Genomic DNA, 286,328 nt, shown 5'->3' on the forward strand with positions numbered 1-286,328 from the left:
TGACAGTCACTGGACGTCTCTTCCCATTTTATCACCTCTCTACTACGTAACTGCTGATACATTTTCATATACATTTCCTCTGAACTAGGTCTCATCCATAATGTGGGTAACTTGGAAAGCACATATATTTCACTGTTTTTGTAAATGCGGTTGAAATATTGCCAACAGTGTTTTCATTTTGATCCTCTCCCCAGTAGAGGCTTGGAGTAGCTTACATCAGGGAGCACTGCATGCGGACCACAGGCAGATAGCACCATGCATGACAATGAGCCACATGTCTGCCAGATGCCATTATAAGTAAGGGAAGGAATCACAAGGATTCTTGGATTCACAGACTTGCAAATAAGGGATTTTTTATTATTATTATGGAGCAGATTTTGTTTTTTTTTATTATTTTACTGGATTCACATTTAGAGTGATGGATAAGTCTCAAAATACACAATCAGGAATTATTAACTGCTTTAACTCCAGCTGTCATAGCAAGAAGTACACAAGTTATGTCGCTCCACTTATCTTGTGATTTCCATCACTCAGGCATTTCTAAATGAATGTCTTATTGCTTTAGCTTGACCATGTCAAGTACAGGAGTATACTGTGTATGAAGGGAGATGAAGAGTGTAGATCTACCATAAAGCCCAACAAGCCTAACAGATGATGTCAGGTGTGAGAGGCCAGTGATATGTCGTATTTTAAGAAGTGGTATGAGGCAGCTCCAAAATGTCTACACTGTGGCTTCATGTAGCGCAGCAGCAGCTTCTTTAAGCTCTACACAGTCACTGCTCTGTGTGTGTTGGTATCTGCTACACATAGAAAGTATCACTTTGTGCTCCTGACCACAGGCCACCTGGTAGTACTGAAGGGAGCTACACACATCCCCAGCCTATACAAGCTACTAAAAATGAAATGATTAGTTTGTATAGAGAGGTTTATGAAGTGAAATGAAGGAGGGAACATGATTGTGCTTTCAATCAGATAATTCCAATGTTGAACAAATTGAATTAGAATAGTGCAATTTTAGAGCACAGCAAGGGTAAAATAATGTAACAGCTGATTGGTACTAACTCTGTTACTGTAGAGAGGGAGAGACAAATATGAGAGGAAGCTATTTGTTGATTATTAGGAAGGCCATTATCTTTGACGAGCTGGATCTCCTGCGGTCCACAGAAAACATTACAAGACCTTGTTTATAGCAGCCACACAGTACGCCCACAAACCTCCCAGTATGATAATGACAATCCCATTCTCTTCGTCCTCGGAGATACAATGAAACACACAAATGGACAAATTAAAACAACTGGCATGAAACGACATTTAAGTTTATGAAACATGTTACCTTTCTTCTTTATCATCTTTCACTAAATCAGACTAAGAGTCTACAGCCATGCTAGCAGCTCTGTAAGGCTGCACGCAGACACGGCAGTGCTTTAAGCTAAATGTTAACGTTGGCATGTTAGGCAGGCTGTGTAATGTTTATCATGTTCACCATTTTTGTTTAGTGTTTGGCATGCTAACACTTTAATAACTAATATGCAATTAACATAAAGTACAGCTGATAATGGTGGGAATGTTATTAGTTTTGCAGGTATTGAATCATGAATTTTGACTTGATTTTGGTGCCAGATGAAAAGTCAGGGGATAACCAAAGATATTATAGTCCATCCTTAGGGGAACATGAACGCCTGAACTAAATTCCATGGCAATTCATCCAGTAGATGTTCGCATATTTTAAAGGAGAATACTTTGACCTGCTGGTGGCGCTACAGAAGGAGACATCCTCTGGGCACCATGGATATGTGTACCAAATTTTATGGCAAATCTAAGCCTCGTCAAAATTTTTAATTAAACCAAAAATGTCAACCTTTTGGTGGCAATAGAGGTAAAGTCAGGGGATAATCAAAGCCAGTAGGATCTATCCTCTGGGCACCATTAATGTTTATTTTATTAGTATTATTGTGAATCACTGTGGCGTAGATGACATTGTCCAACTTTAACATGCATGGCTATTCATTATGACGAGACTCATAGCGAGTGAAAAACAGTTTATTCCACGAATATGATCAAAACACACACATTAAAGCACATTCTACAACATGACCAATTACCTGAATTCTAATGTATATTACATATTTTCAATGGCACAACGCAATTTACTTTTGCAATAGGAATAAAATACAAAAAAACCTGTAAACAATACAACATGCCTTACAAAATCATCTTTTCAATACACAAAGTGCTCACAAAGTCGTGGAGAAAGGGCACTCAGAGATTTGTTACTATCATACCTGCAGTTTAGTCTTAAACAATCACAGAGTCGCATATACCACATATGTGATGTGTTTTATCATCTTAATTTTCTTAACAAAGCTCTTCTGTAACAGAGATAAAAGAGCTTTGGCAAAAGTAGAGCATCCTAACTGCCATGGATGCAATAATGATACAGTATCATAGATAATAATTTGCATACTTCCTTATCTTTATATATGTAAATGCTCTCAGGGAGCAGCGGAAAGACAGCGATGAGGATATATCGCTTAGCTGCTAATCAGCACCATAGGGCTGAGAAATACCTCTTTGGTTTTCAAATTAATAAGCCCCTGGAGGGCCTTCTCCTGCTGCCTCTTTGGAAAATCAGGTAGAACAAGTCTGAAATCGAGGCAATGCCACCCTTCTGCTTGGAACCTGAAGCGAGGAACCTTCTTATACGAAGCCTAGCCCTGCACATCAAAACACTTGAAAAGTCTTGTAAGAGAGGAAAATGCTAAACTGGAAGGAGGAGAGACAAGAAACTAAAGTGAAATCAGAGGTCCTCAGGAGGCTTCCTTCACCAGTATTTCCTAACTGTCTTCAAAATATCTATGCTCATTTTTAAATTGACACTGTGATCACATATCTCCCCCACTACCACTCACACAACATAATGCAGGTGTTGTTGCTTGGGGCATGAATATAGAAAATCTTTGCAAACTGTCAAGCCAACATGCCTATTTTTGACATTTCAGTGCTGCTGTGCAGAGATTAGATGTTCTTTTTAGACCTAGAAGTAGTTTACAGTATTTAGAAGGCAGTTGAAGCTTCCCAGACTCTATGTTTGTCCCTGATATATTTAGTGTGGTGTTGGGTCACTGGCTGCTGTGTGGTTTCCAACATGATGACTGAATCACTGAATACGAACACACACACAGTCAAAAATGAAAAACTGAATTTAAAACATGACAAAAACGGAAAGCAGTGGAATGCATGATTAACATGCACTGTAAGTATAACACAAACAGTATTTAAAACAAGTCATGTCAACCAAATCAGAAGCAGAATAGTTATATCAGTAAAATGTTGCAGTGACGGTAAGCCTTTGCTTAATGCTTCTGGAAATAAATTCAATTCAATTTCAATTCAATTCAATTTTATTTATAGTATCAAATCATAACAAGAGTTATCTCGAGACACTTTACAGATAGAGTAGGTCTAGACCAAACTCTGTACTTTACGAAGCCCCAACTATTACAGTGGTTGCCTCAAGAGCAAAATAGCAAAATAAAGCACTGCCTAAGGCAATGGAGGCCATAAGGGTTAAAGCCATTCTACATATTTCACAAGAAAAAAAACAAGATAATACATTTGTATAGAAAGAAATAATTTTTTCTTCTTCTAATTGGACAAAGCATTTTGTGATCCCTTCAGAATGACCTCACAGCCCTAGGATGAGAAGCAATAATGTAGGCTATTAAATGAATAATTCAACATTATGGCAAATATGCTTATCCGCTTTATCTCTGAGCGTTAGATGAGATTATTGATGCACTCTCATTGCTGTGTGGTAAGTATGTAGTTCGAGCAAGGGGGGCGATTAGCTTAGCTTAGCATAAAGACAGGAAGCTGGGGGAAACCAGCTTGTGTGGCTCTGTCTAAAGGTAAGAAAAGCTAAAAGCTCACTAGCACATATCTGTAACAGTAATGTAAAAACAACACTTTTTAGTTTTAGAGGGAGTCTAATGGTATAGATCAGGGGTGGCCAACCAGTTAGGTATAAAGAGCCACAAAAAGAAACGCACCATAGCAAAAAGCCACACAACACATGCACGTCCACACTACAACAGCAACAGTGTCTTCCAGATCTGATGACAGTCATAATACATAGCAGTTTTCATAGTTTTTTTTCTCACTTAGACTGACTCAGTGGGAAACCTGACAGTCTTTGTTATCCACAATCCTTTTCAGGTCTTGCTAGAACTCGGTTGTGGCCACTCAAAGCAACTCTCTCACTCATTTGTCACTAGAGGGTCTTTCAAACAATCGGATTCAGCAGTGAAAGGGTTAACGAGGAAGGTGATCTGTGGCCACTGTTTTTCCTCAGGTTGCAGAATCTGTCCTCAGAACTCTGCTGCATTATTTTCCATTTTAAAATAATTGGCAAATGTATTGGCAGATGCATTCAAATGTTTTTTTTTTTACTTATCTGAAATACTGTATGTTTCAGAAAAGTTAAAAACAACAATCAACCAATGACACAGCCCCCTGCCACACAGTAAGAGCCTCACAGGAGCAGGCAAAGAGCCGCATACGGCTCAAGAGCCACAGGTTCGCCACCCCTGGTATAGATAGTTATTGCAGTTAATAATTGCACCATTAAGCAGTTTATTCATCCGCCTTGCATGTCTATGGAATGTCTCTGCTGGTTGCCTGGCAACCTCTGTGACAACAAGACTCCAAGAAGTCATTGCAACCGGCTGTTTTTAACAGTTACAGCCCAAACTAGAAGGGCACTCCGCCAAGTCATGCCCTATCTAGTGTGAATTTTTCCAGTCAGGAACTAATTTTTCTGACAATTACAACACCACAAGAATGCAGCGCAAACGCCCTATCTCGCAATGTCCACGGAAGTGAAAAATGTGTGTATCCACCCCTGATTCAGAGTCACTCCAAATGTTATGGGTTCTTCCTTGGCCCATGCTACACCCTTCCACCAAGTTTCATGAAAATGATTTTCCATAACCCTACTGACAAATAAACCAACCAATAAACAGACAAACCTCCTGAACTTTGGAGTGGCTAGCTGATTCCCCTGCTTCAAGTCATTATGCTAACTAACTTGAGCTAATCACCTTGGTTCAAGCTCTGTGCAGCACTTCATTTTTCTCATGTAAATGTCAAACTATTCCCTTAAACTTTTCAATTGCAGTCTACCTATCAAGCAAAACATTTCAATAGCTGTTATCACACTGCATACTTGCACACAAAAAGCACAATGTCCAAGAGTTTACATATTTGTCCCTACAGACGTGCAATTGTCATTGTTAAATGTACATTACAGAGTCAGACTAAGCTGTGAGTGTTTTAGTCTCATAAGAGTCTGGAGACAGAGAGATTTCTGTGAAAGCTCCAATCTCTCACTCCCAGCTGTCCAAAGCTGGCCTTTAGGAAAAGTCTCATTGGAGAACACTGATAGACAGGAACCATCCTGTCTATCATTCCTGGAACCATCACCTTATCGTGGTGGAGAGGTTTGTGTGTCCCTATGAACCTGAGGGCTGTGTTGTCTGGAGCTTTGTGCTCCTGGTAGGGTCTCCCAAGGCAAAGTGGTCTCAGGGGAGGGGCCAGACAAAGAATGGTTCAAAAACCCTATGAAAAAACGAGGTAGAGATAGAGTGACCCTGCCCGGAGGAAGCCCGGGGCCCCCATCTGGAGCCAGGCCCAGATGGAGGGCCCGTCAGCGAGCGCCTGGTGGCCGGGTTTGCCACGGAGCCCGGCCGGGCACAGCCCGAAAAAGCTACGTGGCACCTCTCTCTCCAACCCATGGGCCCACCACCTGTGGGAGGAACCGCTGGGGTCGGGTGCGCTGCCATATGGGTGGCAGTGAAGGTCAGGGGCCTCGACGGACCAGACCCGGGCAGCAGACGCTGGCTCTGGGGACGTGGAACGTCACCTCTCTGTGGGGGAAGGAGCCGGAACTTGTGCGGGAGGTGGAGCGCTACCAGTTGGATCTGGTGGGGCTTACCTCTACGTCTCGGTTCTGGAACCATACTCCTGGATAGGGGTTGGACTCTTTTCTTCTCCGGAGTTGCCCAGGGTGTGAGGCGCAAGCCCCCGGCTGAGCGCCGCTACGTTGGAGTTTACCCCGGTGGACGAGAGGGTCGCCTCCCTACGCCTGCGGGTTGTGGGGGGGAAAACTCTGAGTGTTGTTTGTGCGTATGCACCAAACAAGAGCTCAGAGTATTCGGCCTTCTTGGAGACCTTGAATGGAGTCCTGTATGGGGCTCCAGTGGGGGACTCCATAGTTCTGCTGGGGGACTTCAACACGCACGTGGGAAATGATGGAGACACATGGAGAGGCGTGATTGGGAGGAACGGCCTCCCTGATCTAAACCAGAGTGGTTGTTTGTTGTTGGACTTCTGTGCTAGTCATGGATTGTCTATAACGAACACCATGTTCAAACATAGGGATGCTCATAAGTGTACTTGGTACCAGAGCACCCTAGGCCAAAGGTCAATGATCGATTTTATAATCGTTTCATCTAATCTGAGGCCGTATGTTTTGGACACTCGGGTGAAGAGAGGGGCAGAGCTGTCAACTGATCACCATCTGGTGGTGAGTTGGGTCAGAGGGTGTGGGAAGACTCTGGACAGACCTGGTAAGCCCAAACGGGTAGTGCGGGTAAATTGGGAACGTCTGGAGGAGGCCCCTGTCCGACAGACTTTCAACTCACACCTCCGGCGGAGCTTTTCGTGCATCCCTGTGGAGGCTGGGGGCATTGAACCCGAGTGGACAATGTTCAAAGTTTCCATTGCTGAAGCTGCGGCGGGGAGCTGTGGTCTTAGGGTCTTAGGTGCCTCAAGGGGCGGTAACCCACGAACACCGTGGTGGACACCGGTGGTCAGGGAAGCCGTCCGACTGAAGAAGGAGTCTTTCCGGGATATGTTATCCCAGAGGACTCCGGAGGCAGTTGCAAGGTACCGAAGGGCCCGAAGGGCTGCAGCCTCTGCCGTGAAAGAGGCAAAGCAGCGGGTGTGGGAAAAGTTCGGAGAAGACATGGAGAAGGACTTTCGGTCGGCACCAAGGTGCTTCTGGAAAACTGTTCGCCACCTCAGGAGGGGGAAGCGGGGAACCATCCAAGCTGTGTACAGTAAGGATGGGACGCTGTTGACCTCAACTGAGGAGGTAATAGGGCGGTGGAAGGAGCACTTTGAGGAACTCCTAAATCCGACTAATACGCCCTCTATGGTAGAGGCAGAGCTGGAGGATGATGGGGGATTGTCGTCAATTTCCCTGGTGGAAGTTGCTGAGGTAGTTAAACAACTCCACAGTGGCAAAGCCCCAGAGATTGATGAGATCCGTCCAGAAATGCTTAAAGCTCTGGGTGTGGAGGGGTTGTCTTGGTTGACACGCCTCTTCAACATTAAGTGGAAGTCGGGGACGGTGCCTAAGGAGTGGCAGACCGGGGTGGTGGTTCCCCTTTTCAAAAAGGGGGACCAGAGGGTGTGTGCCAATTACAGGGGTATCACACTTCTCAGCCTCCCCGGTAAAGTCTACTCCAAGGTGCTGGAAAGGAGGGTTCGGTCGATAGTCGAACCTCAGGTTGAAGAGGAACAATGCGGATTCCGTCCTGGTCGTGGAACAACGGACCAGATCTTTACTCTCGCAAGGATCCTGGAGGGAGCCTGGGAGTATGCCCAACCGGTCTACATGTGCTTTGTGGATCTGGAGAAGGCGTATGACCGGGTCCCCCGGGAGATACTGTGGGAGGTGCTGCGGGAGTATGGGGTGAGGGGGTCCCTTCTCAGGGCCATCCAATCTCTGTACGACCAAAGCGAGAGCTGTGTCCGGGTTCTCGGCAGTAAGTCGGACTCGTTTCAGGTGAGAGTTGGCCTCCGCCAGGGCTGCGCTTTGTCACCAATCCTGTTTGTAGTATTTATGGACAGGATATCGAGGCGTAGTCGGGGTGGAGAGGGGTTGCAGTTTGGTGAGCTGGGGATCTCATCGCTGCTTTTTGTGGATGATGTGGTCCTGATGGCATCGTCGGCCTGTGACCTTCAGCACTCACTGGATCGGTTCGCAGCCGAGTGTGAAGCGGCTGGGATGAGGATCAGCACCTCTAAATCTGAGGCCATGGTTCTCAGCAGGAAACCGATGGAGTGCCTTCTCCAGGTAGGGAATGAGTATTTACCCCAAGTGAAGGAGTTCAAGTACCTTGGGGTATTGTTCGCGAGTGAGGGGACAATGGAGCGGGAGATTGGTCGGAGAATCGGCGCAGCGGGTGCGGTATTACACTCAATTTATCGCACCGTTGTGACGAAAAGAGAGCTGAGCCAGAAGGCAAAGCTCTCAATCTACCGGTCAGTTTTCGTTCCTACCCTCACCTATGGTCATGAAGGCTGGGTCATGACCGAAAGAACGAGATCCAGGCACGTCCAGCTGGGAGGAGGCCTCGGGGAAGACCCAGGACTAGGTGGAGGGATTATATCTCCAAACCTGGCCTGGGAACGCCTCGGGATCCCCCAGTCGGAGCTGGTTAATGTGGCTCGGGAAAGGGAAGTTTGGGGTCCCCTGCTGGAGCTGCTACCCCCGCGACCCGTTACCGGATAAGCGGAAGAAGATGGATGGATGGATGGATGGATGATAGACAGAATGGAAGCAGCTCAAATGTATGAATCTCTTGAAAATGAGTCATTTCATGCGTAATTGGCTCTTTGTGTGTTCTTTTTTTTAGTGTCTATCTCACTGCCGAAAATATATGAAATGTTTTTAAAAAAAACAATAAATAATAATAAAATAAAATAATATTACTCTGGCTGATAATTATTTTCAAAATCAATTAAAATATTTAATCGCCATTAAGCACATGATTGTACATAGTTAACTCGTGATTAGCCAGCAAGTGGTATTTGAGATTCCACGTACTCCGGTGAACTCAATTCACATCAACAGTAAGTTACATACAAATAACTTTAGTCTTCTCGAGAGAACTGGAAGGGCTTTGAAACTGAAGGTTTATTTCTGCTAGCCATCCACAACGTTGCTGCTGCATCGCTTTCTGATTTCCTAAACTACGGAGTGGCCCAAGGCCCAAATCACACAGCCCTAGTACAAACACATCAAATAAGTTACTGTCAAGTTACGGAGGAAAAAAATAGATGCATATGTTATGGCCGGTTGGTAGGTAGGATTGAATTTATAGCCTACAACTCAACACTGACTCTATTTATGACCATAATGCAAATTGCTAATTAAGGAGGAATGTAAATGCATTGCTGTACTCTAACTTAGGTGGCTGCTAAGGAAAAAAACACATTCAACTGCATCAGGCAGATTTCAAACACTCCAAATGCAGCTGTTTCCCACATGATGACACCAGAGACATTCATGAATTCATTAAAACACTGTGAAAACAATTCAATGTCTGTAAAATAGACAGACACTTTATATTAGACTGAGGTCTTTGATGTAAAGAGGCAAGTGTCCTATGAACAAATAATCAGTTCTTTCTAGCACTGCCTACCCACACATACACACAAACAAGGTGCTGTGTGCTTTTAAGCCTCCAGTCAGCTTTCAGAACTCCCACCACTGAGAACAAAAAGCAGGCAGCACTTTGTTTCAGATGCTCAGGGGGGTGTGGTCTGCATCTGCCCATCACACATTGTTTGTGTGTGTGTGTGTGTGTGTGTGTGTGTGTGTGTTTCTGCATCCATACTGTAGGTGTTTGTGTGTGATGGTAAATGGATGTATGCTAATAAAGCTGTGTGGTTGATCTTTCCTCATGACGAGTGAGGAACAGGCAGCACAGGGAAATTTTTGAGTTGGTTGACTACACTGCAGCAAACACACACACACACACACACACACACACACACACACACACACACACACACACACACACACACACACACACACACACATACACACACTGCACTCACTGTGGTTTTGCAACTGCTCAAGATTTACTATGGGGACTTCCAGCAGGTTCAGTACTGGGCCTTGTGGGTGACTGCCAATCAATATGACACTAACTTTGGAGAATAAAATATCCATTAACTGAGAAGCAAACCACTGAATACAGTCAAAAAGAATCACTCAGTTGAATGGGCAGGGCAAAGTCCTACACTAACATCAAGAGGTCTTCAGTGCTGCACAAAGATTTTTTCAGGTCTGAGATTAAAAGGCCATTTCCCCCCTATGAACAGTCTGCACGAAATGAAATGAAAATTATGGCCTACACATTTCACCATAGAGTGTATGAAATATTTCACAAACGTCTTACCTTTTTATTCTCAGAGAACTATTGTGATTATTTCATGTTCATGTTGCGCTTAAGAACATGGCTTAAATTCACAGTTTAGATAAAGGATAAAGGAACAATTTAACTCAATTAGACATTCATTAAATTGACATTAAAAATGAATAATGAACGCGTATTATGAACATTATACATTCAGTCATGATGTTTTACTTTGTTAAAGACTTGCTTTGTTGTCAAGTTCCTTCACATTGATTCATTTCTCACAGATCAGCTTTTCATACCAGTGTTTTGTCATGGCAACCAAATATTACTGAAAAGGACACTTCTTTGAATTAATAATCAATTAACATATAAGATAAAAAAACTAAGAGAAAACAAGCACACCCCCACACACCCACCCACACACATATATACACACACACACACACACACACACACACACACACACACACACACACACACACACACACACACACACACATCAGCCTTGAAGTGAAAGGCTGGTGTGTTTGGAAGGACGGCCTGCCCCTTGCTACTGAAAGTTATGTAACATGTGACTGGAATGCATCAAGGTATTTTACAGTAAATATTTTAACATGTTTGCTGAATCGGGGCAATGGGATTGCAATGCAATGATCTCTATACATAAACCAAAGACAACCTTCTATACTTCAACAACCTGTTAGTGTTTACCACCTCCCCTTTTAGGGAAATACAGTTTTGCAACAATGTTTAAACCAGTAATACAGAGTGTTACTTTAACTTTACAGACAAATCTCAAGCTTTCATCCAGAGATACCACAAACTTTTAACACTACGTCACAGCAAACACAATGTGGAGAACAAAGTGAAGTACAAACCACTTTAATTCCATCTGTGGTATTTAAAGGAGATTATAAAACATTGAGTGACCTGATTTCTTTGAAGGATTACTCTTTAAAATGATTCAAATGACACAATATTACAGTGCTTCTGAAGAGGGATTTGTCTCATGTCCACACATCCCACCACAATTTGATCAACTTAACCTCTATGAAGAAAAAACATCATAAACTCTTAAAACTTCCAGGTCATTCTTGCAGAGGAGGAGCATAATGGAATTACTTCCTTTGTCTTCTTTGTCTTAGGTTTGTCTTCCTTATGATCATCATGTAGGACTGTGGCAGATACTGTACATGGCTCCTAACTGCCTCCCCCCACCACTTTCTGTCAATTAGCGGTGTCAGATTTCTGTCAAATAATCACCCAACACTTTGTTTCTCAACCTGGAAGGCTCTGTATAACCAACAAGCTGAAGAAAAGAAGGGAAAGATAACAGCACCCTATAAATCCTGCCTGAGGGAAACAATCAAGGCGCATAAATGTTGACACGGAGCAGTACCTAATTCACCTGTACATTTTCAGATGCCTTTCACGAACAATATGTGAAATAAGCAGCTGAGACAATGACACAATCAATTTGCAAAAACCAGCAACATCAGCAACATTCATAGCAACAGGGCGTATATTTAGCCCCTGCTTGTCCTGTGACATAGTCATGCATGCCTGACACCCAATCTCGGCACCAAAAGCCACGACGGAAACTCAAAAAGAGCCTAAAAATAACTGTCTCAAGTGACACAAAACTAAGAGCCATGACTCAATGAAGGGTAGCATACATTACTGTCAATACAATTTTCAGTATTGCTAAATGCCTTCTAATGACAAATTTGACCATATCTCTGAGTCTAAATAAGAATGCAGTAGATCTATTGGTAAGTAATGTAAAAGACATTGGAAATTGGGAGACTTTAACTTTTTACTTTCAGAATCAAAGCCATGTTTTTTATGTTTTAAATTAATTACCGCATGACATAAACACTTATCATTAAATATAAAATATTTAAAAATAATTTGTTGTCTCCTCACGTTATCGAGAATAGAGATGACAAAATAGACTTTGTCAGATTAGAGTTTTATTCGTCTTCGCTTTCACACTTGTCAACACGTCAAAAATCTATTTTCACACCATAGTTCCATTACATTCTGGTCATATCTCTGCTACATGCTGTTGGAAAGCCAAGCAGCTCGACCCCTTATTTACTTAGTGCATATATATTCAGCTTCACTTCAGCCTACTTTGTTAGTCATGCTCTGACTTAGTATGCTGACCCATACCTACAGTATATTGAAGAACCAACAGCCTTGGACACAGTATGTCTCCAAAAGTTGTTGGCCAAAGCAAAGAGTAGCTTTATGTTGGGCAGTAAAATGGCTACAGATGGCAGTGATGCTGTTATCTGGATATCCATCTTTGTGATGACATTTCCACAAGCACTCCTAAAGGCTTTCCTGTGCCTCTTTAACAGTAGTTGTGTGATTAAAATGTGTTAGCCATACTGCTAGGGTTCATACGGCTGCTTTCTGACTTTAAATTAATAATGTATTACACAAAGAGACATAAAGGGGAGTGTTTCTTTTTCGCTTCAATTTAATGTCTACCAGTTTGCTACAGCCTAATTACCCATTATATGTAAGAACCTGCATCAGCTGAGTTTTACAAAATCAGTATCAAAGATCATTAAGTTACAATCATTCAATTCTTATCTGTATCATGCTCAATTAATCTTAGCTGCAGTGAGTGTCTAGCAGTGTAAGCATATTAAATCATAGGTCACATGAGCTTGAACAAAAGTAGAAACACATCACCATTACAATGGTTTTGACTCATGAGAGGTTAATAATAAAGCCTGAAGATTTGCAATGGAGACGTAATGAATGTTTTATTAAAATTGTTTTTGAAGCGCAACATGTTTGTTGGATTGATACATTTCATTCATTCATTTTTTTCATTCATCTAGTTGTGGTATGCTGTATGGCCAAGCAGCTTAAGCAGAGCCCCTGCAGCAGGTATGTGATCACTAAAGGATACTTCAAAAGTGATCTTACCATTGCCATCCAGTCTAGGGACCAGAGGTATCTCCATAGCATTAGACATGCACTATAGTAATTATATAAGTAGAATTTCAAGTAGTAGTAGTAGTAGTAGTAGTAGTAGTAGTAGTATACATTCTGTTTAACCTAGAGAAACAATCCACCCTTGTCGGAGGAACTTCAGAAAGACAGTAAACAAAATATCCTTGTCATTCCTTGTCTCTTTATTATTTCTGTGTGTGCCATCTTGTGGTAAAATAGAGTTACTACAACATAGGTTTGGTGTCCATGATGGTAGGCACTAGGCAATGCAAAACAAGGGATTCATTCATTTCGTCTGCAAGCTTAATTATTTTCAATGTGATGGAGAGTTGAATTGAATTGAAGGCAGAGAGAAGAGACAACTTCTTTAAGTATATAACAGAGAGACAGGAAGTCTCTTTCTTCTTGCTGTGAAGTTATAATCATCACTGATAATAATCACTTATTTTATGCCTGAATATCCTTTGGTTAATGTTGATCACACAACATGACATGGACCACACATTAAATTTAAGGTTTTAGGCGAACAAGAAACATGTTTTGTGATTGGGAGGAACGGCCTCCCTGATCTAAACCAGAGTGGTTGTTTGTTGTTGGACTTCTGTGCCTGTCATGGATTGTCTATAACGAACACCATGTTCGAACATAGGGATGCTCATAAGTGTACTTGGTACCAGAGCACCTTAGGCCAAAGGTCAATGATCGATTTTATAATCGTTTCATCTGATCTGAGGCCGTATGTTTTGGACACTCGGGTGAAGAGAGGGGCAGAGCTGTCAACTGATCACCATCTGGTGGTGAGTTGGGTCAGAGGGTGTGGGAAGACTCTGGACAGACCTGGTAAGCCCAAACGGGTAGTGCGGGTAAATTGGGAACGTCTGGAGGAGGCCCCTGTCCGACAGACTTTCAACTCACACCTCCGGCGGAGCTTTTCGTGCATCCCTGTGGAGGCTGGGGGCATTGAACCCGAGTGGACAATGTTCAAAGTTTCCATTGCTGAAGCTGCGGCGGGGAGCTGTGGTCTTAGGATCTTAGGTGCCTCAAGGGGCGGTAACCCACGAACACCGTGGTGGACACCGGTGGTCAGGGAAGCCGTCCGACTGAAGAAGGAGTCTTTCCGGGATATGTTATCCCAGAGGACTCCAGAGGCAGTTGCAAGGTACCGAAGGGCCCGAAGGGCTGCAGCCTCTGCCGTGAAAGAGGCAAAGCAGCGGGTGTGGGAGAAGTTCGGAGAAGACATGGAGAAGGACTTTCGGTCGGCACCAAGGTGCTTCTGGAAAACTGTTCGCCACCTCAGGAGGGGGAAGCGGGGAACCATCCAAGCTGTGTACAGTAAGGATGGGATGCTGTTGACCTCAACTGAGGAGGTAATAGGGCGGTGGAAGGAGCACTTTGAGGAACTCCTAAATCCGACTAATACGCCCTCTATGGTAGAGGCAGAGCTGGAGGATGATGAGGGATTGTCGTCAATTTCCCTGGTGGAAGTTGTTGAGGTAGTTAAACAACTCCACAGTGGCAAAGCCCCAGAGATTGATGAGATCCGTCCAGAAATGCTTAAAGCTCTGGGTGTGGAGGGGTTGTCTTGGTTGACACGCCTCTTCAGCATTGCGTGGAAGTCGGGGACGGTGCCTAAGGAGTGGCAGACCGGGGTGGTGGTTCCCCTTTTCAAAAAGGGGGACCAGAGGGTGTGTGCCAATTACAGGGGTATCACACTTCTCAGCCTCCCCGGTAAAGTCTACTCCAAGGTGCTGGAAAGGAGGGTTCGGTCGATAGTCGAACCTCAGGTTGAAGAGGAACAATGCGGATTCCGTCCTGGTCGTGGAACAACGGACCAGATCTTTACTCTCGCAAGGATCCTGGAGGGAGCCTGGGAGTATGCCCAACCGGTCTACATATGCTTTGTGGATCTGGAGAAGGCAAGGTATGACCGGGTCCCCCGGGAGATACTGTGGGAGGTGCTGCGGGAGTATGGGGTGAGGGGGTCCCTTCTCAGGGCCATCCAATCTCTGTACGACCAAAGCGAGAGCTGTGTCCGGGTTCTCGGCAGTAAGTCGGACTCGTTTCAGGTGAGAGTTGGCCTCCGCCAGGGCTGCGCTTTGTCACCAATCCTGTTTGTAGTATTTATGGACAGGATATCGAGGCGTAGTCGGGGTGGAGAGGGGTTGCAGTTTGGTGAGCTGGGGATCTCATCGCTGCTTTTTGCAGATGATGTGGTCCTGATGGCATTGTCGGCCTGTGACCTTCAGCACTCACTGGATCGGTTCGCAGCCGAGTGTGAAGCGGCTGGGATGAGGATCAGCACCTGTAAATCTGAGGCCATGGTTCTCAGCAGGAAACCGATGGAGTGCCTTCTCCAGGTAGGGAATGAGTCTTTACCCCAAGTGAAGGAGTTCAAGTACCTTGGGGTATTGTTCGCGAGTGAGGGGACAATGGAGCGGGAGATTGGTCGGAGAATCAGCGCAGCGGGTGCGGTATTACACTCAATTTATCGCACCGTTGTGATGAAAAGAGAGCTGAGCCAGAAGGCAAAGCTCTCAATCTACCGGTCAGTTTTCGTTCCTACCCTCACCTATGGTCATGAAGGCTGGGTCATGACCGAAAGAACGAGATCCAGGGTACAAGCGGCCGAAATGGGTTTCCTCAGGAGGGTGGCTGGCGTCTCCCTTAGAGATAGGGTGAGAAGCTCAGTCATCCGTGAGGAGCTCGGAGTAGAGCCGCTGCTCCTTCGCGTCAAAAGGAGCCAGTTGAGGTGGTTCGGGCATCTGGTAAGGATGCCCCCTGGGCGCCTCCCTAGGGAGGTGTTCCAGGCACGTCCAGCTGGGAGGAGGCCTCGGGGAAGACCCAGGACTAGGTGGAGGGATTATATCTCCAACCTGGCCTGGGAACGCCTCGGGATCCCCCAGTCGGAGCTGGTTAATGTGGCTCGGGAAAGGGAAGTTTGGGGTCCCCTGCTGGAGCTGCTACCCCCGCAACCCGTTACCGGATAAGCGGAAGAAGATGGATGGAGAAACATGTTTTATATTGCAGGGCGGGAATGGCTGCACATATATCAATTTAACATACAGTATATCTCATGTCTGTTGCTCCTACAATAATGCAAATGAGCCACATGCATAAAGCCAGCCAGCCTGCTGAAACAGTAATTCATTGCACAGAGTGTAAAATTCAGCCAATACATGTTTCATTATTTATGTAAAGGAAATACTGGCAGCGTACTCTGAGATGGCCTGAGAGATCTGAAAAATGACAATCCAGGAAGTTAATATGCTACATGGCCCATTTGACATACATGCTGGTGTTTTTCAAAATAAATGAGGATTTACTATCGTGCGCACACTCGTTTGTTACAGTTGTCATGGATACCCTGTCATTCAAATTCACCAGCAGTTCACAGTGCTGGAATATGACATGATTGGCTCACACACACTGCTAATCATGCTTTCTGCCAGATTGTCTTACTCTATTAAAATCATTCATGTTGGACTGATTACGCTCATTGTTCTCCTCATAGTGTAACATTACTGAGAACAATAGCATCCAATGATAAGTTACAAATTGTCTTACTTTACAAAATCATGCTAGCAGTAGCACACTTATCAAAGTCATGCTTTGGTAGGAAGTGGATTCTTAATCAGTGCTGACTTAACAGACTCAAACTACACAAACACTAATCATCAAATGCTGGCAAATAAAGAAGCATAGGAAAAAAATGCAAGTTTCAACTGGCTACTTTGCCAAATATGATTTTGGTCACGCACTGTTTGACTGACATTTTTCTAACATTTTTTTCATGGTGGATTTAGACAAAGTTAGAACAGTTAAAACAGTATTAAATAAAAATGGTATAAATACAACACTGATTTGGTATGGTGAGCATGTTAGCAGACACATTCAGCAGACATGAAAGAAATATCAGCCTTCATTTGCAGTCTTGTTCCAGGCCACCTGACAAGTGATGTCCAATATTCACTCTCCTTTTAGCTCTATTCTAGTTTCCATCAACACCTGAAAACATTTGGCTCATAAACTGCTTAATGCTGCACTATGTTTACCAGCTGGACCCTAACTCTGCCTGTCTGCAGTCCGATGCTTGGCAGGTAATGTCCAGACGGTTTATCAAAGCTGCAGCTGGAAACGTGGTTCATGAAAGTGGTGAGAATGAAGCAAAACAATAAAACTGTGAGCCTTAAAATCAAAAGCTGAAAGATGCTAGAGCTTAGGGGGGCTGCAAAGTTGGGTGAAACATATCTGTGGGTTCATCACTATGGGCAACCCCTTTCACATTAAACATTTAAACAATTGTTAAGATACAAATATTGATTAGTGCAGCTTTTTAAGGTGAATGCACCATTTATTTTTTAGCATGTGCTGTACATGCTTGTGCATGCTGGTTTGGAGGACGTTCACAGGCAAACTGCATGTAATATGGTTCAACAGATGATTGTGCAAGCCATCTATCAGTATCCATGGTGATGGATGTTTCCTCAGAGAGTGGCGAGTGATTCCCACAGTTTACCTGTTTATTTATACTCTGCCATTAATGTGGAGTGGCCTCCACAGCTATGACAGCAACTTTTTACATAGTGACTCTCTGCAGTGAAGTGCTAGTCAAGGATCAATTTGGAAAACAGCAAAAACACGGGAGGCAATTGTTTATGAGGAAATGGTATGGCATCATGGTAGGGCCTTACCGTCCATTTACACGTACACATACATACATGTACACATGTACTATGGTTTTATGTTTTTTATAATTTCCTTTTCTCATTTTTATGACTATGTATTTTTATCTTTTATCTCACAGGGCATGTGGAATATTTCATAAATCTGGTGCAATATTTCATATATCTGGTGCAATATTTTACATATCCTTTGTTGTATGTAACTTATTTACTGTGTCTTTTGTGTACCACTGTTCTGTCTGTGGCTTTAAAGTTAATTGCAGAGAGCTGTCTTTGAGCTGAATACGCATATTGTTGCCTTTTTGCTTCCCATGTCTGCCTGTCATCTGTCACTAAAATAACATTTGGACGGCATATTTTTGTACGGCCACAGGTGGATTTCTCTGACATTGTTACAGCGTAGGACTGCATACGGTAAGAAAGCATGTTCTGTCATGGTTAACTGTTACTGTGGCCAACATACCTTCTCATGGATGGTGTCAGTGATTCTTTAGCAACACACCCACTAATAAACAACACGTCACTGTTCACTTGACACAATCATCACTGATGAAGTGCTTTGTATTGGATGTGTTACTATATAAAGCTGACTGCAGGTGACAACAACTAGTATACACTTCCCATAAAATGACCTGACATTTAATTACATTAATCGTACTTACTGTTTGTGAAAGTGAAGTTGATGATCTTCTCCCCCAAACCTCCTTCCAATACTGAAGTGTCTTTAATCCAGATGTGTTTAAAGCTCCTCTTTAGATTAATCGATTAGCAGGCCAGCGAGAGTGGGCAGGGAGAGTGGTTGCTGCTCACTCCGGTCCATGTCTTGATTGAATTTCCATCGTGGTGCAATTGTATCACCAGGTACTCTGACTAGAGAAGAGAGAGGACACGGGTCACCACACTCGACAGGGTTCCACTTTCCTTGCAGTCTGGGGGGCCTCTATCAGCGGCAGAGAATTGGCAGGCTTAGCACAAAAGCTCTATGGAGTTCCCTTAAGAGAGACACGCTAAATGATTCTGGTACTATGTACAACAGAGGCCTTTCACACACAGGTAAACACCCCAACAGACACACACATGCTCACACAACATAACATAGACAATATGTAAAAATGTGACCTGATCTGACACATAGAAGCTTTTTAGGAAAAAGATACACAAGAAAAAATATTCATGATAGATCTGTCTACTGTGATGTGTTGAATGAAGGACACTGGATAGCCGCTGTTAACTTGAGAGAAATGCATAATTCAGAAAGGCCAGACAAGAGTATCACGTGTAGCCTGGTTCTTACAGCCATTAGGTTACACTGAGAGGGGACGACTTACAACAGTGAATGACACAATCTTTCTAAAATTGACTTCATTGTGAAATGTATAAACACATTTTTCTTTATTAGTAATCATTTTTTTTTCATGTGCTTGGTGCTAACGTAACAGGCTACATAGGAACACCAAATTCTCATTATCACTAATAAGGATGCCAAAAACAGAGTTATGCTGAAATTAAATAGCACTTGGGAGTAAGAAAGCATTAAAATACATCTGGATTGTGAAATGAAGACACTTAATGTGACAACAGTTGGTGTATTGACAAATCTCAGAATTCAATTTACTGACAGTGTTTACTTATGTTTTGCCCTGTAATGCAATAAAGGCTTCAGAAAAAATACTTCAGAAATAATTGTGCAGTTTGGGTGTAGCTCTGTAATAGCTTTTTAAGTATCTGGTCCCTCTGAGCGTGGTTTATTTTTTAGGCTTTCTTCAATTATTCATGGTAATTAGATCAATTATTTCATTTGACACGAGACGTTAACAGACACTACACAAGAAGAAAGAAAGAAAAAAAAAAGGAAAAGAAGATTCATGGATCATATGTACTGATTCCACCTTCAGTACGCAGAATGCTCCCAAAATAATTGAATAGTGTGTATTCACCAGACTTTTAGCTAAAATCATTACCCAATGGTTTGTGCTGATGCAATATGTGTAAATATCTCTTTTTATTTTTTATTTTACTACAACACATGCTGCCCTTTTCTCTTTAAGAGTGTTTTTCAGGCTCCTTATAATAAGGCAACATTGTGCTTGAATGCCACCTTCCTAATTGTAAACACTTAATGTACTCCTTGAAATTATTAATGTAAACAGCACGTCTCTGTTTAAACATAATGTGATCACCATGCTTCAGAGTATAGCTGTATTTGCAAGGCTGACACAGTGTGCTGTGTTTGTTTACCTTGCCTTTGTTTATTCCCACGTAAGGAAAAAAAAGATTGGACTAAAATTGTTTGAGGTGTAACTGCATAAATGTTTTTTTTTTTTTTTCCAGAATAGCTCTTTAGTGTCATCTACTGCTCTTTGTGAGAAACACAGGCTGCATTCCCGATGCCTGTTCAACCACATCAGTATCAAGTTCATCAGACATTTGTGGAAATGTTATACTTAGACATTTTTAACATGTCACAGTAGGAAAAGCATAGGTGTAAATTATCAAATTATTGATGGATAAATCCCATGTATAGCTACTTCAGTTCCTGCTCCTGGTATTGTGCATACTGGCTCACTGTCAGGCTTACAGGGGCACTGAAATAAAACAAAGCCATTGTTAATGTTATCAATAACACCTGAGTTTTCTGGGAAACAACATCTGTCCTATGTAAAGGAAATTTCGGTAACAAGGATTTGTTCAATAAAAGATCTTGAGTCAATCAATTGTCTTTGTTGGTATTTTATTCTCGTACACGTAAAGAGACAGTTTACAGAGTGTCAGAGTCAGCAAAAAATCTATCTGTAGGGCAGTCCCACAGATAACTTTATACAAAAGACAAACACATATTGAAGATAAGCTAACAGTTTCATTACATCACTACCTTGACCATATAATGAGTTTCTTAATAAGCTAGCAGTTACATTATTATCAGTTTCTTAGGCTTTCTCAGACCTCCTAAGGCCTTGAGAAATCCAGGTGTCGGTTGAAACCTCTAATCTTGTCAAAGACATTTGGCTAATTTAAACTGATAACTATATAGTTCAATAGTTCTAGTCACACAAGTGTATTTCATAAACAAGTGATAAAAGAATGTGATAATGAATTTTCCCCTTACAATCGTTACACTTTCTCTGGCTAAATAAAGACACTATAATTCTGAAATTTTCCAAATGCAACATTGACTTGCCTCCTTTCATATCCAGTAAATAACAAGCACACTAAAATAAATCAGATTGAACATGAGGGAAGAGCATAATTCCTTCTGGTCTTAATCTCGACAGACTCAGAACCAGCCATATACCCGCCCACACTTTTGGCCCTGTTTGGATATGATCATGACAAAAGATTTTGGCCCCACAGAACATCTGTTGTTTAACACTGTGGCCACAAGATGGCGATGTGCTTCACAGATTTATAAGAACCCTCCACACCGAGAAGTCATGTGTTGAGGACTTGATGTTGAATATTTTATTTGCACTAAAAAACAAACAAAGCTTTCCTGTTGCATGGTGCTCTAACCTAACAGAGACACCCTTTACATTCTGCTGATCTACCTTACATAATCCAGCGGGGACTAATTCAATTTGATATATTGGGGCTATGGGTGTTTGCCAACGCATCTGTTTATTTTTATAAGCCTCTTCATCAGTTTCATTACCATGTGTGGCTCATTTGAAAATCATAACTATTACAGAGGCCGCTGTAATAGGCCTACTCAGGCAAGTGCACACATAGACATCGAAGGGAGCTTGAGCACCTGCCCTTTTTCTTTCTAGAGAGAAAGTGCCTTTTTCCCCATAAATAAATATATTTCTGTTTGCGCACAGCTTTCCTGTCAAACAAATGTATTTATTGAATAAAAAATCTAAATAATTGGTCGGGAGATTAGACTTTGTTGGGTTCCGATTAAAATAAATTGGTACGGAAGTCAGAGTTGTGTTAACATATTTAACTTTTTTTTAAATAATGATGAGAAGTGCCCTTTTTTCACATGAGCCCCTGCCCCCCAAAATGTCTGTGCACGTCCCAGCGCCTACTATACATTCAGGAGGGATGCTGTCCAAATGTTGCAGCAGTGGTGCAAAGTTCAGCTTCTAAAATAACGTAAAGCCTAGTGGAGACAAACATATTACAACATAAGAAAACACAGGCTCATGTAGAAGTCAAAGTCAACTGATTTAGTCGAGAATGAAACAGGAAATCCAGTCAATGACTTAGCCTACTTTTAGATGCCTTTTCACTCAAATGACTAAGCATCTTCATACACGATGCGATACGATTTTAAATGAATTACTGCCTATACACACTATACATCCCTGTTAAAGTGTTTTTTAAATCATGATTAAGCCCACCTTCTTTGGCAACAGTCAGCGCACATGATGACACAGTGGGATGTGTGCGTTGAAGCCTACAGTGGGCCGGCACATAGGGCCGGCAGGCAGGCAGCAGCGCTCTGCGGATGATTCCTGGTTTGTTAAACCATGATTGGACAGACTGTGTCACGTTGGCCGTGAAGCTGTCAGTCCGATGCTGCACCATTGTTCCCTGAGCAGCCGGAAGGAGTGCATGTTAAAGCACTGTTGTTATATGCGACAATTGTGCCGGTATTTCCAATAGCTTACTAATCGGTATATCCGGTAGCAGTTTTTAATGATCTCACAGCGGTGGGGGATTTCCGCAGAGGAAAACTGGTTTAGGGAAAATTTGTGAAGTCCATTGAGAGAGGGGCGTCATTGACTGGCTGGATACTGATGAGAGTAACGAAATGAATGGTGAGTATGAGCAATCATAGGCCTGTATTTGAATACATGCATTGATTAAATTGGTAAAAATGTAACCCTTTTTATCTTTGTTTCTCACCCTTTTCCGTGTTGCATAAAGTAATAACACATTTTATATGTTTACCTGCTGTACTGTTACCTTAATATGTTGGGACTGGTTGGGACCCATCCCTGAATAGTCCATTTGCCAAACTCTTCTGAGCATCAAACCTCAGTCTGCTTGGTACGTGTGCTAAATAGTCATTGACATTTGACAGTTACTCTAATGTCTGTTTCATTTAAACCATTGATGATTTAATTGTTTAAACACTTTGTGCACAAAAGGATTACCACTCCACATGTTTATAATAGACACAGAGCCCAAAGGGATCCTGACTGTTAAAGCTCCTGTGCCTTTGTGTATAATGTTTGAGGTCGCACATGTGTGTCATACAGGCTACTGTACTAGGAGCCAGCTGACTGGTATGTGGCCAACTGAGCCTCTCATGCAGACCGCAGGGAGAAGAGAGTCTGGTTCCCTGCAGAGCCTCCTGCAAAACAGGCAGAGGAGGCAGAGAGCATGTTTCCCTTAACCCCCCGGGGATGCTCCCTCCAGCTCTAAAAGTGACTCACAAAGAGATTTTAGATCTCTAGAAGCTAGAAGCTCTGTCAATCGTCTATACATCAATGCTAAAATTGCAAGTTTCCGTGACGAAACCTGTGTACTACAACATGTGCATTACAAAACAATGGCTTTGTGGTCGTCTTGTGTGACAACAAAGCATAAAACATGATTAAAAGTCACCTCTTGCACAATCTTGTAACTCTAGAAATTACAGTAGAGTTACTCATAAATTGGCAGCAGCCTTACTATTTCTGTTTCTCTTCTCTATTCTTCACAGAACAAAGGCGGGTCACTGCAGTGTAATATATTTTGCTAAAGGTAAGATCATATCTCCTTGCTGTCTGAAATAATACTTTCAGCCTTCACAAAACATTAACATATTGAATTCATGCCTGTGAGATAGATGGTGTTCAAGCTTGCACAACTGTTGCTACGCTGCCACAAAAGACCCTCTGATAACAAGATATGATGTGATGTTGATGCAGACAACAGTGTTTAGTCAATACAGACAGCTGCGCTATTCTCACCGGATTATACTAGAGAGATGCCTCTGATTTCAACATGATGAAAAGAGGATATATTCTTTCTATTTTTCACCAAATCAACCATCAGTGCTATAAAAATGTGAAAAGCACAGGCTTTGTCATTTCCAAAGCAGTAAAGACAGATAGATTAGTTGTTTTCACTGTTGCCTTGTAGTTCTAATAGCATACGTTTACATTAATGTAATCAAAAGATGCAGTTATGTTAACTGTCTGTTTTTTGTTACATATTAGGCTTGAATATGGCAGCATCATTATTCAGCAATGCCTTCTTTATTGATCCTTTGTCAGCCTCTTTATTCAGAAGAAAAAGGCAGCATCAAAAAAGGCAGTCCATCCCTGTCCAAAAACATGCACTCAAACATGTGACCATACACATGCAATCACACAACTATTCCCATCTTTGTGATTGAGATCTGAAAGGTGAGGTTTCCTCTTCAATCCATCTGTCTCCTCAATCTATCAGCACCCAGTCCTCAGAGGAGCAGAATTTAATTAGTACATGTGGCACTGAGTTAAAGGACATTGCAACATTAAGTAGATGTATTTACTTGCGAAAAGCTGCATCATTAAGCTGACTTATTTGAATAAATGATTCAGTCATGCTGCTATTACATATTGTAGCACAGATGGCTAAAGCTTGATAACAGGGACTGTGGTCCATTAAAGATTCACAGGAAAGGTGTTATGGCTTGACTGCACTAAGGAGAGTCTCTCTGCAGGAGGCTGGTGTGGCTGAATTGTCTGTGTCTGTCAGAGGTTCACATGCACAGCCAAATTAATGTTGTTTCCTCAAGAATGTGTGGCTTTAAGCTCTACCTGGAGGTTCAGGAAGATTTACTGAGTGAGGTTAAATGTCAGATTGTAATGTGGGGAAGACTAGCTGGATTGTGTTTTGGAATAAGCAAGAAATGAAAACAATCAGCCGAAGTTGTAAGTCTAATGGGTTGTTTTACACTTTGCTTGACATTGTTTTACACTTTGCTGACCACCTGGATAAGTTAAGTGAGATTAATCTAACAAACATTATGGACTATGTAATTCTATTTTCTTTGTAATTTCTGAGTTATATGCAAAAATGTATTCCAACAAAAACGGAAAAAATCTAAATATAGTGCACGGAATAGTTCAGCCATCCCTCCTTCTGTCCCCAACATAACAAAACATTTGGAATGTGAAATAATAAACCACAGAAATTACAATACAAAAAAAGAAGAAAATTACTCATATAGAATTGATATGTTGATACAGCTCATTCATAAAACTTATATTCCTGCATACAAAGAGCCCTATTATTCACCCCTATTATTCACCCCTATTTTAACCCCAGTAACCATTGAAAAATAGGATATAGAAGGTGTCCATATTTTCCTAAAATTAGCAGGTTGTCTCCTTATGGTAAATTATATTCTCTGTAGTTTTAAATTAACAATCTTTTAAGGGATTTTTCCAATGAATTGGAACAAGGCGACAAGCTAACAGGCAGGTAAAGGCAGCAACATTAACCAGGCTGCAATCTCTGATATTTATATGGATATTCGTCTTTTTGATCAGTTAAGATGATCTGTGTGATACACAATTTATGTTCTTACAAAAGACCAATTTGTAATTCCATATTCAGTCTGATTTTATATGATATGATATGATATATATATATATATATATATATATATATATATATATATATATATATATATACTGTATAATATATATGTGTGTATATATATATATATATAGTTAAAGTATAGGATTAATATTAATAACAAATAACTAATATTACAGAGCAGCTTTGTGCGTCTCAGCAGGGGTCATGGTTCCAATTTAGTTGTTTTAGATGTAAGCTCTGGGCTTTCACAGTTTAGGACTGCGCTCTCTTGAGATGTTGCCATGACACCTATTTGGAATCTTTTGTCTGCTGCCAGCTAATTAGGTGTTAAGAAAAAAAAAACATATGGCTGTGCCTCAATGACTTTTATTTGTCAGTGCACGGTATTCCACCACATAAAGGCTTTATATAGCCAGTATGAATAGGCATCAACATCCGAAGTGGTTCTGTAATTATTTGTTTGATTTTCAAATATTCTACAATCGGAAATTTTATTTCCCATTGTTCTTAGTTAGAAATGCCACTGCATTGATACACACATAGTTGTAGTAAGTTCAAACTAAGGAAACCTCTAGGAATTTTAGACCAAATCATTTAAGATAAGATAAGGTTATGTCCATTTATTTCTATTGCACAACAAATCAGTGTTATGCACCCTGGGCTTAATCATTTACAAAATAAACTTTGTTTGAAAACACTGCCTTCATATGAGGCATTTAAACACCACAACACCACATTCATAAAATGTTTCATGAGAAATGTAATTTAAAAAAAAATAGTTAAACTACTTCTTCAATTCTTCTCATGTTTTGTTTTGTTGTGCTACAGGTCTCTTTTGTAAAATAAATACTTTATCTCAAGAGAGTTCCTGGTTAAATAACTAAAATAGATGTTTACATTTAGTGTATATATAAGGTCTGATTTCAACTTTTAAAATCTGGATTAGAGTCTTTTTCTTTAAAGGCATGGAAAACATCTTTTCAGCAATTTTCTGCTAAAGTTATAATGGACTTTGGTAATCACACGTGTCAGTTGGAAAAACATGATGCCACGTACTTTTATGCAATAGTACGATCAGGATTTGAATTAGTTGGTTAGTTTGATCACTGTCAGTCAAATCTGATCAAACAATGCCCAACGTCCTTATGATGCTCCGCTTTCGACTGTTGAATTCTTAATAAATAATATCTAATATGGATTTTTTTTCTAGCTTTAATTTGATGTTTAGCCTATTTAGTCATGACTATTTAATGTTGATTAATAATAATAACTTTATTTTTTCTAGTCTTTGACAGCCACAAAAAAGTTATAGAAACTGTTTTGCATGTTGTGGCACAGTGACAAAGGTCTTTGTGACCAAAAGTTTAGAAAATATATTTTGCACATTTGAGATGTGCGCAGATGTTTTGAACTTTTTTTTTTTAAATTTCAGCAACCAAATGTCTGATCATTTTTTCTCTCATAGGCTATCTTATCAACAAAAAGACATATAAAAGAAAGCCCTGATAGTTCTCCAAAAAGCACCATACTGTAATTAAAGGATCCTGACATCATTTTCAACATCATGACAGCATTCTAAGTAAAAATTCAAAAATAAATACACGTTTTTTTTAAATATTAAATGGCACTCTTAGTGTTTCATAGTGTACATTGAATTATTGTTACAAAGGGAAATATAAGAAGGAGTAACATTTTACAGCATAAGACAGAAACATCAATAATATCCATGATCTATAGGGGGAGATTAACATAATATAACCTATTTCACACACTTACAATCTCAGATAAAATCCTAACCAACAACACATTGAACATTTAAAATAGGTGTGTATCCTGGTTAACATTCATATTGATTTTTCGAAGTATTTTGTGTCACTTTGTTTTTTGATATCACTCTAATTTATCATACTGTAATCACATGCAGAGCTGGCCTACTTCACGAATTTTCTCAGGTAACAGTGTGAATGTTTTGCATATAAAAAAATGATTCAAGATCTCAACATGATACTGGCTATATATAAATGATAAGGTTTGTCTGCAGAATATGAACTCCACATCCCACAGCTTTCCCAGCCTGTGTGAGAGATGAAAGCAGCCCTGTCTCTATGAAATGCTTGGCAGCTCTGTTTCTGCCAGCAAAACCGGCTTTTGCGAACTTTCAGGTGGCATGGGAAAATATAGTCATAAATAAAATATAGAGCCATGAATAATTTAGGTGAGCTTTTGTGATTGACATGAGGGTGAGAGTATCTGATTATGCCTCTGCACTGTGTGACTTGAATTACAGCAAATCAAAACATTAGTCTAAATGTTGAGCTTGTTCGTTCGTGCTTGTCTGCTTCGGCGTATTTTGATCACTGCTTGTAACAACAAAGATGTTGGATCAAATCTCTTTTTAAAGATGACTCTTCCATTTAAGCATGTAGCTCTATTTCATTAAAATACTGCTGCTTTTTGATGTGAAAGAAGAAACCACACATCAAGCCAGGAGTCAAATGAGTTCACAAGTTCTTGCCATAATATTATCATTCATGTCATTTACAGAAGTACACTGGCCACTCATAATACTGACAGTTATTTGCAACTATGCTTTAATACAATGTTAAACTGCTGCAGCTAGATATGTATTAGACATGGAGTCACCCTTTGCTTTGAGCCCATGTGGTTAATAAGAAGCCGTGCTTCCTCTATTGTTCTATGAGGAGGAAGAACAGATCAATGATTCCCAGCTCTCGGCTGTACTGTAGCTGCAGGAGGGAGGCTGCACAGGCATCAGGCTGCATCTCCTCCGTGTGCTGAGTGCTGAGCAGTGGGCTACACTCTCTCCTCCCTTCCCTTCTCTCTCTCTCCTGCTCCCCCCCCTTTCATGTGTGTGGAGTGGATCTGTCTGCAGCCTCAGGCAAGTGCAAGTTAACAAATGTACAGAGCGCATGTGAAGTCTCATTTGCATAAATCTGTAGATGTCACTACATTTCCTTAAATGGATTCCTTTGTGTTTATTATGTTGAATGTTTTTTTTTCTTCTTGTGCTTGTGTAATTCTTTATAGGCTGACTGAGAATGAAGATGACTTTATTTGACAATTAGTGTTATTTATTTGCAAAATTTGTCCATCTGACAGCTCGAGCAAATGTCTATTGTCATTGAACAATTAGGCAGGTGTTTTTCAGTGCTCTGTTCCTAACATGAGTAATGACAGGCCACTTGCAAAGACGGCACGGGATTGTGCATATACAACATTTGTAGATACTGTAGCTTAATTGCACCATTTGCACATGGATTTTGTTTTTTAAGTATCTGAATGATGTATGAGAGTTTCTGCCCTATATGTTCTCCAGGAACAGGATGCAAATGATTATTGTGTTATTCCTGAATATGATGCTAGCACATTTACAGATTAAGGGAGATGCCCCCTGACCTATTACAAAACACTTTCTTCTGTGCCCTTTTCATGTATAATTTAGGAATCTATCTCACCCCTTCTACAAAGCAGTGTCAATGAATATATGAGCAGTGTGTTTGTGTTCTCTCTGAGGCAGGGATCCTCCACTGACATCATCTGTAGCTGTATAATCATCCAGGCCACAGCCTCTCCTCAGGGGAGTCCAACTGAGACCTGGCCTCTCTCTCTTTATATCTATCTAGTTATCTCTCGCTTTCTGCCTTGCTTCCTCTCCCTCTCTTTCAAGGTTGCCGTGTATGGCTGAGTGTGACACCAGTGATGGATGAGTGCGAACACAACCTCAGACTGGCTGCATGGCCCAGGATCTTTTGTGGTTTCAGGGTTTGACTCTACTGGAATGCACCCTTAGTCACTCAGACATGGTCTACTGCAATTATTATTTTTTTCTTGCATTGAAAAAAGAAGAAGAGAGAAGTAATAAAAAGATCTGCCAAGCCATCTGGATGAATGATGTGTTTCATCACTACGGAAACACTTGTAGTCTGCGATGCAACCAGCCATACTGAATGGCATAGGAATTTGCCAGACGTCGATACAGAGCAAGGAAGCAAGTTTCAATCAATCTATACCCACACAACCCCGCTCCTATGCCCCCACACATAGACATTTGGCGTACAAACACACCTGGAGGAAATATGTCTCCTAAAAATGTATTATATGTAGCAAATAATTATTGTATACATATGTAACTGACTAATTAGTGACCTGCGTATATTCATCTGCAATGTTCTCCAATTCTGATGGGTTAATGTAGCGCAGGGAAGGTGAGAGTGGATGGCGGTTGACTTTGACACAGACTTTGGATGTCAGTGTTGCTATTAGAAACATTTAAAGCTACAACAAGCAATTTTTGACCACCAGGGTGCAGAAATACTCAGCAAACTCAAAGCAAACTCAGCTGAAGCACAGCTGTTAATACTACTGGCTAATTGATTTAGTTAGCTGATGTGTTAGCAAACACTTAGTTAATTACATAACCTACAGACACAACAACATTGGTATGTAAAGTCATGTTTCTGGTTGCCTGACCAATGTAAGTCTTATGTTCACTGGCCTTTTTGGTCTCCAATTCTTAAAAATATAAAAATATCTAGGTGTTTAGCTTGCTCAATGCTTGACCTTCTCCACTAGCAACTTGTCGAAAGTCGGCTGGCACAACCAGAGGAACTCTCGTAAGCTCTTAACAGCTCGGCTGGAGAAGTGCTCTTGTGCACATGCTCTGAGGGCCCCAAAACACGGAAGTCCACTGAAGCCTGAAAACCCTTTTGTTGTATGCTCCTAGTTAGCAAATTTCATGGGAATGAATGGAGCGTCATTTTGGAATGTGTTTTTTCTTAATACATCCATGATCTGAGCATGTTAGCTAGAGATATCTGCCTACTGTCTTATGTTGTGTTCACACCGGCCACGTAAATTTGCCTCATGTTGCATTACTCGTGCTAATTTGATCGCTCAAGTTGCAAAATTTCAGAGTCAGAGTCAAATGTCAATACAGTATTCAAAATATCACTTGCAGGTCAAACCATGACCATGATCTTTTCCTTACCTTAATCAAGCTGTGATAGAAATACATTTAAGTTAATACCAAATGTACTTTGCTCATTCAAAAATAGTAGTTACACATGTGGCCTTACCACAACTGTCCCCTCTATTCCTGGAACCACAGATTTTATTGTAATAAGGGTACAGTGACGGTAATCGATCTGCCTTCTTTGTCTGCATGGGCAACGTCCATCCATTTATTGGACGTTTTGTAGCTGGTCCTGACATTGTCCCAGTACAACTCTCTTCAAAATCTAGGTGCCTGATTGCCAGTATGTAGATGAGAGTGTCTGCTTTAACACAAGTCAGACATTAAGTAACTACATCACACACAATGTGTCAGAGCTGGTATTTGATGATTGTGATGGAAATCCAGTAAATATTTGTTTCCTCTTACATACTAACATTTGTGGTTCTCTTTCCCAATGGATGTCCATGATTTTTTAGGAGGCAGCTCTGGTATGAATTTTGCAGTGCTCTGAGATGTCTCTACTTTAAGTGTTCTAGGCCACTGCACCACACAGCGGCAACTCGGTTTGGCAAAAGCCTGCTTGTGTTGCTGATGTGATCGTGCATTTCTGTGTCAGTATTTGCTCTGAGGAGAGACAAACTGCCAAGGAAGGCAAAGTGATATATGGTACATGTGGGGATGTGGCACAGTCCAGAACAACTTCTATCCACTTACTATTTATGGCCACTTCAAGTATGTTTTATGTCTTTGGAAATGCACCATGGACGCACTGCAGATCGTGTTGACTAAATGATGGCAGATGGCATTACATCTGTATACTGCAGCCTTATAGTAGAGCTGCGAGATGCAGCTGATGGCGACCTGATGGAGACCCTTGACCTTAAGGGCTTGAATCTATACCTATCTATATAGGTTGAAGAACCTTCAGTCTGTTCTGTAAGACATTTTAACATACTGGGATATAGCTATGTTAAGTCTTGAGATGGATAATGGCTGTGATGAAGGTGATAAGCAGGGTGGATGCAATTATTCATCCTTGGTTCACTCCAGTTTCTTCCATTACTGTAAAGGTTCTGATTCATGGCCACTGCTGCCAAACAGTTGCTGATTTGTTGTCATGAAGCCAGACAGTTCAGAGTCAAATGTTTTGCAGAGGTCACTGAAGGGTTTATTCAATGATTGCTTTTACAATTTGCATTTTAACCAACACATGCACACACTGTGAAGGTCCTTTATCACTAATGTTGTGCAAAGGACCCTGGAAATAGCTATTGCAGGAACGTTTTTGATAAGGCAGGTCATGTGTCAGAGAGTATAGACAAAAGACAATCGCTCTCTTCTTTTCCCGCTTCCACTTTGAACATGCTCTGTAACAGAAAACATAACGATTTGAAAAAATCTATAGTATTTTTTGTGAGAAATAACAAGCACTCCTCTACTTGCTTATTTGTGTCGAACAATAAGACTCTTTTCGAATATATCATTAAAAACATATTTTAGAATTTGCCTTTCATCTGGTACTGTGTTGGGATTTGGGCAGGACTTTTGCATATGGCCCCAATTACAGTATGTACAAATGATTCATTCAAAACCCTTTCTTTGTTTATTTTGCCTGCTGTCTTCAATTCCCTTCATTGAAATATGAAAGCCTCTTGAAAGTCAGAGCAAATATAGGTCACCATCACTGGCGCAATGGTGTAACAAATGCCATCTCTCCAGCTTATGTTTTGCATTTTCATGTAATAGGGCAGCATATATGTGTGATGCTCGTGGATGAATCATTAAAGGAATGCAGATAAGGTCATCTATTAACACATTTCATCGAAGTGATTAGAAGAACAACCAGGCTGAAAGAAATGGATGTATATATTATGTGATATCTCTTTACAGTTGTTTTCACATTGACATTTTAACCTATACTGTAATGATCAAAATCAGTTTTGTTAAAAACAGATAACAGAACTTTGACATTTGAAGAGAAAATGACAGTAGGACCGAGTTTGGTCAGGTTGTTTTGCTCCTATTTTAATTTAACAGCCAAACAAGTAGAACATGTAACAGAACATAGACAGGTTTTCATGTAATTGTAAGCAGAAACCCTTAAAACAAAATTAGTTCATGGTTCTTGTAAAGTGTATTTAACAGCCTATTCATGGGTTAATGTTGTTTTGTCACAATTATTATCTGCTAGGTTGGACGTGTGTGTTGTTCAGTATGGCAGTCAGAGTTAAAGCCCAGACAATTAATTTAGATGCTAAAAACCTTAAGAAAATTACGATGTATTAAAAGATGTTTCATTTATTTAAATTCATATTAAATATGAAAATGGCAGACGCAAGCAGTTTAAAGGACAGAAAATCAGGCATAGATTCATGGCTTCACATTTCCATTATATAAATTTAAATACTGATGTCATTCGAGTTAAGACTGAGATAGTAGCTTTGCTTTACTAGAACTAGACCCCACAGATTAAGCAGGCACAAACCTCTGTAGCTCATGTTCCCACCTATTAGTATGACGAGTCATTGGCAATCATTTTAATTGCATGGTCTTTTAGTGGAGATAGAGACACACACACACACACACACACACACACACACATCAACTGTGACATGGGACATGAGACTTCTTATTAGTCTGATCAGTTAGATCGGAGTAGCATTTATCTAAATTGGGTAGACACAGTAACAATGGTAATGTTACAGTAATCCTGACCATTTCAGTAGACCTGCAATACATATGGTGTTTGTGATTTTTGTAATGTTCACTTTTTGTTTGTGTCAGAGATACATACAGCATTAGAAGTATTGCATTTTTGTGTTGTGATGCTTGCTTGCTCTTTGGTCCTTCTGATTCAGCAGAGTCTGTCAGAGTACTGTCAGTACACTGGTGTGCTGAGTGCATGTTTAAAATGAGCCATTTCAATGGTCAACATCACTGGGATGTAAACCCTTAAATCATATAATATTCCCACTACTACTACTACTACTATTACTACTAAATTCGGTGTAGCATGTTATGTAGAAATACAGCTCTGATTTGCTTGACAGTGGTTTAACAACTTCAGGAGTACAGGTTAACTTTATACTAATGTTTGCTTTAAAAAAGCTGCGATCTGCGATGATCTTTGAAGGTACAAGACCAAATTAACTTACTGCAGCTTGCTAATGTGTCTGTGGCTAGATGATGTTATATAGTACACAAGAGAGAGGCAGTTTGTGCAGTGTGAGGAAGAGACAACAAGGATGGAGAAGGAGAGCAGTGCTGTCGAGGCGAGGTTCAGTGAGGACACTGGTGAGAATGCAGAACATTGCAGTCGAATGACAATTGTTTTCTCAAAGTTTCATCAAGGTAACAACATCAACCCTTTACATAAGATTGTCAATAAATGTTGACTTTAACAGACATTGTATAAACTACCTAGCTAAACCGCAATGGATTAAAATCATGCAAATAAGAGGTTTTGATCAGCCATGTGTATATAATTTGTATGTTTGTGCTCAGAAACGATCATTTGTTTGTAAAGACTGAAATGTTGCACTGGCTGTAAAAAAGCTTAGCCTAGACTTAAATGATCCTGTAAGAGGAAGTGCAGGACCTTTTATGTTGAAATACGGTCCAATTGAGTGCAAGAATGATATAATGGCTCTCTGACTGCACAAGCTGTGTCCAATACGTAGTAAGTAAGTGTTGGGATCACATTTACAGTGCTGACAAATCTTATTGAGGTAGTATATGGTGATATTTTCTTTTCAACTTCTTCCAGGTATATGTTCAGATTTCATATGCTAGTTATTGCAGCTGAATAAAACAGTATGCCAACATTTTTTTTATATAAATATTGTGTACTGTTCTGTCATTCAATTTGATTCATCCTGGATTTTTAGTCATTTAAGCTTTTATTTTGTAGTTTTATGTTCTCTCGATGGATTGTGTGTTTCTTGGCATCAGATGTTTCCCTTTTTCCTTTTCTCTTTTTCTCCCCCATTCTCTATCCTTTCCACCTCCCTACTCTCACTGAACCTCTTCCTCACTCTCCCTCCCCCCTGAATCGTCTCCTCTCTGCATCTCTGTTATGCCCCCCCCACACCACCCCACCTCCCCCACCGGCTCTCCCATACGCCCCCCACCCCCCAATACATTTCTCCAACATTCTGTCTTTTTCCCTCTTTCTGACCCCCCTTACCTCTGCCTCCTCCCCCATACTCACCCCCCTTCCTTTCCCCGGCTCATGTTGGTAAAAATATCTGCAGACAGCAGGAGCAGAGGCATGCTCTCTCTCTCTCTCTCTCTCTCTCTCTCTCTCTCTCTCTCTCTCTCTCTCTCTCTTTTTTCTCTCTCTCTCTCTCTCTCAGACATCCCACCCATGTGATCTAACAGGCTGCCTCTGCTTTGCTCCACTCTGCTCCAGTCAGACTTCTGCCTCTCAGCCGGCTGCAGCTAATGAGCCTTTGTGTGGCCAGAGAGAGAGAGAGAGAGAGAGAGAGAGAGAGAGAGAGAGAGAGAGAGAGGGGAAAACACAGTGACAGACAGGGAGTTAAAGTGAGAAAGACTGTCGTCTTGCAACAATAAAGCATATGGTACCGACAGTGCAGTCAGAGCTGGAACATTACAAGTCTCTCTCACACTCCTGCACCCTTTTTTCTCATACCCGTGGAGCTCAGGGGTCGCTGCAAGTCAGTGGACTGAAACAAAATGGGAACCTCTTCACTTATCATGTTTCACCTTTTTTGAATAGCGACATTTATGATTGTGTGGCTGTGCTGCTGTGAGAAGAGGTGAAAGGAATCACAGTCTGCCACTGGATACAGGTCAGTTGTTCCTGTGAGGGCCAGAGCACACACAGAGAAGTGTAATCTGGTCAGCATAGGACTGATGTGTCATGACTTGCACCAGATGCCATAGGCTTGTTGGCATCACTTGGCACGAATGTTTTGAGGCTTGTGTTGTCACATCGGTTTTATTTTGACTGTGAGAACTTTGTGAATGACGAGGAGGAAAATTATTGTATTCAGAATGCAAGTGTGCTACAGTGCCGTGAGCGCTGTTGATTAAGGACAGGAGTTGGTTTCCACAATTGATGTGTGTGCACAGAGAGGCAAACACAGGGAGGGGCTTTCCAAGCTGGCTTTTGCTGCATTATTTTCTCTGGGATTTTCTCCCTTGTAACATAGTGTATGCTGCCCAGCCATGATTAGTGGTAAGGCAACAGTGAAGACAAAGGAAGAGCTGTTAGAAAGGAGCAACAATCTCTGGTTTTTATTTAGCCATGATAAAAGAGGTTCACCCTAGATTACCCACAGCTCTGTGGCTTATGATGTCATGCCCATCCAGTGTCAAGATGTTACCTTTTTAATGCTGCCGCAACAGAATGCAATTTAACTAGTAATACATTAATCTGAGAAAGTATGTATATATATATATATATATATATATATATATATATATATATATATATATATATATATATATATATATATATATATAATGTGCTTATATAAACTATATATAAACTAACATTGGGGCTTTAATCTTAAAAAAAACCTGATACACAGTAGCACTGGAAACACTGTCATATGGTAAAGCACTAGTTGTGAGAGTACATTAGAATCTCCATGGAAACCACTTTTGGTATCAAAGCCTATAGTGCAGCATCAGCTGAGGGCTAAGCATACGAATAGGTTTCCAACAATGGTATCTAATTAGGACCCTCGCTAGGAAATGGACTAAAATTACACAGGTCATTTCTGGTGAAAATTTCCACTCCTGTTTGCCAACACATGAAGTGGATTGTGAAAATGTGTGTCGTCACTGTTTTGATGTGAGATTAGCAGCTTCAACATTTGACATCTCATAAGATTAATTTAATATATTTTAGGATTCATTCATTAGTTAATGTCATTTGGTCATAACCACTCAGAGGAGAAACTAGATTGATGTTTTTTTTGTCAGCCAGCTCAGTTATTGGCTTTACAGAATCAAAAAGATGGTTCACTCTTGCTCAGGATGCCGCCTCTTGCTTCCAAATTAATATCAGTTCTTTCTGAAAGGAAATCTTTTTAGGAAGGTTACCCTGACAGACTCCTCTCTCCTCCACTTTCTCACAGATGGAGGATGCCTTACATTCCTTAGTTGTAGGTTGAGTTGTTGACTCTGGAGGTTCTCCAAATGCTGGCGGTGCCATGTCACCGCGCTGAACAAGCACAGCCTTCTGGGAACAATGACCATCTTGCTGGCAGCACTAGTCATCTCTGGGTTGCACCTCTTTCTCTCAGGCAGCATTTGCATCTGTAATGACTCGATAGCAGAGCCCAGATGAAACACTGTGGCTGTCTGTGTATGGAACTCCTCCACAAGCTGCTCTGGCAGATAGACAGAGTTGGACTGCGTGAAGATGCATGCTGTCTTTACTGATTCCAGTTTCCAAGAGAGAAAGCAGTGAGGGAAAACCTGCCAGTCATAGCAATCCTTGCTGTGCTACAGCAGCACCGTTGTGTTATTGGGTATATTTTTAAATGTGACATGACGTTCCAGCTGCTGCTGTTTAAACAAGGAACAAAGGGCTCTTCAGATAAATACAGTACCTTAAAGGACTACATTTTTAGCAATGCCTCATAATATGAAAAGGGAATAAATAAGTCCTGCAATGTTACAGCCATTACACTCAAAAAAAAAAAAAATAATAATCAAAATAATACATTGTTGGACAGTTACAATGCAGTAGTTCCAGCGTAATGGTGATTAGTTTAAGTGTAGTTGACTGATGAGCTTGTTCTTGTTTATTTGTCTAATTGCATCATCAGTCAGAGGGAGTTAATGGCTCCTCTCAATTGACATTGAAGTGGTCTGTAACACTTCTGTTACAACAGCCTCTGTATGAAATGCTGTAAGCACAAACATTAAGCTGCACCTACACAGCCATACAAAGATAGTTTTATTTGGTAGTTATCACTGAAAAGTCTGTAGCAGGAATAATATCTAGTGGTCCATTGTTGCTATTATTATTTTGCAATGATTTACTTTGTTGCAGATTATAAGGCAAACTAGAGCCACAGTACACTAGTACCAGTGTTTTTCTTTTTACTACGCTGTGCCATGTCTGTAGCTGCATTCGCCTGAGGACTTTCCTTTCTTTCTGTAGGAAGCATCTGACAAAACAGAAGCTCATTACAGATGTACAGGATGTCATTCATTATCCTGTCAACAACAGCCTCACCTATTCCTTCTCTAGCGCTGCATGATGTGTGATATATGTACAAATCACTTGCATGATGTGTGATATATGTACAAATCACTTTGTGTTGTGCAGATTGTTGCCACACTTCAACAGCTACACGGAAGTGCACATCAGCATGTGTTTGCACCTGTATAAATGCACACAAACATCCCACGAATACTACGGATGCATGCTTTAATTTGTTGCATTATGTTTTTTTAGAAAAAGCTCCAGATGAGTTTTCTGCCTAGATGCAGTGTAATACATTTTAATCTAGTGGATATTTCTGTTATTTTATAGTATTATTAATTAAATGCACATAATCACATAATATTCAACTACTGTACATAATACGTATATGTTGTATATGATTTCACTGTAACTGATAGCAGTGCAAGATAAGTTGGTCCAGTCGATTTTTTCAATCCAAGACAGTGGAATTAACTTCCTGTAAGGCAGACATAGTTTGTAATTAGCAGCTTTCGCCTTCCATCTCAGCTCTTTTGTACCAAGGTGATCAATCGCCCAGGGAAGCCTGGGAGTCTGGATAGCGGCAGGAGAGATTTTGTGTGTCTGTGTGTGTGTGTGTGTGTGTGTGTGTGTGTGTGTGTGTGTGTGTGTGTGTGGGCGGGGAGTCTGGGTCTCATTTCTAATTGAGTGTGTTGAGGATTATGAAGGCCCTAAACTGGATATTAAATAATATGTGGCCCCTCTGCTGTCTTTCCGTTTCAGGTGCAGATGCGGCGGACCATGAGTGGAATACTGAAGAGGAAATTTGAGGAGGTGGAAGCCTCCTCCTCCCCGTGCTCTTCCTTGCGGGAGTCTGATGATGAGGTCTCCTGCAGTGAGAGTGGGGATAGTGGTGACAGTGTCAATCCCGCTGCCTCAGGCCCTTTCACCCGTGAGTGCCCGTGTCTTTTAAATTCATGCATTGAGCTCTGTGTGGCTAACGTGCACAATTGACAGGAACAATAATGTCATCATTTCATCTCAAGGAACAAAAAGCTAAAGCACTGACAATGATTTTTAATCAAGAAGGGAATAACACTCAGAGACAGCCTGATTTTGTATTTAACAATCAATGCAGGATGCAGGTTAGAGAGAACAAATCTGCATGTCTGTAGATAAGGGAGTGTAATATGAATTTACAGGCATAGCTGGACAGAGGTAGAGGAGAGGCAAGGAGAGGAGAGGAGAGGAAGATGAGCGATGCTAAGAGTCCAGTGCTGCTGTAATAAAAGGGAAGGATGCACAGATAGCCTCCATCATTAGTACCAGCATCAGTGTACAGGCCCAGCCAGATGAATGAGCTGATGCAGTCTCAAAATGTGTGTGTGCAACATGCAACACGGATGGTACCGTACAAGTAAATGTACCTCTCTAAGACCACTATTATTTTCATTATGGATAGATCTGCCACTTATTTTCATTTGGTCTTTAAAATGTAGTGGTGAAAAATGCCTGTCGTGATTTCCTCAAGCCTAAGTTGACCAACCAACACTCCAAAATGCCAAAATATTCAGTCTACAATCATTTAAAAAAGAGAAAAACCGCAAACATTACTTCACATTAAAGCTTTAGTGCGCAACTTTTTAATAATAATGAATGTCTGTCACATTCAAGCCATTGCCAAATGAGTTGATACAAAGCTAATTAAGACTATCGGCTCCACAAAACTCTCTATGTATTGGTGTTGTCTAGCGACTTTCGCGAGCAGAAACTCAAGTAAACATAATTACCTCTTCTGAAGAGTTCATTGTGTGTTTTTAATCCTCCGTATCCTCTTTGGTTACTAAGAAGGCTTGTATCATGTGGATGCACCGACAGAATTTAGAATTCCTCATGGGGGAGACATAAACTATGCACTATAGCTTTAAAGAAGTTGAAACCATCAAATGCCCTTTGCTTGAAAAATGACTCAAAGTTTTAATCATTTTTTTAAATAGTTGGAGACAAATTTTCTGTCGATCTACTACAGGATTAAAGGTCCCATAATGTAAAAAGAAGCAGGTCAAGGTGCTATAAAAATAAAAGTAAAAGTATCAAAACGCTCAATCCACAAAGAAATCCAAACAGCCCATATTAAAAAATGGTGCCTTTAAACGAGCCGTGAGGACTTGTGCACGGTTGTGATGTCACAGCTATACAATATAAAAGTAGAAAGTGCTACTATAGTGCCGTTATAGTCATTACCTGGCTGCATTGATGGTGCAGAGCTTCCGAGATGCAGAACATCCGGAAACACTGACCAATCAGAGCAGACTGGGCTTTTTCGGGAGGGGGGCTTAAAGAGGCAGGCATTAAAACAGAGCATTTCAGACAGGTATATGCAGACAGACAGTATGAGACGAATGTGGTTTTTGAACATTAAAGCATGTAAACATGTTCTCGTAGAAACCCATGAACCTTAAAATGAGCATAATATGGGACCTTTAATTGTTTCAGCTGCAGCCAAGATTACAACAAATTAACAAGGGCTAAACAGCTGCAGATATGCAAACTTGTTTTGGTTTACTACGATAAGATCACACTGAAGATTCTGTGAAGCTCACCAGTTCAGAAAGAGGTCTACTACCGAGAGATTCCACAGTTTTTCCTGGCTTGAACTGACTTTGTATTAAGAATGCAATCTTAATCGAAAATAACCCAACCATAAAAGACATGTCTCCTCTGCAGGTTCAAAAAGACACAAATAAGTAACACAGTGCACATGCAAATCAGAATGTGAGTGAAATAGATAATACAGTTGATTCATCCTTTTGGGGGATTAATAATGCAATTCTTAAAGAACAAAAGAAATGAGCCACATTTGGACAGGTTGTGTGTGTGTGTGTGTGTGTATGTGCACAATTTGGCTACTTAGGATTTCATTTTCCAAAATAAAAATATTTTTGCCAATTAAACGAAAACAAGTTGTTTTTTTTACTTTAATTAATAGCAAAGTCAATACAAAATTTGTGTTTTGATGATGCATCATCTGTGTGAATGACATGCAGATGGGTGACAGGGTCCCCCCCCTCTAGCGAGACATACATAAGTAGGGTGCTGCGTCCCTAGAGGCTAAGCTTGGCCTCTGTGTCAGCTGCAGCTGCTGGTAGCTGGGGAGAAGGTCAGCTGATGGCAACAAGGGAGCTGTGCACTATGAAGACTTCACTCCTGTGAAGTAACATGTGCATGTACAGTGATTGACTGTCTTGACAGAGAGATGAAACAATTAAATGGTGGTTTTACATCTCCATGCTGTTGTGTTAGAGAAAATCATCTGTAATATGTTTTTGTTTCCGAGAGGGTAAAAGGGTAAAGGAAAACTTGATTATAGATAGTATTTTAAAAATACCTTTAAAATGTTTTTCATATAGGTTTTAATATAGACATCCTCAAAACAAAAAAGCTGATTATAAAGACCTTAAAGGTGCACTATGCGTTCCTGCATGGTTTCAGCGCAATTTAATTTTTATCTCAAATCGTAGGCATCTCTCCTTGATTTGCTAGCTGCCTGCCTCCTGAACACACTGTGAAAAAACCCGGTCTTGGGAGACAACACAGGGGGCGTAAACATCAAACAAACACTAGAGGCACAGGATAGGCACCAAAATACAACAAACACGTTCCAGCCAATCACCGACAAGATGGTTGGGGGAAGGGGTGGGGGTTAGTGACAGTTGGTCAGTTAGTCATGACAGTTACAGAAACATGAGGGGAGGGGTGAGCTTGCTCTGTTTTGTTTTGAATTTACTTGGAACGTCAACAGAAGTAACGTCATGCAGGAACGCATAGTGCGCCTTTTACACCTGCTAACTGTTTTTACACCTAAAACAAGCTGACAACTGTTTGCATTTCTCTTTATAGATAATGAAACTCAGCTCAGCTCAGTCTGACAGCTCTACATCTGTAATGAAATGCATTGTCCCTCTTGCGTGGGGTGGAGAGCAGTTAGAACCAGATGGTTTCTATTTGTCCTGTCTGTCTGATATGGGGTGAACGCTGGGAACCCAGCTTCTGTGAACCAGCACTCTTTAGCTCTGGGCCAGGCAGGGGATTATTTATGCTCCGCCGTTGCCCTCCTCTCTGCCTCTCCCTCTTGTAGAGCTCTCCTTAAAAAGACACACTGGGGACTCGCATGCCAAGCGGAAGCACAGAGCTGTGATGAAATCCTTCCGCTGCGCTAAGATACGTAGAAGCTCGCTGTAAAGCTGGCAAGAAAGAATTCCTCATATTTCAGGCATTTAAGGACAATACCCTCAGCATGTCTGTGTCCCACATTTTGCCATAAAAATGTCACTTATCTTAACAGCCTTTACATGGCTATACAACTGGTCTGCTTCAATGTGAAGGATGTATAAATGATAAAAAATAAATAAACTGAAAGTGTTCTTGACACATTGATTTGCATTGTAGAGCTTTCATTATTTCCACATTGGATTAATGAATTTTCAAAAACAGTTTACAACCAAGATGACAAGTACAGGCAATGTACCACTTTTTTAACATTCTAGTCTTCCTTTGCAGCTGACTCGATATTGAAGAGAGAGAAGCGCCTGCGGACGAGGAGGGTGCATTTTGACAATGTGACAGTGTACTACTTCAGCCGACGGCAGGGCTTCACTAGCGTGCCCAGCCAGGGAGGCAGCACGCTGGGCATGTCCAACAGGCACAGCTGGATCAGGCAGTACTCCCTGGGTGAATTTGCAGTGGAGCAGGAGAGGATCCACAGAGACATGCTCAGAGATCACCTGAAGGAGGAGAAACTCAATTCAATCAAGCTCAAGGTAAATTTTTTTGTAATCTGTATCTGAACAAAATTGAGCTTTTTGTACATAGGATTGTATACACATTATATCAGTATGTCAAAATTATGAAATGTGAAGGATTTTAAAGGAATTTGGTCTTTGTTTAAAACAGCACTTTGTTTGTGTTCTCTCACCTTTATAAAATGGCTTTGATGTGATGCCATCTTATTTTCAGCTGACTAAGAATGGCACGGTGGAGTCTGAAGAGGCCAACACGCTTACGGCAGAGGACATTTCTGATGACGACATCGATCTGGACAACACAGAGGTAGATGAGTACTTCTTCCTGCAGCCTCTTACTACTAAAAAGCGCCGGGCACTGCTGCGCTCCTCTGGGGTAAAGAAGATTGATGTGGAAGAGAAACATGATCTGCGGGCGATCCGGATGTCCAGAGAGGACTGCGGCTGTGATTGCAGAGTCTTCTGTGACCCAGAGACCTGTGCCTGCAGCCTCGCAGGGATCAAGTGCCAGGTACATCCCATGACATGCATGTCCTCAGCTTTATCCCCGCCCTTGTAAACAGAGAAACATACTGTACATTTAAAGAGAAGGTGCATGGATCAATGACTGATATAGTATATTAGAGAACGCACATTCATTATTTGGAACAATCGTGTCATTATCACATTACACAGATCATCCGTTTAAAAAAGAATGGATAGCATAGTAAATGTTATGTTTTCCTTAGGTGGACCGTATGTCATTTCCATGTGGCTGCACAAAAGAGGGCTGCACCAATTCAACTGGGAGAGTGGAGTTTAATCCTATCCGTGTTCGGACCCATTTCTTGCATACCATAATGAAGCTGGAACTGGAGAAGAGCCGTGAGCAGCAGCAGGCGTCCCCCACCAACGGTTACCGTAGCGAAACTAATGACCTGGGGGCCGGAAACCCTCTGGTTCAGTCCCAGCACAGGTTGGAGTACTCTCTGTCAGACGCCGTTCCGCAGACGGCCAGCATGCACATGCAGGCTGCCGACGAGATGGAGGAGACGCTAGATGATGAAGACGAGGAAGAAGATGAAGATGAGGACGAGGAAGAGGAGGAGGAAGAGGAGAACGAAGAAGATGATGAGGACGAGGAGGATAGCAGCAGTGTTTGCAGTGGACTGTCTGACTCCAGCACCCAGAGCTTAGCCAACAGTGACTCTGAGGATGAGGAGGAGGAGGAAGAGGATGCAGATGAAGAGAAGTCTAAAACCTTTCAGGGCGACATGACTACCCTGTCAGTGTCTCGGTCTGAGGTTGTCCCCTTGCCCTCTGTGCTGTGTTACAGCGATGGCTCTGTGGCTCATGACAACCACATGAATGGAAACACATATTTAATGAACTCCTCTTCAGCTGAGTACTATCAGCTGGGGAGCGCCAGTGCCGTCTCTGATGGCCAAACCAGCCAACCCAGTGAACCCTACGGGGAAGCCTTAGCATTCCAAGATCCAGTCAGCACGACCAACTGCAGTGCCGCCCAAGGACAATTCAACATGTCTGCCGAGCAGTACACAGACTACTCTAATCAGGCTGAGGAACAATACTCAGCTAATCACCACTTCACTCTGACCAACGGTGCTCCTGCCGCCCCCTTGACCTGCTATACACCTGATCAGGACAAGAAGGCATTGTCCAAAGCAGCTTTTGTGGAGCAGCCTGACACCCAGAACCAGACGCAATTTCAGAACTACCTGAACAATAACACCCAGGGTTCATACAGCAGCTCATGTATAACAGCTGAACAGCCACAGCAAGAGTCCGGTGTTAATGGCCATTCTGACCTGACCCTACTAGGAAACAACACTAAGAACCTCCCTTTACCAGACCATTGCCCCGAGGTCGCAGCCATTTAGTGGGCCTCGCCTTTTAAAGTGTTCTTTCATTATTACGTCTTTACTTGAGCCTGACCAAGTGGTATTTTAAGGGAACATAATCATGGCCTTGTTTTGCATTATCCGACCTTACATTTTAAAGCAATTTACAGCACTGCAGTACATTTTTATCTGTAACTATAAAGCCATAAGGTCATGATGGAAATGTTTTAATTATTCGCTTCTGAAGGTTTCTCCACTACAGCGTGCGCTTTACTGCAAGATGGAACAAATGAAAAAAACAAACATTTTATAACATCAGTTATGTCATGCCGTGCAATGTATCTTGTAATTTCAGATGTAAAGTTCTAGTTTTAAGCAGATATTGTACTGTAGATGGAACTTTTCTATGTCTACTGTATGTGTCAAATGTGCAAAAAAAGGTTTATTGTCAGTTTATTTATTGTTTCTGAATTATGTGTACACTTATATATTGTAAATGTTTTGATAACATTACGCATGCTGTTTTGGGAATCTCAGTGACATTTAGGGGAAAAAATGCCATTGTTTTATATAAAAATGTGTTGTGTACATAATGTACATTTCTCTTCTTCTTTTTGTCACTATCATATGCTTTTCTATGGTTTTGAAAAGCATGAAAAAGCCTGAATTCTTATTTGTATATTTGGAATACAATATCAATAGCATAAAATGTCAAGAAATCAATGAACAGCCTTTTGCACTTATGTGTGGGGGTGCAGTGGCATGCATTTGGTTTTAAATTATGAATACTTGAACAGTGTAAAAATATGGCCCCTCACTTGTTTTTTTTCCTCTCCACAGTTTACTCTTAGAATATCATGATTTGCAGTCGCCACTACAAATGAAGATTTATTCTTTGAATCATTTGATTAATACAGGGATATTAATAAAGTAGCACCGGGTGACATATCTCCACAAGTATGAGAAGCTCTATGATTCATTATAGACGACAGAACACTATCTTTATTAATTATAATGCATAATAGGCTTCATTTGAAAAGCATCAGTAACCAGTCTATATCAAAGTTCTGTCAACAAAATATTGACCCGAAATAATGTGTCAGTATTTCATGAATTGACTGCTTATTGGATTTCTGATTTTGAATGTGGTATAAGCCACATTTGACTGTCTAATAACTAAGCTGTTTATTTTTGTGGATCCAATAATGATGTTGATTTGCTTTTTTGAAGTGTAATGTGCAATAGTTTGAGCGTTTTTAATAGGCACTCCCTTTAAAAGAAGATCCTCAATTAAGTTGACTGAGATTTATTTTAATTGGCTGTCATGGCACTTGCTATTGTACTTAAAGCACCATTAGTTTAATACAAAATATGTCAATAATTGTGTATGGGGGAAGCAAATGCTCAAGGTTGACAATCAAAGCTTATTATGAAATATGATTTAGATCAGTATAATTAACAGCTACACAATATGACTCCTGAGTACCTAGAGCCATTGAAAATTACTAAGCAGCCAGATATGAAAATAATGTTTACCAAAATCTATGAATAACCTTTATTAAATCAGTGACAAAAGGGAAATTGGAGTGACCGCTCAACACTGGGGGGACTGCAATAATTTGATGAATAGTACTATTGTAATATGTTCTTTACCTTGAGCTCTCTGCTCCTGCATGAATACTGATATTTGTCCCTCTTCCAAGCTTGCAAATATCTGCCCATATTTTATAATCAGAAGGGTCAGTACCGGAGTTATAGTGGTTCTGTGTGACTGTTGAGTAGCTGGGACCTCTCCTGCCACCTCGGTGGGACAAAATAAGTCTACAGACTGCTTTCATACAATCAGTGGCATCAACATGGTCAGATAATCAGCCAGATCCAGATTAATCATGCCAAAGCATACAGTATGAGAAGGATAGATACAATGAAACTGCATCCAGTTAAGATTCCTGTGTTAATTTTTATTTTCCAGTATTATGAATGATATATTGAAATGTGTATTTATTGTGGTTTACTAAAAGTCTGTATTAAGTAAATTGCTTCACTATCTTAACATTGTCTTTTGTTTTATGCTGGTTGTGAGTTGTAAAGTTCATGTGCCTGATTTATTTCATTATATTTCTTATTCTGTGAAATGCAAACCTTTTTCACAAAATCGTACAAATGTTTTCAATGTGTTTGCTTTTACAACTGTAGATAACGACAATTCATTTCATTTCCAGTTGTTTCATTTTTAACATGGTTTTGAAATACATTTAATTAAAATTGCTAAAATTGCTAGCCAACATTGTACAGTTCAGTAATTTCTTAGTGCAAAGCGCCCTCTGCAGATCACATCGAGAAATGAGACAAAATGGCTCTCAGTACTACCCAACTGAATTTATTAACCTAAGAATAAGACCTCTTAATACCAAGGCAAAAATAGACAGTTTACAGACACACACATATTGCAACTCTTTCTTACCCAGTCTGAAACTTAAAGTTATTTACAATATTCCACAGCCATCTAAATACTAGTGCCTGCACCAGAGATTCATTAGTGGACTCCAGTTTAGATGTAGAGAGTTTCAGACATTTGATCAACAATTACAATTCCTTCGGTGCATTCATTTCACGTTAAAAAAATCCCTTTTGATAAACACCAAAGTATAAAAAATGGAAATATTACAGATAAACATTGCCGCAATTAAAGAGGAGAATGGTTATAAAAACGTTTGACATAATATTAGAAACACCTAAGCATGGTGCAACATAATTTAACAGCACCACATTATAATGTTAGTTAAGGGAGGATTTATTGCAGGGTTGTTGTATTAGACTGCATTAGTTTTAGCTGTACCTAATAAACTGGCAACTGTATAGAAATTATAAAATCTTTGTCTTGCAAATGTTTTCTGGTCTCATAGTTTGAAAACTAAAAATACGTCAGGAAATAATTGAATTAAAGTGTATCAACTCCCATCCTGATCTGAAGACCATTTTGATCACAACACTGTAGAAGCCATCATTCTGCATCCATCGAGACCTGCAACAACCCCACCACACCACTACCCATCCCTCCACCACTCAACCCACCCAGTATAAAATTACATCTAAGGCACTGGATGGTAGCAAATAAAAGGTTTTGTATTATTAAAAAAAAGTTATTTAAAAAAGGGGGACAATGCACATCATACAGTACTTGTGTGTGTTTCAGGTTTTCACTTTCAATCTCTTTGGTGCATAAAATATGGGATTTTTGTGTGTCCAACTTTAACCCCTTGTTTATAATATACATCATCTACTCTGTCTTTTTGTATGATTTTGTTTTAGATTCATGGGTCTCCCTGGAAAATGTCCAGTGTTGGCTTCATATACCTCATTCTGCACGCATTGGTTGCAATGACTTGGACTACTGAATACATCTCAAACACAAAAGAGGCACTTGTCAGCACAGTGCATCTTAATTGTTTCAAGAATCTCAGTTCACAGTCTTATTGGGATCAATGTTTCAATGCTTCCTTTCCAGCAGTGGCACACTGGGGTTTCTCCCCAAAGTTCAAACTTCCCAGGAGCAGCAGTTCAGTTTTTCTACGTATAAAAATAAATTAAAACTCAATGTCATAAATCTAAAAAAGACTGCATGTTAACTGCATACAGTATAGTACACTCGTGTCCTAGTATGTTTATGCATACAGAGTGGCTATTCTGCAAAGTGGTAGTTTGCAGACTCAGATGAAGGACCAGAGCTGGTACATGTCCGAGGGGTTGCAGAGGGCCAGAGAGGGATGCTCATGACGGGCACTCAGACACATGTTCCATCCTGGAATGTAGAATAACTGGTTCTATACAAAGACAAGACAAAACTATTACTTTTCTAAAAAGATAACCCAAGTATCTGAAATCACAAATCAGTACACAGAAAACGCAAAAAACAACAAAAAAGCTCACATCCTTCAGTTCCCATTTTTGCTCTGCTCCTACAAATGTGTTCCTGCCTTTATACTGGCAGTCCTCCAGCTTCACAGTCCCCTCTGCCCCGTGCAAACACAGCTCCTTCTGAATGTTGTGTCTAATCTCGTGATGTGTGGAGAACTCAAAATACTACAGGAAAGGAAACAAAACAATGCCGTCAACAATGAATCATATTTTTACCAATCAGTGACAGAAGGTAGATTCTCCGACTGACCTGGTTTCCTCCTAGTCCGTGACATGGGTACATGATCAGCTGTTTCCCACCCTCATTGTTCTCTCCAACATCCAGACATGAGTCTTTGCCGACATTTTTCACCTACAGAGAAAGAGAAAGGAAGGGGAGAGCAGTGAGAGGAAACAAAATGAAAAACTAACATCCATTGCAAGCTGTTCAAACAACTTTATTCTCTGGAGTGCTTTCAGTGGTGTCAAATTGGAACTGCTCAGTACCCTCTGGAGATCCCAAGTGGAAACCCACAGTGGCTAGACAGAGTTCTGAGGTTTGGAAAGAGGAGAGCTGGTGGTGGGGTGTGTGATCTTACTGAGCCAAAGTGGAGTGGGTTGAGATCAGGCATGAAGATTTCTGGATAAACGTTCTTCAAATACCACGAGAAGCTCTTGCACTGCAGCCGCGCGCGGAGGTCCATGCGTTCGGAGATCTCTCCAAAGGCCCTCTGTTGAAAGAATGCAAAAGCAGTTCCTTACATTGATTCTCAACACACTGCAGACATGCCGGATACTAACAGGGCTCATTTAACATGGTTTACCAACAAAGCAATGATGCTCCGTCTTGCCTTCAGATATGCTCTTAAAAATATTCTTTATCACTTTTGTGAGATCTCGAATGAAAAATGTCAGGTATGGAAAAATATCACTTAGCAAAGGCTGTGAAGATAAATCTGCAAGTGCTGTTTTACATGTTTAAAAGGTCAATGTTTTTTTGTTTTTTTTAAATCTTTCTCTAAAGGTTGCCATCTGCACTGAAATCAAGAATTAGGGTGAGCTCAAAGTGTATAAGACCACACACGCACGTGCGCGAGTTGCAGGTATTTGACCATAAACCAAATTACGTATTAGTAATAGTAAGAAAATTTGACTTGATGCTAGTGCGAGAGGAAACATAGATAGAGCACCAGAGTTATTATAATTCATCCTGAGGGTGATGTGAATGTATGTACTAAATTGCATTGCAATCCATCCAATAAGTGTTGAGATATTTCACTAAAAACAAAAATGTCATTATGAGGTCATAGTTGCACTAGCGGAGAAGTCAGGGCATCACCAAAGTCATTAGGACTCATCCTCTGGGCACCATGGCGATCTATTATCTTGTTGAGATATTTCGGTCTGTGGTGAAGCTGAGCACCAATTACAGAAATAAAACAAACAACTCCATTGCAAAAAACAATTAGACGTAACCTTAAAAAGGAAAAAATAATATTCCATTGGAATTTTTTTTTTTACTCTGAATATCGTCATCGCTTTACTTCTCTAAAGTCAATAAATGTGTTCCTGTGCTCCAATGAGTCCTTGGTTGAACAAATTAACTACAGACAAGTAGTAGGAGCACTTTCTATAATGACAAGGATGCTGCTCACATTAGTGCACACACTGATAGCTACTACAGTGGATTCCATGAAGCTGTTGACGACGGCATGCCTGTTTGAAGCCAGCGGGAGAGGGCTGGCCCACTCTGTGAGGTACAGCCCTGAGGGAAGTGTTTATGGCACCTCCAGGACCACATGTTGGGAAAGGCTGAAAGCCTGTGTGTCATTTACCAGAGCAGACTTCCTCCAGGCCCATTTTTCACTATCGGTTATAAATGCTCTTTAAAAACCACTAACATATGACCACGGGAAGTAGAAGTAAAAGATAATGCTGCAGAGCAATTTGCAGCATTTAAAAAGGATAGATACACAGGATGTCAAAGTCACATTAGTGTCAGAAGTAGAGCTGCAAAGACTAATAGATTAGTTGTCAACAATTAAATGAATCACCAACTATTTTGATCGATAGATAGATGAATCAGTTTGAGTTGTTTTTTGAAAATGAAATTCTCTGATTCCAGCTTCTGAAATGCAATTTTTTTCTAGTTTCTGCACTTCTCTATGACAGTAAACTGAATCATTAAGATGAGACAAAACAAGACATTTGAGGACATCATATTGGGCTTTGGGAACACCTAATCAACTTTTTTTTCTTAATTTTCTTACAGTTTATAGACCAAACAACTCGATTAATTGACAATGAAAACAATCAGTAGTTGCAGCTCTAGTCAGAAGCACTACATACATCTTTTGCCATCTGTGCAGCTTGCTGGTTACGGCGGTAAAAGATCTCCTTGTAGTCGTCCATCCAGACCTCCGCCAGTCGAACCTGGTTACGAGCAATCACTTGTGTGCCCTTGGGAAAGGTGTGGGGGCTCTTGGTGCGGAAAACATGACCAACAATGGAGCAAGGGATGATCTCCAGCTGTCCGCCACACTGCCACACCTGCAGATTAATGGGAGACAGCACAAACAGATGTATAATGACATGCTGGTAGACACGCCCATACAGCTGTTGGGATAATGGAATGATTTAACAGATAAAAATAAGAAAACTTCTGCACATCCAGAATGACAGCTTCACAATGTCTTACCCTAAATGACATTTCAATATTCTCACCGCCCCAGATTTCCATTTTTTCATCATAGCTTCCAATATGGTAGAAATATTCTTTTGAGATAGAGAAGAGCCCACCAGCAAATGTGGGAGTCCTGTAGAAACATTTTGTTTAATGTTTTTAATGATTTCCAACAAGAAGCAGGAGTTTATATAAAGTTGTTATTCTATATTCATGTACATTGGTTGCTTACTTGATCGGGTACGTTTCATCCTTCCTCCTTTGTTTCTCATGATCTGGTATACTCTCCCAGCCGAAGGAAAGGCTCCAGTCAAAGTTTCCTCGGTTGTGGTTCTGGCCATACGGGGACGGTTTCACAAACTCAAAAGTATTGAGATCAATAGTGGTTATATCAGGACTCACTACTACAGTGTAGTTCTCTGCTATCCTGGCCAACAGGGGCTCCAGCCATCCATTGAAGCATTCACCTGTTAATGCAAGCAAATCAGACATTACATCACAACATATTTCTTAACAATAAACACTGAATGGCTAATTTTGGAATGGAAAAGGGTGGCGGCCATGCAGAGGACTTTAAGAAGAGCAAACAGTAGGTTGTTGAGCTGTGGGTGTGTAAGTCAGGGTGTGTCTGGCAGGCAACTGGTTTTAATGTGTGAGTAATGTCAGTGGTGTTCACTAACAGTGGGCATCCAGAAAGGTGAGTGTGTCACCAGTGGCCACGGAGGCACCCAGCAGCCGAGCGGTGATGAGTCCTTTCCTTTCACGCTGGCGGACAACTCGAACAATGCTCAACCGCTTCAAATACTCATCCAGCTTGTCCTTCAACGCTTCTGAAATAATGGGATATCCATTAGACATACAGTGAAGTGAGAGGTTGAGAAGAACATTTAGAAAATCTGATGAAATAATATGAGTGATATAACAGTCTCATAAAGTCTCAAGTATCGCTTAAGTGATCAATAGATAATATTCGCAGTCCTCAGCCTGGAAGGTAAAACAGATGAAAAAGGACAAAGCGTCTTCCTTTCATCTTCAACATGGATGGCTGTCAGGAGAGCTGCTAAACAGCAGGCCTCCATCTGTGTCCTGCTCACTACAAGTAACTAAGCTGAGAGTCAGATCGCCTGCATTCCCTGAAACCTCTCTCCTCTCCAGCATTTTGTTTTCTTCCTACAGTACATCAGACCTGTTTACAAGAGTTAACACTGACTCATTTCTAAGCACAACCACTGCTAATTCCTCTAAGGAGAATAATCACTAGCTTCCTGTTGTAACCCAGTTCATTGGCCACAGAGGGAGCAGGGAGCTCCTCTCTGCACGTTTCAAGGCACACCAATAAGCTGCCCACCCAACATGCTGCCTGAAATCGAACCCAAAAGAGAACAGGGCGGTCCTGAAGGGCCCTTTTGAATTCTACCATCAACGCTGGCGTCGTCCACCAGGATGATCTCCTTGAGGAGAATGGTAGGGGAGGTGTGGAGGACACTGTATACTGTCCTTAGCAGGGTGCTCCAAGCCTCATTGTGAAACACAATTATCACACTGGTGGTCGGCAAGGCGGGGCATCGCTTGAAGGTTTGCTCAATACATCTGCAAAAAGAAGGAGAAAGAGCACAAAGATCTGACTGTCCTGTACAGTTCCTGAGTGACACAATAGTCTAGTTATTACATCTGCAGACTCTCCCTTGTGGGGTGTCCATTTCAGCCGTGACACCGCATGTGTGGCAGCCTTTGAAATACCTGCCATATCAGGGCGGGAGAGACTTTATTCTCCCTAATAAGATAGCCAGTACATGCACAGGCTTTATGTCTGTGTCATGTACTGACTATCTACTGACATGTACTTGGACTTACATACACTTGGATGTACAGTCATTGCCAAACATAACTGTGCTTCTTTCTGAACTGGCCACAGTAACTGGGCAGGCATGCTGAAACAAAGTCCCAGTCGGAACAATCATCTCTGTGGTTTCTGCCTGAAATTTTCCCCAGTTGCATAAAGCAAATATGATGACTGTATTTGGGTTAGGCCCCATCTATATTAGGCTACACCGATCTGTTTGGGTGTTTTTCAGTGTGTGACTTAAAATGATATTCAGGGCCAGAACATCAATTCATGGAGTAATAGGTAGAGATAGACCGATTATCGGCCCTGGCCGATAATCGGTTTTATATGGCCGATAACCGATAAAGTTAATTAATTAAAATGTGCGCTACTTTGGCTCCGCTACAGCTCTTTCTCTGTCTCTCTGCTTTGGTCGATCCCTAGTAATAGGGAAGGAAGAGTAGGCTACTATACAGCACCAAAGCTGCATTTACTCCCACTAGGTGGTGCAATTATATGTTTAGAAATCAAAATTATTTGGAAAATATATTGACCATTTTTTTGCAAACATGAGGGATTTTGCACAGCTTTATGAAAAGCATAAATATTGTACAAACTGACATACTCTGGTGGTCTGGTGTCTGCGCCCAGGTCTCTGCTCAAGGAGATGCGGTCACTGGCATACAGGTTAAAGCAGTGTTTCTCTTCACCCCTATCCTTCTCCTTCTGCTCCTCAGTGCTCAGTGATTCTGCGTGGAAAGCTTTCCCAGCTGCTCCAGGAGCAATAGGGTTCTGAGGTGGCCGCTCCAGAGCTGGCCTGAGCTCAGCGGCAGTGTAGTGACCCGGCAGACAGGACCCGCTGTCTGCCCTGTCTGGCAGACGTACAGGGGCTCTGATCTGCATCTTTGGAATCACATCCCTGAAGTTATTAACAGCTCCCATCACCATGCCCAGCATGGCATCGCGCTTCACTGCCATCTCCTTCAGCCACGGGTCCTCCTGTTGGTTTTGGCTCCCAACTTCCCATTGTATGAAGAACACAAATGTGACAAAGACAAGGGCCACTATCAACAGTTTAACTGGGTGCAATCGCCTTCGGAGCACTCTGCGGAGAACTATCATTCTTCTTGAATAGAGAGCAGACTGGCTTTGGACTGGCATTCCGCTGTAATCAATACAGATTATGATAATGATGAGTAAACAGCATTAATGTAGCCTATGCTAATTGTCAAATTTAAGACACTGGGTTTCAGAAAACTACAGCATAGTGATAGGCTACATTACTTGCAAGGTCACTACATTAACATAGCCTACAGTAGGCTACTTTTCGAACAAATATTTTTTTCTTGCTCTGAAATAAAACAAATTAAATATGTAGCAGTTCCTGGTGAAGCTAAGAAGTCTGCTGCCATCTACACTAACATATTTAGAAACGGCTTATGAAATAGCCTAGGCTAAGCAACCACTGCTCTGGATTCCTTCAGGGGAAAAGACCACTTACCATTAGACGCTGAACAGAGTTAGGTTACAAAAACCCTAAATTGTTCTTTAAAATGTCCACGAATGACATCCTGCTTCGATTGGAGATCCTTTATCAGTTGCTTGAACTCCAAAAAAACTTTTCGCGGAGACAAAAACAATTTGCTCTGTGCTCTGCCTCCACAAAAACTTCCGTCTCGGTGGATCCAGGTGCGCCCCTCTCAGGTAGAGGGAGGAGACGTGCTGGCGCGCCTGCGCAGAGAGAACATCTGCGTGTCACAATCCATACCTGGAAAACATATGAGAAACCATGAGGCGATCATCATTAAACAAGTTTGGCGATGGCCTTGTTTGCCCTGTAGTTTGACTTATTATGTCCTGTGATAACCTTTTTAAATTATATATTATTTGACAAAATCACTGCTGAATCGAACATTTCCTGTGACAAACCTCTTGATAAATAAGCTAAAGTGGCTGCAGTCACTCTGACTTCAGGAATATTGCAGACTGTGTTCTCCACGGAGTTCCTCAGATTCAATAATGGTGCCAATAGGATTTGTTCAACTGGTCATTCACTGGGACAGTTGCTGGGTTACAAAAAACGGAGGAACGCGCTATGTCCCACACTCATCGCACCGCATCCAATCAGGTTCTCTGAGAAAACACCACATCTCGCAAACAGAGCTTAAACTTAAGAACTTCCACAAACTAAAAACGAATACGGTCCAGACTGCATTTAGAAGAGGTACGCGTCCTTTCGCATGGAAGCGAGTCTGCCTAGATTATAAATCAATGTGAGGTTGTACTACTGATTAAAGTTGTAAAACCGGACACTCACCAGAGGACTCTGTAGTTCATATAATCCTTAAATATCGCAGGTTCCCCACAGCGGATGGTTTTCATAAAGAGTTGGATGCTTGAAGGAGTAAAGACGCGGATTCCAGCCGCAGGGAGCCTGTTCTGGTGCCCAGTTTGAGTTCTTTCTGCCTTTGACTTGCACAGTGACTCCATCTGTAGTGACTGTGTTCCCCAGCACTTCCTATCCACGGCAGGCATCCAGTTTATTATGTCCACTAAAATGTTCAGTGTGTCCTACTTTTTTCCCCTTCCAGTCACGCTTGTAAAGGTTTGTCTATGTGGCAACTGTTTGATGATATAAGTTGTCTAATCAGATCATCTTAATCGGGAGGGTACATGTGCTTATTAACGTCAGTTAAATCGTTAGTAGAAAAGAAATCAGGCATAAAATCTGCAATCATATCTAAATCATTTTATTTGAAATTTATCAAATATAGGCTTAACAGTAACACATCCACATGTATCTGCATCTTAATATTTATCACAAGATAAAACATTTCAATTTTGGTTTTCATATATATTAACTGTAGCAAATCATTTCAAAGACAACATAAATGTCATGTATCAAAATAAAAATAGGTTGTCTAACAGATGGACCACACTTTTTTTTATAAACAAAGCTTAAATGTTAATGTTAAAGACTCTTGTTTTTATGTTCCAAAATCAGTTGAAATGTTTAGGAGTTTGGCTTTGTGAGGAAAGAAAGAAAAATGCTTTCAGCTGAGTGTCTGAACCCCTCTGCACTGTGTTCTCCCAGTTCAGTTTTGCCAGCACCCAACTATTCATATACCCAAATTTACATAGCAACGTGTTTATGTCTTTTCCACCAAACAAATAATACAACTAAGTCTTTTAACTTGACAGCAAAAGGCAAACAATAAAAGTAGAATCAATCAAAGTAACTTATTTTATTACAGAAACATTGGCTTCATTATCTCTCTCACTCTCTAACACAAACACACACACACACACACACACACACACACACACACACACAATATTAAGCTCTTAGGGCAGCACGAGCTTTGTCCAGGATGTCCTTTCTCATTCTCGGGTAATTTGGATGAGCAGCCAGAACCTGAGGACGGAAACTAAGATTAATCACGGTATAAAAACAGATCTAATCTCTCAAACTGTAAACATCCACAGGTGTCTCACCTTATGACACACATCTATGGCATCAACATGCCTCTTTGCTTTTAAGTAGTTGAAAGCAAGCTTGTATCCTGACATAAAAAAACAGACAGTATATGTTAGAAATATAATTCTTTTAATCCCTTTTGTCCTTATAAATAGAACTGGACGTGATGTTGGTTGACATACCAATAGTTGGGTTTGTCCGATTTCCATATTTCCAAGCCAGTTCATAGTTAAGTGCTGCATCACGGAATGCCTGCTCTTTTTCCATTATGTAGCCCAGATATTCATAAGCTTTACAGCATGACTGTGGAAAAAAAGTGCAATTATTATCACAAAGAAATTTACTTAAAGACAGCCTCAACATTGAAAAGTAATGCAAATCTGCAAAAATACGGGGAATAGGTTTTGTGTAAATTGGACAGCCTTGTTAAGGCAGAGACAATATTTTCAGGCTGACCTTGTTATGATTGTGGCATCTCTTCAAGAGGTCCCCGGCCATGTCATACTTCCCTGAATGGATGTAGATGTCTGCCAAAAGCAGCCAGCTTTTCTCAAACTCATCGGCGTCAACAAGGCTCCAGTTCATCTTAGCTATGCGTTTGAGCTGGTTCCTGGCTCTTGGAGTCTGTTTCAGCACCATATAAGCTGTTGCCATGGCCAACAGAGCTGGCACGTGGTCTTTCTGAATTCAACCAAAGAATCCTGTTTAAGACACTTCCCCCACTATCCTTCTTCCATTTGTTTACACCGAAACCATACAAACTTAATTTCAAGACATAAAGTTATGTTTTTTAATAAATAAAAATCACATAACTGAATTACAACCGTACAAGCAACGACATATACTGTACATGCTCCATTAAAATTCAGCCTGATAGTGTAATGTGTAGTTTACAACCAAATGGAGTGACTGACATTAAAAGTGACTTAATGCACAGTGTGGGTATATTTACTCAACCGAGAGTGATGTAACTCATGCACGCCACCTGGGGATTACTTACCTCATTGTTTGCAATCTCAGTGAAAACACTGAGGGCTTTCTCTACGTTGGCCTTCTGTTTAGTGGCCAGTAAGCAGCAGTTCTCCAGGATGCGAAGCTGTGTGTGTCCTCCTGGTGTCTGAGGCTTTAACTCCTTCAGCAGTTTCTCGGCGGTTCTCACAGCAAGCTGTTCTGACTCCTGCTTTTCTGTGGAGTTCCTGGTGAGAGACAAAGGTAAGCATTAGATGTAAGTCTGTGGGTTTCAAACACAAGAATATAAACTGTATTAAGTCAAGAGTCTTAGTATGATTATACTGCCACTTACCCAATTTCACCATCTAAATTCTCAAATACTTCTCCTCCTATGGTTTCATTGTCAGGATTTAGGTAGATTTCAATCATGTTATACACAGCATTCTGACCCCAGTCATTGTCTTTCCGTGCTTTGTTGAAGTGCCACAGAGCATCATTAGGTTCTCCTGTGAACCTGAGCAGCAAGCACAAGTTTAGTCTCAAAACAGATGTCACCATATTCCGAGGAAAGGCTCCTCCAAACTTACCAAAGATAAAGTCCTTTGCAGTAGTTGAACCCGGGGTCAAACTTAGTCCTGGAAGAATGTTTTACTGCCATATCAAGAAATCTGAGAACTTCTTCCAACTTCCCTGCCCTCCTCAACAAGTCAATGAGACGTGACAGTGTTGGGTAGTTGTCTGAAAGCAACAGGTGTAAGTTATTATGCTTTCCATTTAGAGAAGGTCAGATCACCAATTCACATTTACATTCACCGCAACTTTTTTTTTTTTTTTTTTTTAAACGTGGCTTTATTGCACCTGGTTTGCGCTCCAGGAGTTGTTGAAAGTGGAAAACTGCCTTTTCATAGTCCTGCTTCCTAAACAGAATGTCAGCCATCATCTGAGGACAAACATATGTAAGAAATAAGTTCTATGAATTAGTTTTTTTAAAAAAAGGTTACAGTCAAAACTGAGGCGAAAGACATAACAAACCAGGGTTGCGTCTTCGTTAAACTGGTCATTCTTCAATATGACACTGCACTGCTCCTGGCACGCATCAACCTCGTCTAGAGTAAGGTACAACCGTGCCAACTCCAGCATCACCTAGGAACAAGGACAGCATTCATTTGAATTCATGTGACAACATTCTTGGTAAATAATGTAGAGTAGATAATTCAGATTCCCCTTAAATCAAACTATCAACAACTAAGATCACTAAATTTCACAAACACAAGCAACAGACTCTAAAAGATGCCAATGCTTGGTAACCACAGCTGCAGTGAGTACACAGGATGTTTTTGATTCAGCTGCACTGACCTTGCGATCAGTCTCACAATACACAAGAGCTTCTTTGTAGAATTTGACTGCTCTCTCATAGCCCCTCTGACTTGTGTAGTGTTTAGCGATCTCAGCGCAGATCTCGGCTGCATGCTGCTTCTGCATGGGGACAGCGTCAGGCTGCTCCAACTGCACCCGCTTCAGCACCTTGGCCTGCACATCCCGGGCCTATACACAGCAAAATCACAACCTCATTTTGAAAACAATAATAAACATCATCCTAATGAAGTTACTTTGTCTGTCTTTTTAGGCAGACTGGCAAGTTTTGCTTGGAAATAATCACGCAAAAAATATTTGTTACAAAATGTGAAAAGATGACAACGTCTCAGAGAGCCGCATCACTTCTGCAACCACTTACTCTTTGTAGGGAAAGTAAAGCTTCCTCATTTTTATCAACCTTATTTTGGATCTTTGCCAACAGGACCAGATAACGGCAATCATCTGAGAGCGCTGGCAGTTCATTCACTGGGTAGGTCCAAAGAAAAAAGGCAAGTTAAAAAGGCAACAAAACAATAAGCAACTAAAAACAATCAGTCACACAAAGAGAGAAGTTTTAAACTGCTTTACAAATTCAAAGCTGCTTGGCATTGCCATAAACCATATTAGCTAATATTTTCTTTGTATCGAGTTGTTAACATTATTTGCAATTGCACAAACATCATAATGACTAGATTCTCTTGTGGTGTTTTTGACGTCAGGAGTTCACTGTGTGTACAAATTGTGATGTCTGAAGTACCTGGCTCATGGACCAGAGCTTCTTGCAGGACTCTCTCACAGCGCTCATATTGCTTCATCTTCATCAGTAGCTCAGCCAGGTCGTAGCGGAGGAAGTTCTGTTGCTCCGTCTTTAGGGCTGCTTCATAGTAGTTTATTGCCTGTGTAACAACAGCCTTGTGTCAACACTGTTTTTTTCTGTGGGTGAATTGTGTTTATTTTTAAATGAGTGTACAGCACAAACCTTGACGTAGTTATGAGTCTTGACCAGGGCTTTCCCAATCTTGCTGGCTAAAGCACCATCTTTGGGGTTTTTCTTCAGAGCTTGCTCAAAAACCTCAATGGCTTTCTCAGGCTGAGGAAAAACAAATTGGACGGGGCTGTTGGTTTGATGTTTTTGTAAATATTATTTCCGAAAGTCAAAGAAAGTATTCCAGAAAGAAAATGCATTTCATTATTTACAAATTGTTGCAAACATGTGGTAAACACCTTAAGGCTAGGATTAAGATCTGTTGAAGACGTTGGATAAGATCTAGTGTCGCCTTGATTGAGTATGTGTCAACATGCCTGACCTTAAGAGGTGACCATACCTCCTTCTCTTTGACTTCCTGTTTCATCTTCCTCAAATCACTTAGATGCAGGCAGAATGTGTCCCTTTCCAAAGTAAATCATTACTGAACAACCTTCTGAGACTTTCGTTCTATGAGTGTTTCGTTGTTTGATACGAGTGTAGGGACAAGACCACTAAATAATCATTTCCTATAATAACTAGAAAATCAGCTAAGTTTATTCATCCCTATTACCTAACATTCTGGGTTGTGCATGAATTAGAATAATAGAATAATTTCCTAAACTATTTCTCCAGTATTGCCTATAGTGCTTATTTCCCTTGAACATGTGAGTAAAACAGTGTGTGGTAACCATTAATCCTGTTTTCTCCTTTATATAGCCTATATCAAATAATGTGTCTACTGTAGTTTCCCTAACCTAGTAATGAGTTGATTTTTGTTAAGCTTCTGTTCCCAGGTGGTGTGCTGTTAATGATCCTCTGTGTACTATCCATGCAGTGGGTGATTTTAAAATACTTGATTCCTATCTGTCCTAAGCATAGCTGTTAACTTAACTTAGCTGCTTGCTGTTGCAGGATTTCTAACAGCTTGCTCTCCCTCTACAGGAGGGAGGGAAAGCATCATATCACATGTTAATAAAGTGCTTCCTGTTATTCTGAAAACTTGATTGAAGTATGTGGTTGTCTGTCAAGACAGAGCACAGTATTTTAATATTTATTTTAGGGTTAACCAAGAGTGGCAGCACGATGGCTCAGTGGTTAGAACTTCTGCCTAACAGCTAGAAGGTTCTGGATTCGAATCCAGGTCGTTCCGGGCCTTTCTGTGTGGAGTTTGCATGTTCTCCCCGTGTTTGCGTGGGTTTCCTCTGGGTGCTCCGGTTTCTTCCCACCATAAAGACATGCATGCTAGGTAATTAGGACTACAGTTGAAAATTAGCTGACTGGCTAACACTGGCGCATTTACAGAAATGTTGATTATTCAAATTAATCAAATAAACTTACAAACAAGCGACAAGATGGGTAAATTTAAGAATTGCACCACAGCACCTTCAATTGTGGTTTGTATTGACTTTGTCCATGACAATGTTATTCATATATCTGTTCGTATTTGTATCTTGTCTGTGAACTGTCCTTTGTGTGCTGCTCTTCGTGCCTCTTAATTGCATTTGAATTGAATTGAACTGAATTCATTCTCAACATACTACTTTCCAGGACATTTAACTTCTCCTCTCATATTTGAGATCAACTTGAAAACTAGTGTATATTTTCTCAGGACACATGGAAAACTGAGAAAAGGCCAAATTATTGAAATAAATGCATTTATGCGCTGCCAAGAGGGGGAGTAGATTTGTTTATTTAATGTCCAGTTAGGGCCGACGACTTACGTTGCACTCATTCAGTCTCTAAGATGCTTACACTGATTATCAAAGATGGAGACACCCTGTGTCTAAACAATGTTTTGCGGATTCTAGATAATGTTTCATGACTGTAACCTTTCAGTTTGATAGCTCACTCCACCATAAATGTGTTCAATTCCTAGCTCCTCTTTCAGAGATATGTACAGTAGCATTCTGAAGCGTTCCTTGTACGTTTTCTATATTTTACAGAAAAGCATCCCCAAAACTATTCTGTTTTATCATTATTATTATTATATATATATATAATTATCATTATTCAACTGCAGGGCAAGGATTGGAAGAGGGACACCCTGTGTTCCTTTTAGACAGTAATCATCCAAGGTAAGACCTTGGTGATGAACTTCATTACAGCTCAAACACAACACAGCAGAGAAAGATCAAAAAACAGCAAGGCTCCTTTACATGAATGGCAAGACAAGGAATGTAGAAGTGTAAAGACACTCAGAACAGAAGTGATTACACCATACGGAGGCTTCACATTTGTATAACTCCTCTAATTATAATCTCTCTTCATTACACCTTTGACTTTTTGAAAAAAGGTATAAAAGACTTGACCAAAATAAAACTGATTAGACTTACAAGAATATGCTTATTTGAAGCATGCAGCACATTTAAACCCAATAGCCACACAAATCAGTCCCAAAAAATATCTCATAAGACACAGATGAATCACATCGAACACTTACTTCTTGAATGTTCATGTAGGCATCACCTAATAAGAGGTATGTGTGAGGGCTGGGCAGCTTCTCCACCATTTCTCTGGAGAAAAGATAAATATATCACATCACATATGGTGTACTTCAACATGTAGACATACAGTATGTCTCTACGTCTCAGCCGTTAAAACAAGTAGCATCAGAGACCAGCAGACGACTGGAGGCAACTGTGCACATTTCATCTTTACTGGATGAATGGCTTCAGTTAAATTTGAAAATTTAATTTAATTTGATTTACTTTATGCTTGTGGTCTTCCTACTACAGACACAGCTGGATGAAATGTTGGTGCACTATGGCTGAATATCCCCGAGTCATGTATTTAATTAAGTTTCAGCCATTACTGTTTGAGACAAACATTTACAATGCATTAGGGTTCAGAAGGAGTATAGTCACTCATATGTTCTGCTACTATCTTACATCAAGATTATTTCCCCCCCCCCGCTCATTTGGATCCAAATGTACCGCTCACCTGTAACAGCTTGCATACAGACGTTTCTCTTTTCTGTGGTTCAGATATATGTCTGCCATTTTCTCCTTGGCTTGGATGTAGTAGGGCTGCTCAGGGGTAATGTTTCGGAGCATACTCAGCGCCAGCTCGGTGTCCCCACGCAGCAGGGCCAGGTCTGCATTGGCAATAGTGACACGTAGCTCCTCTGAGGTTCCTGAGAACTCATTGATGGCATCCTGCATCACCTTTGCTGCTTCATGCTGAAATATTAAATACATTCATAAGTGTATACTGTATTTTTTCCTTCAAAAATATGTGGAAAAACACAAAAACACTACTTGGATGAAAACCATAAAATACTCACAGCAGAGTACACTGCTTCACATGATGATGATGATGAATCATTTTATTTTGGTTAACATTCATGAAAGAAACAATTATTTCCCACAATTTGCCACCGTTGCTAACCGAAAAGGAATAGGCTGAAGCCAAGGCTTATTTTTGCCTAACCTATAATCCCCATAGAATCACCCAGAAATCCAACTAAACTAAATGAAACTAAATACTTGAGTACAACCCTAGTCATTTCACATTTTAATCAAATGACTTCATAACCCTTAATTATTTTCGAAGCTTTTTTGAAACTCAATAGAGACGTACACATTTTCAACTCATCATTAAGTTCATTCCCCAAAACTGAAACACATCTATATTTTACATTAGTCCTCACTTCAACAGTTTCAAAAATAGAGAACCGTCTTAAATTATAATTCATCATGTATAAGCCTTCATACATCAAAACTCAAAATGTTACCTGTTCTCCGTTGAGCCACAGAGCCTCAGCTAACTCCAAGAACACAGAGAGACAGTCAGCAGGACTCAGCTCAATCTTCTTGTTCTTGGACTTGGACGAGGATCCAGCTCTGCGGACACCTGGAAGACTCATGGCCATCTGCAGTGTCTGAATAGCCTCGGTCAGCTCGCCCATTTTCTTCTTAGCCTGAGCCTTGATCAGGTGGTACAACGGATGTTCTCGAATCTGGAATAGACAAGAAGTCACGACCCATTTAGACAAGAATAACATTCACCACAGAAGTAATTTTGATCATCCCAACCCAGCTAACTGTTGGCATTTAACAATATACACTGATATCTTGTCACTGCTGTCACAATATCGTCAATGTTCCCCTCTGTGGAGACAAAGTATATTTACCAAATGCAATTTTCTGCTTCCCTTCAGCGACACCCTTTTCTGTATTACTATGCCTAACTAAGGACAAGCTGAAATGCTCCTAAATGTTATTAGTCATGTGTCAAATAAGTGCCAGAACGCACACTGTCCCGTAAACATTTAGCAGCCAATAATACTGTCCATCTTGATGATGATCTTACCTCAAAGTTATGGCTGAGGCAGAGTTCAAGAGACTGGGAACACATTGAGAAGTTACCCTGCAGCAGATGGAGCTGTGCCATTAGCAGATGAGCATCTGCATGAGAAGGGCACTGGTCCAGACAATGTTGAAGACTGCTCTGCGCAGCATCAATGTCACCTGAATAAACACAGAGACAATGCAGTTTAAAATAGCATTTGCAGAAAAGAAACCAAAACATATTTTAAATGCAGTGCTCACCAGACTGATATCTGACTTTGGCTAGAAGGAAGACCCCTTGAGGGAGACCTGGCACAATCTTGACCACAGTATCCAACAATGTGGCACAGTGCTGGAGCTGAGGAGCAGGAGACTGGCCCTGGGCTGAAGGCTAAAACAAGAACAGTAAAAGTCGTATTTAATGCAGAGACTTTTCATAAGTCTCACTAAGACAGGATGCATATACATATTATACTTAACCCAAATGTGTGAAATAAAAAATCATAAGTATCAAAATGAATGCATAACTGACCAACCCAAATTTAAGGCCCAGGATTTACATACACATTTTAAGGACCAACAGGCACCCTGTCATTGATGAGTCTCCCAGTCGTACCTTAGCTGGACACAGTGCAAGATACTCTTTGACTATCTCCAACAGGAAGTCAGGGTTCAGCTTCTCAAAGTACTCCACTCCCAGAGGCAAACCCTGAAGTGTGGAGAAGTGTGTGTCCACTGCATCATTCAACAGATTGGTCACTTCTTCCTGGGGCCGCCGCTTTTTCACTGCCAGAACGGCACGTAGGTAGAGTAGCTCCTGAGGGTAACAAAAAATGATTTACTTATAGAAGGAGAAATGCAAATATGGTAGAGGTAGGTAGCAGAGAGGAAAACTTGACTAGGCATTCTGTACAAGATGGATCAAAAAAAGCAAAAAAACAAAAAGTCTCCCGGGAAGAATAACTAAAGAGAAAACACTGAAGACCTACTGGAACAGGTGCTGCCTATCCTGCCAGGTGCTCTTGCTTAGTGCTTTTTCAAACAGTTTTTAAAGCATAATAAATTAAACCATGATAAGGCTCTTCCTCTAGAATACTCTTACTAGAGTGGAAAACATTTTTTGTTGTCAGCGTTTATAAAAAGATGTTACCCCTGATTTTCCAATAGATTGTTGAATCTCTGTGAGAAATTCCAACTGTTGTTCTGCATCTTCAAGGTGGCCCTCTATCAGCTGGCAACGAATTATACCTGAGTGACAAAAAAAAACAAAAACAAAAACGTTATATCTTCAGAAATAAAAAAATGTATGTATGAACCCTCTGAGTGTCATTGAGACAACAGGTAAATAATTGTAACATGTTACCAATCAAAGCAGAAACACTTGTCTCATCCAAAGTCATGGCTGTCTTGTACCACTTCATAGCCTCCTTGATTCTGCCCTGAAGCACCATCTGGTAGCCTAACTCTGTGGCTAAATCTGAGTCCCCCGCTGCCACAGAGAAGGCTCTTTCCACCATCCTAAAGGTCTGCTCAATCAATTTCTCATTTCGTCCGCACTATGAAAACAAGAAACACTGTAAAGCTGAAATTCCATACAAGTCAAACAACTCTTTAGACGTAATGAGGACCAAAACGGTTTACTATTAGGAATTTAGAAAGAATACTGAAAATTGTCTTACAACACGTGTAAAAGCTAGAGACATCCTGTAGAAAAGCTCTGGGTTGTGTGGTTCCAGAATCTCCAAGCTGCTGATGAGGTTTGAAAGCTGCTTTACCGACTGCCAAGAAGGATATAAAAACCGCTTCTGTAAATTGATCAGCACTTCACCACAGCTCCATGATGATAAATGCCAGCGTGTACAATGTTTTTTTTAATTCCTGCCCATGTATAATCCCTACCAGATCAAAAATATTAACAAGTAAAAATGTGAACTTTACCTCAGTAATATCTCCATCTCTACATAAAGAATGTAGAGCTAGCATCCGTAGTGCCTCCAGGTTATTTTTATCCTTCTGTAAAAGCCTGAAATATGACACAAGGCACTGTGAATGAAGTCCATCTCCCACACTTGATAAGCTTGAATTTCATTGATTAATAGTAATAGAATATATGATTACTGCTGCAGTACTGAGTTGAGCCAGACAAATAACATTACAACTAAAAGGAACTGTGAAGGCCATCAAAGGATGTGAAGTATACTGTATGCTGGCTGCATCCATCCTACTTCACATCATGAGGGCACCACAGCAGCGCTAAACTTGGAGCAGCAACTCTTCTTTCTGTTCAGCAAACCTGCAGCAGCAAATCCTTGGAATTGTCTTAGACTTCTTCACTTTGGCTGAAAGGCCTTTTTATACTGTTTGACACTGGCCAAGGTCCAGAGGGGTGAGCACAAACAATGGCTTAATCGCACTGGTTTGAGGCATCATGCTAGTGTTTTATTTGCACTTGAATGCTGAGCCATTTGTAAGGCAGATTGTGTTTTTTTTGTGCATCTTTGGTCATGATTGCAAATGTTGTTGCACTTTATGATCTCACCAGAGACATTGTAACCCTCAGATAGGCTTACACTAAGAAAGACATGACCTGTGTATGATTTAGGAGAAACCACCTAACCACCTCATCAATTACCTGTGTGCTGCATCCATGGTTTGCTCCCAGTCTTGAAGGCTGAGCAACAGTTTCATCTTCTTGATGAGGGCAGGCAAGAACCCAGGGAAACTAACAATGACCTGGTTAACCATCTCCAATGCTCCGGAGTAGTTCTGACGATATTCATAGTATTGTGCCTAGGACAGACGAAACGTCACTTAGGGTTTATCATACACCCAAGCTTGTACCCAATATTATTATTACTTTCGTATTCAATATGAGCAAAATGTCTAAATGTCTAACAATAATAAACCTATCAAGAACATCAATTAAAGCAAGTTACAGAAGAATAATCCAAACAATGCACTCTCCAAAAAAAGAAGGAAAGATTTTTCATATGATAAATGGAATAGCTGAACTTAACAGTAATTATACACCAATCACAGTGTTGACAAGGGACATACTAAATAAAACGCAGAGTCAATTAGAAACACAATAAGTACTATAAGAGGCATAGGAAATATGAGAAATTATAGCATCGTGACATATTCATCTGTGATTGAGAAGGATTATTCAATATGGATTTGTAATTCCCATCTCACCTTTCCCATCAGGGCAAAAACATCTGCTCTCTCTTTCAGTCCTTCATCAAAGTACTTTCCAGCCTTTCTGGCATAGGTGTCTTTACCAGATGTCACATCTATCCACGCTTTTAGGATTATACCCTGAACAACACATATCAGTCAACATTTTAAAAGAGTGCAAATGGATGAGAAGCCAGAATGCCCCTCTTACCATTACATACATTTCAAGACTTTGCATGAAAATGTAAAAGTGATACTGATGCATTTCTAAATGACAAAAATGCTAATCTCACCTCTCTCGAGCCATTGGAAAGTTTGATCATTCTCTCTATGTACTCCCTTGCCTTATCATTGCGCCCTAATAACCAGAGAAACATCCCAGCATAGTACAGACTCTTGGGAGGTGCACTTTTACGATCCTCTTTGACCTTAGCATCAAGTTCTTGAATGACTTCTCTGTCTGTGAATACAAAGACAATTATTAGAATATTACCAACAGGCGTGTCCAGTCCTTTGCGCAAACATCTGTGATATAAATAAAAAGGACTATGTTGGCTCACCTGGGTTTGTCTTTTTTTTCTCAGCATAGACAAGGGCCATTAATGTGCAGAGAGACACATCTTGACTATCTCTTATTGTGTCCAACTCTATGGAGGCTTCTTGAATTTGATCTGTATTCAAATAATGACATACGTGCATGTATGTCAGATGACAAAGATACACTAGTCTAACCAGAAATTGTCCATTCTATTGTTATAACTATAACAACTATTGTTGTAATTTTATTCTTTTAAGCTTACCTTGCATAAGGGTACCATATGCATGAAAAAAACTGTATATAGGATCATTGCTGAATTTCCTCTGAGCAGCTGCTGCAGCGTTTACAGCGTGATTAAAATACTTTTCGTAGCAATAGCACCTGATCAAAGCCTGTGGAAAAAAACAAAAAGATCACTGCGTGACACAAAGTGACATGGAAACCCAAAGTTAAAAAAGGAACCCTGCCTTTAGCTTCAGTAACGTTATGTCAGCTAACAGTTAACGTTGATTAATGTCATTGACATTAACGTTAGCCGATATCATTCTTCCACAGCTATTATTACTTTTTCAAAGGTCTGACGAAAAGTCCTCTCTCATAAATACCTAACGTTAACTTCTCACTCTGTATCATTTTGCCATTTGACTGGTTTAGCGTTAACGTTATATCTGGAGCATTGGGTTGCTGTAACGTTAGTTAGCTAGCATATCAATAGAACATGCTCGCTTACCAACGTTGTCTCTTCATCCTCCATCTTGGCTGAGACGCTTTGTGCTTAAACAATAACTGACGTAAAAATAACTGCCAATTTAACTTGTGCGTATTGTACATTAACATAGATATTTGGGCTTTTTTTGTTGGGTTTTCGCCATCTTGCACCAACTCCTTTAGCGTTGCCCGGTAACTTAGTAACAACTAGCTACATATTAAGGAAGTATTTTTTCCCTGATTTTTTCCTTTCAGGCACAACTTATTCGCTGGCTGCTTGTATCCTGCCTCCTTGAGTATGATTGGCAGACCAAAACCCCAACCATAGATTCTATTGTTTCTGCATTCCAAACATTTACTTAGTAAAGATTGTTTGGGTGATGACTGGTAAACAGTTTTGGCCTCTCAGTCTTGCATTGAGCCTGACAGACCATACTCAGGAAAATAGGGCCACCTCTATGGACGCCATCTTTACATTTGAGTCGACTCGAGCCTGACTCGAGCTAGTGTCGCCTTTGTATCTCTAGGTGGCGCAGTCATCCTTTTATAAAAATGTGATACTATTAAGACTACTACTACTACTACTACTACTACTACTACTACTACTACTACTACTATTCATGATAATAATAATAATAATAATAATACCTTGTTGTTATTATTATATAGTTATATTACATATTATTGTTGTTTGTTTATTTAATATTAATGTTTAAATATGTATGCACCAAACCAAAGCAAATTCCTAGTAAGTGCTACTTACCTGACAATAGAACTTTTCTGATTCTGATTCTGGTGATCTTAGGCAAGGAAGGTGTATGTGGAGTGGTTATAGCCTATAGGCCTGCATTAAATGAATTGGGGAATTTTACTATGCGCAATGATTTGATAAGATAGTCAAAACAACTTCTAGGGCATTTGAAGCAAGCAGGGGAAAAATGTATGTTGAGGTAGGTTAAATCTACTTTGAATACATGGAAATGATTTCAGGGAGCTCAGTGGCTGTACACTCACAGAGTCTGGATTAATGTGATCAGTAGGCATGTTGGGCTGGCCTTCTGTTTGCCAGACCTACACAATTTACCATCCTCAGTTAAGGAAAGACATTTAAAGATAATGCCAACATATTATCTAATTTCGGTTATTCTGTAATATAAACTATAAAATAAAATATTGTTCAGCTCATCCAAACGAGACTGTCTGTACAAATTCTCACCTATTAACACCTCTTTACGTAGTTTACCATCTGCAGTGGAAACATAATTCCATCCAGCCAATGGTAATTGGTGGCCAAATGTTATGCAACACGATGCATTGACTGTTAAGTATGAACACTTGATGTCTACAGTGTTTAGTCCATGACAGGGGCAGCCAGTGTCCGGCGTTGGTGCAACTGTTTCAAGATAGACCTTTCCATGCCTTGTCAGATACTGTTTAGCACTAACTCTGGCACATAATCATTACTCTCTGCAGCACACATCAATGGAAGAGTAAATCAGGTTGGTATCGAGCTCTGAGCATGTGCAGCAATGGGAAAAGTCTGTGTACTGTACCACACAATTTAGCTCAGAGTTTTTAACCCATGTTGTCAGAGGTTATTTTACCACAACAAATATGCATGATAAATTCTATTAATATGAACTATTTTGTGTTTATTAATTAATTAATCCAAATTAAATCAATTGATATCATTAATGATATTTTCCATGATATTCATAGAGTAGTTAGATGATAGATAGTCAAGGTGTTGTATTTAGCAAATAGCAATAAATACTGCATGTGTTGTTGCACTTACAAAGAATGCATCTGAAACCCTATTAGAGGAAAGACTTTGGAATATGTACCCCCTGGGATAAAGTGCTATAGCATTCTAATGGATATATCCATTGTGGTTTGTACAGACCATTATTGATCAAAGAGCCATGTCCAAGCAGCTCACTTGCAGTTTAACTCTTTTATTTCTTGTTCCATATGTGTTGCTTGAAATGTGATTGACTTGCACTTCAGTGCATGTACTAATTTACTCTTGTAAACATACAACATGTATTATGTTGATGGTCAAGGATTTCTATTGTCTTACATATTTGCAGTAACTATATTCTCTGTTGTATTTCTAATGGTCAATGTGTTTTTTTTTAGCGTGTGTTGTGTGTTACTGTGGGTGTGGTTCACTTGAAACACGACTGTGTGTGTATGAGTGTGTGCGATTTAGCAGTTGAGATAAAAAGTGAGTGTGCGAGTGTCTGTATGTGAGTCTGTGTGTCTGTCTATTAGCACATAGGGAAGGATAGGGGGTACTCACCACTACCCAATCTAATGGGATTTTCCTCCTATCTATCCATAGGAAATTACATTAGGCTACAGAGCTGTTATGGGCAGCATTCTCAAATTTCTCTTTGAATTGTTTTTCCCCATGCCCCTCCATGCATGCCAGTGGTTAGATCCCAAGCCAAATAGACATCCTTCCACATATAACATGTCCACATATTATTGCCCAGCTTGCGAAACTCCTGGGGTGGAGACGGCAGACCAACTTCCGACCTTCCAGCCTAATGCGGTCTAACAAAGAAGCTTGATGTCATGTTGCTGGGCAACCGGCAAGGAGAATCTGCAGAATCACTCTTGATTTACTGGTCATTAAAATAGGCAATCTGTAACCCGACCAGTTACCATCAGTTGAGCTGTGTGCTGGTTTTCAGTCATAGGCTTACATCAGATAAAATTATAGGCAATTATTTGTCACGAAAACAACATGTGAGCCATAAAGTAGGCTACTGTGAGTGGGTGTGGCGCAAACTGATAATCACATAATTGTGAGACAGTATGGCAGGAATAATCAGCACTTTGCCATCAGCCTCTTGTTTACTGCCCTAGGTAAAAGCTTGCTTGGACTCTAATGAATATTTCGACTGTTATTAATAATTAATAAAATGTTCCACCCACTTAAGATGCTAATAGTTTCCGGCAGAAGCCACACAGCGCACTTAGGAACCAGAGTCTAGCTTCTTGCAAATATGATGCTAAAACATACTGCACACTAAAATAAAAATACGCTGCACATTTCACTTCTGAAGCTCCTGGGCAGGACAGACTAAACTATTTAGATTTGTTATTAAATACTGGTATAATATATTGTCATGTCACTCAAGTTTTTAAAAGTTAGACGTTCACAAATGCTTTCAGTATCCCAAGAGATCAATATAAGTTGAACCATTTACAGTTTGAGTGCTCGTTATATTTTGCACATGAAACGGACACTTTACATTTTACAGGTTCTGAAATTACACTAATGGTGACTGCGGTTATAGCAATCAGCATTTTAACAGTCATAAACTGATATAACTGATTGTGGTTAGCACTTTAGATCCATTTTTCAAAATGAAATCCCCTCCCTGTAATAACTGAAAGTTATAATGACTGTATTACTCATCGAGTTCATGCAACTACCATTTTGAATCCTTGCCTGCCTGATATCAATCACATTAGTTTACTAAACAAATATGAAGTGCAGCTGAAGTAGGGCATTGGCTCTAAAAATGCTGCTTAATAATACATTTATATAAAAAATCACAATGAAAATCTCAGCATAAGAAAATAAGCATTTTGTAAAGAAATAAACCCTTAAGTGTGCTCTGACTTTAAGACTCTGCAACAGTTAAACATTACGAACCAAAAAATGTAGTCTTCAAAAAACAAAAAAACTCTTAGTTGGAGAAACATGAATTAATAAGGGAATAGTGTCACCAGTCATGCAGTATATGCATACGCCAATCACATATCTACAACAATTTAAAGCATAAAATATGCATGTATATCAATTTTTTGCTGAACGTTGCATGATACAACTGAACAGTTATTTCTGTAACAGAGATTTTGAAGACAGAGGGACATGCATAAAGTAGTACACAGTTTCACCAGAACATAGATAATAACAGGGTCATGCTTCCTGGAGAAAAGAAAAAAAGGCAAGCAAAGCCCAACCTTTGGGCAGTTAGTCTCACTCTGGGAGAACACCTCTCACAGTCAGCTCAAAAAGAAAGAAAAAGTAATTTAAGAAGGGACCTTACATACATAAAACAATATACAAATGTCTTTTATATAAAGAAATGTAATGAATGTTTTAAGCATAGTTGAGGTACATGTAATCTTTATTCTGTTGGCGTTTCAGTGAAATGGGTTATAGCAGTGTCTTGCATGCAGTTAATTTATACACTACAAGCATTATGCATATGAATGACGGGGAATGTTACATTCTATTTAATCAAAACATTCTTTCATTATGCATTTAGAATATTGTAAGTAATTAATGTTTTATTTACATGCAACATATACTTACATGAATGGAATTTTACTTTTATAATATGGAACAACAGATGTAGTTGTGACATTTTAGGATGGTTGTCATAGCTATGGGAAGAAATGACGAAAGTAACACACCGGCAACTATAAAATGTAAACAGAAGATGGAAACATGAGATGTGTGATGCCATGTCTTGGAGACAATCATTCAGAATATTCTGAGCTGTCTTTCATCCAAATTAGATATTTTACATGATAAAGACTGAGAGGAAAAACTATGAAAAAACAGTAAACACGTAAAAAAATCATCTACCATTTTGTTCTTGACATCATTTCAAAATAAAAAAAATGCAGTTAAAGGTTGAAAAGTAAAGCTTGGACAGCACAGTCATATAACATCACCAGTAATCAAACTCAGGGCTTTGTCTTATGAAGTAAAATTACCGTCCATATAGCAGTTTTCATAGACATTTAAATTTTTTACCTCACGGCTCCTGGTGGATGTTTAGTATTCCTGTCTGCCTGAATACAGCAGATAATGGAGACTATATTTGGTTTCATATCACAGGTAATAAATAGTAATTGTTCCATAAATTCCATACTTCCATAATCATTACATTGACGTCCATCATCAAAAACAACTAGGAAAGAAAACAGACACAAACAAAATACAGTAGGCTTTTTCCTAAATTCCCAACTTTGAAAAGCAAATCTTCAGTTGAAGACTGCTTTTAGTTCAGTTTCATGATGAAATCTGTACAACATTAGCAATATTGTAAATGATACATAGGTAGCACACATCAGGCTGAGATGAAGTATGTGAATGAATTTGATGATTCAACAAAACTAGGCAGTGGTGGCCTAAAGGTTAGAGAAGCGAGCTTGTGACCGGGAGGTCATTGGTTGAATCCCCAGATTGACAGGATAAAATCTGGGTGGGGAAAGTGAAAGAGCAGCGCTTGTCCCTCCTTCATTACCACCACTGAGGTGCCCTTGAGCAAGGCCCTTAACCCCAACCGCTCCAGTGGAGCAGATCAGTGGCCAGCAGATCAGACTGTGGTTGTACTGGGCAGCTTCCAGGTATGAATGTGTAACTGTGTAAATGTGATCTGCAAAAGAGAGGTTGCCTCTCAGTGAACCTTCCCTGAATAAATAAAGGTTAAAAAAACAAAAACAAAAAAAAAACTGAATGTGCAAAGTATTTCTGTCAAGTGTTACTGCTCTGACATTGATAATCAAACATAATCAACACACTCGGCTGAATTTGTTTGGACTGTAGGCTAAACTCATCCCAGATTAAGAAACAGCCATGTTGTGACTGTACAGTATACTTGAAGCTAGAAGCATGATGGTCAGGGAGAAAGCATGATGAAAATAGTACACTCTAGCATGCATAATCATGGAGTAAGATTCATGCAGGTCTACATTTCTAGTTAACTGCAGCAACTCCAACGTGGTGTCTTGGATCTGTCAAGTATTTTAAGCGCTATGAGCAAGCAAGACTAGTCTGAAAGAAATGCTTCTCGTTGTAAAGACTACCCCTGAAGGACCACAACTTTTGAAAAGTGTATAAAAACGAAATTAACCAAACTGTGAATGAAGTAATAACATAAAAAATGTTTGTTTTTTTTCTGCTTGAAAAAAAGGTAGGTAAATTAATACAACACAGTGATATAACAATAATTCAAGACACTGGATAGCAGAACTAGCTGCAATAGAATTTAAAGCATTAACTACTGTGTCTTTCAGAACACTTAGCCATCCCCACAAACATCCTTGCTCCTGAACACAGCCAACATTGCCCCACTACAGCCTGAATGAGCCGCTTTACACTAACCTTTAGACTCAAGTAAGCATGGTCAGTTTGGCATAGATATCCATACTAAGGAATGGAGTCCAATGGATGTCTTAGTCACTTTCTAAGGTTGTAAACATTTTGTCATTAATTACAATGTCTTTGTTGCATCTCCAGCATTCTTTTATTACTCTTTGACATCTTTGCCCTCAACCTCCTTTTCACTTTTGTCTTTTTCATATTTGTTTTTTCCATTTGTTGTCACACTGTTACATGAAGGTTGAGGGGCCGTTGAAGGAATCAGTTCACTTTTATCGGCACTAGAAATGTCTTGGAGTTTGTCTGTGACAAGATCCTCTTTGTCAATGTGTGTTTCATCTTTTTTAATATTGTTACTGGATGAGTATAAGGCCTTTACGGCAGCATGCTTTCTTACATACTTTTTGAATGCTCTCTGGATGACAATGGCTGACGTGTCCTCCTGTTTGCGGCGGAGGGTGGTAGTGATGGGTTCATGGGACACTTTGGAAGGATTGGAGGCCATGAAGCGCTCCTCCATCTGCCCCCTTAGGATGTCCATCTCCCCACCCTCGCCCAGAACACGTTTTGTGAATGCAAACAGGATGTCCAGGCAGTGAATCCGCTCGCCGTTCACCATGGGTAAATCCATAGAGATCAGTTCCAGCTTGTTAGGCATGGCTATGCGTAATGGTGGGTCCAGAGCATCTGCAAATTCTGACAGCTTATTGTACTCCATGAACTGTGTTGCATGAGGATCAAACCTTTCCCAGACCTCATAAAATGTTTCAAAATCATCCTCACTTAGTGGGTCTGTGCTCTCCTCAGTGGCCACACCAAAGTTTTCTAGGATAACTGCAATGTACATATTCACCACAATCAGGAAACAGATGATGATGTAGCTCACAAAGAAGGCAATCCCCACAGCAGGAGATCCACAGTCTCCCTGACCAGGACTGCCAGGATGCTCCGTGGAATTGTTACAATCATCTTCATGTTTGTTGAGAATGGGAGCAAGTAGGCCATCCCACCCTGCTGAGGTGGTGATCTGGAACAAACAGATCATGCTGTTGCCAAATGTCTCAAAATTGAAAAGATCATCAATGCCTTCTTCCCTCTTGACGTAAGCAAAGTTTGCCATGCCAAAGATGGCATAGATAAACATCACCAGGAAGAGCAAAAGACCAATGTTGAACAAGGCAGGAAGTGACATCATCAAGGCAAACAGGAGTGTGCGGATTCCTTTGGCGCTTTTAATAAGGCGGAGGACGCGACCAATCCGAGCCAATCGGATGACTCTGAACAAGGTTGGCGAAACAAAATACTCCTCTATCAGTTTTGAGAGAAACACACCTAAGGAAAGAAAGCAAAACATATAAAATAAACTGTAAACAATGCACACATATATTGACGAAATTAATGATTTTAATTTATTTGAGCATTGCAAACAGAGACGAGAACAGAGGCGAGTCATACCAATGATTGACAGGATGACAACAATGAAGTCAAACACATTCCAACCATTTGTGAAAAAGTAATGGCGGAGCGCAATCATCTTCAACAAACACTCTCCAGTGAAGATGATAATGAATACTACATTAATCCAGTAGAGAATATTGTCCTTTTGTTTGGACTGGTCTTCAGTTTCCACCATCATGGCTACCATATTAAGCCATATTAGAACCATTATTACAATATCGAATGCCTGTTTTGTGGTGAAGTCAAAGATGTATCCTTGAATTTTGTTCTGAAATAGACACAAGGCACAGAAACACAAATACATTTAGGTTCTATGAAACAAGGATAAGATAATCATTCAGATGAGATGCAGTCATGATTAAAGTTACATACTGATGGCCTAGGAATAGGTTTTTGAGGTTTCTTTGACCCCAGCTTTTTCATGGCATTGTAGTATTTCTTCTGTTCTTCTGTCATGAAGATGTCTTGACCTCCAAAGTAAAGAGGGGATGTGAGGCATGTTAAATCACAGCAAAGGGGATGAGGAGATACTGAGATAAGACAAACTAAAAGCAATGCTTTTAAATATTGCATTTCCATTAAAATTTCAATTCCAAATATGAAATGGCATTTGTTTAGAAAGCAGATTTGATACTCATCTTTTTCTTTTGCTGATTGAAATTGTCTATGATGACACCAATGAAGAGATTGAGTGTAAAGAAGGCTCCAAATATGATGAAAACAACAAAATATATGTACATGAACATGTTGTTTTCATATTCTGGTTGATGTTCTTGCTGTAAAGGAGATAAAAAGTGAGACATTAGTACGTTAAAGTTATAATCCTTAAGATTTAGGTCCTGGTTGATTTGGTAACTAACAGCGCTAACAGCACTAAATGTAACTTCATACTACTGCGAACACTCACTTAGGCCTTTTTGTTTACGGTGAAGCCAAACAAACTAATTGTTGTAATAAAGAAGTTAGTCAATGATAATTGCAACTGTGATGTGATTTCATGCTTCACACAGCGCAAGTAGTTTTCCACACAACAGCTGGGCATAGTAAAATGAGTTTTTCTTTGACACAACGTTAAAAACAAATAAAACAAAATAGAATAAATAAAACAAAATCCAGTACAAATTGTAATATATTGATTGTTTTTCAATTTGGCATGGACAATGAGTCTTCATCTCAAAAAAGAAAAAGCTCCATTGCTACTGCCTCATGAAAACTAATGACAGCCTTTTGCATTTAGTATCGGCAGGTTGAAGTTACCCTCTACTGGACAAGACTGAAATGCAATACACATCTTTGTTTTTCTGTGTTGTTGTTTGATTTTAATGTGGCATGGTAAATTATTGTCACAATGAAAAACAATTCCTTTACTTATAAAAGACAAGAAGCTAAATATGTTTTGTCATATAGCAACATTTCATTTCATTTCATTTATTTATTATTGAATTGCTTTTCTTTTTAAATCTTTGTTTTTATTTAGCCATTTTAAATCTTCCATACATAGAGAGTTAATTTTGTGGTTTGATTTCATAAACATCTTAAGGATTATAACTTAAAGTATTGTGATATTGAGAGGCACAATGTATAAGAGAGATGACAAAATGTAAGACGAGCTAAACATTGTAATTTGATTACCTTGCTTTGAGAGTCCACAGCAGCATACATGATGGGCATCCAGCCCTTGAATGTAGCCTTTATTGAAATGAACAATATTCACAAAATAATATTATAGTAGGCCTTTGATCTTCCATCACTGTCAGTTTTCCACCAATACAGCAAATAACATATTTACAAGCTTAAATCAGCAGTTGTCTAATGTTCAGTTACTTACCACTTGCAGCAGTGCAAGGTAACCCAAGCCAACATTGTCAAAGTTGATTTTGTGGTATTTCCAGCGAGCAGCCTCGTCAAACTTCTCACATTCTGTCTTGTTTTTCACTTCTGATGGAAGGAAATCTTCATCCGAGGTTCTGTTGACACAATGGCCGTACTTCCCCGCAAGTAAGTTGACTCCCATGATGCTGAAGATGAGCCAGAAGATGAGGCACACCAGCAGCACATTGAAGATGGAAGGAATGGCTCCAAGCAGGGCATTCACAACCACCTGCACACCAACACATAAACTTAACCCATATGCATACAGCAGAGATCACAGCATGTAGAATTAATGCAAACACTGTATACTCTGGTAATGGTAAGAATAGGAAAACACAAGAGTGAATGTTTCAGTGCCAACATACACATCAGCATTAGGGGTGGGGAAAAAAACCGATACAGCATAGTATCGCGATATTTTCCGTGGCAATACTGTATCGATACACAGACGCCAAGTATCGATCTTTTATTATATACAGTATGTGTTGGTCAGTTTGTCTGCTTGACAATCCCATTTTGCAGCAATAAACTTAAAGTGAGTTGAACAAACTGAGAAATGTATCTTTTTTGATAAAACAAAGTTTCCTTTTGGGGACATAATTTGAAATTGGGAAAAATTTGAAGTTTGAAAACAGGTAATAAATTGCAATATAATCGCAGAATATTGCAATATGTTGAAAATTGCAACAATATCATATCGTGACATAAGTATCGTGATGATATCGTATCGTGAGGCCTTTGGTGATTCCCACCCCTAAACAGCATGCGCTCATCATAGCTATGACTAACACCAAAAGCTCAAATACAATAACTGCATGGTAAAAGGTAGGAAAAAAATTAGGAGAAGAAGCAGGAGAACGACGCTGTGTGCTGAATCTAAAAGTTGTCTTTGTTGGTAAAAACTACATTTTAAAGAAACATTAAAACAGAACACCTTGTAGAGGCATGACGACGCCACAAAATGTGCTTACTGTAAACAGAAACATAAATAACATGTGAAGAAATCATGTTAAAGAACCCAGCAAACAATATCCAAAACAATGAAATTATAACAGAAACCAATGTAACTACTACTGATGCACATACAAAACTGTTGCAACATGCAAATGAGGGAATTCACTACCTACCACATGAGGAAAGACTAACATCTTAACAGTGCTATAAATAGCTAGTACAATATGAAAGCAACTAATCAATACATGCTCCATTGATTTTAGCAGCCAACAACCCTCCCCTTTGGTTGCATAAGTTGTCCAATCCTGTTTAGACCAGGCTTGCATTTCACAGCAAAATACTGTAATGGATGTTACAACCATGGGCGTAAATCTGATCTAACAGTAGGGGGGGAAAATAAACATAAAATTTCTGAAGAGCAATTTTTGAAGGGACACAAATAATACAGCCACAATTATACTCGTAGAGGACACGTGTACACAAGCCACAACAATACCTTAAAACATAATGACTTATTTTGAAAAAGTGTCCCCATATAAAAGAAATACAATAGTTTTGTACACTTGTTAAATTAGCTGATCATAATGTAAATTAGTGAGCCACTAGTAAAGCTCATCAAATATGAATTAGGTTCATAGGTTCACCACGCGGTCATATTATAATTATAAAATGATCTTGCGTCCTCCACATAAATATTAGGTTTCGTCTGGGACAGAGGATATATATTTAACTGATCAGCCACTTCAAACACAGCTGTAGATCTTCAATATTAACCCTAATATCAGTTCACAGGCATAACCTTAGGCTTATCGCCGTGGTAACGTTAGTTGTAGTGGGTGCATTTCTATCCAACAACTATTAAACAAGCTAGCTAACGTTACATTATATTACACTAACATAGCAAACTTTTTGTCATGACTAATTCATTAATTACTCAGCATAATTTCTATTTGAGAAAAGAACAACTTCATCCGATGTTTAATGTGAATAAAACAGCCTTGAACCACCTACTTACTAGCTACATTCCTGTCACTACCGATGTGACTGTGAGTAAGACAAGTGCCGATCCGATTCCTAATGTACAGCAGGCAGTGGACCAAACCACTGTGAGGCAAGGGAGGGGGAACTCAAAATGTTTCTAAATTTAAAAAGCATTTTTTGGGGTTTGTATTGTTTTACTACTTACACAGATATTTTAAGTATACATCATTATGTTATTTACAATACACAGCATTGTTTTTAATGACATTTCTAGGGGGGGGACATGACCCCCCCCCCCCCCCCCCCTCCCCCCCGACACCCCTGGGATTTACGCCCTCAGTTACAACGGACATTGCACCACTTAAAGGAAAAGTTTGAAATTTAACAGATTATATCTGTTAAATAGCTGGAGCCAGGAGATGGTTAGCTTGTCTTAGAATAATGCCAGGAAAAAAGGCGATACAGCTTGCCTGGCTGTATCCAAAGGTAAAAAAAAAATCCAGTTACCAGCACACTGAAAGGTCACTAATTAACACATTGTATCTCGTTTGTTTAATTTATACAAAAAACGAAGTGTAAAGTGTTTATAGGGAGTTATGTGCCGGTGCAACTTCCTGGAGTCTTCGTTCACATGAGGTTTCCAGGCAACCTAGACTACAAAAAGTCACTGCTCCCTGCAACCTCCCCCCGCAACTTGTTGTTTTTACACTTTTTGTACGGATTAAACAACTGAGACATATAACGTGTTAATTAGTGAGTTTTAGACACGGTGGTAGGCAGATTTGTGTTATCTGTCAACAAAATCCCACATCACTGGTGTATAATTAGATGACAATTTAACAAAAAAAGTGACGTAATCAACTTTGTCATTAAAATATTTAAATCACACTGAGGACAAATAACAGCTGGAGAAAGAGGGTTAGGAAAGGACGGGAATGCTTCGCCAGACTGCACAGTGCCTGTACTGAGCTGGTGACAGACAGTGCACTGTGACTCAGAGTAGGTAGGGAAATCCAGTGACTCTTACCCTCATGCCTTCAAACCGAGACAGGGCCCTCAGTGGCCTCAGAGCTCGCAGGGTTCTCAGAGACTTGATGGGACCGAGGTCAGAACATCCCATGGCGTTGGCTACCATCGTGACCAGTGAGACCTAGAACACATGCACACACACGTCATTTATAAAAAGCAAGCTAAGAATTGTTTGAACAAGAAAGTGTATGTGTCTTTCAGGTGTTTTAACCTACATCAACAATGAGGAAGTCCAGCCAGCACCAGGCATTTGTAAAATACTTGGCATATCCATACGCCACCCACTTCAGTAACATCTCCAGAATGAAGATGTAGGTGAAGATTTTATCTGCAAACTCCAACATCGTTTTAATGGTCTTCCTCTTCTCAATGTAGACATCCTCAAATGCCTGGATGTGAAGACAATAGTATGAGTAATTCATTGTAAATAGGAATACAAATTAAATAAATACATCTTATTCAAAACCTTGACCTTACTTTGCAGTGAATTACACATGTTCTATTTTTGTAAGGTAAGGTACCTAAGACTGCACTAACTCAATACAATGAAAGGAAATGCGCTTTAAACACAGCAGTTTGAGAATCTAATGCCTGCAGAGAGATGCCAGATATGTATGTAATATGTAAATACATGAGAGCAGCCAAATCAGGTGTTCAAAAAAACGTTTTACTTCCTGCACAGGCTCTTACCAGTGCTCCACTGCTAAGCAGGATCATGAAGATGATAAAGCTCTCAAACCAGTTGTGCTCCACGATGTGGTAACAGGTCTTTCTAAGCGTCCACCACACCTTCCACCAGCCCACTTCGACATTTACCTGACAACATGGGAACTTTTGCACACAGCCTGAGCAGAGACAAAGGGGGGATAGTGATTTACCAGTGCATTATGGATTATTAGATTAACAAGAAGGCTGTAGTAGTGGTGGTTTTAGTAGTATTTACCATCAGGAAAGCATGCGTCCGGTTCCATAGATTCTTCCAATTCAAAGTCTACAGAGTCTCTTCCCTCCCCGCCTGGCACACCGTCTATTGTGCTGCCCTCAGAGGAGCTGGACTGGTCATCGTCATCTACAATCTGCAGATAAATCCAAGTAAAACGAGTGTTGGATGAGCAAACATAACAAAGCCATGGCAAATGTAAGGAGCTGACATGCTGAGCACATGTCTGTCCACACACTTCATGCACTTCTTCAAAATGTTATTTTCATACAAAAATAGTCTGAAATACCAAGAGACTTGCACAAGACTTGTGTAATTGTTATGTTGATGTGCTGTGTACCTTGTTTACGGTTGTTGGTAATAAGGACTTCACAAGAATCACTGACAAATTTAGTTCAAGTTTGAATCAAATGTGTTATGGCTAAAATAAAGAGCATGCATGAATCAGTATTTGCTGTAACAAGACTAATCAAATCTTATGTTTAAATGTCGACATGAAAATACATCTGCATGTCCTCTTTCTGCAGTCTAAATAAATAGCAAAAATGTAATAAAAAAACCATGAGGGCACCCTCATTAGATTGAGAGCAGAAGAACAGTTGTGTGCTCGTCAACAGAGAAGGCAATAAGGACTCCACATTGCAGTTGCTATGGATGTCTAGCCTCCTCATAACTCCAAACAATGTAGGAGAGTATACCAGACTCTCAAAGATATGACTTAATGCCAAATGTGATTGTGACACTAATTAGTCACTATCATTTTACTTTTTTTTAAATTATATAGTTGTTGTTATTTATTTAGCTAAACAAGAGTGAAACTATATGAGCATTCTGCAACTGCCCAGCATGACTTGTTTTACCTGTGAAATGTTTGCTTAGCCAAATAGAGAAAGTCAAAAAATGCAGAGTAGGCTACTTGTTCTATACAGCCAGTCCTGTGAAGTATAAAAACAAAGTAAATTTAATATGGCAGAAATATCTAAGAATTATTGGAGATTTGCAGCCTGGCAGTGTTGTACAGTAGCCACATGGTCTCTGCCTGCTGTTGTATGGCTTTCTACAGGGTGTGTCTCCTAATAGCTGGTAGAGCTATGAAGCTTGAATGCCTTCCTTCCTGGAGAATGCTGGAACACTTGGCTGTCCTGGGACCAGCTAATGCCGTGAGAATGATGTAAGCATGTTACTGCAATATACCGTGAGCACTAATAGCAATGTGATGATGGTTTGTGCTTTAATCCATCCATTCTGTTTCTGTCAGAAGCACTTTAGCAAAAATCATGAGTAAACTGTGGAACATAAAAAAAATTAAATTTAGTTTTTTTTAAATGTAAGTGTCATTTTGAATTATCTAAAGCATGGTTTGCAGAAACACTTTGTATGTATGTGCTGAAATCAGAAAAACACCATGTTATTTCAAAATGACACATATCCTGGTTTGGCAATGCAACATTGCAGTTCAATGAATTTGATATAACGATGCAAAATTCATTTACTATTTTGTCAAAAATAAAACAAAACAAAAATACATTTCAGTTGAATTAAATTTACTTTAACTTTGATGTTTGAATAAATAAAAAATATTTCAGCATCAACTAAAATACAAATTCAGTACTGAAGAGTGAATGAAGTAAAGAAAAAAAAAGAATGGGTGATCTGTTAAAAAGGTTACTGAATGGTTATTGTAAATGACGCAGGCAATCTTCATGATGAATGTATAGTATAGTGTTCTTATGTGTCTTCTAAAACTTTGAGAGCATCTGTAAAGCAGCAGCAACAAATCTTCACATACAAATATGCCTGTAGGCAAAATGATTGAACGCTAAGACAAAATAAAAAATATTTTGTTTTTCACAAAGTAGGCTACATAAACAAGAAGCAACAATCAAATAATATAGACTGAATATATACTGAAATTCACACTGTGAACTTTCCTCCAACACAAAGCACAAACAGCCCACTTAAGAGTAAGATTCAGCTCTCAAGCACTCAGGCTTAAATTGCACATAATGTAATCTACACACTGGTATTTTCCTGTCTATATGGCCTTTCCCTGTTAAAGAGTCATGGCATATAGAATCTTCACTGAAAACGTTACGTCACATGCTCATACCTCATCGCCATGGACTGTGGGCAAACTGCTTGAACGTGACTACTGCGACTGATCATTCCACTTAGCTACAACAACAGATATGTTTGCCAAGAACCACAACCAACATTGAAATCCTTTGTCATTCATCACACATCATAAACAATATGAATATAGCTGATAAGACTTGGTGTTTAAGGAAAAACTCATTTCTAATGAAGTTAAAGTAAAGGCCCCTTGGCAGACTTACCACATGGCATCCTGCTGCATCAGACGAGGCACTGCTGAAGTCGTCCGTGTTGAGGTTTTCAAAGTCAGACTCTCCCACAGCAATAGGAACAGTGAGAGTCAGACTAGGATTGTTGATGAAAGACATTATAGAATCATCACTCTTGCTGCTGACTATGTACTTGTCTCCAGTTTTGTCCACTCCGGTCACATCCCCATTTCCATTCTTAGGAAAATCTTTGATGATGTGGTTGGGGACACCATTCGGCCCGAAAGGTTTGTGTAGCTCATCCAGGGATTTGTCCTCACCTTTCCCTTTCTTCTTTGTCCTGAGACAGACACTGTTGCAGCTGTTTCGAAGCAGAGACTTGACAAAGGCAATGCCTTTGTGAATCCGTCCAATGGCAACCTGCAAATTGTTCATGTCGCTGTCATCTTCTGTCGCTGCCAGGTTGTCAGCACTAAATGAACTGAGCAGCAGGGCCAGGAACAGGTTCAGCACCTATCAGATAATGACATGACTTCATGTAAGATTGCGTTACCTTAGCTATTGCATGTAATGAAAACAACAAAATGTGTAGCTATAAAACTGCATCAATTGTGGTTATTCGTTACATCCATCAGCTAAATCTAAAAGAGTTGGACAAGCTGGACTCATGAATTGACAATAAGAGATGATAATGTACCACAAGGTTTCCAATAACCATGACCATCATGTAGACAATGATGCACATGGGCATCCCAGCCACCTCCATACAGTCCCACATGGTCTCTATCCACTCTCCACAAAGCACTCGGAACACAATGAGGAATGAATGGAAGAAGTCATTCATGTGCCAACGGGGCAGACGTTTCGGAGTGCAATTTTTGCAGATTCTACACACATTTTCCTTGTAGTATTTTCCAAATAGCTGCATGCCCACTACAGCAAAGATGAAGACGATAATGGCCAGCACCAGCGTCAGGTTGCCCAAAGCCCCCACTGAATTACCAATTATTTTGATCAGTGTGTTAAGAGTGGGCCACGATTTAGCCAACTTGAATACTCTCAGCTGTAAAAACAAAAGAAAAAAAAAAGTCATTTCACATCTTTCAGCGCACAAAATGCATTTTAACATATTGGCTATGACACATACTTACCAATCTGAATGATCTCAGAACAGCCATGCCACCCACTTTTTCCAAACACAGCTCCATCAAGCTTAAACTGACAATGATTGCATCAAAAATATTCCATCTCTCCTGGAAGTAATAGTATGGGTCCAAAGCAATGATCTTGAGAACCATTTCAGCCGTGAAGATTGCAGTAAATACCTTTATAAAAACAGCAACAGGAATACTGACCATTAATAAAGCTGTTTTGCAAAAAAAAAAAATTCTGTACTCTACACGTACAGTTCACTCACCACATTGCCCACATACAGCATATAGGTGAAACCTGTGCTCATTGGATAATGCTCCATGGCCATAAACAATGTGTTGAGTACAATGCAGATGGTGATGGTAAGGTCCCCAAATGGATCCATCACAATTAATTTAACCAGCTTCTTGATCTTCAGCCATGCTGGACAACATTCCCAGATGAGGAAGGTGTGGGCAAAATCGTACCAGAAAGGAGGACACTTCTGCCTCGACTCTTCAAGCTCTGATGCACACAAGTGATGGAAAAACAGAAGCAATATTTTTATCTAAACGTACTATTTATCTTTTAAATATCCAATATATAACCAAAATAGGATACTCATGCAACGGTGTACAATACCTACCCTCCATTGTGCTGGTTATGACACTTGCTATACTATGAGCTCTCTGTCTAGCCTCTGGGCCCTCAAGGTAGTCCATAAACTCCTGGTGTGTTCCTCCGCCGGCCTGTCTGTATTCTGTGTCAGTGGTGTCAGCCTGGAGATAGAAACAATTGTTACAGATGCAACTGTGCTACAGGCGATAATTAGGCTACATGTTACTGTGGATACATAGCAAATGTGAATACAAGTGTCAGTATTTTGCATCATGGTGCAACACTGCAAAAATAAGGGAAGTAACAAGCAAAAGCAATTGTGCATAAGAAAATTGTTATAAATTTCTAAACCAGGTTGACTCCAATAGGGAAATCTTAAGCTCTATGTGATAATAACTTGGCACAATAGTGCCCCATTAGTCAGATTGTCAGAAGCCGCAGTAATGGTTGCTAATCATAGTGGATCGAGTAACAAAAGTGTAGGAACCTTTTTTTGTCATTCCTGACTAATAAAAACAGCGTAACCAGTTAAAAACCCAGTGGGTCACTGAAATTTCGAATCACCGTATCACAGATTGGAATTTCTAAAATGTATAAGTTGAGTAAAAATACCAGCCGCTTTATCTTTAAAGTTTGTAAAAGGTTTTTGAATTCCTTTTTGCTTATGATTTAAGCCATGCTTAATGCGGCATAACGACATTTTTGGCTTTTAGTGAAATATCTCGAAAACATATTGCATGGTCATGAACTTTGGTACTTTGGAACTTTGTGCTACAGTAACAACATCCTACACATGAAATTACTCACACACAGCGTGAGTCAGATAAAAGAAGAACAACGAAAAAATGAAAACCGAAGTAGCTAGAGCTACAGTATGTACTAATAGGTTACAGGCAAATGAAATAGGGCTGTCTGGGCTAGACAACCCTTTCTTACATTGTCTCCGATGGAAGCCATATCTATCGTCACTTTAGGCAGAAGAAGCCCCACAGGTGACGATGGGAGTGAATTCCCACCCACCAGAGACACAACCCCATTGCAGTCTACGGAGCTGTGCTTGATCCTACTGGGTGGAATTAGTTGATGCGACAAGAAGCTGCACTGGCTCATACTGCTGCTGCGTCGATCACAACTCCGGGGAAGAAACAAAGAGCCCCTCCGACTCAGGTTGTCCTCAAAAATGCTGTTCTCATCATCAGCAAACTCATTTTCTGAGCCCACCTCCTGCGCTTGGCCTCGGAAACTGAAAAGGCTGGTCCTGCTGTTCCGTCTGGATGAGAACAGGGGCCCACGAAAACTCAGAAAAGACTAGGGGAGAAAGATATTCTTCAGTGGATACATGATACATGCTGATCGTAAAGAGGAAAAGTGATTTCTGCGTGGTCGGATGAAGAAAAAAATTGCCTGATGGTGATGATAAGGATGATGGTCATAATGATGTTGGTGAGGACTGGAAAGAAACTGCTAAATTAAAAATACATGTTAGTGATGATTATGATGGTAAGGATTATGATCATGATGAAGAAGAAAAAGATAAAGATGATCATGATGATGATGCTGATGATGCTGATGATGATGATGAGGATGATGATGGTGATGCTGATGTTCATAATAATGATAGGCATTGTAAGGAGGAAAATTGTAAAATAAAATATTATCTTGATGATCACTGACAATAACAAGAATATAAGAAGTTGATGAAGACAAAGACGAAGAAGAAAAGGATGATGATGACAATGACAATACCGATGATGACGAAAGTAAAAAAGTGTCAAAGTCAAAGTTGCAGTGGGCTGAATTGACATGAATGACATGACACGAAAGTAATCACAAAATGTGGAAAGCCAGCAAACATTTATGTTGAATAACACATAGCCTACTGAATATTCTAAAATCCAACACTTGGTGTGAAATTGGAACTGCTCACAACGATCAACTGCTGTAATGTAATCTTGGTAATCACATTATCAATCCATTTGCTTCTCCTCTCCTGCCTGTCACAACATAAGCCAGCGAATCTTCTTCATGACAAAAGTTAGACATATCTGCCATTCAATTAAGAGAACACTTATCACAGACTGGAGTTTTGATCGCTCCTGATAAAGTCTTATTTTATTTTTTAATGTTTTTTAATATAGGCTACTGTGGCCGCTGGAGAATGCATGAATTTCAAGCACTGCTACACAATATTTCCACATTGTTTTTCAATAAAAGCGAAAGTTTTTGACATTAAATATTGTAATAACACTGTAATTTGGTGGGACTGTAAACTGAAAAAGAGATTATTAAATTGAATTGTCTAAAAATTATTGAAACTGTATTGTTTTGGACTGATTCAAAACTAATGTAAAAATAACTGCACAAAAGTTGCTTTAGAGTTGAGAAGGGAGCATAGGTATAGCAAAATATCATATTTCATTGACAAATCATACTGACAGATCATACTGAACCTGATGTGCGGATGAGCTTTTCATGTCATAGTTGAGCTGGTTTGCATCCACAGAGAAGCGGAAGCGAGCTTTCTTCATACTGTCCTGTGACTCGGATTTAGGAACCTTCCCTTCACCCCCTTTGCCCTCCTCCTTCATTTTTCTTCGCCTGTTGCGTCTCTCTTTAGCACTTTTGGAGCTGAGCTTGGAATTGTCAGAGGAGCTCTCTGGGCCAACGGCTTTATCGCTGGCCTCCCCACCCTCGGCAGCAGCTGCTGCCTAGAAGAGGAAAGTAACAACAATGTGGGTAAACAGGTGAAATAAACATTTGTGATTCTTATATTGTTTACTTTTTGCTGACAACGTTGTCAGCAAGGTGTTTTACTGCTATCTGCAGATAGATATTTCTTCCTGAATTCAGGAAGAAATAGAACATTTCATATGGACATACAAAAACACAATGGGTGGGTACAGCATATTGTTTGGAAGAAAGCATCAAAATGTTAGTCCCTGTAGGGGATCATTCACAGGATGCAGATTCAGAACCATGTACTGTGATGGAAGACAACATTTGGAGACACACTATTGTAGTGAATTTAAATACTTCCTTCACCATTGGCAAAATCCTATTCATCATGTATACATGTAGCCTACTGTATAAATCGTTTGCTGTTTGTTCCATGTAAACATCATGGAAGACTCATAACCACGATACCAGTGTTGATACATTTTGTTAGGAAACAACCTTTACCCCAGCTCTCTTTCGTAAAAACAATCTAATTTCTACTACTAAAAACAAGATGCATTCCAAATTGATGTTATTTAATATATAATGGACTCAGTACTTTGATATGAATTATATGGGGATCTTCAAATGTCCTGTACCTGAGCGTCCTCTTGCTGCCGTCTCAGCTGCTCAAGCATGGCCTGAAACTGTTCCTCCTTCTCCTTCGCCTCTTTTATGGTGGCCTGGCTCTGCTCCTCGTAGGCCATAGCTACTACAGCCAAGATCAGGTTGATCAGGTAGAAGGAACCAAGGAATATCACCAGCACAAAAAAAATCATGTAGGGCTTTCCAGATGCCCGCAACGTCTGGAAGGAAAATAAACAAAGCAGTGGTATACTATTTAATATACTTATACTTAATATACTAATTATTTTGTTATTTTATCCTATACCCTTTCATGTTGTATTTCTTAAATCCACATTACTTTTCTACTTTGTGCTATATGCTTTAAGCTATCATTATCGTTTTGATGGTGTGGCTGTGGCTTCACCAAGCAGCAGAATTTATATAGATGTCTCTGTCCCTCCATTGTTTTATATATTTTAAGAAATAATGTCCAGATTATCATCATTAACTCATAATAATAATAATAATAATAATAATAATAATAATAATAATAATAATAATAATAATAATAATAATAATAATAATAATATGTTTTATTTGTAACGCACTTTATATTTAAACAAATCTCAAAGTGCTCATTCACGTTTAAGAAACCTATGAAATTTGAATATAATTCAATGAATTTGTTCAAATACCCTGTGAAATTTGCTGTAGTGACACCATCAGGCCAAAATATAAAAAAGAAAAAATAACAACTATTGCTATTCCATACCATGACCAAGGGACACTGACAGAAAATAGCTTATGAGAAGATATTACCAAACAGATAATGCTAACCAATCACACACAGAGCAGTGTAGTATTACAGTTTGCTTTACTTGCTGATATTACAATGTTAAGCCTCTTCAGTGGGCACTTTAGGGCCATTCAAGTTGTGTGTGCCTGAGTCACAGTGGAACTCATCTTTGTTTCTTCTGACTGGGATGCACCTGCACTTCATTTAGAGGTTTGTTTGAACACTTGTAATACCAATATTGTAATGTGAGAATGCATTGTCTTTGACAGAGCCCCTCCTTAACCCAGCAAGTAATGCCTTTTTATGTTATTAGAGAAGAAGATACGCACAAATACAGCACCCGCCACCACACATGAGGTCACACATTTCATCAACCTGCCACCAAACCAGCCACCATTCTTCTCACAGCAGTTTATTTGAGCAATGTAAGGACCAAGGAAGGTGAAGGGTTTTTATAAAGCAATTTAACACAGCTTTTAAAAATACCAAGGCAAAATATTTTGGGGATTAAATAAATGGAATTAACGCTTGCTTTTCAGCATTTCAGTGTTAACCTTACAGAGGTTACTGATCGTCACACCGCTCACTCATTCAATTACAGATGTGAGGGATCTTTAAACACTATGAAAGTATTTACTCTTGCTGTAATAGTCCGGTATGGGCATCATTAAACATTGGGTTGTATTTAAATTGGTTGCATTAGACACAACATTTACATTTTTACCCAGATGACACCCAGCTGTTTTTTTTTTCCCTCAATCATTTTAATATCATAACATACATACATAACATTTTGACAACTGAGCGCCTGCATATGAGAGATCATCTTTATTGATGTGTTCACTTTTGCAGAGTATCACCTCAGGTTGCTGTCTTTAAAAAGGAAATTGTCTTGCAAAACAATTAGTATAAAAAAAAAAGAAAAGAAAAAAAAAGGATCTGACAAAGAATTTTACTGCAGTGACAAAAACAATGCAGTTTTTTAACTAGACAAGTCTTGGTCAGTCTTATCATTGAAGAACGGTTATACATGTTATACAAGTTTGAATGAATTATCATTGTATTATTGTGTTTATCTTTTACTGTATTTTAATTTTGTGAAAAGTCTTTAGTAATTGATGTTTTTTAAGCTTGTTTAAAAAGAAATCACATAAACATGCATTTATATACTGTATATAATTATATGACTGAAAAAGTTTTCCAGCCTTTCTAATTCCACTGCCTACCTGCTGGTAAAGATTCTCCCAGTAATCCTGTGTCATCAGTCTAAACAGAGAGAGGAAGGCCCAACCAAATGAGTCAAAACTGGTGTAACCATAGTCTGGGTTCTTTCCCACTTTGAAGCACAAAAAACCCTCTGGACACCGCCTGCAACAAACAGAGAGTCTGTAAAGCTCAGAAAGAATCACACAGTACGGTATTGTTAATGCAGAAACAGATGTGTCATACAAGGATTATATACAGTCTACGTTGTATCCAATCTCCTAGTGGTTGGGGAATAAGCTTACCCAGCTTCACTGCTATTGCCACAAAGCAATGGATCTTTTTTTCCTGGAAGGTAATAATGATTTGCTGATGGGAAAAAAGAAAATATATATATTTTATTAATTGTATCATATTTATAATGGGTACACCTCTACAATCTAAAGGGATCCAATACAAGATTGCTGCAAGAAATAATATATCTGTGACTCGTGTTGTGTCAAGTTTTTGCTGATCACTGGGTCAGGGAGGTATCAATTCAACTCAATGGCCATTTTCGAGCCTGTGGTTAGTGGATTGTTGAAGAAGGCGGCATTATACGCTATGGTGTTATGTGAATGTTTTATCTCTCAAAATAATACAGTCCAATATTGTACAACAGCATCATTAACTATAGCCTACAATTTAATGTATTGTATTTCTGAAACAATGTCAAGAAAAACTAAATATCAAAAGCCTCACAGATAGAATATATTGCAGTGTTGTTGTGTTTTAATCATTCGATTGTAGAGGTGTAATTAATAAAGTGGTGAATATTTAAAGAAAACAAATAATAATGACAAGTGGTCCTAAACACATAACTTCTCAATAATCCTTAGTCATATCTTCAATGATTTGTGTGTTGTTATTTTGTGCAGAATCAAGTTGTCATCAACTCAAACAGAGAAAAGTTAAAAACTCACTCTCATTAGCGATGTAAGCATTCCAGGCGTCAGTGCTATTTGTGTAGTTCCCATGTGATGTACCATTCAAGGTGGAATTAGCATGTATTGGGTCCCGGACACACTTGTGCTTTAAATGGCCCATAAACAGTTGTAACCCTATTAGGGCGAAGACACTCAGGCAGAAGACGGTGAGAATCATCACATTGGCAAGCTTCTTCACTGACTGGAACAATGCACCAACGATGGTCTTCAGGCCTGCCATATACAGTAATGCTTGTTAGACGGCATGTGCAAACATAAAAAGTGATGCCAGTGAGTTATGTCTTTAAAAGAGTACTCAACCAATTTAGCACTGCAATTCTGTAACATTGTTGCACTCACAATGGAATATTTAGCCTAAATAAAAAAGGTTGATGCAGCAGAACCAGAGCTATCATTTGTTTTTATTCCCGGCATCTCTCTTGTCAAAACCTGTTGCCTAAATGGCACACAATGAAACTTTACATTTTTGTTGGAGATTCAGGAGTGTTACTCTCATAGCGGCTAATGTAGTTGGAGGCTGTTTATCATTCAAACTTATGTGGAAATCAGACAGAAACTGATTAATTTTCAGAATATTACACAGAATATAAGGCTCATGCATTGTCAGTAATGATGATGTACATGCAACAATAATGGGACACTCCGTCACCACAGATTACAAGACACTATGCTTTCATTAACCACAAGCAGAGAAGAGCAATGGTTGTAAAGGAATAGTGCAAGAAACAGCAGAAGCTTGTTCAAAACACAATAGCAAATGGCACAGATCTCACAGAGTAATATTCAAACAAAATCTACAAATCTGTGTAGATTCTTAGGTGGGAAAACACACGAGAAAATTAAATGATTTTTGCTGCTTAAAGTTTCTTTATGTGACTTTTAAATGTTTCTGAAACTGTGTAATTTTTCACCTGATGATCATAAATGACCTGTAAGAGCAAACGAGACTAACAGTGAAAAGAACGCTATTTTTATATAGTTTTTATTAATGCCTCTGCCCGGGTCCGATTTTTCTCACAAAGTCACAAAATAATTTATGGCAGGTACACAGCGCTACAGAGCACACAATCTGACTGGTGAAAAGCCTGTGTTATTGTATCCAGCCAGGTAAAAGGTAGCAGGAGATTTCTTTATATAGGCCTAATTGCATTTTAATTTTATTTTAGAAGTTATCTGTTGTAGTTATGGCTGATACTGGGGCAGGGCCATCACAGAAAAGAAGGAAATTAAATGAAAAACAACTAAAAGCTAAAAGGGAAAGTGAAAGATGACGGGCTTTCAACAGATGGAGACAATTACGGGATTGTAAGTGATTCAAAAAATGTCCCAGAATTGGCCGTCATGTATGTAACATGTTTATTTAATTTATAAAATAACTTTACATATCTGGTTGTACACCAGTAGCCGACATTAAATTGCATCCCCCTTCCATTTAGCGCAGACGTTTTATTCCTTTTGGTCTGTGTTTGTGTTGGCCTACTATTTCCCTTTTGCCCCAATACTTGTGTAAAGCATCCTTGGGTTTCATGAAATACGCTATATAAGTTATTATTATGTTGGTTGCTACAACAATCTCTTAATGCTTTGGCTCGTGACACGGCGACAGTGATACCCGGTTTAACTCACAATACATCCAAAGTACCAAAGTTGCAACACTTGAAATGCAACGATGCATCTGTAACGTATTCTCTTATTGTAAATGAATAATTTTCTGTCTGAGCAAATTATTCATCTCGACTATATGGCCTCCCGGTAAGGCTAACTCAGTAATTTACAGTGAGCAGTAAAGCACCGTAAAGATCTTTACAACAGCAGGCATGGTAAAAAGCGGCCGTTAGAATCAACACAAACTGAAAGTTACGCGAGAGTAACAGCGACTTTAAGACTCCTGATTTCAGTGCTACAATGTGCACGGGAGTCAAACAGCTGGACTGAGAAACCAATCCATTAAAAACCTGAAGACACACCCATTTGAACTAGCTCTCACTTCTGGGATGCCCAAGATTGCATTTAGGATTGTGGATGCTCAGATTGCTAAAACAACCCTGTGACACATCTGTGATAAGGTGGTGGACAGGTGGGGTCAGGGAGAATCTGGCTACATGTCATGACAGTCGCAGGAGGGGAGGTAATTGGAGGAGGGGAGGTTGAGGGAGAAATCGTGCAAAAGACTAACTTACTAGCATGCAATTGCTCCTACTGCTTACCTGGGATAACTGAAATAGCTTTAAAAGCTCTCAGCACTCTGAATGTGCGAAGAGCTGAAAAATTGCCTAGGTTTGCAAACTCTGTTACATACCTGCAGGGAAACGTAGAATTACTATTAAATGTTGACTGATACAACAATACAAGTAACACAGATTGAAGCCAACAATGCTAAATAGATAAACTATATGATTACGGTTTTGTACACACAGTATCAAGTGAAGCATTTACACAGTTTAAACTGAGGCATGCACATTGGTAAAGGTAATAGGATAATATTGTTATTATCAACAAATCCCATAAGAAGACTAAAATCAACAATTTCCTTAGTGCCACAGACCTCCATTTATTTATTTCCAAAAACAAATAAATGAGCCACATTGTTGCACTGGGTGACATGGTCCGTCATTACAACGACCATGGAATGCTGCTGTTAAAACTCACTAAGGCACCAAATGTATTAATCCCCAGCTGAAAATAGTGCCTAAGAAATCCACTATTCATTCCTGTTTAAGAAATGTTTACTAAAAAACAGTGTCCAGATGTTAAATATTTTGCCTTTAAAAAAAAAATAGGGACGAAGGGGAAATTGGAAAGTATCGAGAGATGTTTAAATGCATTATTGCTTTGGTATTTGTTGTAAGAAAACTATAGAACAACACTAGCTTAGTCCTCTAAGATCTAAAAATGGGTTTCGATCTGCACGTAAATGATAACTACATGTACATGTTAGTTAAGATCATATTTCAGATCATTTGCTCCAAAAAAACACATTTTGACAAAACTGTTGCTTTTGTTACCAACAGTGAAACCAGTAAAACATAAAACTTGATTGTTGTCTATACTAAGGAACCTTTGGGGGAAAATATGTAACAACTGTTGAAGCATTATTGTTATTGAGTGGCAAGTACTTACGCCATGACAATGACACTGAAATCCAGCCAGTTCCAGGGATCTCTAAGAAACGTGAACTTCCCTATGCAGAACCCTCGAGCTAAAATTTTAATGAGGGATTCAAGCGTATAGATTGCAGTAAATATGTACCTGTTGGAAACAAAATGTAGTTGTTAAACTAAAGCGCATTTTCATATTTATATAACCTGAGCGTGTGATCCATCCAATGTGTCATTCGTGGAAAACTTACTCTACAGTCTTTGCCCAGGTAGGCGGACCACTCAGTGTCATAACTGCACAGTTGGCGAGGATAGTGCACATAATCAGCATACTGAACAATTTGCAGGCAGTCAAGGAATTAACACCTTTTTTGTGCAATTCAGCATAGTATCGTGCAAGGTGACAATGTAAACAGTTAATGGATATATAGTAACCATAGATTTAGTGTGGGCTCAACATAAACACAAATCATTCATATCAAATTAATATCTTGATGAAAGGATATGAGTGTACCAAAATGCAAATTGATATTCTTCTAAGAAGGTTGAAGGGGCTCAGGAGGTACAAGGCAGGAGCGGCGTTGAAGCGGAAGATGCATTTTCCTTTGTTTAATACTATGAAAGTCTGACAGAAAAAGGAAGATATGCATAAAATACTGTTTTTTTTTCTTATTGCTGACTTGTAATATCTCATTGTAGTTTACAAAAATAATAAAGTAATGTATCAAAACTACTAATCAGAGTAGCTACATATGATTTAAAGCACACATTTAAGTGGACAAATCACTAATCACATTTTGTATATTTCTGATAAACCTCATTTTTTACTGGTCTGGTCTTCCTGTCATCTAAGATTCAAAGAATCTGGCTAGGTGACAATGATAACAGCTGCAATAATAATAATAATAATAATAATAATAATAATAATAATAATAGCTGCTAGATGAGAGAATTCTCATTTTAGTGTAACTCTCCTTTAACCTCTTTAACAAAAATAAACCACAACTAATACATGTCTTTACACAGTTAAGAATAAATCAAAATGTGTGTCTTTAGAATTCATGGTCTAGTTTGAAATCAAGCTGACCTACTTTCTGATTAAAGTAGTAGGGATCCAGGTCCTCCAGCGGTGTCGACACCATGCCTTTAGGAGTGTCCCCATACAGAATAGGGAGTGATTTGCCCGCCTCCAGGTCACAGCTGGGCTTGATCTTATTCTCATCATTGCGTTTTTTCTTCTCTCCCTTGGGCTTCTTTGCGTTCTCCTCAGCAATCCGGCTCTCGATGGCTTTGAGAGACTCACGACTAAAGGGACGGAAGCTGTCTGGACCTGGTGGTACAAGCAGCTGTTCCATCTTTTCATCCTGCGCCTTCAGAGTGAACAGCTAGCCTCCAACATGAGAAAGGCCTAAAGGGGTCAGAATAGATAAGGAGGTATGATTAGAGACTGACAACTAAGTTATATGTAACATGAAATCTTATTTTATTGGAAACAAATAATTGAAAGTATTTCTGACAGCAAATTTCTATTGGCAGATTAGAACTGCTTTAAATGGAGAGGAGAGTATGGGGGTGTGGTTCTGTTCTTTCATCTCAGGAAATGGCAGGCTATTATGAGCTTATGGCTGTCATACACATAAATTCCTGCCAGCTATGGTAAAATTAGATCTAATTAACTCCTCTTCTGTAGATAAAATGAAGATTTGACATGACAATGATCAATTCCAGGTGGGATTCTTGCTCCTCTCCTCCATCCCTCAAAATGAAAAGAGTCCATTTTTCCCTCAGAGCACTGAGACAGAGGAGGAATAGATTCATCCTACTAATAGGCCTGACTGGTATGATGTGTAAGGCAGACCTATGCAGTATTAAATATGAATGCCCTACAGACTGCACTGCATCTCTCTGGCTGCCCTGCCACTGAGAGCTTGAGCCTGATCTGAACAGTGTAATAGAATACTTCCAAACGTTGTGTCTGTGATGCAAGAAATCAATCACAAACACACTGATCAATCAACTGCCCACAGCAGTGGGTTGTACATGTGTGAAGTAATTGCAACAACAAAGGTAGGTCCAACTTCTAATAAAAAAGCTTTACTTTTTAATGTATGTCTAAGCACATGGTTTGCATGTCTACTTTAATGTCAGGTTTACACTGAGAGAAACAATACAGACACCATTGAATAGAAACACAAGAGATGCATTACGGCAGCTTACTACTGATATAAATTGGATTTTGATCAAATGATTTTGGTACTGTACAATATTATCTTGTACAACAAATCAACAGCATTAACATTGCCTCTGGTTGTCAAAGGATTCCCTGTTTGCCTTGCACAGAGAGATAATCATTTGCACACGTGCATCAGTGGTGCTGTCCTCCAGACAGAAAGATGACCAATGACGGAACTGCTGAACTAGTCAAATGCAGTGACCAGCCTTTGAAAGTACAAATTGTTGGTTACACTTATACTGTATACACCTGCTGTATTATTCATCTTATCCAAATATGTCATTGTCACAGTGCAATAGAATAGGAAATATGTGTTGTATTCATTGTCATCATGTACAAGTGCCTATAGACCTGGTATCAACCTGCAAATTAGAGGATACATTTAACTGTCTTTGTGTTGGGTTTGGTAAGTGGTGTGCACTTTAATAGATGATATTGTTCATAGCGCAACTACTCTGCCGAGTGAAACACATTCGTAAATGTGGTACATATACCATTAAAGTTTAGAGTAAGAAGTGTAGCCCTTTGTTATAGTGCACCACATATTGTTGACAGACTGTAATGTATGGCACAGTTAGTGCTGAGCTCATAGCTTTCTTCTGCATCAATTACACTATTAACATACCTCTGATGTGTGATGATCTTAAAAGACAACAGTCCCTCCATATAACTATAACTAAAGCAATTAACTATTTAGAGAAATGCAGTATAGTCTTGGTTAAAATAAACATTTGAGGAACAACATCGGAAGAACAAAAAGACAAAATTCCTATCACATCTCATAAAATGGAATTAACCTTGGTTTGATGTTCACCCAACAAGGTCAACCTGTAGCCACTAACCTCTAAAGAGGTATGCATCATTCTGTCAATCTGTTCTCAACTCATTACACACAACTTGAGATATGAGGTGCCACTTTGAAGCTTCAAATAGCCCCACTTTAATATATCTGCAACCTGTCGGCACTGTGACGTTGTGCCGACCAACCTAAAATGGATGCATTCGTTTATCTCAACTCTCACTGGAACAGAATGTCAACACATTAGTTTGCTATTTGCTCATCATCATACATTTAACTGTGTCCTACTGATGAGCTTTAAGTGAAGGCCACGTGATACACCTACAAGAATATTAAACACTCACGCAGTGTCAAACAGAAGCTCAGCTAGAATATGTAATGTACATTACTCATTTCAAAACTTAATTTCATTGACCTCAAAATGTTTCTTAGTACTTGGGATTAGGCAAGATATTGTGATGGATTGAAGCCTATTGCTTCTTGGCTTCCGTATAAAACAACTATTGAAGGGTAAAGCTACTGTAGGCATCTGACAGACTTATAAAAGCCCCAATTACACTGACATTCAATTGTGTGTTAATTTTGGTTGCATAGTTGCAGAAAACAAGAAAACAACAAGAAAACATTTCACAAAACCTAAATACCATTCTGATGAATAAACTAAAGCAAGGCATGATGCAGTGTGTTTGCTGTGCACATCAAGTGCCCTACGTTCTCACCAGGGTCTTGCCTCTGCTTTCAGAATTTTGCCCACATCTTAAGATTGATTATTGAAAGCGGAAACAAGCCTGTGAGCTATTTGAAAATAAAGACAAGTAGACCTTTTACAAAGGTCAAAAAATATTCTAGGGGAATAAGTATCTCTGCATCTTCAAATCGCTCAGTCATAGCTACTGTCCACAAATCTTTAGTTTTTTTCACCACAAATATAGGTGCGGCTGGATTTTTGGAATGACAGTTAAAGGATAGTTTCACATTTTCTGTCTCAAGACAAAACGCACATGCCATATGTCTATTGAAAGAGTTGCAGGTAATGTAATCATGTATTCTCTATATATTGGCTGTAAAAAAGATCCTTTCCTTGCTACGCTGCAGTGGAGGAATAGTGACACAATATGGTGGTGGCCTAAATGTTAGAGAAGCAAGCTTGTGACCGGGAGGTCGTCGGTACAATCCCCAGACCGACAGGATAAAAGAATCTGGGTGGGGAAAGTGAAAGAGCAGCGCTTGTCCCTCCCTCACTACCACCACTGAGGTGCCCTTGAGCAAGGCACTTAACCCCAACTGCTCCAGTGGAGCTGCTCAGTGGCCAGCAGATCAGACTGTGGTTGTACTGGGCAGCTTCCAGGTGTGAATGTGATCAGGGTGTTCCTGCAAAAGAGAGGCTTCCTCTCAGTGAACCTTCCCTGAATAATTAAAGTTTTAATAATAATAAAACAATATCATCTATTTAATATATATCACTCTACACCAGAGATCTTTAACAGGGGGTCCTCAGAGTCACTGCAGAGGGGCCTCCAAATTATTGTCAAAACATAATTCTGACATATTATTAGCAAATATAAATCACCACTGATGATAGGCTCACTGGCCTATAAGTAAGGTAGTCACTAAGATAGCCATCTACCGATAGTTAATCCTAAGATTCTTGTGCCACATGTTTAATATTAAAAGATGATTTATAAAATCATGCGAACAATTATTGTTTTAATAGATTGGTATTCTATGCAAAAAAAAAAAAATATATATAAAGGCTTTAGGTCGCCTACAAGTTATTGTAGGCCCAGTTTAATATGCAACTTAATTTTATACAATATATGTAGTAGGGGGTCCCTGCTCCATCTATCTTTTAGTTAAGGGGTCCTTGGCTTCATAAACGTTGAAGACCCCTACTCTACACTATACTGTATAGGACCATACATTTGGAGGGAATGTATTTTTACACAAAACGAGGACAGTGGAATTTGTCCGCCATCACTTACATAGGCCAGGGGTCTCTACATGGACAGTATGGACAGGAGGAACAATTGCAGCGATATATAACTCTTTCAATGTCGATATGGACATGTGAGTGTCTTTAATGTATACTGATGTACTGTTGTACATGTAACGTTTTGTTCAATCCTTGCCGATCATGCTGATCACATCAACAGGCCTACAACTGACCTGCAGAACTGCAACAAAGAGGACTTGAATATCTAAAGAAGACTTAATGTTTGGTATAGTAATAAGTATACCTAAACTGTAACATACCTGTTTATGGAGTGATCACAGTTCAGTATCTGTGGGCTCCTAAGGGACCAACACACTCACAGCTCTTAAGTGCTCACAACTGCTTGCTGATGCCTCTCACAGACTACAGGATCAGGGATTAGATCTATCAGGGCGTTGGCAAATAGCTGATGATGAGGAGCCATTAACATAGTTCTCTGTAATAGATTCACATTTATATGTACAAACTGACAGAGGCTATGCTGTGTGTGTGTGTGTGTGTGTGTGTGTGTGTGTGTGTGTGTGTGTGTGTACAGTCTGGATAGAAAGAAAACAGGACAGCCTAATCTCTAATTGACAGCAATCTAATAATGATATTGGCAGTTATGCAAGCAGGAAGTCATCAAAGATGGAGTGTTGGCAAATAGTTGTTGTCTTGTCTATTAACTTGTATAAAATATATTGTAGCCCATAATGCACTCTAGTCTTTGTCCATATGAAGTACAAGAAATCAATCTCTTTTTGTTTCCCAATGCAGGCCTTCAACACATCATAAAATTATTTAATAAAATGCGATTGTTGAGTGTGAAACCCCTCAGGCAGAGTTCTTTAAGTATAGGGACATTAACTATTTTGACAAAAGGAAAACAGTCCATTCTGAACAAACACATTTGAATCCATGTACTATGCATACGTATGTAGATAGATTTCTTCTCAGCTACAGACTTCCATAAATCATTCACAGAAATAAACTAACTTTTTAATCAATTTCAGCCCAATTTCTTTTGAGAAAAAGATTTCATACAACTTTAACATATTCTGTTTACTCACCATCAGTTTGCCATCCTCGACAGGTGGACAACAAAAACAGTGTTGAAGAGCTTCAGTGTAAAATGTTGTAAAATGTCGTTTAAAATAAACCTGTCTGTCCGTTTGAGGTGTTTTGACGCTTCTCCCAGCACAGCACCGGTAATTCAACTATTTCAACAGGAAACCCCTGAGAGAGGGAGAGAAAGTATTTCATCCGCCCCTCCGTGAGGCAGAGAACTGTACTGTGTGCTTCCGGATGTTCCTGGGAACCAAGTGAGGGCAGAGATGACAGAATGGCTGTGGAGATGAAATTGTGGTGGACAATTATCGTGCGTAATTGTCCGGAATACAGCAGATGTTTGCAATCCGGCGTGTACCGGAAACTAAAAGCAATAGCCACAACTATGAATCAGATTGTGTTGTAAAATTGTGTGTGTGTGTGTGTGTGTGTGTGTGTGTGTGTGTGTGTGTGTGTGTGTGTGTGTGTGTGTGTGTGTGTGTGTGTGTGAGAGAGAGAGAGAGAGAGAGAGAGAGAGAGAATAAACGCATCACATTGCAGCATGACAAAATCGCAGATATTTGTATGTAGGCTACCTACCTTTTATGTTTTGCATATGAGTAATAGTTTACTTTATTTTGTGAAGTTGGGTGGATGATTTATAACTGTGTGCCAGCACATTCACTGTGAGTCTGTTTCCACCTGCTGGATAAAGACAGCATTGTCAGAGCATTGTAGCGCAAATGCTCCAGAATAAATGTTTGGTCCTGGAAATTCTGTATAGCCCTACATGATGCTAGGAAAATAATACCATTCAATTCAATAAGAAAAAAAATGTTTGCATTGAAGTCTGTGACAAGTATGGAAACCAAATTAAATAGCATGACACTATTTAGCATTTATAAGCAGTATATAAACATTTATAACACAGTATGTGGTTGTCAACAACTACAACTCGATGCCGGTGTATAACCAGCTAATGAATGACAGTAGTATAACAAATAGCATAGGCCTACTGTACATTAATAAACACCTAAAAGGGCAAATATGCTTACAACTAGGCTACATTATGTGCAACAATGCATTCGCCTACAGTAGTGCAAAGAATGATGATTAACCGATGTCTGCTTGTTTATCTGGCTTATTGTCATATGTTTATGTCTGGAAAAGTATTGTGTTAAAATATCTATTTGCTGTCATATTTTGTATTATAACACCGTTTTCTCTGCAACATGCACATGGTTTATTATTTTAAGAAAAACAGAAGGAACCTCTGACCTAAACTGATAAAATTGCAACAAAACATGTCCACAATTCTCAACATGGGAACAGTTCTTTTTTCTTACTGTACAATATACTTCCAATTCCTTCCCTTTTCTTTAATTGTTTCCTTCCCTAAACAAAGGGCTCTTTTTAACAGTCAGCTTTGAAGTAAAATCCTTAAGTCCTTTAATTCCTAATTTCCATGTAGCCTATTTGTTGATAAATATTTGGCATTAATTGTCAAAGTGCAATCAGTTCCTCAAAAATAAGTTATATCAACACTTCAGCATATCTGCTGCAGTGTTAAAATTATAGGCTGCAGTTTCTCAAAGTTATGAGTCACGAAACACGCTAAAATTCATGTCCATGCATACAAATATATGGCATGGGCCTACATGACACATAATTTTCATTGTGGCAACCATAGTATCAGTAACTTAGGCTTAGGCAACAAAATTGTGTTTTCATTTTTAGGTCTTCTATGTGTTGCTGTTTTTTATTTACACAGCCTCGATAATTACCGGTATATACAGTGGTGCAGTCTTGCACTTGTGATTCTCCAGAGGAAACGATATTTGAACTTTTGCTGAAATAAAAATGTACTGACAGCTTTGATGGTGCTGGACTCATCCTAAGCACGGCCGTTCAATAACTTGTATAAACTGGTACTCTTAGTATGCAACAGCTATCTGAACCCCCATAGACTGGGGTTAATAAGGCTTCGTAAATAAAGTGCGACCACGTAGCCTATAGATCCCGCTGCTAGCGCTAGCAACAGATATTTATTAAAGTCAAAGAAAAGGAGCGCACTCATGTTTGCTCAGTAAGTGTCTAAAGGTCCCTGGCTGCCATTTGCATGTCAGGGGGTGGAGATCAGCTCCAGAGAGAATAGTCCTACGACCGACCAGGGGCGCTGTTGAGACTTTTTAAGGCTTTAGTTGAGTACAATTGACAGGCTTTCTTTATAAACTTCGTCTAATTTAGCCAAACCGCAAATATGTGAGAGTAAAACACGGAGGAGACGTGGACGTGGACAAAGAGGAACCACATCATCGACCAGCTATAGGGGCTCAAAATGGCTCAGCAGGTAAGTGAAGCTATTGTTGTAGAACATGAACAACAGACGGAGAGTTTGTGTTGTTTTAAGCCTAATTACTAATTACTGCTCTTTGTTCTTATTTATTTATTTATTTATTTTACAGCTAAACAATGAAGAAGGGACCACATTAATTCCTCCACAAAAAGCTGCTGGAGAGACAAGAAGTTCAATGATATATGCGTCTTTTAATTTTATCAATTCCATTATAGGATCTGGAATAATAGGTAATACTCACTCAATAATTCAATTAGCCTATATTGCCTAACAAAACCTAATAGTTGAAAGATATGCAATATATTATATGAATGATAAACTGTAGCTTTTTAACTCTTAAAATTGAGATGATACAGTTAAATCATATTTTGTAGTGCAACAAGGAGAAGCTTTCATACAATTTAAGCCCTGCAGTGGTAAAACCTCCATATCATATGACTGGCGCCTGTTGCCACCCCCCTTCTCCCCTTTAACTCTTTAATCCTCAAAAAATGCCTGAGTCATTATGCAGTAACAACAAAAAACAGCATAGAATCAGCACAGCATTCTTAAGATTTAGTATTGAATCTAAATGTATATAACGCTTTTGGCTTTACAATAGAAAAACAATTTGATTTAAATGTTGCAGTGATGTTATGCACTATGTTTATATTTTTTGACCAGGTTTACCATATGCATTGAACCAGGCAGGGCTTCCCCTTGGCCTTCTGCTGTTGGTAGTTGTTGCATTCATCACAGGTGGGTATATTGAAGGTGTCATTGAAAATGAATGGAGACATGAATTTATCAAATGAGCAAACTACTAACATTTTGTTTGCATTTAATCACAGACTACTCAATCATCTTACTAATTAAAGGAGGCAACCTGTCAGGGACAAACAGTTATCAGTCACTGGTGCAAAGCACGTTTGGTTTCCCTGGATTTCTGATTTTATCTGGACTGCAGTTCCTTTATCCTTTCATTGGTGAGTTGTTTAAAGTATCATCCAATGTTGAATAATATTATCATGGTGTATGGCATTTTATGTTTAATTTCCAGTGTGGTCTGACAAATAATTGTATTCTATTTTTACTATTTGTGTTCTATTCCTGTTGACTTTGGGTTAAGTCTAAATAATACTGCAACTCTGTTTTCTTCCTCAGCTATGATCAGCTACAATATCACAACTGGTGACACATTGACCAAAGTATTTCAGAGAATACCAGGAGGTATGCTGCACACACTTAATTCCACCTCCTCAGATAAATGACAACACCACATATGATTCATATATATGTTGTCATGTATTGTGCTTGCAGTTGGTCCAGATCACATACTTGCAGAGCGTCATTTTGTGGTCCTGCTATCGACCCTTGCATTCACACTGCCTCTCTCACTTTATCGAAACATAGAGAAACTTGGGAAGGTAAGTTTGATTGTTACACAGTTTGTCAGTGTCATTAATGATTTTAAAGCTGCCTGTAAAACATCCATGTGTGTTACCAGGTGTCCTTCCTGTCAATGGTGCTGACATTTACCATCCTCATCACTGTAATCATCAGAGCAGCTACCTTTGGACCCCAAATGTATGAATGAATACTCCGCAATTTGTAATCCATAGTGATTTTAATTGTGAAGTTCCTTTGTGTCAACTGTGGGGTTCTTTTCTTTTTTCTTTTTTTAAGGAATACACACTATATGCAATTAACTAAAAACATAGTCATGTGTTTCTGTATTCCTTGATGTGTGAATATAATTTCACTCTCTAGCCCCCCTACAGAGAATGCATGGGCATTTGCAAAGTGGAATGCAATTCAGGCAGTTGGCGTGATGTCTTTTGGTGAGTTTGTCTCCCTGATTCTGATGATGGAGCTGCCGGCAATATTTTTAGTTATATTTTATGCTGTTGCTAGACAAAAAAGGTATACAAAAATACAAGCCGATATGGCTGCCAAACACATTGTAATGATAGAAAACAAATTGTGTAAATGAAGACAGATTATCTACAAAAACACAGAAAACAGAATAAAATAGGTATCCCCTCATATGGGAATAGAGATTAAATGCAAATGCAGAAGTCAAACAACTAGCAAGGTAAATTGCTAGATGCTTGATTGCTAGATATTATTCACAGAAGTTGGTGGAGACCAAAACAAAACCAATATAGGACAATATAGGACTTACATTTGTGAGGAGGCCAAAAACCTGATTCCAATAGGATGTTAATGTTGCTCTATGTCTATCTAATGTCTATTGCTAACATGTTAGCCATAACAACTTAAATGAGAAAATATCAGAGCTGTGGGTCTGCTAGCTTATTTTGGATTTTTTCTGTCTACTAATGTCCATAAATCAGCTTTAATTTAATGTCATTAAATGTATCCTGTCAAAGAGCTAAAGCCCACAGCTTAAATGCACAGTTTTGCCCATTCAGCATAAAACATGAAATACAGTTGAAATATAAGAAGATTGGGGCTATTAATTTAGTATGAGCCTGTCTAAATATTGCTCTGACTTGGATAAATTACTGCACAACATCTCAAAGCATATCTGTTGTCATCTCCTTCTGAGTGACCCTCTGTCTATGAGTGCACCCTGCGAGTCCACTCCACCAAGGCCTTTACACACATTGTGGTGAAAATTATAGCCTTGAATCAAGTGCCTTGATGATAATAGCTACTACTACTACTACAAAGGAGGCAATTTAGATGGGGATGTGGATATTCATAGGAAAATACAGTGCTGTGTAGCCTGAACTGAGACGGGCGTAGTCGGCAGTCTCTCAGTCTTAAAGGGGAAGGATATGTTGAAGTTTATAGCTTAAGTTCAAGCAAAGTAGTAAAATGCTTCCAACTGTGGTTATGAGCAATCATTTTCAGTGTTTTTATTATGTATGTAAATGGAACTCTGATGTTCTGCCCCTGTTTGTCTCTTTAGCCTTTATATGCCACCACAACAGCTTTCTTATCTATGGTTCTCTGAAGCAGCCCACGCTAGCTAACTGGACTCGGGTCACCCACGTGTCTGTTGGCTCTGCGCTAATAATCAGTGCTGCATTTGCTGTTGCTGGCTATACCACCTTTACTGGCTACACACAAGGTATCATTGTTAGAGATATTGAACTACACACCTCTACAGTAATTTTGTTTTAATGTCACAGATGTATTTTTATGATCTAATATTTCCACTTCTTTTTAGGAGACATATTTGAGAACTACTGCAGAAATGATAACCTGGCAACATTTGGTCGCTTCTGTTTTGGCCTCAGCATAATAACCACATTTCCACTGGAGTGTTTTGTTACACGAGAGGTAAGCGATACTTTCTCATACGCCAACCTAAGAATTTAACGGTTAAACGTTTACATATGTGAGGGGAAGTGGTATTCTGAGGGCCTGAGCCAGAGACAGGGTTTTGTGACTAAATGAACAAAGGGAAAGCTTGGTACTTCATGCCCAATTGCTCCTGCATATTACCCTCTCCCAACTTGCAAATGCTGTACAATGCTAATTGAAAAGCAGAAAATACATACATTCAAATATGTGGGCATGAGAATCTTCTCTCTTTTGTTTATCTTCTCAGGTGCTATCCAATGTCATTTGCAGTAGGGATCTTACAAAAGCTGAACATGTGGCCATAACGTTTGTCATCGTTTCAGTTTGCACATCAGTATCTTTGGCCTATGACTGTCTGGGAGTTGTTTTAGAGTTGAATGTAAGTCATATCAACTCAGCCAGTCTATACATTTAATTTTTGTTAGTATGCATGAGTGTTTAATTTAAGCTTAATGGTGTTCTCTTCTACCATCCAGGGTGTTCTGAACGCCACACCTCTGATCTTCATCATTCCATCTGCGTGCTTCCTCAAACTCTCCCCTGGCCGCTGGTTCCAGGGTGAAAACTTCATACCCACCATCCTGATATTAATCGGCTTGTTTGTCATGATCACCGGTTTGACCATGATCGGCCTCTACCCACAAGACTGTTCACACGGTGTGGAGATGTACTACTGTGCAGGCGCCAATACATCTGGCACTGCACTACCTGTGTGAAATTAACCAAATATTTAATTGTTTTAAACTTTTTCTAACAACACTTACAGGGCAGAATATACTGTATGTACGGTATGCGGACAGCCCTGTCATCATCCCTTTATGTACTTGATATGGGGCTGTTTTCCATGGTTTGGGATAAAGTCTCCTTAGTTCCAGTTAAGGGAAATCTTAATGTTACACCACACAATGATATTTTAGAAAATAGTGTGCTTCCAACTTTGTGGCAACAGTTTCCTTTCCATGATCCTTTCCTGTGTCCACATGTCCACAAAGCGAGGTCCATTGTGTTATTGAGTTTGGTGTGGAAGAACTTGACTGGCCTGCACAGAGCCCTGACCTTATATTAACACCTTTGAGATGAACTGCAACGTTGACTGTGAACCAGACCTTATTGCACAACATTAATGCCCAACATCACTAATGTTCGTATAGCTAAATAGAAGTAAATTATATGATTTGCTTATATTATATTAGACTAGAGCAGCATAGTAATACCCATGGTTTTGGAATGAGATGTTTAACAGTCACATATGGCTGTAATATTGAGATGCACACATACTTTTGGCCCTTTGCTACACGTGGATGTGTTTAATTTGTTGTTTTTCTGTAGGAATAAATACTCTGTCTTGATATGTGTGATTCTGGATTATTTGTATCATACTGAAGGGGAGTTGGTCGTTTCCATATCCAGCCACATGATGGCATTGTAGACAAATAAAACATGTATTAAAAGGAACTACAAAACAACAACGCTGATGTGTTTTCATACGGCTTATTTCAAACTAAATGGCTTTACTTGTGTTGTTTTACACGGCACGGTTGTGTCGGATTGTTGCTTTGCATGTTCTTGCATCTAGATGTAAACTTGGACACGATACCGTTATGCTAAACACTTCATCAGGATCCTGGAGGGAAGGTAAACTGGATCTGAGAGACGCCCCACTTTTACAGCTCAATGTTGCGATGCAGTGCTTGGATGTGCAGAGAAAAGTTGGCAGAGTTGTCAACGGTGTCGGGGGCAAAATGATTTAGAGGTGCCAGACTTTGTAGTTCAAAAGGAGGGGGGGAAATTTTTTTACCACACTGGAATGGTTTGCGTAAAAGGCGCAAAACACGGAACTTCAAAACGGAATTATGGATAATGTATCCAAACAAAATCAGTTTGTAGCAGTCTACAACTAACTTTACCTTTTTAAAGACTGATGGAAGTTGACAGCTGCGTCGAAAACCAACTACATTCATGGTAAGACAGGATTAATACTTTTAATCGTTTGCCCCATTTCCAAAAAGAAGAAAAAAAGGTTCATATGACTTAACTGATGACATCATGTGGGATTCGCCCATATTTCAGTATTTGCCAGTTTTCATCACTAGAAAGCAGAAGGTTAGACTAGCTTTATAACATTTAGTATGTAAACTGTTACTAAAAATGAGTTGTGCTTTTTGTTTGTGTTTGACTAGTCCGAGGGATTTTGTTAAACCAATGAGTTTAGTCATGGATGATCATGGATCCCAGCCCCATCCACGGAGCTCTGGTCTGAGGTATGTAGAACTGTCATCTGGATTACCAGCTGTCAAATCTGTGTATTTTTATCCATAATTTAACAACAACATTTAAGAGAGTGTGTCCAGTAGCCTTTTTACTTGAGATTTTTTAGAAATAGTAGTCTTAATTTAACCTCAACTGAGCCAAACCTCCACGCACTTAACATTATTGTTCGGAAAATAGAATTATAAAACAGATTAAGAAAGAAAAATAGAAATAAAGGCCTTGCTTCTTTCATCATGTACAAATATACCAAAATCAAGTTCCCTACCAGTGTCTAACTCTGTGGTGCTGACTGAGGCAACCAGCTGTTTTCTGTTTTTTTGTTTAAGGTGTGAGTATAAATGCCCCCTTTGTAAAATAATGCAACTTTCAATTAACATTCCTTTCACTCAGTACATCTCAGCAAAGTCACAGTTGTTGCAGACGTTTCAACCTTTGAACTCTCCTCATTTCCTGCTCTCAGGGTTTTACTGAGAAATTGCCTTGACCATATGTAGAGGTCATGGGAAGTATTTTGCAGGCAAAACATTGTGCCTCCTCTGTCTCCATGATGAGCCTGATGATCGTTGCTCTTGTGGAAATCATGCGTTCACTGGGCTTGAAACTGATATTCTATAAAATACACAATCGTCATAGTCAATAGTCGGAGAAATTCACAGTAAAAAGTGCCGTGAGTATATGACATGATGGAATCAGTTTTGGTTCAGGGACTCAGAGATGATGTCAGCTGCTTGTATTTCAGTAGATGGAATCATTAAAAAAGGAGGGGAGTGAGTTTCCAGAGCTTTTTCACAGAATCACCACTCACTCCTGCTGAGTTTTTTTTCTCCAGATTTAAGCTAGAGGTGAGATGGAGAATTTGAACATATGACAGTTTCCAATCCAGTATTCCATGATAGTAAAGTTTCCAGTCCTGCCCTGCATACTGTAGTTTCCCATTTGTAAAAATAGCATTCCGGCACATCATATGCAGTTTACTAAAAAAAAAAGAAAACACTCACTTTTAACCATATTTCATAAGCATTGTGTAATCTGGGAGCCACACTCCCTGGCAATGGAGAACAGCAGACAACCTAAATCTCTCTGTGGTTTGACTTTTATTTGGAAAAGTAAACCGCACGCTTCCATAAGCTGCTGGGGTGTGGGGGGAACGCACATGTTCTTTGTCTTATTTGTGGCTTCTTATATTTGGTGCCAATAAACGTGCTGCTTCATATGTGCAGTCATATGTGAAGATTTCATGTGACCCCCAAAGCTACGCTACATTTGTTATCTAAATACTGAATCTGCCAGAATGACTGGGCTGGCTGTTCTCCAAGCAGAGACACCACTAGCACACACAAGACATATGGTACACTATTTAACATAAGGTAGTCTTAACTTCTGTACTGTTTGACTGTGGTCATTGGAAAAGAGTTTTTTTAAATGCAATAATCGGAATAATTAACAACCATTAAATCATAACGGGTGCATTTTTTCCTTCTTAATTGTAAATAGAGCTGCAAAGATTAATCGATAATTTGTCCACTAATAAATGAATTGCCAACAATTTTGGTAATCAATTAGATAGAAATTCTCTGATGCTTCTTAAATGTGAATATTTTCTAGTTTATTCAACCCTCTATGACAGTAAACTAAATATCTTTGAGTTGTAGACAAAACAAGACATTTGAGGACATCATCTTGGGCTTTGGGAAACACTGATCAAGATCTTTCTCCATTTTCTTACATTTTATAGACCACACAACTAATCGATTCATCACAAAAATAATTGACAGATTAATCGACAATGAAAATGTTAGTTGCAGCCCTAATTGTAAATCTTCAAGAGGCATATCAGTTCAGTCAATCAACTTGTTATATTGCACTGCTTGGAGCTGGCCCTGCTAATTGGACACACCTTAAACCATGATCTCACATGTCTGGCTTTCTTCAGGGCAGAATGTGGAATTAGTTAAGGTATTGTGAATCCCCACAGCTGTTTCCCGATATGCAGGCAGTCCAAGGGCACAGCTGCTCACATGAGTCTACAGAAATTATGGCTGGCAAAACCTAGACACTTGAAGCAAGTGGGCATTGCGAGTTGAGACATTGTGACACACACTTGTTTTTGCTGTGACTTAACATTTCACAACAACTATATGTGTGATCAACTTTTAGGCTTCCAGTTTGTCGAAACAAAAGACAAGATAAACAAATCACAAGGCTTCCGAGAACACTCAAGCAAAACACAGTGTCTTCTCCTCAAAATGATCCTCCAGAGACAACAAGGCTTTCTTCGTTCAGGAAAATATATAATTTGGTCTACAGCATGCTGACCTCAGAGTGCCCACTCAGATCATCTGTGCTTGAAAAGCAAGATAAAGGATGTCATTCAAAGATATCCACCCACTAGATGTAATAAAGCAAGAGGAAAATCATCATTAATGGCCAGCAAGCTTGTCCTGGCAATAAGCTGGTGTGTCTTTGTATACTGGGACGTTTCATCTCATGGCTGCTTTCTGCCTCACAGGGCTAAAACAGACAATATGGCTAACATCCAGGGGACAGGGAATAATGGGTGGCCTTTGTTACCACACTGAAGCCAACGCATTGACCGTAAATACCATTGAATACTGAGTACTGGAACACAATGAAACACTTTTTGTTAGTTATTATAACTCATTTTTCTTTTTATCTCTGAAGTTGACATGATTAAGTATTTATATAATATTGATATTGTGCAACAGTTTGAATAGATTTGCTGCAAAGTTTCTGCCTGAACTTGAGTCTTGGGCCCTTTTTGTTTCTGTTATGCACTCTTCCAGGGCATAACAGTTGGATGCCTCCCACTCTCAGCCTGTGTAACACTCAGAATGACCTAACATGAATACGTTCTTTGTGTACTCTCAATAGAAACTTTTACTTATCTTGATAAAATTCAGCATTGTATGTGACAAATGAACACATTGCTTTGATTTGCTTGACCTTCATTATCAGTGTTTGTCTTGGTTGGATGAGATATTTATAATACAAAAAGCCTAGCCAATCACGACTGGTATTAGTTGAGTTTACTACCGGTCTGTTTAACAAGAACTTGACAAGCTGTCTAGCAATTATCCAATCAATGACAAATCATAAATCCAAGCTTAAACCAATATTAGGACAACAAGGTGTATTGGTATAACATGGGAAATACAAAATTGCACACCTTAAGATGGTTCTCTAGATGGCACTATCACTGTGCATATGTTCATACTGTTGTATCCACCCAGATGTTTGTGTGTATGGGTACGATGTGCTAGTTTCTGGTGAATTTTGCATAATATCAGATTGGTAATGAACTGATATACTGAACCGTATCATCTCCTAACATACACTGTAGCAAGCTAATGAAGCACGGCATGACACAAACAAACAACAGCCAGCAGTTTCAGTGAGGATATTCACATCAGGGGTACAGTAAGTAAAGCAAGCAGAGCTACTTTGTATTAAAGATCCGGTCACTTTGTTTTTATTCAAGCTGTATTTAATTATCTACTATGCCTGTGAGGTGCTGCTTTTTGTCCAAATTGATCTACAGCATTTAGTTCATGCTGTAAAGAGGAACAGAAGTACATACAATTCTTCAGAGGTGAATATTGGCCACTCAGTTTTTTTTTTTCAAGAAGATAATTGAAGGAAAGACCATGACATTAAAAGATGAGCACGGTTATGTTCTTGCCTTGAGATAGTATGTGAGACAGGGTGTAACCCTAGTGACATTAAGATTAAATGAACTTGAGCTTTGTGCAATACTGAATATTTTGTTTACACCATTAGCAATAAAATAAGATCCAGAATGGGCCCGTTTTATTGCGGAATTACTGTTTGAATACTCACTTTAGAACCCTTAGTTCATGTGATGAGAAAAGAGGGAAAGCATGCTGCTGTGCCTTTTTGAAAGATGCCCCACTGCAGACAATGCTGCATTGTTTCACATGAAAAGATGCAGTGTGATAGTTATAATCATAACTCCAGGGGGAGCTTTCTCTCTCACCAAGTTTTTTCCAAACTGTTGTTTTCCCTAAAAAAACACATATTTGGTCAAGCCACCAGAAGTTAGAGTGATAATTACCTTGTCTTTTCTGTGCATCTTATGCATGCATGCTTGTTTGTTTTTCTTTGCAGAACCATAGGTTTGTTTAGGTGCAGTGTTTAGGGTAAACATATTTGAGCTGCTGTGAGATAAGGTGAGGGTAATGTACCATAGCACACTCCAGTTCACAGAATAGAATGACATCCACTGTTTGGGGGCATTGTAAAGGGAACTGAGAGATCATCTCGTATAATCTCAAATCTCATTACCTAACTGGCTGTTAGACCTGCTACTCCACCGCGGCTCTGCTGTAGTATTAGGCACTGTACAACATGGAGTGCAAGAGTGAGCACTGCAGGGAGTAATACTACTAAAATGAGGCGGCAAACGGATATTACACGCTGCATTGAAAAGCTAATAAAGTCACAAGATTGGTCCTTAAGTATTTATCAGAATTTTACACAATGATGTTTAGGCGCCCTGAGAGTTTGAGTGTTACCAGGCCTGTGCTGTGGGAAAAAGGTTTTTGTTTTGCCTGCAATAATAAACGATACACATAGGAAGTGGCAAGTTCTCATAGGGTCCCTGTGCTCTTTTTCTCCCTAATCTCCTTCCATCCCACACTGTTTATGAAGTAATGGCCTTTCCAGACCTCCTTTAAAAAGCTTGTGTTTACTGACCTCTCACCAAATTACCAGCTGTGGCTCTGGCCCCGTGTTTTTCCTCAGGGACCCCCCCCCCCCCCCCCATCCCTTTTCTCCTTAACGCCACCCCTTTGGCCTGCTCCTACACACTCACATCTCCATTCACCACTCTACCTCCTTATCATCTGATGGTATTTGGTGGTGGTGTTTGTAGAATGGGCTGCACATTCTTAAGTGAAAGTGTAGGGCTACTGATAACGGACTGGCAATGAGCACTTATTTCACCATGGAGAATCAAACTTATTGCTTCCGTACCAGATGGTGTACAGTTTGCTTTGCTATTTTAGATGAAAAGCTTTTTAATTTTAATATATTGTATAGTAGTATAGTGTTGATTAACTGAACAATGACAACATCAGAAAGACTTTCAAAAGCTGTGCTTTCTCTGGCTGGATCTGTTAAGTGCAAGGTGCTGACGGCCTCTTTTGACAGCTTTTACTCACAATTGTACCTGACTGCTTTCATGCTGACTGCTTTCATGAATGTTTATTGACTTTAGAATATTGTGTTAGTCACAGCTTTTCACATTCATGTTTAAGTTAAAACTGAAACAATTATGCAGTTATTGAAGAAAATTATCCCTTGGGAATTTAATGTTTAAGGAAAGATAATTGAATGAATCATCACAATCCAAATGTGAGGCTCCTCCTCAGTGTTTTACATGGAGGGAAAATATATGTTGTTTCATGCCTTTGTTTGTCAGTATCGCTGTAGTTCAACCGACACTCAGCCGACACTCAACCGACAAGTATACTAGCATAATTTTCTGATGAGTCAGTTCTGCAGAAGGTGGGGATTTGAAAAGTTGCCAGTGTTCTTTCGTAATAAAAAGCAAACACAGAAGTATCTGATGAAATTAGGGAGTGGGGAGTCCTTTAGTCCCTCTGACTCCTTTTGTTGTTTTACTCTGATAATCACATCATCACCAGCACGATTAGAGTTATCATTCATGATAATTCAGCACATTTATTCTAGTCTTTGTCAAGTTGCAGAGCTACCAAAGGGAGCGCATGCTGCAGTGTGTTTCAGTGTACTGTTGCTCCACTGGCCCCACCCACAGGTTCATGTCTGCACAGGGAGGCAAAGCTGCTTACCTTTCTGCTCATGACCGCGGGGGGAGTGCCACTTACACACTGTGCGCTTGAGCTTTTAGAGACGCAGCAAGGGGGCAGACAGGATTTAGGTAAAGGGGACAGATTTCTGATGTCACAGTTTGGGCGTGGCATTAAGGTGGGTCTTTTGAAGCGGTGCTGATAGTGTTAAAGTCTGTCTGACTACTCATGGGACATACACAGCAGAATGGAAATGATTTGAGCGGAGACAACTTTAGGCAAAGAGGTAAGAGTGTGGTATGAAATGTTGGCAAAGTGAGAGGAAAAGCAGGTCTGTCACACCTGCTCCAAATGTTTGGTTCTTTCTCCTTGTAATGTCTTTAATATTATCTTTACAGCACAGCACCGCTGTCACTGACTTCCTGTAAAAGTGTTGGAGAGGACCTTGAAATATTTTTGTGTACTAAATGTGTTTTGACTTGAAGTAGGGGTGTTGGGCATGTTTGAGCCTGTACATTTGACTGCACAGCTAGCTAGTAAACTGCTACTGGTAGAGTGCTGGGAGTGTTCTGGTCATTGGAGCATTGAATTGTTGCTCTTGTTTCTTAAAAATATTTGGGGTGTTGTTTGAAAAGTGTGACAGAGCAGAAGGGCCTCTTCAAAACCTGTTTGTTTCGTTGTACATGAACCCACCATTCCCCAAGGGGCCATCCTGCTACCCAGCAGCTGCTAGCATACCACAGTAGGCATTTCTCCTAATCCTCCACCTTCTCAGAACCTCAAAGGGAAGATACATTTCTACCAATGTTTGGTCTGGTTTCTTCTCTGGGCCGCTCCCACTTTCTCATTGCTACATACATTTGATCTAGGTTTTGCCTGAAGGGATTTTAATTGATTGGGTGGAAAGAATACACAGAAGTAACTGAAATGTTTCTGTTAAAAGCAACGCCAGCTGGACCAAAGTGTAAGGGAATGTAGAGAATTTCGATATTCCTTTGTTCAGCTGGTTGACTGCTGCTGGTATTACGATTATTTTTTTCATTTTTGATTACTTATAACAAAGGACAGATATGTATTGCCACCATTCTTCAAACATTCTCTCTCTCCTGTGTCTCTCTCTCTGTCATTCCATCTTTTTCACACATAAGCACAAAAGTATTTGAAGTATTTTTACACAAGGAGAACCATCTGGATATTATACTGGCCTTTCGTTTTCCTTTATCATTTTGAGGTTGGTCAGTAGAAGTTTAGCTAAAACCTAATCAAACAGATTTTAGATTTAGAAATTTTGTGAGGCATAACACCAGACGTCAGATTTAAGTGTTTCACATATTCACCTCACAAACCAATTGAGGGCTAAACCAAGACGCTACGTACGTTCAATACAACATCATAGCATGCAGTATTTATTTATCACAGTGCATATTTTCTTCAGAGTCTATTTGTTTGCACCACTGAAGCTCACAAGATCATATGATGAAACATAACAAATGGCACAATGACAACAGGCCTGTTATTTCCTGGTAGGCTGTGATCACGTCTGTCAAGCATGTCTTCTGGTATTGAATGGGCTTGTTTGTGAGTGTCAGACCTCCCAGGGAAACCCTGTGAATGAGGCATCAGCAAAGTCAAGCTTCAACACGTCTCCTCTCATTCAGCAACACATCCTGGGCTTCTGAAAAAACACAGGCCTGGGTAGCACAAACAAACCGGCCTGTGTGTCCGTGTCTGTCACCTGTTCGAGGTGTCTTGAAAAAGTCATTGATGACACAGCTGTATACTGGGCTGACCCTGAGTCTGAGGCATGGCTATTGTATATTCTTTCCATAATAATTAATTCAAATATTACATGGCATGTTTTTCTATTGAAAATCACGACAGCTGTATCAATTAAATAAATCAACTTACAAGGCGGCTCAGTTTTAGAGCATTTGTAAAATGTGTGGAAAAGGAAAAAGTTTAAACACGATGCTAAAGGATTATAATCCCATTGCCAGATAAACAGTCAGAGACATGAAATCAGGACTTTGTACCTAGTAGAGACCACAGTGTGAATGTCTGTTTTAGCTAGTCTGTTGAAATATTTGCAGGGAATTAATGGCCTTCATGGTTGTATGGTGGTTCCACACCTAAAATGTGTAATCTGTTTATTATTATTATTATTATTATTATTAGGGATGTCCCGATCAGGTTTTTTTGCCCTCGAGTCCGAGTCATTTGATTTTGAGTATCTACCGATACCGAGTCCCGATCCGATACTTCTATAATAATTCAACTTTATAATACCTCCAGACCGCAGACATACTTGCGCTTTCCGCTTCAAGCTGCTTCCGTGTTCTACTTTGCCGGCATTTAACCAATAACGTCTCTGCAACAAAGTGATGTCATGCCGCACACGCTGCTGTTTCTGTGTGGAGTCAAAAGAGTCTAACTCTGTGCCACCGCATAACTATAGATGTGTTAAAAAATAATGAGAATATATATACATATATATCCAAGTCCTGATCGGGAGGTAACGTCCGATTCCGATCGAGTCTGAAACCACGTGATCGGGCCCGATTTCCGATCACGTGATCGGATCTGGACATCCCTAATTATTATCATTCATCCTACACTCTTCTAAACTGACCAGATGGGGATGAGAAGGGTTACTTTTTAACACTTCAATATATAAAAGCACTGCTGCTGATCCCTAAATAAAATTACAGTTAACTGTAATTTTCCCTTGGGGATTAATACAAGTATATCTTCTTCTTCTTTTTATAGTTAGGTTCCATACTACTGTGATTGTGTTGGATAAAATGAACAACATAGTGACAATTTAGCTGTTTGTAGACCTAAAATGTAAGCATTTGGCTTCAGGCTGCTGCTCTCGGGAGCATCTGTGTACAGTTATGGAAATCAGTCTCTTACATTATGCAATTCTATGTAAAGTGGAAATTTTGTGTGCTAATATCAAATCTTCTGGGGACGAAGTGATACACTAGTGGACAAAGTTGATGATCTTGTGTAAAGCTTGTCTAAGGGGTGACACACACACACACACACACACACACACACACACACACACACACAAATCAACCTGAATACAACTCATAGGTGGGACTAAATCAGTGTTCATGTGTGACCAAAATGGACACAGATCCACAGGGGAGCATGTTTAGTACATTTTATGATGATTTTCTTTTTTTTAGATTTTAAATAAAATTGTGTCAATGTGTCAACATGAAGCTCAGCCATCAGTGAACTTTAACTGCAAGACTTTGGACTGCATTGATTTGTCTCGCTAAAATCCAAACAATTGGCGATCAAAATGGTTTAGAGGCATTCACATTTTTAATCTAATCGTTATAACTGAACTTGAAAATACAAGGTGCATGCATCGGGGTTATGAGTGGGCAGTTCTCTACTTCTTCCCTCTGATTTCGACTTTCTTCTCAATGGAACAGGCTTTGTTCGGTTTATTTGATGGAAATGATGACAGGCAGATAGAGGCCTTTACTTTTCATTTCAATCATCCAGATCAGTCAATTTGAAAAACAACATTTTTCAGTGATTTAAAGTGCCCATATTATGAAAAAAACACTTTTTCTGGGATTTGGGGTGTTATGTTGTGTCTCTGGTGCTTCCACACACATACAAACTTTGAAAAAAATCCATCCATGCTGTTTAGAGTGAGATACGGTTTCTGAATGTGTCCTGCCTTCAAAATCGGCACGGCTTGTGACGTCACATGCCGAAACGAGCAGGCTAACCGCAACCATTAGCTCGTAGCGTTAGCATGCTAACGCTAGCATGCTACCTCGTTCTCAATAGCAAAGCACTGCTACAACACCACACAAGTTCACCATAATCTACAAAAGAACTACTTACATGTGCGCCCTCATTTTGAAGTCTCCCAGCTAATCCTGCCTTGTAACTGACCGAAGTTGTAGAAACAGCCTTTCTTTTACTGTCTATGGAGCTAGCTAGCTGACATGATCTACATCTGAGCTACTGGGCATGTGCAAGTGCAATCAAAGATAGTACAGAAGAAGAAGAAGAAGAAAAGAGGTCTCACTCTGTAGCTAAAACAGAGACCAGCTGAAAAGAGGATCTGCAGCAGTGAGAGAGAGAGCAGTGCAGTACAACAAAAATATGGTGTTTTTTGAAAATTAAACCATGTAAACCTATTCTGGTACAACATTAAAATATAATAATGAACCTAAAAATGAGCATAATATGGCTGCTTTAATTTACTTTTTCATATAAAACAGACAAACTCCAAAACAAGCTGACAGACATAGACAGCCCTGAAAATTGATGTATCAAGAGAACCTGACCTGATGTTGTTATGGCAACATGTCAGCATACAGTTGCCTTCTTGTAGTTTTTTGCCATATGTCAAATGTTAAGTCCATAATTCACTTCTAGTTGGTCTCCAGCAACTCCTCAATTTTTAATTTAGAAAAATGTCTTACATTTGCCTACTAGATCTTCGTCTGTCTTCACCAACTGCTTGATAACTTTGTCTGCTGTCTGACTGTCTGGCAGTGAATTTAAAGCGTGTTGCTGGAAACTGGGTTGATGAGAGTGGTAAGACCGAACCATACTGTAAATGTTGATTAATGGAGCTTTAATTATGATGCAAATTTTATACAATGCAATATAATAGGGACGTGCTAAATATTAAACTACAAGTAACCATAGCAACAATACTACTCAATTACAAACTAATGATTGGTTAGGTCAGGTTAGGTTAGCATACTTGGATATCTTATTAACTCTGAAGGACCATGGTTGCACATATAAATAAAACATACATACCTACATTGACAAAAGATTGTCTGTTTAGTTTACAGTTTTTTTCGATTGCTAAACGACACTGGTCACAACTGAAACCACATATGCAAAACTCTAACTACAGTCTGCATTACCAACAGTCACCTGAGCTTAAACAGTTCACATCACCTGCAAAACTCATTCCAAGCAACACAACTCTTCACACACATCTCAAAACAGGCTCAGTGCAGCCAAATACTATGAACAGTCCTCACTGAGATAACACACACTGTCACTCAGAACACGCTGAGAGTAAAAACACTAGCATCAAACACCAATACAGAATGTACTAACTTTTCATCTTTACAGTTTGAATAATTTAAGTGACTTTACCCAAACAATATTTTCTTCAAGAAAAGAGTGAAATTCTTTTCTTTTTATTTTATACCAGTAAACAAGGTACGCAAGAATGAATGAAAATCCTCAGTTTGTTTACCTACACTATGTTACTGTAATAGATATACGTTTTTATTTTGTATGTAGTAATTTATGTAATTACTGGAAATGTTACAAACTAAAGGTACGTAATAGTTCAGAAGTTTTGCAAGTTTTTTTTATCAACACATTAGATGTCCTCTCTTGCCATGAACCTGCATTATCTATACGGTAAATACAAATGACTGGTGTTCCCATTGCTTACACCTCCATTACTTTGTGAAAAACAGTAAGTGCACAGTTTTACTATAGTAAAGGAAGTGTTTTTCACATTTTTCAACTGTGTATGTAACCTCAGACATCTTACCTGGACATATTGGTATCTTTGCTCTTTTACCTGTTCACTGTTTCTCTCAAACGGTACAATGTGTAGCGGTTTCATTCTTATTTGGCGTTTCTTTTTCCAGAAAAATCTTTCCGAGCTTTCCCTATATATATATATTTATAATAATATATTTTATATATATATATACACAGTATGTGTTCACTAACAAGTCTAAAACAAGACACCTGCTTAGGCGTTCAGCTAAAATTGCAATCGGCAGTGTTTGAAATGCACCAGGCTGAAATTTATTCTGTTTTAAATGTGTGGTTAACAGTTTTGACAGCAGTGTGTTAGCATTTGAACAAAGTGCTGTAAATCCACAGTGTTGTGCAGGTAGTGGTTAAAGTCATGGTATAAGTGTGTAGAGTGTGTAGAGTTTTGAAAACTGTGCTCAAGCAATGAAAAACGAACTAGAGTTAGGTTCACATGAGCTGCTGCTGTGCAGACTGTAGTTAGAGTTTTGCACTTGTGTCTCCAGTTGTGCCCACTGTCGTTAAGCAATCGAAAAAAACTGTAATATATTGTTTGGCCTCCTTTAACTGTTTAGTTTTACTGGCACAATCCGATTTAGTAATTACTAGTCTGACTCACCGGATGTAGACTGTTGGTATAAAGCCTGCCATTGGCTATCTATATCTGCTATCTCCACTATCTCTTCAGTTTATTTTTTCAAGAAAGTTGTTTCTGTCACATATACCAGAACAGAATCAATAAAAAATAAACAGTTCACAGTATATTATTTGTTATTTGGGTTTGCTCTTAATTGTCTGTGCTAGATCGTGTGGCATTATCATCATGGCAACTTGTGCTCTTGGCTCAAAGAGGAACAGATAAACAAGTGTGTTTCTGTTGTGTCCCACTGCTTACTGCTTGTTTTTATGTTGTTGCCTCAGCTCTTCTTGCAGTTTCTCAAATTATTACACTGCCTTTTGTCTGGCTGACTTATGATTAGATAAAACAGCACACATTGCTCAGCACATGCATAGAATATAGCAGACACACACACACACACACACACACACACACACACACACACACACACACACACACACACACACACACACACACGTGTTTACATTTACATATATGTTATAGTCTCAGGACAGCCGCTGCCATAGCAAGACTAATAATCCCTTGCTAGACGTGCCTCGGTGAAGCCTGTGACCTTGCATTGCTCGGATTCCTTTGTTTAAATAAGCAGTGCCCCCACCAGAGACTTTACAGGCTATAATGCAAGGTATTGGCTCTGCAAATGCCTGTTTTATCTATGTGCCGACTGAATGATGTGACAAATGTCTCTAAGACTATTGATTCTTTGGCCCAATGAACAACTTATAATGTTGCGGTACAATAGTGTGTCATTAGCTGACCTTGATGAGATCTTGCGTTTACTTTGGTTTGTTATCATAATCTGCAGCTTTTTAATTTAAAGCGAATGGTAACACGTTCGAAAATGTGTTCCAACTAGTCTTAAAACCTTATAATGACAACCCTGCTCAAATCAAATCCATGCTTTTGTTTACCGACAGCAGGTTTTTATTGTTCACCACCTCTTGGGAGCATTTACGAGAATGGTGTAATTATCTTAAATGCGTCACAGATTTACTATGGTGTGAATGTCCAACAGAAAATCTTGGTATGAATGAAATCAGTGGCATACGAATTATATTCGCCTGTGGCATACCTGGTCAGTCTGTAACCTTCACAACTGCTCTCTCCCACACTTTATTATTGATACCGTTTCCAGGAATGTTAAGCCAAAACAAACACTCAAAACATCATTCAAAACTGAAATGTGTTCATCATAGTTGGTTACACTGAAAACAAAATCCTAGCACACTAAGTACTGTATGTGTGTTCACAAATGCATAGGGTGTTGGCTCTACACTAAAAGGAACATACACTACACTGTAAATCAATTTTTACCACAACATAAACTATGCAGTGTAGTGTCTACAGTTAGAGAAACTTTATCCTGCGTCTTATTATCTCTCACATGTCTGTCTATTCACAGCCATTTCTTCAGGCTCAATGGGTAAATCTGTCCACTTGGTTGTCTTGTGACTTGTTTGCAAAGTGGATTTGAGCTTTTTCATGTAATAGCCTCACTGCTTTCTAAAACCTGAGGAAGAAAGGATTCCTTTCATGCTGTCTGCTGCACTTTGATTTTCAATCAGATTATTGCCTGAGATAGCAGAAACAAATTCAATGTTGTTTCTATAAAATGCACACAAATGCACGTACGTGGGAAAACCATTCATCTCTAAAGTGTTTGTCTGGCTTGTGTCAAAGTAAAACAGACGTTTTACAAATGCTGAACCAACTCTGAGAATAAATTACACTTTTTCTTGTCCAACTACAGGGTGTCGACCAAAAGCAAAGCACCATCCCCGCCAGGACTAAAAAGGCTGGATTCCCCAGGTTTCTCCCAGTGGTACCCAGGAAACCCTCATTTAACCATGGACCAGAAGGAGAACCTTATTGAGAAAGACCTCTCTCTGGTTGTGGTTCTGCCAGGCGGAGTAGAAGAAATGACCACAGTCCATGGAAGGTATAGTTTGCGCACTGTAATGCAATTTGAGCGAGGACACCATTGTTCATACTGAACATTTCAATACCGCATTAAATACTACATCATGATGTCAGATTACGTCATCACATAAAGTGCAGTTCCAGTCAGACTGAGTCAGATAGGTGGAGTAGCTGAATGTGTGGTTTTAGTTAATATTTGTACTAGAAGCACAATTGATTGCATTTCTTTATTTTTGTTCTATCTCCAAATGATGTGAGTAAAGAACTCCGAAGATTCTCTTGATTGCATGCTGTGGTGCAATAAGAACACACAGATCTTACAGGTTTTTAGAATAAGGTCTGTGTGTCCTTCTATGAGTCTGCTCACTCACACAGCTCAGACTTTCCATCAACAGAGTTGACTTAAGATATCATTATCTTTCTCACAATGCACACAGTTTACAAACATTCTTTCCTGGGTGTCTTTTGCACCTTGGCCTCTTGAGAAATGACAAAGACTTATTCAATATGAAAGGACTAAGCACTGAATTATTTAACTTCTTTTCTTCCTTTAAACCTGTTCTAAGTGCCCACACAACAGAGTTAATGCTTTATTTTGAGGATTAAGTTTAAGGGATTATGTTTAAATTGTATGATCAGTGTCGGGAGAGCTCCATGCGACTACTGTTACTAAGTACTGCAACTTACTGTAAATTTGCTTTGTATTGTTTCCACACATTCTGCACAGCTTCTTTAAATTTAAACTTTTATATTGTGTATAATATGTTTTTTATTTATCTCAACAGTTAGACCTGACATGATGAGTCAATTAATATGATGCCAAAGCACACACATTTTTTCTTGATTTCAAAATTGCTTCGATCAGAATGTGTTTTGCATTGTGTAACTGGCACTTAACCAGATTTCATCACATGTCTCCCCTCTTATGCCAAACTAATTTTGTTTGTTTTTTCCTGTCCTCCATCTTTTTTAGCAAACCTCTAATGGATCTATTAGTGACGCTTTGTGCAAAGTATCACTTGAACCCATCGAGCCACACCTTAGAACTGGTCACCCCCAACAAGAACAACAGCAAACTCAAGCCCAATGCTCTCATAGGAACTTTAAATGCAGAGAAGATCATACTTAAACCTAAAGGGGAGGATAAAAACAAGAAGACAGGTCCTCAGATGCCTGAGGTACATTAAACACATGACACCATGCTTGTATATGCAGTAAACACCTTTATTTGTTTGTGGTAAAAGTAAAAAGATTTTATCAAATCAAGTGGCACATTTTGTCTTCTCCAGGCAACTGTACGGATGGTGATAAACTACAGAGGGACCCAGAAAACGATACTACGAGTCAGTCCTCGAGTTCCCCTGGCTGAACACTTACCAGCCATCTGTGAGAAATGTGAATTTGACATCGAGACCACAGTTCTATTGAGAGATGTCCAATCACTGGCCCCTTTGGACTTGTCCAGCTCTCTTAATGATTATGCAATAAGGGAGGTTTATGCAAAAGACACTAAAGGTAAGTGCTAATGTATTTAAAAAAAAAATCAAACCATACTGCATATGGCAGGAGATTTTTGCATATTAAACATTCAGTGTTTGTCATGCTGTACCACATGAGCTCACGTATGTGTTATTGTTGTATATCCCACTTGTTCTGCACTAAATCTCATGCTTGTTGACCTTGCAGGACAACCTGCTTCTCCTGTGTGTCCAGCCTCACCAACACATGCAGGTATTTTAGTTTGTAAACTGTATGATTGATATCAACAGAGCTGTCATATTTCTGACCAATGTTATCTTACAACTGTGTTTATTTTTTTCAGGAAGAGTAATGCCAGGCAAAGATAAAAATCAGAAAGAGAAAGAAAACAAAGGCCTTTTCAGCAAGTTTAGAAAAAGCAAGAAAAAATCTGACCAGGTAATGCAGTGTGTTTTAATGTACTGATTATGCAAAGATACATCTATTACAGAAGGTAACTTTAAATGTTCAGAGGGAGGTTTGTTGACTTTGGTTTGCCATTGGTTGACATGCACTATGTTGTTTGGGAACAGGCCTCTTATCATGTTCCGATTGGATGTTTGTTCTTTAAAGGCAACGACAGCCAGTGCCCCAGCTTCTCCTGTGCTTATGAGCAAGCCTCGACCTCTCAGCATGGCCTTACCTAGCTCAAACTCATCTCCGCTCAGCTCCCGAACATTACCCACCGATGTGCCAAAGAAGAGACGTGCACCCCAGCCCCCAATCCTCGTGTCTCAGAGCTGCCCCTCAGACCTCAGCACTCGCCGGAGACTCAACTCTGAACCTACTGCCCAACTGGACAGTGACCACGTGAGTGAATATTAAGACACAAGCTCTGACATTTTAGCATCGCTCTGAAGACTTATGGTAGAATGACAGCCATGTGATTTCTGTGTTTAGGCGCATTGATAACTTAATTAGATCTTGTTATGTACCATAGATGGCTGGTTTAAGTCGTGGGTCCTCAGCAGAGTCTTCACTGAAGAGAACCAAACGCAAAGCTCCTCCACCACCCACATCCCCTAGTGCTGTTGTTGCAGAAACAGTTCCTTTTGATGAAAATGTGCAAGGTTTGTCTTCGTTTACATTTGTGAATTTTCATGATCACTCAGTGGGGCTGCAAGGTTCTTTTTATACATCGAGATTATTCCACTGCTGCTTTGAAAATAAAATATTGCCTGTTCTGTGATGTTTTGTCTTGTGTACTTTAGCCTTCAAAGATAAAGACAGGTATTTTCAAACTGTGCAGCATAAGCCTACAATTTATATTTTATTTGACTATTGTGCCTCCTAGTGGTCATTATTGAACATTTTAAACACTTCCTATAGCCCTGTGAAGATTCATGAACATGGAAACTATATGGTGGTCAGAGGATGGAAAATTATTCATCTAATTATGAACTCTGCAGATTCTGCTTCACTTAAGGATTTGTGCGGCACTAGTTCTGCTTTATTTAGTGTTTTAGCTCTTGAGCTTCGTCTGCCTGTTTTTCTGGTCTCTATGCTCTACCTCTTTTATCTACCTGTGTTAACATTCCTCGAGGCAGGCCTTTTAGCATTTTGTCTCCTCTTTTTCAATGCATACACTCACTTTTATCTAGTCAAGAAATGTCTGTGTAGAAATGAAAACTACAAACAAATGTACTGTATGCTGAGTAATTTTTGCTACATTCCAGAAAATTGTAGGTTCTGAATTCCCTGGTACTTTTCCTTGGTTGAGTATAATTATCTTGCTTTGACATACTTTCCTGTGATTGTGTAGACACATCTGACCCTCACTGTATTGTCCTGTGAGGGAAGCTCCACCCGTCCTGTATACAATTATGAGCTAAAACAAAGAATATTTTTCCAACAAAAATTAACTAAGGTCTGATCAACAAACATATGTGATTTATTGTGGCTTACATTACTGAAGTGATAAAGATAGGAGAAGACTAACGGCCTTAGATAAAATTGGGTTGTCGGTCATGCATTTAGTTGCGATTTTATTTGCCGAGGTTTTGACATCTTTGCCGCCACACTGATACATCGGAGGTAAATAGAAGTGTGTTTGAAGTGCTCATAGTATTGAAATTACATTCCAAAAACAATATCCTTGTTACTGTGGACATTCCACAGTATAAAGTACTAAAAACTATCCAAGGTCTGGGTTTTCCTAAGTAATCAGGATAGTATGTCTGTTGAGGTTCTCAACTGGTTTTAGCACCACAAACAAAATTCACTTTACTCCAAGTGTATTCTGATTAGACATTGCACAAACTAGTGTCCTGTATATTCCACACCCCATAGCGATAGCAATTTACTTTCTGTCTCTGCGTCTTTCTTTTCTTGTTTTCTTTATATATTTTTAATTTTACTGTTGTTCAGAAAACCTCACAACTCTTTTGTTTCCCCATAGTCCCTTGACCAGCGGCATACCTCTCAGACCTCATCAATAGAAAGTGTAATCACAGACTTTTTACGACTGCTGTCTACATGTATACACCATTTCCGTCCTCCCATTGCTCCTACTTTTTCAAACACTTAAGTTCACAGAGAAAGATGACTTCCTCTGCTGTTTCCCCAACAGCCCAGAGGTGCTCAGTAGAGCGAGAGATCAGAGGCTGAGAACAGTGAGAAGCTTCAGTTTTGTTTAAGTGGCCTTGCAATACCTTTTGCTCTCTGCTCCTCTGTGATGCACTTCCTTTGGGTGCTAAATTAAGAACTAGACAAGGGAGACTGAGATGTAAAAGATTAAGTGGAATTCATTCATCAGAATAAGCTATTTTATTGAAAAAGGCTGAATGTCTGTACCTATGAGTACTAGAGTACTCTGGTAGTAGATAAATACAGTTGAATGCTTGGTTTCTGGAGGTGTAAAAACACAATTGCAATAAAAATAATGACTTAAAAGCAGTTAAAGGACTTTTTTTTTTTTCATACCATTTCTAAAAGTCACATCACTGATCACCAAGCAACATTTTTCTTAAGATGCCAGGTACGGTAAATGTGAATGATTTTACATGACTTCTTTATGATGTTGTTTTACAGGGGGTGCAGCTGCTAACACACTGGAAGAGATTATGGAGCAAGAGGAGACCACTGCGTCTGTAATGTCTGCAACTGCTAGTGATACCCAGGGAGAGGACAGCAGCCTCAACATGTCTGCTGATATTTCATTCCATTCCCCGTCCCCAGAGACTGACAAACTGAGCACAATGTCCATGGAGGGAAATGGGGAAGATCAGTCTTGTGATCTGTCCTCAGATGGCAAGTACGAACTCTAGTATGACTTCTCCACCCTCAGAAATGTTTAAACATTGGTATTAGCAATACTTTGAATTATTTCTTTGCTTGACTTTTATAGACAACTGCAGAGCACAGTGAATGATTCTGCAACTATGAGTGATGTAAGGACAACTGATGGCACAGACTCATCTGAACTTGCAGATACTAGTGGGTTTGCACTTTGATTATAGTGATATTGTTCATATCTGTGCTGTGGATATCTTGCACCTACTAATGTATTTCTTGAATTTGCCGTACTATGCCAAAGTTCAAGTGTTTTTGCTTGTCAAAGAAAGTCAACACACCTGTCTCACAATACAAATTGTCTTTTCTGTACAGATAGTGCTCCATGTCCAGTTGAAAATGTAAGCCAACACCCAATCTGTGAAGAGTCTACACCTCAAAGTGTCCAAGGTGATTACAGTACTGTACCCAGCAGCCTCTCTCCGCCTGTGATGCAAGATGCAGAAGCACAGGCCTCTGTTCAGGCAAACACTGAAACCCTCTGGGAGCAGACTGACAGGTTGAAGAGCCTGGTGGCCACCAGCACATCACGCCCCACTGGAGAGGATGCTCAAGTGCAAACAGATTTCACACCACTACCTGTGCCTCCACAACAACACATCGACAAAGTCCCTTCCTCAGCTAATGCGCCTGGCTTTGAATCATCAGGAAATAAAGATACAGCCACTGCAACGGAGGAAGTGGACCTGCCTGATCTCAAACATGCCTTATCCCACACCTCAGAGACCTTATCACGCCTAGACTCAACACCAAGTGCTCTTGCCACAACAAAGGCACCATCTATTTATGCCACAAACTCTGAGCCAAAGCCCAAGCCTTCCAACGAGCTGACAAGGGACTACATCCCCAAGGTGGGGATGACAACGTATACTATCGTGCCTCAGAAATCTCTGGAGAAACTGAGATATTTTGAAGTTGCACTGACACTGGAGCTGCCTCCTGAAGCTCCAGAAGAGGGCCTTAATATTGGTTCTCTTCAGTTGGAGGAAAGCACAGCACCGAGGGGACAGACGGAGGTCTCAAAGGAAAAAAGTGAGCTGCACTCTACCACACCCAGGGAAGACTTACTGACTAGCACTGCTACTACTCATAACACTGTTAATGGAAGTATACCTGAATCCATTGATTCCTTGTCACCAACATGTTTACCTAAAGCAGATGACAAGATCTCATCCTCGGCTAATGGGACATCTGAAGCAGGTTCACCAGCAGAGGTCAAGGAGATGAAAATTCCACCCGCAACTAAACCTAAGCCTGGTTCTTTCCGCTTGGCTCAGCACAAAAAAACACCTGGGTATTATGTAACCTCAGCAGCAGAAAAGAATCTCAGCGCTAGTCCTGGTTCTGGCCAGAGGGAGGCTCAGGGAAGTGCAGAGAGAGCAAAGTTACCACCCCCTCCTCTACCACCTCCTGTGCAATGTCAAGAGGAGACAACAGGGGCCGCTAATATTGAGCTGAGCCCTCCTAAAAGGGATGACAAGAATGTAGCCATCATGCGAATGACTAGGCAAAGTAGTTTGCCATTTAAAGAGCCAAGCACAGGGTTAAGCTTGGAAAAATTAAGGAGCTTTGCAGCCCCTAGGCCCTATTCTCCTGCAACCCCATCGCGCTTCGCCCAGGCAGTGTCCTCTGCTGTGAAAAGGAGCCAGTCTCTATCCCATTGGCCCAAGTCGCCTCAGTCGCCTGTTTCACCACCCTTCTCCCCAATCAAAAGTCGCTCTTCAGTCATAGAGTTAGAAGGATTATCTGAACTCAAGGTGAGTTCTAATTCTCACAGCATACTTACATTTAAATATCTAAATAAAGATGAAAGCAGCAAAGGGCTAGTTTCTACTCATGAGACCACTGTCGCTGGGCTTTTTTCATATACTTCAACTCATACACTGAAATATTAATGCTTAAGTAGAAGAGCACTTTGCACTGCTGAGCAAAGCGCTTAAAAAGAGCAACATAGAAGTGGATAAGAGTGTGACTTATCCCATTACTTCTTTGGTTTGTTTGAAACCACTCTTTGCAATAGTGGGGCTTCTTTTTTATGCTGTATCAGCAATTTACACTGTGACCAGTGGTAAGTTATTGAATCTCATGAACATTAAAAAATCTTATAAGTAACAGAATAATTTGTAATAGTTTATGTGACCTATTGAGTTGAAACAGCCCAGGGTTTAATATAAACTTTAAAAGAAACTTAGCATTGGGCCTGTTTTTACCTATTTGAAATACTATCATGACGTTGAAAGACAACAATTCAATTAATTTAATTATTTCTGTAGAGATTCCACACAGAATAGACTGAATGATGAAGGCTGTATACCCCATAGCCCATTGCTATCTGAGCTTTAGATCCCTAAAGTCAATAGAACTTGCAGTTGTGACTCTACACTACATTATAATCCAGTGAAATATAGAATTTGATTTTCTGGTACGATTTATTATTTTATGGAAAACCTGTATTACTGTTATGCATTGTACAGTAAAGATTGTGGGCTTTTTACATTCATTATAAAAATAGACATCAGTAGTTAATAATAGACCAGCATCAGTCCTGCACTTAATAGGCTCTTCTCCTTACACTGGCATCATGGACATTGGGGCTATAGCTCCAATTTTGACCTGTAGAAATACTGTATTTACTTTTGTTGGACTCAGTATAGTTGTTTCATAGGCTTTAAAAATACCTGTTAAAAGGTACTGCAGTCTTGCTTTCTTTTTGTCTTTTTATGTTGTCTGACAGTAAGTCTTCAGTGATCACATAAATTGTATCTCTTTTTTAACATTGTAGGATGGTGAAATTAGAAAGGATGGTGACAAAGACTCCACTCTGCAGGGAGGAGAGGTTGAACCACCATCTTTTAGTGGGATTGTTCAAATGGAAGGAGAGAGCAGTCCATAGCAGTGCCTTAATTCTTCTGATGCAACAACATCTACTGTAAGCAAAATCAAACACACATTTCAATATGATATCATAAAAATGTTTCCACAACACATGCATAAACCATTGTATTTTTTTCTTCTTCCAGGAGGATCTTATCCTGTCTACTTTGAGCTCTCCAGAGTTTTTTAATCACATGACACAGACAGTCTTTTATTTTACCTCTTTTAGTAGTCTCCAACAGTGTACATACAATTATGTATTTTGATAATTAATAATTGCTGTATTTTGTTTTATTTTCTCATGTCATTAAGTACCCCAATATCCCTGGCGCTGATCTGCATATTTTATTGCTTCTCTTTTATTTTGTGTGATGACTATCTTGCATTTAATGCATTAGCCTACTGTTGTAAGTGAACAAGAACGGTAAATGGGAACAATTCTATAAATTATTAGAAAATGTATTATCTAAATAATACTGGATGTGTAGGACAGACCTGACCTATGGTACTTGTGTAGATGCTCCTTAGATTATACATCAAATCTATATTTAAATATTGCAGAGTTTTGATTAAGCTATGCAGAAATACACTGATGTGCACATCACACATGTTGTTCTTGTCAAGCAGTGTTGTTATGAATAAAGCTTTTATCATTTCAGTTTCCTTTATTTAATTATTTGCCTTCATTGAGTGCATAGATGATGCAGACTGTATGTGTTGTTGTTGTTGCTGCTACTGCATACACTGCTGAACTCAGATCCCGTTGAAAACAGCCTGTTATTCACAACAGGTAAAACGTGATCACAGTGTGCGACGTAGGGCACGCTACAGTAGAACACCTGTGCTACACGTGTGAACAGTTCATTCCGTACAGGAGCAGCGGTATGAAGACTCCGCTTGAGGCACAAGGTAAGAACAGCTGTATAAAAGAAGAAGAAAAAAAAGGTCAAAATTTAAAACCGGTATTATTTAGTCGGTTCAACCTGGCATAGAGGGAGCAGGAAGGATTGCTGGAGCACCGTACATTTTCAGTCTTCTGTTGTTGAACTTTTACCTTCGTATTTATTTTATTGAATTGCAGGATTCTGATTTGTAATGAAACTTATTCACCTACTATGAAAAATTCTCGCAAAATGTAACGTTAAGTTACAGCCCGAACGTCGTTAATGTTTTGAAGGGACAGTTGCGTTAACTAAGCTTTCCCTTTTTTGCATTTCTCAACTGTTCGTACAAAACTTAGCAAACAGTTCACATCAAGGTCGAGCTTTCTGCCACACGTTTCTAAATAGGCCTAAAAGATACGAATATGCAGACGTCCCCGACATTTACAGGCATCTATCTTTCAAAAGTAAAGTTAATTTAATGTTAACATCGTCCAACTGTTCTCAATTATTCAAATACCATGACATGTCTATGCTAGTTGCAACATATCTCACTATAACAGCGTCCACCAAAGTGTTGAATTCGACACCGTCAGTGTTTACAGTATAACGTCAACGTAAACGTTTGCTACAGGTGCATATGCAAGGACTTTTGTGTTGAACCGTTTAACTTAATTTAAACGAATAACAAACATGTTACTTTTAACATTCCATGTAAAATACAGATGATTAAGTAGGCTACATATCACACCCTAGAATTAACATACATTTATTTAATTGTACAAAATGTACCTCATGTAGTTCTAAAACAGTTCCTAATTACAGTCAGTTGCAAAACCATGAATTAAATTGTAAATGTCCAGATAAATGGCATTGCCTGAACCTCCCTATTAAATTCATACATTTCAACAGAGTATTCTGTTATTTCAGCACTTCATTGACAAGAGGACATGATTGTGCTAAGACAATATGTCATTGAAAAGAGAACTATTTCATTTTAAAATTAGATGCCATGTCACCAAGGGGCCTGCCCCAAAACTACTGCTATTCTAAAAAAAAAAAAAAAAAAAAAACTAAAGAAAACACATATTGGTACTGTATCACAATAGCTTCTTTGGACATTTTCAGCATTTTAAAATAGGGCAACTCACTGGAAATCAGTCAGTTGTCCTTGCTTCTCAACAACTTTGTCATGCCAGAAATGATGCAATGAATTCAAGTGAGGAATGACAGCTAGTAGCAGGAACTCAGAATACACACAATAATTATTCTTGCAAGTGGTGATAAGTGACATGATCACTGCTGTCTCATGTTATGAATGGGCTAGTGAGGATTTTGGCTGTAAAGAAGCTGCTGCAGCACAAGTGTTAATCCAACCACCCTCTCCCTGTAGTTTCCAACAGCTGCTATGCTTCACTCCATTGCATTCCACATAGGCCAACCGAAAGAGTGCACAAATGTAGTAACCTTTACATTTCATTAGATGGACATTTTGCATCAAACTGAACTGGACGGCTGTAGCTTGACTTAAACTCACGATGATCTTTAGCAGGAAAGATTTTCTCTGAGTTACACTACTCTGATCATTTGGTAGACCCACAGAGCACACAACTTTTCATTCTCTTGAAGCCACAGAAACAACGTAAACAATGCCTATCACTAGTCATGCACCTGACAGTACTTCCTAGTACTGAAGAACTGCCCAGAGTGAGACATTTCTGCTTGCAATTATGATGTTTGCCGCCAGAATGACCAGAACCATACAAAAATGCTGCAGCATGAGTCCCTGTCAGCAGTTCCACCTTCCTCCACTGTTACCCCTTTTCGACCACTGCGAACCTAGTTCTAGTGCTGGTTCGCAGTTGGGTTAACTTGCAAACCTTCTCAGAACCTGTTTGCTTTTCCACAACCTAGAGAGCCACATCATCTGAGGCTCATCAAGCCAATGAGAGGGGAGCCACACATGCTTGGTCAACCCATCCTGCTATGGCTCAGTACTCCTTCTTTGTAGGTTGAGAACACTCCCAGGAGGAGACGAGGTGGTAATGGGATCCTATAGACTTTGGCGGACGCCAGGGAGAGCATCAGTCACAGGGTGCTCTGGGGGAGCTGGCTGAACTATGGTGGGGAATGATTGGAAGCCAGATAGGGAAAGCATAGAATGCAGCAAATGTCCTGTGCTGATTTTTCTTCAAAAGTAGGTAGAAGGATGGGAAAAGTTAGAGGAGCCCAACAGTAAGTGCTGTTTTAGAGGTCTTTTTTAAAATGCCAAAAAAGCTGGTTTCTGAGAGAGATGGATGCTCTAAACAGTCCTTTATTGGAGCACCCAGGAGATCTTCATTGTCCTTGTGGTGGAGGGCAGTTAAGCAACACGTGCCATAACATAGCCTATGGGCAGGTGAGGTTGTTCCTCTTTACCAGATCTAACCTCCTAGCTGATACAGCGGTCTTGCCTGTTGTTACAGCCGTGATAGGGACACACCCAGCAGCTGCAGGTTGTTGGCAACCATTGCCAACTGGATCGCAAGGTGGAACAGTTTTCACCATCTCCTTGTCCTTGTCCATGATCTGCTGATGGCTGCCTTGCAGGATGGCCTTAGCAAAAGTAGGACGGTGACTCCTAGAGTAGAGTGTTTAGGCATTAATGAGTTGCTACCCCACTTTTCTTTTATTAAGGAACAGTGGACATTTTATCTTTACTACAGACACCTTAAAAACCTGGCAATCAGCACTCTGGCATGCCAACAAACTAAGTTGGTGATGTGACACTGAAATTAGCGCTGATAAGGGTCATTGCAGCAACCATGGCCTCATTAAAACAATTAGTCTGTGTCAATGATGTCATTGACACAGACAATGGGGCCAAAACAACTCCTGTTTTTTAAAATACAGAACAGATCAGATAATATCAAATAAAATATCAAATAATTGATTTTAAAACATAATTTGTGCATCATTTAAAGGCAAAATAATAGAACTTAATGATTAATCATTATCTAAAAAAAAAGAATTTGTAAACTTAAGGCCAAAATCCATTACAGTAGAAATTTGTCAAAATAAAAACATATCCAGGTGGTCTATATACAGTATATTAGCCATGACCTGACAACTTTCAGGGTTCTTTTTGCACTGCATTATACTATAGCTTGTGTGCACAAGAGCAAACAAGGAGGCAGAAACAATGCCCCATGTTGTAAGTAAATGATGGTGTTAAGGACAATCAGTCATCAGACGTCAGTATGAGGGAATGAATGTTGTAGTTTGTAGTAAAAAAGCTATTGTAGTAAAAGAACTATAACAGAATGGCAGTATCTGCCTGTTTGTCAGTTAGTCAGACAGAATTTCCGAAGCATAAATTGATGGTGCAACCATTTTACAGTACCATTTTTTGTAAAAAACTGTCTGAGTTATGTGAAACACTCTTAGATAGACCCTAAAATACGGTAGATTTGACATTAGCATGTCAAGCATTTGCATTAACTGATACCAAAATAATGTGTTCCGAGCTATAGTATGTGTTATTTCTGGCCCTCTCATGCTGCCTGGGGTTTCTTGTCCTTCTATCAGTCCACTGTTGGACCTCAGCGGAACCATTTGTCTGATCAACTGTTATCTCGTGTTCATGGTATGCTTTTATGTGCACATAATAGTTGTGTTATTGTGGCAGATGCTATGGTAAGTAAATGTCGGAGAGAGTGGATTAATGGAGACAGAAAGACACAGGTCATACAGATTGCTCTGATATCCATCTCCTAGCAAGAGATTTCCCAGCTACAAACTGTTTACTTTCAGAATAAAGCTAAACCACACAAAAGATGCACATTCAGGTAGGTTTGGGTGATTTGACAATATATATCGTCAAAACAATAAAATGTCTATCGCATGTATTTTTTTTTTTGGTATAATTTCTATGTTGCAATACTTACCTTATTTGGATGACGCTTTACATTCTGATCCCTGCAGGTTATGTTCATTTTGCACTAAAGCTCTTAATAAAATGAGAAATGACTCATTACTTTTCATCTGTCAAATATTTAATTCATACAGGAGTGTACAAAATAGGCTTTACCATGTGGTTATTTCATTACTATTTACTCATGACTAATTATTTATTGAATTACCAGAAAACATGCTTGATATATATCGTTGTCGAGATAAATAAAATATAAATTACCTATATCGGTATAGAAGATATTTAGGCCATATTGCCATCCTACTGTCTTCCTATCTGGTCTCTTACCACTAAGGAAATTACTGAACCAATAGCACGACTATACAATCGAGCTCTTAAGACCCACAGTAATCTTCCAAAGTGGTCTCACCATTGCATTGCACTTGCACGCTCAAACGCTCTGACTTACCAGAACTACATCAGCCACGCTATTGCATTTTATTTTCAGATTCAAAATGGCACCTTACCAGCACTTGCTGCACTTCTCCCAACACACAATATGAGACCAGTACGCCTCACTAGGTCAGTCTCACAGGCATTCATTCCAGTTCACTCATACTAAAACAACTATGGCCAGAAATCCTTTTTTTATAGATACACCAACATTTTGAATGGCATTCCCCATCACATTAGAGCACTACCATCCATCACATATTTCAAAAAGGCACACAAACTATTTCTTCTCAACAGTTTCACTTGCACACATTGATTGTTCATGTATTGTCCAAGTCTTGTTTGCACTGTCTATATTGTTGTTTTTCGTTGTCTGTATCTAGCTAGCCCATACTAATGTCCTGTACCTATGTTTTTGTCCTCGTGCTGTAACTGTATTGTTGTTTTAGCTGTCCGTATCTCTCTAGTCCATGCAGATGTCCTGTACAAATGTTTCTGTCCTTATGTACTGTAAGTTGTGTTTATTGTTTTATGTTTCTGCAGAACAGGAACCTGCTGGAAACCAGTTTTTAAACTGAGTCAGGCCCGTTTATATTGTAACTTAATGTTACTTTTAACTTTCCTGTATAATAAAATGAAAGAAAGAAAGAAAGAAAGAAAGATTGCCCAGCCCTAAATTCAGGAAGATGAAATTCATGATCTTTTATCATTCTGAGATGTAACGTTGCACTATTCCTTTACTCTTCATTTCTTCCCTTTGAAGGTAAAATCAACTTGGATTTGATCACTGCACCAGATTGTCATATTTACAAAAGTAATCAAGTTATCCTTGTCTTCTGTTAATGTAGTGAGGTATTGTTTTAACCCTATGCTGCCTGTTGTCTGTCTCCAGTAGCCTGTCCTCCCCTGGTCAGACTCTGTTACACATTACCTTTCTAAAAGATGTTATCATCCCAACCATCCCCCACATGGAGCCTGTCACTGAATGACACAGCCCACAAGACAACCAATACACTGGGCTGGCTACTCTGTACAACCACATGCCTTCTACAGTGCACTAAGTTTAAAGTGCAATTTGGATCCCTGTGCGAAGTCCATGACAAAAGAACAGTTTGTTTTATAGTTTTCATAGAGTCATTACTGAGCTAAAGACGTCCCCTTTGCGTAAGTGTTCTTGTGTGTTGTTGTGCACATTTCCTGCCTTCCTGGTTGCAAAGATAACTAGGCTATATCAATAAACAAAAGCAGGGAAATTAAAGCAACAATATTAAAGACTTGAGGCTGAACAAATTAGGCAATTATTAGTACACTACTGTGTCAGAGCAAAGATGGCTGTTTTGGGAGTCATTGTGTTAAAAAATTATCTTTATTGTGGTGGATCATATTTGGGTGGGAGGGATCGTTTTGCCCCACTGGGCCAGCTGGCCTCGTGGGCAGCAGATGAGCGAGAGGTGTGTGTGTGTGTGTGTGTGTGTGTGTGTGTGTGTGTGTGTGTGTGTGTGTGTGTGTGTAGAGGTGTGTGTGTGTGTGTGTGTGTGTGTGTGTGTGTGTGTGTGTGTGTGTGTGTGTGTGTGTGTGTGTGTGTGTGTGTGTGTGTGTGTGTGTGTGTGTGTGTGCTGAGTTGTGAGCCGATGAGCCCCGCCAGCCAGCTTGCTCTGTGCTCTGCACACACTCCAGTCTAACAGCTCGTCTCTTCTCTCTGCTCCAGATGATGCCTTGGATTTAGCTGGCCCACATGAGTGATATGAATAACACACTGGACGGAATACACACTTCTGGAAGCCTCGGAGAGAAAGCAGAGATTTTACAGGGTGGCAAGGGTAATGTGAGTGGCTTTCCCAGCCCAGCCCTCATCCCTTTGCGAGCTCCTTTACTAACACCAAATGCCCAGAAGATCAGGAATACGCTCTGTAAGGGGAACAGGTATGACTAATTTTTCTTTGCGCTTGCCATGAATGACACCAATCTGTTTATAAGATTTAATTAAGATAAATTTAGTTGCACTAAAACTGAAATTTAGTGATTACACTGTACAATGTGAGCTGCCCTGCAGAAGAATAGTACCCTTTGTATTTGCAGGAGTTAGACGTCTATTTGAAAGCTGTGGTGTAGACTTTGTACCTGTAAACACAATTGGCTCAACTCAAACGCAGCTGTCAATGGAGTGTAATGTATTTTTGTAGCAGTCCAGTTAAAGACCTGGAATCAAATCAAGCACCTGTTAGTTTGTGGGAGATAATTAGTAACTCAGTAACTGCTGTGTTTACAGAGCAGTAAAGAAAACGTCAGTCAGAGAAAGGCACCTTTCGGAAACTGAGGCCCTCTCATCTGCAAGTGTGCTGAAATCTAACTCTTTCTTACTATATAATAATTGAAGATGGTATTGTAGATGATCTTTTCACACATTTTTTTTTCTGATTGATTCAGATGCTAGTTCCCTATAAGCCCTATAAGGACATGTTAAATGCGTTTCAGGATTAAAGAACAAAACCTATAGCCTGACTACTTTTTACTGCCAACCATTTGCAGATACATACCTTAGGGGTGGTGAGGAGTGACACATAATTAGGATATTTTGGGATTATGAAATGTATTTTGTTTGTATTGTAATATTGCTTACTTTTCTCTAGCCAGCAGTTGAAATGCTTTTTCGTCTGTTAGCTATTATATTGTGAAATCAGGAGCAGCTCACATGTGCATTATCTTATCAAAAGTCTGACGATGAGTTGGGTGTGTCGTCTGGTAGTTAAGAGCAGGAGAAGTCCTTGCAGTGACAGCCTTGTGTGTGTTTATCACCTGCTTCATTTATACTCCCCATTCCTCTATGGGACATGAGCAACAGAGGAACTAGCAATATGTTGTAACAGCTTACGAAATCAGTCTAGCATAAAGTCTAATACATCATTCTGATGTTACAGTCTGGACTGACTCTGACAGGCAAAATAGGGAGAGAAGTGATTTATTGTATCACACAAACTGTAAATTCTGTATTTGCTTGATCCAACAATTCACTGAAGCTTCTGTATACAAGTATGATATTTTAAGTGAGTGATATTAAACCCAAAATACACTATGGAAACATGTTTTTTATGACTTTACCACATCATATTTACACAATATTTTAAATAAAATATTAAATAATATATTAAATAAAATATTGTAGATCAGTGCATAATTTTCTACACGTTGCCCAAACATTCAGCCTGACATACTTGGCACTTTGATAGATTTTTTAAATAAGATGTCAACAATGCTTGCCACATTTCATGCGCCATCTGTTTTTTGTCCTTCAGGAGCAATGAAGAGGGAGAGGATTCATTCTCTTCCCCTGTTCCAAACCCTTTCCCTGAGCTTATCACCTCAACCCTCTCCCCCCTTGTCTCTGAATGTTTATTACCATGGACTAAAAGTAGTGCAACTCAGGTGAGTGTTCCATTTACAGTACTAAAGTCTGTTTGTGACACAAAGAGGCATGTTAGTTAAAGAAAAAAGGGCCTCTGTTGTAACCTTTTCCGTGTGATACCTCAGGCAGCATGGCTATGGTAACTTTGATTGGAACAAGTGCCAGAAAAAAACGCTGCAGGACATATTAAGATTTACATAAATGCATAGTTAGATGTTTGGCTTGTGATTTATCTGAAACTTCAGGTCATATGGATGGTAGTACCAGTTGTGTGAGTATGTAAATTAGTTCCAGTGAGGACATAAAAAATGCTCTCAGCACACTCAGACAATCCACACGCACAATGTAACCACTTCTGAGAGACCAGGTTTGTACCTACATACAGTGCCCACTGTGATCTCTGATACCACCTGTAGACATTGCATTTGTGCCTTAATGCCTAACAGCCACTCTTGTACATTTGTTTAGCACAGGGTGTGTGATTTGTAATGCACTGAATATGGGGAAGTACCTGCTGGTCCTGGAAAAGCTTTCACTCCAGTCTAGATCTTGAGTTAATTTTGTCAGTTTTGTTGATTTCTTTCTTTTTCTTACTTGCTCTAACTGTCACCAACTGACCGTTCACTAAGCCCCGCCCCTCTTAGTTACTGTTGCTATGACTGCGCTTCCCAGTCTAACATGGCACATATGCAGTTGACAATGATAACAGTGACAGATTTACCACTCGCAATTTAGAGTAACTTTGAAAACAATGGCAGACTAACTTGTTTTACTAGGTGCACTGTAACTCATAACTTAAAATTGTATGGGCACAGGCAGAACATTTAGGTGCGCACACCTTAAATCAACCTGCAATGCAATTTTTCACATTTTCCTCTACAGTATTTTAACTGTATTTCTGATAAATGCTTTGGTATACAGAAAATACAATGTGCTGTTTTATTGTTGATGTGTTGGTCCAGAATGGAGACTTAACTTATAACCCTACATATTGTACTGTATGTAGTTGGTTAATGATGTGTTCCTTGGCTTTGGAAGTTACCACTGTTGGTAGTAAGCTAGTTAACTGAGCATGCTAACATTTGCAATGCATTTCTTTATGCATTCCTTGTACTTTTGCTCTTGTGTTTTTGGTTTTCTACAGCTTTTGTTGCTTGCCCCTTTTAGATCAGTCTACAGCAACTTGCACATACATACTGCAAATTATGATACACAACTTGTGATGAATAATCGTTTAACCAATCAGTGCAGGGCAGTAGAAAATGTATTATTATGCACAGAAAAATATTACTTAATATAACCCTGTGATCTGTTGTGGATTTGTACGTTTATACACAACTCACTGCCAAATTCTAAAAAGAGAGCACATTCATTATGTTAGAAAGCTAACAATTATGGGCTGCTTTAAAAGTGCAAGGGTTTCAAAATGGATTTTGTCTATACATTTTCCATGGCTGTTAAATTACTCTGGTTTGTCAACCACTAGATATTTCCTGGATGTGTATCCCTATACTGTATGCTGAAGTTGATTTCAGGTTTTTCAGTATCTTTGTGGTGTATGTGTGTATACATGTGTGTATTTGTGTGTGCATGTGTAGCAGCAGGGGGCAGCTCAAAGCAATGACTCATAGGAATGCTTGAAATTACAGAGCTCAGCAGTTAACAAGGACCATCAGCAGTATTAGACCTCTCTGTGCTCATGTGTTGCTTTCATGCTAAGAATGTACAGAAAGTTGTGCTTTCTCTTTTCTGAAACTTCCATTGTACTCGTAATATATGTGTGATTGGCAAATTGTTATTTGTTCCTCTGGACGCATTATGTTAAGATTGCTTGATTATCTAACATTGGAGTCTCTCTACCTCATATACAAAGTCTTAAATAAGCCTTCTACTTGATTCCATCCTCACACGATTAAAAGATTCACATCAGATAATTACAGAGTGATTGCCAATTCTCCTGTGCTCTCTCCAGCCTATTGTGAAGACAGTTTGCCCGGATTTGACCTTTTCTTTGATATATGCGAGAATAATCCTCAAGTTTCTCAGTGAAGGAGCAATATGACACCCTGTTGACCCCACTCTGCAACAATGTGGCTTCCTTGTTAGCAAATCTTAAAGTGCTACTTGTATATCTCACTGAGGAGGCCTGTGCCTGCACCTCAAGGGCCTGACAGCCTCTCACTTAGTCTTTTCAGCAGCGGTATTGGGAAGACAAAGGGAATATGTCAGCGTGAACAGCTGTTTTTGTGTCACAATCCTCATGTCACAGGGTTATGACCTTCTTTCAGTAGCATCCAAGAAACCAATGACATCATTGTTCCATCTGTGCAGCACTCATACCCTCACCCACTCTTCTAACTTAAAATGGTGCATTGAGCTTCCCAGTGTGTCTTTGGGTAGTAATTTTCCCATCAGTTAGAATTATCTGTAAAGAGTAATCTTCTACTAAGGACAGGCTTAGATTATAAAATGAGCACGCTAGGAAAATGGTAGTGCTGTCTGTCATGAGGCATCTCAATCAACTTTGTCTAGTTGACCATGTTTTTAGTTTAACTGCAGTTGATTTGAATGGTTTTGCTGAAATGTGGCAAGAACCTTGTGTGTGACATGGCTCTGTTTTACACAGGCTTTAAAGCTATTTCACTCGTGAGAAACTGGTTTATCTGAGCCCCCATTAAGCCCTGTGTTTGCATTGTCATGGTACATTTCCATGACAACGCCACCAAGTCATGACTGCCACATTATGTCAATGAGAAACCTAGATTTGCTGTCAGCCCAACAGCCTCCAGATAACTACATTTCTAGATGCAGACAATGTCAGTGTGTCAGTGTCAGTTACATGAAAATGCATTGTTACACGTAAAGACAACTATGATCGGTGTGCATGGTGAATAAGTCAGAATGTGTCCTAAACTACCTCAACGGTTTTAGATATACAACTGTGACATTAGTGATTACTTTGTGAAATATAATCCTCCTGCACTTTTGAGTTTGACCTCAGCAAAAGTGCCCACTGGCAATACCAAGGGTTCAGCTTGTAAGACTATTGGCTCAGCCATAGCACAATGTCACTGCATACACAAATGCACAGAATTTAGCATGACATGATGATGCTGTACATATTTGTAGGATTGTTGTTGTTGATAAGGTAAGTGTAAGATGAGATGGCTTTGAGCATAAGATCACAGAAGAACTGGCGTATTATATTCATGATACAATGGCAAAATAAAAACTTTTTGAGGAAGTCCAATTAACTAGCACAGCCTACACTCTCCAGGAATATAGTGGGCAGTCATGCTTGGACTCTTACCAGAAACAAGAAGCACACAGGCAGTGTTGAGTCCAGATGGTGTTGAGTGTTCAGTTCAGCCATATGACTCAGAGGAAATGCCTGCCGCTTTAGAGATGTTATTTCAGACGCAGCATGCACCATTACGTGTTCTTCACTATGAGTTGCAGCCTCTCCTCTTCAGCAGATGTAACAGGGTCCTCAGGGTCACACTCAACATATAAAACAGTTATTCATGATCTCTCCATTCAGCTGCTTAATAATTTCTCCTAAAGCTGTCTACTGACCAAACAGAGCTATGCTGAAGCCATACCTTATGCATCATTTGCATTTTATAAATTTGAATCAACATAAGGTATCATTGAACACTGACAAGAACAATATAATGCAATAGATTAATGTGAGAATCAGAGAAGTTAGAATTAGGCGTCATGTTCTGTAATCTCTGCACATAGTTGTCATTATTTGTGCCTAACGTAGAGTATGTGTTATATACAGTATAGGAAGTCATCTGGTGTTAGATGCACGTTCAGCTCTTTTATGTCTCTCTTTCTTACTCTTTTCAGATGTTGTTTCAGTTGTGGGATAAATTTTTTTTTTGAATGGTTCAACACACGTTGGCTGTGTTTATGACCCTGCACCTATCTGGGCTTTGATGCAGGTTTGACACTGCTCGGCTTTGATATGAGATTTTCATAATAACTATAGTATCACTATATAATGACTGTAAAAATATTATATTATTATTGATTTTATGGTAGATAATAAAAGAGTTTTAGTAGGTCCGCAAAACATGTTATCCTTCTCAATTTTTACATTTACTAATGAGATCAAATAAAGCTAATAGTTCTAAAAATCAGCCCACATATTCTTCTTGGTGTTGATGAATGTCAATGTAAAAATTGCTGTGACAAGTTTTTACTGAACTTTGTTAAACTGTGTTTACCAAACTGGTATTATTCTATGGTTTAACTGTGATGTGGGGAATGACAGCTGCAGACCTGGGCCATGTGTAAACAGCAACAACAAGGGATTAAACTGTGAGAGTAGTCTGATATGAATAGGTCAAACGCAGAATGTGTTCATGTCAAACACAAGTAGCATCTCTCTCTCTCAAACACACACAACGCGGAAACACAATTAAACTGGCTGTATTCACAGTCTTTTCTGATCTTATCAGAAGCAGACAGTGCTAAATACTGTGTGCTGACACCTAAAAAGGCCAATTTTGTTGGATTTGGACAGTCAAACATTTAGTAGTGTGAATGAAAATGCATGACAGCACACCTCAAGTATGCTTTGGATTTTGTGGCGCCAGAGATTGGCAGTTGACATTTACTCAAATACTGTAATGAAGTACTGAAGTTCTGAGGTCCATTTTAGGCTACTTTATACTCTCCTACATTTTCAGAATTTCAAGGCTGAATCTCAGCACCTGTTGAACTTTGATTGATTGATATCTTTTATTTTGAACATGTAAATAAAATAAAACATCGGAAAAAAATAGTAATAAAAAGAACAGTTAAAAAATAAAAGTCCATAATTTCCAGTACTTAAAGACCTCTATTTACACATGCAAAGAGGAGTAGGAAGAAGTAAAACTTATGTACTCCTACCCCTTTATACCCTTTCTATCCTATTAAATGAGTTACCTACAAAATAATACATCTACAGAGATAATTAATCTGTAATCAATGAAAATATATATTCAGAAGTTATATTCACATTCATATATTTACCCATACACAACAATAATTATACACATACTACAAATTGTTCAACATAAGCCCAGGTTATTAATTGCACTGTGTTTCTCTGTACCTCTGGAATATAATTTCTTTGAACATCTTTTTGAATTGGAATATGATTAGACATTGCTTTAATTAATTATTTAGTTTATTCCATAATTTAGTGCCCCTGACAGATAAACAGAAACTTTTCCTTGTAGTTCGAAAACTGGGAGTCTTAAAATTTGACTTTTCCCGTTAACAGGTAACTGTGGTTTGAGTCACACATGATCAACAATGCTTGTGAATCCTTAGAGGGCTATGGCTGCTGTTGTAACACTGACTTACATTATGTCAATCTCATCCTCTCCTTTGCAGATGATTCTCCTTCAACATTAATCAGGTTTTATTATGTGCTTTGGTGTGGTCGCTTCCTGTTCGTCGCTATGTGTGTGGACGATAGCTACTATTGTTTTACTGTTTTGAATGTAGTGGACTTCTGTTCCCCAAGTATATGCTTAAAATGTCAACTCTTTTCAGGCCAAGTTCTGTTTTTCAGGGTCTGGCAGGAGGCATTGCCTTTAAGGCAAAATTCAGGGAACAAAGGTTTCAGTAGATAAGATCCTAACATGACTGGCTGGGTCCTTGTAACCCGATGCTCCAGATGGTTTGTTAACACAGAACCATCTGAGAAGCTGTCATTGGAAACTGTTTGGGAAAGGGCAGGCCCCTTAAAAAAAAACTGGCAGATGATTGGATGAACCATCTATCTTATCACATCCGTCGTTGTTGTTCGGTTGTCACGCACACCTTAACCATGCCTGTAACAGCCTTTTGCTCCTCACGGGATGCCAATTGGTCCGGCTGACTCTGGTCCGGCCAACTCTGGTCCGGACACCAATGCATTACTTGAAGCCTAACAAGGTGGATTTTCGTGTGATATGTGATCCCGCGATTTGTGCGTGATCCCGTGATTTTGCGAGAATCCAGCTGCTTTGTAAGGTTAGCGTCCTTGCTCTGCAAGATGGATACTGATATAAATATATCTGGCTGTTTTTAGATAGGTACAGCATACTGTGAATCCCCCTGCTCAGAGGTGGGTATACACTCTGCATATATTCACCACTGCACCTCTGGTTGCTGACTTCTTACTTTGCCAGAGCCATCATGGGGTCTTGATTGAATCAACCATGGTCAAGGACAATGTGTCTGGAGTTGGCTTTGTTATGGGAGTTATACTCTGTTATCATTCTGGCTCCATTAATTCCGATTAATTTTAGTTGTGTGATAACTAGCAGCGTCTACTTGTCTGCACTCTCACAAGTCCGTGTGCTGGGTTTCCAGATAAAGATGAAGCCTGTTGTGGGAGGTTCTTCTTTCCCTGTCTCTTCCCATGAAGAAATAGAGTGCAATGATTGGTTCTAGTGAGGAGATAAAAGTAATACAGAAAAATGCAGTGTACAGGCTTTTTACTGTAGCTTTGCAAGGTTTCGGTGACAGAGAAGATTTGCAACATAGCTGCTTTACCTCTTTGGGATGCACTTTTAGCTTACTGAGTGACCCAAAATATTTACATAAGAGACAGCTTTCTCACCACAACTACAATGTTAACCATACTAAAAAGGCATAAACACATTGTTTGAAAATTAACCAGATATACAGTACATTATTACCATAGCAGGGCTGAATGAGTTTGTATGTGTGTGGTCTTCATCAGACAATCATTTTCAGGCTCCTTGTGGTCTGCGACTGTCTCTCCCTTATACATGCATTTACAATAGCTTTACAGAAATGTCATCTGCCTTGCACAGCATCTCATATCTTTTGTGGAAGCACTTGTTCTCACTGTAATTTCTGAAATGACTACTCTAGTATAGTTCCATGTAGTACCAGTGGGAAAGTTAGGTGCATTTTAATAAATTAAACTAGAGGCAAACTATTTAAAAGTATATTTGACCTAAAATATACCTGTCAACCTTTTAAAACTTAGTCTTGACATTGACCTGGTAAAGACTGAGGCTTGAAAATGGGTGTGTCCTGAAAATATGGCGAACTCATACGCCTCTTTGTCTAGTCTATAAAACAGATGTGGCATGGGAATTGAGGCTATGGGGTACTATTAGAGCTATTTTGGATCTCTCTCCCTCTCTTTCTTAAAGGGCTTAAATGGCATGACCCTATTTAGATACAGTAGTGCCAAAGCATTATATGAATATTAATACAAACTCACAGTATCTTCAGAACATTAAGACTGAAATAATAATGATAACTGAATAAATAAATCAGGCAGGTTTATTCCTAAAAACATTATTTATTGTTGACAGCCACAGCCACACTGTAACATTACCTCCTTCGACCCCGCTCCTACCGAATCAAAACTCAAAACTCAGGGCATATCTCCTTACTGTTTTGCACCGTTTGATGCTAGCAGGTGCTGTGGAGACCTCTCCGCCGCTGCTTAAGTAGCGACTAGCACTTGTGCTAGCCACTGTAGTTTCAACAAGGCTGCTCAAAATATTCTCCTCATCATTCACACTTCTCTTCCTAATAGTTCCTGTTTGTAGCCACGATTGCAGTGTTTTTGAACCATTAATTTTACCTCTGCTTACTATCTTGCCATCACAGCTCGTAACTAATTATGGATGTATGTGCACTCTGTTCATGAACGTAACTATGTAGCAAGCTGATATCGAAAACAAAAAATATGACACTTAAACAAACAAATTTCTTTTAACTGATTATAGTTTACTGAACGTGTTGTAGTATTTCTATAGTATTGTTTTTAAATTAATTAATTACATTTTTGTTTTTAAATATATCAGAGATTCCATCTGCATACCACTAGAGGGAGGTTGCGTACCACCAGTTTGAGAACCAGTGAAATCGATTCTATAGCTTTTTTTTTTTTTTTTTTACAATGGAAAAAAACGTTCATTAATTACTTTTTAGTTTTAATGTTTTTAACTAATAGTATTAATCTGTCAAAATGCTTATTGTCGGTTAACTGTTAAATGGTTAATGGTTTATATCCTTGGAATAAATAATTGCTATTCTGAAAAGTAATAACAAACAAGAGAATAAATGAATAGTCTTAGGCCTGATGTAGATCTAACAGGGCAGACTTAATGTGGTTGCAGGAAGAGGCAAACTGTCCTACAAGTATACAACTTTTTTTATTTCCCAAGTAAACTCTTTAGTTTGTCGTTATCTAAACCGTTATTAAACTATGGATTGTTTGTTCATCCTTTTCTAATATCAGCATGTATAAAGTATATGCAAAATGAATATGCTAAGGAATGTTTGTTTAGTGAAATGTATTTTATGTCTGACACTAAAAATAGCTGTGTAGTGTCTGGCTACAAATAAATCAAAAACAATCTGAAACATGGTCTTTCTGGGAAATCTTCAGCTCATGTTCTGTGTTTTACATTATCGCTGGGCAGAATTTAATACTTTGATTCCAGGTGCAGTATTTAACAGTAGCTTTCTCAGGCCTTGTATATTTTAACTCATGAGAAAATCTTCTTTTCAGTTTTGTTTATTGGAACGGTCTTTCTAAAAGTAGAGAAAAGAAAAAAAGTTTTTACAATCCCAAGGACAAAGGAGGGGTTTGTGTTGTGGGGAGGATACATGACTTAGTTTCTCACACTTTAATGGTGAAGGATGTCACCATTTTGTATAGCTTCCAAAAGGGTTACCATTCTGTATTAAGTGCTATATTATTAAATATCCCTAGAACTACGATTTGTACATTATCCTTATTTTCAGTTACTATGTACGGATATTTGTCACATAGTTAATTGTGCTCCAAAGGCAGAAACATGAATTTCCATGCAAGAAGAGTCACCTTGCCTGCCATCACACCACTTTGTCTGCAGAAGCGGGTAGGAATCTTTCATGGATCTCCTCTGTACTATCTCTTAAACATTTTTCCTCTGTATTAGTAAAGTGCTGCCTTCTGTTCATGTTTGCAGATTATTCTAAACATAAAAGCCCACATGTTGAGTCAGAATATTACATTTTGTGGTGGGTTTTTTATATAATGTATGTGGAGCAGCGCTTTGTATAGGTAGGAATTACCTGATTGTGGTGTTGGTTCTGCGATTTCTAGGAGTTCTTCATGTTCACAAACATCGGTCCAACAACAATATAATGTATATTCTTAAACTCCAGCCTGCTCCCCTTTTAAAACTTCTCCATTATTTCTTATGGATTTATAGATTCTTGCCTTCCATCTTATGATGGCTTGCTCTTATTGTTTACGTTGACGTGGGGGTGACGACCTGAATATCGTACCAACAATTAAATAACTTGTTACAGACGGGCAACCTGGAATGTAAATCATCTGGCAAGCTGAAATGTACAATGTTGTGTGGACCTTTGTGACAAATATGGCACCTCATTGTGAACCATATACTGTAGGTAGTATGAGATGAATATGGTGTTTATAAAGGGGCAACGCTGCAATGTTCTAATGATAAAAAATGTTTCATTTTCATCAAGCCACCTCAAGTGTCTTTTCTATCCTATCTCTGACTCAGATATGTTGTGCAAATCCAATCCCAACAAACTCAGCAGAATAGAAATTTGGCCAGATAATATGTATTTTTTTTAGATAAGACCACAGTAGCTCAAGTCATTTTACTGTGTAAAGTAGCTATAGCTATCCAGCATGCTTATCTGTGTAGCTTGATAACATTTGTCTGCTGTTGTAATTCATCCCCTCATTGGTGCACGCTGGATTCTCTGTAAAACAAATAGAATTTTGGCTATTACTTTGCATTTCCAGTTGGTCCAGTTCTGTTTTAGCACCCTAAGCACCAGTAGCTTAGCTAATGAGAGAGAGAGAGAGAGAGAGAGAGAGAGAGAGAGAGAGAGAGAGAGAGAGAGAGAGAGAGAGAGAGAGAGAGAGAGAGAGAGAGAGAGAGAGAGAGAGAGAGAGAGAGAGAGAGAGAGAGAGAGAGAGAGAGAGAGAGAGAGAGAGAGAGAGAGAGAGAGAGAGAGAGAGAGAGAGTTTTTTCAGTGTTGTTACAGTGAGGAGCTGGGAGGACATTTCTCAATGGTTTCTAAGATAGACAAGGCTGGAGGCCAACTCCTCACCACCACTCTGTGATAGAGCTGCAGCTGTGGGAGTGCAGTTCAAGGTTAAACCGGAGCAGTTTAATTGGAAAAATGGCTCACTCTGTCCTGTCCTTGAGATAAGATGGTCTAATAGAGGTGTTTATGTTCAACATGACTGTACACTCACACTTTATTAGATACTGTACATCTGTTCAACTTCTTGTTAAAGGGATAGTTGTGTCATTGCAGTATGGGTAGTATATGCAGACAAATGCAAACTTTTTTCCATGTTGCCAGCACCCGAGGCTCTCTGCTCCTTTGCCAGCCAAACTACGCCGGGTGAGGGTTTTGCTGGTGGATGGGCAAGGAGCTCAGATGGTAGGGTCAGAATTTGGTCTAAACAACATGAAAGCATGGATTCATCCTGCCTTGTATCAACAGATAAGGCTGCTGCTGTAATGGTGTGGGGGGTATTTTCTTTTGCACACTTTGGGCCCCTTAGTACCAATTAAGCGCCACAGCCTACCTGAATAACGTTGCTGACCATGTCCTTCCCTTTATGGCCACAGTGTACCCATCTTCTAGCAGGATAACATGCCAGGTCACAAGGCTCAAATCATCTACATTTATCAAAAAATCCACACTGCCTGGAGCACATTGGACTATACCTACAGTAGGTGCTAGCTGCTAAAACTAAAGAAAACTGTCATCACAAACAAAGCATTGTTTTTTTACATGTATTAATCAGAGCATTCCCAATAATCACTCAGCTGAAAATCAGCGGGGGAAGGCACGGTTTGCTGCTTTGTCTGTCTATCGATCTCATCCGCTCTGTTTCAGTAGGTCTAGTTTACAGTTATCGAATGCCAAAATATTTAGAAACCAAAAACCATTTAACCACTTTCCAGCATACAGTGCATCTATTGGTATATGTGGGGCTGAAAGTTTATTTACAGTAGAGACGAAGGAGGTGCAGCATGGGGGTGTTGTGATGGGTAGTATCTCAAAATGCCAAAGATTGTGTTCATTTGGAAACATTTTATTGTTCGAGGGCACTGATGAGTGTATTTTTCCAACTTTAAAATGTTTCAATAGATATATATCTGGTCATGATTCTGTAATTCATAAATTTAAAGTATTCTTTGTTTATGTTTTTGCTTTCATGTTAAAAACAAAATATCGGCCCATATGTAATGTAGATGTTTTTTTTTTAACTTTCGAAGATAGAGGAATATCCTATGGGATATTCTGCCAATAACGGGCCCTTTCATGAACAACTGCTTTTTAACTGTTTCTGGCCGCGACAGGAGACGTAGCACCAACCACTTTCAGAATTTAGACCGCAGAGTTGACCGTGTCTTCGAGTTGGAGGAGGCAAACATTTTCGTATGTTTGCTCTGCTGTTTTTACAAAGCTAACAATACTGTATTGTGTGGGAGCTGTGAAAATAATTTAATGTTGACAGTGTCACCACTGCTAAAATTTGCCTAAATTAATGAATTCAACCATTCAGAAGATTTTATCTGGGTGGTGTGCTTTAAAGTACCTTAGAATAAAGTAAAATACCAATATCAAGCACAACCAACCTAGCTAGTACCAAACTTAGCAAACATGGGGCTCTCTAGGAAGCTAATATTATCTTTATTATTCAGGTAGTACAAAATCAAAATCAGTCAGATTAAAATTAAACTATCCACACATTCTAGATGCACTTTTGAAAATAAATTGCTGTCCAGTATCTCCCCCAGTGAGGTTGACCTTTGTACCATCGCTTTGTAATGTAGCGGTCACATATTTCAAAAGTGACATCTCATTTTGGCATCGCTACAACCAAGACTATTAAAAAAACTAATTTTCACAACAGCTGAAGCCATTTAGCCTTTTTAAAGTGATGAACAATAATCTAATAGAGAACTAAATTTCCAGGTAACATTCTTTATTTTTGCATGTTGCAACATAAAAGGTGTATTTGATTGACATGACGTAGGCGGACATGAATGCTTTTCGAGTGAAAGCATGTGTACATTTGGATCAGGGTTACTTGCTGATGAATGCAGCTCTGTGTTCGCTGATAAAGACATCAGTCGTTCACACAGCATGCTACCCTGCCTGGCCATTCATTAGAAACTCTTACCAATTATTAACAGTGCCTTCCACTCAATGTTATCAAATACCTTTTGTAAAAAAAAAAAAAAATGCATAATGATACAATAATTCGTTTGTGGAAGTAAAAGTAATTACATTCTGAGTAATTATCAGACTATTGATATAATAAACAGTATTGGGGGGGGGGGGAGAGAGATACAGAAATATGATTCATAATAATTATAGCAGTGGGCATGATGAACAGTGGCAATTATAGTAACAATAAAGATAATAGAACTATGACTATAGCAATGCATATTTTCTATGTTTAGAAACAACCTTCTGTACATGCTGTATCTGCATGAATCAACCTGCCGAGCAGTACTTAAATAGTTTTTGATAGCAAACCACGTGAGCACAATTTTGGTGCCTTAGGACAAACACCCACAAATAATTGATAACTATGCAAATGCTACAAAAAATAATACTATCACAGTAACCATAGAGAGAGCAGTTTCCTGTGAATGTAAGTGCTGTCTCTATGGTTACTGTGATAGTATTATTAGGGCTTCCCATGCCCTACCACACTTCATCATGCCTCTAACTTACTCCATCTGTGTCTATCTATTTTCGAACTTTACATAAACATAATTTACATTGTTAAAACACATTTTTAAAGATTTAGTATTTAGGAAATGCAAAGTAAACACTGCTTTATAATTGGGAATGTTGTAGACGGCAGCAGGATTTCTTCTAGGATTTCAATAGCTTTTGCTGCATTTATGATGCCTCTACAATTCTTCCAATGTCTGCAGAGATGCAATCCCCACAGCATGGTGCTGGGATGGTGTTTCTGCTGATCCTTTGTATATAGTAACACAAGTTCAAGTTTTGGTCTCAGCAGGCCATAGAACGTGCATGCCTTTTTGTGAATTTCTTTGGCTGTGTCTTTGCCACACAGCCCTGACGCTGTCACTGGTGAAACACCGGGGCAACATTTTGAATGCACAGTGTCTCAGCTGTTGAACACATTAGCTCCCTCAGAGTTGCCATAGGTCTTTACAAAACTTAAATATAATTTATAACATAAAATCCTGCCGTGTAACACTGTGTAGTCTCCCTGTCTCCTTCTCTTGTAAAATGGTAGTGTAATAGGCTGTTGTATGTAGACGAGTTTACAGTCTGAGGAATGGAATGGATTAATTTCATGGTTGAGATACATATTCATTCATTGTCGATGTGGGTCTTCTCGAAACGTCACCTAGGTTTGGAGTCCTGCAGTATGCAAGCTATTTATTTAGTTATTTAATGATCTTCACACAATGTTTTCCCCCATTTTGTGTTCTCAATATCCAAACTAAAATTTGCGGAAAACTAATTCTGCTATTTTCAGTATTCAGTGTTACATAATGCAAACATCAAGTATATCTGCAATGCTAATGTGCCAAAAAGGTTTTCTTACCCTCTGACAAACCCTACCCTGTTCCTAGTGAAATGTGATGCCTGAATAATTTCATTTGGCCAACTCTCAGAAAGCCACTTCCTCACAGCAGCTTAACAGAAGCCCAGGCTAGACAGTTATCACCAGCAGTGCAGCAAATACATACCTTTTTATGATCTAGGGTTTGTTTCTTTAAAATGCATATGGTTTTGCACTGTTGTTCTCAGCTGTTATTGTCTTTGTCTCTGATTTGGTTTTAAAAGATTTGAGATAATTAACCTGCAGTGTTAACTATATTAAAACCCTGACTGCTGGAGTAATCTGTTTAATGTAGGCCCTCATCTTTGTGGACTTACACAAGCAAAGATATTTGTCTTGTAAGGCTCCAAGCGGGCTGATTAAACACTAAATGGTTTACATTGAAAGATGATGTCATAGCTGGAGGATCCCATTGGCTGATGTCTCCTTGAGGGCTCAAACCTCAGCCCTGCTGGAGAGCGCTGACCTCTTTTCTCTCCACAAAAGGAATCAGGCTCGCCCTGCCAGGCTTTAAACAACCAATACCACTCATTGAAAGAAAAGAAAAGAAAAGAGACAGTCATTTGGTCTTTACTGTGCCTCCCTCCGTGCCCCCTCTCCGCACCCGCCTCTGTCCACTTTAGACTGAGTTGACCCAACTAGCATTACATTTAACCAGCACCTTTGTAATTGCTCTGTGGGCTCTTGCAGGGCATTATGCTGGGAGCTCTGCTTGCCATGGGCGTGTGAATGTGAATGGAGAGGGGGTTGTGACTCTCTCTCTGTCTCTCTCTCTCTCTCCTCCTCCTAATCCCTTTTTTAGACACAGAATATGTTACATTGCTGGCTTCATCTATCTCTTAAAGTGATTTTTGTCATTCAGACATGGGTGACTTTTACATGAATGTCCCTTATAGCGGAGAAACCATAATTTTCGGGATAGGAAACATAGTTTTTATAGACTGATCTGATATGAGAAAAAACGATCTCAACAACCTAAAAAGGGCTCTTTCATAGTATTTCCTAGTTTATTAAGTCTGAGTTTGTGCGTAACAGATGAAGATTGAGATAATTTATTGCAGTGATCTTAGGAGGCGATACAAATCGTGCAAGTTCTCTCTCTCTCTCTCTCTCTCTCTCTCTCTCTCTCTCTCTCTCTCTCTCTCTCTCTCTCTCTCTCTCTCTCTCTCTCTCTCTCTCTCAATTCAGACTAGTATTGTGTTGAAAGTGATACGGAAATGTTACTAAGTCCAACCTAGTGAGGTGCATGTCTAAAAGGGTCTACAGTGAATGAGCTAATTGACCTCTGGCTTCTTCATGTTTAGTGGTGGAGAAAGGTAGCAGGTGATTTTGTATCAAGCCCCAGTGATACAGATATGTGGACAGCGCTGTGCTAAGAGGCAGTTTTGTCTAATTGCCTCCTTTCAGCTTGAGAGAGAGACTTCCCAGCTGACACTCACAGTGCTGTCAGACACATGTTTTTATGTTTCATACAAAAGCTCTCTTTTGCAATGCTGTGTACTCAGCCTTGCATAGGCTACAGATCTTGTCCTAACTCAGAACTCTGCTTGTCTCCAAACAGGGGGGTAAGTTCTACTTTCAGATGGATTCAAGTGTTTGATGTCTCAATGTGGTATTGCAATATTACAACAGTTTTCTTCACAAGCTCAAATATTTACATCCTAGTACTTTGTAGGGCTTTCATCAACTCTAATTTTCTGAGTATTTTGTTGCTATAATATAAGGTATGTCTAACTGGTGTATGTGGGTCAAACTGATTAATTTGTCTGATACTTTGCCTCACCTTTAATACTGTTCATTGTATTACTTCAGAAACAACACTGATTGTGCTTCTTGAAAGTAAAAAGTATCCCATCCTGCTGATAGGTTGTGATGCTTGTTAATACATTGCTTCTGTTGCAGGTAATCAAAGTTTATAATGAAGATAACACCAGCAGGGCAGTAGAGGTTCCCAGTGACATCACTGCCCGGGACATATGCCAGCTGTTTGTCTTGAAGAACCACTGCATTGATGACCACAGCTGGACTCTTTTTGAACACATCTCTCATCTGGGAATAGGTAAAATGTTTTTATGACAATTTAAAAATCTTTAAAAATAACAGCATGGTCAGTATCGCAATCAAATCTTCAAAAGTTGTGAGAGTCTCAGATAATATGGGGTTAAGTGTTGTTAGTCAAAATATACACTAGTTTAATTTTGACATATTTATAATATGCACTGGTATTAAGCTATAGCCTGACATCTCCAGGCCAAATCGCAAAATCTGCCAGAAGAAATAAAACATGAGCTTGCAGATTCATATGGTTGCCAGTCTAGTATTAAAAATGTGATGTTAATGTTGTTGGAACTATGGGCGAGGTTTGCTTGATTTGATGGGAGGAATGGCAGTAGGCAGCGGAGTGGTGACGTGTAGATGTGTGAGTGGAACAGAGCACCTTACTCTGTTTTTGTTCAATCCTAAACCAATTCATTGCCTAATCACATTGTGTGTACTATGAGGGGCGCTAATGTTGGTACTGATTGTGTTTTAGTCACTGTGAGCATCAATTATATATCTTCCTTGCATAAAATATTATTTATCATCCTCCATTGGCATTTAATTAAGAGAGAGGTAGTGCAGTACATGTATAAAGACAATTACTGTCTACATTGGGGTTTATAGATTTTCTCACGTATATTTTTCAACCCTACTAGTATTGTCTGCATAGCTTTTGTTGTGGAATGCAAAAGGTTGTTGTGAGGTCTACATTTCTATGCCACATTACCTGCTGCTGCTGATTTGATCCATTTTAATTTAAAGCACCACCAGCTATTAAACTGATTGGTATTGTTTTAAAGCTACACACCAAGTTTAATTGAGGGGGTTTCATTTTATTACAGAAATAGTTTGCTTTAGATACTACTAAGGGACATTTGAATTGATGCACTGTATCAAATAATTAGCTTTTAGCTGTAACCATTTATGTAACATATACCTTGACACAAGTATTTATATATTAAATGCACATTACCATTTGCATTCAAGAATAGTGTATGAATGACATAAAATATAGTTCTTTATTAAAGCTTTCTTTATTAAATCTATTAAACCAACAGTTAAAAACACATATTAACACTGATCTGCTAGGAGACAGTATGACTGCATAATACATTTCTCAGCTGCATTTTCAAACTATTGCACACATTACATAATTCATCCATCTGTTCTGTTCCAGTCAACGCTTAAAAAAAAATTAAAACCACATATAATTGCTTTCCATTGAAAACCATGTATTTAGATATGTCATTTTACTTTTTCAGATAAACTAACCGAGGAAATGCTCCTTTTGTGAGTTCGCAAAATTACCCTGAGCTAATATAATTCTTTCAGAGCCCACTAATTCAGAAAAAAAGTTAAGCATTTGGAGATACATGTTTTTCACAGTATTTAGGCTGTAGACTGTAGTTAGCTTTTTTGCACAACGCTCAAGAGTTCATATCAATAAATGTTTATTCAATGAAATCATTTCAGAATTATCAGCCATGTAAATCATGAAAAGTTACTTGTTGTCTGATGACGCATTTTCCCTGATGTTGTTCAAAGCTGCTTCACATGGCTTTCTGTTGACCTAATGGAAAAACATTTATTTGTTCAATCATTTCAAGGTCTAGGAAATAATTAATGGTGATATTGTACTGATTTATCCAGAGGTTATACATTGACATAAGGTTAATAACCAAACTCTGTGCCTCGAAATAAAGCAATACAACTCTTGTCAGGAAATCTTTTGCAGATGTCTTTGCATTATCATTTTAAGAACATTTCAACTTATGTCTTTCACTTTGTTTTGACATTACAGCCAATTCTATTCAGCCTTCATCTTTTATCCATAGAGAGGTGAAAAACAAGTTAACCTGTCATTGATTTTCTTTCCTCCTGGTCTCACTAGAGAGAACCATTGAAGACCATGAGTCTGTTATGGAGGTACTATCAAGCTGGGGAATGGACACAGACTGCCGGCTGTATTTTAGGAAGAATTATGCCAAATATGAATTCTTCAGGAAACCCCTGGTGAGTTTGTGATAACATCATACTGTAAATATGGTGATGAGTTCATACACATCATTTTGCCTTGGGATAGCCTCTCTTTGAACCGACCACCTGTATTCCCACCACTGTGTGGGTTGAGGAGTTTAAAGACTGTTGTAATAACTAATGTTGCTTTCATATTGGTAGGACTTTTTCCCGGATCACATGGTCTCTATATCAAGTGAAGCCAATGGGATGGTGGATCACTCTCAGCTTATACAGGTATCAAATTCATTATGTTTACATTGCACTCTCTTTGTCCTTGAGTGCCAAAATGTGTAAATGTCCTGTGTTACCTTAAGAGTATACTGCACACACACCCATCTATGGACAAATATTTCTCTACCCAAAACAGACCTTTCTCAACTCCAGCACTTGTCCAGAGATACATGGATACCTCCATGCCAAAGAACAAAGCAGGAAGTCTTGGAAGAAGTTTTATTTTGTCCTGCGGAGGTCAGGGCTTTATTTCTCCAGTAAGGGAACTTCCAAGGTCAGTAAAACAAAATGACTCGTCTACAGAATGTTGTCTGCATTTTATGAAATTCAAAAGCAGATTACTACATGGGTTATTTGTTGCATAGAATTAAAACCATTCCGTTGCATGCAATCTTATTCTGATATATATGTGTCTGTCATCTTACTTGAATGAATGGCTTAATCTAAGAAGCTACATCCCAGTCCTCTGTTGGTACATGGTGGGATCACCAGTTCATCGTCTGTATACAGTATATCTCAATCCTGCTGCGAGAGAGCAGTGGAACAGGTTGAGCTTGATTTTCCTTAGGTCAGCTGGCATGTCAGCCAGGCAGAAACAGGACTCTCAAAGCTGCTGACAAGCGAAGCTTATACCTAGGCACCAGTCGTGCCAACACAACTACTTCTCAACTGCTTTCATTTCCTACAACAGTAGACCTTTTGTTGTTGGGTGCTGGAGGGCTTTGGTATGGCACCCACTTTTACTCCAGCAGGGTTCACCATTCATCTGTGGTTAGAAACATTGCTAGTCAGTCAGCACAGACACTAACGGCTGTGGCATTACTTTAAATAAGGAAGTGGGATAGGTGCGTCACATGAAAGCAGAACAATGGTAATCTTTGTGATTTTTATTCTTTCTTGGAAAGTTATCTTTGGCACATTGTGGGTGTTGACACTGTCTCAATACATGTATGTCTAATTTTATCCTTATCATTGTCATGCATTTATAGGTTAACCACACCCAGAATGACTGATAACACTGTTATTTATTGATAAATATGCATTGTTTAAATTTACTTGTGCTCCACCTTTGTCCTAAATGAGCTATTATGTTCCTTCTGACCAAAAGATTAGACTGTAAGCGTGGTTTGATTCAAATATATTAAGGTGGCATTTTACCACTTTTGCCTGTTGTCATCCCTTATATACTGTACAACAGATTTACAGATGAATACTAGACCCAAAACTTTGATTTGATGTTGCATCAAAATTTATATCTATACTGTACTTTTGTTTTATGAGGACCTCTTTGTTTTACAGGAACCAAGGCATCTCCAGTTCATTGCCGACTTCAGTGACAGTGATGTCTACACAGTGTTGTCAGCCAAAAAACTACATGGAGCACCTACAGATTATGGCTTCTGTGTCAAGGTACCCTCACTTTCTAGAAATGCCAAAACTGTACAAAAGGAGCAGAAGTAGAGTATTGATTCCCAGCATGCTGAACTCCTTTTTTTCTCCTTGTAACTTCTTTCTCCAGCCCACAAAGTGTACTTCAGCCCGAGACTTGAAGTTGCTTTGTGCGGATGATGAGCAGACTAGGACCTGCTGGATCACAGCCATGCGCTTGTTAAAGGTTGGCTTGCTGATTACTAACTGGTGATGTCTAAGAGAAGAAATGCTGAGTCAGTGCTAGAATAAGATCAGAGGGAGAGAGGTCAAGGGAAACTATTGAGTGATGATGGATTAGCACTCTTACTTTTTATAGAAGCAGCATGTGTTCATAGTCTGGATATTTGCTGGATACACTTGGAGCATTAGTCACTCTCCTGCTGGTCTATAAATAATCTATAGTAAAGCACAACACACTGTGATGTATTTGTATCTGCCCCTATTTATCACTACACTCCAGGTCTACTGAAAGTATTTTAAAGTTAACATGTAATAGATATTTGGGATTAGAACTTAAAATTCTGCTCATTGTCTGTGTTTCAGTATGGAATGGAACTGTACCAAAACTTCATTCAGCCACACCAGAAACAAAAAGCGTCCCCAATGGTAAGTTGAAGGTCTTATTTTTATGTCATGTCACTCACTTGAAAATTACTTAAAATGTTACATTCTCACTTTAAAAATGTACTTTGTAAACCTATGAATTAAAAGACTCAAGAGTGTGACATAGGTCACTCATGGTGACAAACACAAAATCTAACATCTTATTTCTAGCCAAAGTAGGCAACTTTCTTTTTAGCCAAAAAGCTCTGATACATCCACTTTAATATAATACCTGCCAAGCACCGAATGACAGACAGATAACATTAACAACTAGCTGGAGAACATGGTAGAGCATTTAGCAGCAGATATTGTACTCAGGAGGTGGTGGAGACTAGACTAAAGATAAAAGGAAAGTGGATATTGTAAGGTTATAGGTGACAAAAAAAAATTAAATAATGCTGTTTTAAAGATAAGTTTTTATGCTTCAAAAATGTGTTGGAATCAACACATAGCAGTATAGTAATATAATTGCGTAGGACAAATGAGGCACCTTCACTGTGTTAATGTGGGTTTGGTTTCTCATAATAGCCTCAAGACTCTACTGGGAGTGTTTTTCGCGGCAGTGAACCCAATCTATTTATGGCTTTTGGAGGTGTTCATGAACCCTCCACTTTCTAAAAATACACAGTAATCAGCTGTTCTCAGATTTAACAACTCATCACCTCTTCTCTGCTGTCGGAGGGTCATACAGTATGTGACCAACAACCTCACCAATAGAATTAGAATTAGCTAGAAAGACAGGGGAGTACATGCATCTGCTAAATGCAGGGTCAGGCTACTGAAGCTTCTGTGGTTTACCTGACAGATTTAGCTAAACATGCTACATCGAGAAAACTGCTTCATGGGATCACTACAAAGTAAATAAAAGCTGTACTCCTATACAATATTAAGTAACATATTTATAAGCAATGATTGGTATTTCATCATTGGAATTGCGACAGAGTAAATAAGACGGGCGGGAATGCCTCTATCCTCAAAGTAAACACTGCTCACTTTGTTTTAACCACTCGTTTAAATTGTAAGCTTAGTAGGTAGTAGAGGAACAAATGTGGTAATTTAAAAGCTTCTTGGTAATCCTGATAAGAAGAATTTTCTTGAGTGTGTGCAGTGAGCCACTCACTATATGGCAGCTTAAAGGACTAAAATGTGCCCATGTGTCATTCTTTTCAAAGCCACTCTAATCCCTTTTCAATGGAGTTTTCTGTCTGGAATCATCCAGAAATGATGAAGATGGAGTCACGTTACTCAGACACTAGATGGCAATATAATACCATAAGAAGGCAAAATTCAGTCTACTTCCGTTCTACAGTATAACAAATACCCAAAGGACAGAAAAATACATCCAAAAAAAAACAACAACCTGAGGAATGATTTAAACAAACTCACACAGTTCTTATAAACCTAACATTTCAATGTATGTCTGCAATTTCAGAGAAGCATCTCAGAGAATTCACTGGTGGCCATGGACTTTTCTGGCCAAAAGAGCCGGGTGATTGAGAACCCGTCTGAGGCGCTGTCTGTGGCTGTAGAGGAAGGCCTGTCATGGAGGGTAAGTCAGGATGTCACCCAGTGAAAACATGCACTCTGGACATTTTGGTGAATTTAAGTGTGAGAGAATCTAGGAACTAATTATTCAAATGTCATAATGTGCTCTTACAATGTACAACCTTATCCTATTTGGTAATGTCCAGTGTAACAAGAGTTATTAAGAATTAGCATAGTTATTTGAATATACAACAGTATATTCATACACACAGGGGCTTAACACAACAAAATAAAGCTTATAAGATCAAGAGTTACAAGCACCTCTATAAGTTGTTATTACGTTTAGAATACAAAGGCAAGAGAAACTGGATAAATGATCTATGAATTAACATTACTTCAACTAATATTGCGGCTGTAACTCATTTCTCCCGTAGAGAAAGAGCTGCCATCGTCTGAGCGGCCATGGGAGCCCCTCCACATCACAGAGCTCAGTGTCAAACATAGGTTTGTGGAGCACTTTTTTATTATTATTTTGATTTGCCATCTGTACATAAGAGAAATAGATCATTAACAATAAATCATTTCTCTTTGTGCCTCAGCCCTCCACATGACTCAGTCCTGGTTCCACGGCAAACTGTCTCGGGATGAGGCTCAGCGTCTAATTACTCAACAGGGTCATATCGATGGGTAAGCAGTTATACTCCTTTCTTTTGTGTTTACATTATGTCATTAAAGACATTAGGATTATTACTGTAGGTACTGTAGACCTCTGGGCTTACTGCATTTGGTGCATGATCCTCAACAGTGATTATACATTATACAAAATATATTTTGTAGAATGTGACAGAAGTCTTTTACGAAGACACAAGAAACATTAGATTTATTGTATCATCACAACATCTAAACGTAATATTCTCTAGTGGTCCATTATAGACTGGACAATTTGCCCTATGTCTATTTGTAAAGTACTGGCAAATGGCACATGATGTAATAAAAAATGTCTTTATTTTAGGAGATTTCGAAATAGGTTTAAAGTGAGATAAAAGCTTTCTTTTGTTTTCAGAGTATTTCTTCTGAGGGACAGCCAAAGCAACCCTAAGACATTTGTACTGTCGCTGTGTCACATGCAAAAAATCAAACACTTTCAGATCTTACCTGTGAGTACAATCCACTGTTTGGATATACAATGTTTTTTATTTATCTTCCCAAAAGTACCTCCAAATTTGAGCCTTATTGTTTATTAAGTCATCCATCTCTTGTGTGTGATTCCTTTGTGTGTGGATGTGCATGTACACGTGTATATGTGTGCATACTCTACTGCAGGTGGATGATGAAGGGGAGTTATTCTACAGTCTGGATGATGGTCACACACGGTTCACTGACTTGATCCAGTTGGTGGAGTTTTACCAGCTAAACCGAGGAGTGTTGCCCTGCAAGCTCAAACACCACTGTGCCCAGATCACCCTGTGAACATGGGGACCCAAGAGACCCCCGAGGGCCCAGATGCACCTTAACTACAGGGCCTTTTCTGGACAAACACTCCCAGTGTTCTTGTGCCTTGAAGAGAAAGAAAGATATCCAGACTGAACAACTATGCTAACTAACTAAAACTACTGTTATCATCCACTATCGTCTACATTCGTACTGTGCTACATGGTCCCTCATTTTTCTTTTTCAAAACAAGCTGAATTTGACAAATTACTGTTGACTGTATAATAACTGGCTACATGTGCTGAAGATGATGTGCACATTTGTCTAGTGAACGTTAGTCTTTAGCCCTGTATTGTGCCCATGTGTGGCGGTAAATCCATTGTGCAAAGTCCAAACATGACTTCTCGTACTGTGTATTGTAGAGCTGAATGTGTACTGCAAACAGCTTGTGATTCTAACAGCATCATGACACTAGTGAAATAAAGTAGATTTATTTTCTTAATTGACATACAGTAGTTTGTAGTTAGTTAGTTTTCACTAAAAACATTTCAATAGAATGTCTTCTACAGTATGTATACACCTCATTTTTTATTTGAAACCATATCATGATGGGAATTATAGTAGCCTACACAACATCTCTGAGTAATTTCAGTAAAACTCTATCTTACTTTTCATGTCATTGTATTTCTAAGTATTCAGGTATTTTTTTTAAAGAAAATGATTGTTTTCTATTTGAGAGCTAAAATGACGTCTCAGGAAGTGTCACTGTGCATGCTCCTGTAAGCTGGACTGAGACTGTTGTAGAGACAAAAGGAGAGGTAATGTTCAGGTGGAGAGGAATGGCACACAACCTCACTAGCCTGCACTGTTCATTCATTTTAAATGTATGTGATTAAATGAAATGTTTGTATTACATGAAATTGTTAGCTTGCTCTAGAGCGAGAGGAGTGAAATATAATTCACCAGTTTTATATATAAGCCATGAAGATGAAAATCAGAAATACTGTCTGACTGATTTAAATCATATCTGAATTCAGTGTATAATAAAATTTAGGTTTTATATTTTCCAAAGATTCAGGTATACAGTTTGCAAAACCTGGGATGCTTGTATTTTGATGCTATTGCCACTGCTGTGGTTAAACAGTGTCAGATATTGCTTGTTTTTAAAAGCCAATAATGCATCAGCTTTAAAAATAAGGTATTTTAAATCCTGACATTGAAATGACCATCTTGTTTCATTTTTTTTTTCTCAGCTGGACAATGAACGTCAGGGACTGTATAGTTTTATAAACAAAGTCTGTTTGTATATATGTTCATACTTATAGTCACATTTAACAATAATCGACAAAGTAAACGCACAGTTAGTTAAAAACTGCCAGCAATTGCTGTAGGTTAGTATGCAGCACGGTAAACTCTTGACTAAAAGCCCAGATGAGATCTGGAGAGAGAGAGAGAGAGAGAGACAGCAAGAGGAGGGATGAGAGACAGAGGCAGACTGATGGAAGTGAGAGGGAGAGAGAGAGAGAGAGAGAGAGAGAGAGAGAGAGAGAGAGAGAGAGAGAGAGAGAGAGAGAGAGAATACATTATAGTATTTGTATAGTAAATGGGTCGTGCAGGGTTATGATACAAATGTAATACCGATATTGTAATAACGGACACTAAATCTCACTATAAAATGAAACGTCCACCTGAGCCATCTCCTCAGCACACAGTAGAGCGCTTCTCTGTTCAGAAAGTTTTTTTATAGTGAATACATAAGTCATGATTTTCTAATGAGATCCAGCACATAGTTACATTTAGTCACAATATATCCTTATATAGCCTTACATTGTCATGTATGATTTACTGAATTCTGTGGGCGGCATATGGCTACATATACATAAGCTATGTGTTCTCCACATAAATAATTCCTATAACCACTAGATGGTACTAGAAGCATTTTGCTTTTGCTTGTCCAGGTTTATGTTTGAAATCGTGTCTAGTGCAATTACAATTACATAATGCATATAAAATGTTGACTTTAAAGAAAAGTTAAGTTAAACATTCAACTAAGACTTCCATGCTGTTGAGCATCTTACATTTCATATGCAATGAGTGTGTTCTACAATGACACCAACAACAACACCTTTTGCCTGTTCTTACTCTGATGATAAGTAATTTATTATAACAGGTGCAAGTAATGCATGTTAGGTAATCTAATTTTACAAAACTGTAAACTTTAAATTTACAACCGACTTTCAAGGCTCCATAGAATATAAAATGTGAAAACAATAGAAATGGATGTGATTGTTCGCTACACAACAGTAAACGGCAGAATGTCTTGTCTTGAAGCATTTGTGTTAAACAATCTTCTCTGTTGTGATACGAAAACATTGCCCCTATAACTCCCCTGCTCTACTTCAATAGCACATTTTAAAACTGTGCTCACATCTAGGGGAGATGTGTGCACACAGAGAAGTCTTAAATGCACCCCTGCTTCCGAGGTCTTGTGCTAAATGTTGTTTTGGATGTATTCCTGCCATTGATCGGAGTCTGGCTGCAGGGGGAGAGATGGCAGCTGGGAGAGACTGCGCTTCCTTTAATGAATTCATCCAGCTCTATCCTACCCTAACGGCCTGTGGATACAGCATTTCTCCTAGTAAATAAAGACCCTCTCTCCGCTCTGTCTCTGGCCCTCATGGACAACCACCACTGTTCGTAACACTTCTCACCACTACATTGGATTTACTCCTGCCTGCACTCTCACTCATGACTTCAGGTTTTGCACTTCAGAGTTGTCAACTTTACTCTGTTCTTAAATGTCCCTCTTGTTGTATTCCCCCAGTCTGTATTCAATTATCTGGCTTCTCTGTCTTCAGCCAATTACTGATTATCTCCAATGAAGTGAAGACCCTTGGTGTTTGCTCTGCTGATTTACAAAAGGCATTACCTGGGCTTGGGTATGAGTCCAGGCAGAGTAAATGAAATAAGGCTATGTTTGTTTAGGGAATGCACTATAGTGAAGGTTAGAGGCTTTCCCATCAGGACTATCTAAAGCCAAAAGCAAATCCAACAGCTTTTTACTGTAGCTACAGTGGCCACAGTTGGCTGGAGCAAAGATTATCATAGGCTGAGAAAACAAAAATATTAAATATGTAACATACATATATAAATATCTAACATACCATGTATCTCTCTGTATATTCAATGGTCTTGAAGTTATTGTGTTAAATCCAACTGTGAAGAACAGTTGAAGAGCTGTTTTTGCTTTGACTTTATTTTCATTTTACAGAAATAGTTTACTTTTAGACACTGGTCAAACAGACTATAAGCATCTTGTCTTAATAGATCAGTAGCTACAGGCAGGGGAAGTCATGCACGTAGAAAGGATGCTCCACACATGAATAACAAATACAAACAATTACACCTTGCTTGATATTCAAGATATTTTCTCAAATTTTGAATATAAAGGTGAAAGCAAGGTTTTTAGAGGCTGAATTCATTTGCAGTTAGAAAATACTTCTATGCTCTAAAACCGAGTCTTAATTTTATGCAGATGATGGGGTTTTAAACAACAGCAACAATAGTGATACATGTATTGTAAACCAAACTTAAAGCTAACATACAATTAATGCCTTTCATGTCTTTGCCTACTGCATGAGATTTTTCGAGACCGCAGTTGTGCCGTGGTGTGTGAAGGGAAATATTCTTGGTGTATTGAACATCTTTGGTAATGTATTATGTCTCAGATAATTGCCCAGACAGTGCTTGCTCTATAAAGCGCCTTTCTAACCTCTGATATATTTTTCTGGGGGTCTTGGAACTGGCAAACGGTAAGTGCCAAGCTTTGTTAATTACAAGGATAACACATGCACTCGTCAAATAATGGATGTGGTTTGCAATTTCAAGTTTTAATAATCAATTACTGGCAGTAATTCTCTGTGGAGTCACAGGATAGTCATTAAATCTCAAAAGGCGAGACACACGCATTGTAGTTTTTTCCAAAGCCCTATTTTTAAATACATATGGGAACAGGGTCTGCTTTTATCCAGTGCATTTTGTTGCCTTGTTACAATGTAAAGTAGCTCAATTAGACCTAGACAGCGCCGCTTGTAAAATAACAGACAGTGAGTGATGAATGATCATATTAATGCTTATTCCTACAGGAACTGAGCCAACAAGGACAAGAGTGGAAACATGCTCTGCTGCAGTAATACTGCAGATCAGCTTATTTTTTCTTTAATATAAGTTACTGCTTTTATTATGTTAAAGCCAGGAAGTTTCATTTAACACCAAGTCCTGTATGAAGTCACATTAAGCAGACATATCAGTGTGTTGTTGGGCCTGAAATACCTCTGTAACTGGCCTCTTTGATCTTAGCAAACAGGTAGATGTAGTGGTATCGAATCAGTGTGCTCCTTTTTTCTGCTGTACAGCAGGGTTCCTGTTATTGTATTTTCGAGTCCACCTTCAAAGCTGAAACATTGCAGAGGTTCTTCTTGCCCTTGAGAAATTAACATGGGAGGACTGGCTTTGCTCTGAGGGAGCCCTATAGAGGCCACATCCCCTCCTAATCCCCAGTTGAAAGGCATACCTCTACTGCTCAGACAAAATAGTAACATCCCAGCAAGCCAAGTGTTTACAAGATATCAGACAATATATCAAGACATAAAACACTTAATTTTTTTTTAGGTTATTTAATCCGGACATTTTCTCTTTATGACATATATAGGTTGTGATGCTGTGTTTGTGTGTATAATGTGTGTGTGTGTGTGTGTGTGTGTGTGTGTGTGTGTGTGTGTGTGCATGTGAGGCAGTGAGACAGAGAGATGGGGGGAGAGAGGGAGGAATGGCCCTGCACAGATGAGCAAACAGTGAATCTCAAGTGCAGCGCCCTGTGTGGCTGCCCACCAACTGAACAACATTAAGGCAGTCCTCCATGTAAAACCTGCTCACTTCTCCCACAAACATTTGAGTTTGGCAAACGGGCAGTGGCTCAGCGGGGATGAGCTCTCACTGGAAGGCTGAGCTATGGACAGCAGGGAGACATAAACCACAGCTTCTGGTGGTAATGGACTGATGTTTTAGGTGATCAAAAGGATGGATAAGAAAAGGAAAATGACAGGGGTAGCACTGGGAGGGGGTCTTGGAGAGGAAAACATTTTGGACTTTAAAGCTAGAAAAACATTAAAAAAAGCAAAGTAAAGCTGAGATGTTTGACAGTACAGTACTTGGGGTAACACTAGTAAAAGTAGATGCAAACTCTCAGATTCACTTTCCTGCGATCGCTATCATTCACACTATAAGATGTAGTTGGGAGTGATAAGTCAAAAACAACATGATATACTCTATATCATGCAGCAATTTACTTCAAGGTTACAGAGCAGAATTAGGATGATATATTGTCCTTGCATTTTTCTGCAAAAAAGGTCAAAATGTTCATATTGGCAGACACATACATACATGTGTGCATGTGCACAAGCACATTTACACACGTGTTGGATCAATTTACATTCCTGCCTACTTTTTCTCTCATTTACATGGTGTGCGAGTGACTCCTGAACAGGGTAGGAAGCCTTGTGGAAGAATTAGGAAATGGTCCATTTCTGAGAAAACAGTGGAATAGAAGCAGAGCAGCCTATGTTAGGATTTGAATGGTCAATCGATGAATAACCCAGAGCGGTGTTTTTCAGTGCAGATTGGCAGGCTTTGTGCAGTGGTATCTGTGTGTATGTGTGTAAGAGAGAGGGGATTCATCCTCCCCCAAAGTATTACGCAGTGGTCAAAAATATTTGCAATGCCAGGAGGTATTTTGAAAAATATTTGAAAAAATTCAATACCATGCTGACCTTTTGCTGGGCATTTGTGAACAGATTCACTCTGCACCTAATCTGGCTCAGAGTCAGGGAGGATCTGTGTTACTGCACCATGCAGTCGATTCCAAATTATGTTAATCTATTCTGCTTGTATATTTACAAGCAGAATAGATAATTGATGTCTTTATTAAAATAAAGATAATAAATAAATAAATTTTCTTTTAATTTAGTCGAGGTGGCATACTACAAATTCAACAGAACAAGAACCTAAACATGTAATTGACATACACCTGCATGTAGATTTTTAAAAGTTACATTTTACAGTATGCATTAAAATATGTATTATTGTTATTGTTCTGATATATCTATATGTTTTTATATTTATCTATATAATTATTGCAAATTATTTAATTTCTGGTCACTGATGAGCTGATGTGCAATATGCCTCATTCTACAAAGTATCACCACAAGAGGGCAGGAAGCATCCAAACACACACTCTAATGCAATTACAATTTCTTGTATTATATGCCTACAGCATTTATACTAAAGATCTCCTCCTTTTTAAGAATGTGCTGTTGTAGAACAGACAGCTGGCAGACGCACTCAGTATTTGCCATCAGTGTTTTAAATTGTTTAATGGTCCTTGTGGTGACGGAGAGGATTTAATTACAGAGTCTGTTTGTTAAATAACAGCTGTATGCATCTTAAATATTACAATTTATTAAATCATTAGATTATAGAAGATTGACAGAAAGAAAACATTTTGTATAATATAATGGTTGAAAACAAATGATAAATAAAAAAAAAGATTATATAAAATGTCAGTTGTACAACACCATGGTTGAAAACAATTAAAAGGAAATAAATAATCTAAAATAAATAGTTTAGCTTTAAATGAGAAACAGTGAGAGGACTATATATTGTCACTGATTTATGCAGCAAACAATTACTTGAAGTTTTCAGGTTTAGGTAGTTTTAAACAAAGCTTTGTTTAATGCTTTGTCTGTCACATGCTCAGAGAATGAGATACCCAGTACAAGGAAATTCGTAATTCATAGTTTCTGGTCCTCTCTGATTGCCATCTATAGAGCAAAACACTTTTATTTTTAGAAAAGTTACAACAGCAAAATAGAAACAAAAAAGGGGAAGTGAGACAAGTATAAACATGAAATATAAAATGAGAGCCATGCTATCGGTTGTACATATTACACAGGATTGTGTCTTCACTCTGCAGAGCTGAGACTTTGCTGACTAATCAGCCTTCTAATCAATGTTTGTTGGGGTGGATAGCATACTGTCCCACAAGTTCTACCGCAACATGGAGGAATGAAAGTAGCACAAAGATACAGTAGAGGCCATGGCTCATTTGGAGCAAAGCCCCTGCTGGCAGAAGAAGAAAACGATGACTAAGTGGTACCAAAAAAAGTTAGAAATCAATATAATTCTGGATTAATGCATAAAACAAACAATCCTTGGTTGCAATTGTTCTATATCATTATTCTACAATTTAAGGTCGGTGGCTGGATATAATAGTTTTATAAATGGTGTTTTAAATGCGCTTGGTTGGAGAGGCCGTGGAGATATTTTGATTGGATGCCAAATGGGGCTGATTCCCTGTTGCCCCGCTGCGATTTGATTGGCTATTTGCCAAATACCGCTGTTGACAGAAGTTAGTATTTTGTTTTAAGGCGATAGTAACTGTTGTCATGAACAATGTGGATAATCTTCTACACTTTGTGTGTAGAAGATAACCTCTGAGGTATTGGTAAAAAATAATCAGAATTAACGTTGAGTGGCTCTCCCAGAAAAACTAAACTGTCAAAGACTGTGTGTTATTCGGAGCGAATGAAATGCTGCACAAACCTCAAGTTTTTTTTCCATTAGTCTGGATGCCTAGGATCCATAATCGCACTCACTGCACACACAAATTAGTGTGACAGAGTCAGATAGCAGTGTCGTGTAAAGCAGCGGCACCTACCCTTTTTTGCACCATGGACCAGTCTTAAGATGTAGCGGATTTTTTGCACTGCTACGTCTGCTACTTGGGCGGAGTGATTTGCTCGCAGCACCTAAGAAGCCCTGTGGTGAGCAGAGAGTTCGCCTGGAGTCCTGCGAGCAAATCACTCCGCCCAAGTAGCAGAAGTAGCAGTCCTTCGCCTTCTGAGAATATAGTTCCCAGTATGTATACGGTTAGAAGATGGCTGTGTCTCATGTGACCTTATTTGTACACACTGTGACTAAACAAATCACAACATGTAAATAGGAAAATATTGGCGTTATTTTGTCACTTATTCGGAGCAGTAGGCAAGATGGAGCCGGTTACCTCCAGGATCTGTGCTAAACTAGCTAGCTAGTGGTGCGTGCGTCAGGCAGAGTTACGACACACACAGAGATGAGAAGGGTATGTATGGACTTATCTAACTCTGGGGGATATGGTGAATAAGACAAAGTCCCAATAAGTCGGCATGTTCCTTTAACATGACAAACTTAAATGATGCGACCAGCATAAAAACAAATATTTAATAATATTTATAATATGAAAACAAATGTAAAATGCATGAAAAACACAATTTACCTTAACAATGTATCAGTGGGAGCCCTGCGCTTGTTTCTGTGCAACCAAACGGTCCCATCTGGGGGTAACGGGAGACAGTGATACCCGAAGTGCGTTCCTTATGTCCAGTTTATTCCGTGATTTTGTTTTGATTGCTGTCACGGCAGAAAATCGGGGTGCTTGGTCTCCATGTGCCGAATAAGTTTCGAAGGCTTTATTTCCTCATTTGCTAGCTTGTCACCACATATTATGCAGAGCGGACTTGGCACATGAGAATCACCTGTTGCAATAAATCCGTATTTTAAGTAGTTGCATTGTCTGTTAAATTTCTTTTTCTTTGTAGTTTTAAGCTCCTCTTCTGTCTCCCGCTCCGCGGGCCTTTTCCCCTGAGCAAAAAAAGCTCTGCAAAGACGTTTGTTTACTAATTTTTTTTTGCAAGTTTGTGGGCTTCATTGAGCGGTAAATATCACGTGACATGTGTCAAGAGGAAAAGACACGCGAGAGATGGGAGAGAATCCGGTCATTTTTCAAAATAAAACATATTTCAGACTCTGATAATCATTAAACGGAAATAATGTTATTTATTTTTTACCGGTACCAAATGACCCACGGACGTACTGCGGACACTGGTGTAAAGCAACCGCTAACACAGACAAACACCAAACTAGTTTATAATAGTTCATCTTCCAAACCTCTAATCACAACTTATCTTAAAGCAGCCATATTATGCTCATTTTCAGGTTCATAATTGTATTTTAAGGTTGTACCAGAATAGGTTTACATGGTTTAATTTTCAAAAAACACCATATTTGTGTTGTACTGCAGTGCTCTCTCTCACTGCTGCAGATCCTCTTTTCAGCTGGTCTCTGTTTTAGCTACAGAGTGAGACCTCTTTTCTTCTTCTTCTTCTGTACTATCTTTGATTGCACTGCACATGCCCAGTAGCCCAGATGTAGCTCATGTCAGCTAGCTAGCTCCATAGACAGTAAAAGAAAGGCTGTTTCTACAACTTTGGTCAGTTACAAGGCAGGATTAGCTGGGAGACTTCTAAATGAGGGCGCACATGGAAGTAGTTCTTTTGTAGATTATGGTGAACTTGTGTGTGTTGTAGCAGTGCTTTGCTATTGAGAACGAGGTAGCATGCTAGCGTTAGCCATAACGTTAGCATGCTAATGCTACGAGCTAATGGTTGCGGTTAGCCTGCTCGTTTCGGCTTGTGACGTCACAAGCCGTGCCGATTTTGAACAGCTCACCCAGAGACTGAAGGCAGGACACATTCAGAAACTGTATCTCACTCTAAACAGCATGGGTGGATTTTTTTCAAAGTTTGTATGTGTGTGGAAGCACCAGAGACACAACATAACACCCCAAATCCCAGAAAAAGTGATTTTTTCATAATATGGGCACTTTAAGCAGAATGTACTCCAAAAGTAGATTGCACTCAGGAGGGGTGCTGATAAACTCCCTTTAGGAGAGCCTGCATGTCAATATCATCCAAAATGTGTTAGGGAGCCAGGTTTTGGTCCGACGAAAAACAGTCGACACAAGTACACACAAACACAACTGGATCAGCTTTTACACTTCACTGAAGAGTCCCCTTGTTTACGGATGTGGACATAAATTCAGATTTAGTGAGATCACACAGCATCATCAGTTGAATGTGTAAAGATGCTCCATCATTGTTCTGAAAATTCTGCTCTGCATAGGTTGCTTCATAAGCCCAGATATTTTTGCCAGTGTCTCACCACGAACACCTCTGTCCTGCTGAAGTTTGTGCGTCTCCAAAACAAGGCCATAGGCACGGGACATCTTTGACAAAGTTGTCTTATAGTGTCTATATCTCAGATTCCTTCACTGACTAAAAATCGGATTGTCCTGAAAGCCAGCTCTGAAACCGTCCTAGCAGTGTTTTGTTCTTTCCACCTAAAAACTCCACTTATTACACAACCCCAGATTTACATTACTCACAGTAAAGTCACTAATGACACGGTCCAACACAGCAACCACACTGATTAACTGACTGGCTTACTGTGAAAGCTACAAGCATGGGGTTTTACAGTATGGATACTTTGTACATGTACAGTACGATTATATGTTTTAGTGGTTCCATTACACTTTGCCACTGGTACAAACAATACTGTTGACAGTAGTGATTTAAATGTAAATGAAATTACTTTCATTATGCAGTTTGCATTATGCAAGTTTGCATTATGCCATTTGAAAATCTTGCAGTGAGCATAGCATGCCTCCTAACAGTGTTTGCCTCTTTAATGTGTGTGTTTATTTAAGACTACATGTACGTCACCCAAACACGACCACGCACCACAATAACAATACTAATATATGCTGTGGCTGTTGCAAGGAAAGAGAAAGACTGTGAAATATGCAGTGAAGTGAAACATATAAGGTTCAAGACAGGATCTGACACTGTCATTCATTCAGCACAAATAAAAACCTGTTTATCACTGGAACTTACATTATTATCTGCAAAGAACTATACGAACACAAGTACTAAGCAAGCACACCACGGCCAATTAATAGCCTATTTGTCACCATTATTTGATATGAATTATACAAAATTAAACAAAAAAGCAAAGATAACAAAGACAATGGTATCATTCTTGTAAAGAAAAAATGTTCAAAATAAGATACTGTTTAAATTACCAATTGTCCCTCCACTGTCCCATCTACCTCTCTATCATTGCCCACAGGCTTTCTCTTCCCTCAGATAGAGGCCAGTATGAGATACAGCTCGTCCTTCAACTCAGAGATTTACAGCACAGCTCATGGGCTTATTCAGTTCATCAACAAGCCACAATGCATACACATTCCAGCCCTGATCCGATAGACAGCAATGGTACCTTATAACCGTGTGCAAACTCCATTACATGTTACCGAAAAATACGGGGGGTTTTGGATGATTTCGTACACAGAGAAGGTTTTGAGAGCATGCTATTTGTTTACTTAGCGCTTCCTTTCAGGCTGAGGTTGAATGGAGGCTAACGTCAATCATACCTCTGGACCTTAGTTTTGTGCTGCTAACTGCCAGTCTTTGCCCCTTATCATAACACAAGTTAATTGAATCCCAGTCCAGTATTGCTGTCCAGATGCTTCTGTGCGAATGAAGGTACAAAAGTGATGGAGCAGGTGTAGCAATATTTGCACTTAGAGTATTTCCACTGAATATCAGTTTGCTCTGACCAGACATTTAAGAGAATAGTTATAGCTTTGTAAACCCCTTTCATTTAGCGCTGGGCAGTATGCCTATCTTCCTGTTTTCAAAAGAGTCCTCTTTGACCCACGTATACCAACAACACAGAAAGACTTTAGTCTGAGCTACCGCACACGGTTTGGCTGGTTTGCTAAAGATACACCAAGAAATGGGATATAGACAAATTGGCCATGACCTCAGACATGAGTGCACACTAAAATGAAAGAAATGCATCAGTTTGTCCATAACAGACTGTTGAACACAGGGATCACAACATATTTATGTGTAATGGTTTGCAGAGGTGGTCAACTCACATGGTGAAGGAATAATTGCTGTCATATTTCTTCAACGACTGAAACATGGCAATAAGAATTTACTAGCTGTAGTCTCTGTGTGTACATGTTAGTGCGTCCCTCTGTGTAAAAGATGATGGTGGACGGCAGTTTGTTTTTGATGCTTAAAGCATCATCGGCACACGGGCATAGGCCTACACATACACATGGACTTTCACTATTAACCTGCATAAAAAATGCATCAGAATTCCTTTTGTTGCAGATATTAATTATCACAACACAAAATATGATTGTCAAAGTTAGCAACTAGAGGGTGAACAAAGTGTAGCATTTAGCAGCTAAAGATTTTTCTCTCAGGTGTTGGTGGAGACCGAACCAAATGACTCCAAATGAATCCTAATGTTGCTCTGTATAAATAGACGTGTTTGCTAACACGTTAGCATTAGAAATAGTTTAGGTATGGATATTCTCACATACGACCACCTCTTACCACCTGGCCAAGGTTCAATACTTAGGACATGTGGTCATACCTCCATGACAGCAGCTGTGCAAACTCCATTGAGGAAGAGCAGTCACTAACTGTTGTAAACTTTGACACGCAAAATTCCTGTTAATTCCAAAATAGCAAGACATCTTGACAGCACTGACCTTTGAGGGAACGGCGAGCCAGAGAGGCCATAATAGTCCTTATGCAGTAACCACGGAAAAGTTCAACATTATGTAGTCTGGCTCAACGGAAGTACGTTTCCAGGATGTCTGGCTTTGCCCCTCTCCTTCCATTCCCTGTGTGTTACCGTTCTCAAAATCTCTTCGCTATGGGAAACAACATCAACCTAAGCTACATGCTAATGGCAAGTTTTGAAGAAAATTGAAACCATGCAATAAGGCAGGCCTGCTTTGTTCTTTCGTTAAATGATTATAAAGATTTACAAAGAATATGTTTACGTAATTTACTATCTAACTGGGACGTTTTGGAACTAATTGCCGGGGATTGGTATGGATGTAGTACATACAGCGATACATGGTAAGAGCAAATCACGTTTAACCATGTACCAGCTAAACTATTTAGCAGAGCCACCAGTGATCTTAGCGCCGCCCATGACCATTGTAATTGGTTCAAAGAAATACAAACAACCCAGACCTTTTATTTTTCCTATTCTAGAATGTATCTATGGTGTAGCCAGACCTTACTCCACAGCACTGTGGAGATAGGTCTAGCAACATGGGACTAAACATTATGAAATAAAGTTTTCTGGAGAGTGATACCACGTCAAATCTCTCTGTTAAATATGAAGCTACGGCCGGCAGCCGGTTAGCTTGGCTTAGGTTGACTGGAAACGGGAAAACAGCTAGCCTGGCTGTTGTGATAAATCCACCCAGCAGCATCTTGGAAGCTCACTAATTAACATTGTTGGTTTAAGAAAGCAAGGTACCGAAGAGGGGTCCTGAGGAGGACTTCTGCTGAGCCAAATCTACAAAGACAGACAGTGACGAGAGCCAAGACACAGCCTATGGTGGTCATGCATCAGCCAAAATAAACAACCTGCGGTGCCTGAATGTAGCCTTTACTATGCTGTCTGGTAAGCCATCCCTTCATCCTATAAATTACATGACATTTTACTCACTGTACGTTAGTGTACAGCTACTGTAAAAAAAAAAATGCATATATATGTATGTATGTATATATATATATATATATATAAAATTGATTTGGTTAGGGTTAGGGTTATGACACTCTGGTCATAAACAACTTTATTAATCGTTTCCCAGATGGAGTTACACACTCACTGGTACATTATATAGAACAAATGATGAAACTACAACAATGGTGTCTACATAGCCTACTTTGTTTAGGTGTCTACATACTTTTAGACATACAGAATAGCATGCACACAGACAATGTGCAAACATGTAAATCAAGCTGTGGACAAAAAGGTAATTTAGTAGATGACAAGCTATAGTGCGTAATCATGATGTACACTATTACATTTTTAAATATGTAATTTCTGTTACTTATTTTGTATAAGTTGTTCATTTTCCAACTCATCTGCTTTAGAGGGTGTTATAAACATAACTGTATAAACTTGTATCTTCCTCTTCAATCTAAGTACTGGGCACTTCAAAAACAGTCCCCCCTCTTCCCATGGATTGGAAAGCCATGTCAGGAAATTGAAATTGCAAAGATTTGACATCGTATTTTTTTTTTTTTTTGCAAAGCAGGCTGCCCCTCATATCTGTGAAGCAGTACTTCAGATAGCACAGAAGGATAGCACAGTTTCAGCACAATTGGCTGAAGACTATTTCCCAAAGTAAAAGCATGTATTTCACTTAAAGCGTTGAGCACAGATTTCCAACCACTTCTAAATATTTTGACCATTGTCAGGGTGTGTACAGTCTTTACTGAGTCTTACTTGACTGAAATCTTAGAGCCCCAGTGACCTCCGAGTGATGGCTCAAATGACAAGAGGCATATTAACACATTGATGTCTTACCCCATTTTGATATGTTATTTTGCACTGACAATAAGAGTCAGAAATTAGCATTAAAATAACTAATATAATGTGGGTATAATGTGCATGTGACCAATGATTATAATTAATTGTATCGCTGTATAATCTACAGCTCCCATAATCTAAAATAGGAAAAGTCAAAATACTTAAAATTATGATTTACATATAATTCAATGGTTTGTGAAATGGAATACATGCAGAGAAGCTCCACAGGAGGTGAGTGTGGAGAGCTCGTTAAGTGGAGCATCTTACTGGGGAATCAGGTGGTTTCAGTCTGTGAGCAATGTAGCGCTACTGCACATTGTTGTCTGTTTCAGATTTTTACTAGCACACAGCCTACAGAATAATGTAATCAAAAGGTCAAAAGATATGTCCTTCAACTGTTCCTTTCTTATCTTATTTTGTCCATTTGACAACTGGCCAAGCGTCGAAACCATTGCAGAGGAGCTTTATGATGCTGACCCTATTTCCTCCCCATTAATATAAAAGTCAGTACATTCCTTTCATAATAAGTGGCTCAATATCTAATTTAATTCCCTGTACTGTAATGTGTGTTACCTTCCAATTAAAATCAAGGTGATCTAACTACAGACAAAAGATGGGGAAACCTATATAAACCTTTTCATATGAACAAACCAGGTTTAAAAAAATACGTTTCTTAATATAATAAACAAATAAAGCATCTTGGCCATCGCATATACTTACATACACCTGACATGTAAATATGTGGGTTTAATTTAGCACAAAGACACACCTAATATGGTCATGTAAACTTGATGTACTAAGAGTCCAAATCAGGCGGTGCTGAGTTGTTCCGTTGCGTAGGGCCGTTCCTAATAAAGGCAAAGCCCAGCAGTTTCCATTATTATATACAGTGCCAGATAAGCAAATGATAGCTTGTGTTGTGCAGCTGTAGCTTAAGGTTGCCACTAATGGTTTGAGCTGGTAAACTGTTAGGATACATTTAGGTATTGCCTGATTCACTGAAAAAAGAATGGACTTTTATTAAGTGTACAGTGTTGTCTTTTGTTGTCTGTTCTTTAAATAAATGCACAAATGGAGTAAAAGTAACCTGTTACCCTTAGCTAACTCAACATTTTTGGAGATATGACAGAATTGGCCATTATGATCATTATGATGATCATATGATCGTTTGACAAAATCTCTGCTAATTAGTCATTGTTAAATTGAGGGTCAGCGTCAGTTCTGGCAGGCCAAGTAGTCAAGACGCTGCTAACGCTATTGGCCAACAACACTGTTGAAGTCATAGAATCACGGCAATGCCAATAAAGTGGTTTCAAGTGTGGTTACAGTTTTTCAAAACGTCATGCAGACACCGTTCACTGCGATATGATATAAATGGCGAGCCGAAAGCGGTCGCGGTGCTGTTGGCGTTACACTTCTTCTGAGACAAGCAGGCACAAGAGTGGTTTCTATGCCCTGGTGACTGACTGACAGGCTGAGGTTGTAAGGCAAGGTAACTTTATTTCTACAGCACCTTTCAGCAACAAGACAATTCAAAGTGCTTTACATAAAACATTAAAGAGCAGTTAAAAACGGTCATGATGAAAATAAAACAGGCTAAAATAGATAATATATAAATACAAGAATAAAGGTTACAGTGAGTAAGAAATAAATAATTATTCAATTTAATAGGTTGTAGGGACGGGTTTGGGAGGAGAGAGGGAGGGGTTTTATTTTTATGTTTGTTTAATTTCTTTAGAGTGGAAAATATTATAAATAAATAACATAATGTTATAAGTAAATAGGATAAATGGGTTTGGAATTATTTTTACAACTGAAATATTTTTTTTGTTTAATTACAGAGGGAAAGTTACTTTTACTTTTCAGCTGTCATATAACCATACAAATGCCAATGATTTGCCCTAAAATAATGAAACACATTTTAATCTTTAATGTGCCATAAGAGACAGGGAATGGACAGGCAAATATATTTCTCTAAAGATAAGTATTTTAAAAAGTACTTTAAGCCCTTTTTAAATATACAAGCTACATTAAGGAACTTGCACTAACTGTACTTAAAGGTGCAAGATGTAATACTGACAGCTAGTGTTTAAAATAGTTACTGCAGTACAAATTCAAAATACTGGAGAGAGTCGTCTCCTCCGTCGCCTCCTCCCCAGATACGGAGGTTGCCACTCTGAGACCGGAGCATCCAACAATGTTGCTAGACGCTTGTCTCACATAGCCAGACATTACTTCACAGCACAGCGGAGTAGCTAACGTTAGATGCTGGCTATATTGATAGTCATAAAAACCCATGCTCACGTGGAGCTCTGTACCCAACTGACAGACACACCTTTTCGGCTTAGAATTACAGTAGGAACCGCTAAAACCCCCACAACCTTGCCATCCTCTCCACATGCCAGACAGACACACTTCCTTGCCTTAGAATAATGATAGGAACTGCCAAAAATACCACTACCACTATACAGCCCCCCTCTATTGGCTTCAAATAACTCACCGTTGTTGGCTATGGCCGCTGAACAGGCTACACGTTATAAACAGCCATGGGCCGCTTGCCTGGTCCTCCGGTAACCTTAGCAATTAGCACTGTTAGCATGGTGGCGTTAGCCAGGACCAGTTGGGATCACTTTACTGGCTTTCGTGTCTCAGTTGTTTTTGCGAGTAACCAACTTGGGTACTCTATCTATATAATTCAATGTGAGTAGCTACACAAATGTTGAAATGACATAAAATGCCTTTCCCTAGTAGCTGTGATAAATTAGCCTGAAGCTAATGCTTATCTGTTCAGGAGGAAATTAGCCAACTCTGCGTCATTTTGGGCTCTAAGCTGTCTCCATCTTTCAAATACATCTCCAATATTTACCCAGGGTTTGTAACGTCTCTGGTCACACAACTGAAACATGCCAGGTTTTTTAATGTCGGGTAGAATCTATCTCCGTTGATCCTGTTCGTTTGTTTGCTGCTTTCATGGCTGTGCTAACATTACAGCTGTAGTGTGCTGGGTTTACGTTTTTATAGGTAGGCCTATATGTGGCAACCCGGCCTGGTTGTCAAACTGGGTAGTTGACAACAACACACAGGCCAAAACACAAACAGAAATTCCGTCACGGAACGGAAATTTCAAAAGACGAAAATACTGGCATTAACAAAAGATAGTATTTCAACTTACCATGTTTTCCTTAATATCTGATTTTTGGATTTATTACAGTAAATATATTACATATTGGACCTTTAAATAGTTTTGGTCTGTGTAAAAGCCGTTTCACACCAAGCATGGTTTTTTGTCCAAAGAATTTGCACAGAAATGTATAAAAACTGATTTCTTGGATTCTCATAAATGCTTGCACACCCCTATGGAAGAATGTAAAGGTCTATTTCTGAAGGGATCCTTTCCATAATGTTGGTAGACATTTTATTAATCTGAGCCTGTCAGTGGCAAAACAAGCACTTTTGTGAAGGTAAATACAAGCTGGACAATTGCCCTAGTAACTTACATTGTAGCTTGTTTTGCCGCTGCCGACTGCAGCGATCTTGCTTAATACTGGACCATAACTTATGTTTACTAATGCTTTTTATTAATGACTACTAATGTAAACTTGATTTGTCTACTGCATCAATTTACCAGTCTGTGGTAATACAACATGACCTGTTAAGTTTCACCTTGTGTAAAAAGGTGTTGAAACGGTTTAAGGCAACGGGGTTCCATGCAAATTTCTAGTAAAGTCCACTAATTCGGGATAACAGTGCATGCGGTAAACTTGCTAGCGGATTTTCGCATCCAACTGGTGAGAAACAGCTTTAATTCACCAAAATCCACTATTATAAATTAATCCATCAAAGGCATGTGATTATAAATATATTACGATTCCTCCTTACCAAACACATTATTTAAAAGTTTAAGTGATGTGACAAATAAAAATGTACAGGTACATTAATTGCTTTTATGTGTATATATACCACACAAAGAAAAGATATTCAGTACTCAGATAGACTAATGTCGCTCATGCCGCTCTCATACAGAGCATCCCAGGTGTCCCTCTTTCAGCTCTCAGGGTCCCCTGATGTTGAAGAAATGGAAATACATGCAATCAAGATTCAACACATGAAGTCTCTATGATATAAATTCAGGACCATAGAGGTGACTGAATAATACCATTAATGACATTTTTGCATTGACTTAAAGTCAGAGTTCCCCTTCATTAATTTTGCACTCACTCTTTATTGCAAGGTTTCTGCTTCTCAGCCTGTGTTGGCAACAAAGCAGCTTCCATTTACGTTTTATTTTCAATAAATTACAGAAACTTTAACTGCTAATTTGGGATTATGTTAACATTGTGTGAATGAATGCACATCATCAGGTAGATAAGAGCTGATAAGTGCAATCAATGCCTTTGAAATACAGATGACAAAGCCGCAGGAAAACCCAGAACACTGATTATCTCAAAAAATTGCCACTGGCTGTCCAGCCAACTTTCAAATCTCTAATCTTTTTACATCTGATGGCTTTGTATTTCAGTAAAACATACAGTTGTATAACTAATATCCTTATCTTCTGTTCCCTCTTTGCGGCTAAATGGAAGATGTGGGTTTTCATTTCGATGCTGTTCTGCTATGATAGGGTTTTGGATAAAGATGGACTTGATCTGCCCGTAAGAGAAAAAGAGAACAGGATTTCCTTCTTACCTGTAAGAGTACAGTACACACAGTACATGTAATTGGAAATGTATGATATATACAGTAGATCTATACCATCTAACTAAATTACTTTTACATGATTTACACAAAGTGTGTGATTCATTGATTGAATAATTCACATATCTATTTCTTAATGTAAGAAGCATATGTCTTTATTCCTATAAGGGATACATGGTTTATATCCAAACCTGAGATCTTTTTATTTGACCATGAATAGCGCTTTCCTCTGGAGCCTTAGATTGTTATTGTCCAGGATGGCCATATTCCTGTTAAAGGCCTGGAGCCCAAGCTGGGACATCTCCCCTTTAAATCAGCTTTGGGATCTCATAGACTGCACTGATTTCCTTGTAGGCCTTTGTGCTCTTAAGAAGTGATCACCCTCCTTCAATGCCCCGTGGATTAAACAGGGCAGGCTGGTTCACTCTTCTCTTACTCTGCTTCACAACGACTCTACCTTTGTAGCCAATAAAAGGCTAACTAGAAAAGAATGAAGCGATGGGAGAATCAATCTACTGGAAGCCTCCCCACAGTTTTCTCATCATTTCTCGTGTCGTATGTCATCTTGGATTGTAACACAAAAAGCTAAAACTCTGTCTGAGCGATGGTTTCTCAGCTATTCAATGTTCAGAGAAGCCAGAGCGTGAAAGAGTTTCAGAAGAAATGCGAGATAAGTTGTGTTTAGGAGTTAAGTGGAGTGTGTGGTTGTTTGTAGATCAGAATGACAGCTGTATCTATATATATATATATATATATATATATATATATATATATATATATATATATATATATATATATATATATATATATATATTATCCATATTCTTTATTGAGAAGGCACCAGAGCCTGTACCTAGTAGACTAATTATGACAAAAAATGACAATAAGTTTAGTAATACAGCAGCCAATTTACAAGTAAGTTTTGCTGTGACCCTGATACTGCTCATCAGATTCTTCCTCAGCTATAATATTTTCAGCATTTCACTATAATTCCTTCTTCTACATTCACACACAAACAGGTCAAAATGCTTCCTGAAATATTTATTAGTGTTTGAATGAGACATTTATTAATTAACACAGTTTACAAAATAAAAAAGGTGGATTAGAAAACAGATGTATTGTGTACAGTAAATATACTGTATGTATTTTGTACATACAGTATATTTTTTCATCAGTGCATCCATTATACATCTGCACATGTTTTATGTGCATATATGAGTAAATGTGCAAATCTCTGTTCGCATTTTGCTGCATATGAAAAATATGGTAATGGACAAGATTTGTTTAAATTAAAGATAATTTAATGTTGGTTTCCAAAAGTCAAAAAACATTGGATTTATTATTATAATGTTAACTTACCATTTGATTCAGGCTTTACCACAGTAATGTAAATATGAGACATTTTCAAAGCTATTAAAATAGGCCTAATCATTTATGTGGCATTAAAGAGCTTTCTTTCTTACTTTCCATATAACTGCTACTGTAATGTCTTTCCTTTGGTCTGCTTGGCTCTACTGTGTGACCACTCCACATCAGGGGATGAAGCTGTCTGTTCAGGTGATTGACACAAGCCTACATTAAGAGGTGGTTTTGGAAATTAGTCCGTGGAGACCCTTTGGAGCCGAGCTGGAGAAGGAGGGCCGTCTCTGAGAGGAGCCGTGCCTTTTTAACCCCACTCATTGGTATGCCGATACGCGAGTGGCAAGCTGCTCTCTAAATGGCTGAGGCATCCTGGCTGGTACCCCCTCGACACGTTCCTGCACAGACAGACCCCGTGGAGAGCTACCAACAATATGCAGCCCGGAATCCTCAAATTACAATGGGCCCAATTAATAATCACATAGTTAGTTAATATTTTATATCTTATAGAGAGCTTAGCAGAACAAAGTCTCCATCAGAAATTTATAGCCAGTTTTTTTCTCCTAATCATGACCAAGCTTTACCTTAACACTGTGAACTTTGTGTTTTATTTTCCTACGAAAGCTAGAATTTTGGATTTCTTTTTAATGATGTGGTAGCTTGACCATTCTTTCACCCTCCTTTTAATTCACTATTATGGACAGGATGTGTAAAAATACATAATAATGGGACCACTAAGGGATGGTCATGAAATTTGAATGAGTCTGTCTTGGAGGAACACACCATGAAATAAGACCTATACCTAAATCAGTAAAGCCAGTTTTTAACCAGTTAAGTATTTTACAAACATGGTTTAGTTTAGTTACTGGTTTATATTTGTGGTTTAAAAGAATGTGTACAAAGGAGGCAATATAATATTCTTCCCTTCAAATTGCATTCTTCTCTTTTGCTCTTGCAAAATACAAATTTTCCCCTGAGAAAGATGTAATTAAGAAGATGTTTTATATATCTATGAAGCATGTGTTAGCCAATATGATGTAATTCTAATCACACTTTGTGTTCAGCGTTTTGTTGCGTTACAGCTTAAGGTACAGAATCAGCGTGGTCCTCTCTATGCCAGTGATGAACTATTTTCAGATTTTGACATGTTAATTTAAAATTGTTAATCAGATGTAAATATGCAAAGTGGCTTCCCGGGGGCTCCCTTTGAAATGCAAATACAGGGTGCAAACAAGGGTGGGGTGGATATAGCTTCTGATGCAGCAAAATCATGGAGGTGTAATACTGTTCATATCTCATTAAAATATGAAAGACATCAACTATGTTCCCTCAACCTTTTATTAATGGACTTGCTGTTATTATGGGGTTGTAGGATGAGATGTAACATCTATCTATCTATCTATCTATCTATCTATCTATCTATCTATCTATCTATCATAGAGGATGTTGAGGTAACTACTACCTCACATTTTTAATAGCATAAATGTGCCACTGAGAAGCATTTGAAACTGGGTGGGAGGTTGGTGGGAGGCTTTGAGTGATTGTATGAAGGCAATTTATGAAAAGGGCCCCATTCTGCGTTATGCATTATATTAACCTGTTATTACTTGTATCATTTATATCTCTTCTATTATGTGTTCATAATATGTAGCATTAGGGTAAATATATACTCTCTTTGAAATGTTTTCTGCTCACATACAGCAAGCTATACAACGTGAAGTGTTTAAAGCCTTAATATCTCGAGTGAGGATTCTCTTTTGCAGGACTGATGAATGTTGGTTTGCTGTGTGATTTTGATGGTAGACATGTATGTCTAAGTGATCCTCTTTCAGTCTTACGTAAACACTTGCCACTATGAGCTGCTTGAAATAATTAAGTCAAATTGACCTGCTACATAAAGAAAGTCCCTTGAGGCAACATCAGACTACAACTTTAAAAAAAAAAGAATTGGAGTTAGAAAGAAGTGAGCTTACCAGACCTCTGTAGCCTGCTTATGATCTCTGCTTGAGGCTTGCAGCTCGAGGCTACATTAGCTGCAACACACGTGAATCTCAAACTTCCGGACGCCAAGTTGCAAGTTTTTGACAAGGAAGACAAATGGTTGGAATAAAAAAAGACGATATCTCTGGTTCAGCTGTGTCTATTCTTTTTAAACTCTCCATTGTGCAATGCTAAATCGGTGGAGTAAAGCTTCACTCACATTTTCATTTTACAGAGAAATAAAAAAATACTGCACGTGGCATCATTTGTTGCAGATAGACAGAGAGAGCGGTGTGGACAGTTGAATCCAGCACTGCACTCTGCCACTGGTCAGCCAAAACGTTGTTGATGATTTGCACCTCACTCTCATGTCTACACATTTCCAATTTCAGGAGGAAAATTGGGATTCCTGAGTGTCTGAAGTACCATTTTCTGACTTTATGGAGTGGAAAAAAGGATTCAATTCCTGTTCAACATCTCTTCATTAACTAACCACCAAATGCCAGCCACAAAAAGTACTCGTATCAAAGAACTTTGATAACTGCATTTCCATGCTTCTTAAAAACAGTTTGGGGGGTATTTCACAGATGTTTTAATGCTTCGTAAAAGTGCACTGAAACACTAGAAAAGTCAAGTTTTGTGTAATTATTCATTGTGCCATTGCAAAGGCTGGTGAATGCAATTTTGTTTAAACAGAGTAACCCTGACCAATCCCTCTAGAGAGGTGTTCCAGCTCCTGGTGTGTACAGCCACTTAACCAGACTCACAGACATTAGCCACCCATGACTTTGCTGCCAATCCAGATTCAACACCCACTGTACTCCCTATTAAAATTTTACAGGTCAAAAATTTAAAAGGCAGTTAAAGAAATGTTCTTTTTCATTACATGTGACAAAAAATGAGTAGGTCAGCCTGTGGCATAATGGCACGGTAATTAGAGCCTCACACTTTGATAAAGTGTGACTGTACATCAATGTAAGACTAATTAATCAATATTTTAATTATTAGACCATTTAATGAGCATTTTTGTTGTATTCCCCTGGATCTTGCCGCTGTATTGGCCTCCTCTGTCATCATTAGCAGGAACACTGAGGTTTTTACTGTGCTGAATGTGCCATCATTTTGCAATGGGTAGTGACATCAAAGAGCTTTCATTCTTGATCCTTAAGCAAGCCAAGAGTTAAAGCTCTGCCCATATGTATTGTTCCTTTGGATTCTGGTTTCTGACTCAATTATAGGTATCATTATGATTTTCTCCGAAACATCTTTCTCAAATCAGCACTTACTAATTGCATTCTTTTGTATCACCACCCAAGTCAAGTCATTTAACTGTGTATTACAAAGAGGAAAACTTGTATTATAACGCCCGTCACACATTTGAAGCCTTTCTTATGGGTACCTTTAGATAAACCCATCAGTTTGAGTTCATTTAGAGCAGGGCAACAGCAGCATGTTGTTGGCCTTACTTACTAATACTATATGTGAGACCTTAGTGACAGGAAATCTGCTGCTGGATATGGGTAACTTCATAAGAATACAACAATGTTCAATGAGTTCATCTTTCTATAAGGTAAGCTCTTGAAATGTATTTATTGTGCCCAATTGTTTCTGGTGTGCAGTTTTAGAGAAACTGACGACATCTTTTCTTTTCACAAAAAACATTTGAAACAGTCTTATTATTTTTTGCCTCTGATTCTCCCGCAAGCTCTGCGTCAATATTGGACTAAGCAGAAAATGTGTTACCATAATTTAATTCAATTTGGTTCACAGCAAAAGTCAATGATCTTTCAATAGTTTTTTTATGTCTATTTTCTGAATTCCACTCATTATCAGTTTGAACTCTGAGACTGGCTGAGAATGACGCAAAAGTGAGGACATCAGGTGAGAAAGAGTATGACTATGTCACGTTATGATCCTTTTCCAGCAGTGGTTCCTGGGCTGTAAGGTGTCACAGAAATTCATTTTAATAGTTATAATTATGCTGTTGTTGCATTTCATTGTAAAGTCAAACCTGTGTGAAACATTTCTTTGTCATTTTACTTACACTCACACAAAACAAATGCAAATCATGTTGAGCCAAGAGTTATATATATTACATAGAGTTATGTAGAGAAATCTTCAATTTCAATTGTGTGGTCTTTAAACAGCAGCAACCTACAGTACATCTACTAATCTACTAAACCAAAGACAAGAGGATACATTCAAATGGGCACTGGGTGAAAGGTTTCCAACCAGAAATAGTTTCAATGTAAAAAGACTGAAGGGGTTAATTGTAATAGCAGCACCCATATCTAGCTTGTGTGGTTGCTATGACAACTAACATGCAAGCAGTGGTGTTTTTTGTACCTTTGTGGGGATCACATGGCAATCAATTGGTTTTGCCAGTACAGATAACTTTCTGTAAGTGTCGCTTTTTTCTTTGTCTGTTCATCCATGTTACAAATAGTAGCTATTTTTTGTGTAGCCTAAAACAGCTATTCCCAACCAGGGGTACTTGTACCCCAGGGGGTACTTCTGCTGTTGCCAAGGGGTACGTGGAAAGATTGTGGAGCAGCTCAACTAATTTGAAGGAATTGAAATTATGATTTGATCAAAAGAATATCAGCTGTAACACCTAAACACTACATGTTGCAGTTATGTAGGAGTGCATGGAAACAAGTTATCTAGCGAGCACAGGAGTTTAAACAGTTAGAAATAAAGAGTTAAATGCAATGGATAAATGGTAGAAATAGTAAGCTAAAAGTAATGGATAAACGGTTAAAATATTTAGCTAAAGTAATGAATAAATGGTGGAAAACAAATAGCTAAAATAAATGACTAACATTTGAAATAGTGAGCTTAAAGTATTACATGAGCGGTTGAAATGGTTAGCTAAAAGTAATGGATAAAGGTTGAAACATTCAGCTTTACTCCCAAGTAGTAGTAATATGATTGCTGACCAAACCAACCTTTATATTGACCGTTCAATGAACAAAGTAACAATATCCATTGTTATACATTTGGAACATACATTGGTAATGGATGAAGTGGAACGTGAGTTCATCTGACAGGGCTGTGGGGGTACCTCAGACCAAATAGGTTGGGAATCACTGGCCTAGAAGATACTGGATGCTCAAGAAGTGCTCAGTTGTATAGATATTGCATATTTTTTTTCCCATTAAACTTCAAACACATTCATTTTACTTTATTTATTTCAGATTAAGCTATAGTTTTCACAAAACTAGACAGCATAGTTTGAAAAAACATTTAATGTATGTAACTTTTTTTTCTGAAACTGTGTAATTTTTCATCGGAGGATCATAAATGACCTGTAACAGCAAACAAGACTAACAGTGAAAAGAATGCTTTTTTTAAAATCATTTTTATTAATGCCTTTGCTGAGGTCTGATTGTTCCTGCTGAGTCACAAAATGATTTAGACAGGCAGAGCGGCTCTACAATAACACATTCTGAAGGGTCACAGATTTCGGTGTAACACCGGAAAAGCCTGTGTCAACGTGTTCAGCCAGGTAAAAGGTAGCAGGAGAATTCTTTATATAGGCCTAATTGTATTTTAATTTTATTTTTGAAGTTATCTGTTGTAGTTATGGCTGATACTGGGGCAGGGCCATCACAGAAAAAAATAAAATTAAACAAAGAACAACTAAAAGCTAAAAAGGAAAGTGACAGACGACGGGCTTTCAACAGATGGAGACAATTACAGGATTGTAAATGATTTAAAACGCACCCCGAATTGGCCCTCAGGTATGTAATATGTCTATTTCATTCATAAAATAACTTAACAATGCGCAATGTGGTTGTATGTCCCCTTTCCATTTAGCGCCCGGTTTTTATTCCTTTTAGTCCGTGTATTGTGTTGGCCTACTATTTTCTTCTCCTTGTCCCCTGTACTTGTGTAAAGCATCCCTGGGTTTCATGAAAGTTATTATTACATTGGTTACTACAACAAACTCTTTATGCTTTGGCTCGTGACACAGTGACAGTGATCACGGTTTTGCTCACAATACATAAGTTAAGTTACTGTATGCAACACTTGAAATGCAACGACCACACTCGTTTAATTTGTCACAAAAAGCTTGTTTATCGAAGAGGTTTGATCAGAGAAACTGAACTAAATATTTGGTTAATTTTCTACTACTTTTCATCTATAATTCAAGCCAATCATTGCACAGTTACATTGCAATAACTGCATACTTCCCTTTGGTTTTTCAAAGGGTTCTAAGAGTGTGTGTCTGTGTGTGTGTGTGTGTGTGTGTGTGTGTGTGGGAGGAGGGGAGGGGGTTATGATGTGGAAGAACAAGCAAGGTTAATGAGCAAGAGTAGACAGAGTAATGCTGACACTGGTGGATGAAAAAGGCAAAGAGAGGTGAAAAGGGAATGCCTTTGTTTTTGATGGTTGAAACAAAGATCACACATGGTAAAAACAATCACTAATTTACCTAGTGCACATCTTGAAAGTTGTTGAATTAATATTGAATGATTGAATTGTTGACAAACGCTAATATCAGTTTGTGGAAAATATGATTTGCTTGTGGGATGTACTTCTCTAAATGGGATTATACAACTCATCTGAGTGTGGCCAGTGAGTGTCAAGCTCCATCTTAACCACGACTGGCAAAACTGTGTGGAGCTCATCTCCGCTGAGGCAGAACTAAAATCTGGAAATAATCAGCTAGTGGGGAACATGAGAAATTCTCCAGAAAACACTTTAACGCCACTGGAGCCCACTGCTCCTCAAGATTGGATTCAGGTACCTAATCCCAGGCGGCAGCTGCCCCCCTCCCCCTCGCTTTTCTTTCATACGGTGGAGCGGAGCAGCCATGGGGTGTCAAAGGGGGCAGAGAGACTGCTGTGGCTGACACCTGCTGGGCGTTATAAATATAAAAAACTGGAGCTGCCATTGTTAGTTTGCACTGTAGTTTTCTCTCTCGGGCCACTCTCTCTCGTGGGCTGATGTCTACTTTAATGCAGGCTGAAGGCTTCTGCCATCCCCAAACCAATAAGCAACGCATCCAAATGACTCAACTGATTCTACCCAACAGCACAGATCTCAGCCTGGATCACAGAGAAGAGCTGTCGCTGTAGCTGGTGTTGCACAAATTAATGGGCATAAAACCAAAAAACAGTCTTGCCAACTTAAAGGTCCAGTGTGTAACGTGTTTAGTTGTTCATTATCAAAATCTGTGTTACCCGTTCACAAACTTGTCCTTTTTCATGAATATTTACCACCACCATCAATTCCAAGTATTCCTATTGGCTTGAAATTTTCAAGCATGCATTTGAAAACATGCATTTGCATGAACTGGGGTAGACGCTCCATATTCATGCTCCATCTTGAAATACGTTAGCCGGTAAGGGACATACAGGATACACTGCTCCGCCTTTCGCGTTTTCGCTGTCACATGATAAACTCACAGGTGCTGCTAATCTGCTAATGGGTATCGTAGCTTCCCAGCCCCGGCAAGTTTGAAGAAGGAAACATGGAGGACCACACGTATTCAAAATCCAAATTTCAGGAACAGGAGTCTTCTTCTTCACCCAGAAAAAGAAAAAGGATATTGAAAAGAGCAAGAGACCGGCTTTTTGAAGCGTGAAGGCTACCATAGCTGTAATACGTACTTTGAACTGCGTGGCGCAAGAGAGTTGATTGCGATATATGATCTCAACGCTAGATGGGAGAAATTCCTACACATTGGACCTTTAACATTTCAGATCTGTAGGTGCTACATTGAAAAACTTGTAACGTTTGCTTAAATCACTTTTTAATTGAAAATGTTATTAATGGTGAAGCTTCCCTTGTCTATTTAAATTTTTGGATGAACCATTTGGGACAGAGATTTATAGATCTAGTAAACTCTTTGTTTGATATGTAGTCATTTCTGAAGTTGTTTGTAGTTACATCTTGCCCTTTTCCTTAATCACAGCAATCACAATATGCAACCCATTTCTGTGATGAGATGTATTGTCGGCCCAAGCAACAATTTGGATATTTTTATCAATAGTCCCAACAAGCTTTATAGTATGTAAGAGAATAAAGTAATAGCCTTGGAAATCCCAAGATATTGGTCACTGATGGAATGAACTCATAACGGGTTTTTCCTGTTAGAAGCCAATATGTTCCTTCCAAAGAAAAGTATTACTTTAATACATGTAGTTAATCTTTGCATCTGACCTGGTCAAATTCCTTCAGGTAATGCAATTTGCCCCACATGTTCTAATAAATACTCAGGGAACCTGGTAAATCTCAACATCCCAGCAGATGTCAGAGAGATGGAGAGTTTCTGTTTGAAGATCAGCGAGATGTGAACCACACACTCTTTGACAAACAGCTGAATGGCCACACATGACACAATATGTTACCTGTATTATGTTACATTCTTTTGGTAATGTCTCATGGGGAAATTGTAAGCAGAGTGTGCGTGCTTTTTGTAATTTTTTGCTCTGGAAATTTCCTGGTTACATTCTGCTAGAATGACTGGAAAGCTTATATTCGTCTGTTTGCTTTCCAGCTTTTTCTCATCTCCCCTCTCTGACTCGGTTGTATCCCACGCCACCGGTGGACGTGTTCTTTACAGATGATCTCCTCTGGATTAACAATTTGCAGTGCTCTGACTGTTACAGGCAGCAGCAGTGCTTTAGCAGGGCCGTCAGAGCCCAACTGCCCCCTGCACTGCCTGAAAGTGTGACACCTCCATTCCATGCTCTTGTCAGTCTATAGAAGAAAAAGTGGATTAATGTCAGTTCCAGGGAGTCTCACAAAGCAAAGTGTAGCTTTGAACATGAGAGTGATTCTTGTTGAGACGGTCATCTGCAGGATCTGTCGGGATGTGTGTGTGTGTGTGTGTGTGTGTGTGTGTGTGTGTGTGTGTGATGGGGGGGGGAGATAGGAGGGAGAGCTAGCACTGCAACACATTGGGTACACACACCACCAGGGTCATCAGACGTAGCCTGTTTATAGGCAGAGGCTTAATCACATGTAAGCAGCATCAGACAACAGACACCTTGATGTGTTTTGGAGATGTGATGCCTGCGTGTGTATATGTGTGTGTGCGTGTGTGTGTGTGTGTGTGTGTGTGTGTGTGTGTGTTTTCTGCCAGACCCTCCCCCCATGGCCCTACCCTCTGCTTGATTTTCCCAAGAGACACCCTGCTAAGAAAACGACAGGGCAGCAAAAATGTACAAAACCAGCTCTCTGCTGGCTTACACCACGTTTCTCTGCTCATAGAGAAACAAGCCAAAGGAATAAAAAACTGACAAGCAATCCTTTTCACTGTCATGCAAATAAGCCAAGCTCTATTACCCTCAAACATGACAATGCATCAATTTAACCTTTAGTTATTTTCTGATAATTGCTTTCTGGTAGTATTTTTATTTTAATTTTTTTAAACAAATCATTCAAAATGAGTGTACCTTTGTGATGTTTTCAAAGGACAAAAACTGAATATATTATTATTAGCAGACTACCAGGCTATCAACATTTAAAAACATGTTTTTAGAATTTGAACATTACATATATATATAATTCACAGAAATTACTTCACATACAACAAAAAGCAATGTATTCAAAAAGAAAAAAAATAACTATAAAACATTAATGTAAAAAATGGTTTATGTACATCATTAAAACACAACAGGTTTAATTTTCAATTATGATAAATTGACGAGCATGATAAAATGCTGTTTTTCATCTGTTATTTGAACTGATTTGACTACCTTTATTAGAAAAGGATTAGAAGTAATTTGGACTCATATTCAGTGGAGGTGAAATGTGCCAACAAATATGTATTATATGTATATGATATTGCTACTCTCTAATAGGTCATATGTGCACTTGTGTTTAGGCCCTCTCCTTGATAGTGTGCCACATGGCCAGGCAATTTTTATCCTGACACTGACGTCTGGATGACATCAGTGACAGCTATGTAAAGCTGACTATTAATCTGTAATTGATCAAAAAAGAAGAAGAAAAAACATTTCAGGCTGCTGTAAGGAGGGATCTGGTTCTGCTGCTTGACATAAATGGATGTTTAAGATGCTCTTTTTATGTAAAACATTCTGCTGTATGAATTTTCTCTCACTTCTCGTGCTTTTCATAATTTAAGATTATGTACCATGTGTGCCAATTTTTTGGTATTTTACATAAAAATATACATTTGGGGAAGACAATGTCTAAAGTACATAATTTCTGTCATTTATTTCCCTGGACTTAAGTGACCTGTTTTCACTGACACTGAGGTCCTAGAACACACCCACTATGGTGTGCCTGACCATTAGGACAGATAGGCTTTGCTGCAATTATTCATTCTTGCAACAATAAATAAATAAATACGATGGGATGTACAGTATGATTTCTAGTAAGATATCATGGTTTCAAAGCAGTACTAAGAGCAGGTGAAGCATCCTGCGTAATGATCACCACACAGTGTATGAAACCATTAGAAGTGGTCGATTTAAAGTTGTGACAGTTCAAGGGAACAGGGAGCCATAACATATTCAGAATGGTCCAGAGCAAGGTCAGTGTTTTAGTACCTCTCCATGTCTATGCACTGAAGCAGACAAGGATGCAGCACATTTCATTTGGGACCGCCGGGGAAGACAATGTAGAGCCATGACTTGTCTAGACGCCTCATGCTCGTCCTTACCACGGTGGCTTAGTAACAGCCCTGTGTTGAACTAAATCTGTGACCCAGTCTGTGCCTGTATCAAAGAACCAGCAGATTATTTGCAGCCAGACAAAGCAATGCTCTCTGCCTGCTTTGTAATGCATGCACTTTACATTGCAATGTAACATTGGCTTGGACTTGCCTGATTGACCTGCATTCCAGAGCCAGCCCGCTCTCTCTCACCACACCTGGGGCCCTGGGGCTGGCGTGTGGCTGTCACCGGCCATCGCCACACTTTGCGATTGATGACAGCTATTCACTGATGAAGCTGTATTCATCATTCCTGTCCAGGGCTGCACTGACCAGATGGACCCTGACCATCCATCCACTGTCAGGGACACATCTGTTCCCGTTGTTGCTTAGAGTACTAACAAGTCACCTGCTCCCTGAAAGGCTGGTGTCAGCCACAGAGGGATGGATGCTGCTACATGCTGCCTGTTAAAAACACAGAACATCTCCAACACAAAGCTACTGATTCTTTGTTTTTGTTTGTCTTGCAGGGGTCTTTACTCAGCATGATGGTGCAATCAAGGTGATGCTACTTTAGTGAGATTTAACAATAGTACATCTTACCAATCTTTTATCTTTATTTGTTTTGCCATTGTTAAATCATTGCATTACTTTTCTGCATTGAGAAAATTAAACAAAAATTAAAATGTTTTTAATGTTTTTTTTTTCATTGAAGTGCTTAAAATAGAGCCCATGTTTTCAGCTGAATTCCTCACTCCTGTTCTCTTGCAGGTGGGTATCAGTATAAAAGAAAAGAGTGTTAAAAAGATTTTTTTCTGGAAGGTAATAATTGTCTTAATTTTCTTCAGAGATCATGTTAAAAAAAAGGTTCAACACTGCCTGGAAACATTCCATCTACTGTCAAAAGACATTAAAACACAGCTGCAATAAGTCTGAAATAGTGTGTACAAAAACACACTATCCTTGTCGACTTAAACATTCGTCAAAAAGAAGAAAAGGCAGTGGTTGCTTTGACTGTGCTATGAATATACTGAAGGAAAAGACATCATTCTGTCAGGTTTCCCTGCTGTTTCTGACCATGTAACCTCCTGCCAGCACATGGCTTCCCATTCCAAACTCCACACACAAGGAAGAATGATTTGTATAAGGGCTCCATGTGGTCATCAGTGCTGTTTCGCTGTCTTTGGAAAGGTTTGCTGCTCCTGGCCCATGTGTGTCTCTGTGTCTACATGTGTGCTCACAGGTAAGAGCTGGTGAGTTTGGCTGCGTTGCAACACAGCCAGTCCCTCAGGATCTGCGCTGAAGTGGTTTGAAGGCCTATTTAGCAGGTCTGAGTTCATTAGACTCCCTGCGAGGAAGCTGAGTGTGCCTGAGGAAGCCCCGCGAAGTTCTTCATTGTCTTAAGACTCAATTGTAATCACCTTACCCAGCGTGACTGACAGAAGAGCTCTCTGGCGTGATTGAAAGTATTGATCTTTTCACAGCTCTCTCTCTAGAAAAGTCAGAGATGCACAATCACAGCTCTCACTTTAAAAGAGAATAACATCTCTTCATCTGCCCTAATCATCTGAACAATAATTAGCATCAGGATAGTGGGGGCTTTAGCCACGTGCTTGGTTAGGAAACTTTCGGCCACCTAGCGCCTCTCCTCTGTTTCCCACCGGGAAGGAATCTGCTGAGTAAAGCTGATCTGGTGGACTGGGGCAGTAAGGGCAGGGTGGAAGCCCAAACATCAATGACTTTCAGATTCACAAGCTCCACCCAGCTGCCTCTGTCCATCCCCCTTCACTGTCATGCAAGATCGGCAAGATTTCTGTCACCTTCAGGGATGGCAAACAGCCAAGTGCTCTTGGAACCAAAATTCATTCTCACAGCATCCTGTCGTAGCAGCATGAACTTGTTAATCTTCTGATAATTGCAGCTTTAAAAGAATATCACAACTCAGGTGGTGGGAGAACGGCGGGTGTACTTGATTACAGTGTGTCATGTTACTAAACATCTTTCTGCATCTAATTACCAGTAGCCTCTATACAGTATGAACACATAATGATGACAATGTTTAACTACGTTTTTGTGTAATGTGGACATGCAGTAATATTTTTTTTTCAAGGAATTCATTAAGCATGGAGCATTGCTGCAATCTGGCCCAGTTACAGTCGCTCAGTCAATAGTTTACTGAGCTACACCCTCGTTAAAACTGTGTTTGTGACACATCTTTTCCATGTTAACGCAATATTGACTGTCTCACTTGCTGACCAAGACCACAACAGTGTTCTTTGGTGCTGCCGCCCCCAATGGGGCTGCCATCAAAGTAGTACTAGGCTAGTGCATAGTGACAGTATGTGTCAGTGTCCAGAACCACAAAGAGGAAATCTGGAAGCCATTATCACTACTGCCAAACATTTGATTTAAATAAAGCTGGTCAACTCTATCACTGTACGAACACATAATTGCTGGTTTAGACAATAATGAGTACAGCCTGTTGTCTGTTAGTCTGTTGTTCTCTCTCCCTCTCTATTTCTGCCCTGGGACCAGTACATTGGCCTTAGGGTGCAAAGCACAACAACCTTTGACAAAGCACAGTAACAAAACAAAAAAATTAATTTCACATTAATTAACACATTAGCAAATCAGACAACATAATGAACCAGAAAAGACAATCACGTTTCAAAAAAACAAAATGACCTTTCTCAATAAATGTATCAATAAAGTTGGAAAATGTTCAAACTGACTAATTGATTTGACTGCAAAGCAGCTAGGGAAACAAGGCCATCTTGGTTAAATACCAAAATACATTTTGTGCACACTTTCACAGTTCCCAGATGATGTATCCTGCAACACTTTGGTTTAAGACCAACACCTACCAAACTAATCCAATCAGCTTTACCTGTACTTTTGTTTAGTGCTAATTAGGACATGCTAGGATGCTGACAATAAACTAAGATGCTCACCATAAAAACATCATAGGCTAACTGCTAAACATCAGCATGTTAGCATTGTTATTTGTGAGCATGATAGCAAGCTGACAGTCGCAGTTAGCTCAAAGCACCAACATGCCTAAGATCAGCCTCACAGAGCTGTTACTAGAACTGGACTCCTTTTCAGGCATCTCCAATTTTAAAGAGGGCTTCTTTTAGAGCTAGCATGAGCAAATCGCCAGAGAACACTACAAAACATATTCAGTAGTTCAGTGAAAGCAAGAACAACCTTGCAAATAAAGGTTCCCGTGCCAACACGTACAGCTTGCGCTACTGTAATTACTGTAAACCTTATGGCACAACAAGTAGAATTTCATGGTGATTTAGGTTAAAAGAGAGCCATCTTTATGACATTGAAAACTCTGATCTCCTGTGTCTGTTGTTTGTACATACCCATCCCTTCCCACCTCGCTATGAATTCTGCTCAGTACAAGAACGTCACAATTCCTGGGTTCGTAAAAAACCTTGACATTCATACAGCAATTATTATTCCTTCAACATGGACTTTGAAAAACAATTTAGTAGTATATTAACTAATTTTCTAGGAAATAAGGTTGGTTTGGTGTTATGTTCACATGTATTATAAAGTGTTGTGTTTTCTGTTTCGTTATGCTTTTTGTCCAGTGTCGTTGCTTTTAGCATCGTTGAGCCACCGCAGTCACCAGGCATCTGGAAGTTGAATGCATGAGCTATTTCTTCAGGAGGAAAATGAGACTCATGGCTCCTGATGTGGACATTTTGGACACTTGAAAACGTTTTTTGTACCTAACAAGTCCTTTCACTACAATACTGTTGGAAAAAGGGATATTCTCCTGCATACTTGATATTACACACATTTACAGCCTCAGCGGCAAATAATTACAAGGGTGAAAATCTTTCATCTAAGGTTCATTCTGATGATTCCACTATACTTCTTGTATACTGCATCTAGATTACTGTGCCTCCCCTTCATCAAACACCATTTGATTATTGTTTTGTAATAATAAAATGTTGTAAGGTAAGGGTCCTTGAATGCCAAGCTAAGCTCTTCTGAAAAGCCTACTTGTGTTTGTGTTGATTACAACGCAATGATACTGACCCACAGCACAGACAAACTCATCAGCTAATTGCTAGGGGTATAAAGAAAGGTCACTGAAAAATTAAGAGAAATTTAACCTGCAGGGGACTGTGATGCCGCACAGCTCACAAAAAACACAAGACAATTATAAAAATGCTTCATGCAAGCAAAATGAAAAGTACAGTATATCTCGCACATTGGATGAAAAGGGGTAAAAGATAATAATGGTGACACCAATCACCAAAACCTAAATCCAATTTCTCTCTCTCGCTCTCTACCTGTCTCAAATTTTGTGAAACAACAATATCAATGTACCCCATGTTTCATGTGAGACTCAAATCAAGAGTTACAGGTTCTTTAAGCAGATTCCTGTCTAAAGAAAGGACAGACAAGAGCATAACAGTATCATAAAATAGAGAGCTGTCTTCTCTGGAAGCTACGGTCACACCTCTCCTATGCAACACTGCATGTACTACATGTGTAAAGTGTTTCTGGTTTGGATTAAACTACGCCGAACGTTTTTATTAATCATTATCTGCTCTGCAGTACAAAAGCATGTAATTTTGTGGTGCATATCCAGATTGTGAATCACCTTCCCACAGGGCTATTCGGCACTGTATTGTCAGTACAGCGATAAACCTATTGATGATAAGAATGCAAAAGAAAAACACCCCTCTTTTAAAACAACCTTGAGTATTTTTCACACTCAGGATTGCTCTCCCACTATCATGACAATGACTTTGTAAACAGGAGGAAATTAATTCTGCTGTTTGTCAGCATGGATGCGCAGTCCTCTGCTCATTGCACCCATAAAAGAAGGCAAAAATACGGAAAGGCATACATGTGTCTGCATTATGAAAATTGTTTATTTGCACAGTTTTGTCATTGTCAATTCAATTTTATTATTACCGGTATTAATATATCATATGTCCCCCTCTGTCTTTGACCTTTGCATCGGATAAGGAAAACCTATCCCAAAAAAGAATCTTTAATGAGGAAAAAATGGTAGAAACCTCAGGAAAAGGAACTCAGGAGAGGGTTCCTCTCCCAGGACGGACAGACGTACAATAGAGTTGTGTGTACAAAACAGCATAATGAAATTACAGTATAAATAATCCATTTGACAAAATGAAACATGGAAAGGAGAGATGCACAGTAACAACAACTTGAATGGCATTAATTTAAAATAATCAAGTAAAATAGAAAATCATATGAATACATGATGAATATCTTCTTTGTATTTGTATTTTTTTTTTGTTCTAATCATTCCTTTATAGCAGTCATCTCTATAGAGCACTTAACAGCAGAAAGTACTCCAAGTTTGAAATGTTCAGGCAGGCAGGGAGGCTTTTTCCTTGTTCTGGCTAAGAGCTTTGAGTAGTAGACACATGCAATTCTATAGCATTGCTTGATGACAAACAATAGGCAAGGGAACCAATTAGTGTTTTTCACATCAAGGAATAATTGAAAATAAATCCTACTCTATGTTGTGATTTTCCACTAGGAAGCATTTAGCGAGGTATCTCTTTGTTTGCGTAATTGTGAAGCTACTGTAGCATTGCCTTCCTCTGGGCCGTGTCTGTTTGGAGATACGCCAATGGTGTTTCACTTGTTGAGTGCTCTACTGTGCTCGCTCAAAAGCAAGCAAGAGCACACAGCTGGACTAGCCCCAGCACACACAGTGCCGTCTCAGAGGCCCAGGGGGCTGCATTGTTATTATCTGCTATTCAGGAACTACAGATGACTACCATATAGCTTTCAGTAAGGTACTGCTCAGTATCCTTACATTGTTAAAAACTGGTTCTGTCATCATACTTGTTGTCATGCCTTTATTATGCCTTATTGTGTATGCTTCTGCAAGTCTTGGGATGTTCAGCTCTGCTGCTAATATAACAGATTTGATATATGTAAAACAGAAAAGACAGCTTTTATGTGGATTATTGACTTTTATAAGTAAAAACAAAAATTAGAAAAAACAAACCTAGCGTCCTTACATTTATATACGTAACATTTTACTAAACTAAACTTTTGTGGCAACGTTTTTCCAGTGAAGGAAATGCTAACTTCTTGTACTGCATGGAAGTAATTGGCAAGTGATTGAGGTCATAGAAAGTGCAGGACTTTGATATCGGAGAAAGGGGTTCACGGTCCTGTTTGTAGAATATACAACTTTGGTTAAGGTTAGGGAAAGATGGTGGTTTCGGTTAAAGTGACTGTGAATGCTGACTGTCTCATGCTTCATTTAACTTTATTTAAGACAGTGATTTTTTTCTAACCTAAATCAAAGGTTCTGAGCCTAAACATACCTATAATACAACGTAAATCATGCTTTAGTTGCTATGAGCGGATATTGTAGAAAAACAAATTCAATTTGTTGCAGTTTTGCAGATACGTTCCGTATGAAAATGTTATGACATGTCAGAAAAGTTCATTAAAATGTTTCTGAATTTATGAATCTGATGAAATGATTCACTTGACATTATGTTTACATCAAATGCTGTTGCCTATTAGTAGGATATAAATATATTTTCTAGGAGACATGTGAGATAGATGAACTGAGACAAAGATAATGTACACATGTCAAATAAATTATATTAAAATGTTATTTCTTACATATACATATGTTTGTGTGAATATGTGAGGATGTATTTGTGTGCTTTATGTCTTTACATTTGTGTATGTGCCATGTAGGACTGTGTATCCTTGTACATATATGTGTCAATGCCCGTGTACATGTGTGGATGGGTGATTCTGTGCATGAGCTTGAATATATGTGTTTGTGTGTGTGTATGTGTGTGTGTGTGTGTGTGTGTGTGTGTGTGTGTGTGTGTGTGTGTGCAGATGTGTTAGTTGATGCCTATTCTGTGCTCCTCTGCTCATGCACAGGCACTCGAGAGATGGCCGCGCTAATGGAAGCTGAAGCTGTCGTGGCTGTATTGATTGTTCAGACCTGCAGATTATTGCTGTGAAGAGTGACCAACAGCAACCCACCAAGGTAAAAACTCCTCTTACCAGCAGGAGTACGGCTGCTCTACCCTGAGAAGCAACATGTTTAATTGTTTGTGGTGTTCTCCGGCCCCTACTGCTGAGGGCCCTGGGGGAGAAAGGCAAGTCCAGGGCCTGACCTTTCCCTTCCATAGCCAGCCTCATTCACACATAGACTGGGAAATGTATCAGTGCTCCTCACTTCAACATTGCTCCAATTACCAGACACAAACAAAATTGGAGGCCTTATCAACTGGAATAGGAACACTATATCCTTTGGAGACTGTGAGGCAGCTTATGCACTGGATTCTACGAAAAGTGAAATACACAATACAAGTGAGTCATTTTATAGGTCATATTTTTGAATTTATATTGTAGCAATGTGTGTACTGTTAGAGCATGTTGTTATAGTTTGTTAATCTCTACTTCCCACAATGGTGTCATGATCTTACTGATTGAGTGGAAAAATTAGTAAAAGTCTGATGCTGTTACAGAGACCCTCCCAAACACCTACATTTATTGCTGCACAGATGCAGTGAAGAGATACATTAGAAAAGGCAGGCCTGTGCTGGCATCCAAACACACTCCATCAGCATTCAGCTCAGCAGTTTGCAATTATAATGAATATTAATGACTGTTTTCTCATACATAATACTCTCATAATGACTCTACAAAGTAAATGCAGCCCTCTTAAAACAACCATTTATCATAACTACGTACCAAAGCAGTAACACTGTCAACACTGGAAAGATAAAGTCATCAGCTACGCTCTTTAAATTCTCATATGACATGGGAAGCGTGTATTGTTTTTGAGGAGAAATTATATTTATATCACATTATATTTTACATTAAAATCATCTACTGAAATGTAAATATCCATCCTCCTTTATTCCTCCAGGTTATTACAGTAACTGGATGAGTTGTATGAATTTTGGCATTTAATCTGAAATAAACAATATAGGTCATTTTAGTGCAACCGCTGTAATGTTAAATCATTCTCATATTGTTATAAACATCCCCTACTGTCCAAAAAACAAAATGCATTACAGCAACTAAAACAAAATGAAATTCAGTGCTATGTATGTGCTTAAGAGTACTTCTTTACCTCCGTCAAATACCTTTTCCCGTGGGCCATTAAAATGGGAGAGGAGCCTAGCTCAATCCTCACAGACATTACCTGTGAGCGACTGAACCCTATTTTGGGAATTGGTAAAGCGTACGGAGAAATAGACTTGGGATAGAACAGCCTGGCAAATTCCATTTCACATCTGAAGTGGTCTACTTGTGAAAGATCATTTGGTTTGGAGTGAGTAAACAGAGAGGACTCCATCGCTCTCAATGACTTATGTGTGAAAGCTGGGGATTACAGACGATCAGGAAGTCTTGGAGCTGTTTGGAAAAGCATTGCCTTGCAAAATGAATCTAACTGCAGGCACTGTGTTTCACAAGCCTCTGCCTCTCTCACATATGTCTGTGCTATACTAGGCTGTTGTGAATGAAGTTCAGCACATACGTGATGATGTTTTCCACGTAGAGTGTAAATCTTTTTTTGGCTGAAACAGAAGAATTAAAAGAAAAGTTAAGATTTTAAATTTTTGTGCAATGTGTGTCCTATTTTAATTTCTATTATATTATGATGATTATATTATGATAATATTTTACTCGCTAATTCCATGGCTGAGATATGGGGATGTCAAATGGGTGTTTTGCCAAACATTCCTACCTCGGGTCTTTAGAGACCCAGCACATATTCAACACAGATTATGCTACACGTTAAAATAAATGCTTGGGAACTTTTGGAAATAACTTATGTTATAACTATAAGCCCCCAAAACAAATTTTTTGTCATTAATTTGCTTTGCCTTTTATATTTCATATTTAAAATGCATATTGTTTCGTGTTAAATATAGGCTAGTCAATGACAGTCAGTAATCATAAATTATTATTGCAATCTTGCAAAATGGTTGTGCTCATACCTATTGTCTCTATCCACTTTTTAAAGACAAACATATACAGGAAAACAACGATTTTGAACAACTGACAATTTGACATTCTGACACCATTGTTTGAGGACTAGATGGGACCTGACAGCTTAAAGCCCCATTGTGTAATGTTTTGAGTTGATTCTTAGGAAAAAACCCTTTGTTCTTTCACAAATATGTGCTCATTCATGTGTAATTACTTCCACCAACTAATCAAAGTATTCTCGTAAGCGTAGAATCTGCCATTCCGAATCATTCAGAACACATACAAGCGATTCGCTCGTATGTATTCTGCCATGTTGCGCCACCATCTTTAAAATACATTAGACAAAGAGGGACATACCTCGCGTTTCGTGCTCACTCAGTGGCACCATGACGAATGCCAGGGGGAGATTACTCGATCTGCCGGCAGATTTGAAAGCCTGTTGAAGATGGAGGATCACGCTGATACTTCACTAACATTAGCTTGCATTCATTTGGGAGCCTGATAGCTGATGTTAGCAATGAAATGGTACCAAAATAACGAAAACGTAAAACTGTTATTACACTGGAAGGAACACTCACGGACGAAGTCGTACTTCTTGGAATAATACGGCCACCGTAGGAGTCAAAACGCGATCGGAATGGGAGGGGCTAGAAAGTAATATTCAGTTGGTTGTCCTATACAATTTCACCGCTAGATGGGAGAAATTCTTACACACTGTAGCTTTAATTGAATAAGATGAATACATTAGAAGGTGTGATATGGACCCAGGTCTCTAAAGACCTTCTGTATTAAATGCATTTAAGAGTTGAAAAAGTCCCCAGTTTAACCACATTATTTCAACCACTTATATGGATTTGAAAACAAAAGTGAACATACCGGAACAGTCCATTCCTTTTATACCTGTATGCACACACAGCTAGTACACTGGGCCACAGTAAAACCATGAAGAAGCTGGACATGTACAAATAATATCATTTTGGTTAATAATTGTAATGTTTACCTTTGTTTTCATATATTTTCATAACTGAAATAAACAGAATAGTAAAATGTACTTAAAGCTGTCATAAAGCTGTATGCAGAAGTGTCACTATAACCCATTATCTCTATAGTTCACCTGGTAAGTGTTATCATAAGTGATACAAATGATGACCATAATACCATAATAAAGTAATACTCAGTTTGTACAAAAGAAGAAAAAAATCTTTTAAATATGTATTCATTTATATTTTATATTTATATAATATATATTATATAATATTTATAAATTTATTATTTACCTATTTCATCAACCAGAATTTAAAAAATGACATTGTATGATCATAGTGGGCTTCAGTCTTGGGCACAAAAGCACTTGAGTGTGATGGGCAAAGTGGCACTCAGTCACTGTGGAGCTACTGAAGCTGATAAAAGGGAGAGACATTAATTGAATGACCTTGGCATCACTGGTTTAATAAGCGGACGTACTTCAATATAAAAAGCCTAAAAAGAAAAGAAAATTGTGTCTCCATGGCTATTTTAACATTTAGATCTTTGACCACAGCTTGAATGTTTTTTATTGTAGGCCCAAATGTTTAATTGTTAACTAGAAAGTTGAATCAATGATGTTAGTGGAGATGATTAAGTCATATACAATACAGAAGTGCCTTAAGCTTTAAAGGGAAGTTTGGTGAAGTTTGAAACAGAATCATAACTTCAAAAACTTGACTAGTTACTGACATGATATCTTAAAAACAAAAATGATCAGAGGTACTGCATTGTCCTTCAGACACATCAGGAAAGGAAGACAAACAAGAGAAAATACACTCAGACTCTAACCTGCGATAGTAACGTTATTGGTGGTGAATACCTGAACCCCAGCTGAGGGCAGACACTGCCTGCAATGGCTGATCCATCAAAGCAGCGGAGGCTGTCTCTCCTGATGTGGACTCCGGCATGGGCTCTGCCTGCTGCTGAGAGCTGAGGCCTGCTCTGCATTGGCCACTGGCATCCAGCCAAACTGGCCCTGCTACTATTGTCCTTCACCCTCTAAGCTCTGAAGCCTGCTATTCAATTAAGACACATGAACTTTGTAATGCATGCATCAAGAGAGGCTGTAATAATCACAGTTCAAGTATCAGAAGCCTACATTTAAATGAATGAGCATTGTCACTGCAGAGGCTCTTTAAAGTTAGTTAGACAGTATAGAGCCTTAATGAAACAGTTTTTGTCATGCTTTCTTGCGGACCATATGACACCATGCTGTACAGTAGCCTATGCCTTGGACCAGACTTTCAAACAGTCCCTGCATCATCTGGTGTATCTGTCACATTCACAATTACATTATTGCTGTTTCACTCACATGAGCCACTGTGTCAGAGCTCTCAAAACCAAACAGATGGAGCTAGTTGGCAACAGAAGGCATGCAAATCATGGATCATTTGATTGGAGATCTTATTTAATTATTCAACCAAGTGGCCATCTTGGAGAAGACTCCATACAAGCTGCCTACTGTACAATATGTGTAAGCAACTGTTACAATATTCAACTAATAATGGGTTACACAAAAACATGAAAACTAAGACATGGTGTCTTTGGAATTTACATTAAGTATGGTTAAGACTGGACAATTTACTCCATTTTATGTGAGCCTTTTGAAACCTTGGTTTGTAAGGAAAAAATATTGGTAACTGGAGAGAGAGCTATGACAATGAACCAAAATTACAATCATGTGGAATGAGACCATTGATTTCAAGTAGGGAAGTAAATTAAATGAAAATTTAGTGTTGGCTGAAATAGTTTGCAGGAAAAAAAAGAACTGCATTTAACATTCAGGCACAATGCTGAAAAGTGACAATTGCTTATCTCCATGGAGATCAATAATAGCTGCAGGATCATTGTGTAAAGTGTCTGCAGGTTTAATGCAGATAGGATGTCATTATTATTTTCTTTCTCCTAATGACCATCATTATGCACGGACACTGATTGAATTCCATTTGTTACCTACGTTGGAGCCTGAGTGGAATAATTACCATTTAAGTATCTCCATTAAAATTCATGCACGGATGTTCATACTCAGACCTTTTAAAAATAACTAAAATATTCTTTGAATACAAAATTCATCAAATACAACTTGGCCCTGCTTTAGTACTTCAAGTCTAATTACATGTGAGTGTTATTAAAGCATGTCTTCTTTTTTAGTTTGTATTATCTTTTTAAATGATGGCAAAAGAAAAGAAAAAATGGTCGCTGCTCAGTTGCTATCAATGCAGCACACTCTCTTAATATTTAATTAAAATGGATCTGCTGGTAAGTGTAATCAATATCCAGCCCCCCATCTAAATTGCTTTTTCAACCTCGTGTCACATACAAAATAAATATGTTTTAATAGTAACATACATTTCAGTTTCTTTCCACAGAATCAAGGGTTATTATGCTGCTGATTGTTGACTGTTACAAAATGGATGACAGCTTAAGATGTGATTTCTACTTCCCAAAACAAACCCGGCATAGGTCTATAAGCCTGTTTGTTTATCCATTGGTGCATGAATTCAGCACCAACAAGAACATGTCACTTCTTATTTCTTGTTTACTGGTGGTCATCTTGTGTGTATAACCCCCCAAGTGGAAGTAACTCTGTTTATGTTGCAGGTAAATAAGGCAGCCTCTTCCCTAATACAGCCATCTTTCTGTAAATACACAGCTGTGGCTGAACAGTGAGCCAGTAGAGGAGAACGGAGAGGGGATTTGGCCACATCTAATCAATCACTGACAGATTACTGCTAAAGCCACTTCCATACACATTAAAGAGGGACAAATGCAGAATTGCAACTGAACAAGTTCTAGTTTTAAGCCAACAGTGGGACTTCCTGGTGATTTATCAAAGTCACTACTGCTGAGCAGCATGCCTGTGTGATTGTAGTTCACAGCAGACAGAACTGAGGCGCAGCACTGAAAGGAGTGTTTATGCCCTCAGCTGTGGCACTGTCAGCCTTATGGAATTTACTGTAAATCACATTGCTTTTATTGCAAGATTTAGTAGCTTATCCTCTGTAGGCTCTATTCATTTGAAGCTTGTCCCTATTAGGATTTTAGCCCTAGTCTATACAGGGACTTGAATAGACATCTAGAAATAATGTGGGAAATCAAGCCTGTGATTTTGCACTTTTTGCACATTTTTCTCTATATAATAGCATCTGCTGTTTTGTAGTAAAAATGTTTCATTGCTGTGACGAGACTACAGTGTCTTAAGCCTCTATGTGCCTATTATTTCTACTCAAAGATCTCTATTCCTAATAAGAATCACTGCCTCTGATAGTCCAGAGATACAGCGCAGCATCTCTGCAAATTATATTGTTTACAGCATTGTTCCATGAATAGCCCCAAATCAGATTTGGCTAAGTTGTGTATTGATAGAAAATATTAACACAGTTTGGAGAAGAGAAAATATTACATTTCAATGCCAGTGGAATTACTCAATATATATTTTATTTTATATTTATATTTTCTGTTTAGGATTGATGCTACAAGCTGTTTTTATTACACAATGTCTAACAGCAATCACCGTGAAGATGAGTCAATAATTCTACAAACCACTGATCGAGGGAATAAAATCTTTTGTTACATCAAGATGCATGCTCCTGTGAGAAAAGGCTTGATGCAGCTGGTTTCTCCAAAGTCAGTGTTTCATGGCAGTAACAATAAACGCCCAGCAACATCGCTGAAGTGATCACACATGACATAAGAGTCTGTAGGCAGAAGGTTAAAAAACAGGCAGTCACGTGCCATGTATACCCCTAACCTCATTCCTGGGGAAATGAACAATTCCACAATGTGTGTGTGTGTGTGTGTGTGTGTGTGTGTGTGTGTGTGTGTGTGTGTGTGTGTGTGTGTGTGTGTGTGTGTGTGTAGGACAGGAAAGGGGATGTCATCAAGTGTTTTACATTCATTCAGTTTTTGTTCCTTAAAACGATGATTCCTCATCACAGGTGTAATAGACTTAGAAATATAACCTGATATTCTTCTAGAAAATACTCTGATATGCAGGAAATTAAAGGTGTTTTAATTCATCAACAACTCAATTTAATCATACCACTTTTAATCTTTTCAGACACTCATTTACAAAATCCACAATCTGAAATTTTGATCTGAAATTGCATGACACCAAATCATGGCAACTGGCTAACTTTTTATTTCCTCGAGGTTTGATCTGTGTCAAGGAGGATTCAAGTGTGTGATGGACATGCACTGTGATCCCTGTAGCTGTATGTGTGGGTGTCTGCATGATGTGTGTATTGACGTGCTGTAGCAAGAGTTCAGGGAGGCAGCTGAGCAAAATAATTTAGAATGTCCTGCCTGCTGACACAAGGACAAAGGCACAAACTGAACATGCCCATATGAGGAAGGAGACAATGGACGTGGCTACACCTGGAAATGCACTGCTGTTGTTTTCACCATGACCTCCACAGCACACAGAGATTTTCACAGGCTGTTCCTACAAGCGTGGACACTGACTTCTGGTTGAGTCAGCTGCGTATTAACAGGACATTATTCAATGATGAGCACTAACATCCTCATGTAATTAGCAGCCTAGCAAATGAAATGTTATTATGATCATTTTCTTTACCTCTAATTTTTTTGGGGTTTAAATCTTGGACAGTTTCGACACAATCTGCAATTGCTTTTGTCTCTAAAGTATTTCTTTTTTTAGAGAAATACTGCTAACAGGGACAGTAGCAGTAAATGATACTGGAGTGTATGAGCTTAAACTGTCATTGTCCAGAGCAGCTCAGTGGCTACTCTGTGTCCTGCCTTATGGGTAGGATTTCTCCAAAGAGCTCATGTAGTTGGAATTAGCATGGTGCAGTCAAGGGAGTACTGAAGGCTGAATCAATGCATCACTCCTAGGGCCTTGGGTATGGATTTGAGAGGGCATAATGGGACTTTTGGTGCCGATCCTCATATCATGTGTCGAACCAGGGTTTTGCAACGCTTCCCCAAAGGAAAAGATACCCCCCACACCACCCTTCAAGGCTCTGTACAGATAGCAGAAAGGGGCTGGAGAATAACCAAAAGTGTTGTTTTTTTTAATTAAGTTGTCTGGACAAAATCCCTTTTCCTCTTACCTGTAGGGCTATTTATCAATCTAGATTGTATTGGTTTGAGTTGCCCAGTGTTGGAGATATCGTAGAGATGTCTGCCTTCTCTCCAATATAATGGGACTAGATGGCACATTTGGCTTGTTGTGCTCAAAGCGCCCAAAAAATGAATTTGTAAAAACTCAACAGCAATGTCTCTTTCCAGAAATCATGACCCGATTAGCTACAGTTACAGCTCAGTCGAGGAGGACGAGCCTCTCGTCCATGAGAATGCTTCTTTCTGCGCGGTGATACAGTTGGAGGGTGTAGTTTGGTAGCTACATGAAACTGCTCAAAAACCAAGTCTGTGGATAATCTTAAGTACCCCAGTCATGATTTCTGGAAAGAGTTATTGCTGTTGAGCTTTTCAAATGTATTTTTCTGGTGCTTAGAGCACCACAAGTCAAATGTGATCTATATTCGAGAGAGCATCTCTACGGCCGATATCTCCAACACAGGTAAGAGGAAGAATATGCATTTTTGATTTGGGGGTGAACTGTCCCTTTGAAGCTGTAGTTTGATATTTTGGAATTATTTACTGTCTTGCTGAGAGTTAGATGAGAAGGTCGATACCCCTTCTGCATTTGTCGGGTATGCCCTATGTATGAGGCTACAGCTAGTTGCCGGTTAGCTTAGCATAAAGACTTAAAACAGCTATATTAGCTCTATCTGAAGGGAATAAAATCCACAAAATAACATGTTATATCTTGTTTATTGAATCCGTACAAAAAACAAATGGTATAAATGACAAATAGTGATTTTCCAGGGGGATGAGGTGAAGGAGCCTTTCTTAGCCAGGGCCAGTGACTTTCTGGAGCCTCAATGTAAGGTTGCAAGGCAAGCGGCATAGACTCCAGTTTCCAGTTTTTACGCTAAGCTAAGCTAAGCTAACCAGCTAATGGCTGTGGCTTCAGTTAGCAGGTAGATAGGCCTATGTGGTGTCGACCTTCTCATTTAACTCTCGGCAAGAAAGCAAATAAAAGTATTTCAATATGTCAAACTTTAATATATTTTAATATATTTTGTTACCTCAGAGGAATATGCAATTCTAAAGAAAGCAGTTCACCGCACCAACAGAGAAAGTAGGAAGAAAATAGTAAACAAAGGGCAATTCTTGACAGCTCTACAGATCTACCCTTTAGAATAGGCTATCACACCATGTTAACAGATGAATATGTGTCCTAAATGTAGCCTACAGGCTCTCATACATAGAAATAGCCTATGCATAGCCTATTATATGCACCTCAGTTAGTGCCAAGCAGTGCAGATAGGCTATAGGCTACAGGGGAGACGAAGGCAATCCTCAGTACTGCAGACAGTAGGCTACAATTAAAACTACATCAAATAGCCTGAAGCAAAATGTTGTCATGATAGGCTACTTGTGAAGTGCTGCTTATTAAGGTTCTCTTTGAATTTGGCTCCTGCCGCACAGATCATGCGCAGTGTGCAGCGTGCTGCCTTCAGTCAGCGGAGCAGCTGTCCAGGGTTTGGAATTCCAACATGGCAGAGGCTGTGGTCAGTCTTCCCCTCACTAACTTGGAATGGTTTCAAATCGCGAGCAGCCGCGCTTAACCTGAGCGAACCATTCATCTGCGCACTCACCGGATCGATGGCACTATAAACCCTGACGCTGCCCTGGCACCTACGCAGGTAAGTCTAATCATGTCTATCAGCGATGTTGACAATTAAAAAGAGAAACGGAGTAGCCCTGCACGCGCAAACGCTCGCGGCGAGACTGTGTCGGGCACAGATCTGCAGCGCAGTCTGTGGCAGGCGGTCAGTCTGCGTTTTCAGAAGCTAGATGACTTTGTCATCGCTTTAGAAAAGACAAAATGCACGCTATGAAGTTTCGTGATTAGACCGAGTTTGCAATTAATGTTTTCCTCTCCGTAGTTTGGGGATGGTTAGCCGACATATAGGCTACGTCTGGAACCAGTCTCTTAACACTTTCCTGCAACGAGAAGTTTTTGCATGTCAGCCTGAATAAAACTTGCCGCGATAACCGCAGGCGGGAGGTTAATAGATGGGTTGTCATTGCGCTCTTAGTGGGACAACTGCTGGCAAGTAATCTATTTTAAAAGTACAGGGAGGGGGGCATCACGCTGGTTTAGCCTCTTCCTCTAATAGGCGGCATGAAGATTGTGTGTTTTATGTCATCTACAGTCTCTCACATGCTTCCTATTCTCTCGTTTTAACTCGCGCAAGAAGTGACAGGCTCCAGCCGTGCCTGTGTGGTTTTCTGCGTCTCCCTCCAGGGCTGTTTTTTTTTTTTGTATTTCACTCGCATGTTCCGTTTCCCTTTGGTTGGCATTGTCCTTAATTACGCGACCTAAATGAACACCCGAGGAAAGAACAACGGACCGTTTTGAAACTTGTGAAATCCGATAGCTGAGGAAAAAGTGCCTGTAATGAGAAGCAACCTTTGGAATTCCTCCTCGTGAAAATTCCGTTTCTGCTGTTTTTCCCTCTCTTGTTTTTAGGCTTGAAGACATGATCACTAGCACCAGTATTTATGGTATGTTCCTTTTGTAATTATCATTAATGTTATTGTTATGATTTTATATTTGTCATGTTTGAAAAGAGGATGCTATTGCAGTAATGTATGTTTTTCTTTGTGCATGTTTGGTTCATCTTCAAAAGTGTACTTAATTTAGTTCATTACAATAAATAAGCAGAGTCAAGAGATACGGCACATTGTGTGATTATTATCAATTAGGTTCAAAGCATCTTGTGAAGGGTTAAAGAAGTTGCCCACATTTTAATTTGATTTGGTTTCTGTTACTGACATTTCTTCATGTGCAGTTAAACTGTTTCTTTATCATTGCACAGCTTTCATATTTTTGCATGCATAACTAAAACAATGTGATAATATTGCCTAATAGACAATAGATGTGATTTCATCCAGAAGGGTTTCACATTTCCATTAAGCTATTAAACCCACTTTTGTGTGTGTGTGTGTGTGTGTGTGTGTGTGTGTTTGCGTGTGTGTGTGTGTGTGTGTGTGTACGCGCGTGCATATGTGTGTGTGTGTGTGTGCGTGTGTTTGTTTGTGGAGAAAGTCTACTATAGCCCTTAATTAAAATAATTTATAGGAGATATCATGGTAGCTTAAAAATGCCATTTATTTTAAAATGTATTGCTGTACAGGATCTCTTGTTAAATATTTAGAAATGCCTGTTGTTTATATAAAGACACAATTATTATCTGCTACCAGTTGCATCACAAATAAACTGCATCTTGTGTAAAAAAGAGAAAAGTAAATAGCACAACAAAAATACTTGTAATACAGCAATGCGATAATATGTGGCCAATGTTATTATTGTAAAATATAGTAACTCCCTAAGCGATATAAACCCTAAACGATATAACATTCAGGAAAACTCACAATTCACCTTAAGTTTAATTTAGGAAGTCATGCACTTTGTTGTTTACTTGTCACACTGTATAATAATTCACTAGTGAAACTAAATCAAAATAGCTCACAAATGAGTTTGAAAGGCAGTGTCAGAAATAGCTGTTATTCACTTTCCAGTGAAAATGGTTTGTGACAAGCCAGTAAATGGATCTGAGCATGGATACAAAGTCGGGAGGAGTAACAAGTTGTATGCTGTCTTTTTTTGGCCAACACTTTGTCCTGAGCGAACCTTTTCCACCTCCATAGAACAATTTACTTAATTGCGTTCACACATTTCATTTGCATGTTTTCCTTTGAGAGGAAATTAACATCATCAGCAGTGAGCTGAAGTATGTTTTCATTCCTCTTCAAAAAATAACAGCATTGCAGCATCCGTCACTCAGTGGGAAAATGTACATTACTACCACGTTCATTATGTTTGAGTGTTTGGTTGTAATGTGTTTTTGTAAAGTAGGTATTAAATCAGTTGGTCAGAGTTTTTATGTGTTTCATATTTAGACCCCCCACTCCCCTTTCATGTGTGTGGTGGGTATTTTTATTACAAAATAACTTTGATTTTAACTGCTCAGATATGAATACTGAGCAGGCAAATAGTTTGGAGCAATTTTTAACATTTAAATCTGTATCTACACCTTGCATATACTCCCATTCTGAAATACCATGTGTAGTCTGTTTAAATGTACTACTGGAATTTCAATATTAATTGAGAACTTCTACAAAACACAATAATGCATGTGTTTTCATGCTGCAGTATATTCTCTAAGATTCTTATCTTGAAAAATTATAATGCATCTGCACAGCGAAAACAATCCTCTTGCATTTGTCAAACCACTCTCTCTGATATTTCATCTTAAATATCACAATTATTAAGTACAACCTGAGGATATTTATCAGAGTTTAAATCCTGGGCTCCTGCAGCGTGTTAGGTGATTTTTGCAGGTCCTTACCTAACCTCAGACACCTCCGGTGTGCATGGAAAGAAGCTGACAGTTCTGTTTATTTCTGATAGGATAGCACTTGTGATAGCAATCTAAACTGTTGCTTGACGTGAATCTCTGAGCCAAATTTCACGACAGATGCTGACCCTCCTGTTTCCATCCCCCTATTTACTCAGTGTCACACATGTTCACACTTTTAGAAGTAACTGTAAATAATAACAAGAAGTTGTTTGAAGCAAATAATTACATCCTCCGATTTTCCAGTCCCACAAGGATATAGACATTTATTTGCTATATTTAGTTGTGTTATGCTGACAATGGAATTGGCTACAGTCAGTGCACCCTCTTTGTTTAATGCAGTCAGATAGATAAAAAAAAAAAATCACATTTCCAAAGTAATTTGGAAATTTCTAAATCTTACTACTTATATATTTTTGAAAAGTGCTGCTTTACAACCTGCTAATTTTTTTGTATAGTAACTGCACCACATAAATCAAATATGGTTTCCAGAAATTCAGTTTGTTTGCTCTTATAACCAATATAACATACAGCATATCCTTGATTCATTGTTAGGTTACTTAATGTGTCTGTGTGAAGCAATTTAGCTGCTCTAAATGTTCTGTCCATAATGTGAACAGTGTAACACTATTAGATCGCTAAAATTGACAGCATGACTTCCATTATTACAGGGAAGCGGTACACGACAGAACAGACAGACACTTATATACAGTATGTGCACTCATGATGAGAATTAAAGCCAGCTCCTGAATACCTTGATCTGACTCTGTGTAAACACCCCCTGGGATGTCTGCAACGCTGCCTGTAAATTGATGAAATATTAATCTTTACAAATGGATCTTTTTGTCAGTGAAGACAAAAAATACCACTCAGCCCCTTGACTATATTTCAATGAGATCAGTGCAGGACTGTCATCTTTAAGCAAATATGATAAGTGGTGTCTTCCATTTTTTCAAATAAAAAGCGAGGGAGTCCCCAATGGAGTAAGACGCTAGCAGAAGGGACAAAAAAACTCCAGTCTTTCTTCTAAGTATATTACGTTTTCCTCCCTCTCTATCGTCTTTTTCTCTCTACCTCTCCCTCTCTTGTATCCACATCTCTGTCGTTTCCCTGATGCCAGCTTTGCTATGTTTTCTTTGTGTGTTTTTCTCTACGCTGATATTTCTTGCAGTGATCTAAGTTGGACTGCATTAGAAAGTGGAGGCAGCTGTCTGTTGCTATACTGAGGGACGTGTTTGCTCTACTGCAGAGATGAAGGACCATGAATCCTTGACATCCTCCCTTTCTCTCCCCTCCTACTAGTCCTCTTCCTCCTCCTCCTCCTACCATCTCATTTAGACACAGCGACTGTCTGCTCAGACTTGTTTTTTTTTACTCTGAGTGACAGCATATGGCATGGACATTTTCTACAATACATGTGCCTACCATTGGCTCCTTGTACTTACCCTTCATATTTTTCCTAGCTACAGGCCTGTCGTGTTCTTTGTTCCTCTAATTCAAACACAAATACTTAGTTTAATCCAGTCAAACAGATTCTTGTGGATAAAACAGCACATATATATATATATATATATATATATATATGTATGTATGTATGTATGTATGTATGTATGTATGAATATCTATAGTTGTATATATTTTATCATTTTAATGTTTTTATGTGCATGCACATCTTTGTATGAGATTGTGTGTGTGCATGCGCTGTATTCGCCTGCCTGTTTCTCTTAGTGCATGTTTTTTTCTTTCCAAAACCAGATTGAGAATGCATTGTGCCTCGTTCTCGTTCTATTTCTTTTTTTTTAAAGAAACTAATCTTTCACACCTACATCCTATGATGTTTTGTTATGATCCATACCATAATGCGCGATGTGCCTACAGAGCTTATGGTTCACTAAATGAATGATTAACAGAAACACGTTCATAAGTCATGTTATAAGGCTGATTTATTTAGGCCATATATGCCAAGCACATTATTTACATTGTGTATGGCATTTGTTGCTTAGTTCAAACTCCTTGTTCTCCTCATTTCCAACACATTGAAACAGAGGCTTTGTTTCATCTCCTTCACATGAGGTGTCTGTGCACTGATAAAGAGACAAGGCAGCTCCGCGCCTGTTGGGGATTGGCTAGAATAGACAATCCCCAGGTGTACTAAACTAGGTTTAGCACTAAGGCTTTTAATCTGGACTTGTAGGAGATTCATGTGCATTCATAGATTTGCCTCTGTAATTATCATACCCCCAGTGGCAGCCAGAGAGATGTTTGCCTAAATCACTGATGTCCTCATTACACTGTTTACATTTTAATTAGAGGTGCTAAATTCTTGATTTTCTTTGTGGCCAAATTGGAGGTTTTCCTATCATTAGTTCAGCAAAGATAGACTAAGCTTAGAGTGTTGCCTGTCTGTAGGTATTGCAGTAGTGTGTGGATCTCGCAAAAAAGAGAATTTTCCACAGTTCTTGTGATGTTAATGTAGCTTTCTTTACATCCCCTTAAAATGATTTATAGTGTAGTATTGTGGCTGAGAGCGATATTTGTAGGTTTATGAAAGTCTGAATAGAGTGCAAGTCGACAGCTGGAGGTCGATATTCTGAACATGTTATTTATCCATAAGAATAAATGTATATAAATCATATATACATTATAACTGAATGTGCTTCAATATCTTTAAATTATCGCCTTGTGACAGATTATTTATTGTAACTCTCAGGCAGTGAATGGACTACGATTAACAAAATCTACAATTCCACGACTTTTGAAAATGGCACTTTAGGCTGTCATTATGTGCCTGAGTACTGTTGCTTATCATTGAATAACCTTGGTGAACAGAGGTGTTTTTTCCTGTCCTTCTTCCAAGGTGTTCTTTTTTTCCATTTTTTCATTGCATGCTGTTGGGGAGTTTCATATTGTGAGAGCAGCAAGCCTTTCACAAGAGGATAAGAGAAAACTCAATATTTTCCTCTTTTAAAATTCCTCTTGTGCCCTCACAAAACAGTGTCTGACTAATCTGGAAATCAAGGCCGCCATTCTATCTAGACTGAACACCCATGCAACAAGAGCACCTTTAAATAATTTTTCACATTTGTCACCTACATTACTGTAAATCAAAGTGTTTGAAATGTACTTTTTTTTTTTAATTTAACCTCTCAAATTTCTTGATGCTGACCTGTTCTGGATCAATATAACCACTTAATCATGATAACACCAAGAGGCTGTGATCCCACTGCTTTGATTCCACAAACATGTCGGTCGCTCTAAATGTAATAAGATATACAATACATATGTAACTGTAAGAACAAAATTAGAATTTGAATACATTTGTCTCACAGAGTAACGCTGTATGTCAACCATTTTATTTTGTCATTGTATGACGATATAATAGTGTTAAAATTCATGTATTGAAATACATGCTTTGAATAAAATTTTATATTTATATTCAAGAGCATGCTAGGATTTGCTTTGAATATAAACGTTAATCTTTTGACAGATTTTTATTATCCCATTTATCACATCATGCTAATTATCTCAAATTGATATTAGAGACAATTAGCCTAAACGATGATCAGACGACATGTGAGCTATCAGTGGTTTTCGCAAAGTTCGGGTGGCTGACAGGTTGGCATTGTGCCAGGTGCTGGCAGAGGGGGCCTTGAGAGCCTGGGACGGGAGAGGATGGGTTGAGGTCTGCCTGGTGGCGTGGAGAGGAGGAGGGTGAACGGAGGAGAAGGGAAGACGGGATAGAGGGGTGAGTTTACGCTCCCATAGAGGTTTAAGGTGTCAGGCTGCGGCAAGGCAGCAGGTGTCTGCAGTGACACTGTGATGTGCCCACAGCCGCATGCACAGAAGTGAGGCAGCGCGACTGGATATTTGGGGACAGCCAGTGATGTTATGTATTGTTGTTATAGTGCCCAGCTTATTAGGGTGTAAGGTGCTGTTTTAGTTAACTACATAAACCACAAATTTGAGGTAGCTGTTAGGATGAACCTGTGACTGATTAGCTGCTCAGAAATAAATATGAAACAATAAGAAAATGTTACTGGTAGATTAATGCCTGTGGGCAATTTAAAGTCATAAAGCTGTTACTTGTTTTTCTCCCAACAACTTAAGTCTCACATGCATGGTGTAAGTGAATCACTAGAAGTCTAGCTGCCTGCATGGCGTATGACCTATTTGCCAGTCCCTCTTAGAGTCCACATGGAATTAGATTAATTTAAATCAGAAAAATAAGAGTGCAAAACAAATGAGTGCTCAAGAGTTGAGCATCATCATAGAGCTTTATGAGGGCTGACACTTCTTTTGTGTTCATTATCAGGAAATCACCTCAGGGAGTTGTGTTGGCTTTGCCTGGTCTAAAATAGCTGTTACAGTGGACTGCCCCACGCTCCCTCGCTCACTTCAACTCAAAGTATCTGGGGAGGCAAGGTGGAAATACCAAACGAAGGTGCTGAGAAAAGCTAAACATAGTATAAACTCCCACTTTAGCGAAGGAAATCAAGCCATTTGTCCAGTTGTGCTGTCTAGGATGTGCACTAAACAAAGGCCGTGTGTTGTGTTTAAAAAAAGTAGGATTCCAGTGTGCAATCTAGTATCTATAAATAATACGATTTTAGCTGGTTGTTGCCGCAAGCTCAGTTTGGCCACAGATCATTTTCCTAGGGTGATATAAAAACTAAAAGTATATATTTATTGTTATCATTTGACCCTGATTTAAAGGAAAATGTATTAACATTATGTCATTGTTGCCATTAATAGGCCTGCACACGGTTTATATCAGCATTTCTATACAGAACAATAGTAGATTCATTTACTTGGAGCGTGATGTTTCTGCAGTCCAAACCCTGACTGCATCGCTTCTCCCACATCTTTAAATGGATCCCATGAGTCTTCAGCTCTGTTGTTTCCATTATTCATTTCTAAACTTCCATGTAGCATGGAGAGGCTAGAGGGGTGAAAAATAATTTTGTGTCTGAAAAAAATTGATGTAGAGCAAAGTCACTGCTTTATGCAAAGTGTGCCATGCCTGGGGAGCATGTGAGCTGGCGTACTGTAGAAGGAGTGAGTGCTTGGGCGAGGGACCGACTGTATGTGTGTGTGCGCCTGCCTGTGTGTGTCTGCGTGTTCCTGTCAGTCTGTCAGTTAGGCCTAATGTGGCTCCCTAGAGGTACCTGGGGGAGACCCATCTAGCACCCAGTCAGCCTCTGCTGGCGGCCAAGTGGTGACAACGGGTTCCCACAGAGAGAGGAAGTGTCATAGTATGTATGTAAACTAGTGACAGATGACTGGAGACATGTGGCCTGTAGACACTGGGCCTGAAAGTAAAGCAGTTTTGCCTCTTCGTCTTCCTTTCTCTCTTCCCACTTGAGACTTCAGAGAGAGAGCATCATGCTCCACAACAGCATGGAATACATTGACAACAAGTCAAAGATATGAATAAAAAGGATGCAAATCATTGTGCAAAGGTTTTGTTTGCCTTTGATAGGCTGTAGCAAATAAGTGAGGAGTTTTTAGTTTGCAGAGCTTCAGGCAGCTTTTCTAGGTCACAGGTCATGTGGGTCAGTGTTACACTCCCTGCAGCCTCACTTCAACCCTCAGTCTGGAAATAGAACATGCAACGTCACCCAGCCAGGAGGGAGGTAGATTCCAGACCTCAGTAGCCATGGGCTGCACATGTGGAATCTGTTCGTGTAGTTGACCCCAAATGTTTGAAACTCAGAATGTTCCCAGTAGGATATTGTTATTTCATGCATACCCAAATGAGCAAGGCTGTATGAATTGCCTTGTACGTACAAAGTGGACCAGTATACTTAGACTCTTCACTATCGGCTGTTCATCAAGGGAACTCACACTAGCCAGAGGCAGATGTATTTATCAGTATGCACATAACCCGTAAGAGAGGCAAAAACATAAACTGTGGAGTAGTTGTTGTTTTATTGCATATTTAAGACATCAGGCCATTTGCTACTTTCCTCTTTTAAGCATTTTTTGTAATGGACGGAAAGCTGGCACATGGAAAATAGACATTCATCCAGTGTGAAGAATCAAGCAAGTTCTTTTTAAATACTTCATACTATCATAGGCCATGGAGCACTTTTCATAAAAAGCAGTTAGAAAGCCTTTTTAGCTCGGCTTGCATTTAACATAATGCAATAAGTGTTTTAGATATAAAATGTGAATTGGAAATGTTGTTGTAGTAGCTGGTAGTGGTTTCACACTGTGAAATGGCCATAAATCAAATTTAGGTTTTGCAAAAAGGTTTGCAGAAAGAACAGACAATGAAAAATTACTTAATAAAACAATAATACACAGAACATGAACACACACCAAAATTGCTTATTATTTAATTCACACCATTGTTACCTGGAAAGACAGACAAGGAGTCAATAACTCCATAGGGTGCAGAAAGATCACCAATCAAAAAAAGTTAAATTGAAAGACCCAATACTTCATTTGTAAATGTTGCTACTTGATTTAAGCACTTTTATGCAGCACCTAGAAGATTTAAATTCAAACTGATGCAGTCAAGTTTGACATTTGGAGTTCTTTTCATTTATTTGATAGTTTTATTTTTTGTTGTGGGAAAGTGGTACAGGATTTATGGTAACAATAACTTTATAATTCTGGCAACATAGCTTGAATGCAAAATTGCAGAATTTTTTTTCATCATGGTTACCATAACAGAGACAGAGATGAACAGTGATTCAAATATTTAGATGTTATAGCATTAAACATTTGATCAGTATTTGCCAATAACTGTAGAGTACAGTATGATTGCAGTATTTTGCATAATAACATCTGGGAATTTGTGAGTTGTGATAGTGAACACCTGGCCTTTTTCCTAATAGTGATTATTTGAGAGAAAGCTATATGTCCAAGCGACACCTCCTGGCCCCGCTTTCTATCCAGGGAAGTAAAATCTATCAGCGCTGATGAGTTTGTGCTCCATCAAATATATCTCTGTGCCAAACCGTTTATTGTGAGCTCCAATACTGCTATTGTGCTATTCTCTAGTCCATGTGGTGCAAAGAGCCAAATCACATGTGAGCAATGGGTGACCCTAGGTTGTGTATATTGATGAGTGGGATTTGTTTCTTAATAGAATTGTGTCTAATTAATTTGCTTTTAATTGGTTGAACTCTGTGCATGCAAATGCAGCACAATGTAGAACAATTATTTCTTTAAACTGCGTATTGAGGTCGACTTAATGAAATGTGGGAAACACGTGTTGTGTCTGTTTATTCTAATTTCTGTTTTGTGTTGTAAAATTCACTTCTTCCCAAACATACCTGAGGAATGGATTTACAACACCAGAAAGGTGTTAGTTAAACAAAGAGAATGCAGAAATATTTGAAGTACCTACCGCTCAATTTCTATTAATTAACTCATTTGTTTTTCCAAGTTTCTTTGTGCCACATGTTAACCTTTTTCTTTCCTTTATTTCATAATCTATTAGGGAATAATTTGCATTGCAAAGCCCTTCTGGCTTTCTTGTCTCATTTCTGTCAAATCACTGAAGTCTTTGAATACTGCCACTATTTCATCCACTTGCCTCACAATGCCTTACTCTGCCATTTATACAAATCACACTACTGAAACAAACACAGTGTTGCCCTGTTACAACATGCATACTGATATATTGTGTAATAGTTTAAGATGCAAAAGTGAAATATTTATAAACTAGAAGGACATTCGGAGAGTGCAGATCTCCGCCAAGGCATGCCCTATCTCACAATATTAATGCAGTGTGAATTTTCCCAGTTGGGAACTCATCCGACACCACACGAATGCTGCACAAAACCTCTATCTCACAATGTTAACCAAAGTGAAATATAATATGTGTATCTGCCCCTAAATTCAAGTCTGCTCCGAATGTAAAGGGTTCTTCCTTGGCCATGCACCGCCTTTCCACCAAGTTTCATGAAAATCGGGCGAGAAGTTTTTCCGTAATCCTGCTGACAGATAAAAAAAAACAAATAGACAAACCAAACTGGAAACATAACCTCCTTGGCAGATGTAGTATTTCATATTTTGTTATGTTTAAGTTCCAGTGTAGAGTTTCATGTTTAACTTTGGCTAAAAAAACAAAACAAAAAAAACATAGACTGCAGTTTTATTAAAGCATGTTTCACTGAAATGCTTGTCCTATATAGCTTGAATTGCCATTTTTAAGAAATAGATGGAGCCAGATAACAGTTACAATGATACAAATTACACAAACAAAATATAGAATATTATGGATTTTTTTTTTTAAAAAACCTTTAAAGGTCCCATAAATGAATGTATGTTATTTATTTAAGTATTATTTTGCTATTACCATATGAAAAATACATGCAAAAATGCATTTCCACATATTTGTTATAATAAAGCCACACCCTTAATGTCATGGAAATTGGATATAAAAATTTATGAAATAAAAAAATAATGAAATGAGAGCATAGAGTCACCAATTTCATAATATAACACCTAGAAGTTTGGCAACAGTAACAGGAGTTTAGATATTAGGTTGGAAAAGGATGTTTTGTCTTAGTTTTAGTTTAAAAGAAAATCTCCCACCAAATCCCAGCATTCTTTTCACCTTTTCATATTGAAACATATTTAATCACAGATGAAAGCTCTTATCTCAAAGTGTATTTCATTGGAACTCTACGTGATAACATTTTTTGCAGCAACTTCTGGCACAACTTGTAACAATCACTGTCACAATTATCACAATGATGAGAACATACTGTGCACTGTACACATTGAAAGGAAACACTGAAGCTTCACTCAGTATCTCTGTCTTATTAGTCAATAGGTGATTTACTCTCTCCACATAATACCAAATAAGTTTTGAGTTAATTCTAGTTGTATGTTTTTATGTATTACATTCTTAAATTATTGCTGAATGCTGAAGCGTACTTTTTTCTCATTATAAATGCCTTCTGCCCCATCACAAACTCATGTTGTGTGGACAGATTTTGTTAAAAATCAAAGATACCCAATATGTATTGCTAAATTATACAACAGAATGGGTATAATACCATTCATAATATTTTATGAATGTGTTATTCTCATTTCAACCCTGTCTCCTAAAAAAATGACGTTCCCATACAACTAAAATGCATTCTCAATTATGTTTCGAGGGAAACTTTTTTTCTCTCCGTCCTTGAACGGTCGCAGTTTTTAAACACGTACTTAATGTTGTGAATTGAAACAAAACTACTTGGATATGTTTTGAAAAAGATCATGGTTTGAGTTCAAATAAGTATGTTTGTTATGTAATTTGCGTTTGTTACATATGTAAGTTAAAATAAGTCAACGTTGACTTTTGGTTTCAAATAGACCCAGACAGGGGTCTTATGGGTGAAAGTCAGGTGTTACTCGACCTCCTCCTATCCAGACTTTAAAAGAAGCATATTTGTGATTGGTCAAAAACGTAATCTGGGACAAAATATGTTTCCCTCCAAACGTAATTGAGAATGCAGTTTAGTTGTATGGGAATGTAATTTTTAGGAGACAGGGCTGCTCATTTCATTTCTTAAAAACTACTTCAAGGAAATGTTAAGAACATATCACGATTCAAATACCTATTTTTTTCACACTTTATGATTGCAATATTTTTGTCACATACATGAAACAAAGTCATATTAAATTCCTTGTAAAACCAAACTTACTTTTAAGAGCAAATGCTATAATTCAGCTTCATGGTACTGTACTGACCATGCCACCTTAGCGCTCACAAGCCATTGTTTGCCAGTGGGCGAACCAATCTCCTAGACAGCTCTTTCCTTGTAAAAGTTCCCCTTTATGCTTTCACTACTGCACTTCAGTAACTTTATTACAGTATAGCTGAGAGATTTCTATTTCATATTGACCTAAGATTGCTTCAGTTGTCTCATTTCACCTTTTGTCTGGCCGGTGTTGGAGAAGTGACCTTCTTTGAGACTTGCAGTCGATACAGCAGAATGCTTCAGAATGCTTCGACAAAAACCTGGCAATGGTTACAGGCAAACATCCTTTTTCTGTTCACTTGGGTATTTTCAATTATAGTTCAATTTAAACTTTGAATCAGTTTAATTTGTAGGAAACAGTGAATAGAACAACAGATGGCCCTGGCTTTCCTGGAATGCAAAAACAGATTTCGCTTTGGAACTCCACAAGTGCTTTGCATTAATTTCTGTACAACTGTGTGGAATGATTTTAGGCTAATTCAAACAAATTAGACCTTTCCAATAGTTTTCTTCAGTTGGACATCATTTAGGTCCTGTTGGGTTCTGTGTGATGGTTCTGTCAAAGAATAGTATTTTTTATTGCATATATTGTTAATTGTGTTATTGTTTACCATCTGATCAAAGCACATACAGTGTGTGCCGTCTATTTGTATTGCACATAAATGCTTAAACATTGACGTATATCAACCGGCAGTTCTTTGTTAGCTTCTGACTAAACAGCAGCAGTTTCTCTGTGAAATGTTGAAGTAATACCACTGGCTGTGTAGCTAGCTACAAAACATACACTTTTTCAATCTGATTTGTATGTCAAGATCACATTGTGAAGAGTGAGATATTTTTTTGACAATGCAATTTCCTTCCTGTCTTAACCAGGTTAACATGGCTGTAAAGTCTAATGGTTAGAAGTGTAATCACAGTTGTGAATTAGTAGTGAACAAGGTAATCTGTTAATTTCCAATGGGGCTCGGCCTGTTAGTTTGTAGCTCAGATGACTGTCTCTTTGTGTCATTAAACCGCTGCCTGACAGTAGAAGTCAAGATGTGCTAGATGTGATAAGAAATCCAAAAAATCCTCCAAATTCTTTTCCTGTTTTTCGTTTTTTTACCCCACCGGCCTGTGCCTCTATGATTGGAGTCTTCCTTGGGGTAACAGGACTTGGGGGAATGAAGATGTTAGTGAGTAGCTTTTGGTCAATGAGCCTCATGTAGCAAGGTCACAATCTGCCTCTCTTCTCTTTTGAAGTGTGTAAGTGATCCCTTGAGAGGCAGAGTAGCCAAGTTCATAGAGGCTCGCAAAAACCACTGCCTCTACTGTATGGTTAAACAAGTTTCACCATGTGCTTGAATTCAACGACTGTGTTCTTTTAACTAACAAGCCATTTGAGTATTCATCAGTATTATGCACTACAGAACACAATGAAGCCTGTCTCCGTAAATTGTCTTACTTTTATTCAGTGTACAAGTTCCACTTGTGAGTGGAGAGCTGTTAGTTTAGCATGTGTGTGAATTTAGAAGATGTAGCCTCAGGGGGCTTCTTGGCCCGAAGAGTCGGTTTATTCGAGAGTCGGATGGTTTAATTAGCATCACTGAGTGAGAGGAATCATCAACTTCACAGTTTATGGTAGTACAATGAAAAAAAAAAAGAGAAATACTCCCCTCATGCCAATAGAGGTTACCATTAGATCAGCCCAAAAACCCATGGTACTTGAGAATATCTAGTGTATGTAACAAAAAATGCATTATGATATCAAATTGAAGATTTCAACATCTGTGTACATTCACTGAAAATCCCTGTGAAGTTTGCCATGTATGTTGTGTATGTGTATGGCAAGAACAGAAGTTGGCTTACTCTACCATATTGCTGCTATCAATCAATAAGTTGATATTATGCGGTGGAAGCTGGCCAACAGATGAAATAGAACAATAAATTATGGTAACACTTTTCTGAAGGGGTGTGTTTAATACTGACATGACACTGTCATAACTATAACATGACAAATGTCATGAACAAGGCCAATACAATATATATATATATATATATATATATATATATATATATATATATATATATATATATATATATATATATATATATATATATATATATATATATATATATATATATATATATATATTGGTACAGTTTTGCACTACAGTTTTAAACACACATTTCTCAAACAGAAATTAAAACAGTTGTTATGTTGGGAACTATTTTCAGCTGCTGATTAATACACATTTGGTGCTATAGTGAGTACTAGTATAGTGCCCGTTCAAAATGTGCGTGTTTGGAACGGCTGATTGCTTGGCCTGTGGTTTTGCTTCTTGTACCTTTCTCCAGAACCATTATACCCCAAAACTACTTACAGAAGGACCCCAAAGCACTTAATATGCAACTACACTGAATAGCCTACTACTGACTAACGGGGTACTTCTACTTCAGAGGGAAACATTGTACATTTACCTGTCAGAGAATGTTGCAGATTCAGATTTTTACTCACTATAAATAACACAATTTAGTAATCACAGACAATGGACTCATGGCAGACCCATCCGGCCCGTTATGAGAGGCTTGACGGTTAACGTTGAAGTACGGATTTGATTCGCGGGGGTATTTGGCCAATGGTAATGTTAATAGTGTTATAAGTTAGCAGCACACTTAAACAACCGGACCGAGGCTGAGTCGGAGGAAATCTGCTCTTTGCCCGGTCAGCAGCGCCAAGATAGTTTGGCATTGCCAGAGCGCTGCGGAGGAAGCTCAGAGATTAAGTTATGTTCTACGGTCTGTTTAGAAGTGGTGAATTTACAGCTCACAGCAACTTAATACAATATAGTGTCTGGCTTTTGTTTGAAATCTAGTGTCGCAAAATGCCTTTTTATTGAGTTTCCTCTTAGCGAAATGCTCTGAGTGAATTTAAGCTGGGCTTTTATTGTGAAGGGTAGACACAGAAGAGCCAACGTTATGGTAGCGCCTTTTTTTCCTCAACCTTTTTCAACACAACAGTTGCTATGAAGGTAAATATGGTGCAAAAAGGGAGAGCTTGTAGAATACAATGTGAGAACTTGCAGAACAAAAAATCTGAACTTGTATGTTAAAATTTGCACTTGTAAAAATTTAATTTGCACTTGTAAAAATAAAATTTGCACTTGTAAAAAATATTCACACACATGTGTTCTGAATTTGAAGTCATACAAAGAAAAAAAACATGAGAGCTTGTAAAAAAAATCTGAACTTGTAAGTTGAAATTTGCACTTGTAGAAAATGTTCACACACCTGTATTCTGAATGTGAAGTTACGGAAAAAATATTCACAAATGTGTAGATTGATATTTACATGAACACAATGACAGCTGCAAACTTATAATGCAACATTTACTTGTATACTTTTTTTTTTACTCTGGTTCATTTTCCATCACAACCACAACTCAGTGATTACAACCTCTCGAATCTGTCACTGCAACTTCACATATGTGCTCTCTCGCATCACAAAGTGGCGAATCTGCGCACCTCGACTTTCACAACACTCTTGACGATACATTTGGTGCAAAACTAATTTGTACCTGTGGACTTAGGCTGTGGAGCTCTGAGCTAACAGAACGGGAAAATCATCACATTTTCTACAAGTGCAAATTTCAACTTACAAGTTCAGATTTTTTTTACAAGTTCTCATGTTTTTTTTCTTTGTATGACTTCAAATTCAGATCACATGTGTGTGAATATTTTTTACAAGTGCAAATTTTATTTTTACAAGTGCAAATTAAATTTTTACAAGTGCAAATTTTAACATACAAATTCAGATTTTTTGTTCTGCAAGTTCTCACATTGTATTCTACAAGCTCTCCCTTTTTGCACCATATTTACCTTCATAAGTTGCAATGTTCCTGTTAGCTATCCACTCGTTCTCCAGGAAAGTGAAGAAAAGTTTGGTTGGTATATCCAGCAATCATGTAATGTTGGAAGCAGCAAAAAGTGATCCGCAGTCAAAGCCGGTGAACCTCCCCTTGCTGCTGTACAGAGCATCGTCAACAGCCTGCTTGCTTCTTGCTGCATGCTGCATGTGGTGTGCGACGTCTGCGTGCAGCGTCTGCGTGCAATGTCTTTTGTGAAGCTTTTTTTTTTTGTCGTAAATTTTTTTCCTTAACCTTTATTGTGTGGTTGTTTAGTTTTGTGTTCGCCTGCTCTGGTACTCACTTCACAGTATCCTTTTTATCATCACTTTGATTACCAAAACATTTACACAGTACACACTCGTATGTTTCATACCACCTCTAAAGGCGGACTGCTTTAACAGTGATTTAAAATCCAAAGTAGGCATCTGTACTGCTGCAAGAGTAAATTTACTGTAGCTGCAGATAAAACAGGTATTATGATGTTTTATACTTTTATTCTGAGGTGAAACCACGTGGCATTGGATCGTCTTCCTGGCAGTATGGCATACAGTTTTGTTGCAGCTATATAGAGAGGGATCCTTCTCAATTCTCATTTAATGAATCGCTGTCAACACTAGTCCAAACACACCTATTGTTGGGCTGTCCCTAGGGCTTGGCAATATGGCAAAAAATGTGATCCCATTATATTTTCCAATTTTGATCGATATCGAGGAAATTTACTGTAGTTGGTGACATTTCTAATTGAATGTAAAGTATGAAAACAGGCTATCAGAGGTGGTTGATTTTTAATGACTAATTAAATCTAGAATATAACTTGAATGCAGGCTCAGTAATGGTGATCAGAAGTAGTGATTGTTGTGCTAACTATTCAGACTGTTCAGTAGTAGAGAATTACACCAGACATTTTACAATAAGAGATATTCGTTGAATGGCGCTCAATATCGCTTACTGTACTTTGATCTCTGGCCTCTTCTGGTGTGCTTAAAAGTGTGTGTAGATTAGAGGTGTTGCCTCCAGATGCTGCCCCTTCATCAGAAAAAGTTTACAGATTGCCTCATTAATGTTATGTGAACACAACCTCCCTCTTTCATTCCTTCAACCAGCTTCTTGAAAAGGTTGACTATGCAATATTTGCATTTGGTGTGCATGTAAACGTACTCAGTGTTTCAGACATTTGGGATAGCAGCTTTAAATGACCAACCTGTGTTTACTAAATTGAAGTGATTTCAGTTCTGTCACAATGGACTGTCCAACTCACTTTGCTTCCTGTACGATCATGATTACAAAGAGGGGACCTGTCAAAGGAAGTTAAATAAACATACTGTATGTGCATGTTTGCACATTCATTTTCCACCTTTTGTATTCAGATTAGTATAGAATCCACTGGGATCGGTTCATCGGGTCAGACTGTGAAATGTATAGCCAGTAGCCCTGGAAAAGACAGTGACTGAAGGCATATCTTTTCTAAATGAGGGGTTAAATGGCACCCTGCCGTCTAAAGATTGGAATTACTGCCACATGGAGCTCTAAATTGTTTAAATAGTCTTAACTTGATATGTGAGATGAATGAGACTCTGTAGCCATACCGATTACCATTTCACATTGTGTTAGAATTTTTTGCCCCACCCCTACTTAGAATATCTCCAGTCAATTTGAATATAAATATGAGCTTGTTTTTATTTATAAACGTAATTACTGTCTGTCTGCAATATTTGCGCACTTGTCAAGTAGAGTGGTCTGTGTGTGCAGAATAAAAGCAAAAGCTCCAATAATTATGTTTACGTCCGGCGATGAAAATCCCAGGGTTGTAATGATCAGTAATTATAAATACTTTTCAGCATGTCTACTGCCTCAACTGGGACTATTGTGTGGTTTGAAGTGCTGAGTTTGTGCAGCTTAATTATGACATTGTACATGACTAAATGTACTAGTCTGCTTTGGCTCTGCAAAACACTTCCAGTGCATAATCACGCTCAAGTCTGACTTTAAAGAGCTCATTACAGTTAGTTTTCTAAAGAGCGGCTTATTAAACACAGTTACCTAATAAGCATCTTTGGTGGTGCAAATTGGTAAAAATGGTAATGAGTCTGATTAGGCCACGTTTCAATTACGACAGTTTTCGCTTCCCTCCCCCTCTCCCTCTATCCTCCCACCTTCCCCTCCCCCAAACCAAAAAAGAAGAAGGAAAGTCCAGCTCTTTATGCTTGGAAATCCTCCTGGAAGGCATTTTGCTCTCTCTCTCTCTCTCTCTCTCTCTCTCTCTCTCTCTCTCTCTCTCTCTCTCTCTCTCTCTCTCTCTCTCTCTCTTCCTTCTCTCTCTGTGTGTCTCACACTCACGCACACACAGAAAGAGGAAAAGAAAACCGCTCTGCCACCTCTGTGCTTCCTTTCAGCAGCACAGTAATGAATAGAGAGTTGTGCAAGCGGCAGTCCAATTTACGCACTGGGAAATTGGATGGACAGAGTGGAGGCCCACTCTTGTTTGCTTAAAAACAGCCTAGGCTACCAGATTAATAGTTCCCAAAAAGGTCAGCATCTCTGTTTCATCGACGATGACCACTCAACCAGAAATTAAACACAGTACCGTAGCATAAAACCATGGCACCACGAGTCAAATGCATTTCGCCTTCACCTGGTCTTCTTCAATGAGTGTGAGATCATCTTACGTATATGATAAATAACATACATTCTCACTTTTAATCACAGTTATGATTCTATAGAAGTTTGTGCTGTGAAGACAAATATGTTTTCTCAAATATAAATATGAGTACCTATAAGATAGATGAATCCAAAAATTGCATAAATGACACACCAAAGAATTATTTTATTATATATTACCATTGTCTTAAATTTACGATAGGGGATTGTTCAGATCTTTGAATTGACAAACACAATAGTCCAACAAAGGCTGTATTTGTTAGTGGCTGATCAGTGGAATTTAAGCTGCAGCCCTGAGGCTATCTGAAAACATTCCACTAATGGAGCACTCTGTAATTATACCATTTCAAAGAAAGACAAAGGAACCTGTGGATGTTGTATTTGAATTTCCAGGCAGGTGGAATAAAGGACAACCGTTTTACCGTAATGCCAAAGTACCAGATGCACTGCTTGTGTGTACATGTGGGTGCACTTGTGTCTATTTATGTGTTAGTGTTCATGTGCATATTTGTGTGTGAGTGCATTTACTATCTACTCCAAACCTTTGTCTAAACCAAACTATTTAAAGCCTGATTCCCGTTCAAATAGTTTGCTTCAATAATATCTTATTAAGAGAAAACTGGTTGATGCACTGAATCATTTTACACACAAAATGTTTTGCTATAGTATGTAATACTACAACTTCTTTTTTTAATTTAACATGGATAAAAATGTGTATCTCTCTGTGTAGGTTCCTTTGTTAATATAATGGACTTTTTTAGCCTGTAAAATAGATAAATCTCAGGTTTGAGTTTCTTTCTAGTCTGTTTTTAGCAGTGGGCAATAGACAATCATCTTGGATGGTTTCCATTTTATAAAATACCTGTTTTAAAGATCTGAAGTACACTGAGAGTAGCACTCCTTTGATTGTCCAAAGTGGCACATTGTTAAGAGAGGATTAACAGTAATAGAAGAATCTCACTCAATAGGCTGTGCGCAATTTTGTCATTGACAAAATGTGTCTTGAGTGTTAATGAACTCTACTAAAGGATTTTACAAAAAAACATTATCCAGATACTTACACTGCACTTTCAGTAAATGCTGTGAATGACTGAGAGTTTGGTAGACAATGCAGCGTTAGTTGCTCTGTTTTGTATGTTTTGATGGGAATAAGTTTCCAGCATTAATGTGGAAAAAAATGTTAAATTCAACACTTTGTTTAACAGGTATTTTAATGCAGTAATAACAAGAGGAACAGGCTGAGCTGGGGAAGAAAATTCCACTTAAAAGTCAAATTTTTGCTTTGCACCCACCTACAAACCTAACATAACAGCTGACTGTAGTGGATGACTAATACTTTAATGGGCGTAGATGCATATGGATCCAAAGCAGTAGTTAGTGAGACTTCTGCTATTCTCAAAGTTGTCATTCATATATTTTATTCAGTTCATACACATTTCAAGTAAAAAAGGTTTAGATTTAAATAAAATACATTTAGTTATTTTTGTAATTGTAGTTATCTTTGCCACCGTTCCCCGATAATACAATTTGTTGTCATATTCTATTTTCTGTAGGTTTCTGTTCCTTCCTGGGCTTTTGCCTCAGGCTTTTTTCTTTCTTAATCATTAGCTTGGATGGTTGACAACCATGTGACTAAAACCTTGTAAATTAACACAATTACTGCAGCATCATCCTGCTAATTAGCTCCTGGTGTCTAGTGTGCCGGGTGGGCAAATAGCTGAAAGGGAGTCAGAAGGGAATCTGCAGACAAACACTGCATTTGTAATCTGTCTCTGGACAGTGGCTGTTTGTTGCCTAAATCCTGTGATATGGACTTAACCTACTGAAGTATAAAGTATAGCACTGCAGAGCCTGATTAGCAAAAGCATTGACCATTGTAGCAGGGAGAGTTTGGTTAAATGTATCTCCTCTCATATCCTCTTGTAGCTTTTAGACAGATTAGTGTTGATGTAAGATATGTGAGGATCTGCACATTAGCTCTTAATTGTTTTGAGCTGTAACCTCAATAATCTACATTCTTTGGGTCTATAGCCTCTGATAATCCCAAGAAGAGTAAAAAGATGACAGCATGTGTAAAAACCTTTATTTGCAGATTGACTTTAGGATTTGACTTGATTTTTTTATGTCATTCAAACCCTCAAGGCCGTGTCTAGAGGCTGAGAGATGCTGCAGAGAAAAAGACAAGTGAAGCATGTTTTTTTTCCTTCCTTCACTCTGGACTAGGAAGCAGTTGGCAGACTGGATGTGGATGTAATTCATGCTGGGCTGAGGGGTTTGTGTGATGAAAGCAACAGAGCGCTGCCAGGGAAGATTGCTTTGCTGCTCTCCTCCAAACAGATTTGAAACTGTCTCAGATGAGAGTTGGATTATAGACTGACCCGCAATGTCTGTGTCATTCTGCTCTGTGTTGGGTGGATTATACCATGCTAACCAGGTGTTGAGTCATATATCCTCATACTGACCATGATGTGTGTTCTGTTAATGGTGTCTGTTTTAAACATTTTCTGGAAGATAACGCCTTTTTTTCTTCCTAATTATGTCAGAATAGCCTCATGCTTTTTCTTTGTAATTTCCCACCTTTTTCCACCCAAACAATTGAAAGCAATTCATACATTATGGACTTTTTCACGGTGCTTGACTTACACTATTGATTATTATGATTAGAACATGTTAGAATATTATTTTAAAATGATTATTAACCATGATTTAATGCTTACTTTGACATATTTCTTCCTTATGGGGAATATCTAGGTCTAAAGATGCAGTGGACCCCAGAGCACACACAATGGGCAGAACAACACTTTGACATCTCATCCACTACCCGCTCGCCAGCACACAAAGTGGAGGCCTACCGGGGTCACTTACAGCGAACATACCAGTATGCATGGGCAAACGATGACATCTCTGCACTGACTGCCTCCAATCTGCTTAAGAAATATGCAGAAAAGTACTCTGGGATCCTAGAGGGCCCAAATGAGAGAGCCCTGCTGTGTTCCTACTCTGATAGCACCACTGGACTCATGAATGGACGAAAGTCAGAGAATGAGTCCTGGCAGGAGGGGATTTACCCAATGAACTGTGTTCCAGATGTTATATCTGTGAGCAAAGCTGGAATGACAGCTGCCCTACCCCCTACAGATGTGTCGGCTAGCATAGGCAGCTCCCCAGAGGTGGCCAGCAGCTTGTCTGAGCCTAGCTATTCCAGCAGTAACTGTGGAAGCCACACAGCCACTACTCTCCACTCGGGCCTCCCCTCTCAGGAATATACTGCCAGCTACAATGGCTCCTACCTGCATTCTAGCTACAGCAGCCAGAGTACCCCAGCTCTCCCCTCCCCACACCCCTCTCCTTTGCACAGTGCTGGGCTTTTACAACCACCACCCCCACCTCCTCCCCCTACCTTAGTGCCGAGCTACAACGCCGGGTCTCCAAACCTTCCCAACTACAATTATCCTCCAACAGGGTATCCTTCTCAGAATGCTGTTGGCCCTGGTTATAGCCCTGGGGGAGCACCCCCTCCTTCTGCTTATCTGCCGTCCGGTATTGCTGCTCCTACACCAATCCCTCCTTCCACACTGCCCGGCTACACCTACCAGTCCCATAACCATACACCAATTGCACCAACACCTTTGAATGGCAGCACATCCAACTCATTAAAACGAAAAGCTTTCTACATGAGTGGACATGGAGATATGGACTCTAGCTATGGTAATTTCACCTACAACCAACAGCGCTCTTCTCAGAGCCCAATGTACAGAATAACGGACAGTGTCTCAGACTCAAACAGGGGCAATGGCTTTGACAGAAATGCTGAGGCATCATCTTTAGCGTTTAAGCCAACTAAACAGCCAATGTCTTCTGATCAACACAGAAAATTTATAATACACTCTGGCAGAGCACTGACTCCTCCATCCTATGGATCGACCAAAAGCTCTGTGGGTGATCTCAGAACTGGTGAGCCCTACAGCAAGTTTGGATCTTCAATCATGAGCGAACGGACTGAAGAGCACAGACAGCACCTCTCTCACTCCCTTACAGGGCCTGACATTGGTACAGCTACCTCGTCCATCCATGCTGCGGAGGAACAACTGAAGAACAGTGACTCCAACCTGGTGGAGATGGTGACCACAGAAATCCTTCAGCAGGGCCCTCCAGTGGACTGGAGCGACATCGCGGGTCTGGATATGGCCAAAGCAGCCATAAAAGAGGAGATACTGTGGCCCATTTTAAGGCCAGATATGTTTAGTGGACTTGCCACATTACCTCGGAGCCTCCTTTTATTTGGACCTCAGGGAACTGGTAGAACGCTGCTGGCCCAGAGCATGGCCAGCCAACTGGGGGCTGCCTTCTTGCGACTCAGCAGCTCAGCTCTGGTGACCAAGTGGCTAGGGGAAGGGGACAAGATCATCCAAGCTTCTTTCTTGGTGGCCCGGTGTCGCCAGCCAGCAGTGGTGTTCATCAGAGAGGTTGATCTGCTGCTGTCAGCCCAGCTCAGTGAGGAGAGTCCAGTGAATCGCCTCAAGGCTGAGCTCCTCATGCAGCTTGACAGTATTCTGACCTCCGCTGAGGACCATGTCCTTGTGGTCTGCTCCACCAATAAGCCTGAAGAGATCCCAGAGTCCTTACGGAGGTACTTTGCCAAGCGACTGCTCATCCCGTTGCCTGATGGGACAGCACGACACCAGATAATCAGCCAACTGCTCTCACAGCACAACTACTGTCTTAGTGACAAAGAAATGTCACTACTGGTTCAGAGGACAGAGGGCTTTTCTGGACTGGATGTGGCTCAGCTGTGTCAAGAGGCTGTGGTAGGTCCTCTCCATGGCATTCCTGGAGCTGACCTGTCAACCCTCCACCCCACTCAGATGAGACCGGTCTCCTACGAAGACTTTGACAATGTGTTTTGCAAATTCCAGCCCAGCATATCACAAAAAGAACTTGACATGTACACTGAGTGGAATAAAATGTTTGGTTGTAGTCAATGAAAGAGACTCATCAAACACAATTTCTTTACGTTCAGTAGTAATACAAATCAGTGTTTGGCTTTCAGTGAAGAAGAAAAATAAACAGTATTGACATAATATATACAGCAAAGGGATTGTCCTTTAGACAGAAAATGACATCATCCACCATTGGTAAAAGTTGATTAAATGCTTTATGTGGCTGACGCCATGTGCTCACTAAAACTCAAACGACTTGGAGGAAGATGCCACCCCGTTTTTGTATATACATATATATATACATAAATATATATACATACTATTCTGCTGATCTTGAGATTTAGTTGCTATCAAGTGCCTGAGGTGGTGCTGTTTAAGTTTTGTTTTTCTTTTTGCCTCACAATCTTCATTGGTGACGTGCTAATATAAAAAAAAAAAGCTTTAAAATGAGACAAAAAAATTGCTTTCTCTTTTCCTTTAGTGTTCTACAGCTGTGTCTGTTTCGTGCTCTCTGTGAACAGTTGTGGTTAATTTGAGCGAAATTAAATATATTGGCTTCACTTCAGTTGGGCTTTATTACCTTACACAGGTTTCATGTGTATGTAAATCCTTTATTTACAAACACTTACATACTTTTTTTGTTGGAACAATACAATTTGTTTTCTAACAAACCCAAGGTTAATTTGGTTGCTGTACTAGCCTCACCATTATAGTTGACATTATAAAAACAAATATTTTACAATGTGACTTCAATCTAAACAATAAATTACTATGTAATTGCTGGTAAAATATTGTTTCAGTAGTAATTCACAGTGTTTCACATAAATATAAAATTCTACCATTCTTTTGATGTTCTCTATTTGAAAACTCAGGAAAGTGATGATATGTACAGTACCTCATAAGCTTGTGTCAAAGCACTACACACTACAAGAGCATTTGGCTTGCATTTGAAATTCCATCATCAAACCATGTAAAGCTTTATAATACCTCAAGATGCTCAAAATGAAATGAGAAGGTTCCTACAATGAATGTATGTGAGTAATTCTGGTTTATTTACAAAAAAAAGTAATTTGTTTGGGGTTCTTTACTTTAGCTTGTGGTGATGCAGAGCTGAGAGAAATTCGAAAGGTACAGACAACCATCTTGGGGTTGGGGAAGACAGCTGCCCCAAGCTATTTCTTTCCATCCTGCTGCTGTTTTATCATTAATGAAACCTAAGGATTATGTATAGCCTAAGTTCCTTTCTACCTCAGTTTGTTAGTTATCTCTGATAGACAAATACATGAAAGCAGCAAAATGTCAGCACCTATTCTGCTTGTTTGTTGAGGAAACCTTTTGAGAGAACACCAAACAGTATTTTGTTGTGTGCAAAATCTATTAGCTTTACATTTTGATAACTCCCAAGAACAACATAATGCACTTAAAGGGGAATACCACTGAATATCAGGTTTGGGATTCACTATGCCTTTGCCTTAGGACAAATTGGTATGTATTAGCTAACAGTGGATGTTGTTGCCATTGTTTGTTTGGCCCATGAATCTTTGATGTCAAATAGAAAATCTAAATGTGACAGCATTCACAGTGATGTTTGGTACGCATTCTTTGGCTTGAAACAAATTACATTATTTTAATATAAAGTTTACAGAATAATTAGTGTGTCTGTCTTAGGCCATAACTGTAACATTCATGAATTGAGTGGCATTCCTTTTTAAGAACATGTCTTGAAGGCTAGTCTCACTGTACACAAAACTGTTATTTTTACTTTGTGTTGTAATTTTTACATTTAAACTTTTGTGTTTACAGTGCTATTAATCACTACTTGCAGCCATTAACCAGTACATTTCCATAGAGTGTATTTTGGCAATGAAAGAGCAGGACTGACAGCTGAATTGGCAAATTAAAATGTTATTGAATGTATTACCTCCTCTGAGCAGTATGGAAAGCAAAGCACTCGCACATTGAAAAAGGCCACTGAAGTAGAAACCACTGTATGTGTAGGTGTATAATACTGCAGAGGCACTAAAGGACCTTGTATTTGTTTTTTCAAAGGAGGTCCTATCATGTTTGTTTTCTATTGCACATGTTTTACCTGTTCTTTTTTTTTTATGAGACAGTATGCATTAATCGCTGCCACCTGGTTTGGTATCATTAACTCTTCCAAAACTGTATTAGGATGTATACAGAGCATCCAGACAATAGCAGAGAAACTACGTAGCAGCAGAGAAAGCTAGCAAGCTTGTCAACAATAATATCTTGTTGTAGTTTCACATTATCTGTTACATATTTATAAATATGGACTCCAGTCATAAGATGGGTGACAGTTTTCTTTGAATGCACACAAGGTACAATCATTGGTAAAAATGTTAACACAACCCCACACAATTTGATTAACTTAGAAATGGGATCATTTCTAAATTAGAAACATTCAACATACTGTATAATCATAGGCTGTATAAAAGAAGTGGACGTTTGAAGGCTATAATTTGGCATTTTGGGTGTCACTATCTTGGTTTTTTGGAGCTAGAAGTGACCATATTTGGATGAGAGGGTGGAGCTAAGTTATCAGCTAGTGCTAGCTAGCTAGCTTGGTTAGCAAGGTGCATCTGTAATTCAGGTTAACTGTGATATTAATTGGTAATTAATTTTGGCTAGCAAAAAACAGGCTTAAAACAAAATGTACTTACAAGGATAAATGAACAGCTGTCTTTCGCTGTCTGTCTTTTAGTACAACCGGACGCTCACACACCACATCCAGGGGGTCCATAGCCAAATTTGGTTTACACATGAAAGTGTCCAGCAAAGTCCTTTTGGAAGCTTTAAACATGAAAAGTATGTAGTTACACAAGAAAATTAGACCAATATTTTTTTTTTAAATCTGTTATTTGTTACTGTACTTGGTTGAAAACTTCCTTGAAGCCAAAGTAAAATAGCTTTCTTTTGAATATGATGATTTGTTAGAAGAAGTTCTGAATATCAGTGACCTTAATGCCACAGTGTGAGCTGTGAATATTTGAAATTGGCGATTTTAAAGTAATCTCACTGGGCATTGTTAAGTTGCTGTATCACGGTATGTCAAATATTTTCAAGAGATATGTGAGTTCTGTAAAACATTTGAAGTTTTTCAGTTTTATCCTGTTTGAGTTCATTCACCAGTAGAAATAGAAACATGGCTAATTTGTTTATCTTTTAAAAAAAAAAAGCAACATAGATTGCTATTAGCAGAAAATGTCACACTGGAATATAATTGTTTCTCCATGATTGCTAATTTTAAGAAGTAATTATAGTCATTGCAAGGTTTTTGACAAGAAGGCGATAAGAAGCCCTAAGTGCCATTAACAAGCGCAGGTTTCACAAGTTTAAGAGGGAAATTGTTCATGAGAAATGTATGTTAAAAAGGGGAAATGTTCCACTCAAATTAAGTAGTACTTGTAATCACTCCGACAACAACAGATCTTGTCACGTATTTGCTTCTTTTTTTGTCCCCCTAACAGTGTAATAGAGCACAGTGTAACACAAGGCACATGGATAAGAAGTTATATTTGTGTGTTTTTAATTTGCATTACAGCTAGAGAGTAAAACGCCATACAGACAGACCTGATATAAGGAAAACAAATGACGGATATTCAGATAGGGTGTATATTTCACATGCTTTATGTTATCATTAAAAACAGTTATTTGTTATTGAGAGTGATGTGATGAAAGGGCCAACAGTCACAACCAACCCATGAACTGAACCTATGATAAGCACATTGAGTCTCACAGGGATGCCAACTTAGCCACTTGAATCACTTTTTTTTCAAAGACTGTCACTATTTCTGTAATTACATTTTGTTGAGAACTGCTTAAGATTTTGATTCCATCCTTATGTAGTTTTATATCTGGTATTCTTTATAACCATTTCTACCTCATTGCTACATATTGTACATGTAGTACTTATGTCCTGTCATTTTGAATGTCATGCATTTGTGGATAAAAAAAAGTTAAAACAAAAAAAAATGTAGAAAAGAAATAAAAGCTTGCCCTTGAATCAGAGCAGTCTACCTCACAAAGACTGTCGTTACACTGTCAAGTACAAGCTGCAGAAAAAATTAGGCACCTTGAGGGCAAAGATGAAGTAAACCTGCTCATTCTGACATACGGTTTATTTACAATACCATGTTTCCATTGAATTGCTGTGGGCTGTGTAGGTGCAAGGTCTCCAATGCAATTCCAATTCATTTCCTAAAAAGTAACAAACTGCTTTAATCCTTTGTGAATTGTTGAATAGTGCGCATGTTAACGTGTATGTATGTGCACTTGCAATTCTCCATGCAATTGTATTAGGGGATAACATTAAGATGTGAAAAATCTGAGTTTTTACTTTTCATATTCATGTACAGAGAATAAACTTGCACATAGCTGTACGTATTGTACATTTGCTAATGATATACAGCATACATACGAAAAATGCACCACATACATGTTTATATGTGTGTATGTATTGCCATACTTACAGTACAGTCAGTTTAAATGTATTTTAATTTCAAGGTACATAAAGGTTATTGAAATACTGAATAAAGATGTTTTTTTTTTTCTTCTGAAAACTGGATGCATTTTGTACCTTTACTTGATTAAATTTTCAATGGTGTGATTGAGCCTGTGCTATTTTTGTTTCCAGCTAATTCTTGTGGAAGACAGTGATAGATCCATGACAACTTAAATCATAATTCGTTTATTTCATTGGTGTTCAATGACAATATAGTGAAAGTAATACAGTTTGCAGCAGTTTACAGAGGCTATTTTAAGGCTTCCTTTTTATTGCACTCCTCCCACCAATACACCTCTCATGATCCATAATAATTTATAATTCCATACTGGCGGATTTTTTATTAGGAAATGAACAACTATGCTTAAAATCTTTCATGTTAACATTAAGTAGTAGGTGTTATGCGCGGGATGTTTCTGTGCAAATAACAGAAATATATTGTGTCAGTGTTGGTAATTATTTTTATTTTTATCATGTAAGTATGTCAATATCAGCTGCCAATACAGTTTATCATATCTAACATGTATCTATAATGATTCTAATCACAGGGTGAAAAACACTGGTTTTACAGAAAACAAAATTGAATACATTTTGTATTGTACCTGTATTATCTCATGTATGTTAATCATTTGGGGAAAGATCCATACTTTGCACTGAACTTAAATTGAATTGTAAATAAAACATGTTTTCATTTCCATAGAGCCTTTCTAAATAAAGAGTCGTACATGATGTGGAGTAAAATGAACTCACATTTACAAAAACTAAGGAGTGTGAAAAAGGTAATTTCATATTATCAGTGCACTGTCAGTGTCTGAATACTCTCCCTCACAAGCATTGATAAGCTTGTCAAGGCGAGAACACTTACACCTAAAACATTGTAGTCTCCCATGGAGAATTGTCCTTGTAGGATTGTTCACTAGTTTGATTCAGCATGGCTATTATGCTGAATTGGAGACATTCCATGTCTGAATAAAAACATATTTAAAGTTATGAAGAGACATGTTTTACATTTTTGATTTAAAAAAAAACTTGCATTTGACTCCTCCAATGCAGGTGTAGCCACATCCACAATCATTTTTAGTTACAGAATAAGAAATTCTAGGTTCAAGAAATTGTCACTTTGCATGGGAGTATTATTTGCTAAACTTAAACTAATCCAGCAAACTACATGCTAAATTCAGTCTGTACAAAAAGGTAAGTATCTAGACAACAGCTATAGAGTATACTGTATATATACAGTCCACATCCTGCTGTCTCTGAAATTTCAGCAGCAAACACGCCCTTTGTTTCTTTCCACTGAATTTTTAAACAAGAGCCATTTGACCAGCAGGGGAAAAAATCAGGACTGATAAGATAAAAAAAATAAAGTTGAGTCAAACAAATTACACTCAAGTTATTAGTGGCTATTTTGTAAATATCAAAGATCCACTTGTCCCAGTGTTCTGTGCTTCATTTGCATTCTGATGAAACTGGAGTGGATGTGTGTGAACTCGGAGGTTATCTGTGGAGCTGCAGCGCTGAGCAGCTGAATCAGACAGCTTCGCAACCGCATGGCTCAAGAGGATGAGCCACAGACCTCTCTCAAATCACTTCCTTCATAACAATTAAAATATGCAAAGTGATAATTTTCCTTAAGTAGCCTTAAATGTGCAATCTATTTAAATGTGAGGGAAATTGCCTAAAGCTTGCAGTGTGTGTATATGTGGGGGGTGGGGTGGGGGATACATTATGCAAATAACAGAAAGGACTGTTGAATGCGTAATTTTTCTGTAATAAGCATACTGTTTCATTTAATTTTTTGCCTCTTATTAAAAGTGACAGTTCTTTTGCTCTGTCTGATGGCTATATCTGACACAAGTCCGAGGAACTGACTGCTAGACTAAATGGTAAAGCATTTTTGTAGCTTTTAGATGATGGTTACATTCACAAAGTAATTATGCACTAGAGAGTCCAGAAATAAGGTTTAATTACACAGTAATCGCTTCTGATGGACACTGGGAAGTGTGTGCACTGCCAGACTGCAATCCATCAATGACAAACCTCTGGCCAGTTTTAATTCCTCCTCATTTGCATCATAACCTCGGCACCAAGTTGCACAAATGCTGTTAAATGTTAATAGGACCTGTCTCTCTACTCAAAATGGATTCTTAAGCCATTTCAATTCTCCCTTTCTCTCTATCTCTTTCTTTTACTCCATCTCTCACCCTCTCTCCCTCATAACACACACACACACACACACACACACACACACACACACACACACACACACACACACTCCATCTCACACAGTCCATATCTCGTCTCTCTTGCCTCAATTCTCACATTCTCATGAGTCTTCACATAAATAGCCCCTCTTCAGAGGGGAAGCTGAGCACAGGAGACAGTGCACGGTCACTGCTGTGCTAATTGGGAGCAACATGTAAAGTTTTATCTCTTGAGTGCTAACAAACCATACAGACAAGTATAATTCCTTGCCGTGTGTGTGCGTGTGTGTGTGTGTGTGTGTGTGTGTGTGTGTGTGTGTGTGTGTGTTGTGTGTTGTGTGTGTGTGATAGAGAGTATGGTTGAGAGAGTCTGTTTCGCACACACTCATTCACACAGCTACAGGTTTATTCACACCATGTGAGGCAAGGCCCTCAAGTTATACCATATCCCCATCCTAGGGGACTGGACAAAATTATGTTTTTATTAATTGAAAATTGTTATTGGTGTGGCAGACACATTTCTGCTCCTCTTCAGACTTTTATAAGGTTGATTAGAGCCAGGATGTCTCATTATCAATCTGTCTCCTTTATATATTGTAAGTATACTCTTTATTACACAGGACATCCCAGTGTACTGCAGTGCATTTCAAAATGTGCCGGTCAGTTTGCAAAGGGTGGACATTAGACCCAATGGACCACTTGTGTAAACAGAGTGGACTGTGTTTATTTATCGTAATAATGTGGACAACAGCGCATTTTGTACTTTGCTAATCATCCTGCAACATCAAATCCACCATATACTCTTAGATACTTATGATATGCCCTTGTTAATCCCTAGGCATTCAAAGCAATTTTATCTTGATTTGAAAGAATAATGAGATATATGGAAACTAAGAAAGAAAATATAGTCAAACCGTGACCCATGAATATAATTAGTTTGTGGATGTCTTCAGCATGATTTTCTCTGTTTTTATGCACAGATGTTAACCAACCTAAATATTTAATATAAGTGAGAAAATAAGGCTTTAAATATTTTCTGTTATTTAACAGCTTTCTCATGTGGTCTACATATTTTTAACCAGCACTCGGAAATACTACAAGGCTGTTTCTATTCATGACGTGTGATCTGCAATGATTCTGACTCTGTATCTGAAGTTTCACAGTCTACACGTAGTTAGTAACCCCATCCCAATTACATAATTGTATGCCTCGGATCAAATATTTCTACAATTGTTAATGGTACTATTATAAAGTATTGTATGTATATACAATATACAGCATTGAGTTCAGTAGTGGAAGAAGTATTGAGATATGTAAATCAGTAAAAATAGCAATACAAAAATACTCCATTACAAGTAAAACTCCTGCATTTTAAATTTACTTGAATAAAACTACTATCGGCAAAATGTACTTAAAGTATCTAAAGTCAAATCACTCATCCAAATTCGCACCAGCAATGATGCATTGTTAAATATATCATATACTGTACTATATGGTATTGGAATATTATTACTGATGAATTAACATTTAAGCAGCATTTGTTTCAAAGTGGAGCAAATAACAACTTTTCATACTGTTGGGTAGTTTACAATGCATCATGTTTTATAAAATGTAAATAATCTGTACTAGCAGCTAGCTGTGAAATAAATGTGGAATAAAAAGTAAAAATAATTGTTGTGAAGAGTAGGTATAAATGGAAATATTCAAGTACTTCAAAATTCGACTTAAGTACAGAACTTGAGTAAATGAACTCGAGTTACAATCCACTGTTATATAGGCATAAAATGTCCTCCTGACCTTCCTCTTCTTCATTTTCCTTGGAGTTTTACATTATTGGTGTATTATGGCAGTGGTGATTTTCACATTTGTACGGTGGCCCTGAGAGCTTGACAAACTGCAAATAGACGGCACACAGGCAAATGATGAAACATCTTCACCAGTTTGACAACACACAAAAACATCAATTTGACGACACACGAAAACATCAACTTCACAACACATGCACAGGCAGCATTAGAAAACGCGTTGCAAGAAGCTCACAACGGAAACTGGACACACAAAAAATGATGCACACGGCTGGGGTTTGCATGGATGTATAAAAAAACCTGGCTACAGCGGTCGAGGTGGAGCCCCGTTCATTTCTATGAGAGTTGCTCAGTGGCGCATGAAGCCAAAAAAGCTCAACTTCCTAGTATACTATTATGATTGGTGCTGCTTCCGCATTATAAGGCCCATAAACAAGGTGCAGTAGAGACCTCTGCCGGCCGAGCTGGCTACTTCTGGTTTAGCGCTACGCTAACGTGAAGGGGGATTAAATGAGTTATACGTGCGGTTCTTCCAGACTTTCCAAATGTTATCGGACCAGATGGATCAAATTCTAATAGTGAAACTAGTCATTTCAAGAGGGTTGTGACGCTTTAAAAATGTATCCACTGATATACAGACGTCTCTCTTGTGAAAAAGTAATTTTGGGCCCCATGGCATCACGTGACGAAAACGGAAGTTGCAATGCTGTTTGGCCGCTCTGTCAAATTGGCTTCAAAGCTTGCCGCACTTCCTGGGGTCATGCACGCTTGTTTGCCATGGTTTTCAGCATATGAAGTTATTAAAGTCGGCTATCAGTCAGTGGTGTTGGAAAATCAACTAAAATGTGAGTTTTATTTAACTGGCTATAATGTCAACAGTTACTTTCAGATCCCGTAATAGGGAACATGCAAGTTGAACTAGCCTACCAGTAGGTTTTGCTGACATGACTAACAAAATGATATCACTCTCCTTAATTTGTTTGTCCGTTAACTATTATGTAACCCAGCTGGCTATCCTTAAATAAACTAATCTCCAATTGGAGGATTCTAATACTAGTTAGATAACTTTGCCTATGATGCTATGGATTTGTTTGAATTGACAGTCTAATAATAAGCTAAAGGCTAACACTAGGTTAACAGATCTGCAATCTGCAATCATATCGCTATCATCGGATCACAATGTTAAAATAAGCAAAACTAAAATTTAATTTTAAGTGATTTTCAAACAATTTTGACAAACTTCAATAACTTAATAAGCCCCAAACCACGGCAACAACAAGCGTGTCCCAGCTTTTAGTGTCCCCTGGAAGCAGTTTCTGTTGTGTTGTGAGCTTTTTCTAAAAGCTGCACATAGTGTATCATGAAGTTGATGTTTGTGTGTGTTGCAAAGTTAGTGGACGGTTTCTAAATGATGCGCATGTGTTCAAGTTGGTGAAGATGTTACTTTATTCGTTTGTATTGTGTTGTGTCTATTTGCAGTGCGTTGAGACCTCAGGGCCACCGTACATTTGGTTACATACATACATGAAATGTTCTGTGTCCAGGTGAAATTAAGAGGAAATTGGAACCATCTGATGACCTTGGTTTCCAGTTTATTCATTACTGCCCACCACAAATTAACAGACAGCATTAACAATGTTTTCCTCCAGCCATCACAGAGAGAGAAGGCTGTTAGACTCTGGGTGTAAAGGTCAGTATTTTCACATTCAACAGCCTGAAATAGGCCAAGTGAAGAAAAACTCTGCTGGAATCACCTGTAGTTATTGCCGCGTATATTAGTGTTGCAGCAGTGGGAGAGCTGTCCCTCTCTCTCAGCATACACTGAGCTCGATAACAAGCTGGCCCCCTGCACCAGTGTGATCACGTCTAAATGTCCTCAGGTCAGCGCCGTCAACTATCCACTTCCCATGTTTATAACAAATTCTGGGCTGTGCACTGTAATATGGCTTTAAAATGCAGTACACTCCTGTATGTGATCTCCACCATTCAGATAATTTCCTTTCACATTTTCACAAAGTGGCCAAAGTGGCATGTAGTTACTATTACTGTGTGGTCCCTTTTTGAAAAATATAATGATGGGCTCACGCACCATTCCTGTAACACTGGGCCAGTGCTGCAGTATGAAGTCAATGGGATAACAGTCAGTACTGAGGGATTTTTTTTCTTTATTCTCTTCTTTTATTCATTCACTAATAATATGGCATTCCATTGGGGTGAATTCCCTTTCTCTTTAGCTGTTGAATAGTCAATCAATGTATTAATTGTCTATAAATTGAAGCGTAACATCAAAAGTGACCTAAAAGTCAGATTTTTTTCTTAACATCTTAACTGTTATTATGAAATCCCTAATTATTGTAATATTTGGAGCTTTTCTGTTCTGCAGGTCACCACAAATGTAAAACCTTCACCACGGTGGAATTAATGAGCTTTATTACAGTTTTATAATTTATTTATTTGAAAGTTTATACTGTTCAAATACCATCTCTGACACACATTGCCTTTGACTGGTCGGATTGGTGGATCTCTTTAGTCTGTCTTAACCCCTGTCTGGAAACAAGTGGAGCTAATGGGGAGCAAAGACAGAGGAGTACATGTGCGATAGCCACACATCCTCCAGTCAAGGCAATCATGGGAAACACAGAACGTCACTCTTTCAATTTCATCCTTTCCACTGTGCGAACCGCCCTCTATAACGTCATTATCTCCAGCAGATCTGCAGGGTCCTCTGACAGGGCCATGTTATCCAGGCACCAGGGGAAATGCAAATTGATTTCATATCAGCCATGGCATTTTTAAGGCCTCCACATGTTACATAGACTGCCATTTCAGGCAAAGATATGAAAATCAGAGGGAAATGTCAAACTGTGGAGGGGCTATATTATACCCAGCATGTTGTTTACTCTGATCACCGGCTCATAGAACAAGATACTTCTTAATGCCACGTTGTCAGTAGACTATTTACAGTAAGAGGTCTCCATAATGCTTTTGATCTGCTTACATCAGAATAACACAACTGACTAACTCAAATATATAGGATTGACATAATACAACAGCAGCTAACAAGAGGACAGATGTTGAAGAAGTGATTGACTTGAATGACACCTTCAAAGGGGATCCCAGGGATGTTTTTCAAGCTGCTATAATAATAATCTTTATGTTTAACATGGCTACTTATGTGTAAAAGGGGTCGCTCATAGAGACAAATCCACAAAGAATTATCTCACTCCCCAGTTTCTCTCAGCTCTAAGGAGCTTTTTAACGTCTTTCAACTCATTGTTTTGGTTTTCTGCACTGCAACTTAATAATTTGGGTCAGTCTCACCACTCTCATAGTGTCGTTTTCCCAGTACTAAAGCACAAACAATGTTAGCAACTAGTTGGTGAACATACAGTAGTAGAGCATTTACAGTAGCTAAATGTATTTGCCTCAGTTTGTAGAGACCTAAAACAAAGCTAAAAGTAGAGTGAATATTAAACTTACGTTCATGAGAAGGCTAAAAACCCAACTCAAAATGAATGCTAATGTAGTTCTTTATATGCTAGATGTGTAAACGTATGCTAACAAATTAGCCATAACTTAAAAGGGGATAATATGTCTGAGTTCTGTTCACAGAACACAACCTATTTAGGGTACACAATTACTGTGGGTGAAAATATATAGACTGAGGAGGAGATAAGGAGAATTAAAGCAGATGGCTAAAGATGAAGGTCAAAACATATTGAAAAGTTTGTCAAAATTTGATGACATAAGCAATCTGTAAGCTGTTATTGCACCCAAGCTTGAGGTACAGAGAAACATATTGAAATTACAAAAAAAAACACTGCAGCTGCCAGCACACTGCCAGGAATGATTGCCCCAAGTGTTATTTTCTTGCTTTGCCTCTCTCTTTCTGTACCTTAACCCCCCCTTCACACGCATGGCTGCCTGCCAGATGTGAACAGAGGCATATCTGAATTTAATGATATTACAAATGCCTTTCTTTATGCTCAATAATAACTCAATTTTGATTGATACACAACTGTCAGTGCCTTATCTTAATACAAATAGGGTTGTCTGTCATCCAGCATTGAGTCATCAATTTTAGCTGTTGATGAGGCTCGTTTGCCACACCTAATCATCTGTCTTGTTGGGAAACCTCTGAGGCTGATCAGATAGCACTTGTAAATACTTACAGCAACAACCATCACAACACAAGCTTTCAGGGGAAATTGAGTGGGCCCCATTATTGCTTGCACTCTTAGCAATGTCCGAGATTTCTTTGTACATAAAGCAAAGCCTGGAATAAATCATGCAGTACACCCACATTTCTATTGATTAAAGCCATTCCCATGCCTGCATCTGGTGAATTGTCCACAGAATAAAGAGCAGCTTTATATTTTGTCCTGTCAAAATGTTAGGTCATTCTATCAAGGCCAGTCTGTTCCATAGCACAGTAAGTCTTCTGTTGAAAAACACCAAGAGGCAGAGAATGGGTTCTTGTATTTTCTGCAATAAGAACCTGTAGTCCTTTATTTTGTCCAGATATTATAGCTTAGTACTGTAAGTAAATAACATATTTTGCCATATTGGAACCCAGATAGTTTCTCTACATTAAGTGGGCAAGTATAATCAAAATAAGTATGTCTGTGATGTTTGGGGCAATAATTTACCCCCCTACTGTATTTAGCATGTATAATCAGTATATTAACATCTAATACATTGTTTATTTTACACTATAATGTATCTGTAAGCCAGTGTGTTAATTGTATATTTGTGTACAACTCTACCTGTGGGCACCCATAAGTGGAAGCTGCTGTATAAACAGATCATGAATGACGTGCAGTATAGTAAAATGTCATAGGAGAAGTTATAATTGGTGACAAATACTGTACATTAATAAACACTTATCCATATCTGTATAACTGATTACAACTACGTTATGTGTTTTAAACCATTTATTAATTAAAAGTAAAAATGAAAGTGAAATATTTTTGTAATAAAATAATGTTACAAATGGAGACCTTATGATAGTTTAAAGTAAGTTTTCATCCGTCTATAACCACCAGTTATTATACAGCAGGAAACACATATTGTGTGTTATAACTTTATAATCACCCAAGTGAATGTATCTCAATCAGACTGATGACAAGTTCTGCATGGCTCCTCTAAAACACGTTTTACTGCATCCTATACAATTATCCTGATGAGAACTTGAAAGACCTCTGTTAATGTGGGAGTGTGAGAAGGCCTGTAGCCTATAGACCCTGCTTTCATTCATCTCACTAACATCAGGGAGCTCAAGCTTGGCGTCACTCAAAGCTTTTTTCCTTTGAAATTCCCCAGGCAGACCCACAAATTAAGCTCACTCTGTTTGACCAAAGATGAGACCGGCCCCTGAAGTAAGGCAGCTTTCTCTCCCTTTTCTCACAAGAGTTTGCAATCTATCCCTTAGAACTCCACAGACCTATAAATCTCTTCAAAATCTCTCTAGTCATTGTCAGCCTGCTATAATGAAGCATATGGAAATTTCTTTCAGGTTGTGAATGTCAAGCGAAAACTAGTCTTATTTTTAAATCATGTTTTGTTTAAACATTAAAAATGACTGTAACTGTAAACATACCTAAATGTTGCCAAAAAGTAAAGAAATAAAGGTATCACGTTTTGGAAAGCAAGCATTGCTTGCATTTAGGATGTAAACAACTACTTTGTGTCTATAGGGAATTATACATCTGAGCATACAAATATGACGTGCGGAGTTCCCCAAGGCTCAGTTCTGGGGCCTCTCCTGTTTAACATCTACATGCTTCCACTGGCTCAAATTATGGAAAACAATAAAATAAGTTACCATAGTTATGCGGATGACACACAAATTTATATAACCTTATCGCCAGGGGACTATAGTCCAATACAACAACTGACTAAGTGCATTGAACAAATTAACGACTGGATGTGCCAGAACTTTCTTAAATTAAATGAAGAAAAAACTGAGGTGGTTGTTTTTGGAGAAAAAGAGGAACGATTAAAAGTCAGCACTCAGCTTCAAACGATAATGTTAACAACAACAGACAAAGCCAGAAATCTTGGTGTAGTCATGGACTCAGACCTGAATTTTAACAGCCACATTAAGACAATTACAAAGTCAGCCTATTACCACCTTAAAAATATATCAAGGGTTAAAGGACTTATGTCTCAGCAGGACTTGGAAAAACTTGTCCATGCTTTTATCTTCAGTAGACTTGACTACTGTAACGGTGTCTTTACAGGTCTCCCTAAAAAATCACTCAGACAGCTGCAGCTGATTCAGAACGCTGCTGCTCGAGTCCTCACTAAGACCAAGAAAGTGGATCACATCACTCCAGTACTGAAGTCTCTACACTGGCTTCCAGTGCCTCAAAGAATTGATTTCAAAATACTTTTGCTGGTTTATAAATCACTCAACGGTTTAGGGCCAAAATACATTTCTGATCTGCTACTACAGTATGAACCACCCAGACCTCTCAGGTCGTCTGGGACAGGTCTGCTTGTTGTCCCCAGAGTCAGAACTAAACAGGGGGAAGCAGCATTTAGTTTTTATGCTCCACATATCTGGAACAAACTCCCAGAAAACTGCAGGTCTGCTGCAACTCTCAGTTCTTTTAAATCAAGGCTGAAGACCTATCTATTTGATGTTGCCTTTCTTTAAATAACTGTTCATTTCTTATACTGAAGTTGTATTGTTGACACTGTATGACAATCTATATAAGCATATAAAGAGAAATTCCTATTTTATCTGCTTTTATATATTTAACTGTTTTAATTGCTCTTCAATGTTTCATTTCTTATACTGCACTGTAACTTTTATTCTCGTATTTTATCTGTTTTAAATTTTTTTAATCTGTTTTCATGTAAAGCACTTTGAATTGCCCTGTTGCTAAAATGTGCTATACAAATAAAGCTGCCTTGCCTTGCCTTGCCTAAACATGTAGGTCTACTTGCTTGTGTATAGTATTGAAAATGTGGCATTTCAATCCATAAATGTAAATAGCCTGCTCCCTCATTTGTAATGATAATATATTGTTTGGATGAAGCTTGATTTCCAAGAAGAAAAAAAAACAACGAAAACACTTTTATATAACCCGGGGGGTAGAATTTATTGATTGAGGATTCATGCAGCTTGCAAATAAATATTCATTATAAAGTATGATTTTGAAATCGAAAAGTTGCACAGATCTATTTTTTGTGGATGCATCCATATTGCATTTTTGTGTTTTTAAAAGAATCAGTGCCAGGGTTACATCCTCAGACACCATTGTATGTGTGTCGGCAAGTTTAAACCACCCCAACTTGGAGGACATCTCATGACAAGCAATCACTCTTAATGGGATTCTTCTCCTCCAGAAAGATTCACAAGGAAAGATTATCTGAATCTATTCTGAGCACATTCAAAGGCAAGGGACCATGCACTCCCCTTGCGAGTTCATTATCATTCTCAGGTTATCCCAGGCCCAGTGAATCTGGAACGCAAATGAATTAGTGAGAATTAAGAAGTCTCTGTGGTCTGAAACCTCTCCAAATCTCCTCCAAGATGAAAGGTACATAGCCATGGCTTATGCACCGTCACTCTCTTCGCCTGAGCCCCAACGGTAGTCCTATATCTACAGACCCACCCCGGGACACCTCCACACCCTTCCCTCCCTCACACACACCACCACCCCCTTTCAGAAAATGGAAATGGTACGAGCAGTTAATGTTGCCTAACGTCTCCTGACCACAGGTTTTGTCGTGAGGGAGAAGTTGAGCAGGGCTGCAGGACTGAGGCTGCCATTGCTGGCGATTAATTACAGCACTGTGGTGCTGGCACTTCGACATGGTTGATCCCTCTGCAGGCAGGGCTTCCTCTCATCTCAGCCTCTCTGTAGCCTTCAAAGGGCTCTCCACTGCCTGCAAGACTGAACCTAGGCCAGGTAAGAAAGATGCCATGGATCCATTGTGACTGTACTTCACATATTTCAATGGGACTTCAGTTGTAGATTGTGTCACTATCACTCCAGTATCACTCTATCATTGTCCAGTGTGTTATTATGGACAGTTCCTGGTCATAACAAAGCTGATAATAGATACAGTTCTAAATCAACATATTTAAAGGGCTGATAGAGAGATAATAATGATCATTTTCATAAATTATTGGATATGACTTTATTGGATGTGTACAGATTAATGTGTGTAATTCCCCAATGTTTGCCCAACACCAAATACCTACATGTGCTTCACAGCCATTTTCTCTCTGACAAAATAGATAAAATATAGTAATGGTCTGTCTGTGCTCAGTATTTTTCCCTCCTTCCCTACCCATCAGGCCGGGTCTTTGTAACAGACTGCAGAGGCTGTCTCTCTCCCTCAGCTCATTCAGCATCACACCCCCTGCCCTTGTGCTGGACATCAAATGACCAGCTCACCCCCTGAGGAGCTCTCAAGTTTCTTCATTTCAGCAGCCGCCTGGCTCTCCCCTGGTCAGCAGCCGGCCACGCAGGGAGAGAGGACGTCTGCCTGTCTGAGGATAAGGGACAGGCTGGCTCACTATCCGTCTGTCAGCCCCTCAGACTGGACCTCTCACGTCACTGCTCCACTCCCTCCTTGTTATTCTGGAGAGAACGCAGGGATCTGATATGAGGCATTGTTTGTGCCATACTGGTCAGAAAGTCAGAGGGGACTAAGGCTAATGCACTGTAGGCATGATCTGCAACAGAAAATATGGCTGTTTGGCACAAGCTACTTACAAAAGAAAACCTGTAAGCACATTGTAACTGGAAAATTATCATACATTCAATCTGTGTGACAATAACTAGTAATAATCCATCCACACATTTAAGTCATGAGTATTAGAAACTGTTGAGTAGTTGTATGCAACAGATTGTCTTTTCTACACTGATGTAAACATGTTCCATTAATGATTATTCTGCAGTGATTATCTTTATCTAATTACATGCGGTTTTCTCCATCTCGTTCCATCAAAGAAAGGCAGAGCTTTCAATAGAGACATATTTGCATAAAAATCTATTTCACTGTAACTAAAGATCAAGACTGGTATCTCTGGATAAAAATGCCTTTGGCCTTCTCGCCCATCTAACCTGCAATGTAATTTGTTGGCTTCCTAAACTTAATATTTGTTCTCTTCCTCCACTGATTCAGAAATGGGGTTAGAGTGCAATAGCATGTGGCTAAAGGAAGTGAGCACTGAAATCCTGTACAAATGTTAATTACCACTCAAGCTGGTAACATACTGCTTGAGTTTCTGTTTAATTGGATTATATGAAACCTATTTTAACAACATTTCAACATCCATATACAATTTCTACAAGTTGTGAATCTCTACACTTACTACAAATTGTTATATGATCCAGTTTCATCGTACTCATTTGTGCCTGACTATTGCCAAAGCAAAACAGAACAGTGGTGTAGAATCTGACACCCTGGTGCACAGAGAGAAGCAGTGTACTGTAAATGATCATGTGCGGTGGACTGCTGGCCAGCAGCCACATCTATATGAGCAGAGGAGGACCACTCCGAAGAGCCTACACCTCCTGGACCGAGCCGGAGGTGAAGGAGAGAGTATCACACTCTCCTTGTCAGCTGCAAGGGTAATTACTGCTGGCTGAAATTACTCAACATTTGTTTATTAGCTCCCCAGAGCACACTGTAAATAGATTGTCTGTTATAGTCCGATCACATTAAAATCCTGTGCAGCGGGGACACCCCCCCCCCCCCCTCCCCCCGTCTCCTGTTTGCTGTGAGCCAGCCTGCTGCTCACTTATTGAACAGCTAGAACCAAGGAGCCATGTTAAATGTGATTGTTTTCCATTAGCTACATCCTGTCTAATACCTCACTTGTGCAGTGCAATTACTGAATTCTGCCATGCAACATAACCTTCATTAGCTGACTGTAGAGTCCTGCAGCTCCAATAGCCCCCTTAACATTTTTCATTTTTGTTTTTATATTCATGAGTGGGGAGTGAGTTTTAATTCAATATTGATTTCTACATAGACACTGTGTGCCTGTGCTTTGTGTACTGCATGGTTACAATGCTTTAAGTGTATGCAGAGATCGAAAAAAAAGAAAAGAATGAAAAATCAGCAGGCCATGTCTTTCCTTGTATTCATCGTGCTGGTTGGTTCCTGTCAAAGATGACATCTGAAACATTTGACCCACTAAAAATGAATTCTTGGCCAGAGCCCATGTGACAGAGGAGAGCAATTCATTCCCCTGAAAATGTAAGGAGATAAAAAAGCGGAGGCATCCAATAGTCCTGTCAAAAGAGAAAAAAAAGAGAGAGAGGGAAAGATGTGGAAAAAAGAGAGAAATGGAGTGTATTAACGTGAATTGAAAATGTGAATGAAATTTATTGTTACTGCTGTCTGCACAGAAATCCTTTCACACAGTTTGAAACATTACACCAAATAACTCATATGCAGACAACATTGGAACACTTTGGTGATAATAGCCCAAATGTTGTTCCACAGACAGAGGCATTTGTAACAGAGATATTTAGCTGTAAAAAACTAAACTAAAACTAAAACAGCATGCTTTGTGTGCCTGTGACAGGTAGAGCACGGCTCCCTGGGAACCAGAGTAATAAAATGTTATCTTTCTGTGGCATCTTCCCTTTTCCTCTAATGTTACCCTAATAAAAGCCACCGCTGAGGTGACTGCGCGCAAATAAGGGCCTAAAGCTGCTGGACATCTATCCCAGCCCCCTGGAGCCACATTACCCACACCTAATGGCCACTCGAAGCTTCATTAGGATATTAATTCTCCACATTTCTGAAGTGATTCCATCTGTAATGTGACAGTATCTAGCTGCTAGCAAGACAACTTGTTGTTATTGTACTCCCTCCATTCCACCCATTTTATCCTCCACCCCCTTTATTTTCTAAGCATATTGTTATTCTTATAGCGGCACTGTCTCAGTTTTTCTAGGGAAGAGATATCTGATAATACTGGCTGTCCTTTGAGATGGAGGCCAAAGGAACAGCTCTGAGCACTGCCAAAAGTGTAGCTCCATCTGACCAGGGGAGCAGATGGTCAGGTCCAGCCCTGGTCGGGGAAACAAGCAGCAACATTAGATGTCATTTTGCATTTTTAAATGCATATCACCTTCTCCCACCTGCAGGATGTCAGAGTCCAACATTTACGGCCAGCAGTCATGTGGAGTGCATGTGGCAATTTTTTTTTTTTTAAAGACACTTGTAAAAATTCATCCAAAGGTAAAGTGAGGACAGCAGAGTCAAAGCACTTCAAAGACTTAATGGTAACACTTTGTTTTAACAGCTCCTATTTAGCATTACAAGTAGTATATTAACACAAAATATATATTTATAATTCAATATATTTGATTTGCAAGCAAATATAAGGACTAGATTCAATTATATTTGTGTTTGTAGTATTCTTTTTTAAAATCTAGTGTTGATGGTTTAGGAAGAAGATAACTAATTGGGACTGAAATGATTGGTCAATTAATTGACTGGTATGACTGATAGGAAATTATCAACAATTGTGATATTCAAGTTGTTTCATTTATCAAGAAAAATGCTAAACATTTGCTGCTTCCATTTCTCAAAAAGTCAGCGTTCACTGCTATTCTCTGTTTTATATGATTGTAAATTGAATATCTTTGGGTTTTGGACTTTGTAAAAAAAAAAAAAACGATTTTTAGATGTCACCTTGCGTGGTTTGAACTTTTGACTAAATGGTAGATTGTTAAAATAATCAACATAATAATCATTAATTGCGGCCCGTTATATTGTACAGTTCATGTTCAACCATGTACTCACACACAGCTAGGCTAATACAAACGCTAAATCTATTCCATATTACAAGAATTTTATTCCATCACTGCTTTCACACCATTTAAAGCTAAATCCTAAAACCTCCCCAACAGTGATCCTATTGCTTCTGTACTCACATCCTGTATCTCGAAATAACACAGCAGTTTCTTGGAGAATATCAAAGTAGGATGAGATGAATTAGGGATATTTAAAATGCAAAGCAACTCTTCTCTTGTTTCAAAGACTAGCAATATCAGGGGTTGGTGGGAGAGAGCTCATCTTTGTCGGTGAAGAATTCCATTCAACCCAACAAGGCTCCTCAAGATACAACTGAAGTGTAGGATTCTGACATTTCTGAAGTGATATGATAATTGCCTTTAAAGACCAAGGAGGGAAAAGAGAGAGGAGATGAAAGATAAAAGGTTGGAACTAAAGAGAACATTAGGGTGGTGAGAGGGAAAGCAAGCCACAGAGAGCAGCCACATAAATAGTCATGAAATGAGAACTTTCTGCTTTGTATTGAAGTTAAGAAAGAAACATTCAGCGAGAGGCCAGCAGGCCAGACTAAATAATCCTTGACTGAGCCTCCCATTCTGAATCCCATATTAGCTGCCCAGATTTTAATGTAAATATGCCATTACGCTGTCATTACAGTGATCACACTGCATGGCTTACAGGTCAGCCCAGCCACTGTTAATTTTGCAGGCAAAGGCTTTTTTTTTGTCTTTTGAAATGTTAATAACTTTCTATTAGTTAATGTAGCGTGACTAAAATTCAAATTAGACATAATTTATTTTAATATCTGTGACTAGCTTCTCTGACCATTTAGCAATGGTCTCCCGCTGAATACAACACTCTAAATTGTGGTAATTTGCATTAGATGGTTGAGGCACGCCTTGTCTTACTGTTGTGCCGTTGTGAAGTCGAGGATGATTCATTTTTGCTCCTTGAGGTACAAGTATCCAGAATTTAATAATGCCATATATTACATTTAATGCCTGTGCTTTAAGCGGGACAGTAATGCCTACAATGCCTACTAAAAATGGGACATCATTAAGATTTCTTTAAAGTTTCACAGCCACTGACCATCAACTTTAGCTGGAACAGCTGACCTTCTACGGTACTATATTAATGCTCTCATGGCTGGATTAACCTGTTGCTGTTGGATCGTCTTTGGCCCTCCCACCTACTGCCCTCTGTGCATTGTGTTTGTACCCTGTTGCCTCCAAAATCCCACATATGTGGCAGCTTCATTATATATCCAGAGACCTAGAAAACGTCAACCGCTCCTATGCTAGAATAATCCCAGGTATTCATTGTCTCAATTTGTTGTGGTATTTTTATTAAATACAACTTTATTTGGGAATATTTACCACCAAAAGAGGACAGAGCCAGGCGCTGGAAGCACTGCACTGCTGCTGTTTATGGGAGGTCTGTTCACAGCCAACGTTTCAGTAAGGGTAAAACACAACCAGCTTGTTGATACATCTTGTACAAAAAAGTGACCAACAGCAACAGCTTTTCAGAATATTTGGGGTATATTGTTGAGATTCTAGCTGCAATATTTGCTTACTCATTACAAGTATTAAATGCTTATGGGTACAAGGTTAAAATATGTCCATGCAAAAATTGATTTATGGTTCTCTAACCAGCATACAATAGAACAAACTTATAAAAACCATTTGCTAAAGTTGTTGTCTGTATGTGGATGCTGATGTTAAATAGTCTACATCACACCTTTTCTCGGTCATACATGATTTGTACTGTTTCTGTTTGACTTAAAGACAATGTCTGTGGGAAGAATGTGCCAACTTGTTTCAGACAATATTTCCTGCTAGACTGTTATATCGTGGTAACAGATTTAATGTTATATTATGCTTAATTTCATGTTTTACACACAGGCAATAGCACCTATTATTGTATCAGCTCCTACAATCTGCAAGCTGTAAAAAAAAAACATATAAACTGTGCTACACTACAGTTACATAATGGACTAATCAAGCTAATTCGTTATCAGTCATGATGATGGAAAATAGTCAAAAAGAGGTAAAGTTACTATCACTTATTAACACTGTTAACATGCACAGGAAACCGATATGGGTTCAATATAAAAAGGTTAAGAGGCACTAAAACACACCATAGTCACGTACAGCACCCAAGCAACCAACACACACACACACACACACACACACACATGCATATAGAAACAAGCAATTAAGAACTGAAATTGTCATTTTATCTTAAGACCCTAAATAAATAATTAAAAATATAGTTTAAAAATGTGGAATTGACAGTCTGTTAAAAGTAAAGTCAAAACTTGCTCACACGAAAAACTGATAATTATATGCACAGTACTTTCATTTATTAATTATTTTTTTCCCCTTTCAATAGGAATTGAAATGTGCCAAGAGTTGAGGTGATGAGTTGTACGGAAAAAAAGATGCAAATTATCATTGGAACTGTCAGCACGGATTCCAATTAATCCGATTTTCTCATTCACTTTTATAACATGTTTCCAGTGGTTGATGGTGGCACTCCAAATTCAGACAGTGGGGAAAGTGGGTGAGGGGGATAGGAGAAGCCCAGCTGATTGGAAACATCTGGGTGATTGTAGGGAACACTCCCACATCATCCAACGCTGGCTGAGATTTGACAGTGCCCTCTGAAGTGACAGCTTTGACCTCGGCCAGTGTGCATGCGTGCAGCTGCCAGAGACCGGTCTGGCTTGAAACAGAGGACAGAGCCAGGCGCTCTAGGCACTGGATGGTACCGCTGCTTTTTGATGGGAACTCTGTTGACAGCCAACATTACAGTAGGGGTAAAATACAACCAGCTCGTATATGCATTTGGTACCAAAAAGTGACCATGCAACCACTTTTCAGATTAGTTGGGGCACATTGTTGAGATGTGTGCCAGAACATGTTGTTTTCTTTGTGATTAGCTGCACTATGCATTTCCTGCATGATTATTGTGTGTAAATTTCAATGTGCCAAGTAGCTCCATGTCAGTGAAATATAATATATATGTTTTGTTTAATCTCTAGAAAATTCATTTTCTATCATAGACTTGTACTGTTTGTCAAAAACACTCCCATGTACAGAGCAAAATGCAGCTGCTTTAAAACCAGTGATATTCAGCAGATGTGCATTGTTATTCCAAACAGATGTGTCTGAGAGAAGCAAACACATAGAGAGCAGTGCCTTTTAGATCTTACCTGCCTGCAACTCAGTGACAGACTGCAAATTGTAAGCATGCTAATTATGATTAGTGAAGCAGGTTTTGCATTTTCAAAACAATATTAGTTTTACACAATTGTCGCACGTGTTGTTTTTAAACTGCATATTTAAAGGAACACTTACAATGAGTATTTTGTTTCCTTTTTTGTTTGCAAACAATGGCATATCGAAGCACGTCATTAGATATTGCAGCTCTGCATCACCACATAATGACATTAATATTAATGTTTATGGTAATTCACTTTTTTGAAGAAGAATACTTATTCGTATTTGATTCATTAATGTAATAAATGCAAGGAATGATCAGATAATATGTTCTTGTGTCCTTGATATGCAATGGGAGTATTAGACTGACTTTACTTCAAGATAGGTATGCCTAAGATGCATTAATCGACGCTAGAATATAGAAGCTATAAACTCCCTGAGAATAGACTGCAGAAAACCTACAATGTTATAGATTAAACAAAACAGTGAAATGGAGTTCATTTGCATCACCCTCCTCTTTTCAGAGGAGCTAAACTGCTTACCATTATTCAAAGATATCTTTTAAATAAGGCCCAAATATGCGGGTGAAACCAATTTAACGAGTGGCCACCAAAGACGTTTGTCAAATGATCTATATTGAGATTTTGACTGTGTAAGCCTCTTATCATAACTGCTATAAAACACACATCATTCTGTTTCAGGACTGAATTTCAGAGATATGAAAATACAATAAATGTGACATTTTAAAGCTTGGCTTACTTGTTAATTGCAAAACCGATTCAAATTGAACTTGGGGAACTTAATAAGTGCATATTTGTGTTAAGGAATGAGATTCACTCTGAAAAAGGAAAGAATCCTGGCTGATATGTTCCACAAGAGATCAATCAAAGGTCTAGTATTGCAGGTCATTTGATTTAACTGCTAATCAAGTTGTACTGTATTGCAAGTGTTTTCCTTATTTAAGTGACTAACAACCTCTGTGTTCTATAGTATATGTGTCATTTAGAAGTGAAAATAAAACAACTTCACTTTTTGTTGTGTGTATTCTCTCAGCTTTTAACAGAATGTCCTTAAAAGGCATTTTAGAAAACGAAACAAAGGATTGAAAGATAATCACTTTTGCATGAAACAGGGGACAATAAGGACAAGATCACTCATGCGGAAGAGCTTAATTACCTCAAAGAAAAACCAATTAATGCATCGTCTTTAATTGTCTGCTGATAATCAACATGGAGGAAAGAAATCGCTGCACACCTTGTTCAACAGCAGCAGCATGACACGGCATATGTAGGTGCGCTTAAACATTAGAGCATACAGTGTTGTATCTTTAGCATGCTTTCATTGTAAACCCAACATCCCACCTAGCAGACACATTGTGACACTCACAAACACTACAGGCACCAACCTGTCAACAGATGGTGCAGCTACCTTTTGTGCCTTAATTACAAATTCAACATCAGCAGTTATTCTTGTGTCAAGTGAAACACAAAAACAGTGTCTTATGTATAAAACAGGCCCTTATAACCAGTCTAATGTTAGTGGCCAAAAATATGTTAATGAGCTGCTACAACATGGAGTTAAATGTACGAAAGTGAATGTGGATGATTCTATTGGATTTTAAAGGCTATATGAATGCAAAATCAATTATGAATGGAAACTCTAAGTGACACTGAATTTAGCATTCTAAACCAATGCCAGAAATCTAATACATTACGCAACATTATACACGTTGTGTCTTTACACCGACTGTGTGGCTTATTAGGCTCTCTGTCTAGTTCAGTAAACACTGCACACTGCACACACCTCACGGTAAAGATGGATGAGCAACACTCCTCGGTTACTACAGCCACATTTATTTAGACACAGCGGGGAGAGTTTCGGAGGTGAGGAATAATTCCAGCCAGCGGTTGGTGCCCAGTTTGAGAAAGAGGAGGAGGACCACCATGGGGCACCTGACAGTGATGAAGAGCATGGGCACAGGCTGGCAGATTCATCTTGAGCCACAGTGAGAGAGAGAGAGAGAGAGAGAGAGAGAGAGAGAGAGAGAGAGAGAGATGAGCTCAGCAGGGAGGGCAGACAATGGCAGAACACAGGTTTAACAATAAAAACAGCATAGAGTGTTGTCTTTGAGGTTTGTTCTGCAACAGCAAGGTGCTGTAACTCTCTTTGCAGCCTGCAGGAAAGAGTGAGGTAGAGAGGGAGAGAGACAAGGGAAAGACAATGAGAGAGCTTAAGATTTTATGTGACTTACAAATTGACACAGGGCTTTCAAAACATTTCCTGCTACTTGGCTGGTGTTGGTCAATTACCTGTCACTCCACTCTTCTTTTATACCCCACTTCCTCCACTGTGTACCCCGTGTGGTATTGTGATAGGGTTGATGCTGATCACAGGCCCCGGCTCTCTGTGGTCCAGCCGACTGTCAGACAGGGGCTGAGCGGTGTGCTGGGATGTAAATGAGTGCATGCCTTTGATGACTGAGAGATGCACCCTTCTAGTTTGTATTTATGTATTCAAGCTGCCCTCTGCTGTTCGCATTCCCAATGACAGGAGATGGAAACAAAAGAAAAATCACAAAGTTTTACCTCAAATCACAACTACTGTGCTCAAAGTCTGACGTGTGAAATCTGTAGCACAACCCTCCGCTTTCATTCATGTTCCTCTGCTTGAAAAATCCTTGTTGGTGTCTGATTTTCTATGTTGTTTTTTTCCATGGTACATGTTAAACTTCTTTCACTATGTGACATGGCTACGTGACTATTTATAGAGCAATCAAAAGTCATGTTGTGTGTGAAAGGTTTTTAGCATGTTATCACTGCTTTTTCTTACATATAAGTGGCACCAGGGATGTAAATGTAAGTGATAATGGTGGTGGGCGGAGGGGGCATGGAGTTGAAGCTATAGTAGTAGATTAAGCTGATTAGGTACATGTGGATAAAGCTTGAAGTATGGAATGGAATTAATCTTCAGCAGATCCTTGCTTCGTATCTGACACAGATAGATGTTTACAGTGAGATGGTCAACACAGGTTTTTCAAGACATTCAAGCAGAATTCTTTATTTTAATTCTTTCTTTCTGGTATTCACATGTCCTTTCATATTCTGTTAATTTATGTTGATCATTTGCTTGCACACTACAGAAAAAAACCTTTAACAACATAATTTAAATGTTTTTGATTTACAAATAAATCTATCTTCCGTTATTTCTTTCTTTCCAAATTATCTTTGACCTCACTGCATGAAACTGAATGATGCATTTTTTTCCCTACCATACAATTAGATTATTGCTGTGATTTTCAGAAATGTGCAGGCTGAATGATAATAAGTTTTTAAAATGCAAGTGGCCCATATGCTAACTAGGGCAACATATTTCCACTTCACATTAACATATCATCTGAATTCAGTTACCTGACACAATTGCAGAGATCAACACAGTTGATGTGTCAGCTACATGTATGTGTTGGCTTGTAAAATCGGCTGCACTCAAAGTCAAGTGGATGTTAATGCCCCACAGACCCGTCTGTCTGATTTCCCTCATAAAGCAGGAGCACATTTGTGCAATAGCTCTTCTTACATCTTTTAAGAGAAAATTGTGGAGTTTAACCTCCCAATATTATCTCTCCTTTTTTCTTTTGTGCAGGGAACAGCCGTATATCCACAAGGAATTTGGCACAGTCCACACAGTCAAGACGCTGATAATCCCAAGTCTTTGACTGCTGATAAGACGGCCAATTTAACATAATTATAAACCAGCAGTATGAATAGTAACGATTCATTAATTCAGTGCATAGAAGAAGATGATAATTCAAATCTAGCATCTACTCACAATTATCACACATGATAATGATTTCATTAAATCCTGCTCAGTTTTTGGCATTATAAACATAATTGTCACACGGTAAAAAAAAAACAGTTTAACATACTAAAACCGTAGAGTGTAAATTAAATGATGTCTGTGCTGCATTAAAGGGGTGAGGCTGACAAATCCCTCTATCAAAACAAATGCTGTTGACCAACACTATTATTACCGCCACACTTAATTACTTTTTTGCTTTTTGGTTTAATTGCTTCAATAAAAATAATCTATAACGTTTTTTTAATTACACTTTCCGAGTGACCTATGTAAAGAGAATTTTATTATGTGCGCACAGTAATTACCCTGTCACAGTCCAGTTAGGGGCTATTGTCTAGCTATTCTTTGCATAGCTGTTACTGGCATGACCAGCATGCCTAATTCTTAACTTTTTCAATAGTTGCACAATATGCACAAAACGTGCAAATTTGTGCCAGATATTTGTAAAGGAAGTCAGAAAGGGAAAATTTAAAAACAGCAGCCGGAGCTCGGCTTAAACACATTTCAACATAATATGTACAGAAGAACTGTGTTGCTTTGCCCGGCCAAAAATGTTATTAAGTCATGAATTATACAAAACAAATAATTTACCATCACAGTTCTATTAGATGCAATATGCAATGCAATTGTTTTTGGTGTGGAATGTGTAGGTGTTTTTCTGCTTATAAATTAAAAAGGTGTCTGAGGGGTAAATTATGAAATCATATGTAATTAAATGGCTGAGGATATTGTGCAATGTGTATTTTGCTAATGAGTTGCTAATACATACACAATAATTGTGATGTTTTGTCAATCTCATAAATGGCATGCTTACCTAAATGTTACTGTGGCTCATAATTGCTTTTAGTTCCATTTGGTTAATCATGCAGTAAGAAAGCAGCTCATAAACTGTGATAGATTTTAAACCATCTTTTGACTGCTGCCTTGTCGGGGCACTACTCCACAATCTTCTGATCCATGGTTGTAATTTCAAAAGTCCTTTCTTCACTTAAACACAGGCAAATGTTGTGAACACCTCATGAAAAGTTAACAGAAGCATAATGTTTTGTTGTATAGATGCTGTTGAATAAAGAAATTAAGAGGTGCCATATCTTTAGATTATATATTCATATCACATCAAGAGATCTGAAGATTACAATACATACAAACAGGAAATAAACAAACAGCAAGTATCAACGTAATTGTGTGTTTATTATTGCAGCTGTACATGTAGATTTGCCTCCCTTCCCCCCATTGGATGACTGGAGGTTGCCCCTTTCTTTGTATGGGTGGCCTTGTCAGTCTTCATCCAGTTCCCAGCAGCCATGGCCTCCCCAATACCTCAAGCTCTCGGTTAACAGCAGCTCCTCTTAGAATATTCTTCCAAGACACCACAAAAATAAATTAACAAAATATGTGTTGTTGTTTATGGCTATTTTAATAACAGGATCTACTTAACACTTACCACAGTTATATTGCGTGCATCATATAAGTACATGCACAGCATTCAAAAACTGATAATTAATATATATATTTTTGCAACAACATTAACCAGATAACCAGACAACTTGTACTGATTCCTCAACTGTTGGAGAAAAAATAGAATACCCCTGTACTACACCATATACGATGTGGCCGCTTTATTAGGTAAAATCTAATGCAATCCAACACAACAGCTCAGCCATAAATGATACCTTTACAAAGATAATGATCTTCAGTTTTGATTGACACTGTCAGAAAGATAATAGACTGTATTATACTGAGAGGTGTTTCTAATCTGTTGTATTGGACTTGATTGGACTGCATTACCTTGCATAGGTGTACCTAATAAAGTGACCAGGGAGTATATTTCTATCAGTACTGTACACAAGCACAAATATTTTGGTGTTGTTTAATGACAAAATATTTTTCTGATCACAGATGTACTTAAATATTTCTGTCAGAATAATTTAATCAGTAGGCATCTTAATTATCCTCTAAGCCACAATATACATTTTATTGAGGCCTTCAGTATATAAGTCCAAATATTACAAGCCATAACACTTTAGAACTTGCAAGAGAAACACTGAATGAAATTCAGAACACATTTAAGCCATGAATCATATGGATCATTTGAGCAGGTTTATAATATGACCCTACTGCACTGATCATGTTGAAAGCAGACTTTCACAGAAATTCACAATTTCCAGCTGTGCAGTACTATAGGTCTGCCTCAGAAACGTAAAGCCTCAAAGCAGATATATCGTCCTCAGAATCTCTGAGCGAGGGCTGAGTGGGGAGCAGTGGGACAGCCTTGGGACTGGGGGCCTTCTTCATGCTGGGTTGCCAGAGAGCCGCCCAAAGCATGGACAATTAGAGGGGTCCCTGGTGCCTCTTTGCTCTCTGTGCGCCTGGTGGGCTGCTCTGTAAGACACCGGGGGGCTTGAGGAACTGACTGGGCTGGCTTGGCTGGCTGGGCCAGAGGCATAGAGCTGGGGGAGGCCTGATCTCAATAATCCCTTTGCCCCCAAGAGGCTGTCACACCACTCACACTGCTGGAAGCTAGAATGGAAATGGACCGAGGGCTTTCTGAGGCTTTTACCTGCTCGAAGAGCTCATCATTGAGAGACAGAGACGCACTGGGAACTCACCGTGGTTCAAACGCAGAGACAAGTTCTTTTTATAAAATTGAACCAATGCCTTTGATTTGACATACAGCACTGTAAAACACCATTTTTTTATATTAGGCTACTCACATCATATTGCATATACAAATCTGTAAATAGACCTACTACCTACTGCTTAAGTAGTTTGTAACACATCTTCATTTGTTCTGCCACTGAAACAAAAAGGCATCATCAGTATTATTTTACACCCCATACATCCTTGCCTCTCATGGGATCTGAGACTACTTTGCTTAAAAGATGGAGAGGAAAGAGCAATACCCTGTCGCAATTCTTCTCCACAGCCATTCTCTGCTTTCATTAATGTACAATTTCTTCCTGAAATTCCCTAGACCATGGCATAATCTATTGGCCTGGTGGAGTATATATGATGTAGGATCACCTTGTTGTACAACTTAAAGTGAACTGTCCCATATGAATATGGCCCCAGTCAAAACCATTGGCCTAATTAGACCGACATGCCTCCGAATGTGAGGGGAAACTTAGTGTAAATGGATAAAGGTCTTTCAGCACTCTGCCACTGGCTGTCTCAGTCCCTTAATGTATTACCACCTGCACCCGCAATCAGCACAGGAACATTTAAATGACTGCGATTCAGAGGAGACCAAGCTCCAAACTGGTAGGAAGCACATGAGAGGTGATTTAAGATATTGGCTGTAATGAAGCTGACCGTCGGCAGGTCTGCTCTGAATGAGATGGGGGAAATTAGGGGCGGAAACAGGTCATAGACGTACATATACCGGGGGCATGGCAGCCAAATGAAATGCAGAGTAGAAATCCACAGTCCAACATGCTGTTTACTCCGTGTCAGGTAAACATCAACCACGGTGAGCTTTGGGTGTCTGTAAAGATGATATAATCAATGTTTTGTGTTTGTTTTCCAGCAGCTAGACTATATTGTGGTGTTCCCTTCTTATCACCTCTGACTGTTCTGTTCCCCAAACATCAGCCCTTCCCTTTATAGACTCTAACACAAACACAGAAACAAACAGCCCTCCCTTGAGGTTGAAAATAACACATTTTCATCATTGTTTTTCAACCGAAGGAATATATTTCTCTATGTATTTCTTAATAATAAATTACCCAAAACAAACACGAAATAGAATAATTAAAAGTGTCCAACAACCGTAGTTTATGATGTGTAAAGGTGGAAAGCTTTGACAACAAGTAATGGAAAAAGGACAGCCTATGGAGGTAGAACATGAGGAGATGGAAGACAGGCAACATCTGGGTACGGCTTCTCAGACTGATGGCTGCTAACTGATCCCTGTGATTATGATTGACAGGCACTGACCACCACTCTACTGGCCCTGGCTTCTCCACACTGCTGAGCACAGCAGGTAGTGTGAAGGCTTGCTGAGATTCCCAATAAAATGGACATTACAGGGAAAAACAACAGCCGGCCTTGCAGAGGTGAATGTTGGGCACGTAGCACTCCTCCATCACACAATGTTCCAGGGTTCACTGACTCTGCACTGTTTCAGGATTGCAGAGTATAGAGCCACACTCAGGCAAACATCTTATTGAAAAAGCTAAAATGACCATTGGTTCTCTCAAGATATGCCCTTTGGTGGAACAACAGTTCACCCAAACTGAAGAGTGAGAATCAGATACCGTAGCGGTAGTGTTGTGCAATGATGTTAAATAAATCTACATGGAATAAGGTTAACTAGAACAGAAAAGTCTACTTGCTTCAATTTCTTTTGACAGGTGCAGCTGTTAAAAGCATGCTTTAAATAAGTGTTTGTCCTTGAAATTTTTCGAGCAATATTCATGTGGTTTCAAAAAATGAAAGTATATGTATAATGTAGGTTACATAAGTGTCGTCTTTATCCGGTAAATATTCCCACGAGCAATGAAAATAAAGGCTCAAAGCCATTTACATCCCTAATTTTCACATCCATTTAAGAGATTGAATGCTTTGATACTATTGCAGTGTTTATCTGCGGTCTCTGGGGATTCATTAAAGTGAACACTCCTTTCAAAATATAATCTATTGCTTAATTAAACTTCCCAAATATGAAATTTGAACCCATATCTGGAGAAAGTTACTGCTTTGTTGTTCCCTCATTTGCACAATATTTTAATGAACATGTTTCTAAGATATATTGCCATTTGCATGTAAATAAAGCTTTTCCTCAAGCACTTAACAGCTTTGATTTGGGTTATATGTGGGGGTTTTGTGTGCGCTGGACGAACCTCCCAAGAATAAGAAATTCAAGCCTGCTGACTGCTTAGCAAATTTCACAGCTTCTAGTTTTGAAGCACATCATTACAATGTGTGAAATTTTAATCAGAGATGTTGTGAAGAAACAGCGATCAGCCAACGAACATAATTAATGTCCTCTGTCATAGAGATTATGATGGCAAATTTGAATGTGTAAGTGTTTTAAAGAGCAAGGGGAAATGCATTAACTAAATTACATAGCATGATGTGAATGAGCCATCATGCTTTTCTGTCATTTTATGTATGCACAGATATCCTTTATTATATAGGATGCCATTACTTCCCTTTTAATTGAACAGCGTTTTGTTTGGCACAGGCCTACTGAACTTTGCATCAGACATGCATAAATTATATGCATGGCTTCCTCATAAGTGTCACAATCAAAGCAGATTTGCAAAGAGCAAGATGCAACATGACAGGTGTGTATTCAATATACAGTAAACCAAGATAAAACCAAAAGAAATCCAATTTTACATACTCAAATTATTTGAGTATACTCTAAATGCATCCTGAGTGTTTACAGGGGAATTATAATGATAACTGATCTACAAGTGTGTTTATAAAATATTTGATTGCTATATTAAGCCACAGTTTTATTGTAAGAGCCAGGACAATTTGTTTTATAATGCTCACTTGCTCATTAAAATGCAAATTGTGCATATGCTTTCATTTTCCAGTACAATAATCCACACTCAGACTGTTTATCCAATCATCAACTTCGCTATTAAGACAAGCTGGGGTTTACAGGGTGCTGCTGCTAAGACCAGGCATATGCACAGACACATGCCCACCCACTTGCCCTTCACACACATGCACAAACTCAGTCAATATTATAATGCCACACTCACACTTATAGATTAATATAGTTTGAAGATCAGGCCAAAAGTACTCAAAGTACTTAAAAACTATACTTGACTGAAGCACAATTCAGGACTCATTGTCAAGGACCAAGTTTAATGCAAATTTAGGGATATTTCTGTAGGGAAATCCTGTAAAGTCTTTTTAAAAAAAAACTTTAAAATATAGCTTATACATTTAAAGAGTTCTGGCTCACAACCGTTTCATCATTGTGATGAATAGAACAAGCAAAAGCTGGTCCAATACACAATCACATGCAGAGAGATAATGCTGCTAAGTTATCCCAGTGGTCACATTGTGGGTGTCGTTAATGTGTCACTAATGTGTGTGTGTGTAAGAGACAGAGAGAGAGAGAGAAAGAGAGAGAGAGAGATGCTTCAAGGGAAGACTTTACACCTGGCTCTGTGCCCAACAGTTGCCAGGGCCGTACTCTCGTTGCTGTCACCAGCGTTTGTTTCACAAGCCTCCTAATCAATTGGAATGCAGCCCCTGAAATAGAACTTGGCACCAGACTCAACTCCTCTTTTGTGCCTGCTGGTCAATGCTCAGAGAATACCACCCGTCACACTCATGTCACTTTCCAATTTCCCACTTTAACAGGGTAAGCGGGGAGGACATTAAACTAATTCTACATTATTGGCGTGCCAGCTTGTAAGAGAAGGATTCCTACTGTACAATAATTTACTCTGGAGGTGTTTGCAGCGAGTGTTCTGCCAGGTGTGTGTCCTTTTGTGCTCGGTTGACAAGCAATGTTAATGAAATCAGAGCTGATGGCAGGGAGAATAAAGAGGACCAGTTAGGTTGGTTAGTGAACACTTTCGGTGAGGAGAACTGGAGGAACTGCATTCATTCTAATTTACTTAAGACAGCACTGAGTGGGATCAACAGGCAAGTACACTGTCATTAGTCAATTTGATACACTGTCAGGCGCTGGGATGTAAATTGCTGATTTGTCTCACAATGGATAAACAACCCCCAGCAGGAAACCTGAAGACTGAAAGGCCATTGCATCAGCCTCTGCATGTTGCCATGTGTTCCCCAACTAATCAAGGGCAGCCTGCCTTTCACTGTGTCCGTCTTGGCCTGCCAACAGATTCATCGTTGGCTGGGTTAAACAGGAATAAAAACACATTAGTGTCATGTTAGACTGATAGAGAGAAGTGCCTGGATTGGCGCTCCACAATTGTAAAAGTCTGACTGCGTATTGATTTGTGCTACATAAATCTTGTTTTCTGTCTGCACTAGTGAATCAGTCGTGACCCCTAAGGTTAACAAACGTTGTTGAGGCTTTCAGCTGGCGTGTTAGCCAACGACGCCCATGCATTGCAATAGCCATGCCCCATCTTGTCATTTCTCAGCCTGCCTGGCTTTACTAATTGCTGGCAGTCAACAGACAATATGATGGGGCTGAAAGAGGTGGTGGGTTTCTTGTGGTTTTTGGCTCTAACAAGGAGGTTTGAGGCTCCTGTAGCCAAAAACTATCAACAATGGATGTGAATTGGTCAGCAGGAGTCTGTGAGTTACAACCTGGATTAATTGGCATAAGGGGATCCAGCATGGCTAGCGCCAGATCACATTAAGCTGATGAGATTTGACTCAGTAAACTTTCACAAAGGCAAATCCAGTACACAGTGGCTGAATGACACTATAGCATATAAACATACCTTCTTACTACCACTGAAAAGACAATATATAGAGTATTATCAGCTGCTGAACAATTTACATTTACTAGGAAAACTTGGACATACCAGTTGTGTCTTACAAAAGGCCACTATTAGCTTGAGACTAGCTGAAGGCAACAAGGTACACAATATGTAGGTTGAGCAATATAACGACTATATTTTGCAGGTCCCCTATGGCTACTTTTTGTTTTAATAAGCCATGAAGACATCAGGTGTTAAATTGTTTAATCTTTCAGTAGTATATGAAATCCATTTGTTTGTGGGCTTTGAAGATTACCATTGAGAAAGTAATTACATTTTAACAGATGCCATCATCGTCATTTATCTTTCTGACATTTAAAGACTCACTAAATGCCAAACTGTTCCTCAGAGACAGGAGCTTGATCCTATGTGATGTTCAAACACTTTTAATTACAGGATCTTTAAATTGTAATAGTGTCCATCTGCAAACTCCAGGCATAACAGAAGATATGAAAAACATGTGAATAACCTTGGGTATTGTCTTGACAAAAGAGTTCATATGCTGCAAATCCGAAATGTTTAGTTTCTTTTTTATTTGAACAAACACGATTTTTTTGACTAAACAAGTGATCAAGTTAATTCCATGACTTTGTACACACATGGGTCCTGTTGCAAGTGCTTTAGAAGCCATAAATGTTCATGAGTACAATTGGGTAACATTAATCAGTATGCCTGCTGAGAGGGAGGTCTCTGTGTGTGTGTGTGTGTGTGTGTGTGTGTGTGTGTGTGTGTGTGTGTGTGTGTGTGTGTGTGTGTGTGTGTGTGTGAGAGAGAGAGATAGTTTGTGTGTGTTGTGGATAGGGAGAGAGAATGGAGTAAGTTAAAGAGAGAGAGGATAACAGAATTAAACAGCTAGATATAGAAAAGGGGGATGGTGTGTCTCTGGAGGCCCCCACATCAGTGCTCACCCTGCTGCCAGGCACGTTACACACACCAGAGACCTTATTTACCCAGCAGCCCCGAAGAGGCCTGGGCCCCACATCTTATTTACTCAGAGCCTAGGCAACCATCAGGTGCTGAGGGGATCTGGCCGGCAGCAAAAGCAAATACCCCAGATCAAAACCAACCATGGAGGAAGAAAGGGGCACTCAGCCAAAGTCCTGGTCAAGCACTAATGTTTACTCTTTGGTTTGAAGGGCTATAGATGGACTCCATTTGAAGAACTCCAAACTGACACACCCACCCTGCACCCCCTATAAAAAAGAGAGGGAAAATCTGATGGCTACCACTGTCTCATATCCATATGTCTAGAGTACCTGCGGTAATGTGGACTTCTCTCGTCTTTTAAACCAGCACTGCCACCGGTCTTCAGGATCAGACATGGTGTCGGGGGAAAGAGAGATGAAGACGGAAAAAAAGCCCAGCTAATGACTAGCTCTTATGCATCAGTGCACTTACTAATGAGCTTCCAGGGAGAGGCTGGCAGAGCCAGAGCGAAGGCTGAGCCGGGATGTGAGAGGCCTGGGCCATCACTTCCCCGCTGTGATCCCTGCCTTCCCACTCACAAGGAGCCCCGGCTCCCAGCCACTAATGAGTGTTAGAGGGAGAGTCCAAGCTCGCGTCCACCTGCCAGCCTTCAGAGCCCAGCCTGCTGCAAGACAGTAGGGGTCAGACGCATTCCTGAGCTCTTAATAATTTACATCATATTGATTTCCTCACTGTTAGACACTCTCACCTGCATGGGCTCTCACTCCCACTTTCTCTCTCTGCTTCTCTCTTTCTGAAATAAGCACATTCCACCAGAGAGAGGAGTTAGAATGATACAAAAGCATGTAACTTTGCCCTGGCTCCAAACCAGTTAAATACAACATTCAATATAATAGATTGTGGACTGTGTCTGTGTCAGTGGGGACAGTGGGCACTCTGTGTATGTTAACTACTGGAGCATGGGCCTTGGAAATGTAAGACTCGTAGAGTACTTATCGTTACAGAGTAGGTCTGCTGCACATAAAACATTTTGCACAATAAAAGTCGAAATACTACTTTAACTTTCTTTGACATTCTAAAAACAAATTACACCAATTATCCCTTGTTTGCATGCTGTACTTAACCATATTTCGGTTTAAAAAGGGACGGACTTCTGCACAAATAAGTTATCAGACCTAAAAAGAGGGAGCCAAATCAAAAGGTACAAAAATGCAAGAATGAAAATAAATTATGCAGTTTGCATTCTGCTTAACCTCTAATCAGACTCAGAGAAGAGGACATTAGTATTCTCCCTTTGTCAATGTGATGATCTGTATACTCAATCCTTTAAATATTCATCAGCTTAGAACATAGAGTTCTCCTTACTCTGATTCATAATTCAAATGATATGAATGTTACATAGGTATGGCACCATTTCCCCCCTCACAAGAACATCTTTCTATCATCAGTGCCACACTTAAGAATGACTTTTAACACCGTCTACCTTTCTTCATTGGAGAGGCAACTTCAAAGTATACTTACTCTGCTCCCTAACACAGATTTCTCACTAAGAATCTACCCAACTAGGAAGGATTTACATGACATTGACACAAATATTCACCAGTTTGTAGCCAAATAAAATAAAAATGCAGAAAAAGCATGCAGTTGAAGTTATTCTATCTATCTATCTATCTATCTATCTATCTATCTATCTATCTATCTATCTATCTATCTATCTATCTATCACCTCTATCTCCGTCTGCACATCTTTTGTCAGGTTATGTCTCTGGGTGTCTCTGTAATTCTCACCCTGCCTCTGGCAAGCCCAGACCGGCTTATAACCTTCCTCTGTAATTCCCAGTGTGGTAATCCAACACACACTGCACCACAGGTTTGGTCCCTCCAGTCAGGTCACTCTGTGAGTGAGTACAATAACCTCAAGCTTGAAATGAGCGTCAACTTACAGTAGAATGCTTGTTTACATGCATACATCATGATCTGTAGCCACTTCCATTGAAACCTGGTGCAAAAGTCATTACATAAAGTGTTGTCCATGGTGGAGTGTGTAGGTTATAATGAAAATCCAATGACATAAGGGATCTCACATTAGAAACAGCTTGTTTATTTTCGGTTTGGATTCATATACCAACAATTCATGGAGAATGTCAAACAGTCAAGCATTAACTACAATAAACCAAATAAAACAGGTTGACCAGTTGTATTCTCTGACTTCTTACAGAAGTTATATCTTGGTCAACACTGCCCTCTCCTGTTTACTGTAACATGAATTTATCCAACACAGAATAGACTCAAACTTAAACAATTGCACACTCTTCTTTATGTGCACTGTCCTTTGGTCTAACATGCACATGCTGGTATATACACACACATGCAGTATACACAGATACACACAAAGGTTCTGAGCACATTCATTGTAAAAACAATGTTCATGTATTCATCCATGTATGAAGCACTTAGCACTTATTTTTTCCTAATAACACATGAAGGATGACTTCAGATGGCAAGAAGCATTGTGTACATCAAGGTTTATGTATTTAGTGCATGGGCCATGACTTCCCAACATTATCTGTTAAGAAAATGCAACCGATAACAATTGTTAGAGACCATGAATATGTTACAGTAAAAGAAGAATGTATTCAATAAACTTTTTAATCAACAAAATGAAATCTCCTAATACCATTCATTTTCTATGACAGAGAAATTGGTAAAAAAGAAAAAAAACAACAACAAAAACAACAAAAACAACAATAAATACCAGTTTTAATGTCAGTGGATGTGAACTGTCCATAAACCATGACCCTAATTATTTATGAGGATTTTAATTGCTTGTCAGTTGCATTAATGTGGAGATTATATGTATGACCAATGTTTCCAGTGTTTCATTTGGAAGGAAATGAGCTAGCCTATAGCATTTACAACACACACACACACACACACACACACACACACACACACACACACACACACACACACACACACACACACACACACACACACACACACACACACATCTGCATAGCCTACATAACCCATTATATGGCAACTTTACCTTTTTTTTCCCCATAAATAAAAATGTTATGTAAAAAACCCATTAACCTATTACTGTAATCTGCTTTCGCTACACAGTGGTAAAACTAATGTATAGACCATACAGCCTACACAAATTTTACCTGCAATGAAATGCTAATAAAAACAGTCAGCAGAGGGCGTTCAGGGGTTACGTCAGTGCGCATCGCTCTTGTGGCATCACAGCACCGTTCATGGTCAGGGTCGAGCGACAACAGAGCTGATTCACGTTGAGGGAACGCCGGACTATCACATTAACAGTGTTGTTGACTTTTGACATAAATATGTTTTGCACAGGTAAGATTACTGTAAAAGGACTGTTATGGTAACAGCAATACAACTTCTGTTGACACGATAACATGTTTTGTCGCAAATAATACTGTGAATTCGAGTTCCCATGCAAGGCTGGGATTTACACTAAGGCTGGGATATGTGCTGGAAGCATTGGCGATTAGCATTAGGAAGTCACTTGATTTACCCACTATAGTGTTAAAACAGCCATTTAGAGGATTGATGTTTTGGCGCCTGTATTTTGAATCTTTTCTACACCTCAGATTTACAAGTAGCAGTGTTTCTTCCTACTCTGTTATCATTAGGGTAGTAGAGCCACGATATTATGAATCCCACTGCTTTTCTTTGCAGGACACGCCCTGCGTAGCACTAGGATTGGCCAGGCATCCATGCTCGCGCGTTCAGGTTCTGTCCCCTAACTAATTTGGCTATCCTAACTCTAACCACTCGAGGTCAATGCATAACCTCATCCATCTGCCTACCACTCAGCTGCTACGCAGGGTGGTACTTGCTGAGAAAAGTTGTTGGATTCATAATAACGCAGTAGGGCCTTTTTATTTGTTAGTGTTTTTAATGGCATGACATGTTCTTCTTATCCTATTAGCTGCCAAAATGTAAAAACACAGACATGATGACATTTGACAGTCTGATCATGGGTTTAACGGATAAAAAATGATCTGCTTACAGGTTAGCTGTTAACAGTATTTTGAAATCAGCCTTTGGTCTCTGAATGGACTCTAACATTAGAGGCTCAGTTTGATTACAGCAGGTACATAAATGGATAAATAAAGTGCATGCAGTGCAGTGAATTTTGTATATTGTACTACAGAATGAGATGCAGTGCTGCCACAACTGAACAAGACTGTTTGACATTTTTTAGGGTTGAGTAATGTTTCCTTATGTCATTGTTTAGTAGAACAGGATTACACAAAGACAATGTGTATTCTGCCAGCTTTACATGGAGAACACATGCTTATGTCATGTGGTTTGGGTGGTTTAAACAAAGATAGGATACACTGATCACGATAGGAGACGTCATATCTAAAAACTGTAACTGTAACTTGCGGTAACAACCACACGATGTCAGCACAGAGCCATTTATTTCTGCATCGAGTTTGACTTTTTGTAACCACCAAAATATTTTAAAGGTTCACTTTAAGATTACTCTAAAGTTGCATTTCATTTTGCAGTTAAATGTAACTGGTGCAATAGTTACTAGTGTAACTGGTGATATGAACAACTACAATTCAATTTATGTAATACGTTAAATTTGTCACTCTATAACTGTATTTGTGCTGATCCAAAGTAATTTATTGGGTGTCACTGCCAATCCATAACTAAAGCATTGGGCAGGTTTATAGTGAAAGATATGCAGTCCTGCAGGGATGCAGGGTTTCAGCATGTGATTAAAGTAACGTTACTTAAGCCGCGTTATAATATCAGCCAATATTTTAGCAACACAGTAAATCCCAAACGGTATTTTTCTTGCAGAGTAACATTACAATAGAATGGACAGAGCAGTGTTGCTTTGAAAACAGTGTACAGTGTGTGTTTGGGTTATGTTACACTTAATGTGTTTTATCTTTATTTTGTTATTAACACAGTGGCACTGCTGGTTGAGCTTATGCTTCACTTTATGTTGTGGCCATTTTCATATAAAAATAACAAAGCTGAATTTTTTGTTTGCATTATTTTTATTTGAAAATAAAAACGTATTTATGTTCGTTGTGTTGTTAGCCAGAATTGTGTCAAGGCAGTTAACTTTTTTTTGCCATATAAATAAATGAAAAGCATGTTGAATTTGGCAATGTCCAAAAGGTAAGGCTGGGAGTGACATACACCATGCTTGCTTGCTAAGGCATTTATACTGAGTTTATCCCTGAGTGCTTCCTCATCTTCCTATGGACAGCAAGAATCATACACCTCTGTTTTATTTTTAGTCATTTTTAAGGATAATTGCTGCATCTGCATCACTGATACGATAGTGTATGATAGTAAAGATCAGAGAGAAGTACAGTAAAGCACAAGGGAATATAATTCATTAATGCTTAGGCAGGTTGTATTGCTGTATAAAAACAAACCTTTTTGAGGAGAAAAAAACGCAAATAAGTATGATTCAGAGGCTCACGTCCCCTTTCTCAGTCCTAATGATTTATTGCAGTTACACAAGCATTTGCTAGTGTGGTTGCTACTATCTGTTGTAGAAATTCATGCATGTAGCTGTCTTAATGAGGATATAGACTAGCTCCTAAACTTTATTCATATTTTAATATTCATTTTTTAAGTATTTCATATATGAGGAAAGAAGAAGAAATATCAGCTGGTTGGTGCAGGCTGTGTGTGTGATGCACCACATTTGTATTACTGTAGTTTGGATGTGTAGAAGTCTTTTTTTATTGGCTGCCCTCCAGAGAGACAAAGCTGTGGAGTCAGACTACTGAGTGAGAGTCCCTTATGTGAGCTGTGCACGGAGCTCTGCCTACAGTATAAACACAATACACACCCTTAAACTACTGTTACACACAGTGTGCACAGTGACATAAAGGATGACCGAACAGATTTAAAGCTCTATCAATCATACAGTTTCTATGTTAGCCAGCTAAACCTGTTGCTTATAATAAAAGTCAGAGCTTAATGTATATTATAGTGTTCACTTAATGGGCAAGCATGGCTTAGTTGTGATGAAAACATTAATGAGGAAAACAGCACTATTGAACAATTGTATGGAAAGTAGCCCATATTGCCAGGGGGAGAGGGACAGTGGCACGTCTTCGGAGGCACACCAGTTTCCATGGTAACCTCTGATCACAGGGGATAACTGAAATGAGGCAATCACTCCATTGAGCCCTGCCAGCCGATTGACAACAGTGGTAATAAACTGTTCATCTTAAAACTTGCCAAGAGGATGACAATAGCTGGAGATTTACCACAGCTTGATGACTTTTGCTTTTTACAAGTCTCTCACTGAAATCTAGAGAGGATGCTGTCACTGTGTCCTCTAAGGATATACTATCATTTGTTATATTTGAAGTTTTGATAAGGGTAATTTACTGATCACACATTTTAATTTAATCTACACACAGCATGAAACAAAGTGAGAAAGTCTCGAACTGTAGAGACATATCAACACTTTGTAATTTGTCAAGTTGATGAGTAGATCTGACTCACCATCTGCTGCCAATACAGATGTTATTAATATCAATGTATTAATGCAGCTAATGAGTAAATTAGCTTTTTTTCGAAATATTTATGGCTTTACTAAAAGTCTTACTCTGAAAGGTGTGTTTCTGTTGTAGTAGCAGAAGACTTCCAATTCTTACTACTTCTAATTACGTACTATGCTTTTCTTAAATGGTTAACCTGTGGATCAGAAGGTCATCAGAGTGTTATGGAATGGCGTTCTTTTTGTCAGCATCAGATTTTAATTGGCGACATTTCAATTATCCATAAAGGTGAATGGTTAGTTAGTGGGGGAAGTGACAGTTACTGTTGAGCTGTAGCCTTTGAGAGCCATTTTCACTGGAGAGAAAAAAGGGGCATACTACTGATGACCTCAGTGGGAAACTCCTACCAGTAGGAAAAGATGAAAGGCTTTAATTTCACCTCAAGTTGTGTACATGCACCCTAATTATTTCAAAGTGTGACTGATCGTTGATGATGATTGATAGTAATGTCTGTTCAGATCCTAATTCTTTTTTGTTCAGATATTCTGAGAGAAATTATGTTTATTCGCTTGACATTTAAACCCCAAGTGTATGTAATCTGTAAATATAATTTTCCCTCAGCAGGATTTGCGTAAGCTTATGTATTAGAACTAATTCTCCTTCCACTGCCAGTCTGATAAACAACAATGGATGGCTGACCTACAGAAGATGCCTGGCTTTGTGACGAATCAGCAGTCACAGTCTGGACAATGGCAAAGCAAGCCATCCAGGCAGCAGTTTGCTGTCAGATGACTTTGTTTGTGGGTGGCAACACATTGTGCTTGTGCCTAGAGAATGCAGCTGCATTCACACAAGACCTAGCACTCACAGTTGTGACAGATGCTGCAGTATTTCTGACCCTGCAAATTAATGGAAACGTGACACAGGGTGGTTCAAAACAATCTTTGAGCCCAAGGCACAGGGAGGTTGAAGCTTTAATTAAGCATTTTACATATTTTAACACTTTCTCAAAGCACATTTTTTCACCCTTTGTAATGACTGTAACATTTTCAATAGTGGCTAAGGGACAGCACTAACCTCTGGCAGATTAAATGATATTGTAAAGTCGCATATTAAGCCCATTTTTTGCTCCATTTTTTTCTCATTAAGGGCAGATGGTGTAGAATGTGTGCAGTGACATAGAGGGTTAGGCACAGCAGCAAAAGCAGCAATAGCACTCTTGTTTTGCACTAGTGGATTATTCTCTGAGACAGGGCCGTAATGGCTATATGGACAATGAGTAAGCCCTGCAACTGTGCTTCATGGGTGTATGTGTATGGGCCACAGTAGCAGAGAGAGTAGAACGGGTGAGAGAGAGAAAAAGAGAGACAGAGAGAGCTATTCTGCCGTGAGACCTGGATTAGGCTCTGGACAGTGGATGCTGCTGTGGCTGCTGTTGTTTTTCAGATTGCTCTAAATTCTCAGAGATTATATGGAATGAATGAATGGCCGGGTTGAATGAATGGCAGTGTGATTTTCAAAATAACCATACAGTATCAAGAAAGTGTTGGTGTTGGAATCATTCAAATCTGTACATTTATATCTCATGATTTATTTTAGAATGTCATTCACTTATTAAGAATGTAATATGACACAAGGCTTTTCGCAGAAATTGTGTTTCCACTTTCCCCTTCCACATAGTTGAGCTCAGCTGTGAAACAGTAAGGTAGACATTCACTTTGTTGCTCAAACGATGGATGTTTTCTGGCACTAAGGTTTGAATCTGTGTGCTGCTTCACTAAAGCACCATCCTGCCTTTTGGAATCACTCAACGCTGGAACTATTGTAATCTGACAGGCAACTCACAAGTCCTGCAGCCACAGAGTGATGAATGTCATCTTATCCAGTCACAGACACCAGTACCTGTTATTGATTGAAGATTTAATGCATCCATGCATCTTGTTCGACTTGTGTGAGTACCATGCAATTAGAGTAAATGCTCTCTCAACATCAGCATGTTAAAACCTTTGTGGTACGGGTTTGGGGTTTAACTTACTTCATGTATTTCTTCATAGTTGAGTGGAGTGCTGCTCATCAGATTGCTGATCCCAACTTCTATCTTCTTTACTGTGAATTTCACATCTGTCAATTCTGATATAGTAGTTAAAGCAGCCTCTAGGCATTATGTGATACAGTATATAACAAACCACTCAAAATCCAGCACATACGATAATTACTTTAATAGATTGCTAACAAAGAATTAAAGGTCAAATCAATACTCTACCTAAATCTTTGCTCTTTTTGTCTCGACTACTTTAGCTATTAAATATGTAAAAGAAAATAGCTCTGGCAGAATAAGATTTTTATTTGAAGTGTAACTCCCATACATGATACAGATGCATTGTGAGCTGAGTGAGCATGCTGGAGTAGGTGTACACTACAATATGCCTTTACCCAAGGGCACTCAGCTCTCCATGGGATATTGTTTCCCTTGTGTGCAGCACAACCCTCACCCACCCATTGCTACCCTTTACTTTTACTAGTCAGCATATATGCCACTATTAATCAAGTATGTTTCTGGAAGTGAGATGCACACAACAATGATATTTCTCACGTTGGTTATAGTACTATAATTAAAAGTTTGGACTCCAGGTCCTAGAATGGACAAATCAATCAACTGAGTTGACCTAAGATGCTAAGCTAAACAAATCACAGAAAACAAGTCATGATCCTCTAACCTAATTGTAAGTGAGTAATGGCTGTCCTCCGGATGGTTTAACTGTTGCTTTGTTGTGAGTAATGGATGCACGCTGCAAATTGGCTTAATGCAACAGTGATTTAATAAAATACAGCAACCCAAGCCCTGTGGCCTGGGGAGCTCTGTGTTTCTGGGTACATGAGGAAAAACACTCCAACATTATCTTGCATTGTCACCTGCAAAAAAAGCTATCCAAGCTGACTTTTAAAGTTTACCAGTGCAGGGCAAAACAAGAGAACAGATACTGCAATAAGTTTTTGCTCCAATCTTCTACTGTAAATGTAGGCTAACAAAACTGAAGGAAGAAAATGTGTTTTTCACACATGACACACCAGCTGCTCCACACAAGCTCCCAGGAAATCCATTGTCAGGCAATAAAATATCACACAAGCCAAGGTTCATTAGTATTCTAAGTATTGAACAATAGTGCCTTTTTTAATACTGATGATGATTATATGGCCTGCAAAGTTGATTAAAATACCAAAACTGCATCACATATGTGGTGGTAATTAGTTAAATACAAATAAATACACAAGTCATCTTGATATTCATGAATATATATGATCTCTGGATATGATCATATTTGTACATGTGCATTCATCCCATGTGTTCTAGTTTAGTTTTAATTGGCCAGATGGGTGATGAGCTCGAGCAGAAATAACCAAGGCAGATGTTTTAAGACCGTACGTTTTGCATATAATGCATACATTTTTATTTTTTTACCACCTGGCTGTTGACTGTAGTCTTCGTAGATTAGATACAATTTTAATTTATTTGGTTTACATGCACCCATTCATGAAATCAGTGCACATCAGTGAAGTATACCAGCTTTTCCCCAGCTGCCAGAGAATACAGAGTGGTACTGAAACTGCAGGACCATGGACAGCGTCTCATTCAAACTCACCTTGTGCTGACTTTTATGAAAAGATATGTTGAAAGTTACACCAACATGGGATTCCCAAGATAAAGAAAAAAAGCTGTCCAACATATGCAACTTATTTCATGAAAGTTTTCTCAAGCAAGTATCTTAGTATCTTATCTTAGTACCTAGTGAGTATACTTTCTATTTATTCAAAGATAGTTTACTAAAGTTGTGGTGAAACCACCTAAGCTGAAATTACAAAATTAGTAACTGTTCTCATGAAAGGCTTAAAGTGCTCATATTTTGCTCATTTTCAAGTTCATAATTGTATTCAGAGGTTGTACCAGAATAGGTTTATGTGGTTTAATTTTAAGAAAGCACATAATATTTTTGTTGTACTAGACATTATTGCAGCTCCTCTTATCACCCTGTGTGTTGAGCTCTCTGTTTTAGCTACAGAGTGAGGCATCACACTTCTGTACCATCTTTGTTCGGAGTCGCACATGCGCAGTAAGTACTGCTAGCTTGTCAGTTGCAGAGCATGAGTGAGTGCCATGCTAGCAGCTAGGTGAGCATTATAACGTGTTACAAAGTGACGCACGTTTTTCACGGAAGTAAAGGCTGGACGACAATAGAGCTGTTTGGAGCAGTTTGTGAACAGTTTTTTCTGTTGGAGATGGTAAGTCCCTTTGGGGTGGACTTTGGGCTTTATCACTTTGTAAACCTATAATGTGCACAAAAAGATATATAACACAATAAAGGAAAGGGGAAAAGCCAAAAAGCATAATATGAGCACTTTAAATATATTAAAAAATTCACAGATCATGTATTATTGAGTGTTGATTGGATGCCCAACACCCATTTTATTCCATTACTAAGCAATATGCTATTTGTGATATTAATAGCATTGAATCAATTGATTTCATGTAATTTTTAAGTGTCCTACTTATGTCACTGAGAATCACTAGTCCAGTGGGGACTGGGGTCTGTTACAAGCAGTGCCACAGTGACAACAAGCCTGAACCGCCTCAACTGGACACTAGTTCCTACAGTTGCCCTCCTAAAAGAACACCTAACTGCTTTAGCTCAGCAGGAGTCCTGTTAACCAGCTACAGTAAACACATCAGCCACACAGTAGAGCAGATGCATAATGAACTGAACCCTAAGGAGTGTCACTATATTTTCAACACCTGTTTTCTCATCAAAAAGATGATTGGATTTCTGAAAGATTTCAGCCCATGTGCTAAATATAAATCTAATCAGGATTCCCATTATCACCTGAATTTGTCATCCTCTTCAGCACCATGGACAGCAACTTTAAGGCGCTTCTGGTGTATTCCTTAAGTCTGGCTGAACCTCTGCTTGATTTAAAACTTGGTCAAGCTACGCTCATAACAATATGACATAATTAGGCTATGTGTATTAGGAATGGTTAAGGTATGATTTTGTAATTTGTGTGCCATCCTTACAGGTGTAACAAAACTAACAGGTGAAACAAGGAGATGTCAATCAAGTGCATTCTCTATACCCACACTGTCTTGAGTTAATTGTTGAATTGAAATTAAAAAGTTGAATTATTTTATTAAAAAAATAAAAAAATAATAAAATTTAAGAACTTGTGTAGAGTGTTCACAGAAGTACTCTTTGAAAAGACTTAGAAAGGCGCCCAGAACCACCACTGGAATTTAATCACTAGTTTTGAATACAAATGTTTTGATAAACGTCAGTTTGGTACATATATTATCTACATCTTTTGCCATTGCTGGTAATGCCATTACATAAGATATATTAATAAAATAATGTGTATTATTTTAATATATTATCAATAATAAAAAATATTTGATTGTTCATTGATTTGAAATGAGCTCATTAAAGTAATAGTTTGACATTTTAGGAAATCTACTTATTTGCTTTCTTATTTGCTGAGAGTGACTGTCTATGGTGTCTAAGGGAGAGTCTAATTAGTCAGTTAACACCAGCTGTGTCAATCAACCTGGCACTGCTCCCATGAGCCCTCCACACTCCTCTCCCCTGCCGCTGAATGTAAACATTCAAAAATAGGCTACCTCCGCTGAGGACTCTGAGTAACTGCAAAGCTGTATTCATAGTCATTCAACCAGGGGTTAAAGTGGGCCGGAATGATCCAGAACTGCTCTGGCCATTTTGATTAATAAGTAAACTAATCTAATTTTCATACAGTTGTATACATCAGTGTTTTATTCTGCAGCAGTGCGCTGCCTGGAGTCCATGAACAAGGCAAATGTCTGTGATTAGTTCACGTCTGTAATAACAGCAGGACAGTCAAGTGTCTGTTCTCTAAACCACTGAAGTCAGTTGAACAGGTGAAGTGTCGGTGGGCACCTGTTTTTCATCAGATAATGATAAGATGTATCAGATAAAATCTTATGTGAAATCAGTTTGACTAAAATGACAAAATTATTGGTTTTGGCGAGACTAGGTTAACTGAAATGTTTAATATAATCTGATAGGATACTTGATATAGGAATAGGATTAAACTATATATATAAATAGTCTTGTCATGGATCTTCAGAGTTCTCTCTACAAAGTAAAAGGAAATCAAACTTATCAAATCAGTCAAAGTTAGAAATGGTCTGTAAATATGCATTATTTTTACTAAGCTGCTATCCAGTTTATCTGCCGTTAAGCAACTTCAGCTAGTTTATGTTAATGCAAATGTTAGCTGCCATTCACTAGTCATTAGCCTCGAATAGCTTTTTAAAACCTTACCTGTAAACCGTTTTCAGCATGTAGCTTGCTAGCTCAAAGTTTGTTGTTGTTTGTGAAGAGAATGTTAGACAACGGCAACACCCAACGCTGGAACATCCGGAAATGATCCAGACTTAATTTTAGATTAAAGCAGAGAAGAGCAGCAGTTCAAATTATACACCTTTTTCAAATATTAACATTTGATTTGGTATTTTATATATATATATATATATGTATGTTCCTTCAGCCAAGGGCATTGATTGACTTCTGTTTTGTGATTGAGTCATGCTCCAAAGTATTCATGGTGTGACTACCAATGGAAGATGTGTGAGGAAAAATGAGTCCATTGAGTGGTGCTCCAAAGGCTCTAGCATCAAAAGCTTCACAAAGTTGGAAAAATAAAATAATTCTAAAATATAACATTTGTTATTGTAATTAAATATGGAGTTACGCAGGATGATGGAGCAACAATTATTTAAATAATATAGACATGAGATAATGAATTGTGATATGATTTGGCGGCTGTATCAGTTCTTATCTATTAGACTACTACCTGTTTTACTTCAGCTCACTAACTTTAGTAGCTTAAAATATTAGTATTTCTCATAAGGCAAGATGTTTTAAGTACATATGGCGTGTTGTATATGGATCTAGAATACCTTTCCCCAGTATGGAAGGGAAAAACCCTAAACTTGTTTGAACTGCAATGTATTGAATTCTGGCTCTGATGGGATTTGGAGTCCAATGTCAACATTGTACAGTATTCTTTGACCAATTAAAATAAGTTATTTTTGTGCAAGAAATGTGTTTTTGTGCTAATAAAATGTAATATATAATATAGAAAAACATAATTAAATTGCTTTAAAGTTACATAATACCTTTTGAATAATAGCATGAAGAAATCAATAATAGAATCAACATGATTCTTCTAAACAGTCTAATGTGAATGAAATATGTTGGTTTGACAAGCAACAATTAATTGAGAAAAAGAGGAACATTATGTCAGTTGGCCACATTCTGATCATGTGGGACTGATGCACACATTACAATCAAGTAAAGTTAAAGGATTTTTTTAATGAATGATAATGCATCACAATTTAATTGTGATATTTTGTGAGTAAAATCTGAATTTGCAACGTAACCAGTAACATTTCTCTGTCAGGTAAATGTAGTTTTGCTCTGAATTAGAAGTACACAGTACCATTTAGTTGCTTATTAAGTTCTTTGGGGACCTTCTGTAAGTTATTTCTGGGTACAATGGTTGTGGACCTTCCATTTTTAAATAAAATCGTTGAAAAAGCGGTTTCCCAACATTTCAACCGTCTTGGTCACTTCTTGTCACTAAACAACAGTTTTGATGCCTTCCAGTCGGGTTTTCGACTACACCACAGCACTGAGACGGCTCTTTAATGACATCCACTTAAACACAGATAGTGGCAAAATTTCAGTCTTAGTATTACTTGATCTCAGTGCTGCATTTGACACGGTCGACCATGACATATTACTAGACCGACTTGAAAACTGGGTTTGCCTTTCTGGCTCAGTACTACACTGGTTTGAATCCTACTTAAAGAATAGGGATTACTTTGTATCTATAGGTAATTATGTACCTGAGCATACAAATATGACGTGCGGAGTTCCCCAAGGCTCCATTCTGGGGCCTCTTCTGTTTAACATCTACATGCTTCCACTGGCTCAGATTATGGAAAACAACAAAATAAGTTACCATAGTTATGCGGACGACACACAAATTTACATGACCTTATCGCCAGGGGACTATAATCCAATACAAAAACTGAGGTGGATGTTTTTGGAGCAAAAGAAGAACGATTAAAAGTCAGCGCTCAGCTTCATACGACAATGTTAAAAACAACAGCCAGAAATCTTGGTGTAGTCATGGACTCAGATCTGAATTTCAACAGCCACATTAAGACAATTACAAAGTCAGCCTATTATCACCTTAAGAATATCTCAAGGGTTAAAGGACTTATGTCTCAGCAGGATTTGGAAAAAGGTGTCCATGCTTTTATCTTCAGTAGACTTGACTATTGTAACAGTGTCTTTACAGGTCTCCCTAAAAAAATCAATCAGACAGCTGCAGCTGATTCAGAACGCTGCTGCTCGAGTCCTCACTAAGACCAATAGAGTGGATCACATCACTCCAGTTCTGAAGTCTTTACACTGGCTTCCAGTGCCTCAAAGAATTGATTTAAAAATACTTTTGCTGGTTTAGGGCCAAAATACATTTCTGATCTGCTGCTACACTATGACCCACCCAGACCTCTCAGGTCGTCTGGGACAGATCTGCTTGTTGTCCCCAGAGTCAGAACTAAACACGGGGAAGCAGCGTTCAGTTTTTAAGCTCCACATATCTGGACAACAGGTTCTCACACTCATCTCGTAAAATACGGACGCTTGGTCAGGTGCGTTTGTCGTTCTTATTGACGCTAAAAGTCTCCTTTAGCGCTATAAGTAAACGTGCTTGGTCGGGACTATTGCCGTCCCTTTAGCGCTATAAGTAAACGCGCTTGGTTGGGACTATCGCCGTCCCTTTAGCGCTATAAGTAAACGCGCTTGGTCGGGATTATTGCCGTCCCTTTAGCGCTATAAGTAAACGCGCTTGGTTCGGGACTATTGCCGTCCCTTTTGACGTAGTTATGTTAAGGAAAAGGTCGTGGGTGGGCTTACGGTTCCGTGACACGCGGGAAGAACGGGATGGTTGGGTTTAGGAAAGGGTCGTGGGTGGGCGTACGGTTCTGTGACACACGGGAGGAAAATAAAAAGCGACTATAGCAAGCGTGATGCGAACCCCGCTCTCCTGGGTGAAAGTCCTGTGTTTGTTTGACCCATCCACCACCCCAACCAACCTCCTATATGCGGAAATTCGCCCTTACATACTACTCGCTAAATCCTACCTAACTGCTGCTCTCCCCAGTGCGTTACACAAACACGCCTTTTTCGTCACATCAGACGCTGACAGCCACTGTCCAAACGTCCTTATTTTACGAGTTCGGAATGAGAACGGGTTGATCTGGAACAAACTTCCAGAAAACTGCAGGTCCGCCACAACTCTCAGTTATTTTAAATCAAAGCTGAAGACTTTTCTTTTTGATGTTGCCTTTCTTTAAATAATTGTTCATTTCTTAATTTCTTATACTGCACTGTAACTTTTATTTTCGTATTTTATCTGTTTTTGATTTATTTTTTTAAATAATTGTTGATCTATAAGTTCTCTGGGAGGCCCGAGTTGGACTCGGTTAACTTGTTAAGTCATTTGGAAGGCCCAGTTTGGAACTGGTTAAGTCCTCTGAGGCCAGGTTTGGAACCTGAATTGTATTCTCATCTTTTATCTGTTCTTAATTTTTTTTAATTGTTTTTAACTGCTCTTTAATGTTTTATGTAAAGCACTTTGAATTGCCCTGTTGCTGAAATGTGCTATACAAATAATATACAAATAAAGCTGCATTGCCTTGTGGAGAAAGCTGGAAGCAGTAATACCAGAGGCCAAGCAATCGGCCCGTCCAGAACGGGCATGTTTGTAAGGGGCACTACTTCAAAGTAAAACTACAGCCAACAGACAGTTAGCTTAGCTTAGCATAAATAGCTGGCAGATGGATGAGGTTAGGCATTGGCCTAGAGTGGTTAGGGTTAGGATAGCCCATGCAAAGGATAGGACCTGAATGAGCATGCACACCTTGAATGCTACACAGGGCATGTCTTGAAAGGAAAGCCATGGGATTCATAATAACGAGGCTCTGTTTATCAGTAAAAAATCCATCTACCTGCACCTTTAAAGGTCCAATATGTAATACAGACAACTAGCATTTAAAATAGTTACTGCAGTCCAAATTTTAAAATACTGGACAGAGTTGTCTCCCCCACCCCCTCCTCCTCAGACTCGAAGTTCATGGAGGTTGCCAGGTTGAGATTGAGAACACAGCATCAATGTTGCTAGACACTAGTCTTACATAGACAGACATTAGCACAGCGGAGTAGCTAACGTTAGATGCTGGCTATGTTGATAGTCATAAAAGCCTGTGCTCATGCGGAGCTCTGTACCCGACTCACAACCACCTATCTTGGATCTTAGAATCTATCTCCAGTGATTCTGTTGTTTGT

The 286,328-nt window shown here is 39.0% G+C and overlaps 8 protein-coding genes and 1 long non-coding RNA gene across 24 annotated transcripts; 5 read left to right on the forward strand and 4 right to left on the reverse strand.

The window, feature by feature from the left end:
* The first annotated feature begins 22,353 nt into the window (after positions 1-22,353).
* On the forward strand, positions 22,354-46,461 carry csrnp3 (cysteine-serine-rich nuclear protein 3). 3 transcript variants are annotated; one of them, XM_031298350.2, is made up of 6 exons: positions 22,355-22,632; positions 23,523-23,563; positions 38,317-38,485; positions 42,094-42,353; positions 42,550-42,846; positions 43,064-46,461. In XM_031298350.2, the coding sequence occupies exons 3-6, from the start codon at positions 38,323-38,325 to the stop codon at positions 44,213-44,215; spliced, it is 1,872 nt and encodes a 623-aa protein (XP_031154210.1). In that variant the 5' UTR covers positions 22,355-22,632; positions 23,523-23,563; positions 38,317-38,322; the 3' UTR covers positions 44,216-46,461. The 3 variants fall into 3 exon arrangements, with proteins under 3 accessions (XP_035859708.1, XP_031154210.1, XP_031154219.1); XM_036003815.1 differs by lacking the exon at positions 23,523-23,563 and having other exon boundaries at positions 22,354-22,632; XM_031298359.2 differs by lacking the exons at positions 22,355-22,632; positions 23,523-23,563 and adding an exon at positions 34,776-35,179.
* Positions 46,462-46,540: 79 nt separating this feature from the next.
* Positions 46,541-55,128, reverse strand: galnt3 (UDP-N-acetyl-alpha-D-galactosamine:polypeptide N-acetylgalactosaminyltransferase 3 (GalNAc-T3)). 2 transcript variants are annotated; one of them, XM_031298339.2, is made up of 12 exons: positions 54,899-55,128; positions 54,083-54,349; positions 53,207-53,746; positions 52,174-52,346; positions 51,437-51,586; positions 50,989-51,223; positions 50,772-50,889; positions 50,423-50,623; positions 48,673-48,804; positions 48,345-48,446; positions 48,107-48,259; positions 46,541-48,000 (listed from the first exon to the last, which is right to left on the reverse strand). In XM_031298339.2, exons 3-12 carry the CDS (start codon positions 53,740-53,742, stop codon positions 47,887-47,889), a joined length of 1,914 nt encoding a protein of 637 aa, XP_031154199.1. In that variant the 5' UTR covers positions 53,743-53,746; positions 54,083-54,349; positions 54,899-55,128; the 3' UTR covers positions 46,541-47,886. The 2 variants fall into 2 exon arrangements, with proteins under 2 accessions (XP_031154199.1, XP_035859707.1); XM_036003814.1 differs by lacking the exon at positions 54,899-55,128 and adding an exon at positions 54,511-54,525.
* Positions 55,129-55,662: 534 nt separating this feature from the next.
* On the reverse strand, positions 55,663-68,342 carry ttc21b (tetratricopeptide repeat domain 21B). Its single transcript, XM_031298329.2, has 29 exons — positions 68,068-68,342; positions 67,600-67,729; positions 67,360-67,470; positions 67,093-67,259; positions 66,818-66,940; positions 66,255-66,412; positions 65,561-65,645; positions 65,302-65,400; positions 64,986-65,178; positions 64,773-64,870; positions 64,239-64,439; positions 63,884-64,013; positions 63,645-63,802; positions 63,067-63,291; positions 62,274-62,512; positions 61,774-61,846; positions 59,346-59,456; positions 59,124-59,262; positions 58,746-58,852; positions 58,367-58,555; positions 58,043-58,153; positions 57,869-57,950; positions 57,598-57,748; positions 57,363-57,524; positions 57,060-57,255; positions 56,516-56,740; positions 56,242-56,362; positions 56,077-56,144; positions 55,663-55,996 (listed from the first exon to the last, which is right to left on the reverse strand). The coding sequence occupies exons 1-29, from the start codon at positions 68,089-68,091 to the stop codon at positions 55,919-55,921; spliced, it is 3,954 nt and encodes a 1,317-aa protein (XP_031154189.1). The 5' UTR covers positions 68,092-68,342; the 3' UTR covers positions 55,663-55,918.
* A 5,116-nt stretch (positions 68,343-73,458) lies between these two features.
* Positions 73,459-101,203, reverse strand: scn1laa (sodium channel, voltage-gated, type I-like, alpha). Of its 2 annotated transcripts, XM_031298317.2 has the most exons (27): positions 100,904-101,203; positions 95,921-96,237; positions 95,336-95,454; positions 95,081-95,170; positions 94,852-94,980; positions 93,939-94,030; positions 91,708-91,944; positions 91,051-91,114; positions 90,769-90,910; positions 88,779-88,985; positions 87,915-88,172; positions 86,401-86,772; positions 85,493-85,625; positions 85,133-85,371; positions 84,867-85,040; positions 84,413-84,778; positions 83,749-84,228; positions 81,416-81,548; positions 81,163-81,317; positions 80,688-80,861; positions 80,471-80,593; positions 77,465-77,737; positions 77,269-77,325; positions 76,275-76,412; positions 76,009-76,113; positions 75,634-75,904; positions 74,327-75,510 (listed from the first exon to the last, which is right to left on the reverse strand). In XM_031298317.2, exons 2-27 carry the CDS (start codon positions 96,182-96,184, stop codon positions 74,327-74,329), a joined length of 5,979 nt encoding a protein of 1,992 aa, XP_031154177.1. In that variant the 5' UTR covers positions 96,185-96,237; positions 100,904-101,203. The 2 variants fall into 2 exon arrangements, with proteins under 2 accessions (XP_035859706.1, XP_031154177.1); XM_036003813.1 differs by lacking the exon at positions 86,401-86,772 and having other exon boundaries at positions 73,459-75,510.
* A 1,767-nt stretch (positions 101,204-102,970) lies between these two features.
* Positions 102,971-107,902, forward strand: slc38a11 (solute carrier family 38 member 11). Its single transcript, XM_031298448.2, has 12 exons — positions 102,971-103,230; positions 103,346-103,466; positions 103,900-103,974; positions 104,067-104,201; positions 104,380-104,445; positions 104,536-104,642; positions 104,723-104,802; positions 104,986-105,056; positions 106,154-106,315; positions 106,415-106,527; positions 106,799-106,930; positions 107,028-107,902. The coding sequence occupies exons 1-12, from the start codon at positions 103,219-103,221 to the stop codon at positions 107,265-107,267; spliced, it is 1,314 nt and encodes a 437-aa protein (XP_031154308.1). The 5' UTR covers positions 102,971-103,218; the 3' UTR covers positions 107,268-107,902.
* A 132-nt stretch (positions 107,903-108,034) lies between these two features.
* Positions 108,035-131,086, forward strand: cobll1b (cordon-bleu WH2 repeat protein-like 1b). 6 transcript variants are annotated; one of them, XM_031298382.2, is made up of 15 exons: positions 108,473-108,513; positions 108,732-108,812; positions 122,576-122,764; positions 123,719-123,923; positions 124,035-124,260; positions 124,432-124,476; positions 124,568-124,662; positions 124,837-125,073; positions 125,204-125,333; positions 127,294-127,516; positions 127,610-127,698; positions 127,870-128,187; positions 128,227-129,311; positions 130,337-130,483; positions 130,575-131,086. In XM_031298382.2, the coding sequence occupies exons 1-14, from the start codon at positions 108,473-108,475 to the stop codon at positions 130,445-130,447; spliced, it is 3,075 nt and encodes a 1,024-aa protein (XP_031154242.1). In that variant the 3' UTR covers positions 130,448-130,483; positions 130,575-131,086. The 6 variants fall into 6 exon arrangements, with proteins under 6 accessions (XP_035859818.1, XP_031154233.1, XP_035859817.1 ...); XM_036003925.1 differs by lacking the exon at positions 108,473-108,513 and adding an exon at positions 108,035-108,186 and having other exon boundaries at positions 127,870-129,311; XM_031298373.2 differs by having other exon boundaries at positions 108,203-108,513; positions 127,870-129,311.
* A 29-nt stretch (positions 131,087-131,115) lies between these two features.
* grb14 (growth factor receptor-bound protein 14) lies at positions 131,116-163,010 on the forward strand. Of its 6 annotated transcripts, none has more exons than XM_031298421.2 (15): positions 131,116-131,337; positions 137,363-137,577; positions 138,948-139,077; positions 154,602-154,758; positions 156,631-156,752; positions 156,918-156,992; positions 157,126-157,263; positions 158,289-158,399; positions 158,509-158,604; positions 158,964-159,026; positions 160,456-160,572; positions 160,943-161,012; positions 161,108-161,195; positions 161,572-161,665; positions 161,832-163,010. In XM_031298421.2, exons 2-15 carry the CDS (start codon positions 137,390-137,392, stop codon positions 161,976-161,978), a joined length of 1,596 nt encoding a protein of 531 aa, XP_031154281.1. In that variant the 5' UTR covers positions 131,116-131,337; positions 137,363-137,389; the 3' UTR covers positions 161,979-163,010. The 6 variants fall into 6 exon arrangements, with proteins under 6 accessions (XP_031154281.1, XP_035859820.1, XP_031154271.1 ...); XM_036003927.1 differs by having other exon boundaries at positions 137,363-137,571; XM_031298411.2 differs by lacking the exon at positions 131,116-131,337 and having other exon boundaries at positions 137,267-137,577.
* A 46,388-nt stretch (positions 163,011-209,398) lies between these two features.
* On the forward strand, positions 209,399-236,481 carry fign (fidgetin). 2 transcript variants are annotated; one of them, XM_031298450.2, is made up of 3 exons: positions 209,400-209,705; positions 210,536-210,570; positions 231,429-236,481. In XM_031298450.2, exons 2-3 carry the CDS (start codon positions 210,546-210,548, stop codon positions 233,660-233,662), a joined length of 2,259 nt encoding a protein of 752 aa, XP_031154310.1. In that variant the 5' UTR covers positions 209,400-209,705; positions 210,536-210,545; the 3' UTR covers positions 233,663-236,481. The 2 variants fall into 2 exon arrangements, with proteins under 2 accessions (XP_035860420.1, XP_031154310.1); XM_036004527.1 differs by lacking the exon at positions 210,536-210,570 and having other exon boundaries at positions 209,399-209,705.
* Positions 236,482-258,986: 22,505 nt separating this feature from the next.
* LOC118495663 lies at positions 258,987-259,590 on the reverse strand. The gene is made up of 2 exons (XR_004898160.1): positions 259,463-259,590; positions 258,987-259,326 (listed from the first exon to the last, which is right to left on the reverse strand). It is a non-coding gene; the product is annotated as an uncharacterized LOC118495663 (long non-coding RNA).
* Between the last annotated feature and the right edge of the window lie 26,738 nt (positions 259,591-286,328).

Source organism: Sander lucioperca, chromosome 8 (genome assembly GCF_008315115.2).
Source record: "Sander lucioperca isolate FBNREF2018 chromosome 8, SLUC_FBN_1.2, whole genome shotgun sequence".
Taxonomy (NCBI): domain Eukaryota; kingdom Metazoa; phylum Chordata; class Actinopteri; order Perciformes; family Percidae; genus Sander; species Sander lucioperca.

What these genes read in the sequence shown, in the direction of transcription:
- csrnp3 (XM_036003815.1), top strand. An exon ending in TCAATTCAATCAAGCTCAAG is followed by an intron (nt 42,354 to 42,549) that starts GTAAATTTTTTT and finishes TCTTATTTTCAG; the next exon opens with CTGACTAAGAATGGCACGGT. An exon ending in TCGCAGGGATCAAGTGCCAG is followed by an intron (nt 42,847 to 43,063) that starts GTACATCCCATG and finishes TGTTTTCCTTAG; the next exon opens with GTGGACCGTATGTCATTTCC.
- galnt3 (XM_031298339.2), bottom strand. Translation starts at nt 53,742, where the DNA reads ATGCCAGTCCAAAGCCAGTCTGCTCTCTATTCAAGAAGAATGATAGTT. An exon ending in GCAGACACCAGACCACCAGA is followed by an intron (nt 52,347 to 53,206) that starts GTATGTCAGTTT and finishes TTCTTTTTGCAG; the next exon opens with ATGTATTGAGCAAACCTTCA. An exon ending in ACCCACTCCACTTTGGCTCA is followed by an intron (nt 48,447 to 48,672) that starts GTAAGATCACAC and finishes CTTTCTCTGTAG; the next exon opens with GTGAAAAATGTCGGCAAAGA.
- ttc21b (XM_031298329.2), bottom strand. Translation starts at nt 68,091, where the DNA reads ATGGAGGATGAAGAGACAACGTTG. An exon ending in GAAAAAAAAGACAAACCCAG is followed by an intron (nt 67,260 to 67,359) that starts GTGAGCCAACAT and finishes TTGTATTCACAG; the next exon opens with ACAGAGAAGTCATTCAAGAA. An exon ending in GATGCCACAATCATAACAAG is followed by an intron (nt 56,363 to 56,515) that starts GTCAGCCTGAAA and finishes TTTTTTCCACAG; the next exon opens with TCATGCTGTAAAGCTTATGA.
- scn1laa (XM_031298317.2), bottom strand. Translation starts at nt 96,184, where the DNA reads ATGGAACAGCTGCTTGTACCACCAGGTCCAGACAGCTTCCGTCCCTTT. An exon ending in TGCTGTATGTGGGCAATGTG is followed by an intron (nt 85,041 to 85,132) that starts GTGAGTGAACTG and finishes GTTTTTATAAAG; the next exon opens with GTATTTACTGCAATCTTCAC. An exon ending in CTCGGTTTGAAGGCATGAGG is followed by an intron (nt 77,738 to 80,470) that starts GTAAGAGTCACT and finishes GTTGGTGTGCAG; the next exon opens with GTGGTTGTGAATGCCCTGCT.
- slc38a11 (XM_031298448.2), top strand. An exon ending in TATAGGATCTGGAATAATAG is followed by an intron (nt 103,467 to 103,899) that starts GTAATACTCACT and finishes TTTTTTGACCAG; the next exon opens with GTTTACCATATGCATTGAAC. An exon ending in AGTTGTTGCATTCATCACAG is followed by an intron (nt 103,975 to 104,066) that starts GTGGGTATATTG and finishes ATTTAATCACAG; the next exon opens with ACTACTCAATCATCTTACTA.
- cobll1b (XM_031298373.2), top strand. Translation starts at nt 108,473, where the DNA reads ATGGAAGTTGACAGCTGCGTCGAAAACCAACTACATTCATG. An exon ending in CAGGTCCTCAGATGCCTGAG is followed by an intron (nt 123,924 to 124,034) that starts GTACATTAAACA and finishes TGTCTTCTCCAG; the next exon opens with GCAACTGTACGGATGGTGAT. An exon ending in TTTTGATGAAAATGTGCAAG is followed by an intron (nt 125,334 to 127,293) that starts GTTTGTCTTCGT and finishes GTTGTTTTACAG; the next exon opens with GGGGTGCAGCTGCTAACACA.
- grb14 (XM_031298421.2), top strand. Translation starts at nt 137,390, where the DNA reads ATGAGTGATATGAATAACACACTGGACGGAATACACACTTCTGGAAGC. An exon ending in ATCACTCTCAGCTTATACAG is followed by an intron (nt 156,993 to 157,125) that starts GTATCAAATTCA and finishes TACCCAAAACAG; the next exon opens with ACCTTTCTCAACTCCAGCAC. An exon ending in CCAGTAAGGGAACTTCCAAG is followed by an intron (nt 157,264 to 158,288) that starts GTCAGTAAAACA and finishes TTTGTTTTACAG; the next exon opens with GAACCAAGGCATCTCCAGTT.
- fign (XM_031298450.2), top strand. Translation starts at nt 210,546, where the DNA reads ATGATCACTAGCACCAGTATTTATG. An exon ending in CACTAGCACCAGTATTTATG is followed by an intron (nt 210,571 to 231,428) that starts GTATGTTCCTTT and finishes GGGAATATCTAG; the next exon opens with GTCTAAAGATGCAGTGGACC.